The sequence below is a fragment of the Sarcophilus harrisii genome, chromosome 1 (assembly GCF_902635505.1).
Source record: "Sarcophilus harrisii chromosome 1, mSarHar1.11, whole genome shotgun sequence".
NCBI lineage: Eukaryota > Metazoa > Chordata > Mammalia > Dasyuromorphia > Dasyuridae > Sarcophilus > Sarcophilus harrisii.
Window position 1 is genome coordinate 424,745,195 of NC_045426.1, and position 288,358 is coordinate 425,033,552.

General features: G+C 33.1%; 2 protein-coding genes across 14 annotated transcripts; one reads left to right on the forward strand and one right to left on the reverse strand.

The window, feature by feature from the left end:
* Positions 1-480: 480 nt before the first annotated feature.
* On the reverse strand, positions 481-110,276 carry DROSHA (drosha ribonuclease III). 12 transcript variants are annotated; one of them, XM_031946154.1, is made up of 39 exons: positions 110,004-110,082; positions 109,608-109,658; positions 103,982-104,078; positions 103,231-103,341; positions 101,092-101,153; positions 96,387-97,232; positions 95,657-95,707; positions 92,326-92,430; positions 91,598-91,829; positions 87,700-87,841; positions 84,401-84,555; positions 80,639-80,719; positions 78,312-78,398; positions 70,553-70,639; positions 67,718-67,789; positions 66,587-66,668; positions 65,551-65,625; positions 60,239-60,408; positions 59,351-59,475; positions 56,441-56,540; positions 52,724-52,831; positions 47,114-47,221; positions 45,857-45,995; positions 45,309-45,369; positions 44,727-44,795; positions 38,565-38,624; positions 36,186-36,285; positions 30,239-30,341; positions 28,161-28,231; positions 23,957-24,001; positions 22,619-22,776; positions 21,547-21,652; positions 12,820-12,961; positions 11,355-11,437; positions 11,143-11,246; positions 6,539-6,631; positions 5,831-5,877; positions 3,325-3,443; positions 481-3,023 (listed from the first exon to the last, which is right to left on the reverse strand). In XM_031946154.1, exons 6-39 carry the CDS (start codon positions 97,223-97,225, stop codon positions 2,976-2,978), a joined length of 4,167 nt encoding a protein of 1,388 aa, XP_031802014.1. In that variant the 5' UTR covers positions 97,226-97,232; positions 101,092-101,153; positions 103,231-103,341; positions 103,982-104,078; positions 109,608-109,658; positions 110,004-110,082; the 3' UTR covers positions 481-2,975. The 12 variants fall into 12 exon arrangements, 11 of the variants coding, with proteins under 11 accessions (XP_031802014.1, XP_031802012.1, XP_031802013.1 ...); XM_031946152.1 differs by lacking the exon at positions 103,231-103,341; XM_031946153.1 differs by lacking the exons at positions 103,231-103,341; positions 103,982-104,078.
* Positions 110,268-128,879, forward strand: C1H5orf22 (chromosome 1 C5orf22 homolog). 2 transcript variants are annotated; one of them, XM_003759647.4, is made up of 9 exons: positions 110,268-110,604; positions 114,337-114,482; positions 117,158-117,307; positions 120,719-121,166; positions 122,655-122,717; positions 122,968-123,089; positions 126,416-126,482; positions 127,648-127,787; positions 128,658-128,879. In XM_003759647.4, the coding sequence occupies exons 1-9, from the start codon at positions 110,524-110,526 to the stop codon at positions 128,788-128,790; spliced, it is 1,350 nt and encodes a 449-aa protein (XP_003759695.1). In that variant the 5' UTR covers positions 110,268-110,523; the 3' UTR covers positions 128,791-128,879. The 2 variants fall into 2 exon arrangements, with proteins under 2 accessions (XP_003759695.1, XP_031802017.1); XM_031946157.1 differs by lacking the exon at positions 110,268-110,604 and adding an exon at positions 114,914-115,029 and having other exon boundaries at positions 114,401-114,482.
* Positions 128,880-288,358: the final 159,479 nt, after the last annotated feature.

Below are 288,358 nucleotides of genomic sequence, written 5' to 3' on the forward strand. Positions count from 1 at the left end.
TGAGATTCTATATTAAAGCATTTTATAGATGTCAGTTATTATTATTAGGTTTTATCTAGAGCATAACTACAATCAATCAAAAGAAGTTTTTATTTTTTTTTTTGGCTGAGGTAATTGGGGTTAAATGACTTGCCCAGGTTCACACAGCTAGGAAGTATTAAGTGTCTGAGTTCAAATTTGAACTCGGGTCTCCTGATTTCAAGGCTGGTACTCTATCCACTGCACCAGCTAGCTGCTCCTAAAAGAAGTTATTGAGAGCCAAATTTAGGCTTGATGTAAGGGATGACTTCCTAACAATTAATGCTATTGAAAAGGACTACGTTGAGAGGGAGTAAGACTTGATTTAATAGGTCTCTCAAGTGTAGGCTGAATAACCACTTGTCAAAGATGTAGAGAGATTTTTTTATAGGGTGAGGTACAGTCTCTGAGGTCATTTCCAATTTCAACTGGCTATATAACATAAGAATCCTATTGGCATGGTTGTTTTTAAATATATGCTTTATTGATAGTTTTTACATTGCTGTCACTTCTCAATAATCCCTCCCCTGCCCCAAATTACCACTCCCATTGTAACAAATAAGCATAGTTAAACAAAACAAAATGACACATCAGCCATATCTGACAATACAGGTCTTACTTTGTACATAGGGTTTATAACATCCTTGGAGGAGGTATGTTTCACAGGCAGTATTCTGCATTGCACTGATCAGACTTCCAGTGTCTGCTGAAGTTGTTTTCCTTTATATTACTATAGTCATTAATCAAAGTTTTCTTTTCCTTCTGCTAACTTCATTCTGTATCAGTTCAAGAAAGTCATTCCAAGTTGGTTGTGCAATTTCTTATGACGACATAATATTTCATTACATTTATATAAGAAAATTTGTCAGCCATTCCCCAATTTGTGGGTACCCAGATTGATTTGATTATTTTTGCTCCCACAAAAACTATAGCTATACCATTATTTATGCATCTGGGATCTTTTCTTTTTGCTTTTTACTTCCTTGGACTGTATCAAAATAATGATTACTGGGTCAAAAATTATGCAGAGTATAGTGAGATTTTTTCTATCCCAGTTCCAAATTGTTTTCCAGAATGACTTGTTGGACCGATTCACAACTACAGTACCATTACTTTAGGGTGCTTTTCCCCACATAATCTTTTTAGCATTACTATTGTTATCTTTGTTAAATGGCAAGATAAGAAGTTTCAGAAAAGTTTTAATCAATGTTCTCATTATTAGTAATCTGAAGCATTCTTTCAAATGGCTGCTGATGTTTATATTTATTTTTTTTGGAAACTGCTTGTTCATAACTCTTGAGCACACAGCTATTGGGTTATAGCTTTCAAACTTTACATATTTGCACCAATTCCTTTCATTTCTTGTGCATCCGACATTTATCAAGAACATCTCATGCTAAATTTTTTCACATTAAGATTCTGATATGTAACTTTTATACTTCTCCAGATTTCAGGAGCATATAATATAGAGACAAAAGCTGAAAAAGGTCACAAATAGTACAAGGAAGAAAAATGACAAGGACTAGAGAAAACATGGTTCTACATGAAACTAGGAATTATTCCTTGACACATAACAGGATGGTTTTATTTTCAAGAAACAATGATACAGAGGGAATTAGTGGAGGCCTCTCCAGCCCCACATATGCTCTATTCCCTAGGTATCTGGCAATATATTCCTGACATTCATTTCAGCCCTTACTAGTATAATACAGAATGAGTGATTTTGTCAGTGTGAATGCACCTTCCACTGACAAATTTCAAAACTCATCCATAACTTAATGGGTGGTCCCATAAGTTGCTACAAGGCAAAAAGAAAAAAAAAGAAAAAAAAAAAAGAAATATGCATTACCTGATGGTCAGTCTACTGGCAACGAGCTTTTTAGAACTCGACTAGGCTGATGCTCAGGCAACAGATCAAGAGTATGCTATCTAGCTCATACTTGAAGACTTCAAAACTTGGTAGAACCTGCCAGAGGCTGTGTTCTGAACAGTATAACCATATTAAAAACTCAGGACCACCTCTAATTAATGAGGAGGCATTACATTAGAACTTAAGTAGAAGATAACCTAGACAATACACACAATTTGTTAAGGTGAAAACAAATATAACTTAAGAATCTGGTAGTATTAGATAAACTTATGCTTCAACATCATAAATGTTAGGGATAGGATAATTCCAATTTCTATAATTTTATTCAATTCAATTCAATTTAATTCAATTTAGATACAAAGAATTGAATAGAGATCAGGTGTCTTTTCCTGTCCTTGGAGAGTGATCACATGCCACTCATTCATCATCTGTATAATAAAGTGACTGGACTATATGATCTTTAAGGCCCTTCCAGTTCAAACAACCTATGATGAATTCAATTCAATACTGTTATAAAAAAATAACCCACTTCCACCCCCTCCCACAATATAGAAGGCACTTTGCTATATATTTTCTTCAAAGATTTTTGTAATATGAAAAGTATAAAGACAAATATGCAGAATTAAGGGCCAAATTTTAAAAAGTTTGTTGCATTTTCTACTGGGTTATAACTTTGCACTTTTGAAAGTGCAAATCAAGAAAAATGGGATCTTTATTTTGTAAATAGGGACTTGGAATAATCCTTTTTAGGGGAGTCTATAAATAAATTCCCCTTTATTAGATAGTAATAAAGTTAACTTAAAAAACATTATTTTCACTTTATCATTTTCATCAATTAAACTATTAACTTAGTTTTTACTACCTCTTTTTTCCTACCAAACTTTCAAAGAATGTATGGACTATGACTCAAATGTCTATTCCAATGACAATGGAACATACAAGATATCTTTTCCCCCTTTCTTTTTAAGTCTATTATTAGAGTCTTCTTTTTACAGAAGACAAAGTGCTTAGAGAAAAATGGTTTCTGTGTCCAGCAGATGTTTTCAAAAGTAAAGTTGACTGGCATACTGAAGATCAAATATCTGGTTCAGGGACTTAATTCTTCACGTTTCACTTGTATGTATGGTGTCACTACCTGAGACAGAGAGACACAAGTTATATTTACTTACTGGATTCTCTACAAGCATGTGAGAATATTATATATGCAATTTCAAAATATTCTTCAAAATGGAGAGAAATAAAATATTTTCTAATTAAAAGACAATTAAAACAGATAAAAAGGCCTTTAGGACAATAGTTTGACTTTGTATTTTGTCCTGATAGGCATACTTCATTCACTATCTGAATAACACAAGGTTTTATCTCCATTGGCCATAGTCTTAGTTATTAAGCAACTAAATATGCCACTTCCTCCATGCCCTCCTTTATTTCCTTACTTCATCAGTCTCATCTGGTTCTTTCTCTTGATGTTCTCTTTCCCATCTCATTTCTTTTAACTCTTGTCTGTATTTCCGTTCAATGAACCGCTTCTGATGAGCCATCTGAGGAAAATTATCTGATACAAGGAGAAATATTTCACATTTAACAAAAGACAGCCACTAGTGCAAAGAATACCTCAACTTACTTTCTCCCCCCACTTATTGTAAGCAAAGAAGAAAAAAAGTTACTTTGTTATTTTCTCTCATTCATTCAGCACTCAAAAAAATTGGAAGTTTTGGATTTTCCAACCACAATTTCAAGATAATTTACATTTGCCATGAACTTGTGAGTATGAAAATCATCAAAGCAAATAGATATGAATAGACACAATTTGGGAATTTTCCCTCTCACAAACTTTAAAATCACTTTTCTAAGTAACAAGTGCTTCACAAGGAAAATCAAAGGCCACACTGAAGTGGGACTACACACAGGATATTGTGAAAGACAGTTTACACTAAAATCCCTGAAAAAATAAATGGCTTACATCATTTGTGTTATTTGTGGGGAGTTTTTGAAAAGAAAACAGCAGAAAAACTATTAGGCTAGTTAAGCCTGAGAACAAAAGTTCATATTAACTAGTCACATAACAAAAAAGTGACAATGGTAGTCAAGAAAATTTCATCTTTAATTTTAGGAAAAAAAGATATAGGAATGGAGTCCATTTCCCTGAATACTACAGTATAGAGCTCTACTTTGGTAACTGTCCAGTCTGCCTGAATACCTCTCCAAGAAGGGGGAACCAACCACACTTCAAATCACTTTGGCACAACTCTGATTTTTTAGAAAGTTTTACTGGACATTAAGGCTAAATGGGTCTTTTTTGCAACTTCCACCCCTTGTTTCTGATTATGCTTTGGGGTCAAACACAATAAATATAATCCTTACTCTAAATGATAACCTTTTAAATACTTGAAGACAGTTAACTCCCTGAGGGAGAGTTGTCATCTAGAGTTTTCTCTTTTCCAAGCTAAACTTTTCTAGTTCTTCAATTGACTTTCATATGATACTGACTCAAGGTCATTCATTATCTGAGTACCCTCCTCCAGATACTTTCCAGCTTATTTAGCTTTTTAAACTCTGGTGCCAAGAATTGAACACAATATTCCAGATGAAATTTGACGAAAAATACAATACAGTGGAACTTTCACTAACCTATTCCTGAAAGCTATATTCTCTTCACATATACCAAGCATTTATTACCTTTTTGATTGTTCTGTCATATTGCTAAAACATGTCTTTATTAAAGTCACTGATTAAAAATATTAAACAGTAAAGGGCCAAGAATACATCCCCATGGACCCTCCTGGAATAAGGACATTGAACCATTATCAACTCCTTTGTGGATCTAGTTCTTTAAGCTATTTTGAATTCCAGTATCCGGAGAAATATCTTTCCATTTTCTTCCCATGTACTGTAAGAGGTGTTCTGTTAAAAGGATCCAATTATCTATAAGTCATGTGTGTCTCTTTTAGATCACAGGAAATATTTCCATGCTTGAGGACCTGTGATTGGGTACTTAGAGTTTCTAACTCTACTTCCTGCTTCATTTAGTCTCAGTATCTACAACTAATGAATTTGGGTTGCAATTTTATATTCTGAAAACAGAACTAGTACAAGAAATACTTTTAATACTTTATTTAGGCTAAGCAAATAGCTTCAAATAGAAGCTTAAATGAACTGGGGCTATAATTTATCAATTCAATTTCAAAATAGGAAATTACAATATTTAATTAGAGGGAAGTAGGTGGCTCAAGGGATAGAGAATTAGTTCTGGAGTCAGGAAGACCTCAGATCAAATCTGATCTTGGACACTTATTGGTTGTGTGACCCTGGGGAAGTCATTTAACCTCTTTGCCTTTATTCACTGGAGAAAAAAAATGGAGAACCACTACAATAACTTTGCCAAGAAAATCCTATGAATTGCACTGTGGTGTTATGCTCCACAAAGTCATGAAGAGTCAGATATAACTGGACAATAACAAATATTTAGAGGAAGAGATCGTTACATATCAAAGGATCAACTCCTATTTTTATTGTGATACAAGGAAAACATACCATTCTGTAGTCTCACAAATGCTTTTTGGAAGAGTAATTAAATCAAATTTTATCTTCCTCTTATCCCATCTCAGGACAAACTGATTCAGCTAATAGTTCTACAATATTAGGATTCTTAAGGCATATATAAGTAAGAATCAGAGAATATACACCAGTTGATAACTATGGTATACAGAACAAAACAAAATTTTACAAAATAATATTGAGAGAAATTCAGAATATGCTTTTAAAAAGCATGCTAGTAATTACTTTAAGCCCATATGTGTACTATATATTTCAATACAAACAGTTATGAAGAAAAAAGACTATACAATATTACTATCTGTTGTTTTGATCTCTGCTTTCCCCTTTATAAAACATTAAGCACATTATGAATTTATAACACAATAGATATGGGGATCACCTTACATTTTTCAAGTGCATCCATTGCAGCTCCCATTTCTGCTTGTTGAATACTATTGAAAAAGAAAGAAAAAACTGAAGTAACTATCTAAAAATTAAACAATATTTTCCAGATCTGTATACCTATAAAAGAACAACAATGGCTTTTATAGGTAGCTTTTGGAATTAGTTATATATAGAAGATATGAATTTATAATAATATAGGATCAAGTTGCTGGAGCTGGAAGGGACCCGAAACCCTAATCCAAGGTTACAATATTTACTAAAATATCTGTCATTAATTTGCATATTACCATTGTGATTTAAAACTCTCTTCTGATTTAATGAACTACTGTAGGAAAGTGAGAATAAGTCCAGTTTCACTCTCACCCTTACCTCCCCTCCCCCCCATTTTCATTCTCAAGATTTTCTTTTCTACTTCCCAGCTGTTACCCACGGCCAATTTATTTACTAATTAAAATATCAAAATTGGGCTTCTTGGAGATGGAAAGGAGATTGGAGTTCATCTCATTTATCTAATTACATTTTATAACTGACACACAGAAACGTAAAGTATTATCTGACTGGGATCAAAAACCAGATAGTGGAAAACTGAAGCTAGAATTTAGGTTATCTAAATCCAAGTTAGTGCTCCTGGCCTATACCACACAACCTCTAAAATTGTTAACTTGGGGCTTCTCAAATAAACAGAAAAAAGTTTTTTATTATCCCTACCTTGGGCCTTTACCACAGCCTATTCTTTCCCCTTTGAAATAAACAGCCACAGTGTAAGTTCTTGCATGAGATGGTCCCACGGTCTGAAGAGTCCTGAGAAAGAGAGATATGACGTTTTTAGTAGTCTCCTCCCAACTTGAAATTTCATAGTACTCCAAGAGTAAACAACTACCTAGCACCTGGGTGGAGTAGGCAGCAATAAGAGTGCTGGTGGAGGAGTAAGGGTTAAAAGTATTTGTGGGGCAATAAATGAACAAACATTCAAAGTTTTTAATATTAAATAGAAAAATTGTTTCAATTTTTTTCTGAAATTAGATTTTAGAAAATATCTCTCTTAACCATCTGAAATACAAGATATATAGGAAATAAATATATAAAATCAAAAGCCTACCTCTAGGTTTTAAATGGTCAAAGAGTATGAACAAATAGTACTCAAAGGAAGAGTTACAAACTATTAAGAAACATAAAAAAGATCATTACAAATCATTAATATAAAAGAAATAGAAATCAAGACAACTATTAGGTTTTACCTAAAACCCAGAATTCTGGCAATGATGATAAAGAATGATCGATGTTGGAAGGACTAGGGAGGAAAAAAGACCTCTGTTGATGGAATTATATGGTTCCAATGTTCCTGAAAAGCAATCTGGAATTATACTAAGAAAATACTGAAAAAAGAAAAAATTATACTAAGAAAATTATGAAATGGCCATATCTTTTGCCCACAGATCCCAAAGACAGGCATATACTATAAGAAGGTCAAAGACAGAAAGAAAATTCATATGTATCTACATACACACACACAAATATATATCACAAACATAATCATTCATAGCCAACACTTTTTGTGGTATCAAAAAACTGGAAACAAAATAAATAGCTATTCACTGGGGAATGGATGGTTAAACTGTAGTACATGAAGATAATGGAATATTATCACAGAATGAATGACAATATATATGAAATAATCCTAGATGAAGTAGTCATAACCAAGAAAAGAATACATATAATGCATTCTTTTACAAAATGTACAAAAATGGAAATGGAAATTACAAAATGAAACTGAATGCAGTGTAATTATAATAGGCAAGGTTAGCCATAAAAAAGACAGGAGAAAATCTGCTTTCTCCTGCTTTACAGAGGTGGAAGGACTAATGCTGAGGAAGATGACAGATTGTCAGACTGGTTGTTTTTTTACTGGTTAGTTTTATTGAATTTCTTTTTTGCTCAACTCTGGTTTTGCTGTTGTTTTTTAAAAGTTTTTTTTTTTTTTTTTGGGGGGGGAGGGTTGTTTGTTTTTTGTTTTTTTGGTTTAAGAGAGATGGCTCAAAGAAACTGGAAATTGAATGCCCATCAGTTGGGGAATGACTGAATAAGTTATAGCATTTGAATGTTATTTTTCTATAAAGAAACAATGAGTAGACTGACTTCAGAAAAGTCTAGAAAGAACTGATGCTGAGCGAAGTGAGAATCAAGAGAACGTTGTACATGGTAACAATAAGATTATGTGGTGATCAACTGTGACAGACTTGCCTCTTTTCAACAATGAGATGATTCGCGGCAATTCCAATAAACTTGAGATCTAAAGAACCATCTGCATTTAGAGAGGGAAGTATGGGGACTGAATGTGGAGCAAAGCATAGTATTTTCACCTTTTTGTTTTTGTTATTCGTTTGCTTGTTTTTTTTTCCCTTTCTCATCTTTTCAGCCTTTTGATATGATTTTCTTTACACAGCACAATGAATACGTAAGAACTGCACATGTTTAACTTATACTGAATTGCTTGCTGTCTTGAGGAGGGAGGAAGAGAGAAAAGAGGGAGAAAAATTTGGAACAGAAGGTTTTGCAAAATGAATATTGAAAACTATCTTTGCATGTATTAGAGAAAATAAAATACTATTTAAAAAAAAAGATGGCTCACTAGGTACAAGAAGTAAGAGAGAGATATTCAGAAATGAAGTTGATAGAAAAATAAAATATCAATAAAAATTAGCAAAACCAAGATATTTTTAAAAAGTAAAGTTAAAGAAAATAAGTAGGCACCTAAAGAAATAAAATGAGGATTAAAGCAAAATAGAAAAAAAGAAATTGTAGATCAGAGGATGACAGATTTAGTTAGAGCCAGAAGAGTGGCCATTATAGATCAACAGGGTCATTATACATGAGGAAAATGAAGCTCAGAAAAATTAGATGATTTAACAAGCTTGCATAAACAATTAAATGACATAAGCAGGATCTAGTTTCTATTTTTGAGCTTTGTCTGTTAGCATTACATTTTCAACAAAAAATTAATTTTTCAGTCCATTTATTTGCAAAATGTTAAATATAGGCCATCATTTTAGCAAAAGAGAATTCATTAGGATTACACTTTTAAGCATCTCCTATATGATTTTATTTCCTTCTGAGGAAGAAGACTTTCAACTACCTGCACACAGTATCAGAAAGATCAAGAAAATCTGGCATAAAACCTACTATATGTTTCAAGGATAAACTGCAGATACCAAATGCAATGGAAAAGATAAATTCAAGGGGGAAATTAAAAGTAGTCAAAGCAAATAAAAAATAAAAAATCATCCTGAAACTCTACACATCAATTCATCATTTTGATAAAACCCAATCAGCTTTTATATTCAACATGGGGGGCAAGGAGAGTTGTGAGAAGGGATAATAATTTTCCTTGTGTTTATTCATGCTGGAGAATGAAAATGGCAAGCTTTCCTTGGACAAAGGAACAATGGATAAAGTCTTTAAGGTGCATATTATCACAAGAAGTTTCCATTGAGTAGAATCATTGATTCAGGCCTAGCAGGGACTTCAGACACATTCCAGTCCAACTCTCTAAAGAAGAGGAAATTGAGATCCAACGTTATGCAGGCTATAGTTGCAGCACAGGGATATGAATCCAGATCCCCACACTCCAAATATAGCTTTCTTTACCAGCTTGCTTTTATAGAATCATAATTACTTAAATGGGAAAACATTCTAAACTTTCCATGATTTACTTTGTATAATCATTCCTTTTATTAAACACAGCTGAGTTTCTTCACTTTATTCTCAGAATAAATTAGACACTCTTTCATAGGGACAACTTTTTGATATTGTCACAGTTTCCATTTATAGTATGTATGGCATATAACTTTGTGGTTTTATCTTTGAACTCAGTTTTTTCTTTATGGAGGAAAGGTCAATTAGCCAGTTACTATAGCCTTTTATGGTACCCAAATGAAAGAATACCCTCTAAGTATCTTGTAGAACAATTTTAAACGCACAGATGAAGTTCTATTTCTTTAAGCCACTTAGAGGTCTTGTATAAAAATTGATGTGGATTATTCTCTATAATCATACATTCTATTTAAGTATATAAGTTAGTATAATAATAAAAATGCTTTTAAAAAGTGAAGAAAATTTAAAGTCTTTGTTCAAAAATTTTCTTAGTGTTCTCTGGATTTTCTTTTAGGACCTATATATATGACCCACAAAAACAAAGTAATCATTACTTTATAATTGCCTCTTGTTTTTGACCAAAAGAGTGCAACTTGAATAATGACTTATTTAAAAGCCCTCTTTGATTTCATTTCAAAAGCTTTTCTTTCAGAAAGAAAATTCACCCCAAAGGAACAAAGATTTGTCATCATTGAGGATGTCAATACTTGAAGAAAAAGAAAGAAGTGATATTTAACATACTGTGGGTCTCAACAGCAACTGAAGAGTTACTTTAGAGTAGAAGAGGAATGCTGTTTGGGGAGAAGAGTAAGATTAAGTAACAGACTCACAAATCTATAAATATCTTAACAGTCAAAAGAATCTGTCTGAAGATAATTCCAAAAGAAGAGTTCTAAAGATGCTCTATAAGCAACTGCAGCATCATTGAATCAGTATGTGGCTTTCAAATGCGCGCTGAAGAGAACAATTATTATCTGGATAGAAAAATTCAGCTCTGTGTATTAGGCCTGTTCAATCATTTTATAGTTGTATTTACAATACATAGAGAAAGCAAGTGCTTTCTAATAAGTATGCATGTTGGAAATATGATTGTACCTGTATAACCCATATCAGATTGACTGCAATCTTGAAGAGGGAAAAGAGGGAGAAAGGGAGAAAAAAAAAATGGAAATCAAAATATTATAAAAATAAATGTTGAAAATGAAAAAAATTTTAAATTAAAAAAGTACATGTAATGCATATATGCAAAAACAGAAATTATATGATAGTTTATAGCCCAGGAATAAGTAAAGAGTACAATGAAAACAATAATTTGAAAATTAGCTGTAAAAACTACATATGAATTTTCTTATCTCTGAGAAAATTAGTGTTACTAAGAATAACAGAACTTTAGAACATGAAGAGAGCTTCAAAATTATCTAGTCACATCCTCATTTAACCCATAAGACAGCTGTGGGTCAGAAGGGTTAAGTGAGTTGAGAACCATGGCAGGCTGGGCTAGAACTAGAAGTTTCCGGACTGACTCACATCTACTGCCTTTTCCACTGAAAACTAATGTATAATTTTTTTTTTGGTCACATGAAATATTTTCTAAATCAGGATAATCAAATCTGAGTATACCATGTACAAAGACCATGGTCTATAGGTGATAGCTTACTTACTTATAGAGAGGAATGTCGGGCTCTTTTCCCTCTGTTCTAAGGGTCAGGCAGCACTGCTGAAGTTGGGATTTAGGATCATTCCAATCCTGATTCAAAATGAACTCCTGCAGCAAGTCCCCAAAAGACTATTCAATAATGGTTTTGGCATCACTGACTATTAAAATAATAAACTAAAAGAATATCAATAGTTAAAAAGTTTTTTAAGAACTAACCTTTAACCTTGGAAAGAAGCACACATTCATGAAAGTGTGAACGTATTCCAGATCCTTATCAATGTACAGTGCAGCAATAAATGCTGAAAAAGAGAATATTTAAAAGAGTCTTTTAAATAAAACTATGTTACCATCATTTCTCAGTGAGTTTAGGTCATTAAAAGAAAATTTAATAACATTCAAAAATTCTCAGCTTGTTTCCCACTAAATGCCACTTCCTTTTTCTTAAAATAGTAAGCAAGTCTGGCTTTTTAAATTCTAACTACAATAAAGTAGCACCATTGGAGAGTGTGTCAAAAAGTTAAACCTATTCTTGTAAATATCACCCTAGTGTTAACTAGTGAAGGAAAAGGAACAAGTTATATTTAGCAGACTGTGGGTCTCAACAGTAAATACGGCACTGCAATACAGAAAAAGATGGATGCTATTTGGGCATAAGAAATATATAAATGATCTGCAGATCTACAGATAATCTTAACAAAAACCTTAAAATTGTCCCTCAAATTCTCATACCCCTTTAAATAGTAAGGGGGATTTATCATACCAAATAAACATTTTTTGAATCTAAACAATGATATTAGTCACTTGCTTGCTCCAAGTTCTAAGTTTTTTAGCTCGATGCTTAAAGACCATATGCAGATATGGGTGAACACTAAACTAAATGCAAACAAAAGCTTGACATTCTAATTAAAGATTAAAATAAAACTAATTTTAAAGGTCAGTAATTTCACTAGTTGAATAAATAATTTTTAAAATGTTAACCTAATTTTACAGAATGAGTATTTCTTTCGTTTTTCACTGAACTAAGAAAAATGAGATGGTCAATAAAAATTTAATTTTAAAATTTCTTATTTGGCTTTTTCCTTGGTTTGTTTTTACTTTAAAAAATAGCCCATTTCTTTTTATGGTTAATAACGTATTGTTAGTTTCACTTGTTACTAAATCAGATACCACAAAAATATAGACATGCTACACCTGATGATCTCCTTAGTTCAAGCAATACTTCCAAAAAACATGGAAATTCAGCATAAAGAACTGTCACTTCTTTTTTTGCCCATTGTGTGAGCATTTCTACCAAATACTAACTTAGTGATCACAATATACCAAGAGACTTTAAAACTCAGTAAATAAATGAATGCTCTTTGGTATCCTATAATGAGAAGACAAGTCCTGACTCTTCAGTGCAAAGGAATTGCTTTAGAATTTTAAATCTCTATTTTCTCACCCAACTTTATATAAAAGTGAATAAATCTAAAAAGAAAACAAAATTGAAATTATAACATGAATAAATAACAATCTTATAATTCAAAATTATTCTCTTTTTAACAAACTCTAGGGGAAAAACACAATAAAGATTATTTTTAGCCATATCATCCTAAAAATGGATTATAGCTTTCATCACATTTAACCTTTTCAATCTAAAAAATGAAGATTAGGTGAAAGGTTTCATTCTGAGGGGACTTACATTCCAAAAGATCAGCCAAGGTCTTAGTACGTAGTGCCACAGGTCTCTTGGTCTTGTCATTGGTGATGGCATATTCCTGCATGCCCAACTCTTCTGCTACTTTTGCTTGTGTTCTGTTGTTCACCAAAGAGCTGCGTAACAGCTGGTTCCAAAAGATAAAAACAATTTTAATGGACACAATTATTTCTTCTTTTCCCTTTAAGTCTGTTCTCTTATTGTCATACTGACCACACTCAGCGCAGAGGCATCAAGAGGCTTTTATGGTTGTTTTATAATATAATACTGCCTTCAGACGTATCCTTAACACCCCCAACTTCCTTCTAATTATTAACTCAGCATCCCTAAATCTATCTTAACATGTTTAAAACTTCAAGTTTATTCTACTGTACATTAATAAAAAAATAATTCTTTTTATCATCACTGTGTAAAATGGAATCATTTATCAAGTTTTAATAACAATAGTTACAACATGTTTTATTTTTAAGATTTAGTTACAACAGTTAGTAACTTTTATTTTTTAAGATTTATGGCACTGAAAAACTTGAATTTGACTGTCTTTCATTCTTAAGATGATGCAAACTCAGTTAAAACATTCTGCCAAGACTTCAGTGGAGAAGACCTTCTTAGGAGAATTCCTAAAGGGAGCTACTTGAGGTAGGAAGAACAATTAACAACATTACCTAAGAAGTAATGAATGAGGATGTGGTCTTCTAAGGTGGTTTGCTGGGCAAATAGTGAGAAGCAATAGGATGTGAGAGCTCTTGTGGAGATAGAAAGATTTGGAAACTGAATATTAAAGTAGGGAAGACTAAGTTGTAGTATTGCAGAACTTGGAGAACTAAAAGATTGTCAATACCTTTAACAGAAAAGGGGAACTGAAATAGGGTGTCAAGGAAAAAGTAATAAATTGTTTGCTGAGTTTGAGAAGTAAGGCAGGACATCTAGTTTGAAATGTCTAATAGGTAGACACTGATTCAGGGCTAGAGCTCAAGATACTCAGAATGGATATGAAAGTCAACTAGATGAAATAATAATGAAACCTATGGGAGTTGCTACGATCATGAAAAGAGTTGAGAGGGAACATGGCCCTAGATAATGTTTTGGGTATTTATATAGGAATTGAGAAGGATATGAATTTTTTCCAGCAAAGAGGTCTGAAGGCTGTTCTGATAGGTAGGAGAACCAGAAACAGAGATGTTATGACAATTCAGAAAGAATGGTCAATAGGATTAAAAGAAGAAGTCAGGAAGTAGGATTGAAAATCATCAAATTTGGAAGGAAGGGGAAGGGGGAGAAAGGCAGAGACTCACATAGTGTGTGTTAGTGTGTGTGTGTGTGTGTGTGTATGTGTATATACATGCATATATATATATACACACACACACACACACACATATATATATATATATATATACACATATATATATAGTACGATTAGTTGTTGAAGCAACAACTATAAATAGATTTTTTTAGAAGACTGGCTGAGAAAGTAGGGGAGATGCTGGTTGATAATTAGAAAGGATGGTAAAGTTTATTAAAGGACAACAGTGACTTGGATATTTTGCGAGTAGTAGGGAAGGAACCAGTTATAAAGGAAGACATTGAGTGACTCTTAGAAGGCTAATCTGCTAAAAAAAAAAAAAAAAAAAAAAGGGAAGGGATAGAATCAGCCACATGCAAAAGGCGTGCCCTTAGTAAAGAGAAGGGCCACCTCATTTTTAGAGACAGATAAGACAGACAGCAAAAAAATGTGAAAAGCTTTTGAGAAGTGAAAGGGAGGAGTAAATAGATTATTTACTATTTAATAAATAGTAATAAAATTAATAATACTTAATAAAATACTAGGCAATGTGCTAAGCACGTCATAAATATTATCTCATTATTTCTTGCAACAATCTGGGGAGGTTAAATACTAGTATTATCCCCCTCTGACAGATGAAAAAATTGAAAGAAACAGTGGACCATGTGTCTACTAGATATCATGTATCTGAGGCAATATTTATACTCAGAGTTTTCTGATTCCAGGCCTATGCACTTCGCCTATCCATTTGCATGTGGCTTTGCTTCTATCCTTTTCCATTTTTTCTAGCAGATTAGCCTTCTAAGAATCCCTTAATGTCTTCCTTTATACTGGTTCCTTCCCTACTACTTACAAACATAACTAAGACAGTGTTGTCCTTTAATAAACCTTACCATCTCTTCTAATCATCACCCAACATCTCCCCTACTTTCTCAGCCAGCCTTCTAGAAAAATCTATTTACAGTTGTTGCTTCAACAATTAAATGCTCCATATACATATACTATGTGAATCTCTACCTCCCCCCACCCCCCCTTCCTCTCCTTCCTCCAAATTTGATGATCTTCAGTCCTTACATTTCCTGACTTCTCTTCATTTTGATACTATGGACCATCTTTTCTGAACTGTCATAACACCACTGTTTCTGGTCCTCCTATCTATCAGAATAACTTTTAAACTCTTTTGCTGGAAAGTAATTCATCCCCTAGCTACTCTAGAATTTGGAACAGCTTTTGTGGCAAGTGGGGAAGGTAATGGACTGTCTTGATGCAGTGAGAGCCAGGTTAGGATTAAATAACTTCTTCCAGTTCCATTTACCATCATGTACTATTAAACTTAGAGTTTCTTTCTGCTGGCATCCTAAGGCATATATTTCAAATAGACTTGCTTTTTGTTTCATATATTTGTGGGAGTTTTTCTTGTATTATTTCCAGAAATTAAGCCATTTCAGACTTTATATTTTATGATGGCTTAAAGAACCATGATCCTCAGATTATACCTGTGAAATTTATCTCCAAAGTCAGTCATCCTAATTGCACAGAACTCATCCTTTAAATCTTGCATTTTGATTTTGCCCCATCTTTTTATTTTTAAGTTCCAAGTCTTCCACTGATTTTTGGAGTAGCTATTGTTCAAGTAAGCTATTAGCTGATATGTGTTCTAAGTTGTCTATGCTCATTTTAAAAATTTTCTGAACTTTAATTTCACTAACTTATTCTTTGCTTCTTTTAATTCTCCTATGAACCTTTTGAGTTTCTTGTTCCAATATTATTTTGGCATTTGTTTTTTCTTTACTCTGTATAGTCACTACAATATATTCTTTCTAAAACGCCCATTTTTCCTTATCAGTTTTATGGTTAGTTTGTCAGTGATGTCTTCTCCTTTTACCCACCCCCATTTTACTTTATTTGATACACTTTCAGTAGTATGAATATAAGCCAAATCTCCCTTTTAGCCTCCTTGTTCAAAGTCCCTTTCCATTCTATTGTAGACACCAGAGCTACAATAAATATTCTGCTGGATCTCTTCCTATCTACATCTAATTGACAATTTTCTTCTATACAGACTATAAAATTGATTGTTCACAAAAAAAGTAAGTCATGAGAAGCTTAAAGATTAAAAAAAAATAGAATTACAAAATAAATGTTTTAAGTTTCAAAAAACATAAGGTATTTGAATAAAAATTTTACATGGCTAACTAGTAAAATAAAATAGACCATCACGGAAGGGAAAGAAAACTGTAAATATTTAGTCATCTAACTGACTAAATGGATAGAAATCAAGACCTAAGGTCAGGAAGACCTGAGCTTATATCTGGCTCCAGATGAATTTTGTAACCCTGGGTATGCCACTTAACCTCTGATAATGGTACCCAAATCAAATAGTATACAACTCACCTAGCAAAATGAAAGACTAGTTATCAACTATTTTGCAAACATGAAAATGCTACATAAAGTCTAGGTTTTATTATTCTTGAGAAAAAAGTAGAAAAGTCTATAAAGTTTAACATCTGATCAGAAATTAGATCATGGCTAAAAAAATCATAAGAAATCTTTTTTGTATCATGCATCTATTTTGACAATCTGGTAAATCTTATGAACTACTGAGAATGCATTCAACTAACTAAAGGAGATGCTAAATTTCAATTAGTAGTGAAAATAAAAATATAAGCCATTCCCACCTCTACCCACACCCCCTCAACATAGAAAACATTCATAGACTCTCTAAAATTTATTCATAGGGATCCATGGACTCTACATTAAAAACCTCTGAATTAGATGAACCAAAGAATAACTTGATAGATACCACTTTACAAAGCTAGCCAGAAGTTAAAAGTCAGGAAACCAGCTAAAAAAAATGATGGAACCACTTATTAAAAACTATATTTTTCACAGACATCTATACTATATTTTTTATAGATGTAGTTTTAAAAGTATGGGAAAAAACACTTGATTTTTAGTTACCAGTTGAACCTCACCATCTGCATAAACCTAAGTAGAATAATTTTATCTCTTAGGGCCTCTTCTTCTTCACCTGTAAAATGAAATTGGCTAGATGGCCTCTCTAGTCCCTGTAATATTCTTCTCTATAATACAGTATTCTCTGGGTGTAGATTTCTTGGGGGGCTTCAAGGAACAGCCTTAATTTCAATTCAGAGTAATAATCACCTCAAATGTAGCCAGGAATTAAAGTCCAAATCCTTTATTGTTTCCTTTTAAATCTTGTCTCCTTCCTTGGGCCCGTTAGCTTTCTTAGAGGCCTATCTCTCTCCTTGGTCCCTGCCGCTAGTCCTTTGCCTCTGCCAGCTTCAGCCTCTAGCTCCCTCTGAATCTCCAGCCAGTACAAAGGTGGAATATGGAATGAATCTGACTCCGAGAGTGGGTTTGTATCTTAGTGGGCTTCCTCTTTTGTGGGCTTGAGAGCTCCTCCTTATATATGCTCTCTTAAAGGTGTGAATCTTGTAGAACTCTAATGAGTACTAAGTACATCTAGAGAACTGTTAAGCACCCTGCTAAACAACTATTGTCTATCAATTCCACTGACTTAGCACCTTGTAAGAATTCTAACAGGTCCCTTTCTAGGTCTTAGGTCATGTGATCCTTTGTCTATGCATAACTTTACATTGATAAGAAATACATTTATTTTAACATTCCAACTACCTTTCAACTTCAATTCAGTGGGTTCTTGAGCAATCAAGTAGTAATGTAGACAAAGGAGAGAGAGGGAGGGCTTCAATAAGAGTTTGTTTAAAACAAAACTAAGAATATATCAAAGATCAGAATCCCTGGAGGTAGTCTTACATAATCATTTCTCTTAAAACTCAATGATTGGTCCCAAAAATCAAGTGAGAAGGAGATAGGAACATCCAGAAATATTTCACTTCAAAATAAATCTTTTTACTTAGCAAAGAGAGAGCAGAACCAGCAAAATAGCATGATAGGAGAGTAGTACATTTCATCTCTAGAAACTGATATTAAGATCCCAATTTAATCAAAAGGAACAGAACACTGAAGTTACTGAAAAGTTGGAAAATATGTTAGACAGTAGTTAAGATTCTTAATTGAGGGTAGATATTTCATATGCAAATACTGTTCTAATTATACCAAACACATTCTTTCTGGGGAATAAGAATGATAAGTTATACTAATAAAAATTGAAATTTATGCAAGATTTTTAAGTTTTACAAAGCATTTCATCTCTATGAGGAGGTTACACCAAATGACCTTTGAGATTCCTTCCAGCTCTAGATACACAATGCTCTATCTTCTGATGCTTATTAATACCTTCCTGGACAGACTTTGAAAACTGAGGTAAGTCAAGTACCCCTTCCATGGCCCAGACCAAATTGTGTGATTATAAATTGTAGAACAGGTATTGAGCTATACTGGTAGAAGCCTCACCAATCATTTTCTGTTCTGCAGATGAAGAAACAGACTCAGAAAAAAAATTCTGATTTGCCTCACAGCTACTGAGTATCTGAGGAAATATAAAAATTATGTCTCCCCAACTTTAAATAAAGCCCCTATTTTATCCCTTCCACCATGATCTTCTCCAGATTACATATTAGAGCTATCTTTGAATAAAACTAACCAAAGTATTTATGCCAAACATGTTAACACTGTAAAAAACAGCTTACTATTTCCAAACCTTTCATTTTTTCATAGTTTCTTCAATTCTTATGATTAAATCAGGAAGATTCAACTGTGTGCCTGCCTATTCTTTATCACCTGTGATATCTTGCCCCACCTTTTCTCTCTCTAAAGGGCTGTTTTTTGTTTTTTTTTTTTTTAAACCATGTTCAGTCTGGGAAGTATAGGGGCTACTCACAGGCCCCATCCCATTATCAGCATAAAAGCTTTGGCTTCTCTCTGCTTTGGTATAATGTGCTCCCCTCATTCAGTAACCAAATGGTCTCTCACTTCCCAGGGGCTCGTTATATTAACTATATTAAGTTTAGTGTGGACATCTGAATAGCTTAGTCAACTGAAATTCAGAATTCCCGAGTTCAAAAGAACCATCAGCTTAATTAAGCCTCCTCACTAGCTGGGATTATGGGTATGTGTCACAAAACTAGCTTTATTTTTTAATGAAGAACTATCAATCTCCCTTTTGAAAAAGAAAGGGAAACTGAAAAGAGTGGAGACTAGAACTATATAGGACTAGTGTAGGGAAAGAAACAGGAAGCAATTATGATAGACTTAAGAGAGCACCTCAAATATTTCAAATTATAATTTTTAAATATAAGAATACAGAAACATTTTTCTCCTACACTGTCATCTCTCCTACTGTCTTCTCTTTCTCTCTAATTTGTTAAGAAAATAGTGGTATTCTTCTCTGAATTTCTTTGTAAATTCTGCTGCCAAAGAGAAACGAAAATTGAATCTACCAAAGATAAACATAGTATAAAAAGAGAAATTGCAGTTGTAATTTTTAAGTTTGGAACTAGGAAGGAATTAATTTATCATTTAACTTAATTAACCCCTGATTTTATAGTTTGGGAAACTGAAGCAATGCTGGGGGGCATTTGAACCAAAACAATATCCACCTATCACGACCTGAAAGAGATCTCAGGAGGAAAACTTAAAGGAATATCACAGACAAGTTTAAAGTTTCCAGGTTAAGAAGAAAATATTGGAAGAAAAATGGAAAAAAAAATTAAAAATCATGGAGCGCTAATAGGGATTACACAAGACTTAGCAGCTACTTACACTGAAGGACCATATGTCTTAGAACACATATTTCACAGAGCAAAAAAGCTAAGGTTATAACAAAAAATAATTTACCCAGCAAAGACCACTTATAAGGGACTCAATAAGATCAAATTGTTTATTTCATATATGTGAAAATATTAGCAGTATTCTTATGACTGTCATCACGGTAGTTTGAAAGAAAGGCATGGACTAAGCTGAATATTATGGGGTGATTCTAAAAACATAAAAAAAAAAATTGTGTAGGAAGATAATTATCTCATATAAATGAGGTCTAAAAAGACCATATGTGCATAAACTTTTTTTATACAAATAAATCAGATATAAATAATTGAAGTAATATTTATTGTTCACAGGTAGGTAAAGTTAATAAAAACTTTAAAATGACAATTTTACCTTAACTAATCTACTCAATGTCATCACAATTAAATTACTTAAAAAATTTTTTTACTTAGAAAAAAATTAAAAAGTTCATTTGAAACAGCAAAAAGTCAGGAACTTCATGATTAATAATCACTTAATTAAAAGTACCTTGTTCCCTAAATCAATTTCTCTCTCAAATCAATCACATACCATCAAATTCTGTCTGATGGGACTATAATCTAAAATTGATTTTTTTACTTACTGGAAACATTATGAAAACTTTGATAGGAGATATCATCTAACTTGTAAAAGAAACCTGATGTTTACAAGTATTGAAAATTAGTTTAGAAAGAAGACAGTTTCTTATCCAACTAAACCCAATTCATTTAAAACTTTAATGACAATTCCCAATATTAATTTTTCCAGAAACCAAGGAAGAAAAATAACTTGAAGTGCTCCATCATGTTTTCTTCTTGCTGCTTTGTCAGATGTGCTATCATTTCAGTAAGGACTTTAAAAGAATACTAAATTAAAAATGAAAACCCAAATTATATTGCACACATGTTTTGATAAGGTATAACTGACTATATCTTGGTTCATCAGTCCTCTCTAGGTTTAACTCCATTTCTTAGTAGGTTTACTGAGGCAGCTGAGATTAAGTTGAAGAACTGTTAATTAAATATCTGGGGTCATATCTGAAATCAGGTCCTCCTGACTTGAGAGCCAGTGCTCTATCCATTGCATTATCTAACTACCCCTGCTCATTTCTCTACAATGCCAGAAAAGCCACCTCAACCTTACTTGACTTCTACTGCTAAAATAACATTCTACTCTTGAAGTCTCTTCCTTTCATTGGGTGATTCCTCCCGAACCTGCATTTTAAGAAAGCCCCCATGGAGAATAAAGCAAATCATCTCTCTTATTCTTCAGTCTCTCTGTCAAACTGACTTGTTTTCCTAATCCAACCTCCCTTCTTTCTGTTTGGCTTTCCCCATTAGAATATAAACTCCGTGGGAGGAGGAACTATCAATCTTTCTTCCTGTACTTGTATTCCTAGCACTTAGTACCCTCCTTGGCACACCAAGGTATTTAATAAATGCTTACTGACTTGATTTGACATTACTAAAATGTCTCACGATTCCTAAAAACAAAAATATCAGAGAAACATTCTATTGCATTAAAAATAAGTTTTAATTCTCAAGTGAACAATTTACATATTAAAATGATTAGAACCTTATTAGAAGTTACTGTAGCTAATAGTGAAATTATTAATCATATGTAGAATATGTCATTATTTTCTTAAATCTTATTTTCTGTTCCATAGTTGCCTGTTAGGAGTGATTTATCAACAAACTCACCGTTAAATGACCTTCATGATGATCAGGAAAATGAATGAATAAATATTCTGTAGCTACCAACTGCATTATGGAGTCACCCAGAAATTCCATTCTCTGATTATGGCCTCTGAAAAATGAAATATCATACCAAAAGATCAATAAGATCTTGGGGAAAATAAAGCAAGAAAAAAGATCATTAAAGAGAATAAATGTACCAGATTTATTCTGAAGCATAAATCAATAATTATTAATTAAAAAAATAATGTTCTAGAATCTCCTAATTGAAAAGAGAATGAACTCTGTGTTTGCTGAATAACAGTTGACACTTGGAAAGAAATTTAGATTAAAAAAATTATTTTAAAATTTAAGTAAATTCTAAAATATAGATCTAAAAAAAAATTGCTAGAATAAAGGTTCTTAACATTTTTTGTGTAACTGACCCCTTGCTGCCATCTGGAGATTGTGGACCCTTGTTGAGAATAATTTTTTTAAGGAATTAAAAACAAAGATTCATGAGACTGTAAAAGAAGTCAGTTATAATGAAATGCAGTAATTAAAAACAATCCACATAACAGATACCAAGTTAAAATCCCTCAATTAGAGACGGTGATATCTGATATATGAGAAATACGCAAGAATCAAATGAAAATTTGGTGTCAAAGACAAGACTAAGAATAATTAAGATTTATTTAATTCTTAGTCAATTCATGAGGAAAGTGTTTAAAAATCCATACTCTACTTCAAAGTTAATAGAAAAATCCATTAAAACAAACAAATTAAATTTCATACTTTGAAGGGAGAAATATACATATGATTTTAAAAAGCATTCCAAAAATTGATTATTAACTTAATATTTGCAATTCTGATGACTCTACAGTAATTAATTTGTTATGAGGTTTCAGAGAAGTCCTACCCTTTTACTCTAAATAAATAGATCAGAAAACAAAGTGACCATCAGATAGGACATTTAGATAGTAAAAGTCTGAGACTGTTCACTAATCCTATGGTATAGCTTCCAATCTATTCAAAGAAAATATGGTGAAGATTGAAATGTGTATTACCTAAATAGGCCTGCTAATGCTACTCAACTCACAAAGTCAGATGATTAAATCCCACTGTTCTCAATGTGAATGCTCGTGCCAAAAGTCGAACGTGTGTAAAAATGACTCCAATAGCTTCTTCAAACTCTGTAAGCTTCTGTAATACTGGAGAGGTTTCAATAAGTTGTCGATCAGTATTTGGCTCTTGTAGCTTCAGGGAAAAAAAAAAAAAAAAAACAAGATGTATTAGATACATTTCAGAATATTAAAGTGTTTTATTTGCAACTTAATCGTCCTTACTGGTTCCAAAACAAACAAACAAACAAAATCTTCTTTTAGAATAATTTGCATGTGTAAATCAAGCAGAAATATTTGAAATCTACATTTCTAAAAAATTCTTCCTCACTATTCCTCAAAACCCGATTTAATAAGAATAAACAGATTTAGTATTTACAAAAGGTTCTATAACAGTATTTTCTAATCCCTTATCACATTATGAAATCAAATATTATACAATTATTATACAACAACTATGTGTTGTTGTAGTGACCCTTCAGAGTAGGTAGGATGGATAACTGCATCAATACACTGATCAAAGAACAGCAGGAAGAGATCAAATAAATTGCCTTTAGTAACTGCTCTAAGTCACTTAACTACTCTGGGCGGGCCTCAGTGTTTTGATCTAAAAAATGAAGTATGACCAAAGGATCTCTAATAGACCCAGATCACTCCAAAGAGTATTAACATCTTCTATTCAAACAGAAATCAATTCTAACAGTGAATCTTTATCCTTTGATGAAGAAGAAATATAAAAATTAAAATCAAGATTCAATTTTTTGCCATGGTAGTTATAAAGTCATTCTTTATTAATGAAATGTTTTTCAAATTTTTCAAGACAGTTATTACAAATCCTATGTGTGCCTGTATGTGCCATATGAACAGGAGCTCCAGTTCTGTGAGAAGCTATACAATAATAACTAGTATTAATCCAAAGTGCTGGAAAGAAAAAAAAAATCAAAACAACCAAGAATCTTAAAATTAATTTAGCTTAAAAATCTCAAATTTCATTACTTACTTTTCTATAAAACATTTTTCGTTATTTTTTATTCTATAGATATAGCAGGCAAATTGTCATCAAAATAGTGTTTTAATATCACCTCACTGCCTAACTCTTCCACACAAAAACACACACACAACAAAAATTGCCTTATGAAGCGTAGAAAAAGACAGAGTAGGTGATATTTAGCATCATTTTATTTATTACTCAATTTCCAATACTCTCATGACAGGTGAATTTCATAAAATCTTCAGCTTCAGAATTTAAAGACAAAAAAGTGTCAAAAACTATAAAACAAAGCAAAACCACTAAGTGAAGCTAAATAATTACTTACTTGGAGTGGGTGTAGTGGATAATTAAGCCATACTTCTCGGAGGTCCTAAAAATTAAGATATTTTTAATGTTCAAAGGATTCATTTAATATATTTCAGAATAATAAATAAAATGTCACACTGAATTATTTTAGATGCTGACTGTGATTACTGCAAATTCAAAATAGTGCTGGCAAACTAATTATGTTAAAAGTATATTTACTAACTTAAAACTGTCTTTAGTGTGTCCAATTATCTTGTCAAAAAAAAAAAAAAAAAAAGCAAAAAAGCCCTCTATAATATAAAAAGTTAATATCATTGCTTAAGCTCCTAAAAAAGAAAATCTTTTTCTAACTTATACTATGCAAAAAACTTAAAAGTTACAGACAATTGTAATAAAGTACTTCAAACCTTTTTTTATTTGCAGAACTCATTCACAATTTTAGAAACCATTTAAATGGTATTGTTAAGTTGGAGGAATCAAACAGAATGGAAAAAGGCTTTGCAATTAAGCACTGTATAGACTCATCTCTTGTACAGAAAGGAAGATTTTGGATAAGATGTGATGTCCAAAAAATGTTGAAGGGGGGATCAACTAGTTCTCCCTGATCCCACAGAGCTGAATCAGGAGTAATGGGTGGAAATCAGAGGAAGGTAGATTTAGGCTTGAGGTAAAGAATATCTTCCTAACAAGTGGTTAGCCCTAAAAAAGCAAAATGATCCAACTTGGGAGGTAGCGATTCCCCTTTCAAAAGTTCTTTAAGCAAAGGTTAGAATGACTTGTTGGGGAATCTTATTCAGAGATGTGTTGGTTTAAATGGCTTCTAAGGTCCCTTTCAATTCTGCCATTTTTATGAGTTTGAGGATTCTCAAAATTGAGTATATAAGTCTCATACTTAAGTAATCAGAATCTATAGATACTCTATATGAATACTTTTTCAAGAGAAATTATTTCTTCTCACTCAATCTATAGTCTTTTGACTGATTTCCTTATCTTGTCCAATACTTCAAGTCAACTTTCTTATAGTTGTCAAAAATACTAATATAGAGAAAATATTTTCAACGCTTTGCCTCTATCTTGAGGTTATATAAAAGACAAACTAAGTTATCATTTCAGAGTATAATCCTAATCTACTTTCCAACCTTATTTGATATTATTCGTTATATTGATAAAACACACCACTAAACTAGACCCCTGGCTATTCCAAGAGCACATTTTGTTCTCTTCCTTTTCTGTGTTTTTTAATAGGCCATCTTCCATTTCTGGAATGTACTCCGCAATTTATTTAAAGTCAAAGTCCAGATCAAAAACCACTTTTTCCAAGAAGTCTGACTTGATTTCACCCTTGGATCCCACTCCTAATATTTCTATTAGTACTTTGTTTAGAATTACTTTTTATGAACACATTTTATCTTGTATCATACATATCTGTGAAGATCTTATTCCACCATTATAAGCAAGGGATTGTGCCCTATTTTCTTTGAATCTCCCGCTTCAAGGAAATGTTCCTCATAAAAGAATCACTTAATGATATTTTACTGAACCTGCTCTTTCATTCTAATTCTACTGTCAACACCATAAATAATCTAAGCCTTTACTATTTCATAGCTGGATGACTTCAACAGCCATCTAACTGGCTTCTGTGTTTCTATTCGCTTCATTCTAATCTGTATACTTTCAGCTGATTAAAACTTTCTTAAAAATGATACTTGTCAGATTCCTCCTTTGCTCAAAAACTTTATTTGGTTCCAGATAGGTCCTATTATCTAGATGAACATTACACAATTTATTTCCAATTTCCCCCCAATATGAATTGTCCACTGTCCAATCAGTCATATCGTTGCTTCCCAAAACATTTTTGTCTGTTTCTTGTATTTTTTTACTCATGCTGTTGTTCTGACCTAGAAAGTCTTCTTTCCATCTTCCTTTAAGGCTCATGGTATCAATATTATTACTATTTTTAGTTATTTAGACCATTACTTTGGTCTACATTTATTTTCTTCTTTGAAATATTGTAACGCTTTATCTAAATTAATAATCAAAGAATACATACATGCACGACATTGGAATAGGCATTGTCTAAGACAAAGACAAGAACAAGAAATAATCCTGGCTTCCATGGAAATCATGAAAAATAAGTAATAGGAAATAAAATGTATGTACACACATAACTATAATATGAAAGTGAAACAGGAGAGGCTCTAAAAGTATAAGATTAGAGTTCATAGTAAAGACTACTTTTGACAGACAAGAGGAGTAAAAAGAAGAGAGTGAAAGACAAAAAACATTTTATTGAAGAAATGGAATCTGAATAAAACTAGAGAAAATGGAATTAAGAAGCCACAGGAGAATAGCTTTTCTGGTGTATAGGGTATTTAAAGAATATTTCTTTCTAAGTTTTAGGGAGGAGGATAATTATGGAAGATGCCTAATTCCAAGCAAAGGAATTAGGTAATAGGAGTCACTGAACAATTCTGAGCAAGGGAATCAAAAGACCAATGCTAGACTCTTACTTTAGCAGTATGAAAGATCAATATAGAAGAAATAAAGGTTATTGAAATAAGTCTAGGTTAAGAAAGTAATTACATTGAATATAGACCAAAGAGGATGAATGTAAGATACTGTGGAGGTAAGAATAACAAAAAGATTTGAGAACTGGTTAGATATAGGAAGAAAGGAAAATAGATGGAGTTACCAAAAATGGCTAACGTTTCAGTGACTATGAGGATGGTTGTACCACTGACAGAAATGAAAAATTACAAGGGAGTGAACTATTTTTTTTCTGTAGAGAAAAGTTAATTAAAAGTGTAGGTGTTAAGTATGAAATGTTGGCAAGACAGAAAGACAGAAGCATAAATTTGAAGCATGGGAGAAAGACTAGGCTGGAGACAGAGATCATGTAGCAGTAATAGCCAACAGGAGAAATGACCTATAAATAAACATTAAAAAAAAAAAAAGGGAAATCATAAAGATCACCAGAGATGAAACAGTAGATAACAGTCACAGAGGAAGATGTTAAGGGTGACAGTGAAGTGTCACGGATACCAAAAGAAGAATGATCAAATGAGCCTGAATGTCACAAAAAGCAAGCATGCAATATACCTCTAAACACCTGGGCTCTGTTCAGTGTCACAAAAGACCTGTGCTTGGAAAAACAACAACAACAACAACAACAAAAACACCTGGTCTTCAGTAACCACATGTATAAAGCTGCAAGTAAGACCTTTGGAAACTGAAGTCAATATGAAAGTATAGTATAGTAAATAATATTAATAAAAAAAAGTTTCAAGATTGAAGAAAGTCATAAAACAGTTGCTTTTTACAAAATATAGACATAAATAAAAATGTCTGTTTATATATGTAAGAAGATGTGTATTTCCTTCAGAATGTTTCCTAAAGGATAAAATGTATGAACTACTATACAGATCTTGGGAGGAGCAGAAAGAAAAATATATATGTTTAAAAGCCCAAGATACTTTTTAATACTACTCTTATTTTTTTGTAAGTAACACCAATAAACATAAAGGGCCCTTTAAGGTTGAGAACACAGGCCTACTACATATTTTCTTATTGATCTATAAAGACTGTTACAATAAATTATGTTAACTTATTTCAATCTGAAGTATATCTTAACTCTTTAAATGTCACATTAATTATTCTCTCTGATTATAGAAGAAATACACTTCTAATGTCAATGATTAAAGATATCTAGCAATATAAAACTTCCAAATATAATACTTTACTAACAAGAACTACTTTAGAATCTAGTAAATGTTTCAAAATTACAATTTTTTAAGGAAAAAAAATTCTTAGTCTTGTCATGCAAAGCAATGAAATGACATTACAAAATGACTACCTTTAATACAAGGTCTCTCAAAAGACTTAGTGCTTAAAACTTAAAGATTTATAGAAAATCAGAATGATTTGATTTTTTAATTTTATATGAAATGGGGCAGCTAGGTGATACAGTGTGTAGAGCACCAGCCCTGAAGTCAGGAAGACCTGAGTTCAAATCTGGTCTCAAATACTTAACAGTTCCTAGCTGTGCAAACCTGGACAAGTCACTTAACCCTAATTGCCTCAAAAAAACCAAATTTTTATTAAATACGTATTAAGAAATTTATCCCATTTCTCATTAAAATATATCAAATTTTACTGAAATTAAAAACTTATAAAAAGAAATAATTAGGAAGAAAGAAGAAAGCCATATTATTTAAGTTTAATACCTTGTCATTAAAAAGTAAACGCCCAAACAACTGCTTAGCTTCTTCAAGGCTTCCTTCTAAGTAAACAGCTCCTACATGTCAGGAACAATATGTAAAAAGAGTTGTATTAATTCAGTAAAAATTACAAATCTCTTTAAGTTTTTTTCTAGTTTAGTAATATTTTATATTATAAAACTGAGTTAAACACAAAATTAAATTTTCTATTAAGATGGAAGCACAAAATTTCATGAAGTGATGATATATTTGAATCATATAAAAGGAATTAAAAGAGCATGAGCTTTAATAACATGACCTTTTGCTTTTCGTTTTAGTGTCAACTTCAGAAAAAAATGTACGCATCTAAGATAAATCAAACAAAAGACTGAATTAAAAAAAAACAAACCCAAAAGCTATAGCAAATACATTGAAATACATTACAGCTAATGTCATAATAATGACAAATTGTATGCAACGCTAATATCTGCAATGCACTTTATATCCATTATTTGATTTCAATCTTCACAACAACACTATGAGGTAGATGCTATCATTATTCCCATTTTGTAGAGGAGGAAAATTGAAGTTGACTGAGGATAAAATGACTTTCATAGTAGGTGTCTGAGGCAAAGTTTTTGTTATTATTTTTTTAAGTTTTTGGCTTTAAAGCTATTCAGATGAAAGATTAGAAGCTGATGAATATGAACCTGGGATCAGAGGCACGATTCTACTGTTCAATGTAAATTGGATGATAATAGTCTCAAATAAATGTAGGAGCTCATATCAATATAGTTAACTTAATATTAAGCAAAGAATGTACAATAAATATTAAACAAAACTGAAGTAATTACTACTACTACTTCTAGAAAACTTACCTCTTACTTCAAAGATTTGTGATTTAATTGGTATGGGCACTTTCTCTACTGACCAATGATCAAAAACTCTTTTGTTGTTTAAAATACTTTAAAAGAATATTCTTTATGAATTATTATAATTGAAAAAAAAATTCATATCTAGTGGTTACCCTTCTGGTGATGTTTTTTCTAATTTAGCTAAACTAGACCTCAGACAGAGTTTATCAGGTTTATAAACCTGAAGCTTTTCTAGCTTTCTCACTAAAAGCTCAAAATGGCAGTTCTGTTCAAGCTGGCAATGTCCTTCAGAAGACACAGTCCTTGTCATGCTACAATCAGGCATCTGAGAAGTATTGTAACAGAAAATATATTGTCAAACATCTATTGATTTTTCCAAGGAAACAAGTGAAAATGAGGGAGGATATAACTACCAAAACCTTTGTAATATGGTCATATACACTTAATATTTACTTGATAATTGCCTAATTTTTCATTTAATGCATTCTACAAAAGATAAATTTATTTTTAAATATTTCATAAGTTTTCCTATCCATTTTAGCATTAATAATTTGAAAGCATTAAAACACTATTTAGTATTCATGTTCTCTCTCCTGTAACTAAGCTAATTTTATTGTTTGTGAACAATAGCGTATATATATATATAAAATAAATATAAATAAATAAATATATATATTATATATGTTATAATATAATATATATATATACACACACATATATATAAAAAGACTGAGAGCTTTGAAGGCCCTCCACAACTTTTCCAGTCTTATCATATTGTTTCCTTCAACACTTTCTGTTCAGGTCGAACTGGTTTGCTAGCCATTTCCCACAAATCACTTCCAACATCTACCATCTGTCCCTTTGCACAGATTGTCCTCCATGATTAAATGCACTACTCCTCCACCTCCAATCTCTTACCTAAGAATTTTAATTTAACCTAAGAATTTCCCAAATTCCTGTTGTTGAAATCCTTTTTTAAAAAAATCATTTAGGCTATGCTTTGTATTCACATATCTGTTGTATCTTTCTTCTCCTCACCACACTCCCAGAAAATGAAAACTCCTTGAAAAAAATATTAATTCATTTTTATGTTTGCATCACTAGAGACATTTTAATAAATATCTGAATGGAATTGGATTTGATTCAGTGAGTATTTTATATCTGAAAATGTGTTCATTCATGAGCTAAAACTTTACAAGAAAGAACCTGACTTGTAATAAGAGATATTACCTATTAAGGCCTCAAAACAATTTGCCATAGCATGGCGAAGGTCTGATTCCCGACAGAGATCAGGTCCATGAGCATAAAGCATGAATCGATCCAGTTCAAGTTTCTACAAATAACAAAATGATGTAAAATAAGAACAAATACAAAAATCAAATTGAACAAAATCCATCATAACAATCTGACACAAATATGTCACAATGATTTCAGTCAGGTGAGTGCTACTAATGTATAAGGTCCTTTTTGAATATCCTAAACCTTTTCCCATGTAGGCTTATCAAGTCTAAGAAGAAGTATGGGAACCCCATCTAACCAGGAATCTCAGAAAATAGATCAGAATTACTGGGAGTTAGAAGAGATCTGAGAAGCCTCTGGAAATGTTAAGTGTTTAAATCAAGGTCACAAAGGTAATACATATGAGAGATGATATTTGAAACCACGTCCTCTGACTCCTTAACTAGTTTCTTCCCCTGTGTCATGGCGGGCTAAGAACTGATCGAGTTATTTTCACAATAATATGCTGAACCACAAATAACAGTTTTACATAGAATCCATGAAAGTCCTAGCCAATTCTTGCCCTAAAGTATTCCTGAAGCTATAAAATCAATCTAAGATTCAAAAGATCTATTCCCTTTGTTCCCCTCAAGCATGTGCTGCTGATGGCCTCTATGTTGAAATAAAAGAGACTGATGTTTTCAATGTTAGGTTGTACCTATTGGAATATTTCAAGATATTCTTTCCCGTAATGGTATCAGCTATATAGTTAGGACTTTATTATGCAAGTGGAAATAAAACTGTGGCCCAATAAGTAAGATTACCTGTCCAAGATCACTAGGAAGACCTTGGTAGAAAATAAAACCCAGATCCTATCTTGCTGGTTTTCCTAGGAATCAAAGTAGCATTTAAAAAAAAAAAAAAAAAATTAGGCCCAAACCCACAAACCTTTCCATGAAAAGTGAAAGGAATAAATATTAGAATTCTACACTTAGCTAATTTATAAACTATTTCAAATACTGTTACATAATAATTCTGTTTAATAACTTCTAGTTTTTAAATGTAAAAATAGAAATGCAACAATTATTAAGTGCTTATTTAATACAGAAAGATATGTGCAGGTACTTGGTGTTCTTTGTAGTAAATATTAAACAGGGAAAGGGAGGAGAAGAAGGAAAGAAAGAAGGGAAAGAAAGGGAGAAAGGAGCAGTGGTGTTGTCCAAATGTCCAGTTCCAGTTGGGTCTGTTTGGGCTGCTCCTTTTCCTACTAACATAGGTGATGGTTTGTGTTATGGGTCAGAACTCTGAACTTGAAACAAAGGATTCTTACAAGATGCTAAGCCAGTGGAATTAAATAAAGACAATGATAGTTCAGTATATATACTTAGTACTTAATATAATTCTACAAGATTCACACCTATGATAAGAGAGCATATAAGCTTGGACAAACTCAGCCAGAGAGAGAACTAAGGAAGGCAGAGATAATAGTGGTGGTCCTCCTGCCTCCCCCACAGAAACCAAGACACATTCAGGAAAACCTCAAGAAGCTGGCCTGGGCCCCAGGCAAGGAGACAATAAAGGATTTGGACTTTAACTCCTGGCTACTCTTGTAGTAATTACTGAACTGAAATGAAAGCTGCTCCCAGATACCCCAAGAAAACAAATCGAGCCAAGAAGAACATTACAGGTTTGTTGTTTGTTTTCCAAAATCACTAAAACAAGAGTGAGGTGATGCACTGACAAACAAGTGAATTGGATTTAAATGTGGGAGGGCTATGCAAAGTCTCTGACCTTACTTACTCCATCAGTCATCTGGGTCTAGTGGCAAGATATAGACCAGGATGACTAGAGATGATCCTGAATGCATTTGGAGACCATGGCCTTCTTAATCTAAGGCCTTACACCACAAGATGTCTTGGAGTTTACACATTCAAGTCCTTTCTTGAGGATCATGCCTTATCCCAACCTTAGCCCAAATCACCTTAGCTCTCATTGACTGGCTATCAGTAAACAGGTCTCAGGCCAAGCCCCGCTTGGTCATCTGTTGAGCTCAAGCAAGCTCACAGTGAATATAAATAGCACATATTTCTATTCTGCCGCCCCCCCCCCCCCCCAAAAAAAAAAAAAGAGATTCTTTCCCTTCCATATTGGGTTGTTTTGGTTTTTTTTTTTAGACTAGTTAAAGGAGGCCATTCTCTGCCTTTCTTACCTATTCTTAATCACTAAATGCATATTGAGACCAGTTAAAAACTTTATTTATTTATTTTTCTGGTGAGGCAAATGGGATTAAGTCATTTGCCCAGGGTCACACAGCCAGAAAATGTTTAAGTGTCTGAGTATAGATTTGAACACAAGTCCTCCTGACTTGAAGTTTGGTGCTCTTATTAACTGAATCATCCAGCTGCCCCCAGTTAAAGACTTTAAAAAGGTCAAAGTCTCCTACTGCAACCAGTGCCATTCTCTAGTCATCCTGATTTATATCTTGGCACTGGACCCAAAGGGCTCCAGAGGAGAAAGTAAGGCAGGTGACTTTGCACAGCCTTTCCTCACTTCAATTCAATTTCCCTGCAAGTCATGGTATCACCTCCCCTACGTCATGGTCCTCTTTGAGAAAAAAGAACAAACTAAACTAAGTATTTGCTAAAAAGAAATAAAGAAGTATTATGGATATAGCTGGCCTTTGAAATCAGGCAGACTTGGGCTCCAGACCTGCCTTCACTAACTTAACTGTTTGACTCCAGGTAAGACATTTAGCCTTTTGCTGCTCCCCAGAAACTAAAACTAAATTTCAAAACAGATGTGATTTGTAGCTTCTTATACCAATAAAACCACAGGATTCATCCAAAAGAATAAAAAAATAAAAATAAAGTGTTTATTGAAAATGAAAAATCACTAGACTTTGAATCATCTGCATATATATTATATGAACTACCTTAGTAATTCCCAGTACACAATACTACATTCTTGGAAATTCTCACAGGTATGGTGAGAGAAATTAAAAAGTACTAGGAATAGTGGCAATAGGAAGGCCACATTGTGGTTCTGTTTTAACTCTAGTGATTTCCTCTGATGCATTGTTGGTGGAATTGTGAACACATTCAGCCATTCTGGAGAGCAATTTGGAACTATGCTCAAAAAGTTATTAAACTGTGCATACCCTTTGATCCAGCAGTGTTTCTACTGGGCTTATACCCCAAAGAGATACTAAAGAAGGGAAAGGGACCTATATGTGCCAAAATGTTTGTGGCAGCCCTGTTTGTAGTGGGTAGAAGCTGGAAAATGAATGAATGTCCATCAATTTGAGAATGGTTGAGTAAATTGTGGTATATGAATGTTATGGAATATTATTGTTCAGTAAGAAATGACCAGCAGGATGAATACAGAGAGGATTGGTGAGACTTACATGAACTGATGCTAAGTGAAATGAGCAGAACCAGGAGATCATTATATACCTCAACAACGATACTGTATGAGGATGTATTCTGATGGAAGTGGATTTCTTCAACAAAGAGAAGATCTAACTTAGTTTCAATTAATCAAGGATGGACAGAAGCAGCTACACCCAAAGAAAGAATACTAGGAAATGAATGTAAACTGCTTGCATTTTTATTCTTCTTCCTGGGTTATTTACACCTTCTAAATCCAATTCTCCCTGAGCAACAAGAGAACTGTTCAGTTCTGCACACATATATTGTATCCAAGATTTACTGTAACCTATTTAACATGTATAGGACTGCTTGCCATCTGGGGAAGGGGGAGGAAGGAGGGAGGAAAAAAATCGGAACAGAAGTGAATGCAAGGGATAATATTGTAAAAAAATTACCCTGGCATGGGTTCTGTCAATAAAAAGTTATTTGAAAAAAAACAAAAAACAAAAAAAAACTCTAGTGATTTCTTGAATATCCTAGTTTACTTTCTCATACGGATATTACCATCTAGAAATGAAGCCACATGAAATAAACTCACTTTTACCACTTCCAGAAAAGAAAATCTAATCCTAACATGTCATGAGCTGCACTACATAATTTATCTCCACTTCACAGTTTAATAGGGAAATCAGTTTGCCAGCTCCTCCTGAGTAATATTTGGGTAAAGTGGACTTTCTGTCATGTGAATTCCCTCACTTATGAATAGATCCTTCCCTCCAATTTGTTTTGTCCTTTCTTTTTTTTTTTTAAACCCTAAAAGAAAATTTATGTTTTATAAAATTACGTCTAACTTGATAATGGTTTGTCCCTACTGTGTATCTAGGTTTATACTGGACTTCACCACCTAATAATTTTCACCTTTATTTCCTTTTATTTAATTTATTTAAAAGGCAGGTCCATAGACAGAAACACTAATATAGAGATATAGGTTTTGATATCAGTTTCAGTATTTTTGGAAAGCACTTTTTTTTTTACAATGCACAATTGTGTATAAACATTCTTTATGAAGAGATCATCACTTGCTCAGTTAAATTCTGGCAAACAAAGAGCAGGTGAATTTCAGGGAAAATGGCAGAATACAAAATTTTCAATGACAGGACTATTTGGTACTTGAAAACATGAGGTCTACAACTGAAAATAAATACAACTGAGCCAATAATGAAGATTAAGGGGATTAATTGCTGTGAGAGGCTTGTTTTTAATAGTCATAGTAGACACAGACCTACAAAAGACATAACTCAAATAAAACCATTCAAGACCAGGGTCTCAATGCTTTAATGAATCAGGTAATATATGAAATGACAGGTAATATATGAAATGAGATATTTGAAATATCTGAAAAATGCATGCTATCGTAGCCAACATATTCATTTACTCCAAACAACAATGCCCCATTTTCAAAATATTAAACGATCACCATCTATATCTAAAACAATATACCATATTCTTCATATAATAAAAAAAAAAAACCCAAAGATTTAAGTTCTAAGTCTAGTCTACTCTAATCTAGAAAGAACAAGGTTGCCTACTTTTAGTTTAAGCTTCTATCTCTTAGTCTGTAGCATCATCAGCAACATAACAGAATGGAAACTTCATGCTTTTATTTGTTTTGGACAATATTCATTGAACTACAGAACAGTTTCAATTTTTATGTTAAACTAGTTTCCAATACTCTGCCAATATTTCCTCGACAAATAGCTCAAGAATAGTTTTAATACAAACAATGAGGAAAATATCTGTATATTAACAATGACAAGTATCAGAAATACATGTAAGTATCAGAAAGTATTTTGACAAATTTTTCTTTTAAGTGTTAAAGCTTAATAGAGATCATTAAGAAAAAGCAGGATCATTTGTTGTATTATCTCTTCTTTTTGGGGGGGAAGAAAGCTTATAGAAAGAAGTAGCCCTAACTGTAAGTAAGGAACTCTGGAGCACTGGATTCAAGAGTTTTTTGGAAGGTCAAATGAGAAAATGAACATTAAGAAGTAAGTGAATCTGCAAGCAGTGGTTAGTCTTATTGTTATATCCCTAGTAAAAATAATTTAAAAACAAGTAAATAAAGTACTGAACTACTATCCTATAATATTATGGTTAAGAATTGAGAAAACTAAAACTCCAGCTAGGTCAAAATGAAAAACAAAACAAAACAAAACAAAACAAAAACAAACCAATAGTAGCCTATTCTTAAGAATTAGATATTTGTATGCTTAACTCTCTACCTTTGTACATCTGTTCAACTATTTCCTCATCTTTTATTAAGTCAACTCACTGTGGAATTCATTATTTGGCAGCTGAACTCACAAAAGTGAAAAAGAGAAGAAAAGAAGCCCTACAGCCCAAAGAGCTAAAATTCCACTCTGGACTATAAATTGTTACTTCCCCCAAAGAACTTGAAAAATATCAAAAGAACTGCTTTAGGAACTAATGACTGAGCTTCTGTTAGCCAAGTGTAAAATCAGGAACAATCTGGGGGGGAAAAAAAGTATGATAGACACCAAGAAGCTTAATGCTTTGAACACCTTACATACCTTTGCTAGCATAGCAAGATGTTGATTCTGAACAATAGCAGTACGATAAGTTGCTAGTCCTCCTTCTTCTAGGCTAGGAAATAGGTAGTACAGATGGACACTGGGGAGAAAAAATGTATATATACATACATACATATATACACACACACACACATATCATATAAAAGAAATATATTTTACATATTTCATACATTTCTAGTAGTTGCTTTCACTAGCAAGGACATACATATTTGGATAAAACTTTTTGGAGAAAAATGTTTTAGGAATGTATCTCATAATGGTTATTAAGCCAAAAACAACAGACTCACTGATAAGCACACATAAAAAAGGATCATTTGCATTAAAAGGTTCTCTGGAGTCACAAATGTTAAAGAAAATCATAGGCCTAAAAAATCCCAAGCACCCTATTTAGAGTGACAACTCTATTTGTGATAGCCCCACTGTTAGAAAAGCAAGACCTCAGACATACCTCCACTGTAATGTACCTATAGAACTATTCCAAAGTCCAACATGAAAACAGAAGCAGGACTAGGCTTTGAGATTGGCTGGAATAGAAAATGGAATGATGGAGGTGGGGAGACCCAAACTTTGTATTATATAAATGTTTGTGTTCTCTAAATTTCTAAATCTTTTTTTAAGTCCTTATCTTCAACTCTTGCCTACTAGGATTTGGTAGAACAGATGAAACTTCTGCATATCTTGGAGAGGCAGAGGCATATGAGAAGAGAGCTAAGGATGAGCCAAAGAGCAATAGGGGGTAATTCTTTAAAGGCCACGATATTCAATTTTTTTTTGAGGGGTTCAATGACTTTAATAGTGTTGTAAGTCCCAGGGAAGAAACTCCTCTATCACTGTAGTAAGATCTGTACTGCAACTTGTTTTAGAATAGTGGTTCTTAAAATATAATTTCTAAACAACTGGGAATCCCTAAAACCTTTTCAAAGGTTTCCATGAGGTCAAAACTATTTCCATAATAATAACTGATTTTTTTGTACTGGTTTCTAATTTAGTAAATATCAATAGATATAAACATCATGAACAAAATGTTCTTGGGGAGGAGAGGGAAAAGAGATAGAAAAAGGTTGTTAATAAAATCAAGAGTATAAAGGGGTCCTGAAACCAAAAAGTGTCTTAAAAGAACTGTCTGGGGCAGTGAAAAGGATAAATAACTTCTCCAGGATCATACAAACATTATATGTCAGAAGAAAAACTTAAACCCAGGTCTTTGACTCTAAAAGTTATCTCTTTCTCATGAAGTACTTAATATTTATGAATTTCAGAAAATGAAAAGGGCCCTTTCTCCCCATAAAAATTTATAAAATATCTTGCAGAAATAAAGTTGTGTTTCTATATTTAAATATAAAGACTTTTTAAAGTAAAATAATCTTAAAAAGCTCCATTTAGAACTATTACTCAAAATTCTCAAATAGGAGTAAACTTTGAAATATCCCCACCATATATGGTACAAATGCTATATTATGTATATTGAAATGCAATTCTTTTTAAACTTAAACTAATTGATAAGCATCAATGATAAATGCAAAGGACAGCCACCAAGGGGTGGCACCATAGACTGAGTACCAGGCCTGGATTCAAGAATACTTCTCTTCCTAAATTCAAATCTGGCTTCAGACCCTTCCTGGCTCTGTGACCCTGAGCAAGTCACTCACTTAACCCTGTTTACTTCAGTTTCCTCGTCTATAAAATGAAATGGAGGAAGAAATGGCAAAGAACTCCAGTATCTTTGCTAAAAAAAACAAAATCCAGAAAAAAAAAAATTCCAAAATGGAATTACAAAGGATCGGACACAGCTGAAATAAGTGAACAACAATTTATCATCAATAGTATTTGTATATATGATATGCTACTACACTGTTAATCAATTAAAATAGCTCTTCAGTTGTAGCTAATTTTTTGTGTTTTTTTTTCCCCCAAACTAAGCATTTTTATATTTTCAAGTCATCAGAATAAGGCTTAAAAAAAAAAAAAAAGGCAGGTAACACTTTGCCATTCATAATTGCTTATCCATATTTCCCTAACAACCGGGAGGATGGAAGTTGATGATAACTGAAAAGAAAAAAAAAATCATTTAAAGATATCTCACCTGCTATAAATTAAATCTAAGTTTGAAGATACTTGATTCAAGACAAACTAGATAATAGACACAGACTTTTTCTTGTAATTTTGATGTGTGATAGTAGGAACTAAGGCAATCAGCAGGAGAGATGCTTTTTTAGCTTCACTAAGGATAGAAAAGACTGAACTGTCAAAACTTGCTTATTTTACTTCATTAAATTAATTACAAAGAAGACAATTTATGAGACAAAGTACCTGGAAACAGAACTAATGGAGAAAAAATAGAAAAGGACAATCACTCACCTAGTTAGAAATTCAACAACTGCATCACCCAGGAATTCCAAACGTTCATTGTGGTTAATCCTGTACAGAGAGGATCATTTAAAGTAGCATGTATGTGCACATCTATGTAAAAGTGTATATGTATAAGATGAACATTTAAAGAAAAGAAACATCGGGTTTAGTTCTTAAATTAAAAAATACTCTTACTTGACTATTTCTCAAAGACGCAATACCATTCATTAATCCATTATTCTCAGCACTGAGGCCTAAAACACACTTCTTTTTGAAGATGGCATTAGGAATATAGTAACAGTATTTTGGTGTAGTGATGGTTTAATTTCATCTTCTGAATACCTGAAACTTAAACTGTTTTCCTTACTTTTAAGCATCCTTAGGAAATAGGACTTAAAGACTTTATCAACTTAAAACAGATGATATGGCACAATGGAAAGAAGATTTTTCTTGTATAGTCTAAGGCTATGAATTCATACCTTTACAACCTGTGCAACAGTAAACAAGTCATTTTATCTCCCTAGGTCTTTATAAAATGAGAAGTTGGCTTAGATGATCTGTAAGGTACCTTTCAACTCTAAATTTAAGATTCTGTGATTCAACTGAAAGTAAATCTAAGTGACTATAAAGATATACTTTGATCCATTAGATGTGCTAAGAATGACTATGACCATGTCTTCAGAATGTTTGTGGCAGTCATTTTCCACTTAAATACATTCCTGGAAACATAAAGTAGACCATTTTTCCATGCATGAAAATAATGCTAGCCATAGAATGGCTCCTTGATAAGGAGCTGATCGCAAATGAAACATAGAAATGACCAACAATGTGATATTAGAAAATACTTGTTATACTATAAAACATTGTAATAATTTAATAATAAAATTTATTTTAAAGTTCTATTAAATGGGTACAAATATATTATCTATGTTAAACAAGAAACTTGATCACTATTTAGTATGTGTACAAAGTATATTAAAGATCCTAATTCTACCACATCATATATTTGACTAAAAAAAAAAAAGCAATAGTAGCTAGACTTAGGATTTTTGAGGGCAGGAACAATTTCATTTTTCCTTTATAATACCAGCATTTAGCACAGTCCCTGACACAAAACAGACTCTTATGTGCTTATTAACTGCTTATATTTCAGAAATACTTTATAGGCTACAAAGTAAAAGGAATAGGGAAGCTATTATTCTTATTTTATAGGTGAGAAAACTAAAATCCAAAGAGATCAAAAGGATGATTCCAAGATCAGAAAGTTAGGAAATGGAAGCACTAGGAGGTAACATAGGACTTACCTAGTGCTCTTTTTACTTCAACAGGACAACTTTATAAATAATATGCCATGAAATTAATTTCACTGTCAATAATTCTGCTTTTCTACTTAGAATTTGGATGTGTTTGAGGAATAATTTAGAATACTCTGCTCTTCAAAGGCAGTGTGGAATCTGGCCTCGGAATCATCTGTGTGACCTTCAGCAAGTTACTAAACAGCTCAGAGATTCAATTTCTTTATTTCTATAAGGAGGAAGTGAAATTATAAAAGGCTATTAAAGTCCCTTCCAGTCCACATCTAGGATCCCATAGAATCTAAACTTACTTTCCTGTGCATAAATTTCCTTATATTAAGAAATATCTAGAAATTACCACTGATTTTGATTGTTCCACTTAGAATTAGGAAATGCCTTCCCCCTTTAAATTAGTTGATGACACTAATAAATGTGCCTACGTTCTGAAACAGTGAAAGATAAAAGATGGGATATAGAAAATTGTTTATTAAAGTAGTTTCTTAGTTATAATTCTAATTTTTCGGGCTCTCTAGTCTTTGCGGATGAATTAGACAGATAGTGAAAAAATCTTAAGATTGACTGCAGCCCCTTGCTGTGTGCCCTCATCTAACTTACTAGGCTCCTGAAAAGCCTAGATTGCTAACAGTGGAAGTAGGCTAAGGCTTCAGAAGCTGCCTATTTAAAAGGTGGCAGTTCATAGGAAATCTACAAGGAAGTCTGCTCATTTAAAGTTCAGCTCCTGTTACCATAAACTTGGCTGGCCCCTGCCTTAACATCCCTCTTCAATCTCCCTGCCTTGACCCATCTTTTTTGAGTATGTATGACTGCCTGCTCTTTCTGCTGCCTGTTTGACTACACTTCAAAGAAGAGTTAAGTCTGACATCTTTCCCAGATCCAAATCTATCTTCACTCTGACTTAATTATAAACTCCTATAGGTCAGAAATTATGTTTTATATCTCTTTTGTACTCTCCACACTAGCTAAGACTACAAATACTTATAAGCCTTCAATCACTATTTGTTGAATGAATGGAAACTCAAGGTGACTAGTAAATATAGGGATAATAGTTCTTTTTCTCTCTTACTCCACATTTTTTATATGTAGTAAAACTCATCACTCCCAATTTTTTAATTTAAGGAAAAATTATTTTAACAGGAAAAATTAGTTAAACCTTATTCTGATGGTTTTAAGTAAGGCCTTGTTTTAGAACATTTTAAGTTAGTCTAAGAAGATACCTAAAAATGTCTTGGGGGGAGTCTCAAAATTTATAAAAATGCCTTAGAAACATCTTATCAGAAATTCTTCAGTTGCTTACAATCTGTTTTTATTCTATTAGATAAAACAGAACCGACATGTTCGAAGGTAGAATGGAAAGACTACTGGTTGAAATCATATATCTGATACTGTGACTTTGAGCAAGTCACAATCTCCTTAGAACTCAGTTTTTCACCTATAAATTGAGGAACTGGACTAAATGGTTTTTGAGGTTCTATTTAATTTTAGATCTTATAGACCTATGATTAAATACTGTGTTACCATGAAAAATAAACCAAAAAAGAGTAATGCAAACATTTAAAAAGGCAATAAAGAAAAATGGCAGCCCATAAAACTATCTAAATGATTACACTAAAATCTAAAAAGACTGACTTATTATAAAACGAAAGGAATGGTACTTTTTTTTTTTTTTTTTAAAGAAAGGAAAATGCTGTTTTATAAAAAACTAACAAAATGTTAATACTCCAAATTATAGGGAGAAAGGGTTTAGAAATCAAGAAAAAGAGTAGTACTTTAATCACTTTTTGATTATCATGTAATTTTATTCAACAAGTCACAAAATCCCCTAGAGAATAAAAGTAACTTGGAACTACACAATACTTTGAATAAAACTGTAGTGAATGAGACTTATTGTGATCTGTTTTTGTAAAATTCGGGAGTGAGATTTTATACAGGATTTTAACTATAAATATAGATTAATAAAGTCAGTGCTACTGAAATACAATCAGTATTCTCAGTTGTATTATATTTTAGTAAATGTGAAAACTGCCAGGGATCAAGAATTTTTCCCTTTATTAGAATTCGTTTTACTGTATCATTGTTACAGCTAAACTTACAAATACATAACAGTAGTGAATAAGTTATCTCAAACTTTATAATTCTGTTCAACAAGTTTTAAACTTAGATTTGTTTTTTAAATTAACTTTTGGAATTCTTAATCTTTGTTTGAAAATGTGCTGATATTTCCTCTGCTCTCCCATCTCACATCCACAGCTAATAATTTTTAAAATCACTTCCTTGCAATGTTCTAATAAGTTTCTGTTGACAAGTTCACATATTTCTCATAGTAAACAAACTATTATGTTTTGAAAAATCGGGTTAACATAGAAGATATTAAGACAGGTAATGTTAACAGTAACATTTACAGGGTCACTGTGCTATTTGCCAAAGAATGGAATTTAGTATTAAGGTCAATCTACTTTAGAACTTATTCGTGGATATTTAAAATACTGAAACACAGAAACCAAATAAGAGATTCAGAGTTGTAAGGGACTTTAGAGATCATCTACTTCAACTTTCTATGCAATGCAACAATTCTTTCATTGTTCTTAACAAATAAGTACACAGAAATCATCTCTATAAAGTGATACACCCTCTCCCCTATAATAATTCTGAGCAATGAGTTAATTACTTATTAGCTCAGTCACTGTCTGTCTTATGAACATATATTTTAATCTGCCTAAATTTTATAAATTGTTTCCTTAATGTGTTTAAAAAAAAAAAGCACACATTCAATGGGCATCGACATCATCATCCTTTTTGGAAAAAAAATATATAGCTAAATTATATTAATGAATAGCTAATTTCTTCATATCACTCCCATTAGATACTCTCAACATTATCATTGACTGAGTCAGTCAATACAAAATAGAACAAATATATGCACTGTTGCTTTTGTACATCATCTTTCCAAAGGTCTTACTGGTATGTAGATTACTTTTATGATTAAATTTTTTAAAGCCCCAAGAGACTTTTTTTAGAATGAATTTTCATCTTAATTTACAAGTTAAAAATAAAAATTCAACTGAGGAAGATGTGGTTAGCTTCCCTCAATAGGCTTTAAAATTGGTGGGTAGGATCATTATTTGGTAGATGAAATTCTAGATTATACATTGGAGAATTGATTTATGCTATCCCAACAGCTAATCAGACCGACCACTGTAAATCTTTAAAGTCCTCAACATTTTTTTAAAAATTCTTTGGGATCTCAAATGAGATTCAAAAACTAGAGTTGATATAGTCAAAACATTTAGATTATTATCATTCCCCTCACTCACCTGGTTTTTCCTATTCTTAATCAATAATGTTATTTTGGAGTGTTACCATGAAATTAAATACCAACTAAAACTTTTCTTGCTTTACCAGTATAAAGGAAAAAACTCTCATAGCAAGGGCCTTCCCTTTTTTTCATAAGTGTCAGTACATAGTAGTACTCTATTTATAATTTTACAACATTTACTTTAAGACCTCTGAATACCTTCTATGCTATTTAATCCAATTTTATAATAGGATATTCAGTAATAAAAAGGAGAAAGAGTAAATTATTTAAAGAGAATTCATCATTACTGAAAATAATACAGTAGGTAACCAACCGCCTCAAGACTCTTAACACCCATCAGACTTCCTCTGAATGAAGAATACACTGTGGAGTGTACTTCCAATGTGGCTTTGCTGTGGACTGCTGAGGAACAGCAGAAGACAGACCAGCCGGGTACTTAGCCATTGAACTGAAGGTCTTTCTGAGGAAAGGCTTTGAGCTAAATCCTGCAAATAATAGCAATGGCCACAAACCAAAGAATAGTTAGAAAAGACTACTTGTTGTCTTGGATGTATCACCTTTAAATGAAAAGAAATGATAAAGTAATAATCTTTGGATTACAGAACTTATACTGCATGCAGCTGTAACTGTTTGCTTTGAAGATATGAGAAACACGAAGAACCTGACATTTGTGCAATGCTAGAAAAGGTATAGCTGAAAAAGCAAGTTAGATTTGGGAAACATAAAAAAGCATTAAATGAGCACCAATTGCATGCATGTCACTGTGGTAATTGCTTAGCAAATTTTTAATATTATTAAATTATCAGTAACTAAAACATAAACTGGTCACATAGAGGTTTTTGATCATAACGAGTTTGAAAGAATCATGGCTCACAATGTCCCAGCGAGTAGGAATAAGGACTCTGTAATTGGATAATAATTTTCTTATCTCAAATATTCTGTTACATACAGTAGGAAGTTGTTTGAAAACTGTTAATTTCAAGCTTCGAAGGGAGGTTTTAGTTTATTGTATACCTCTGGAAAATGGGAGACCAGGACAAGCCAAGTACAGAACAATGCAACACATGAGGAAAAAAGGGACAGAGGGTGGGAGGAAGAAATCACATTACCTAGTAACTAGATTGTTACTGCACTTTGCCAGCTGAAGCACTTATCATCCTAGCTGTGTAAATGTCCCTTTGTCTCACCCCAACTTTCTTTTTGTCCATGCAATCATTCTTAGATTTCTATAAGCACTTCTCTTAAATTAACCATTCTCTATAGCATTTGCTGAATACTTTTGGAAAACACATAAACACACACACACATACACATACACACGCACACACGCACACACATGAAAGAAAGAAGAGAGTTGTCTAAGTCAATTTTCCTCTCCTTTCCCTCAAAAAAACAAACAAACAAAAAAACAAAAAAAACAAAACAAAAAACACATTGTCCTTCATTTACAAATATGATACACTGTACTACTGAGCTCCTCACGGGATATCATTTTCCAGTGGTGGTGACAGATTTGCGCTGATCCATCCATACTCTCCTCACCTGATCTTCCTTGCACTCAAGGGCACACATTTGTGAGACGGCTTGCTGGAGTTCGGGTTCAGTCTGTGGCTGTGGAACAGAATGATTCTAACTGGCCCCCATAGGTATTGAATGAATGACCTTAGTTGGCCTCATTAGTATGTGTTCTAACCAACTGAGCTAATCAGCCACATACCACATAACCTGAATCCATATAGTATTCCACAACATTAGAGAAGGGAGACAGATGCTTACAAAGATAGCTATTACATATGTGACTGGAGCTGAAGATCCAAAGTGAAAGAAAACAACTGGGGGAAGGGAGTGTGGAAGAGGGGAATCAAATTTTACAAGGAAAAAAAGTTATACTAAGCTAAAATGTTATTTGTTTTCTTATATTCCAAGAAAGAAAAACAATAAAGAAAATATTTATATTGATAAAATAGTGCTTTTTGTAGGTGTTTTAAGAGTACTCTGTAAAAAAAGCTAGACTAACTCTTCAGAGTACTCTTCTAGAAAGTACATATAGAAAAGCATCTTTTAAAATAATACAAGCAGGAAACCAAAAAAACAAGGTTTTTGTTTTGTTTAGTTTTGTTTTACCTGGAAGGAGTAGGGTCATCTTGACCAAGGCGTGACATGATATTTATTAAGGTGTTAATTCCTATTTTCAAAATAAAGAACAGAGAAAATACAAACACACATGCAAACACTGTTTGAGAAACAAACAAAAAAATTTCCACCATCTATTTTGTGCCAACTTAATTTTATGATGCTTCATAGTTCTAAAACTTGATAAGTTTATGAATAAATGAATACAGTGGTTTACACTTAATTCTTTGTAAAATAGAAATAAAGATCTCTCCAAAAGAAAGAACAATTCAATGAAATTCATTTGTGAGAGGAATCATAAAAAAAAAAAAAAAAAGCCCTTATTACAATACTTGTTCCAAAAGAATGTTATTATTTTATGAGGAACCAAAGACACTAAAAATGATTTAAAAAAAAATTACAAAGTAGAACACTGCAGCCCGAGTTATAATAATCCAAGGCCTCTACCCTTTCCAAGATCTTTGAAATAACAATAGAGAGTAAAGATTGAAATAATAAACAGTAGAAGAATGAACAACTTGAAAATAATCCAAGCAAACCTTTTTTCCTCATGTGCATGTGATGGACTTTTCTGTCTCCATATTTAGGTTGACGTATCCCACAATTGGATAAAGAGTTACGAGCATGATCAGGATTCATTCCAAAGTTTAGGTGATGACTGGGATGAGTCATTGCTAGCTAAAATTTAGATTAAACAAATTTAATTTTATAGTCTCAGAACCACTTGTCTATCCTTCCAATTCTTCCCCCCTGAAGAGTAAAAGGATTCTTGGCATAGTTATAACTGCTTTTTCACACTACAAACCCTGACATTTCTATTTCTTTTACCCAATCCAAATTTGCACATATTTATCAGAGTACACAGAGGGAAATTTTACAGTAAGACACAGCAGTTCATCTATTTGGCATGATTTCAGGGATAATATGAAGAACTTTCCTTTTTGAAAAACACCTCTATCCAACTTACCTGAAATTCTAAAATTATAAATTAATTCTTTAATGAGTCATATATATTCATATGGTACTTTATAGGTTTATAAAATACCTTCTGCAAAAAACCTTGGCGAGTTAGCAGTATGTTATTTCCATTTTACAGATAAGGACACCAAACGTAAATTTACTTGCCCATATTCACAGTTAGAAAATGTCAGGGCCAGCATTGAAACCCAGACATTGGCTTGAAGTCCAGGAATCTTTTAATTACAGAGAGCTTTCTTTTAAATGCCAAATGCCTCTAAGTGATAACATTAAGATTTTCCAGTCAGTCTTTATACCTTAGGAAGAATGACTTTCAGATCTTTTCAAGACAGCGGGAACAACAACACTAAGTAAAAGGGATAATAAATGACAAAAAGAATGATTGGGATCAAACACGGATGAACATCAATTATTTAACACTACTGCCTTCAATGGATTCTAGCTAGGAGAGAAAGTGTTGTACAGTATCAAAAAGTATAAGACATAAAGACAGAAAAAGAGTCAAGACTCGAAAGCAACGGTTATAAGCCATTTTTTTTCTTTCATGGACTACTTTACTAACCTGGCAAAGACTATACACTTCAGAGAATAATATTTTTCAATAACTGAAATAATGCTAAATTTCAATTAAGAGGAGATAAAAAAAATTACAGTACAAATGTATTCCCACTAAAGTTTATAAAGTACCTGAAATCTTAACCTTAGGCTAAGAAACTCTGTTCTAAAGAGATATTCTACCACATGAGAATATATATTATATTCATGAAATGAGAAATACCTTATCTTCTAGATAAGGATCAAAAGAAATGGTTTTTTACCTGTAGCAGACAACGATCTTGGAAAGTATATCCTATCAACTTGTCAAGATGCATCAAGCATTGGTGATAACGAATGTGATGAGTCAAAACTGGAAGCATCATTGCATGCTAGGAAAAACACATAAGATTTTAAAAATGCAATTAGTATAATTTGGTAAAAGGAAAAATTTTCTTACCAAGAACTTTGAATAGAGGGGAGAAAAGAATCAATTAAAGAGAACTTATAGGTGATCACCACCAGAGAAAACACCTATGTTTCAAACTCTAACACACAGTAATTACACTTAACAATTTCAATGATAATTTTTTTTTCAAGTATTCAAAAGAAAAATAATTCTATAGGGTAGGAAGAGACATAAAAGATGGAATGAACAATAGAAGAGAAGGATTGGAACAAGGGGAATAAAAGGTTTAGGGAAAGTAGGGTTGCAATTTACCCTACAAAGTAGATGCTGTTACAAAACACTTCCATAGGGAAAAAAGCCTTTTTCTGAAGATGAGAACAGGTATCCTAGGGTAAATTTAGTTTAGGGAACAAGGGTGGAGTTTTACATTGAGAAGTCACTATCTTTGCGAATGGTATGACTCCAGGGACATCATGGAGTAAGTGTGAATGAGTCCCTAGGGGCTGCTGCATCCAGCTATTGGGAAGAAGGGAATGCAGAACGAGAAATGGAATAACATGGCCATTGGGAAGGAGGTCATAATAAGGTAAGGGAAAGGAGGTGAAAGGAGGACATCTTGGCAATAGGATTTGGGACACAAGGTAACTCCTACCACATAGCACTATCTCCACTCAACTTTGATTCTCTCATAAAAACTCATTTCTCTCATTAATTTTCAATCTTTTCCAACCTATCAGTTCCTTCCTTACTGTTTTCAAGCACAGCTTCATATATTAAAACAAAATAAAACCACAAAAAAATCTTCACTAGATCCTACTCTCCCTTTAAGCTACTGTCCTATATATCTCTTCACTTTCTCAGCCAGATCCCTAGAGAAAGCTGTTTATATTTCCTCTCCTCCTGCATGTATATATATCTATATCTATATCTATCTATATATAGATATATATATTTTGGTGCAGCAATTGGAATTAAATGACTTGTCCAGGGGAACACATTTTGTAAGTGTTAAGGCAGGATTTGAATTCAGGTCCTTTTGATTTCAGGGCCAGTGTTCTATCCACTGTTCCATCTAGCTGTCCCTACAATATTAAATATTAATAAATTACTATAAGTATAGAAAGGTGAGCTAGGTGGTGTAATGGATAAGAATACAGAGCCTGGAGTCTAGAAAATTCATCTTTCTGAGATATTTACTATCTATGTGACTCTGGGCAAGTCACTTAATCCTGTTTGCCTCAATTTCCTTATTTATAAAATGAGAAGATAATAGCAAGCTAGTAACTTTGCAAAGAAAATCCCAAAGTCATAAAGAGTTAGACATGATTGAAAACAACTGAACAACCAAGTACAGAGACAGAGCATCTATTGACATAATAGTAACTATGATTCTCTCCTATGTGTCCTAAGCCTCTAGAATTATCTCACTTCTGTGAATAAGAAAACCATTAATAAGGCTCTATACCTGAATGACAACCAAGTAGTTCTTTCTAGAATGTATCATCTTTATGCAAATTTCATGTGGTTGGATAGCTGAGTATTTTTGAGGATTTGCAGGCTATTTTTTGTGGTAGCTATTTTTAAACCACAGAACAGTACTTCTTTTTTGGGGGGAAGGGGAGAGGGAGGGAAGGAAGAAAGGAATTTACACATGATAAATCTATGTATTTCCTGACTTTCATTTGTACACAAGAATTATTTCCCAACAGTACTAAATGGCATACTTACTCTATTCCTTATATGTATCACAAGAATGAAGAACAAGACAGTTCTTAAGAGTTGTCTCTTAGGAACTGTTCTGAGAGTTCTGAACCGAGTTTTGCAGTTGGAAAAACTATCATAAAATGTTTACTGGATTTGGCCATCAATAATAAATATCTTTTTAGGATTTAAAATGAGGTTAGTGGTATCCTAGTCATTCAATCAATATTTAATGAATTCTTTCTTTGTGTCAACAATGAATCAGAGGATTTAAAAAGACAGGCATAATCCAAGCAAAGCTTTATAGAAGCCAATAATAATCTGCTGATTCAAGAAACTACATTATTTGAAAATAAACCAGAACATTTAAAGGAAATGCCTGAGCTTATCTATTGAAAGATATTTCTCTCTAAGCAGAATTACTTCTATAATTATGAAATGTTATATTATCAAAACCAAAATTATTAGAATGTAGGCTTTTCTTTATAAAAACATAGAATTTTTAATAACAATGGGAAATGTAAAAAGAAAGGTTCTTTTAAAAGGTTAACAAAAATGATAAGCCTTTAACTTAACAAGAAAAAAAGATGAATCTATAACCAACCGAGGAAAGTAAAAGGAAAACAAAATATACAAATAGTAATAAATGCCTATATTTCATAAAACATAATAAAAATTTAACTAAGTACTCTTAATTTCTTTCTTTTATTAGGGGGAAGAGGAAGGTAATAGTCCTAAAATCCAAACCAAGAAAAAAGATAAAATATTTTATCAATAGTGAATGTTGATGCTAAAATTTTAAATCAGATTTTAGCACAAAAACAACAGAAATTGAGCAATGCATCAAAAAAAAAAAATATGATCATCAAATTAGATTAATAGCAAGGATGTAAGGATAGTTACAATTTATTGATATTAGATGTTAAAACTACATAATTATATAAATGGACTCAAGAAAGTATTAAATATACACACAGAACAGACACAATACAATCTCAAAGAAAATGACATTAGGAACTGGATGAATGAGAAGGCCTCCTGAAAAAAGTGGCCTTTGAGCATAGCTTTGAAAGAAGATAGGACAATTAAAAAGCAATGGGGAAGGGAAAAATTGCTAACAAGAAGGCCCAGAGACAGGGACAGTGTGTTGTGCTGGAGGAAGTACAAGTAAGTTGGTAGAGAGTTTGTGGAGGAAAATAAGGTTTAAAGCTGAAATGATAGATGGGGGATAAAAAGATGACTTTATATACTTTCATATACTTATTCCTAGAGGTAATGAAGAGGATTAGACTCACTAAGAAAAGATGGGGTGACAAAACATCTTACTTTTAGAAAAATCCTCTTTGCAGGTGGGAGAAGGATGAACTAGAATGAGGAGAGACTTGAGGGTAAGCCTGAGGTTGAGGAGAACACTGAGAAAACAAGTATAGTAGTGTTCTGATCCAGGGTGATGGGTATAAGTAAAGAGAAAGGAAATGTCTAGGAGCAGCTAGGTGGCACAGTGAGTAAAGCACCAGCCTTGAAGTCAGGAGGACCTGAGTTCAAATCTGGCCTCAGACACTTAACCCTAGCTGTGTGACCCTGGGCAAGGTAGTAGGCCTTCTCATTCATCCCAAAAAAAAAAAAAAGAATGTCTAATAGAGACCTGGGGAAGGTGGAAATGAAAAGATTTGGCAGTTGACTTAGATATATGTGTGAAAGTGAAGAATTAAGAATGATACCAAGTATGAAGTTAAGAGTTTGGGAGAATAGTGATGTGTCCTCTACAGTTTGAAGTAAAATATAAGGTTTAGGAGAAGAGATAATTAATTTGGATATGGACATGCTAAATCTGAGATGACTACAAGGACATCTAGTTTTGAGATGCTCAGCAAAAAGACTAGGGCTAGATATACAGACTGGAACACATCTTCATATAGACAACTGAACACAGGAAAGCTAATGAAATCAACAAATGAGACAATACACAGTGAAAAGAGAAGGAGTAAAAGAACAGAGGTTTGGGGAACACCGACGATTAGTCAAAGACATCAAAGTACTAACAAAGAAACAAAGAAAGTTAAGTAGAAGCAGAGAAATATAACCAGTCAAAAGAACCTGGAAAGGCAAAAATCATGAAAATCCAGAGAAGAGAATATGCAGAAGAATGAGGTGAATGACTTAGTCAACTGCTAAAGAGAGGTGAAAAAAGGATTATAAAATTTTGGCAATTTAAGTTATGAATAATAACTCTGGAGATGATAGCTTTAGTTTAATAATTGGATGGGAAATTTAAGTTATGAATGATAACTCTAGAGATAGCTTTAGTTTAATAATTGGATGGAAAATATCAACTATCTCTGATATTGGACATACAGGAAATTAACATACATATAAAATCAAAGAGATGCCACAAAAAATAAGTGATAAAATCTGAAGTTCTCAAAATAATTGCAGATATTAAGTACTGCAGGAAGACTGCTATAATTCCTAAGAAAAGTAAAAATTAAAACAATGCTGTACTTTCATCTGACATCAAAGAACTTTGTAAAGACAAAAAAGCTAGAAATAATCAATGTTGTGGAAGAGTAACACATAAATATGTTAGTGGAATTATGACCTGGTCAAACTATTCTGAAAAACAATTTGGAACTGTGGTAAAAATCTGAGTTAAATGTTCACAAATTCCACTAAAGGAGCCTAAAAAAGTCAAAAATAGAAAGGTTTAATGTATAGACACATATATTCATGAAAAAAGATTTTTGAGCTAATAATATACCATACTAGAAACAATGTAGGTATCCACTGGGGAATGACTAAACAAACTTTAATATAAGAACGTAATGGGATATTATTGTGCTAATAATAACAAATATGAGAAAATAAGACATACTGGAAGACAAATTATCCATGGAAAAGGTCCATTGTTAAAAGGTTAGCAATAATGGAACATAGTTAGTGTCTCTAAAAAAAAATCAAAGAAGTCCTCAACAAAGAAGGTAATTCCAAGATAGAACATACAACACTAAAGACTAAAGTATACTAACTTGAAAGCTGATAAAAGAGTTTTGTGGTTTCTAATCCACAACAAAACAAACCAAAATGCTAGTTAAATGAAATTTTTTTCAACACAAGCTACTGGGGGTTTTAAAAAAATAAAATTTGGCTCAGATATCAAAATGGTTCATTAAGACTTTGTGTTTTGTGATCAAAAACTTTCTCTATAAATCAGTCTTTCACACTCTGAAATAAAGAATTATGCTATTTTTTTTCATTTTTCATTTAATGTCATTCTGCATTGCTGTCATCTTGTATTTTTTCAAAAGCTTTCATATGTATTCCCAAATGCAGCAACAATGAAAAGATTTAAGTGCCATGAAAAGTATTTTTCTTACCACTCCCAAGAAACTTTCCTGATTTTCCTCATCTACAAGTAATTATTCCTTTTCTCTTATTCTTGCATGTCTCTCTGGAATGGACTGTTCATTTTAATCTTTAATTTATTTGTTCTTGTTATCACCCTATATACTATTTGAGAGCAGGGATTATGACATTTTACATTTTTCAATTCCCAATGCTGAGCAAAAAAATCTTGCAAGTATGGATTTAACAGATTTTTTTTTTAACTGAACTGAAATAAAGCTTATCAAAAAATGGGAAACCATGTGTGTAGCACAGATTTCCATCAATCCGAAATCAACAAATCCAAAAAAACACCAGCTCTCAGCATGAAGACATTTTTAAAACTCAGGACCAGGTAAGAGAAGAGATGTGAACCTAATTTCAATTTCAAAAGCATAATTACCTGGCAAACATCAGAGCGGATACCAGTTTTCCAGAATCCTTGGCTACTCAGTTCCACAGTCACCTCTCTTCTCATTGTATTCTTCTGTCGAATTTTCTGCAGAGCTTCCTAGAAAAGAAGAACTAATTATAGCAGCAATTCAATCAGACATTTAAAAAAAAAAATGGATTCATTTAAAACTACATTTAATCCAAATACAGAACACTAAAGACTAAGTCACTCTTGTCTAGTTAAAAACTTAAGACAAACATAAGCCAAAATTTTGTTCAATCAAAACTTTTCTTTTGAAGAATGAAAAATAAGTGTAGGGTTATCATATTAGACTAATAAAATACTTTGTTAACACCTTTTTTTAAATATCATCTTGAAACAATTCAAGATTCTTTTCTGGAACTAAATGCCTAAATGAAGTGATAAGCATCCTTCTTGGATTCACGAAGCAGACGACAAAACCAGTAATTTTTGTAAAAAGTAGTTAGCCATTGAATAGAGCTACAATTTCAAAAACAATTGGCTCAGACTATATTCTTCTAATAGTACAAGATTCCTTCTGTAAACAACCTGAAAACTAAAGGCTTACTCCATAACTCCCAATAAAGTGATGAAATCTAAAGGATTTCTTCTTGTCATAACATGAAATGAACCTGAACAATTTCACAAGGAAAAAACCTTTCTATTTTAATACATTCAGGGACTTATTTTTTTTAGTTGTAAAAAACTGTACCAAAGATGAAATCTACTTCTTTGCATAATGTATTTGTTCTTAAAACTGAAACAAAACTGAGACAATAAATCAGTACTATCTATTTAGAAGTTTAAAAAAAAAAGTTTCACCTATTGGGGCAAGGGGAAGACAATAAAAAAATCTATTCTGATGGACTCTCAGGTACTGGAGACTGCCTCCTGCAATTTAAGATAAGAAGCAAATTGGATAAGTCAAGCGCTATTACAGGAAATCGCTTTCATGTAGAAAACTTGTCTGGGTACTTAAAATATCAAATAGGCAAATTTTTTTCTTAGAAAAAAAATACCCTATACACCAAGATAAAATCAAAATGGGTTCATGATTCATAAAAGGTAATATTATAAGCAAATTAGGAGAGCAAAGGATAGTTTACCTGTAAAATTTCTGGAGAAGGGAAGAATTTAAGAGAGAGAGAACATTATGAAATGTAAAATGGATGATTTTGGTTATATTAAATTAGAAAGTTTTTGCACAAAAAACTCAATGTAGCCAAAATTAGAAGGGAAGCAAAAAGATGAGAAACAATTTTTTTACAGCCACGGTTTCTGATAAAGGCTTTATTTCTAAAACATTTAGACAACTGAACTAAATTTATAAAAATAAAAGTCATATAGTTAACATGTGTAGGATTGCTTGCCATCTGGGGGAAAGGGTGGAGGGAGGGAGGGGAAAAGTCGGAACAGAAGTGAGTGCAAGAGATAATGTTGTAAAAAAATTACCCAGTAAATTGTAGTATATGAATGTTATGGAATATTATTGTTCTGTAAGAAATGACCAGCAGGATGAATAGAGAGGCTTGGAGAGACCTACATAAACTGATGTAAATGAAATGAACAGAACCAGGAGATCATTATATACTTCAACAACAATACTGTATGAGGATGTATTCTGATCGAAGTGGATTTCTTTGACAAAGAGAAGATCTAACTCAGTTTTAATTGATCAATGATGAACAGAAGCAGCTACACCCAAAGAAAGAACACTGGGAAATGAATGTAAACTGTTTGCATTTTTGTTTTTTTCCCGGGTTATTTCTACCTTCTGAATCCAATTTTCCCTGTGCAACAAGAGAACTGTTCAGTTCTGCACACATATATTGTATCTAGGATATACCGTGACCTATTTAACATGTATAGGACTGCTTGCCATCTTGGGCAGGGGGTGGAAGGAGGGAGGGGAAAAATCAGAACAGAAGTGAGTGTAAGGGATAATGTTGTAAAAAATTACCCTGGCATGGGTTCTGTCAATAAAAAGTTATTAAAAAAAAATAATAAAATAAAAACCCAAATACTAATTTAAAAAAAAAAAAGTGCTTTTATTTTTTTCTACCTCATCAAAATACAAAATGCAGTTTGAAAAATTAAAAAAAAAAAATTACCCAGGCATGGGTTCTGTCAATAAAAAGTTATAATTAAAAAAAAAATACAAGTCATTCGTCAATTGATAAATGGTCAAAGGATATGAACAGGCAATTCTGAGATGAAAAAATTCGAGCCATAAAATTGAGTAAATGCATATTGATTGGGCATCTGAATAAGTTGGGATATTTGAATGTAATGGAATACTATTGTGCTATAAGAAATCATGAATAGCTGACTTCAGCAAAGCCTAGAAAAGTTTACATGAATTGAGCTGAGTGAAGTATGTAGAACCAGAAGAACATGGCACACAGTAACAACAAAATTGTGTGATGATAAATTATAACAAACTTGGCTCTTTTCTACCATACCATGATCCAAGACAATTCCAACAGATTTGAGATGGAAAATGTCATCCACATCCAGATAAAGAACTATGAAGAGTGAATGTGGATGGAAGCACATTATTTTCACATTTTTTCCCTCTCTTGTGGTACACTCCTTTTATTTTGATTTTTCTTCCACGTTACTAATATGAAAATATACTTAAATTACTGTACATATATAACCTATATCAGATTGTTTGCTGTCTTGGAGGGGGAGAAGAGAAGGTGAAAAAAAAAAGTGGAACTCAAATTCTTACAAAAGTGAATGTTGAAAACTCTTTACATGTAATTGGAAAAAAAAAAAAAAAAAAAAAAAACAAGAACTATAACCAAAAGACTATAAAACTGTGCATATCTTTTCATCCAGTAGTGTCACTTTAGGTTCTGTTTTCCAAAGAGGTCAGAAAAAAGAAGGGAAAAGAACTCACATGTACAAAACTGTAGCAGATTTTTTTTTGTGGTAATAAGGAAATTGAAATTGAAAAGATGCCCATCAATTGGGAAATGGCTGATTGAGTCAGGATATATGAATGCAATAAACTACTATTGTGCTATAAGAAATAATGAACAGGCAGATTTCAGAAAAACCTGAAAAACAAATACGAACTGATGCTGAGTGAAGTGAGCAGACCCAGGAGAATATTGTACAAAAACAAGATTCAAGACTATTCCAATAAACTTGTGACAGAAAATGACATTCCTATTCAGAGAAAGAACTATAGAGACTAAATGCAGACTGAAGCATACTATTATCACTTGTTTTGTTTTTTCTTTCTAATGATTTTCCCCTTTTGCTTTGATTTTTCTTCCATAACATGATTAATAAAGAAATGTTTAAAATAATTGTACATGTATAACCTATATCAAGTTGCTTGCTCTCTTGGGGAGGGTAGGAAGAGAAAAAACTTTGACCTCAAAAATTTTACAAATACGAATGTTGACAACTATTTTTACATGTTATTGGAAAAAATAAAATACTATTAAGTGAAAAAATTTTTCCTTAAATTAAAAAAGAAAATATATCTCTCAATAATAGTAACCACATCAATGTCTTAGTAGTAATTATGGGGAATAACATTCACTCCAGGAAGCAAAGTAAACTGAATAAAACCTAATAGAGGACAAAAATGGATGGCATTAATCAGGGATGCTAATTTTTTCCCCTTAAAAATGTTATACTGCAACAATTGACTAGTTCATCATTATTAATTTTACAGCCTTAACTTACCTCTCTCTGTGCCAACTTTTGCTTGTCAGCTTGTTTGACTTTGGGGCTATTTGCCAACAGGTGGCGGAGCTTAACGTAGCTTTTCCACAGCTTCTGATACCTAAAGAAAAGGAGATAGAAAGATCACTTGGTCAGTATGTCAGAACTTATGCTGTCAAATTAAGGTGTTAAGAGCTGGAGGGGATAAAATCTAGCTCAAGAATATGAAGTAACCTCTACAAGGTCAATGACAGTTACTAATAGTTTTTTTTTTTTTTTGGGTTCACTCTGGCAAGGCTTTACATTTATTCTGAAAAGGTAACACTGCTCAAAACATATTCTGGAGTTTGCCTTTTGAAGTCTCACTCAGAACTTGAAGCACATTCTTCTGAATATTTTAAATGACAGCAAATATTTGTCCTTTGTTCTGTTTTTCAAAATCACAGTGATCCATAAAATTGCTTAGCCTAATCTGATTTTTAAAAAGTGATAATGATTTTGAAACTGAAAGAAAATTTATTTAAAGGATTGAGATTTTATTGTGTGATGCTTAAACTGGCACTATAGATAATTTCAAAGGAAATTTTAAAATATTTTGGGCTATGGAAATATTAATAGAATAACAAAATTACTAACAAAATTACTGCTTTAAAGAGGAAAGCACTCGTATATGAACGGATCAATTATTTTATGTTCATTATAAAATCAATATGATTAGTTTTAAATAAATAATACTAATTACTCTAAAATACTTAACTATAGTATAACTAAAAGTCTCAAAGGTAGTGTGCACTCCAATTATACTTATGGCACAGTAATCTGGCTAGGTCATTTTTTACCTGAAAATAATGCACAAAAATCTTTTTCATGACAATAACAGATTCATGAACAGGTCATTATGGAGTAGTCAAATATTTATTAAAACTGATCCTCACTGAAACTACCAAAACATACTGGGAGTCAAAAGAATACATGGTTTTTATAATTTATATCAATTGTCACCTATTTAGGTGTCCATGAAAATTAAATTCCGTTTCACTATGGTTTTTCTGACAAAAGAATATTGTTCTTGAAAATATTTTCAAAAGAATATTTTTCTGCTTTTATTTCTCTTAACTAAAGATGTTCCTCTTGACAAAAAGCCTCTATTATCAACAATTTCTCATGGTTGTAGAGAGGACTGATGCCAAGAGAAGACTGGGCACTCCAGACTAATATTCCGTTTAAAATTTTTACTCTCCAAAACCTTATTCCTTTTCTAATTAAGACCACCATGCTCTTGCTGCAACAATTTTCATAACTAATGACACACGTGCCACAAATGCTAAGACCGGAATCTTCTACTCCCTCAGAGGTAAAATATCTACTTTAGTCCATGCTATTTCAAAGTACAAAGCAGCAGCAAGATCAGTGAAGATTAACCTTACCCAGGATATCAACAGAAGTAGCAGATTCTCTAATTCCCAATTACATATTCTGATTTAAATACTTTATACCTCAAGGACTAAATTTTAATTACAAGTTTGAGATTTCTCTATGATATAAGTGCCACATCTCATTATTTATACCCATCCTTCTCTTCCCACTGTCTGGTAGGGGAAAGAGCCAACCATACCAAGTATACCATAACAGGTTCATTTCATATTCTCTTCAATAAGTTTGAAATAAAAAAAAGTGTGGACATTTTATTCTTCTGTAAAGTTTACAAAGAATTTTGTATCAGTTCTTTCATTTGAGTCTCACAAGAACCCTGTAAGGACACAGGTCTTATCCTCATTTTGCAGATGATGAAAATGAATCTCAGAAATTAAGTGACTTGTCCAAAGACAAAAACAAAGAATGCATCAGAGGTTTTTTCTTACTCCAAATCTATTTTATATATATCTTGCTGCTTCTCCAATGTAAATTGAAAGACATGCAGGAAATGAGAAAGGGTACATTCTTCTCCCTTCCCCCAAATAAGTTAAACAAATTTTAATGGTCCTTAAGGTCACCCTGCCCAAAAATTGATTCTCAAGTTATTTTGGTACAATTAGTAAAGATTTCACTTTAAGAATCTTACTAATTTTAGTTATAGTGATAGGTTCTACAATTTCAAAAATTTTGAGTTCTAAATTAAAAAAATTAAAATGCTATACAAACCTTAACTTCAAAGAAAAAGTTTTCTAATCCTATATAAACTATGAAATTAGAATAATGTTGACAGAATTCTATTAAAAAAAAACATAACTAAGCCAGAAATTCCAAAGATGTTAGAATAAAATTTAAAACAGCTGAACATATAGAAAACAAACTTATTCTGATGATATAACAACACATCAATCAACAAGCACATATTAGGAGCTTACTATGTGGAAAGCACAAGGGATACTAACAAGACAAAAAAAAACAGTCCCTGCCCTCAGAGAGCTTACACTCTAACTGAAGAGACAACATGTAAATACAGAGGTACATACAAGATACATACAGAGTAGATGGAAGGTAACCTTAGAGTGGTAGGCTCTAGCAGCTGTGATGACCGGGAACAGTCTCCTGCAGAAGGTGGCATTTGAGCTGAGTCTTGAAAGAAGCTAGGGATTCTAAGAGGTAGAGGTGAGGATGGATAGCATTCCAGGCATGGGGGACAGACAGTGCAAAGGCACAAAGTGGGAAATGGAGTGTCATGTGTGAAGAACAGCAAGTAGGCCAGTGTAGCTGGGACTGTGGATTGCGTGGAGGGGAGTAAAGTGTAACAAGGCTGGAAATGTTGGAAGGGGCCAGATTGTAAAGAGTTTTGACTGATAAATAAAAAATGAAACTGTAAATGTAGAATAAAGTCTATTTTAGACAGCTTTTAAAAAGGGAGAGGGAAAGGGGCAAAGCATAGATACAAAAGTCTCTCTTTGGTGGAAAATGAAAAGACTAAGACAAACATTGAGAAGGATATCTTACTGAGGGTCTCCTGCATAACTCAACTGGGCAGGGCGTATCCCAAAGTGGACAATAATTGGAAAAGTAATCACGTCAGGGTTGAATTGTTCCCGATCCAGTTGATCAATGCGTACTGAGCTAGGTTTCTAGAGAGAAAAATCAAAGCTTTTTACTTAGGTAAGAAGTCTCATTTATCAATCATGTTATAAGGATAAGAATTGAAAATGAATTAATCTTTTCCCTAAAAATTCTTAACTTATTAAAATAATGTTATTCAAAATGTAATTCACATAGATTGAACTTTATCTCTATAAGTAGTAGGTCAGTACTATTTGATATAATGAATGAATCCTTCTAAATGTGAAGGTTTCAAAAGGGCAGCAGTCAGACATAATTTTTCTTAACTTCTTCAGGAACTAATAAAAAGTAAGTACATTTCAGAAAACAAGAAATGCTGACTCATCTGCTTTAATTTTACTTTAGTTATTGGGGATATATTTCCAGATTACATAGAAGCGGAAGCATCCACAAAAAAATAAGTTCTCAGACTCTTTATTCTATTTCCCACTTATAAATTAGGTATTATAGGTAAAAAGTAGCAAGTTCAATTTTTTAAACTGTACTGATTTCAAAAGGTTAAAAAAAAAAAAAAAACAACATCCTCCAGTGTCAAATAATCAATAGAAAGTATGAAACATGATGATTTTTTTTTAGCACAGCTCTAATTCCCTATAACTTTAAAACCTGTTATGTTACTAATTCATATAATAATTGATGGAAAATGTTAGGAAAAAACAGAAAAGCATTTAAAGTTTCTAAAAGTTCCATTACTTTGTTTTACACTAAAAATTGGGGAATACGGTGGCAAAACATTTTAAGTTGTGAATGTATTTAGATAACCAAACATACCATGCCAGGATTGTTAACAATCATCCCTTTGCATTCCTCTGCATATTTCTGCCATTCAAGTTCTTCCCACTGAAGCATATTTGCAATCTCCTCTTCAGGCACTAAAGCTTTGTTACATCTCAACAAATAGAGTAGAATCTGGTGCATTGATAGCACTTCCTTTCCTCCATCTTGTGAGAGAGAAGGAAAGAAAGAAGATAAGGGCAAGAAGAATTTTTATAACACTACAGCCTTAAGTGGAATTTTTTTAAAGCATGCCAAAATGTTTTTTATAGGCAATATACATTTTAAATTGCTTATCTAGGAAGGAACACATTAATTTTCATTGATGAATACTGCTCATAAACAATTTGTTTTACTAAAATGGCAATAAGATTATTAACAGTTAGAAACTTTTATTTGTTAGGCTTTGAATAATAAAAACAAATTTTCTTCACAAAACTAATTTTGAAGGAACAGCTTAGAAAGCCACATGTCTCACTTCTAATTATAGGCTATAATATACAAACTTGTTCTTTTTATTACAATAGTTACAAACTCTGAAATTTATAGTACTTTCCTAAAAAAAAATACAAGGATTTTATGAGACATTTATGGATGTAGCCAATTAGTTATTGTTATGTTATGGACTAATTCTTGGTGCTAATTTGCTGCACCTGTCACAATGAACCAAATGGATTTATACTAATATAACTGTGTAATCATTCTATGAACTAAACACAAGGGAAAATCAAATATTTACTTGTATAGAAATATAAATCACCAAGATCAGCTACTGGAATTTCATAAGAAGTGAGAGTGGTGATGATGACATGGTTACACCAGCAATTTCAAAAAAACATTTTAATGGCTGAATGGAAGATAGACAGGAATGGAATGGATAGTGATGCCAGCTTATTGGCAGACTATTTCAGTAATCCAGGCATGTGGAATGAAGGTCTATGACAAGAGTGGCAATGTGAAAAAAGAGAAGGGGACATTGGTGAGCATGATGAAAAGGATATTTAGAGACTAGTATACTGAATAGTGTAGTCAAATAAGGCACAGTTCTGCCCTCACCCCGCCGAAAACGAATTATGGATATAAAGAAATTACTAGTTAACTAGTATGTATCATTTTGAACAATGGCAATATTGTCGAAAAAACAATACTTAGTCCCCCAAAGGTTACTGTTTTCAAAGAAAACATCTAAATATAAAAAGTCTAAGATATTTGTAATTCAAAATTCTTTATTCCAGGGATTTATTTTATTAAAGCTTTTTATTTTCAAAACATACATGAATAATTTTTCAACACTGACCCTTGCAAAACCTTGTGTTTCAATTTCCCCACACTTTCCTCCATCCCCCTCCCCTAGATGATATACAATCCAATATACATTAAACATGGCAAAAAATGTTAAATCCAATATATACATACATATTTGTATATTATCTTGCTCCATGAGAAAAATCAAATAAAAAAGGAAAAAAATGAGAAAGAAAATAAAATGCAAACAAACAGTAACAAAAAGAGTGAAAATGTTTTGTTGTGATTCACACTGTTCCCATGGTTCTCTCTCTGGGGTTAGATGGCTTTCTTCATCACTACAAAAGTGGAACTAGTATGAATCATCTCAATGTTGAAAAGAGCCATGTCTATCAGAATTGATCATCTTATAGTCTTGATGTGTATAATGATCTCCTGGTTCTGCTCATTTCACTTAGCATCAGTTCCTATAGGTCTCTCCAGGCCTCTCTGAAATCATCCCGCTCATCGTTTCTTATAGAACAGTAATATTCCATAACATCTATATACCTTAACTTATTCAGATATTCTCCAACTGATGGGCAATCACTCAGTTTCCAGTTTCTTGGCACTACAAAAAGAGCTGCTACAAACATTTTTGACATGTAGATCCAGGTTCTTTCTTAACAATATTCTTTTTATATACTCTATTTACTAGACTAACTTTTAAATAAGTAAAAGGTTAAATCCAAAAGTTGGAGAACTAAAACACACTACCTCCATCTTCCCTAAAAACAGTTAATAATGCTTTTAAGGCCCTGCTTTTTAAGTCAGTGTCAAAGGCAGCAACTATTGTAGAGATGAAATCAAGCAACTGTCACTCAAGAAGCTGTGTAATCCAGAACCATAGAGACAGAAGACCAAGAAAATAAAATTCTCTTCAAAATCCCTGGCAAAATCAATTGGCTTAACATATTTTCCTTAACAGAAATGATACTAAAGAAAATGGATCACCATTTACTTTACTGTTGTCTCCTGAGAATCATAATGTCATCTGAATTACAAATGATATTTCCCTATGTATTGTCTTTCCTTCCCTATTAGAAAGTGAGCTCCCTGAAAGCAAGGCCCATCTTGTTTTTTCTATTTTTATGCCCAGTACTTGGCATATAGTTTTTCATTCATGAAATATATGTCTTTCGTTCATGCATTCATCCAGTAAAGAATTTGTAAAAGAAAAATTAAACTAGAGCAAGATTAAGTGAAAAAAGGTTTTTGATATTTCTAACAGGATGACAGCAAGTAATCTAGAAACACTGTATTTAGCCATAGCTAAATATGTATAAAACAGAGTCCAGAGTCATCCCCAGTAAATAACTGTTCTCAGAAAATAGCACCAACTTCTTTCTGTCTCTCTTAATCTCAGCCAAGTACAAATAATTTTCTAATGCATTGTTTGTGGATTGTGAACTGACCCAGCCATTCTGAAGAACAATTTGGCTATACAATTGTACACACCCTTTGATCCAGCAGTGCCACTAATGAGACTGCATCCCAATGGGATTATAAAAGAGGAAAAGGATCCACATGTGCAAAGATGTTTCTAGTGACACTTTTTATAATGACAAGAAATTGTAAAATGAGAGCATTTCCATCAATTGGGGAATGGTTGAAAAAGTTGTGGTGTTTGAATGTAATGGAATACTATTCTTCTATAAGAAATGATGAAGAAATGACTGGTTTCAAAATAGTTTGGAAAGACTTACATAAATGGATGTTAAGTGAAGTGAGCAGAACCAGGACATTGTACACAGTTATAGCAAAATTGTGTGGTGATTAGCCCTTCTCATCAACATAGTGATCCAAGACAATTCTAATAGACTTTGGATGGAAACTGCCATTCACAAATTAAAATCATTTGCATCCAGAGAAAGAAACTATGGAGCCTGAATGTGGATCGAAGAAAACTATTTTCACCTTTTTTTTGGTTGTTATTTTTTTGTTCTGATTTTTCTTTCCCAACATAACTCATTATGTTAAACACTGATTTTACATGTATAACCTCTATTAGTTTGCATGCTGTCTTGGGAGGTAAAGGAAGAGGGAGGGGGAAAAATAACTCAAAATCTTACACAAATGAAAGTTGAAAACTATCTTTACTTATAATTGGAAAAGTAAAAAATCATTAAAACAATAATAATAAAAATAAAAGAATAACTGAAGACTTAGGAAGAACAGTGAATTCTGTTTCTTTAAAAGTTCATTGTCCCAGATGAAAACCAAAAGGACAAACCTCTTTCTTAATTCAAAAACTTACATATTTGATAGACTATGAGAAATGTAATTAGAAGTAGTTTTAAATAATATTTCTTGAGGCTGATAATGTTGTTGAATATCAGACAATTTTTGCTAGTTTAGATGTAATATATATATCAAGAGGAATTGACCCTCTAGCTTATCAAATAATCAAAATATCTCATGTATATATATACATAATATCATAAAAATTGTTGGTACCAATATATAGTCTTGGTTTCACAGAAACAACACACAACTAAATAGTAGTTAGGGAATCTAACTCATAATCTTAGCTCCTTCATTAAGATGCTACTCAAGACATCCACTTTATGAGCCTGTTTTCTCACTTATTAGGGTACTTGTTTAGATAGAGAGCATAAACTGGCCTATATATTTTTTATTTTAGCTGCCAATTAGAGAAAAAAAGCTTAAATGCTCAATATAACGTAGGACAAAATCCCAGAATTTCAGAGTTGGAAGGAATCTCAGAAGTCATTTAATAACACAACACACATCTCCTCTACAACATCCCCAGGAGTGGTCATCCAGTCCTTCAAGTACGAATACTTCCAGTGTACTAGCTCCACATGAAAACTCATTCTAATTTTCTTTTTTTTATGTAAGGAAAAGTCCTGAGGAAAACTGATCACATTTTTTTCAGTCAGAAACATTTTCCTTACTTATTAAATCTACCTCTTTAGAACTTCTACTTATGGCTATTAGTTTTTTTCCCTTTGGAGCTAGTAAAAAATAAGTCACTTCTATGCAACAGCCCTTCAAAAATTAAAAACTGCTATCTTATTCCACCTTCTTTTAAGTCAAGGGTTCTTAACTCAGGAGTATGTGAATGCTTCTTCAAATATATATATTTTGATTACTGTATTTCAATATGTCTGGTTTCTTGTGTAATTCTATGTAATGTATTTTATGCATTTAAAAAATTTTTTTTCTAGAAGAGAGTCGAAGGGTTTCATCAGATTAAAAGCTTATCGAATCATGTTCATATGACAATTTCCAATTTTTCTCATTATTCATTCTTATCTGGATCTTATCATGAGCTCTTATGAGCCTCTGGATGGGCTCATATTTTTCAGTGTATTTCTTAAATGCAATATCCTCTAAAATTCATAGAAACAAAAATTAAAACCACCCTGATGTATCACAACCATTTCAAGTAAGTGGGGAGGGGGGTAGATGGAAAATTCCATAGCTGAAAAATGATCCAATCATTCCAGAAAACAATTTGGAATTCTTGGAATTGGGGAAGAGAGGGTGGCTGAACAAATCATGATATATGAATGTAATGAAATATTATTCCACAAGAATTGGCCAATATGAAAAATTCAAAGAAGATTTGCAAAAGGTGATGCAAAGCGGGGAAAAAAGTACAAACTTTTACACAATGACTAATAATGCAAAAAAAGTCAACAATGAGAAATTACAAAATCCTGTTCAAATGCAGTAATGTTAGTATCTTATTTTCATAGTTAAAAGAACATGGCCATCCTAGTAGTTAACAGACTTAAACTGAGAGAAATGTACATAGTAAGAGATATAAGTATTTCTTGCAAAATATATGTCACAACACACGCAGAAATTTTAAAAATTTAAACACAAAATGTGAGGACAGACTCCAAGATGACAGGTATGGTCACAGATCAAAGCAAAGAACACAGTGGCTATCATCTTCTAAAGACTGTTCAAGCTCAATTATTATTACATTGTTGTATAACATCACAAATACTACATAGAATGATTAATTTTAATTAATTTGGCAACATATTTACCTGGTAGAAATCTTACAAAACGTGGCATGAAATGAAATCTTGGACAGCATGAACTATTATTTTCAAATGAAGGGCCTAAAACAATTAGAAGAGGAAAAAAAGTCTTAAAAAATACTCTAAAGTTACTCAATTCCTATGTTTTATAATACCAAAGAGCAACACTAGAAAATATGTGTGTATATGTATGTACACCCTCCCCTCCATGCTCCCCACCTCCCACTAATCCCAGAGAAAAAGGATGGCAGTGGTCAACAGAAGCATATCCTGGCAATCATTTTTGGTTTTCTACCCTTGATTAAGGCATTTTGTTTTTAAATTGAAGAATTAAAAGTTTTTTTTTTTTTTTTGGGGGGGGGGCGCTAGTATAAAATTTTACCAATTTAAAATATTAACTCATAGGACTATCATTAGTGAAAGTGAAGCAATCAATCTTAAAAATCACCTTGAGGCATACATAGGTACTGACATACAGTATTATGTAAAACAAACTTAAGAACCTTCTGGTGTTTAACATATAGTCTGATCATAGAGATGAAATCAATTCCTACTGGGTATTTTAAGCAACAAAAGCATTTTTATTCAACTTTTTTCTTTAATTTTTTATAACAAAACTTGGCTTTAAAATCTTCTATAGACTGTTGGCTTTTAAATACAAGCATTATCCTTTTCATTGTATCTATATTTTGATTTCCTTAGCAGGGAGTTACATGGCTCAGTAAATAGAACACTTGACTTAGGAATCAAGAACTACTTCCAAATCTGGCTTTCATGTACTAAATAGCTCTGTGACCCTTATCATGACAATGAATTTTTCTCTACCAGAGTTTCATCAACTGCAAAATGAAGTAATAGTAATCTCTACTTCACAGAATTGTGAGAATGGAATGATTTAATATGTGTAAAGCACTTGGCAAACCTTAAAACTGGTAGATAAATGCTCACTATTATTATGATCTTTCATAAATTTTATATTTCCCCCAGAATTGTGATCTGCACAAGAGGTACATCCTAAGTGTCTTCTGCTTAAGTACTATACCTGTAAGATTCCAATCATAGAGCTCCAAAATGTCTCTGAACAGGTACAAGGAAAAGAGCTCAAGGCCCTTCACACAAAAATTCTGAAAAACAATAATTATTTTAGTGTTGTGTTCTACAGACCACAAAGACTTATCCTAATGCTTCATGGTAGGGTGGCAATGACTATTGGTTCTCAGAAGCTTGACAAGCAGCTTTGACTCTAGCAGTGTACAGCAAATTGAAAAGGGTTGAAATTTGGGTCTGGTAACAAATTGTATGTTCAGAGGTTCATAAAAATGTGATCAAATTTTGGCAAGAACAATAATGTAAAACTATCAACTAAGCCCTAAAAGGGTGGCAACCAGCATTATTACAAATATCTTTTAAGTATTAAAGTAATGTTTGTTATTTCAAAATAATTTTAAACCATTATTTCCATAGTAGCTCAATATGAGTAGATCAACATTATTAATATTAATAATGACATTATAGGATAGGATTTAATCATAAATAGAGCATTGAACTTCAATGTGAGAAGGTCTGGGTTCAAGTCCTAACTATGAAATGCATCACTTGTGTGATATTGTATAAGTCTTTCAACCCTCCCAGTGATTCAAGGAAACTCTCAAGGATTCACATAAATTTTTTAAAAATTGCAAGTCTCTTGCTGATACAAGTCTTAGCACAATTTCAAGCTTTAATACTTTAAATGTTGGTAAGCAGTGATGACGACAGACAGGAAAAAAGTACAATACAACAAGAAAAGAAAAATGAAACACTGAGCTTGTTTAACAAGAATGTTCTTCCTAGAGCCATGTGATGAAGTTTCTCTTTTCTAATTTTCTAATCCATTCAGAAGACCAGTAACAGAATCTATTATTTCTTATATGAACTGAATTAGAAATAGATTTAAAGTTACTATTAGCTTATAAAACATGAAAAACAATGTATTCAAAAAGAGATGAAGGGGTTTAACAATGGTCCACATTTTAAACTTTTAACTTCTACCTGCTTCAACTGTCTTTGTCAAAACATAATTCTAGAAGACTATGTAAACGTTCCAATATAGAACATTTCAATACTTTGCAAAAAGGAAATTCTGAATGAAAAACTGCCCCATAGTTATCTGTTAAATAATTGTCTTCCTTACCTCAGGCATCATCTCTTCAATGAAATGAATTGTGTAGTCTATGTTAAATCTAATTACTTTACACAGGGGAATCTGTAATACAATAAAAGAAGTTTAGTTCTTATTTTTCTCTATGTTTTTCTATCTGATTTAAAAGGTAATAGGCACATATGAAGTATATGTGTTTATAATTCTATCAATTAATATTTGAAGGTATATACTGTAAAGTCCTATACTAGACAGGTTTTAAAGCTAATGAACAGGAACTAGATTAGTTCTCCACACAAATAAGTATGCTGATGATTTATTAACAAAATTAAGGGGAAAAAAGTGCTAAAAATAAATCATTAAAAACAAAATCTATCACCTCAAAGTTACTACCCCCAGAAATACTGCATAACAAATTTCCTTAATCTCTCCAAGTCTCCGACCATTACCCATTGCTCCCAATATTTTTCTTTTTTACTTCAGAAAACTGGCAAAATAAAGGTGGTACTTTTTATAAACTTTGGTATTCTTAAGTAGATAAATGGAATAAAATTCAATTAAACAGCCTATAAAGATGAAAAAGTGGAATTAATTTCAACAGGCTACTCCAGGTTAACTCTAAGCTGAAAGACTATAGGATGAATTTTGATCTGTTCTAATAAAAAATTGTTACCTAATCAACATTTGGGAGGAAATTTGAAGAAAGTGGTCATATCAAGAACTTGTATCATTATTATATTACTGTACTATTTAAATAAACACCAAATGACCTCTTGGACAAAAATAAAAATAGTGGAAAAGCAATTCTATACCTGCAGACTTCCTAAAATTATAGTTGTTAGGGAAATCATGATAATTTATGTCTCATGCTTTTCATAACTATGAAGCTGATAAAATGGCAAAATAGTTTGCCAGTGCCATCTACTGGAGAAAGAATCTTATTTAAGGAGAATAACCTATCATTAATAAATTAATTTTATAGTAACTTCTATATTAACAAAGAAGGATTTTCATCTTTTTTTCCAAAAACTGTATGAAAACAAATCACAATTAAAGGTCACTGCCATTTTCGAGTCCTGACTCCTCATCCTTCACATTTCACTTACATAATCATCTGCAGACAACTATACAAATTTTCTATTATTAAATTAAATAATTATTTTCAATTCACTTTTTGTTTTTATCTTGATATTTTCTTTTTTATCCAAAAATAGACCACTGTACTATAAATTATACTTTAACAAAGGGTACATGTACTTGTCTTTTACACATACCACATTTTTTATTATTCCAAATCTGAATTTCTCTTGGAATCTTAAAAGTAGAGATTAGAATAACTATTTTAGGTTATTTCATCCTGGCCTATTAAGTAAATTTTATATCAGGTTCAAAAAGTGGCTACCAGCAAACATTAGTTCAAGAAATAGAGATCCATAACAATTTCTTGAATAAAGATTGCTGTTATGGAAAGCAAAACCTGAGAAATTAAAAATTCTGAAATCTATTCACTATTCATTTTACTCACTTTCAAAAATATAAAATTAAAAAAAAAAAAAAAGCTACCGACACTCAAACCTGTAGAATAAGGGCATATATCCTTTCAAAACGTAACTTATCGAGACAGTTTTAGATTAAAATTATAATAAAGCCAAAAGTACTCGGGTTTAAACAATGGATCTAGTCTAATCAAAACCTAGTTCCAGACAACACTGAAACTGATTCTGAATTCACCATAACTATCTTATCTTCTATTAAATTCACATTCCTCCATCAAAGGTTTTCAAAAGGATAACTGGACTAAAGATTAACCTTGATGAACTCCTTTTCAACTCAGATCTATAATGCTATTATCAAAGAGGGCTTATATACTAAATAAAACCTCTAAAAAAAAATCGTGTTTTTTGATAATTTTTTTTTTTAGCAGATAATGGTGCAAGATTTCCTTTCATTGTTTAGAAAGTTCAATAATTTTTTTTTTCAGCACATGGTAACTCTTAAGTATATTTACAAAGTTAATACTAGAATATTAATTTTTACATTTATAATACACATAACTTCTCGAAATGGATACGTTGGACCAAAAATATGACTGTAAAATAAAATAATCATCTATGTCAAGTGAAATATTCATAATTACCTTAAGAATTGAAGAAAGCAGAAAGACAATTAAATTAGCTGCCAATTTTTTTTTATAACAAAGATTTACACTGTATTGGGACACTACATTTTGTTTCTTTGTCTACCCAATAAGACAATAGTTTCAAATACACAAATCAGGAGAGAATGCCACTTGAAAGTGATTTTGAGCCAAAACATGTATAAAAGTAGAATTGGTATATTCCATTTTCTTTTCTAAAATACATGAGCAGTCACATAAAAAAGGTCAACTGAAAGTGTAAAATAAATTATTCAATTGTATAGGTTGTCATGTTTCCATAACACAGTGTTCTTTCAATTGACATTCAGAAATTCATTTTAAATAGTATCAAATGTGATCTAAGAAGTAATGAAAAGAGTGACCAATTCTGTACCTCAGAGAAAACTTCTAAAAGAAGGTCAGATCTGAGGACATAGGAAAAATCTAGTTTTGCTAAAATTAAATCAGATTTGAGGAATTCTAAAGCATTTCATTTTCTTTTGCTCTGTTCAAAGATAAATTCTCACACTTTATTAAAAACTTTCAAATCTTCTTAAAAAAAATTCAGAATAGCTTTAAAATGTTGATCAATGTAGCTTTTCCTTTTCAATCTTTCATTTTGAAAAACCTGGCACTCCTCAAATATCTGTACAAGTACGCAATATTTTGAGTCTCATTTAACAATATTATATGATAACTGGGAATTTTAAGAAAAAAGAATATGTACTCACATTGGTCAGAGGAGCATGTGCAAACATAGAAAATCCTTCAAAAATATATTCATGATCATCATATTCTATAACAGTTGGTCTATCAGTCTAAGAAGCAAAAATATTAAAATATCACACATTGGCTATGCAAAATTTGCTAGCATATACTGTTCCAGAATTCTTTCTCAATGAAAGCTCAAGCCCACTGAATTCCACAAATATTTACTAGTCAATCAACCAGAATTTATTAAACAATTACTATAAAGTGGGAAAGATGCTAAGGACTAGGAATACCAAAAAAAAAAGCAAAAACAGGTCTTCCCTAAAATACTTCACTTATATTGGAAGAGACTATATGCAAATATATATATAGTGTATATTTACAATCCAGCAAATGAGACATGTAGTCAGGTAGTAAGAGAAAGAAGAGGGAGAAGCATCAAGAAAAGCCAGAGAGAAAGAGTATCAAGAAAACAAGTATGATTAACAGTTTCTAGGCTAAAAATAAGTCAATAAGGATGATTATTATTGAGAAAAAGGCTTTAGATTTGACAATTAAGAGATCACTGGCAATTTTGGAGAGAGCACTTTCAGCTGAATGAGGTCAGAAGATAGACTGCACAGAGGTAAAAGAAGAGCTAATAAGAATGGAAGTGGAAATATCAATTACACAAAGCTTTGTTCACAGCCACAAAAGGAAGACTGAAAGAAACTGTAGCTAGTCTCTAAAGATGAATACTTTACAAGTTTTTTTGTTTGTTTGTTTTTTTGGCAGATGAGTGAGATATGGGCAGGTTTGTATAAAACAGGGACACAGCCAGAAGATAAAGAGAAAACAAAGATTAGAGAGTGTGCAAAATGTGTCCTAGAATCCTGCATACATGGTCCCCCCTTCCTAATCCCTTCTCTATGTTTATGAGCAAATTATATAAAAATCACATTACATAGAGCTCTGCAGAATGACTTACTTAAAGTGAAAACTGCCTGTATATAATTATCTGGTTAGAAATCTAAGGAAGAACTTTAAGAGCTCGTAAACAAGGAAGTGGAACACTTGTGGGTGACTGAAAAATCAAAGACATGGAAATTTTTAGATGTAGCTGAGGAGGTATGAAGAAGTAGGTCATGGGAAATAAGTAAATTCAGGAATTGGGAAGTAAGAGTATTTGAAGGAATAGCAACATGTATGTTTCAGTTCCTAAGTATGAGAACTACTGTCGGGGAGAAAAACGTGATCCAGGAAATGAACTCAGCGAGGAAGGAAGTGTTCAGAAGTCAGTGGATAACAGTTATCAAAGCCCTGACTGGATGATAAATATTGACTGAAAGAACTTCAAAGAAGAAAACGTTACTTAGTGATGATGGCAGAAAAATGCAGGCAGGTCAAAAGAGAAAGGAGGATTCCAACGTTCCTGTTTAGACCAGTATTCTAATGTCTGGTCAATGAAAGAAAGTAGAACCAGTGCTAAAAAAAAAAAAGGATGACCAGGGTGGCTGTGTCATCAGGAAGAAGAACCAGAGTGCAAGATAGGAGGAATAATAAAGGAAAAGGTTTAAGATAATAGAAAATTTCTTAACTATGGAGCAATTATTTTAGAGAGTCTAATGAAAAAGGGTATGTAAATTTAGAGTTAAGACAGTAGGGGAGATTAAGGATAAATGGTCAGATTGCAGATAAAAGGAATAAGGGAATTAACGTGGGGGATAGGAAATGGAATTTGTACAATATAGTTGGAAATTAAGAATCACTGGAATGAAGAAAATTAGATTATGCTAAACATCCATGGTCTGCAAGACATTTTGTCATACACTAAAAGTAGTGAGGGAAAAGGGATATAAAAAACATATGGGACTATGATAAGATATAAAGTATGACAACACAAAGTATTATTTTTAAAAAAAAAGTATCAAGTAGGATGTTATGGTAACTATGAATCAAGACTAGAGAATAAAGGGACCCGAGTTCAAATCCCACATTTATTACTAGCTGTATGACTAGTTTTCACTTAACTTTTGAGTCTCCCTTGAGTCAAGAAAACTTGAATTCAATTCTGGCTTCATACACCTGGCACTTACTAGCTGTGTGACCCTGGGCATGTCATTTAATCCCAAAAGCCTCACCCCCACCCCCCCAAAAAAAATACTAACAAAGACACCTAGCCAAGTTATCTGAATGGAATTAAAACAGATCAGCTACCCTATACCCACTTTAGCAAAAACCAAAACAAACTAAAAATCACCAGATGAATAATGATCCAAGAAATAGAATTGTTGTTAATTATTTTTTAATCATATCTAATGCTGTGTGACCCATTTGGGGTTTTCTTGGCAAAGACACTGGAGTAGTTTGTGATTTATTCTCCTGCTCATTTTAGAGATAAGGAAACCCAGACAAACAGGGTTAAATGACTCGCCTAGGATCATACAGATAGAAAGTGTCAGAGGCCAGATTTTAACCCAGAAAGATAAATTTTCCTGATTCCAAGTCCAGAACTCTACCCACTGAGACATTTAGCTGCCAAGAAATTTAATAACAAATTATAATATAGTTTAGTACAATACTAGAAGCCAACTTGGAGTCTGTGGGCAACAGGAAAGGGGATCACCAGTTAAATGTGTCAATGCAAACAAAGAAATTGGCAACCCCAGTCCTGACAAAGGTGTGTGCAACCTACAGAGTCATATCTGATACAGAGATGTGTAGCAGTCAATTGAAAATGTGAAAATAAAACTCAAGGAAGACTGCTGCCAAATGTATAGATCTCAAAGTCAGAGACAAAGAGCAAGTAAATGAAACATTCATCAAAAGACAATGTAGATAGAGAAGATCAAGAGCAAATCTTTGAGAGATACCCAAAGTACAGGGTAGAAGAAAAAGATAAACAAGTAAAGGAGACTGAAAAAGTGAATCTACACAGACAGAACTCAGAGAAGTATCTCAGAAATCAAAGGCAAAGAAAGGATCAACTACAACTTTTTAAAAAATGCCTACTTTGCAAAGTAAAATAACTGGTTAAGCCCTGGAAACACAGTTAAAAAGGAAATATACTCTGCCCTAATTTTCACATTTATACAAAATAATTTGTGGAGGGAGAATAACTGGCATTGGCAGTGGGTGAGGAGGAAGGGATACATCAAGGAAGACTTCATGGAGAAAATGGTATATGAGCTGAACCTAGAAAAGGTAGTACATTCTGATATTAAGAGAAAGCTTTTGTGAAATGTACGGAGGTCAAAAAAATGGAAATTTAATTAACTGAAAACAACTATAGTCACTAGTCCTGAAACAAAAGATGGCAATTACCTACCTAGCCTTGATTTGAAAATGAAGTCTTAAAATATAATATTATTCTGGGGCAAATCACTTAATCCATAATTGCCTGAGTGGGGGAAAAAATAGAGAGACAGACAGACAGAGAGAATGAGAATTGTTTATCTAAAAAATGTGTGGGCAGAGCCAAGATGACAGAGTAAAAGCAGGAACTTGCCCTACCTCTCCAACAAACTTCTCCCAATTCCTTAAAATAATTACTCTAAAAAATTTTTAGAGTCTCAAAACATCCAAAAAGATGGGGTGGAACATTTTCCAGCTGAAGACAATTTAGAAAAGACAATAGCAGAAAAGGTCTATGGAACCAGGGTGGGAGACCAGGGCACAGCTCCAATGCGAGAAGTGCAATTGCAGTCCCAGCCTGGCCTTTGGCCCAAGCCCATACCAATAAAGAAGGAATGGGAGCAGTGCCCTCTGAATCAATGTTGGCACTAGTGATCTCTAGCCCAGAGATACTAAAGATAACTTGGAAGGGTCAGCAGAAAACACCTATGGAATTAGGGTGGAAGCCAAATGCACAATCTGAGTGCCACTCAACAGAGCCTGACCCCAAACCCAACAAAGTCTGTATCCTAGCTCCAGCCCCAGGGCCAGTTAAGCAGGACTCTGGTGCTTTAGCATACATGATTTTACAGTGGGGTGTGGGAACAACCCAATAGTTCCAAGGCAAAAAAAGAGTACTTGTTATCAGGTTCCTAAAAGGATTTCTGAAAACAGCTGCACAAACCTTCCATCATGGAAACAGAGCCCTACTTTAACAGAGTTAAAAGATAAGTAATAAGCTAGGAAAATGAACAGACAACAAAAAGTTTCTGATCATAAAAAATTACTATGAAAAAAGTCAAAACTCCTACATAACAAAGCCGCCAAGAAAAATAAGAATTGATCTCAAGCTATGGAAGAGTTCAAAAGGGATTGTGAAAATATGTAAGAGAGATAAAGAAAAAATAGGACAAGAACTGAGTGTGCTGCAAAATAAAATTTTAAAAAGCTAATGAGAATGCCTTAAAAACAAAAGTGGTCAACTGGGAAAGTAGGTACAAAAGCTCACTGAGGAAAATAATTCCTTAAAAATTAGAATTAAGCATATGGAAACTAATGACTATGACAAATTAAGATACAATAAAGCAAAACTAAAAAAATGAAAATAAATAGAAAAAAATGTGAAATATCTGAATGGAAAAACAACTGACCTGGAAAATAAATCCAGAAGAAATAATTTTAAAATTATTGATCTAACTGAAAGTCAGGATCAAAAAAAGGGCCTGGACATCATCTTTCAAGAAATTATCAAAGAAAACTGTCCTGATATTCTAGAAGACAAAATAGAAATTGAAAGAATTCACCAATCACTTCCTGAAAGAGATTACAGAATGAAAATTTCCAGGAATATTATTCCAAATTCCAGAACTCCAAAGTCAAGGAGAAAATATTGCAAGCATCCAGAAAGAAGAAATTTAAGTATACTGGAGCCACAGACAGGATAGATAACACAAGATTTACCAACTTTTACCTAAAAGGCCTGGAGGGCTTGGAATATGATATTCTAGAGCAATGGAGTTAAGATTATAACCAAGAATCACCTACCCACCAGAACTCAGTATAATCCTTCAGAGGAAAAGATGGTCATTCAATGAAATAGATTTTCAAACATTTGTGATTAAAAGACCAGAGCTGAATAGAAAATTTGATTTTCAAATACAGGACTCCAGAGAAGCATAAGAAGGTAATCAGCAAAGTGATATCATAAGCTATGTAATAAGCTTTATCTGCTTACACTCCTACATAAGAGTATGATACTTATGACTCAATAGAATATTCTCATTATTCTGGCAGTTATAAGGGTATATATATAGATAGTATATAGATACATATAGGTGTGAGTTGAATATGAAGGAATAATCTTTTTTTAAAATGATGAAATTCAGACAAACTGACCTAGAAAATAAATCCAAGAGAGACAATCTAAAAATTATTGGGCTACCTATCTACTACAACAGAAAAAAGAGCTTAAACAAAATCTTTCAACAAATCATCAAGAAAACTGTCGTGATGTCCTAAAACTAGAGGTTTTTTCACCTCCTGAAAGAGACCCCAAAATGAAAACTCCAAAGTATATGGTAGGCTAATTTTTAGAATTATCAAATCAAGGAGAAAATACTGCAAGCAGCCACAAAAATACAATTCAAATATTGAGGAGCCACAATCATGATTGTCCAGGAAGTAGGAGCTTCCACTTTAAAGAACTGAAAGGCCTGAAATAGGATATTCCAAAAGGTAACAGAGTTTGGTTTGCAGGCAAGAATCAACTATCCAGCAAAATTAAGCAATTTTTCAGGGAAAAAAATGAAAATTCAATGAAGTAGGTGAATTTCATTTATTTCTGATGACTACACCAGAGCTGAACAGAAAATCTGATCATCAAATAGAAAAATCAAGAGAAGCATAAAAAGGTAAAAAAGAAAAAAAGCTGTTTTTCTAAAAAGTTAAAAAATTTATCTCCTTATGTGACAAATAATATGTTTAAACTTTTGAATAAAGTTAAATGATAGGGGTATACTTAGAGGGTACAGGTATAATTTGATATTAGCATAATGATATAAAAATGAAACAAGGGATAGAAAAGGAAAACTGAAAGAGTACTGAAAGAGGAGGTAAAATGGGGTAAATTACAACACAGGAAGAGGGGAAAAAAGACCTATTACAATTGAAGGAAAGAAGAGAAGGGATAAGCACTGTGTGAATCTTAAACTCATCAGATTTGGCTCAAAGAGAAAATATCAGACATATCTCACCCTTTTGGGAAGTAGGAGAAGAAAGGGGGAAAGAAATGGGGAGGCTAATAGAAAGGAAAACAGAAGTAGAAGGGGAAAGGCTTAAGAAAGGAGAAAGGGGCTATAAAGGGGAGGGTAGTTTGAGGGGAGGTCGTGTTCAGAAGCAAAACACTTATTTTTCTTGAGGGTTTTTAATTAAGAAAATTAGGGTGGGAGATCTATGTTTTCTTTCACAACATGACTTGTATGGAAATGTTTTGCATAACTTCATAAGTGGTTTCTTAATTGTGGGTGGGGATAAGAGAGAGAACCTGGAACTCAAAATTTTAAAAACAAATGTAAAAGAGAAAATTTTGTTTTGAATGTAACTGGGGGGGGGGACAGTAAATAAATAAATGAATGAGTGAATAAAATAGAGCATAAATTTATGCATATCCTTTGATCTAACAGTATCACTAGTAGGCATGAATACCAAAACAGATTACTTTTGAAAGGAAAATGAACCATTATGTCCAAAAAAATATTTATAGCAGCTCTCTTTTCAGGGCAAAAAGTTGAAAATTCAGAGGAGGCCCATCAATTAGGGAATGGCTCAATAAAGTGTGGTATGAGTGTATGGAATATTGTTCCATGGGAAATGATGAGTAAAATGCTCTCAGAAAAAAAGAAGGATAAAAACCTGTAAAATCCTCCATGGACTCGAGCAAAGTGAAATGTATTATGTACAAAGTAATGACAATGTTCTGGGATGACCAGCTGTAAATGCCATTCTCAGCATTACAATGATCCATGACTACACTGAAAGATTTATGATAAAAAATCCCATCCATATCCAGAGAAGGAACTGAATATAAATTGAACCTCTCTCTTTCTCTCTCTACTTTTTTTTTCTTTGAGGGTTTTTTTTTTTTTTAATTAGGATGAAAGATCTATATTTTCTTTCACAACATGCCTTTTTATGGAAATGATTTGCATAACTTCACATATGATTTCTTAATTGGGGGTAGGAATAAGGAAAAAACCCAAGAATTTGTTTTAAAAAACATGTAGAAAACTTTGTTTTAAATGTAACTGGGGAAAAAATACTAAATACATCAAAAAAAAAAAAAAAATGTGAAAAATAAGCTGTTTCTATACCCCTTTACATTTTCACTTATTGAAGACAACTAATTTATCCAGAGTAATAATAACCAATTGGTGGCTAGGTGGTACAATGGTTAGGTACATGCCTAAAGTCAGGAAGACCCTGAGTGCAAACTCCACCTACAGACACTTACTAGCTGTGTGACCCTGGGCAAATCATATAATCCCAATGTTTCCAAAAAAACAAAACCAAAGAAATAAGTATCAACTTCTGTATTATGGCCAAAATGCAATAAATCTTTTCTCAATGTGGAGAAAGTATATGCAGCTCATTGATGTCCAAAACAGGCCTATCATATGTATTAAATGCTTATGTACATTAACAGTTTGTCAAGCTCCATTTTGAAGTCACAAAAAAAAAAAATAGCTTAATTGAGGAGATTACAGGGATCAAATAAATCATAAAGTGGATTTTTTTTAAAGACAAACTCCTTTCGTTGTAAAATCACATAAAGTACAAAAGAAAGCAAAGTGTGAGAATTCCAGAAATGGATTCTGTTATTAAATGGCTAGAACTTGTTTAAATACTTACTAAAAAGTTTGTAGGAGGCGAAACTGTAATTCGATAATGATATAGTCTGCCAGCATTGTTGGTCATAGGACGACAGGGTTTGATGGGCTTGAAAGGAAGAAAAGAAAAGTGTTTTTATATAAGTATTAAGAGTTAACTTCTAAGAAAGGGGGAGGATAGTTTATTTTCCTTTAGAGAAAAGTAAGGAAAGTTTTGACATGTCTAAGTGACTGGTAATCTTAGACAAATTGAACTCTCTGGAACTCATTTTCTTCCATTCTCTGATACTGTTATCCTTGATACAAGTTCACATCACTGCACACCTGGGTTATTTGCTGACTGATCTCTATGTCTCAAGTTTTTTTTGTTTCCATTTTTCCTCCATTCACCTGCCAAAATAATCTTCATAAAGGACAGCTCTGTGTCGCCCACTCAACAAATTCCAGTGGCTGCCTATTAACAACATTTTCTTTGCCTTTTAATACCCTTTATAACTTGGTCTCTTCCTACATTCCAATATTCCAAAACCTTACTTTCTGATTGAGTGAAACTGGCTGTTCCTGCCTCATAGTATTCCCTTTCTTGATTCCAAATATTTACACCAGCTAAACACAGTTCTCTTCTCATTTTCATTTCCAGGCCTCCCTGACTTCCTTCAAATCTTTGCTAAAGTACTTGCTGGCAAGAAATATTTCTTCTAGTCCTCTTTATCTCAAAGCCTTCTATGTCAGGTACCCAATTTATCTTGTACGTTTTTGATTACACAAATATTTTCTTGCTTACTCTCCAGGCCGAATGTAAGCTCCTCAAAAACAGGAACATTCTTTGCTTTTCTTTGAGTTCATAGCTAGCATTTTATACAGTGCCTGGCACAAAGAAAATGCTTAATAGATGCTAGCTGACTAATTATTTCTTCTGTAAAATGAAATGGCTGGCCTACATAAATTCTAAGGTTTTTGTGACCTTTTAAAAATTACGATATGATTCAATTAATAATACAAAAAGCCAAAATTTAATCTCTGGTTCAAGTTTCACTGTAATAAAGAAAATGGAAAAACAAAGTGTGCTAACAGAAAAAAAGCAAATGAAGATGTTGGCCTTGATGACCCTATGGTTTCTGTGAGTTCTAATTCCAGAACTTTATAATTCTAAGAATCCTAAGAATCATCATAAATTTTACTAAGAGCACACAGGCAGAAAAAGAGACTAGAATCAAAGGTCTAATTTGACACTGGAAGTAGAAAACGATAACTGGTGGAAGTATGTGTGTGTGCATATATTATATGTAAACAACCCTTACCTCCAATACATACACATAGTGCAAAAATCAGAAGAAAAATAAGGCAAAAGAGAAGAAATATAAACCAAAATTATGGAGAAAAAAAAAATCCAATAACCATCATGGCTATAAGCACCATGAATGAAATCATTAACTTTTTAGAAATTCTTCATGAATTATACTTAATTCTACTTGTTCTAAGAAATCAACAGCTGATTAGTGTAAGCTGACTTTTTAGTGGCAAAGAGACAGAAACTAAAGGAGTAGCCACCAATTTGGGAAATGGCTGAATAAACCATAGTTTATGAATTATTATGAATATAAAGGAATTATTAGTGCATCATAAAAAAATCATCAAAAGAATGATTTGCCCCATAAAGTGAACAGAACCAGGATAACAATATGTTCAATAACAGCATTATAAAAACTCAAAGACTTAAGAACTCTGATCAATGCAGTCATATGGTCCAAGTGCACCAATGATGAAACATGCACCCTACCTCTTGACTGAGAGACAATGGACTCGGGGAACAGAATGATATGGGGCTATTTTTTGTACAAGGTCAATGTGGAAATTTGCTTTTACTCTATACATTTATTATAAGGTTTTGGTCTGTCTTTTAAGTATTTTTTCCAAAAAGGAGAGAAGAAATAGTCAGGAGCTTTTTTTGGTTTGTTAATTGGAAAACAAATTAAAAAGGAAAAGAAATTAATACCTCAAGGCCATAGCTAAGGTTTTTTTTTTCCCTATAAACATTAACTATAAAGGAAATTTGTTTGATTAAAACAATTCTGACACTTGCAGTTATGAGAACTAAATAATAAAATATTAAATATAATGTTTCAAATTTTCCAAAGTACTCATCTTCAAAGTGAAAAACTCGGTTATCTTGAGGAATATTCTACCTCAAGTTTTCTTTGAATCTGTCAGTAGCTAAAAAAAATTTCTTTATAGATGATGGTTATTTTAAAAATATGTATATGACTTTGATGGAGAGGAAAAATATTGGTTTCTGCCTGACCACCCATTGGCCCAGTACTTTAAAGTCTAATGTTCCAAACCAGTCACCTCTTCACCCGGGTAGATGCTGTGTCGGATTCCTGTGCGCCTTGCTTTAGCACTGCATTTACAAAGAGGGCCATCATTCATCTGTCAGAGAAAGAAGGTAATTGCATTTTTATTGAAAAAGAAAAAAAAAACTATACAAGATGATGTCTCAGAAACAATTTCAGCTTTCATGTCATCAGTACTTTAAGCCCCTTAAGAGCCTGTCAGGGACAGAAGATAAAGTGGATGCTCTAAAACCCATAAAACTGCAATGTATCCATATGTAGTCAGATAAAAGAAACCAAATAGCAACATTAGCTCTCAGTATTATTTGGGCAACCAAGAAGAAAATACCAATGTCAGTATACTTATTTGTCCCCATTTTACTCTAAATCTGTCTATATATTTCCACAACTAATTTTTAGGAAAAATGTACTTTTCCACAAAGAATATAATTTCAACTTAATGAAACAACTAGTGATCTGAATATTTTTAAATCTGAATCACTCTCAACCAATATTAGGAATATGCCTTTCAGAATCAGAAAACTTTGAACGTATGACAAGTTTTAAACTTGTGTTTTACCCTGCAATTTTATTTGGCACTTAGTTTAACACTGAACCAGGTCACTTGTATACTAGATTTTTTAAGAGTCTACTACTTGAAAACTACATCTACACTATATAATCTCTGTCCCCTGGAGATGTTTATAATTTGTCTAAACAAACAAAACAAAACCATGCGGAAAAGTAATCAATTATTATCTAAAAATTATTTTCCAAAGGACAGTCATGGACATGTAGGTATCATTTCTTCTATCTCTAAATATATAAATCTACAAACCAGAGTTCTTCAAGAATTCTTTCTTTAAAAGTGGCTATCTAACTTCTGCTTTTGGGCATGTCACTAATAAAATGTTAAATAACAACTGGCAACGAAGGAAACTTGCCAACTTCCAAGGTAATCTGTTTCATTTTTAGATAGATTTAAATGTTAGGAATTTCTCCTTATACCAGAAACTAAATTTAAATCAATCTCTTTCGCTCATATATCCACTCACTGTTTCTGATTTGCTCTTTTCTTTCCATCTCAAAAATCTATAATGATCCTAAATCTAGTCCTTCTTCAAAAATAGTCTTTTAAATATGTGAAGTCAGTTATAAAGCACTTTCCTAGCCATACAAATAACACAAGTAAGTGTTCTCTTCTAAAGGCTAAACATCCCTTGCTCCTTTCAAACTATTCTCCTATTCAGTTCAATTGTTTTTCAGTCCTATCCAATCCCACGTGACCCCATTTAGGATTTTCTTTACAAAGATACTGTAGTGGTTCTCATTTTCTTCTCCAGGTCATTTTGCAGATAAACTGAGGCAGACATGATTAAGTGATTTGTCCAGGGACACAAAGCTAGGAAGTATCCAAAACCAAATTTCAACTCGGAAAGATGAATTTTTCAGGACCACACTACATTTAATCCACCACTTAGCTGTCCTTTCCTTCTAAAGCCTTTCTACTTTATCCTCCTCACATTCTTTTGGATATACCTATGTGTTTCCTAAACTGTGGGACACAGAACTGAACACAGTACCAAAATAAGTGTGATGAAGGTAAAGTAAAATGGTATGACATCTGCACTATTTCTGGATAACATTTCTCTTAATATTTAACTAGTAGTTCATCACATCATGACAGAGTGATGATTTATACTTAAATTTACAATCCATTAATAATTCAAAATATTACTTTTAATATCTCTTGATCTCATATTTATAAAAATGACATATAAACCTTTATACTTGTCCCTTTTTAACATTTTCTTTTATATGCCCTCCCTCTGTAGCCTGCCAAGAAATCTTTTTACATTCAGCCTCTGTAGTCCAAAGCATTTGCCACTCCTCCATGGCTCACGGCATTTGCTATTTTGGCAAAAATGCCTTCTCTGTTTTCAGGCATGTCACTGATAAAAACATTAAATAGGGACAAGTCAAGCACAGATTCCTAGAATTCTCTACAATGAATTTCCAACAAGCTAATTATAAATTCAATTGTTTGTTTTAATAACCGAACTAGTTCCAAACCTGCCTAATCATACCATCACTTAGCACACACTTCTACTTCTTGTCCCCAAAGAAAGCATGACTTAGTCAAATAACGGTAAAATTTAAATATACTATATCTCCTTATAAATGGATTTCTTTTGAGTGCTTTATTGTAAAGGAATTTATGCATTTTACTAAAAATATAAATTAGGTTAGCATGGCATGATGTTTTCCTGCTGAAGCCAGAGTATCTTTTAGTTATTACTTCCTTCCTAAATCTTCAGAAACTATCCTGTCAATAATAATTCTAGAATTTTAACAAGTATAGAAGTCAAATTTCACTAGCCTACAACTTGCAAAAGACTAGTCTTCTGTTCCTGAAATGAACCATTTATTTATCTCTAGTCCTTTAGACATTTTCTCAATTTCCAAGTTCTTCAAAGCTCTCTAATCACACTTTAGTAATAAATTGCCAGGTGTTTCCAAACAATAAGATGCAATTTTTCTTTGCTTACTGACTTTAATACAGATGGTAGCTATTTGCACAATTCTTCACCTAATCTGACTTCTACAATCTGATGTACAAGTTTCTACTATGTTTCCAGTCCATAAATTATCCTCTATAGAAGAGAAAGCAAGCAAATGTGACTGTCACCTAGTCATCTCATCATTGTACATTACCTTCATTCCATCCACCTCAAGTAGTGGTCCTCTCCCTTCTTGAATTATCCTTTTGCTCCCAACCTAACTAACAATGTTCTTGTCTTTGGTTTTCACCAGGCTCAGCTCCTTCTGGACTTCAATGTTCCTAATAGAATCCTTACAATACCTTTATATTTATCCTGAGTTACTTGACCTCGTTTTTATCTTCTATGTCTTTTACAAAATTCTCAGTTGGGGAGAATCTTCTGGCAAGATGAATGAGTAAGAAATTGGCTCTTTGCTCAGCTTGCTTCCCTTTATCACTTCAAAATAATAAATGTCAAATAAAATAACAAAATGTAGTGAAAAAGAAAAAAATATTAGAAGGAAATGCCCAAAGGAGGGGGAAGGGGGAGAAACATCAAAGATAAAAGAAAAATAAATGAAGATAACATAAGGTAATGCTTCCTCTTCTATGAGCAGAAATCTTCAGAAGAAAACTCAATAATTATTATAACCCAAATACTAGACCCGTTGGTTGAAAAATTCAAAGAATTAAAGGAAGAAATAAAAGTACCTAAGAAGCACAATCCTCCTCCCAAAACAAAATAAAACAAAAAAATTGGATACCATATTTTGGGAAATCACAAGCAAGTTAAACTGAACAACTTGGAATAGAGAACAAAGTGTAGAGTCACAGAATCAAAGCAACAGAAAAGATTTTGAAGGTAGGTTGGATAGGTAGGTATCAAGCTCAAGACAAAGTATTATAAGCAAAAGAAAATTTATCTAATGAAATACTCTTGTCCAAAGTGTCTTTAGGGACAATTTAATGGATTACAACGAACCACAGCTCAGAACTTACATACCCAGTCTCAGAAAATCATAACTCTGCAATGTTTAGTTTTGAGTCAAACTTGGAAGGCAAAATGACACACAAACTTTAAATAACAACATATGGCATACTGAAAGTACAATTCTGTCCCACTGCTGAGCGTATTTACCTTCTTCCAAGGATGTTCATCCAAAATGTGCAAAAGAGAACAGTCACCAATCACACCAAAGCCCTTTAGAACAATAGTTTAAAAATAATCATACAAACCTGTCCCGGGTCATTATACCAGAGTTCTTCATGAAGTCGATCAGGGTGGGCTTTTTTGCGTTTGATTTCAGCAATTACATCAAAAACATCAGAGTCTGAACTGCTGGAGCAGCTGCTGTCGTCATCAGAATCACAGTCAGATTCACTGGAGCTGTCTAATTTAATGGAAGGTGGGCCAGAAAGGAGAAAAGAAGAATTTTTTTTTAAAATATTAGAGATTTCCAAGTGACCCAAACATCCAAACTTTAGGTGTTTAAACAAAACTTTAGATTTTAAGGTAAACTCCAATAAATATTACTAAATCCTCACCATATAAATAACATACACAGCACTATTAGGTATTGCAATAGGTAATACTTGATCTTATTTCTCTCTAGTTCATAGTCTTGTGGAGCCTGAAATCTAATTGTGGAAACAATATTCATATGTACAAAGGCTAAACATGATAAAAGAATTAATGATTAAGTGTCACAGTTTACTCATTTAGTATGAAAATATGGTATACAATTTTTTTTTAAAAAGAATATCTGATCTGGGCTCAAAAATCCTAGATTCCAGTCTTAGAAGTATACTGAGAGTACAGAATACAAGCCTTAAAGGGAACATGACAGCTGCCTTCGAGTATCTGAAAAGTTACAGTGTAATCTTGATTAGTGTGAATAATGATTCTACTGAATAGTTTAATATTCTAATAATCTACATATTTCTACTGGAATAGAATTGATCATAATTTTCAATAGTGTGGATCTGAATACATAAAACCATTTCACAAAATTCCTTATTCACACTATTATAATTATAATTATTACTTTATAATAGGATCGGATTCTATTTTATGAAAGAAATATGAGACATGCTTGTTGCTATATAATAAGCACAATTTTGTGCAGGCTGATCTTGTTTCAACACAATAGAATATTTTAACAATTTAAGCTGTCTATCAAAATACTATACATATTCAATCAAATGCCAGGTGACCGTCTTAACACTGATATTATACAAAAGCTTACTATTTTTATTATTATTATTATAAATATAGTAATAGTCAATCAGTAAGTGTTTATTAAGTACCTATTCTATGAATGGTACTGTACAAAGTAGAGAAGGATATAAATAAAAATAATGAAATACTTAGAATAAGTTTTTATTTTAATGGAGGAGAGAAGAATAACATATAAAAATATACCCCACATAAATATCAAGTAAACGACTACAAATATATTCAAAAGAATTATATACAAGATAAACTGGGAAGGAAGGCACTAGCTATAATAAGAACAGACATTAAAAACTTACAAAGCAATTAATATCTCAACTATAAGTCAGACTTTATTAGAATTACAGATATTAATCTATAATAATCTACCATAATCTTATGCAGCACACAGTACCGGTATTACACCCATTTTACATTTGAAGAAATTGAGAATCAGAGAGGTTAAAGTTGCACATGGGCACACAGCCAATATATTACGGGCAATATTTATACCCAATTCTACCTTGACTCCAAAAATAATCTCTAAAGGCAACATTCTTAATCCTGTTTACAAATGCTAATATCATCATAGGATGCCTGATATTCCCCTTACTGTCATTTTTTTAAAAAGGGGAAAAAGCAGGTATGTATATTATATGGTATACTAAGTAACTGCTCTTAAAACCAAACCTGAATCTCTAGCAAAGGAAGTCATACATTTAGAAAAAACTTCAAGCTTTAAATTTAAAGTACATCAAAAATTACTTAAAATATTTCCTCTGTAATCATTTTCAAGTCCTTTGAAATCGTGTTTCTGACCCAATTAATGTAAAGAAACTGTCCTTTGAAAGGTTAATAATTTTAATCAATGAAATACTTAAATTGAACAGATTTTTCTGAATCCTTACCCCTTTCATGTCGTCTGACAATACTGACACTCCCTTCCTCCTGAACATCCTTTCATTCTTTGGCTTCAGGGACACTACTCTTTCCTAATTCTCTGGCTTCTCTGACCATTGCTTTTCAGTGTTCTTTGCTAGATCACTCAGTTTTTTTTTTGCCCATGAAGAGGGGAAGGTATTCTTTAGGACTCAGTCCTGGACCTCATTCTCTTCCTCTACATTCTTATTCTCATTCTCTCTCTCTTTCTGTATTTCTCTTCCTCCCTCCCTCCCTCCTTCTCTCTCTCTCTCTCTTTTGCTTGGTGATTTTTTTATTAGCTCCCATGAATTGAACCTTTCCCAAGCAAATGACTTGCAAATCTATAAATCTAGCCCGTATCTTTTACTTAAACATTAATCCTACACTACTAATTGCCCGCTGAACATCACTACCTACACATATCTTAAGCATCTCAAAGTCAACATATCTAAAACAGAATTTATTAACTTTTCTTCTAAACCTGTCCCACCTCTAAACTTCTCTATTTCTGATGAGGAAACCATTATGTTACCAGGCACAAGATTCACGACCTCAAAGGCATCCTCCATTCTTTCTTTCTCTTCACTCTTCCTAGTCAATGCCCAATTTTAACCATTCTAGCTCCACAATATCTCATATATTCTCTTTCTCTATACTTACATGGCAATCATCCTTCTTAAGGCCCTCATCACCATTCATTTGGATTACTTCAATAAGCTCCAAACTGCTCTTCCTGCTTCCCATCTCATTTTTGTCCAATCCTTAAGGCATACAAGGACCAGGTCCATAAACACAAGACAGATACAATATTACTCCCCTGTTAAAAAACTTCAATGGCTTCCTAATACCTCTAAGACAGAATACAAACTCTTAACTTTGATATTTAAGGTCCTTTACAATTTGATTCCAAATCACATATCTTAGCAACTTCCCTTTTTATACTTGAAATTTCAGAAAATGTGACTAATAAACTTCATATTCCATCATTCCCTGGCTCTATTTCTGAGAACCTTCCTTCTGTACTGAACAACAGTTCATCTCTTCTATGAAGCCATCCCTCACTACAGCAGTTGTTAGTGTTCTTTTTATCCTCTCAGTGTTTTCTGTGCTAGTTTCTTTCTCCCAATAAACTGTGAAAAAGAAAAAGGTTATTTTATTCTGGACTTAGTATTCTGTTGTTGTGACAGAACCTTCCATAAGAGGTACCTAAAGTTTGTTAAATTTGGATTTGGATTAAATTTTGTACCATCTCTAATAGTGTTGTTGTGAAGAAAAGTACACACTATGGCATATGATTTATAATTTCTTTTTAAAAAATGTTTTTTAAGAAATGAAATAGTCTGTTTTAGAGTTAAATAGATACTTTTGAAAATTCAGATACTAATCCTTCCCAAAGACTTACCTAAATCCTCATCGAGTTTGGTCTTGGGTGGCTCCCATGGGGGCCTCACAGCTTTTGCTTTTGCTTGCCTCTTCCCCAATTCTTCTTCAAACTTTTCATATAAATCTCGAAGTCTACTAGTCCCAACAACGGTAGAATCTCCCTTAAAGGAAAGTATACACCAAAAATAAATAATAGTATTAACAAACTAATGTATATATAACATAGCAAGTCTATTGCTTAACAACAAAATATCTGTTTCTACTTTGTAAATTTAAAAACAAAATCTTCTTTCCGACGATCTACTGCTAATATTCCTAGGGTGAGAGAAATAGGCAAAATAACAATTCTGTTAAGTTATCTACCAGTGATGATGAAGAAAAAATCAGATTAAGAGGGATAAAGCTCAAAGTATAAACTTTAATCTTGCCATTCTCCCATTTCCCCTTAGGATTTTAAAAGTTGACATACACCTAAAAACATTATAGAAAAATTCATGGAATTATCAAGAAACCAAAAAGGAAAGAAAAAAAGTACCTCTTATTAAGCTATTTCCCTAGATTTTGAATTTGGGCTTTCACAAGAAAGGTTTAAAAAGAAGAGAAGGACTTGCACTGAATTGGGGAGGGGTTTGGGTAAGGCTGGGGGTGGGAGAAGTTGAGAAGGGAGCACTTTGGATTTAAAACTAGGGATTTAATTTAGGACAAAGAAATGTAGAAGCATTTGGGGGAACTTGAGAAGAAGCTGAAAGAAAACAATTTGCCTGGAAGAAAAAGACCTGTAATACAGGAAATAATGAAGGAAAAAAAAAAGGAGGGGTTGAAGGCAAAATAACACTTCTAGACTTCAAATTATACTTTAAAGCAGAAGGCATAAAACCCCATTATATTAATTAAAAAAAAAAACAAAAAAAACAAAACAGAAAGACCAAATGGAAAAAAAACAACCAAAAAAGGAGAATCAGAAAAATACAACTCATTATAAAAAGCAAAAAATACTCCATGTCTCTAAGGAGTTTATAATCTAATCTAATCTAATTTAATGAGGAAGACAACATGCAAACATATACAAATCAAGGTTTCATAACAGGACAAACAAGAAATAATTAATAGAAAGAAAGCACTGAGATTATGAGGGGTTAAGGTAGGCTTCCTATAGAAGGTGAGATTTTATCTGGGATTTAGGTGAGATTTTATCTGGGATTTAAAGAAAATTAGAGGGGTCAGTAGTAGGAGGAAAGGCATGCAAAAGTTTAGGGATAGGAGTGTTAACCAAAAACAATATCAATAAGACAGTGTAGCAATTAGATTTATTACAAGAGAAACAAACACGCATATGGAACATTTTGCCAGGGCAAAGAGTTTACAAGTCATTCAGAAGTTAACAAATTTTGACAGTACAACAAAGGAAGGAGGAGAAAACAGAAATCTCCTCTTAAAAGAAAAGTGGCAAAGACAGAGTAAAGGAACAGTAAATGGGAGAAGAGAAATAAGGAGATGGCAAAAGTGGCATGGTAGACCATGAAGATATGATAGTCTACTTATCTAGAAGGGTATAAGTTGCGCAAGTTGTTTCTCAACCTAGTACTGACTGACTGGCACCTGTCTTGACTTCCAAGGACACAACAGGGAATCCAGCTTAGTGTATAAACAACAAATTATATCAGCTGGGGGAGAGGGGGTGTCCTTGACACATTCAAGACTTCCAGAATACTCTGGGTCCAGTGTTCCTGGAAAATATGACAATTCAAAAAGAGAAGTTCAGGGGATCCCTTACTATTACTTAAATGTGAAGAGAGAATACTTGGAGCAGAAAAATACAATGTTTTATTCATGCAACAACCAGGACACCATTGTCATTAGTCTGAAGAGGATAGTAAAAAGTCTAAGTTATGAAGGGATTTGAATGCTGGATACAATTTAGTTACTCCAGGAGGTAACAGGAAGCTACAGGAGTTAGTTTGTTTATTTGTTTTGGGGGAGAAAGATAACATGAATGGAGCTGTGCTTTAGGAAAAACACTTGAAAATATAGATTGGAATAGGGAGAGACCAGAGGCAGGCAGACCCACCAGCAAACTACTTTGGTAATCTAGGTATGAGGTGATAACGGATTAATTGAGAGATATTGCAAAGGTGAAATTTGCAAGTCTTCCCAACAGCTTAGATATAGGGGGGGGGGGGGGGGGGGGTGATAAGAGATAACTGAAAATTACCTTGAAAAAAAATTTTATTTAATAAAATTTAATAAATTTATTTAATAAATTATTATTTAATAAAACTTCTGGGAAAACTGGAAAGCAATCTGGCACTTAATACCAACAATTTATAACCTATTCCATAATAAATTCTAAATAGATGTAACTATAATTAAACATATTACGAAAAAATTAAAAGAGCAGATGTTACACCTAAAATTAGAATAGTCTTAACCAAAGAAGAAATAGAGAAAATTATAAAATATAAAAAAAGGTTAGATTATATTAACTAAATAGCATATGCAAAAATATATCAACATACCTAATATAAGGGAAATTACTGACTGGGGGAAAAATTTTGTAGCAAATTTCTTCCCATAAAATTTTGGTATTCAAAATATATATATATGCCAAAATATTTATAGAATCACTTTTTTTTGTGACAGATAATTAGAAATCAAGTGGATGTCAATCAGTTGTGAAATGGTTAAACAAAATGTGATACATAAATAAATATACTGGAATACTACTGTTAAAAAAATGGTGTTTGTGATGAATAAAGAAAAGCGTGGAAAGATTTACATGAAAATAAGCAGAGCCAAGAAAACAAGAAATGATAAAAAGAAAAAAAAATCCCAATAAATTCAACAATATAAATGCAAAGAACTATACATCAAAAAAATCAAGTGAATTATAAAGTGAATTGTCTAACTATATAAAATTTAAAAAATCAAACTAATCAAAATGAAGAGAAATGGGAGAACATCCCCAACCCATTCCTTTGTGGAAGTGAAAGACCCAAAGTGCTACAATTCTTCTTTAAGAAATATCTAAGAAAGGGAAAGGAACCTAAGAATACTTAAAAGAAACAAAAAGCATTAAAAAAATTTTTTTTAAAATATATACCAATATGAAGAAATTCGGGAACCAGTCACATTATGGTAGGTAAAGAACAATAAAGATGGAAAAAACAGCAATGGCGATTGCTTTAAAAAAAAAAATTGCATGGTAAGGACAAAAAATTGTAAAGGATTGAGAGGAGAATTATAAATTCTAAAAATTGTAAAGTGAGAGGAGAAATGAAGGCAGCAAGTATAAATAGTTTTTTTCCCCCCCTTCTAAAAGTCTGATTTTAAGAGAGGGAGAGATAGATTCCTTGATATGGCAAAGCCTAATAAAGAAATTTTAAGAATGGGAGACAAGTAAAATTGAAGTAAGAAATTAGTAAGTAAGAAAAGATTAAAGACAGAAGAGAGATATTGCAAATTCCCGGAAAAAACAGAATTAGAATAGAATCAAATGTAGATGTAGAGGAGTTGACTAAGAGAGGAAAAAGTCACTTTTTGGGGGTGGAGGGGTGTCCTAAGACTGAGGAATAGGAGAGGAAGGCAGATGATGATACCTGGGATTTTGAGATGTAGAAAAAAGGAAAACAGCTAGAGGAATCCATTCGTTCTTATTTTCTTGTCCATGATCTAGTTTCAAGAGACAATTTTTTCTTTCTCAAATTCCCACTTGGGAAACTGCTTTATACTTATTCTTATGTAGGAAGTTATTTAGAAAAGATAGTGAGTTAATACATGTACAAAACCTAATTCTAAATTCTAAAGTTTGTCTCTGAGAAAATGGCTTTTTATAGTCATCATAAATTCAAATCTAAACAAATCTAACACAGTAAATGTTTATGATGTGTAAAAAAGTTCTCACTCCACTTCAGACATACCACTTGATCCATGGGATCATTAGAATAGTAGCTTTCTGAATGAGTACAACGAATCCAGACTGGTTTAAGCAGATCCTCTTCTTCTTCTTCATTTTTGTCAGGCATGATATCCTCTGGCTCTTTGTCCTTGATTGAGGTATAGCTCTTTTCTTTGCCAGAATTCTGGTTGTCAAGCCATCGATCTCTGTCATCTTCCCATCGAGTTCTCTTCTTCTCTCTACTTGGTGATCGGCTTCATTAAGAAAGAAAAGGAAAAATAAAGTTTTGCAGTCAAAATTAACAGCATTCTGTACATTTTAAAAAGAATTATATTCTTAATCTCAGTCTTATAAACAAATGTTCATGATTATTCAACAATGAAAATTTTGCCCTATAACTGCTATCACTCCTTACAAACTAAGCTACAAATCCTTACTAGACAGACATTTTGAGTTATTACCACTGAAAAATACCATTTCAGTAAAGGATAAGGGACTTTCAATGAGGGAATAAATGCCTTTCTTTATAGAATTTTCATACCAAATATACATATGAAAAGTTTTAAGACCAATATATTCTGACAGTTAAAGATCTTCAAAGTTAATAGTCAGTTTTTCTAGTCTTCAAAAATAACTCTGTATAGAGTTTACATTTGGATCTAACATTGGATTATATTATTTTATAATATCTCAAATCCATAATGAATACAATTAATTTTCCTAGCAAAGCCAACCCCTTTTAAGTCTTACCTGCTAGTTCGTTTGTACTCTTTTTTGTAGGATCTGTCTGGAGACGGGGATCTTCGGCTTTCCCGGTGCCTGTGCCTGTCCCTGTCCCTGTCCCGTTCTCGCTCTCTTAAAGGGTTTAATACACAATGCTGTTTTTGATAGAAAAACTCAAAACCCCCATCCCATTTGTAGTTATCAATGTGTTTTTAAATAAAAAGATCTCACTACAGCAATTTTTCTAATTTTGCTCACCAGAGAAATTTGCTATTTTTCCTGTTAATGCCTCAAAAAGATAAAGCAATTTTTCACTCAACAAAAAAGTAAATCTCTTTTACAATGTTTACTGGAGATGAAAACTAATTACTAACCCTCACAAATAAGCCACAAAAAAAAAAAAAAAATCTAATAATAAATAAAATTTGATCACAGTCAATTTTTCTCAAGATCTTCTATTCACTTCCTTACTAAACTCTAATTTATCAGGTAAAATTAACATACTTCCCATTGCTGCATGGAAACACACCATTCTATCAAATTATAAGTAACCTGAAATGTAAGATTAAGAAATATACAAGTTGAAGGTCTATTAAAATTTATCCACAATAAAAAATATGGAATTAAATTAGCATTAAATCAATTGATAACTGAAATCCTATGAGGTTAAAGTGAAAACATATATTTCAACTATTCACTAAATGAATATCCAGAAGCAAATTTTCAAAATGAAATTTATTATCATCAGAGGCTATCAAACCAAAGAAAATAACCAAATGATTCTGGAAAGTAAAATTAGGGCTGCGAAGTCATGATACCATTAATATAGACAGTAAAGACCTTAAAAAACAAATAAGATTTTATCAAAAAATACTGTCAGTTTTTGGTTTCTAATTAAGAATTCTGTGACTATGTAATATGTTTCATCTTACAAAATTTAGAACTCACAAAACAGAAGAATAAATGTTCAATGTTTTGATATTAAAAGGATTGTTTTATAAAAGTTTGTTACTGAGGAAATCTTTTCAATATTATGTACCTCTAATGAATTTAATTTATGGAAAACTGTTTTACACATAACTTTTCAATAATGCCCATTGACCAAGCGTACATTGATATATATGTGTTGATATATATGTATTGATATATATGTGTATATCTATACACACACATATATATATATATATTTTTTTTTTTGGCTGGGGCAATTGGGGTTATGTGATTCGCTCAGCCAGGGTCACACAGCTAGGAATGAACTCAAGTTCTCCTATCTTTAGGACTGGTGCCCCCACTGATATATTTAAAAAAGATTTTTCTAGTTAAAAGTAATGTCCACCAAAAGAAGAGCACAAGTTAGAGACCCTTGAATTTGATATGACCCCAAAATTATTCAATTAAATTCTTCTGTTGGATTAATTTTATATTAAATATAATAAAATATTACTGCTGAAAAGAAAATTTCATTAATTTCTCCATAAGACATTCCAAAATTTCCATATTGAAATCATTAAAAAAAGATCTAATAAAATTTTAACTTAAAATATGTATTGAGAACACTCAAAGAACATCCTTAACTAGGATGATAAAGGGCCCTGAAAATATGAGACTATGTTATACATGGATTAATTAAAGGAACTGAGCATATCTGGCTTAAAGAATAAAGACTAGGAAGGATATAATTACTATCTTCATATATTTAAAGGGCAAACCTTTGAAAAGTTATGAGTATGTGAAGTGTCTGAGACGAAAGGGCTCAACTTAAAAGGACAGAAGGTACAAAGGGATAAATTTAGATTTGGAGTAGTTAAAACTTTTCCTAATTTAATTAAGCTATCCAAAAGTAGAATGAATCATTTTGGTAGGGTGGATATATCCATTTTGGGGAGATGTTAACAGATTGGAATTCTTGTTTGGTGCAGCTTACACTGATTTGTTTTTAGGTCCTTTTCAAAGATTCTGCAACACTATTCATACTGATAAACCAGAAAGTAGTCTGGTATGTTTAGGTAAACGGCATAAGCAATGTTTTAGATACTTCTTCAAAATCTGTCATTAGTGGGGTATAATGAATTTATAGACACAGCATACATTTCTACACTAATCTTTTAAAAATGAAGTTCACTTTAAAAATTGTTCAGGCCTTAAGGGAAGGGGGCGAAATATTATCTGTAAATGAAGGTGATATTAAAAAAAAAAGATTAATAATTTTTTGATTAGTTAAGCCTACTTTGACCTTACTACTATTGAACAAAATGGGCATAGTTTGAGAATGGTTTATTTTGTACTATACTTTCAAATTCTATTAAATTAAAGGCAGAGAAAGAGGTCATATGAAATCTGAGTTTAATTCATTAAAATACAATCATTTCTATAGCTGCAAAGTTTTATTCTAGTCTAAACTGATTTTTAGAGGTTACACACTAGAGTTTTATATTAAAGAGAAGTATAAGGTAACAGATTTTCATTTAGATTATAATATCCTTCCTATCCAGATATTCCAAAGTTATAGCATAACTTAGTTGTCCAAGACAAAGTACAAAACAAAAATATTCCAAGGGCTGAAAGCTTGATAAAATGGCTTTTTAAAGTTCATCTAACAGCTTTATAAAGTAATAGGAAAAAGTTACCCAAAGAATTGAAAGTCTCATGTAAATGTTTTCCCTTTACAACACAAAGTCACTTAAAAATCTGGAAAACATAATTCATGGTCTCTCTAAAACAAAGTAGAGGAAAAAAAGGTGGAAATGAACAGACATGACTGTTTTCATTGGTTCTTGCTGAATAAAAAAAATTTAAAAGATGCTTACTCATTTTCACTCTTCTCTAAACACCTTTCAAAATACTAAACAAAATGAAATCCTCTATCTCCTTACAAAAGTTTTAAGAGCCAGTGTCTAATTAGGTGATGCCTGTGGCATTTTTAGGTGCTCCTTTACTATTGATAGGGCCCCACAGACTACATGAAGCCAACATACACTGTGACCCTTACATATACATGCATTTTCTTTCACTGGTGGTATTCATTCTCTTAGAGGCAGAGAATGGTTGTTATCCTTTAATATGCTCAACCTCAAATTGAGAGAGTAGTGAAATGCTTATATAGAAACAAATTTTAAAAGGTGAATTTTTTTAGTGGAGAAACAATGGAGAGACCCACAAAAGAATGTACCTCTGTGAAATACTGAGGATATAAAGTATATTTTTCAGTGTGATAAATGCTATAGGAAAATGAATTTAAATTACAAAAGAGAGGAGAAAGAGAATAAAGAATGAAAGCATTAGCATGACAATGAGAGTAAGCATTGACCCATACCAACATATTGATAAAGCACAGATAATGGAATCATTTTCTACTTACTGTTTTCTCCCTCTAAAACTTTTGTTTTTCTCGTGTTTATAGATATTTGATCTTATGAAAAAGAAAAACAGTAAGTCTGGAACATAGTAGCTCGAAGAACAAGTATTTCTCCATTTTAAGCAAGAAAAATCCATTAACATCACAAAATTTTTTTAACATATTCAACATAGGCAACTTGCTTTTCAATTTGGATCACTTATCACATTTACTCTAAAACAAATAAAAATACTCTGCCAAGGAACATGCAAAAAACTCCCATTTATCCAGAATGGTTTGCAATGAAAGGAAGTATGCTAGTTTTAATTAAATAATTTGGTTCACTGAAAACTGTATCAGCCATCATACTACCAATTTCCAAAGAATGAACCAATATAAATTTAATCCTAATTATACTAATACAAATGAATATTTCTTTGGTAAGTCAAAGTACTTAAAAATCTTCCATTATCTCGGGGTTATTATCAGGCATATCAATAATCACTTTACAGTATTATAAGAGCAAAAGGTTACTGTTGGAATGAGAACTGAATGAACTATGACTATCTCAGGTCCTGTATATCATGTTATTTGCTTAAATAAATCAATCCCTGCAATCAGTTGACTTATCTATTATTTGAAAAAAAAAAAATTCCATGTTTTAATTTTATGGTTTACGTTACGGATAAAAGGGAACTTGATGTCTGTAAGTCTTTGCCAAATATATTTTAAAAATCTCAGACACACTGCTTACCTGCTATGCTCATAACTCCGGTGACGAGGTGGAGTCCTTCCTCTATCATAATCTGATCTATGGCGGCTACTTTCTTGTCTCCTCCTGTCTGGACTTCGGGTTCTATCTCGCCGATCTCCATGACTATCTGACCGATGTCGGTCGCCATGTCCATGACTATGTTCTCGATGCCGATGGTCATCATAATGCTTACTCCTTTCTGGGGACCTTCTTTCACTCGAAGGCTTTTCTACCTGATACTGAGTTGGGTGCCTAAAATGGCTACTGTTGTTATTGTTACTGCTGGTCTGAAAAGAACTAGAGTTATTCTGGTAACTACTAAAATTAGGAGGTGGGAAAGACTGCTGTGAATAGGTTGTGGGATAAACTGATGGGTAATTAACTTGTGGTGGTATGACTGGGGGTGGTGGCGGCAGGGAAGGAGGTGGCATCATATAGGGAAAAGTAGTTTGTGTAGCAGGTGTTCCAGGTACTGAAGTGTTAGTAGGAGTAGGCACAGGAGGAGGAACGGGAGGAAAACAAGGTGGTACTGGAAAAGTTGGCCTCACTTGATGGTTGGGGAGAGGGGGCCTGAGGGGACACTGGGTAACAGGAGTCTGTGCTGTTGGAGGCACAGGTGGGGGGTAGGGCACAAAATCAGGCCTGGGTGGCAAGTAGCTTGCAGTTGGAGGACTCGTGAAAGTGGTTGGGGGAACAACTGGTTGTTCATACTGGTACTGCCCAGTAGGCTGCTGAGGATGAAGCTGTCTCAAATTCTGAGGCCGGAAAGTTTGAGTTGAAGCTCTTCCACCAGATCCTCCTCGTCCACGGGAATTGCCTCGTCCAGAGTGGAATGACATTCTTTGACTAGAATTTTAAAATGAGGAGTAAGAATAAAATAAATCTCATGATATAAAAACTTGTTTCACAATAATGTAGTCATGCAAAAATTAGATGATAAATAGGACTAGTAAAACTACTGAAATGTTCACTACTGCCTTCCTTTTTACTCATTCCCCAAAATCCAGTCTTGAGTGCCTCTCACTAACAAAGCCAGACTACAGCACTGAGCTTTCCTAGTCCAATCACAATTTTGGACTCCTCAATCTTAACTGCTAGAATGTGTTTTCTTCTTCTAGCCCTCCTGAAAATTCAATAACTCTAATAAAAGACATTTTCCTCCCAGTATAAATACAGACACACAGGGTTACCGAGGCTTTGAGGAATTCAAATTCAAATTCCTTGGTGCTCCCAAAAAGCAGTTGAGGCTGCAGCTTATTTTTAGACACTAAGAATATGTTATTCAAGTTTCACCTCAAACAACTGATTGTCTCCCTAATGCCTTTGATGTGTAAATCTAAGAAGTAAAGGTGAAAAAAAGAGTCAACTCCAGACTCTGAAGACAGTTTTGTGCATAGAGGCAGAGATGGGGGAGGGAACTGCTAGGTCAAACAACAGAAAAAGTTGATTTATCTAAAACCTGGACTAAAATAAAATAAAAAGAAAGCATGCCATAGCCAATTGGAAAGGATTTAAATCCTAAGTTTAAACATTTATCTATTATGCTAGACAACACAGAAATTACTTTAGATTTTATTATAGGGAGGTTATATTGTTTCATAGAGAAGAAAAAGGCAGTGGAGGACAAAGCCGTTCTAAGGAGAGCTTGGCAAAATATGCAATTAAATAGTCATCTCAGAGACTGGTGAGACAGGTCTGTTTTAGTAGTTATTTAAGAAATGGAATTGGATCCCTCTCATATTATTACACGATATAGTTTCAGAAATGGTAGTCATACAAGCAGTTAAAATTAAGGGTATTAGTATCAGAAGACACAAAATATCCATATCTGCAGTTAATATGAGAGTATACTTGGAAAAACTTAAGACAATTAGTGAAGAATCTGAGATAATTAACTGCTACTCTAAGGTAGCAAATACAAAATATATAGGGTTCATCAAAATTCCTAGGACATACTAATAAAAGTCAGAAGATAGGAGAAATTCTTGTCAAAATAACTAAAAAGTGCATAAAATAGCTGTGAATTAACTTACTAAGACAAAACCAAGTTTTAAATTAATACAATTATAAAACATTTAACAGAAAAAGTAATGATAAATAAATGGAGAACTAGCCACTAGCAGTTCATGAATGGACTACACCGATATAATAAAAGATAATAGTACAATCTAAAGATTGACGCATTTTAATACTATACTAATCAAATTATCTAGGTGATAAGTCTTAGCACTAGACAAAAATAACAAAAATTCACTTGAAAGACTAAAAAATCTAGAATCTCAGGGAAATAAAGAGAAAAAGATATGCAAGAAAAAGGCCTATAGCATTACCAGACTCAAATTATGTTATTAAGAAGTAATCAAAACTATTTGGTATAAATCAGTGAACATACAAGACAGGCAAGAAAAATAGTAAATATACGACCTAATTTTTTATAAACCTGAAGAACATAATTATACTGAGGAAAAGAAGTCTTTTTGAGAAACACAGAAAAACTCCAATATTATATGGTAGAAATTGTGTGTGTGTGTGTGTGTGTGTGTGTGTGTGTAGAGAGAGAGAGACAGAGAGAAAGAGAGAAGAGATGTGGTATGACAATAGAGAGATATTATTTATACTACTTTACTTGATAATCTCATTAGTTCCCATGGAATTAATTATCTTGATGCTGACAATTCTAATATCTACCTGCTGACCTTTCTCTGCTGACCTACAATCGCAATCTCTATGTGCCTTTCAAACATTTAACTCAACATGTGCAAAAGTGAATTCATAATCTTTCTCCCAAACACTTCAGCTTTGTAAATTCTCCTATTGTTGTCAAAGATACTACTATCCTCTCAGTCCCTCAGACTCAAATACTAAATGTCATCCTGGACTCATCACTATCTCTTACCATGCCCATAGCCTTGGAAACATTTCTCAAATATACCCTCTTCTCTCTTCTGACACTGTCGTCACCACAGTATAAGCCCTCATCACCTTATTCCTGGACTGAGAGAAATGAGAAGTAATGATTCAGGAAGATTTATTTTCCCAAAATCTTAGTCCCTGAAGGTCAAATTAAACTTCTGACCTAATCGAAGCCAACAAGGAATCTCAAATCTCAAATTTCACTCCATCAGGCTTGACCATTTAGTCTAAAGAATCCAAGATGGGGGTGGCCTGAATATAGGGATAGTTTCTTGGTCCAAATGTGCCAAGTCATTCTCAGCATTATGGTGTTAAATAGTTGATTGACATTTCTCTTCGTGTGTGTGTGTGTGTGTGTGTGTGTGTGTGTAAAAAGCTGTGCCTGTTGTCCTAAGTCTTTGGGTAAGAGATGGTGAAATGGCCTTCCCAAACTTTATTAATAACTCCCAAGCCTTATTAATGAAATGATTAAATTACCCAGAAACTGTCTCTCAAACCTTTTTATTACAGGACCATTGCAATAGATGATGGTTGGTATGTCTGCCTAATCAATTAAATGTGACAAAGATGAATATTTACCAACAGGACCAGAGTTCAAAGTCTTTTGTAACCTAATCACCTCACCCCTTCAATTTTTCAATCTTCTTACACCTAAGAAATTTTCACATACTACTGGACTCTGGAATTCGGTAACAGAGTTCCTTAACTGTTTTCACATATTAGACAATCCATCTCTTGGCCTCAAGCATTTCATCTAGTCTGCTATGCTAGAACCTCTTCAACTCTGCCTCCTGGGTACCCAAGTTTCTTTTAAGAATGAACTAAAATTCTATCTTCTATAGGAATCTTTTCACAATCCTCTTAATTCTAGTACCTTTCTTCTGTTAATTTATCCTATATATTGCTTATTTGTACATAACTGTTTGCTTGTTTTCTCTCCTCACTAGACCAGACCACTATTTTATCTTTCAGGAAAATCAACTCCAACTTTTTTTTTTTTAATTTAAGTTTTAATTTAATTTAATATTTTTTTTTTTTAATTTAAGTTTTATGCCACTTTTAGTGAATTATATTTTGTTTATTTATTCAGGGCAAGGGTAGAAATGGTTAGTATTCTGGCTTTTCCATAATGAAAAGAACCCAGAATTTAAAATTAAAAGACTCCAGTTAAGAATTTTGACTAGGCCAGTTACTTTCTCCACGATTTTTTTGGTTGATCCTCATATTCTCCATGGTCCAAGTTAGTTCTAAATCCTGTACTACTATTGTGATTTTCCATCTTTAACATTTACCAAGTCTGCCTCATCCTGTTATTTAATCACTTCATATGGATATATCTTCCCCCCCACAGAGATGGAGTTCTTAAGGACATAAATTTTTTGTGCTGCTCTGACATCCTCCAAAACCATGTAGCAAATACTGAGCAATCAAGTAAAGTATTTGCTAAACTGAAATGAATCAAGACTCAAGACCCAAACTAATGGCTACTCATTAAATAGAGAGCCTCAAAAATATCAAATGCTTAAATACATGCTTCTGTGACCAATAGGCTCAATAGGTGAAAACAGCCTCCTTCAATAGAGAAATAAGGACCCCTATATTTCTTCTTTTTTTTTTTTGGCTTTTTGCTGAGGCATTTGGAGTTAAGTGACTTGCCCAGGGTTACACAGCTAGGAAGTGTTAAGTGTCTGAGGCCAGATTTGAACTCGGGTCCTCCTGACTTCAGGGCTGGTGCTCTATCCACTGTGCCACCTAGCTGCCCCGACCCCTATATCTTTTATGCTCTTTTTACCTCTAACTTGCTTCAAGGCTCTGAGAAAAATGACTTCACCTTCCTGTGCTCTAGTCTTCCTCCTGTGTAAAATAAGGACATAAATCAAACAGCGAAGTTATATATACTCAACTTAAAAATAAAATGCCATATTTTTTAAAAATTGGAGGAAAATGGATGCAAGTATCTTTCATAATTGTGACTAGGGGGAAAATTCTTAACCAAACAAAAGCATAAAAGCTAAAATACATAAATTACATAAGACACATAATATTAAAAAGCTTTTGCACAAGAAAAATTAGTGAAGCTAGAATAAGAAAATAGTTGGCAAGGGTTATATATCAATGATATATTTAGTATATTAACTCAGGTCCCAAAGATCCAAGTGCCATCAGTATACAAATGAATTCCATTTGTGTAGATATCCTTATTCTCTCTCTTGGGCTCTCCTCCTGCATCAGTAACTTCCCTTTAGATATTTCAAACAAGATGTACACTCCATAAGTAAATCAAACTTATTATGCCCAAAATAACTACTCTTCTTTCTACAATCTCAATTTCTGTTAAGAGTAAAATCATATTTCTAAGCATTCACTACATACTCACATTCTCACTTCATATATCTGAATCATTTGCTAAGTCCTTTCTCTGCTCTATAACATTTCTCATAGTCATCCCCTTCCCTCTGGACTCATATTGCTAGCACCCATCAAACTATCAACACCTCTCACCTGAACTATTCCAATTAACTTCCTATTCATTAGTCTCTTGCTGTCCCAGTTTCTGAATTTTACCCTATGGATACCAATGCAATATTTCTTAAGCGTTAGTCTAACCAAGTCATCCTCTTGTTCAATAAAATCCTGAACTTCATGATGTCACTAGGAACAAATATAAAATCCTCAGTTTGTGTTTTAAACTTCAAAATTATAGTCAATCTTTACAGATTTGTAAAACATGAATTTACATAAAATACAAGATATAAACAAATGGTCTCCTTGCTGTCCTTTATAACATGCCACCTTTCACTCTATACCTTGATCCAGGCTGTCCCCATCATGTCTACAAAGTACTCCTTTCTATGCTTTTCTTATCAGAATTCCAAGCTTCCTTCAAAAGCCAGTTCAAAGCCTCCTATGCTCAAGATCCCTCTGATTTGTTAATGCCTTACCCCACCCTATATTTTTGCACTTATATATGACTGTAGTTTTCTTATAACAGAACATAAACTCTTTGGAGAAAGGACTTCCATTTTTCTATTTGTATTCTCAGTGCTTAATATCCTGCAGGGAATAATAGAATGATACAATGAATAAATGTTTATGGTTTATTTGGAAAAAAGCAAATTTGACACTGGACCTCGATGGGATTAAATGCATGACAGATTATGGCTTTGGATAAGTATATACACCTTTCAGTTAAAAACAGTCCATAAACACTTATTAAGCTCCTGTATGCCAGGAATTGTGCTAAGGGTTAAAGATATAAAGAAAAATAAAAGACAATCCCTACTTACTGAGTTCACAATCTAATGAGAGACACATAAAAATCATTAAGTACAGACAGGGATTTTTATATAATAAATTAGATAATCAACATGGGGAAGATACTAAAATTGAGGAGGATCTGAAAAGGCTTCATGTAGGTGATGATGAGGTTGTGAAAAAGGATATCATGGTTCAGAAAGAAAGAATAACAGAGGCCAAAGATTGGTGAATTACATAGAAACATCTTGACACTATGAATTTTTTAGTTTCTTTGAAGAAAGTCTATATACAAACAAGATAAATACCAAATAACATTATTTGAGGATGGGGTATTACAAATAGTATGTTATTACTGAAATAGAATTTTACTCAAAAATCAATTTTCAGGGAATAGTTAAGAGCATCAATTCATCATAGTTAAGATCAAAATTAGCAAAACATAAGAATAAAAAGAAAATATGTGGTATACTTCGGGGGAAAAAAAATAAACACCTTATTAAAAAAAAAAATACAAAGCTCCTTCCTAATAGTCTCTGGAAACACACACACACATACACACACACACACACACACACACACACACACACACACCCCTATACCTCTAAAAACTGTACCAGACTAAACAATAATCAAGAAATCCAATGTCACAATTACATTGTGACATCTTTCATACCCTAACTATAGAAAGTCAGTTCTGAGACGCCATATAGGGTTTTCCCAATGTTCTGACCCTCAAAAATTCAAGGTGGAAATTGGCACAGGAACCCAGGTGATCAAACTGAAACTAAGGAAGAAAGATCATCTTACCATAAAGAACCATTAACAGAAAGAAGCTGTCATTAGCACACAGTCCAATTCAGAAACTACAGTTGAACATGCACAAAAATTTTGTAGCAGCTCTTTTTGTGGTGGCAAAGAAGTGGAAATTGAGGGGATGTCCATCAATTGGGGAATGGCTGAATAAGTTATGTTACATGAATGATATGAAAATACTATTGACGAGTATAATGATGAGAGGCAGATTTCAGAAAAATCTGGAAAGACTGTCATGAACAGATGGTGTTTTAAGTAGAACCAGGTGAACACTGTACATGAATGCAGACTGAAACATACTATTTTCACTTTTTAAAAATGTTTTTTGTTTCTCCCTTTAGTTTTTCCCTTTTGTTCTGATTTTTCTTTTAAATTGGAGAAAAAATTAAAAATACATCAAAAAAAAGTTAGCAAAATCATTGATAGCTCTCAGAATAGAAGTTTTAGGCAAAGTCAAGACTTTCCTCTACCTTCAACCAATGGTTTCTAAATTTCTTTTGATTACATATTCCTATAAGTAAAACATTTTTGAGGACACACTCCTTTTTCCACCTCAAAAAAATTAAGATTGAAGAGATAAGTTAGGAATTATAATAAAATCTAGTACGTACCCAAAAATCCAACCTAGATGAGATAAAAGTCCACACCAACAGTAAGCAGAGATTCGAAGGGGGGGAAAAGGGCTTTACATAGAAACTATATGAATACCTAGAAGAAATGAAGCAAGAAATTAAACAATAAAAGCTCAAGAAAAAAGAATTAGAAAAAAAAGCTTAGAAAAGAGTCATATATCTTACCCAAATAATATGTGCATTGAAAATTAAAATAGATCAAACAGATATCAAAGACTCCATGAAACAAGAAATACTATATCAAAATCAAGAACATTAGAAAATGTAAGGCATCATATGTAAAAAATAACTGAAAAACTTATCAAGGAGGAATAATTTAAGAATCACTATTATATTTGAAAATCAGGATAAAATATAAGAAAAGCTTGAATATTTTAAGATAGAATGAATTAAAACTGTCCAGATTTATGAGGACCAGGGGGCAAAACAAAGACATATAAAATCTAATAATCACCTCCTGAAAGAAAATCCAAAAGAAAAAAAAAGAAAAGAAAAGAAAAAATCTCAGGAATGTCAGTCAAAATCTAGTTCTTCCAGGATACATAAAAAAATCCTGCAAGCAACTAGGAAAAAGAATTCAAACAAGAAATCACAAGCAGGATCACATAAGACATGAAAGCTTCTAGCATAAAACAGATTTTGGGAAAAAATGTTCCCAAATGCAAAAGTTTGCAATAATAGCTAACATTTATATAGCATCTATTATGTGACAAGCAGCACCATGTTAAGTGCTTTGTAATTACCACCTCATTTGATCTTCACAACAACCATGGGTTTTAGTTGCTATTATATTCTTATTTTACAGATGAGGAAAGCAAGGCAAATAAGATGTTAAGTAACTTGTTCTGGGTCACAGAACTAAAAAGTACCTGAAGCCATATTTGAAACCAAGTATTTCTAACTTCAAATCCAGTACTCTACTCACTAAAACTATGAAATATAAACATGAGACTAAAGGCAAATAAAGATAAATGTATTTAAGCAATTTAAAGCTGTATAATGACTTAGTGCTAACAGTGTAATAAACAAAGAAAAAGCAAGTGTCCCTTCAGAATTTTAGTATTTACCAAAGCTATTGAGAGAATTAATGAAGAAAAATTGAAGACTTGGTTCTGTCTGAGGACAGAAGAAATGGAGAAGGTGAGGACTGATTATATGAGAAACCATAATCTTATCTGAACTAAAGACAGAACACAAACAATCCTTTCAGTGACCTATAATTAAACAACAACAAAATATGAGGCAAAGCATAGAATATGGAAATACACATCACTTTGATAGAAGAGCAGAGTTCATGTTGAAGATAATGAATAGTAAGTCCTCCATATGCTGTCACTAAAAGACAATGTGATAATCCTAAAATATTACAAAACTTCCTGGAAGAGATTTCCAATTGGATGAAAAATGTCTATTATTCAGATTTCAACATGCTTTTAGATGAACATATCATAATGCTTGAACTGACAGTATTGTTTACAGACAATGAATTATGTAGAGTTGAATATGAGCTGGCCAATGGATTGGATTGCTTTGGGGGAAAATGCAAAGCTCCTTTACTTACCCCAAGCTTCCCAGGGAAGTGAAAGTGTTATCTCTTTAATACCAACAATTTAAAGCTCTGCTATATGGTAATAAAAAAAAATCTTTTATCTATACCTTTAAGATATCTTCATCTATAAAAACTAAAAATGACTATCACATAGAGGACTATAGAAAAAAATATGGAGAATAAGTTGGTTACAACATATAACCAGTAAGAACTCTGAAGAACAGGAGTAAAAGACACCATCAAGATGCTGTACAATAGGAAGAGAATATGGGTTATTCATCAGGCAAGGGATGATAGGTTGCCAGTGTTCCACTGATAGCCTTGTGATGTCAAGTGAAATGAAGACCTCCAACATTTTAAATAGATACCTTCTGAAAAACTGTTTTTAATGGACATATATAAAAGTCATGTAAGACAAGCAAGGATAGAGGGATTGTGGGTACTATTGAATGAATAAGTTATGAATCCAGTGGAATTCCTCATCCAAAATTGATTTTTACATCGAATGTTCTCTCATTCCGAACTGTGTGACCCTGGGCAAATCATTTAACCCCAATTGCCTCTCAAATCCCTCCCCCCCAAAAAAAAAAAATGAAAGAAAGAAAAAAGAAATTAAGAAGAATACTCTCTCATTTCAGTATTATATTTTCAGCATCTTTTCCTTATCACCTCTCATTGGTTTCTACCACTTGCCCCAAAGCCTAAGATTTTACTATCACTATTCCCAAAAGGTCAAAATATGAGAAACAAAATTTTTAAAGCTAAGAAATTTTAAGCTTGCAAAAAGAGGATCATAATTAATCCTCATGTTTCCACACAAGGGACACTAAATAAAATCTTTTTTTTCCCTCTTCTTTTCTTTTTGATATGCCCTAATCTAGCATCCTAATTTTACAGATGAGGAAACTGAATTCAAGAGGTCTCAATAGTAAACATTTTTTTTAATGAATATACAGAGCATATCCTTGTACATATTTATTATATGTTTATCTATGAGCACAGTGTTACATAGTACATGCTTCTTTATAAACATAATATTATAAACTACAGACACATGATTATCTCTAAGCATAGTGGTATAGTAGAAAGAACACTGGACTGAGAATCAGAAGACCTGGGTTTGAGTACTATTTCAGCCAATGACACAAGCAAAAAAAAAAAAAAAAAAAAAAAAAAATCTGCTAGAGCTTCAGTTTCCTCATTTGTAAAATGAAATAATATTTATACTACTGACCTTACAAAGTTGTCACAAGGCAAGTATTTTTATGCCAATACTGTATAAACAAAACAAATCAACAAACATTAATACCTACTATGTACCAGTTAAGTTGCTAGACTGAGTATTAAAAGACAAAAGTATAAGTCTTTGACCTTAAGGAGAAAGCATACATTCTAACCAGGGGATATATAGAGTTAGATAAAAAGATAAAAAAAATATATATATAAAATATATACAAGATAAATCTGGCAGGAAGGCATTAGCAGCTGAGATCAGTACGTTAATGATGTACCACTGAGATAGATGAACCTTGAGGAAGCTGGCGATTCTTATTTTAAGAACTGGAGAGGAGAGAGTCTATTCTAGATACTGGGGCCCAGAAAGGGTTTCAAGCACTGTGTATGATAAATAGTTGGAAAGAATGTTTGGCTAAACGATAGTGAATGTGAAAAGAAATAATTTATAATAATAAGGCAGAAAGGTAAGTTGGGGCAAAGTTGTCAAAGACTTAATAATCCAAACAGTTTTTGATTTTATGGAGTCACTGGAATTTTATTCAGTAGAAGTAACATAGCCCTGTACTTTAGGAAAAACAACTTGAGCAGCTGTGTAGAGGATGAATGGAAGAGTGGAAGAGACTTGAGACAAATCTAGTTGAGACCTCATAAGGCCTTGTGAGACAACAGGGGCAAGATAATTGGAGAAGTGTTTTGGAGTTCATAGTAGCATATGAGCTGCAACTGATGAGATTTATAGAATAAAGGAGAATGAGGAGTCAGTTAAGAATGAAATCATGGTTGCAATTCTGAGTGAGTAGAAGGATAATAGCACCAACAGAAAAAAGAGAAGTCCAAAAGAGGCATTAATTTTGGAGGAAGGTTAAGTTAGTCAACAAGCATTTCAGTGTCTATTATATGAAGGCTCTGTGGTAGGTAATGGGGATCCAAATACAAAGAAAGAATCACTCTCTACTCTCAAGAGTAACAGGATGAATTCACTTTTCATCATGTTGATTTTGAGGACACACTGAAATGTCAACTAGGCAATTTGATAATGCAGGCATGCAGTTCAGGAGAAAAAATAAGACTGGCTATATAGATAACAGAAATGACAACTATCTAAATGTGAGAAAATGTTACTACATGGAAAATCCTTTCATAGTAATTTTCTATGATGAAAGCTTAATAGATTTAACAAGAAGTTCAAAAAGTTGGAATATTATTGTTCTGTAAGAAATGACCAGCAGAACAAATACAGAGAGGATTGGCGAGACTTACATGAACTGATGCTGAGTGAAATGAGCAGAACCAGGAGATCATTATATACCTCAACAACGATACTGTAGGAGGATGTATTCTGATGGAAGTGGATTTCTTCAACAAAGAGAAGATCTAACTTTGTTTCAATTGATCAAGGATGGACAGAAGCAGCTACACCCAAAGAAAGAACACTAGGAAATGAATGTAAACTGCTTGTATTTTTGTTCCTCTTCCCGGGTTATTTATATATTCTAAATCTTATTATCCCTGAGCAACAAGAGCAACAAGCAACAATATTCCCTGTATAAACAAAACAAATCAACAAACATTAATGCCTACTATGTACCAGTTAAGTTGCTAGACTGAGTATTAAAAGACAAAAGTATAAGTCTTTGACCTTAAGGAGAAAGCATACATTCTAACCAGGGGATATATAGAGTTAGATAAAAAGATAAAAAATATATATATATAAAATATATACAAGATAAATCTGGCAGGAAGGCATTAGCAGCTGAGATCAGTACATTAATGATGTACCACTGAGATGAACCTTGAGGAAGCTGGCGATTCTTATTTTAAGAACTGGAGATGAGAGAGTCTATTCTAGATACTGGGGCCCAGAGAGGGTTTCAAGCACTGTGTATGATAAATAGTTGGAAAGAATGTTTGGCTAAACGATAGTGAATGTGAAAAGAAATAATTTATAATAATTATTATTATTCTGCACAAATATATTGTATCCAAGATGTACTGTAACCTATTTAACATGTATAGGACTGTTTGCCATCTGGGGGAGAGGGTGGAGGGAGGGAGGGGAAAAATCGGAACAGAAGTGCGTGTAAGGGATAATGCTGTAAAAACTTACCCTGGCATAGGTTCTGTCAATAAAAAGTTATTTTTAAAAAAATAAAAAATAAAAAAAAAAGTTCAAAAAGTGCTGTCTATGGCACTAAAGCATTTTACATATAATTACTTCATTTGATCCTTACCACAACCTAGAAAAGTAAAATACTATTTCATCCCCACTTTATAGATAAGGAAGCTTGTTGCTGTTTGTCCTTCCTTCTCCAAAAAGACCATGACATCAGTGAGGTGATGCCATGACACGAAAGTGAATTGGATTTAAGTGAGGGAGAGTTGTGCAAGGTCACCTGCCTTACTTTTCCCTCCAGAGCCATCTGGGTCCAGTGTCAAGAAAAGGAAACTAAAAATGAGTGGTATCATGTAATTTGCACATCCTTTACTTTTTCAAGGATCCGAATTCAATCTTCCCGACTGCAATTATTTCCATGCATTACATGACTACACTTCTTGGATGTTTTTAAGCTTAAAAATAAACCGATCACGAAATTAAACTTTCAAAGATAGAATTAACTAATGCATGACCTGGAAAGCATCAAATAGGAAAATTACGCACTCTGTCTCATCTCTGCTCCTAGCCATCCCCATAATAATCTATCTGAAAACCAGACCCCTTAAAGAATGGTAAGACTAGCAGAGGGATTATTTAAGTAAAATGCATGCAGCAACAACAAAAAGCTGACTGACTGCTTTTCGAAGAACAACCAAGCTACGTACAGATCACCAGCAGGCTTTCCATTGGGTGAGGAATTCTTTGCCCATGGCAACCTAAGAATCAAAGAAGAGAAATCTGAAGTCCGCCCAGCTCCCCTTCCCCACCCCCATGGCGCTGCCAGTGCAGAAAGGCAGCAAGGCAGAAAGGCACTTTCCCTTTCGGGTCCCCACGTCCGAGCGAGCCGGTCTGGGAATCGGGCGGGAGGTGGTTAAGGACCACTTAGGCCGAGAGAGGAGTGGGAGATGGCTCAAGGCCTCACCGTCGCAATAAGCGAGCCCGGACCCCAGCATCCCCCCGCCCTGCCTCCACGAGACGGCGGCTTTCCTAGGGACAGGGGGCAGCGCGTCCCAGAACAGACACCCGCCAACCGGATTCCAACCACGGACTTCGCTTCTTACCTGCAAGAAGCGCCCAGGGAAGCTGAGCGGCGGAACACGAAGCTGGGGGCCCCGCAAAGGCTAGTCGCCGCCACTGCAGCCGCCGCCAGGAGGTAAAACAGGGAGGAGCCCCGAGGGCCGAAGCTGCGGCAGAGCAGTCCGCACCTCCGGAACAGGAAGCCAGGGTGTAAAGGGCAGGATTGCGGCGCGCGAGGCAGCTCTGCGGTACGCGCATGCGCCCCAGATTCCCTCTGAAACTGGGAAAGGAGCATGTGCGTACGGAAGAGCTAAATCTAGAAAATCCAATCAGCGCCCCGCGTCTCTCAAAAGCTGGAGCCATCCACGCTAGAGCGGCCCTAGCTTCCTCCTTCCATATCCGGGTCAAAGCTAACATTTCCGCTGGCTTTTTCTCGGCTCTCTGGAGTGCTTTCATCTTGTATTTCTCCGTGTAGTACTCCTTTCACGTCCTTCCATGGAATATTAGCAAGCCTGAGGTTCCATCTGGGAACTGGAGATATTGAAGCTCTGAGCGCTAGTAAAAATGGCTTACTCCCCAGGCGAGCGGCCTCCGCTCCGGCTCTATCCGAAGCTACCCGTGTGGGTGGTGGAGGATCACCAGGAGGTAAGACCGCGGTTCCCAGGGGGCAAGGTTGGGAATGGGAAAGCCAAAAGAGTTTACCAAAGTGCATGCCGTGACCCGGACACAATAAAGTCCGGTGACTCCCTATTACCCCCTGGGATCGAATGCAAACTACTGTATTTGGCGTTCCAAGCAGGCCTCCTCCTGTCTCTCCAGGTTTCTCCCACCTCACTCTCGCTATGTACTCTTCCCCACGGTAACCCTCCCCTGCCCCGGGCTAGTCTATGAAGGGGACCCTCCCTCTCTCGGCTCCGGGTATGTTACACCTCCGGACGTCTCCCGGTGCTAGCCATGCGCCCCTTTCCGTGGCTTCCTTCAAGTCCCAACGAAAATCCTGCTTTGTACTGTAGGAAGCCTATCTCTCAAATGTTTATATATATATATATATATACACACATATATATGGTAAATAATACATATATTTTATTATTATATATTAAATAAATATATTGTATATTATAAATGAAATGAATTATGATTATTAAATTATTGCATTTTATATATCATATATTAACAATAATTAATAATTATTTTATTATATCATATAATTGTTATTATATTATATTAATAATAATATATCATTACATAATAAATAATATGTAGTATCATGATAATTATAATTAATAACGATAAGTATATATAATATATTGATAATATATTAATCATAATATATTATTATTAAATTATATATATGAGAGATATATACACACATATATATGGTAAATAATGAATATATTTTATTATTATATATTAAATAAATATATTAATATATATTATGAATGAAATAAATTATAATTATTAAATTATTTTATTTTATATATCATATAATATATTAACAATAATCAATAATTATTATTTTATTATATCATATAATTGTTATATAATATTAATAATAATATATCATTATATAATAAATTAATAATAATATAATGTTATATCATAATAATTATATAATTAATAATGATAAGTATATATAATATATTGATAATATATTAATCAAAATAATATATTATTATTAAATTATATATATGAGAGATATATACACACACATATATATGGTAAATAATGAATATATTTTATTATTATATATTAAATAAATATATATCATAAATGAAATAAATTATAATTATTAAATTACTATATTTTATATATCATATAATATATTAATAATTGATAATTATTATTTTATTATATCATATAATTTATATAATATTAATAATAATATATCATTATATAATAAATAAATAATAATATAATGTTATATCATAATAATTATATAATTAATAATGATAAGTATATATAATATATTGATAATATATTAATCATAATATATTATTATTAAATTATATATATGAGAGATATATACACACACATATATATGGTAAATAATGAATATATTTTATTATTATATATTAAATAAATATATTAATATATTATACATCATAAATGAAATAAATTACAATTATTAAATTATTATATTTTATATACCATAATATATTAACAATAGTTAGTAATTATTATTTTATTATATCATATAATTGTTATATAATATTAATAATAATATATCATTATATAATAAATAAATAATAATATAATGTTATGTCATAATAATTATATAATTAATAATGATAAGTACATATAATATATTGATAATATATTAATCAAAATATATATTATTATTAAATTATATATATGAGAGATATACACACACACATATATGGTAAATAATAAATATATTTTATTATTATATATTAAATAAATATATTTATATATTATATATTATAAATGAAATAAATTATAATTATTAAATTATTGTATTTTATATATCATATAATATATTAGCAATAATTAATAATTATTGTTTTTATCATATCATATAATTGTTATTATATAATATTAATGTAATATATCATTATATAATAATAATATAATGTTATATCATAATAATTATATAATTAATAATGATAAGTATATATAATATATTGATAATATATTAATCATAATAATTTATTATTATTAAATTATATATATGAGAGATATATACACACATATATGGTAAATAATAAATATATTTTATTATTATATATTAAATAAATATATAAATATATCATATATTATAAATGAAATAAATTATAATTATTAAATTATTATATTTATATTTTATGAATAATTTTATATGAACTTTATATATTATATTTAAATTTATATGTTATATTTATATTTTATAAATAATTTATAAAATATAATTGTATAATAAGTGTATATATTAATATTACGTATAAGTACATATTTAAACATAATATATATATTAAATAAATATTATATATGTACATATATATATACATATATATATGTACATATATATATACATATATGTGTGTGTATATATATATAGCTTGTATTTGTTCTGCATGTTCTCTTCCATTAGATTGTAAGCTATTTGTAGAGGGTCTTTTTGTTTTACTCTCAGCGCTTTGCACAGTGCCTGGCACCTACTGGCCATTTAAGAAATGTTCATTGATCTGTGGTATTTTCGTTTTTAAGGACTATTCACATTATTTTTATTTGAGATTTGTAGGAATTCCTTGTTAGAGTCTTCATGGGGTAACAAGTAAAGAACCTATATCAGAGATAATAATGAATCAAACATTTGTTAATATCTAATTGTGTGCCAGGTACTGTGATAAGAGCTTCAGGGTCAAAGAAAGGCAAAACTCAGTCTAGGTGCTTCCAGTCCAATGGGGGAGAAATACCATGCAAACCACTTAAGTACAAGCAAAAAACAGACGCAATTATCTTGAATAATTGACTAGGTAATGCCAGTAGTTAGGCAAATAACAGAAAGATAGAGGTCAAAAATTTGTTTATTCCCTCAGAGTGAAACACACCTTCAAAATACATGTCAAAAGGAGACCTTGTTCCCTCCTGGTACAGAAGGAAGGGATCTGTCCTTGTTAGCAGTCATTCCAATCAATCATTAAATATTTATTGTCATGAAGAGCAAAATGTTTCACTATGTCAGAGACCAAAGTGAGGTCTAGAGAATGAGGGCTGAAAAGATCCTTCAATTGAGAGATCGTTAGTAATTGTGGAGAGAGCTGCTTGGGTAAAATGCTAGTCAGAAGCCAGCCTGTAGGGGATTAAGATTAAGAAGAGAATGAGTAAAGAGGAGGCACCTATTGTAGATGGTCTTTTCATTCCAGTAGATAAAAGAAAAAGGACAAATTCCCTGCTCTGTGTTTGGACTTGGTCACAAGTTGAATGTGGACTGTGATTCATTCATTCTTTTAAAAATCAAATTCACATATGAAGCCTTGGTCTTAAGTTGTCAGGGTTTATATGTCCTGGAAAGATATTTAATCCTAGGAGAAGTGACTTAATGGGGGTGGGGGATAGAGGGAGGTCCATCCTAAGTGCAGAATCATAGAATTTTAGAGCTAAAAAAAAAAAAGATCAATCATTTCAACATCTTTATTTTGTAAATGAGGAGGCTTTAGTCCCAAAGAAGTTAAGCAGGACTTGGTGGACTACATAGTGGTTGTTGCTAAAGGAAGGACTGGAATGCAGTATACTGACTGGAAATCGAAATTTGGACATTGTCATTGATCAATAATATTACATCCTCCTATTTAAAATTTAGCTCTTTATACTATTAAGCTTTTTTCCCCCTCAAAAATAATTTCATTTATTTATCCTTCCATTTATCTCTTACAGGTTTTGCCTTTTATATACCGAGCTATTGGCTCAAAACATCTTCCTGCCAGAAACATAACCTTTGTTCATTTTGATTCACATCCTGACCTCCTTATTCCTGTGAATATGCCAGCAGATACTGTATTTGACAAGGAAGCTCTCTTCGGGTAATGCATATTCCACATGTCAATTCTCATGTGTTTGAAACTTATGTCTATAGATATTCTGTAGAATTGTTTTAAAGTTCGACTTGTCTTGAATCAAATCAAATAACAACATATGTTTTAGGGTTTTTTTGTTTTGAGTTAAACTCATAAGAATGAAGTAAAAAGTTGAGTAGATAACTTTCTGTGCTATTTGTAATGTTCCTATTTTGCTGAGAAATGGTCAGGGTCTTTTTTATTTGAGATATATTGTATCTTTTGTTTTTATACCTCTGCATTTTCTGCCTATCCTCTATAAACCCTCCCTTGTTAAAAAATAAATACATGCCAGCAAAACCAATAGATGTAAGACTGTATCTGATATTATATGCCATATTTTACTTCAGCTTACCCCACTGCTCTACTAAGAAAATGAAGAGGTGTTTTGTTATCAGTTCTCTAGGGCTGAGATTGATCATTACAATTAATCAGAGTTCCTGATTGATTCAGTGACCAACCAGGATTCTGGAGAACCAGGGTTGAAGAATGCTACCCACTTCCTGACAGAAAGGTGATGGACTTAAAATGCAGAATAAGATAGTACATTTTGGATATGGCCATTGGGGATACTGATTTTGCTTGACTATACAGATTTGTTAAAAAGACTTTATTTTTCTCGTTTTACTTTCTTAATGGGGTAGAGAAAATAAGTGCTTGTTTAATTTTTTTTTTAACAGTGCAATCTTTCCAACTTTTTTTTTTTTTAGTGTTTTCATAATGTATTTAAAATACTTTGTGATTCTTAAAGCACAGATAAATATGAGCTGTTATAATTTTATTTATTTTTTATTTTTATTATAATTCTGTTTCTTTTACTCTACCTTAGTCTCTACATGTCTTCCTGTGTTTTTCTAATTTCCTCCTGTTTGTCATTTTCCATCATCAGATTATATTGTTGTAATAATAAAACACAATTTGTTTGGCCTAAGAGATGGGCATCCACTTTGTTTTGAGCTTTGGGGATAAGAAGACGTGACTTTTCCTCTATCTTTGCCCTCTTTGGGGTATATACCTGTTTGAATTCTAGGTCTTAGGTATGGACAGTTTGACAAGTTTTACATAAATTCAATTATTATTCTTGTTTTCTAAATTAAAGAATCTCAGATGGAAGAAACCTCAAAGGCTGTGACTCCTAACCTGAAACCTAAATCTCCTTTATAATAGCTCCGAAATATGACAGAATATGTTACAACAGGCTTCCATAGAGATGAAAAAAACTCATCACAGATAATGTACATTAATATTCATTGGATATATAAGCTTAAATGTAATGATATCCCCCTCTTGTTGCAAATTGAAATCAATCTGTTCCATCTTATGTCAGTTGTCATCAAAGATCCCCCACAGAAAATTCATCCAGTGTGCTTTGGGCCTTTTAAGTTTTTTGTTCATACCAGTAGAAGAACACTGAATAACCATCTTGTTATCTTTCCCTCTTTCAATAGGTCCACTCATTTCCTTTTCTGATTGTGTGTTTCCTAACTACCTCTTATATCACTAGGGTCAAACTCAAGATGCCTGTAGCTACATATTCATTTAGAAAACTACAAATTAACATTTTTTTTCTTTTATATTTGGTGTTTATATAAAACTATTGTTTATTTTCATGTATTTATTTTGCATTCTGCTACTTTATCCAAGCTATTACTTGTCTCCATTTCTTTTATCTATGAGATTGTCCAAGGAAACTATTGTTATCTGCAAATAGGGATTATATTTGTCTTTTCTTTATGCTTAAGATTCTTATTTCTTTCTCTTGTCTTACTGCTAGAGCTGGCATTGTAGGGACTGTCACATAACAGTGAGGAAAGGGGCAGTCTTCTTTTATTGGGAAAGCTTCTAGAATTTCCCCTTTGCAAATAATGCTAACTTTTGGTCAGATATACACATACACACATGGTCATTTAAATGTAGGTCTTTTCCTCTATGTTTTCTGTTTATCTATTGATAAAATCAAATAATTTGAGATATTTTTGTTTTTATCTAGACCTGTGATTTCATTGGTATTTTGAATTTCCTTTGAGAAAACTCTGCCCTCACACTTCCCTTCCCCTCTCCATATGTATAGAGTTCTACTTTTGTGTTTATTGTGTTAGAGAGTTTCCTCAGTGACTGAGAGAGAAGTGACTTTCCTAAGGTCATTAAACCTATGTTATATGGTTCTTGACATAGATCTTCACAACTCTGGTGCTCACCTTCTATCCCCTGAGCCACATTACTCTGTTTTAAAAATAATTATTGTTTTCCTAATGTTGAATTGTCTTTGCATCTTTGATAGAAATCCAGCTTCGTTTGCTGAGATTTTATTCAAAATTTTTCTGTGACTATATTTATTTTTCTTTTTATTTCTACAAAAGACCACTCATGGTTTCCCACCACCAAGCTCTTTTTTTTTTGAAGGGATATTCATCCTTAGGGTTAATACTGTAATTCTTTCATTTTCATTCCTTTTAGTAGCAATTTTCTATAATTTGGAATTTTAAAGTAAACCAAGCAAATGTTGATAAATGTATGTGTTTCTATAATTAGTTCAAGCATATCAGCTGTATAAAGAATACTTCTTAGATTAAAATAACAATTTTTTTATATTTATATACTTTAGAACTTTAGAACTCAAATGTTTCTTATTTCCTTTCTAGGGAGTTGAGTATTGAGAACTGGATTATGCCTGTAGTTTATGCAGGTCATTTTTCTCATGTAATATGGCTCCATCCGTCATGGGCTCAGCAAATCAAGGAGGGCAAACATTGTTTTTTAGTGGGCAAAGACACCTCCACTACAACTATCAGGTAACTCACTTATCATTTTTGTAGGTATGAAAAGATTTGAATGTCTTTTGTGTCTTTTAGTTGTACCTAATTAGGATAATGATAATGACTCACAACTTTGTAAGCCAAGAATCCTGTGATATATGAACTGATATTTCCTTTCACAGATGGGAAAACTAGGCTTAGATAGGTATAGTATCTTCCCCTGTGCCAAAAGAGCTAATAATTGTCAGGCCTGGTACTTGGAATCTAGGTTTCCTCTTATGATCACACACAAATGTAATTCACACATGGATGAATGTACATGTATGTACATTGATATTTTGCCCTTAAATTTAAGTGGACATTACAATCTTTTAAATTTCAACTTAGCTTTAAAAAAGAATTCTGAATTCTAATCTTGGTTCATCTGATGAATAGCTTCATTAATTTACTTTAGTTTTTTGGCAAGCAGTGTCCCTATGCTGTTTTGCTTAAAGTATAAAACCTATCATAGTATATATAACATACATTATTAGATTCTTTTTTTTTTTTTATTTCATTTTACTTTCTAAATGTTTCATCATTTCATCCCACTGGTAACTCATATCTAGGGCTTTTCAATTAAAAATTCATTTCTCTCACACTGTGAAAATAGTACAAATAATTCCCCATTTTTTAATGAAGAAATTTAGGCTGAAAGGAGTTAAATGTTAGAAGCCAGGTCTTCTGACTCCCATTCCATCATTCTTTTCCCAATTCACTGCCATTATTAAATGTTTCTTGTTTGCTGATTTTTATTTTAATGTTTAAATTTTGGTAAATTTTTATTTTCAGGATAACAAAAACCACAAAAAAGAATCTGTTGCTACTTTTTCCTTTCTATGACTGCATACTGTTTTGTCATCAACAATTGAATGGCCATATATGCTGTTTTAGGTAAAATTAGGTCCTTATCTCACAGATCAGCTTACTAAATAAAGGTATTTCTTTTTTTTTTTTTTTTCATTTGTATTTAACTTTTTCAGTGATTTTCATCCAGTTACTAACATTGGCTGTAGTATTAAATTTCCTATCTTAGGATCACATATTTAGAGTTGGAGGGGTCCCTTCAAAAAATCATTAATTATAAACAGTTTAAGGGTCTAAAGTGCACAAATCACATCTATTAAAAGATATGTTATATAAAATTAGTATACACTAACATATACAGTACAATAAACTTTATTATATATCTTATATTACTATATCATACTTTTGAAATAGCAAAACATAACTGCATTATTACTATGCAAAGCACATTAAACCATTAATATACTATTAATAATACAAAATATAAGTTGTACTGTTAGTATTTTAATTCCATAATAAAATTATTTTCAAGTTGTATATAGGACACCTTATAGAATTTTGTAAAATGTGAATCTGACCTTTAGTAAATGGTAAAAGTAAATATGATTTTATGACTAGAGTCCTAGATTTGAAGTGAGGGAGACTGACACTAACTTGAGTGTAATGGACAAATAACTTGACCTTTCTGAGCCACGGAAGTTAGGATCACTTGTGCTTTGCTTCCTCAGATTGAATTGTCACACTAATAAAATCATAGGCCCTTGAACTATCAACATGATTTTCCATTCCTTTAAGCAGTGTTCAGTAAAAGTGGGAGTGGGGAAAGTAGTAATATTAGCTGTTTTTTGAAAAATTGCTAAATCCCTTAGCTAAAAGCATCTCAGTTCTTTGTCTTGAAGGTTCTGTTCCTTGTTGATCCTGAAGGCAAAATATATATATGAAGTATGCTTAATGAAATGTGGCTAAATTATCTAAAAGAACATGAATTTCACTCCCATACAGAATGTTAAAGATAGAAGAGAACTTGAGATCTTATCTAATCCAAAGGTCACATAGATAGCAAATATCTAAGCTGGGGTTTCAATTCTGATCTTCTCACTCTTAACTCCTGTCTTCTTTCTTTTTTAATTTTCACTTTTTTCTAGTAAATTTGTTTATTTTTAATATATGTTACTTTATGAATCATGTTGGGAGAGAAAAATCAGAGCAAAAGGAAAAAGCCATGGGAGAGAAAACACACACACACACACACACACACACACACACAGAGTGAACATAGCATGTGTTGATTTGCATTCAGTCTCCTTAGTGTTTTTTTTTTTTTTTTTTTTTTTTTTTTGTGGAGGCTGATGGCATTTTCTGTTCAAAGTCTATTAGGATTGCTTTGAATCACTGAAGCCTTTGCTTCATTGCTCATTCTTGCTGTTATTGTGTACAATGTATTTCTGGTTCTGCTTGTTTCACTCAGCATCAGTTCATGTAAATCTTTCCAGGCCTTTCTAAAATCAGCTTGTTCATCACTTTTTATAAAACAACAACATTCCATTCTCTTCACATATCACAGCTTATTCAGCCATTCCCCAATTGGATGAGCATCTATTCTTTTCCAATTCTTTCCTATCACAAAAGAGCTGCTGCAAATGTTTTTGCCCATGAGGGTCCTTTTCCTCCTTTAAGATTTCCTTGGGATATAGACCCAGTAACAGTACTGTTGGATCAAAGGGTATGCACTGTTTTATAGCCTTTTGGGCATCGTTCTAAATTGTTTTCCAGAATAGTAGAATTATTTCACAACTCCACCAACAATGCATTGGTGTCCCAACTTTCCCACATCCCCCCAACATTTATTATCTTTTCCTGTCATCTTAACCAATCTTGAGAGGTATTAAGTGCTACCTCAAGAGTTGTTTTAATGTGCATTTCTCTAATCAATAGTGATAGAGCATTTTTTCATATAACTATATGTGGCTTTAGTTTCCTGTCTTTCTTCAACTGTACAGTTATATTTTAAAATATTCTCCTTTAGAACACTTAAGAATATGCTAGTATAGTTTTCATTAGTGTAGAAATTTTATTTCCTATTTAGACTTTAAAGATGTTTTTGCATATAATTTATCAATTAACTCAAAGATTTATATCCATTTTTTGTTCTTTTTTAATTTCATTTTTCAATCTTTAAAACTATGCTATAAAAAAAAAGGAGACTGGTCATTAAAAGGCCTAATTTAAAATCCCCTCAAAGAAGAAAAAAGAATTAAATGTAATGTTTTACTTGAATGAGGGTTGGTCTAGGGAAGCATCTGGTTATGCTGATTAGTTGGTGCTTGTCTTGTTTTTTAAAAACTTAAGAATGTGCTGATAGTTCAGAGGTAAGACATTTAACACTCATATATATGTGATTTAGTAAGGTAGTTTTCCATGTTAAGTATTATGAAAGTAAATATTTTTAAAGGTCCATTTTTGGGTTTTAAAAGCTTGAATATTCTAAATTTTGCTTTTATGTTATGTTTTTAGATGCCTCCTGATCTTATCATGTACACTGAAATTTTTTATCACATTTTCCCATTTTTCACTTTTGGAAATTGTTTCCCTATGATTCAGGCTTACAAGTACAGATCATTACTTCTTAAGTGATGGTCTTTATGTCTCTGAAGACCAACTGGAGAACCCAAAACCTTTAGAGTTGGATGTAATTCTGGTAAATCCTTCCCAACTGGATATCAATCAAGAAGAAACTGGAGCAGTGCCTTCTGCCAAGAGACTGAAGCTAGTTGCAGAAGAGTCACAAAGCACTTCATTGATGAACTGTTCCACCTCAGAAGCACTGTGTCCAAAAGCAGAAGGGATGGAAAAGGATACAGGATCACAATTGGCTCCTCAAACTTGCACAGCATCAGCAATTTCAAATTATTCTGAAATTCAGGACTGCCAAACTAGAGCCAGTGTTAGGGAGATTCTCCAGATTCTGAAAAAAGGAGATGCCTTTGTTTTAGATATTGATTTGGATTTTTTTTCAGTCAAGAATCCCTTCAAAGAAATGTTCTCTCAGGTAAATATATTAATGTGGATTACTAAAGACATGCAGGATATAAGGTGAGAAACAGGTTTGCATTTTTCAGTGTCTTTCTAATCAGCTAAAGATATCTTAAAGTTCACATGTCATTGTCCATCATTAAACCAACCTAAGGAGAAACTAACAACTTAGAAGCAAGTGATTGTTAGGCTGTTTTTTCAAATCACAGAAGCAGTAATGAGTTCTAGTTAAGATTAGAGTGCAAGAATTTGAGACAACTGCATTACATTATCATGACAACAATAACATTGTTCAGTTAAATGGACTAATGTTCCATGCCTCTAATTTGCTATTTGAGACCTATATTTGTAGGCACCCACATCGAAAAAGTATTAAACTTAAAATGTGTGTAGCCATTAAATTTTAATAAGTTTTTTAAGGATCACATATTTGTATCTCATTTAGAATTTAAATTTAATGGAATTTTTTTTTTTAATCAGCTTGGATTTTCAGAAACTAAAAATATTGATAAATATCAGTGCTCCATTTTATTGCCTTTACAACATGGATAAAAGTAGGAAGCAATTATGAGTCACTTAAAGGACAGCACTCTCATGTAACATTAAAAGTTATTAAGATTTTATAATGTAAGCTATATTTAATGTTTGTCTGATGTTCATCATCCTATTTTTCCTCCTTCTTGCTATAGAATACAGTGCACCATGCCCTCTGGAACTACAAAAAAGAGACAGTTTTCTATCTACAGTTCCCCATTTCTCTGCTAGAATGAGACGAATGTTGTGTTCAAGTGGAGAATCATTCACTTGGAGACAATAGCCTCTGTTATCAGCAGCTATCAGATATTACTAAATAGCAATTAGAGCTCCTTAGAAAGCTGTCACAGTAAAGAATGCCTACACATGTATTCTAAGGCCCTTTCTGTTGCCCATATTCCCAGGTGGTGTTGGCTAGCAGCATTGCACATGAGAACATAGTGGGAGGACTTTTTTTCTCTCAGTCTTACATAAAATTGCAGTAGACTTCAAATTTGTCTGCAGGAGTTCACTGACTAAAATACATTTTATATTCTGGTCCTTTTTTTGCCAAGACTCCTTATGTGTTTCCAGAATTTTGGCCTGGTATCTGGAAAGTCTCTTTATGATGAATAAGTATCTTGTTTATGATATGTTGCAAAATTTATGAACAGTTAAAAATTTCAAAGAATTTTTATTATGTGTTTCATAGTAATAGTGACTTTAATTACTCTAGACTTTAGGAAATATTTGTATATAACTAATTTATATTCATTGTTAAAATAGTAATCATTTGTGAAAAATCCTTGATAAGGATTGGATCATTTAGAGTAAAAATCTGAAAATCTCTTTTCATCTGATTTTTCCAGAATAACCTTTAAAGAATCATCAAAGGAGTTTTTCTTAGAGACAGCAACTATTAAACTGTTTTGCACTTCAATCTTTGAAACAATTAAGCAATTTTTTCATGGGGGCTTATTTTGTCTTCCAGGAAGAATACAAGCTCTTACAAGAACTATACAGTTTTAAAAAGCCAGATGCAGACTTGACAGAGGTATGCTAATATTATTGTTGGGAAGGGGTTAAAAAAGCCTGTAACATGCTATGAAATGAATAACTGGTGGCTTGTTAAGGTGACAATTTCCTAGGAACTATCCACATTCTTTTGCTATTCATTTAAACACTTCATTCTTTTGTTGGAATTTAGGAATCCTTTTCCTCTTTGTGGAACTGAAATTTTCATTGTAATGGGATTTTCTTTGAATTCTGAAATCATTTACAGTGTTTACATTCCATTATTAAAGGAGGGCTTGGTAGACTGTGTGGAAGGTCGAATTCATCAATTAGAAGATTTAGAAGCTGCATTTGCAGACTTGTGTGATGGTGACGAAGAAGAAACGGTACAAAGATGGGCTTCAAATCCTGGGTGAGAATCAAGGGATGGGAGCATGATTTTTTGCTTCTGACATCTTTTGGAGAATTATTTTTTCTGTTGCTTATATTTGTAGATCATTAGCCTAGTTTAAAAAAAAAGTTATTATGATTCTATAAAAGGTAGCTGGGAAAAAAATGTTTCTTGCTGAGGGAACTGCATCTTGAAGGGTAGGAATGAGCCTATGAGTGGCTTTCACACTACTTTTTCTATAGGTTCTTCTCCCTTATATAATAGAATAGGGTTTCCTCAGGGGTCTTCTACTGCCAGAGTCCTCATTACTAAGGCATTTTATTAAGGCCGCACACTCTAAGGTATATCATCAGTGTAAGGGGAAAAGATTTTACCCCTTAATAGCACTGTTTCAAACTAGCATCACAAAAATATGGATTATTTTTATTTAAGCAACTTAGAAGAAAACTCAAAAATATAAAAATTATTACTGCTTTTTAAATGTTGATGATATTTGTAGCTCTGTCACTGGCATCGTTAGCATCTTTAGTATGTATTTTGTATTCTCAGTGAACTGAGAAATATATTCTTTCATGTTTTATGGGACTCCCAAAATATTGAATACTGTTGGCTTGTTTGAGATTGAGATTCTTAACTTCTTTGATGTAGTTATTATGTAATGTTTTATAATAGTTATCTCAGCATGTTTCCTCTACACACACACACACACACACACACACACCCCTAAAACTAGGAAGAGGGAATGCCATATTTTACTCAGCCCCCAGGGTATTGCCAGTTTAGGCAAGGGGAAGACCTAGTTGATTCAAAGTTCCAAGGCTCTAGTGAGTCAGGAAGACAAAGAAAATGGGTAGATGGGATAGCTGCCATAAAAAGCTTCTGTGTTGGAAATTTGGAGAAATTGGTTCAGAAAGGCTGGCAGTATAGATTTCACAATTACCTGCATAAGTTGGTTCAGTGGACCCCATGGGACCCACTGGTTCACCAAGAAACTAAGAGTGAGAAGGCTTTAAAGGGGAGTACCTATACTTAGTGGGGCTGAAGGAAGAGGATGGTCAAAGGCTCAGAGTTCAGTTCATCAGAAGCTGAGAAAGGGTTAGGAAAGTTGAGAAAAGAAAAGCTATCATTTGTAACAACGAAATAGATGGTCAATAATTTTGTAAAGAATAGTATCAATCTAGTGATGGATTTGGAGCCCTATTATAAGAGATTGTGAGATAATTAGGAGGTGAGAAAAAGGATGGATGTCTAACTGTAAGAGTTTCATTTAGAAGTTTGTATAAGACCAGTATCTTTAAGAAGAAGCAGGGACAGGTGTGGCCTTTTGTAGATAGCAGGGAAGAAACCTGTAGATGAGAAAGACGGAATAAAAGAGGAGAGGAAATGAGATCCAGGACATAAGGGTGTTGCTTTGGCATCAGACTAAAGGAAAAAAGAAACAAGCAGGTGCTTAACCTTGAACTCAGGGTTCCTTTTTGAACCCTTGAGTTTGCAAGAAGCAAATATTCCTTGTCATTTTCTTGGACAGATAGAGAAAGTTCCAGTGCTTGGTTCTATAATGAGCTAGAAGAAATATATCTTTTGCATCTTGAATTTTAAAACATACTTTCTTTTAGTTTGTATTTTAATTCAATACTTTTTAATTTTTCCAATTACATGTAAAGATAATTTTCAGTATTCTTTTTTGTAAGATTTTGAGTTCCAGATTTTTCTTCTCCCTCCCTGACCTTCCCCAAGACAACAAGCAATCTGATATAGGTTATACACAAAACATAATTTCTATTATATATTAAAAGTCTGAGACCTGATGACCTCATGTTTATATTTACCAGGTCTTTAGTTGCTATTTTACTTGGAGAATGGGGGAGTAGTCTTGATAGTTTTTTCAGCATACCCTAGAGAAAACCTGGTTAGACTGAGTGGTACTAATTATTATCCAGACCAAGTACCAAGTACTATTTGACTGAGCCAGTTACCATCTCTGGACTTCATTTTCTGGTATAAAATTAGGAGGATGAACTAAATGACATTTAAGAGACTTTCCAATTCTAAATTCTATGATCCTGTGAAATCTAAATCAATTTCTATTAACTTGGTCTAAATGAAGCAGCCACGTGAATGGTATTTTTAAAAAAAGTGATAGTTTTTCCAAAAGAGCATATGCTATAGTGAGGCTCTTTGCACTCTGTCATGGACACATCATATACATCATACATTTGAATGTATATATGTATTTGAATATATTTTTATATCTTGGATGCTACTTTGTAGACAATCAAAACATTGATGAACTGGAAAAATTTCAGTAGAGCATACCAGGATTGTGAAGGGCCTTGAGTTCACATCTTTTGAGGATCCAGTTGAAGAGATCAAGGATGTTTAGCCTGCAGTATAGGTGATAATAATGTCTTCAGACATTTGAGAGACTATCCCATTGAAAAAGAGTTAACTTATTTGACTTGAGCAGAAGTAGGAGCAAAGTGTAGAAATTGCAAAGAAGCAAACTTAGATTTGATAAAAGAATACTTTATTTCTTAGAACCATCTAGGAGTGGAATGAGCTGCTTTTAGAAGAGCAAAGATTACTTCTCTCATGAGTACTGTCTTTTGCAGATATAAATTGGACAGTGATGGTGTCTCAGGGCTTTTTTAATTACAAAGATCTTCTGATTTTTGATAGTGTTAATTGAATGCAGAAATTGGAAGTCTTAAAGAAGAGGAAAAAAAAAACAAGATGCAAATTTGAAATAATTGTGATTGAAACTCCAAATGTCATAATTGTTTCTAGGTAAAGTTAAGATGGGTGAGATATTTACCACTATTGTCATTCTGCATTTTGCTTTTAGAGACTAGCAGGGATATTAAATAGACAGCTAGATTAAACTAAATGATTAAGATTTTCATTATGGTTTTTTACCTTTTGAGAATTTTTCTTAAGGAAAAAATAAAGCTGTCCCTGTTGAGAAAATTTTTTAGCATTTTACTTAAATTGTCATTTAAAAATATATTTTAGGAAACGTGTTTCTTTTTCCTTTTATCACATTTGTTGTGGATAAAAATTGTTTTTAAAGGTACAATTGAATATTAGCTGAAAGGGATGAAAAGAATTAACTTCATTTTTCTACACATTCTATATAGTCAAGGTATTAAATAAAAAACACTTAAATTTAAACAATGAAAAGGTATTAACAGCTGTTTTTATTCATATTACAAGATATTATAAGATGGTCTTAATTTAAAACTATATGTAGAATTTATCTTTTTCTTTTGTGATTTATTAAGCTGCCTGTAGTATTTGTTTATTCATGTTTTGTTTTGTTTTTTTGTGGGGGTTGCGCTTTTTTACAGAATGAGGTCCTTAATTCCACTTGTTCAGAGTTTGAAAAACCGGACAGAAACTCCAGACTATGAGATGGTAAATATTATCAATTGGGAAATATAAATTAGTCTTTTATAAAACATTTGGGGGTAGAAGGAAAGGATCTAGAAAGGGGAGATTGCCTCATTATCAAATGATTCACAGACTTCTTTGCCTTGGAAGTCTAGATGAATTACTGAGAAATAAAAATGAATTAAAAAGAAATAAAAAAATTTGTTGAGAAAAAAAAATCTCTAATTCTGCTCTATTAATCAGAAAAAAATTTCCAATTAACGCTTGGATCTGTAATTTTTATATGATATACAAGTATAATATATTTGGCTTTTTGTGCCCTCTCAATATGTATGGGATGCCTATATCATGTTTTTATTTCCTTATAGAAAGTTTTTTATGTAATACAAAAAAAAAGGTGACTACTAGTAGGTATCCTTTTTCATAAGCCAGTATTCTAAGCTGTGACATAAGAAAAAGAGAAAACCTTATTGGTAAATAGTTATCTTCCTCTTAAAACTGCCTCCTTACTTTGAAATCCAGCTATACTTGGGCTAATGAAAGCCCCTACTTCTTAAAGTAGAAGTTATTGCACACATAATCATAGAGCTGTATTGAACTTTTAATAAAAGTTTTTTGTTGTTGTTGTTGTTGTTGTTTTTTTAAGGATTTAGAAATTTGTTCTTTGTCTTCATATTCACATATTTTGGTAAAACTGAAGAAATTTGAAATCTTTTGGTATAGTGTGTAGAGCACTGTACCTAGAGTCAGGTAGTCCTGGGTTCAAGTTCTGTTTCAGACTTTTTATTAACTATGGGAACCTAGGTTTATCACTTAATCTCTGCTTCAGTTTTCTCATCTGTAAAATGAAAGTTGAGCTTTAAATCTATTATCCTAAAAAATGAAAATGAACTGCTGTTGTCAAAATTCTTGTCACCTCTATGCAAGGACTTGAATAAATATAAATTTTGAAAGTAGGCACCTCTACCTTTCTCCTTTGCTTATTTGGGAAGTTCAGAGTCTAGAACATTGTATATGCTCTAAAACTCAGTGTGTTAGTTTTGCTGAATTGCTTTTTTTCCCCCCTTAGGTAGGAAAGAAGAAAGACTTTTTTAGAAATGTATAAAAAGTTTTAATGTAACAATGCTTAAAAAAAAAAGAGAGAGAGCAATTAAGGCTCTTTTATTTATTTATTTATTTTAAACATTAGGTCCATCAAGCTGGTCTGACCTGTGATTATTCTGAGCTTCCTCACCATATCAGCACAGAACAAGAAATTGAATGTCTTATACAGTCTCTAAAGTATTTACTTAAAAACTTACCGAAACCTACTCTTGTGACCATTGCCCGGTAAGACTTATTAAATTACTTTTTTCTTTTCCTAAAGTGCAAATTCATAGGATTGTTAACTGCTATTTTCTGTGTACGTGTTCCCTTTATTGAATTTTTTTTCTTTATTGAATTTTACTGTCTATATATTCTGGTTTCATTACCTAACAAATTTTGTTTAATGGTGGAGGGTGAGCAAAGCTAAGGCATAGCAACATATTAGATGCCTTGATCCCTTTTTTAGTCAGAAGATTTTTTTCAGCGTTTTGCAAACTATCTGCCCAAGTAAGAAAAGCAAAATAAAAACCTTTGCCTCATACTAGAGCTCAACCCTCTGTTGTGCTCCACAGCTAGAGGAAGGCATGGGTTCATTCTCAAGTCAAGGTCAATCAGTACTGAGACAGGTGTAAGAAGATCATTGTCAGAGAGATAACTACTTTGATCTTTCCACTTAATCCTTTACTCTAGAGCTAAGCACTGGACTTTTTTTTTTTTTAAGTTATGAAATTAGTCATTAAGTAGCAACTTTTGCTTTCCTTTGCCTATTTTTTTTCTCTTAATGTTCTCTGGAACCTTCATAGTCTTCACCAGCTTTTCATCTTCAACTCAATACATAGACCACACTTTTAAAATCACTATTTTAAATATCATTTTTTTTTGCTTTCTGCAGCATATATATTAGAACTAACAAGAACACACATCTCAAAATAAAATACACATACCTTTCTCTGTAATGAATTTCAGAAAGGACTAATTTATTTTAAAAATTCTTACAGTGTCACAATACAGGCAGACTTTCATCACTGCAAAGTTCATTGGGTTTAAATAGTAAAGCTTAGTATTCTAATTTCTCTTCAGCTATATGTAATTTTATTCAAATTTTGATTACAGGTCAAGTTTGGATGACTACTGTCCTTCTGAGCAAGTTGATACTATTCAAGAAAAGGTCCTTAATGTACTTCATACTTTGTATGGGAATCTAGACATTCATTTGGAGTATTCAGCCAATTCACCACCAGCTTAAAAGGAAAAACAAATTCCTGTTACATTTTAAAAATGTGTTAGCAATTTTTCCTTAATTCTCCCATGCAGCTTCTTAAAATGAATATTTTGGTTTCTTAGAAACTTAAATTTTAAATTTTTTCCAGTAATTTTTTTTTTTTTTTGCTGAGGCAGTTGGGGTTAAGTGACTTGCCCAGGGTCACACAGCTAGGAAGTGGTAAGTGTCTGAGATCAGATTTGAACTTGCGTCCTCCTGACTTCAGGGTTGGTAATCTATCTACTGTGCCACCTAGCTGCCTCTCTCTGAAGTATTTAAATGCTGTGTATTGATAATTACATCAGAGGATTCTAATATCTAATCTTCAGTCTCCATCCATCAAGCTATTAGTATGTCAGTGTAGAGTAACTCTTTTTACCATATCTTTTTGTCTCCTTTCTCTGTCTCCTATGGTTCTTCCCAATCCAATCCCATTTTTTTCAGATCTGCAATGTAAAGTAAAAAGGACCTTACTTACAAGACTAAGAGCTAGATGGGGCCTTAAATCATAGTTATCATGAGTTCAAAGAGGCCACAAGAAAATTAAGATTGTGGTTGATGGGAAGAACAAATACTTAAGTACAGTTGCATTTCTGTATGATTTATAAAGAAGATTCATATATATATATATAGAGAGAGAGAGAGAGAGCGAGCGAGCGCGCATATGAACCAAGCTCATTTGGAGAAAGCAGTTCTTGAAATAGTAAGCATTTTACTGAAGGTTTAAGTTCCTTAGAATTATATGATTCTTAATGGCATAAACCCAATTGATATTTGTAATGTTTAATATTATGCACACAGTGGGCAAATTTATGAAGAATAATGCAAAAAATTAAATTGAACATGGTATCATAAGTGAAAGTAGAAAAACTCAACAATTTTTGCCCTTCTATTGATTTTCTGAATGCCATAGTGTTTGGTTTTTCATTTATTTTATTTTATTTTTTTTTTTTTACTATAAATACATATTTTGTCCTTTATAGATATTTTGGAGATCTTAGTACATCAAGAATAGAGGGAGTTGAATGAATATCACATACTAATAGGTTAACACTTAGAAAATAAATTCAAGAATTATTGGAAAATACAAGTTGGCAAGTACAAATGCAAAAAGTAAAAATTCTAATAAACTTTCCACCCTTGATGTATGTTGACAATTGACCAGAAACACACAAATATAAACGCTTTTTTTCCTCCATAAAAACAAGAGAATACTTGGCACTGACACATCTTAAGAAGTTAAGTCTTCCATCTGTGATTTAATAATTAGCATTTCTTCATTCATTGGAAAAGATAAGTGTCTTTTTTGGACTTGTCTACAATTTTAAAAATATTTTACAAGAAATCCTCAGCAATGAATCCTTTATATTCTTTGTCTATCCTAATAATCTGTTCCTCAAATTGCTTTTCAACAGACCTGACATGGGGAGCAACTCTACCATTTCTAGGAAAAACTAAGTTGTAACTCACTTGTCTTCAGTTGTCATTTGAAACACCACCTGGTGTGGCTATTGAATTTTATCCAATTCATTCATAGCTTCCCTGAGGTCCTCATTAACTCTACTTTCAATACTTATCTAAATTAAGATCCTTCAGTTTTTGGATATCATCACTTAACATTTTTTTTTCACTATTCTTCTTTTCCCATTGTGTTCATCTGTTCTAGGATCTCTTCTGAATTTATATTTTTATGTGGAACTTTGCATTCTTCATTTTGGTTCAGTAACTCCTTAAGTGGCATACACACTGAATCTCATATTGACAAGAGAATTTGCACCAGCCTCCAGATTAAACTTAATTTCAAAGTCATAACCTTTGGAATTTTCCATACACATTGGAATAAGTTTTAATTTTTAATCATTTGTGATATTCTGCCAGTTATCCTTCAGTTGCATCTTTGCTTCTAGCACATTTTTGTCCTTCATCTCATAACTGCTTTTGTTTTGTTTCTAGTTTTGTGGCTAAATTTTTTTATGTTTTGCTGGAATTGATTTTTTCATGATGTATTTTCTCTGTGTTGTCAGTTGATTGAATATCATTATTTTGTAGCTGTACTTCTCTTGGTTTATTATTTCTAATTCTAGTTCTGCCGTAGGAGCTTATTTATTGAGAATAATTAATTTCTGGTCAAGATTCCAAATTGTTTGTATTTTCCTTATACTTCTGAACATCTGCTTCTAAAGATGCTTTCAGTTTTTTTAATAATAGTGAACTCATTAGACTTGTTTTTCCTTTTTCTTGTTCTAGTATTGCAAATTCTTCAGTTAGCTTTTTTTTTTTCCTGAATGTAAGAATTCTGTGACTTTTCCAATATTCTTGTATCATAAGGTTAAGCTAGATAAAGGAGGCTGGCGTCAAAGAGGGATCCTGGAGTCCCCAACAGTCAACACCCCAGGAAAATGCTAGCCTTGCCACCTAAGACTTATCTTCATATGAATTCAAATTTAGTTTCTGATACTAGCTGTGTGACTGGATAAGTCACATAACTGCCTCCGGTTCCTCATTTATTAAATGAGCTAGAAAAGGAAATGGCAAACCACTTTAGTATCTTTGCCAAGAAAACCCCACAGAGTTGTGAAGAGTTGGATATAACTGAACAACAACTAATGTTCAGAAAAATTAAGTCATTTTATGCAAGGGCACCTACCAACACCAGAAATTGAGCCCATTTCAACTGACCCCCAAAGGACTGGAGTAACTTTCCATTGTTCTGTACTGCTACTTTTAGCTTTATCATTACTACTAAAAAATATTTCTAAACTCTTATTTTTGAACGTTGTTTAGTGGTGTATCATTTTCAAAAAAAGAAGCCTGACCAGCCCATGACACCTTAATTTACCCTTTCATAATGGTATTGGTTACATGGCTCAAATTACAAGTCAGTCTATCTGTTATGGTGGGAAAGAGTTGTTAATTTAAATTTTTGTTATTGAGTTTTTCATTGTGTCTGATTCTTCATGACTCCTTTTGAGGTTCTTGACAAGTTATTAGTGCAATTTGACATTTCCTTCTCCAGGTCATTTTACAGATGAGGAAACTCAGGCAGATAGTGTGAAGTGACTTACCCAGGATTGCATAGCTAATAAGTGGCTAAAACTGGATTTAAACTCAGAAAGATGTCTGATGATGAAGAATAATTCCATGCCCAGTGCTCTATCCATAGATTGAATGAAATTTTATCTGCCTTTGAGAAAGCATTTAAGGTACCACAGGACCATTAGATTTTCATTTTGAATATGTTATTATTGCAAATTAATAGAGCTCTTGCAAATAATATGGTGCCTTTAAGTATAAAGATTAGGGATTAATCAAGTAATATCAGTGAACACCCAAACATACCATGGTTAAGTAATCATCAGATAATTTACAAGTCAATGTCCTGTCATGAAATGTACCTAGTGTTAACATAAAGATCACATTTTATTCCTTCTATTTTTCTGCCTTTTTAGCAATCAAATCTTTTCATTTCCACATCTTATTCTGGGAATGCCAACTAAGTTAAAACTGTTCTATCATTACTCAATAAGATGTCATTCAATTACTCATCTGTCTGACTTCCTAAACCACAGTACCTTTTTTTGGCTAACACTGCCCTTTATATGTTACCTTCTGTTACAGTATAAACTTATAATAAAAATCTTATTTTTTTTCCACGTATCCACTGTGCATGGCACCTTGTATGAGCTTAATAAATGTTACTTGTTTTTCGTTTTGTTTTTTCCCTATTCAAAGTGAATTGAACTTGAAATTTGGAAGATTTGGGTTCTACTTCTACCTCTGACACTTATTACCTAGTAGTGCATGAGCAAATCATTTACTCTTTTTAAGCCTTAATTTCTTCATCTATAAAATGAGGGTCTGAGTATCTAGCTTCTTTTTCACTTGGCTTACTTACCTTGGTTACTTCTCTGACTTCTCCATTATGCTCCAGAAAACTCATTATCAGTTTTCCTCCCATTATTGCCTTCTCATTGAGGGGGTGAAGCCACGAACTCCAAAACTTCCATTTAAGGAAAAAGTTTAATCGAAAAATTCTCATTTCTCACATGGCTGAACTATTTTAGGGTATCTCTGACTTTTCACCATGCTCCAGATTATTGAATACTTTAAACACAACCCTGTTTCAGTTTCCTTTTGTCTATTGTCTTCATTAGATTGTAACGTTCTTTAGGGTTCCTTGTTTTGTATTTGTATCTCTAGCACTTAGCATAGTGCCTGGCACATAGAAGGCATTTGATGAATGTTTATAAACTATTAACTCAACTTACAGGTATTTTGAAGATCAAATTGTATGGCACTTTTCAAGCACTGCATAAATTTCAAGTAATACTCAATAGTATTGGTGCTTTTCACACTTTTCCATTTATCACAATCCTTAGACTGCTATATTTCCTATGTTGTAGAAGATCTTGTGCAGCAGGAGCCTTTCTTGAAAGCAAATGATGACTGAGGGTAAATTACAGTACTATTCCAATTCAGTAGATGGTGCCATCATCAAACTACAGATGATCTTGTTCTCCAGTTACTCTCTTGTTTGATTTCAGAAAGCAGCAACTTTGTCAGTCAAAACTGACTTTTTTTCTATTTTGATAAATCATGTGTTAAGAAATTTGGGGTGTTTTTACTTTGTGTCGTTTAAAGCCAGGGCTGTGGAAGAAATCTTATTTATTTCTGTTTGGATACTATTTTTTTTTTAAGTTCTTAAGAGTATCATATATAGGAAGTCTAGAAAAGAGTTTAATTGAGTAAATTATTTTTATGTATCAAAGGAGGCATACTTACAGAGTTTTTTTTTTTTTAACTTTTAAATTTAAACTATAGGACTAATAAATTATCTTGGAACTTCACTGTTTTGAACTGATTAAATGAGTGTTTTATTCTTTAATCTTTCTCCTTTAATATTATTATTAAATAATCTTTAATTGTTCTCCAAATAACACTAGTATCAAAGTTAGGACTATCTTGGGTGATACTGAGTCTGAGAATTACAAGTACTTGAGATCCTGAATGGTAGGCCATTTGAGTCAGCCACACTTAGTTAGTTTCTCTGTTTTTCACATACCCTTTCCAATTCTAGAACTATAAATCAGAACGTACAGGAAAGACTATGTCAATCTTCTCTCTTTTGGGTCCACTTTAAAACTTCTTTTTAAACAAATAAAGTCACTCTTCCTCTCTTGTAAGTTTCTTAATGGTAGAGACTGTCTTCACTTTTTGAGGGGAAGGAAGGATATCTCCAACACTCAGCACACAAGTGCTTATTAAAATGAGAAAGCAATTGACATATCAGTTTACTCTGAGCAGTCCCTTGAAAGAGAAGATGTCGCATTTACTACTTGAACCAGGCCAATTTAACACCCTTTTCAAATAATCATTTTGGCATGTTGGAGAAGAAACTGAATCTCCCCATGTTTTTACATACAGATTAGGTAGCACTTCATTATGTTTTGAGATGTGTAAGAAGAATTAGTAATCTCAGAGACATGCTTTAAAGATTTAACTAAAATTCTCAGATGTATAACATTTCTTCTAAAGAAGGCATATTTCATGTATCTTTTATTAAGTGCTCCCAATCTTTGCTACTTAACATTTTCTGCTGCATGTACAAACTACCCTGGCTTTCACCAGCTAGAAAAACAGGTAGTTTAGATTTCACTTCTTCCAGGATTTTGTAGTTATCGTTAGGAGGGTTTGGGATATCTAGACTCACTGAAAGTCATAAAAGCTTTTATACAAATATTCCAAAAAGTTATAATCACAAATACACAAACTTAATCCCCCAAGTCTGGGAACACTCTGCTTCTCCCCACAATCTTCCCATATACCACCTCCGGCTCTGGTTAAAAGAAGAGGTTTAGGTTTACACTTTGAATAAAGCACAGTTCCAAGTTTAAACCATACCTCAAACTGAAATGCCAAATACCTTAGTTTCTCAAGGTTTTCATGCTGGGCTCCTGAAAATGAATAACAAGAGGGCAGAAACAAACCCAGATCCCAACCTTTCTTGGATGTATTGCTTCTAGAGAGCAAAAGAAGAAAAGCCCTTCTCCCTAGGACAATTCATAGCACACCTGCTATTAATGATTTGGGATCCTTACCTTCTGGACACTCCCAATAACCACAGCAGAAAACAAACAGCTGTTTTAAAAGTTTTAAAGATGTAGACACTTTCACCTGCATGGTAGGAATTCAGAGGCTTCTGTGTTTGGTAATCTAGAAATGCTTCAAAAAGGCCTCTTAGGGTGACTACATTAGAACTGCCCAGTCATGTCCAAGTATACATACATTACATACAAAATGTCAGTCATAACCAGAAATCCATCAACAATGTGCAAAGACTTAATGACATATGATGAGGCATTCCAATGAATATTTTTAAATTTTCAAAATATATCATAAAACGCTTTTGGAAAGAATTTTTTAAATTTTCACTGACATCAGTGGAAAATAATGTTTGATAATAAATTTCATGATATTCACTGTTATTACACATCAGGAGGCATTGTTCTAAAAAAATAATGAAAATAGACATGCAAAATTTTATTCGTGAATCATGTTGGGAGAGAAAAATTATTCAGTATTTTTTTTTAATTACCAAGCTATTCACTCAATTTTTCTTATTTTCTTGCATCACATTTCTCTTTCCAATTTTTCTTTTACTGTTTTACTTGATTTTCAGAATTCTTTTTGAGCTCTTCCATGGCCTGAGACCAATTTGTATTTTTCTTGGAAGCTTTGGATATAGAAGCTTTGACTTTATTATCTTCAATTATGTATGGTTTTATCTTCCTTGTTACCATAATAAACTTCCTGTGGTCAGAAAATTTATTTTCCCAACCCATTTCTTGACGAGCTCTGCTTCCAAGTGGAGGATGCTTCAGGGTTTTTGTGCCGCTGTTTTCAGATATAATTCAAGAAAACCTATTAAGTTTTCAGTTCTACCTGATCTGTGCTCTTATCTTTGAATGACAGGGCACTCTTTTCTGCCCTCAAATTGTGAAAAGAGTCCCTGCTCCACTATGGCTACAAGTTCTCCTGTGCTAATGTTCCTCCTCACCTTGTGACTGTCACCCAGGACTGCAACTAGGATCCGAGCATGGGCAAAGCAAGAGTCCTGTCTTGGTACTAGCAAAGAGACCCAGTGTAATCTCATTCTGATTAGTTGTTCTACCCCTTTACCATCTATGGGCTGAGAGCTTTTGCCATTGCTAATTCAATGGCTCTTGGTTTGTTGGGTCTTAGTCTGTGTTGATGGGCCTGTACTAGAATATGCTCCACTCTCACCCTAGTGTGACAGATTTTTCCCACTGACCTTGTCAGTTGTCTTTGGCTTCAGTGGGATGAGAGGTCTGGAAACTGCCACTGGTGCCACTGAATTAGTCACTCAGAGACCTTCTCTTGGTTTGATAGGGACTGCTCTGAACTAAACTGTATTTCGCTATCACCCCGGTGCAACAGACCTTTCTTTATTGCTGATGCAAGTTGTATTAGATTGGAAATTTGTTTCACTCCATTTTTTGTGGGTTCTGCCACTCTAGAATTTCTTTAGAGTAATTTATTTTATTATTATTATTAAAGCTTTTTATTTTCAAAACATATGCATAGATAAATTTAAACTTTCACCCTTGAAAAACCTTGTGTTCCAAATTTTTTTGCTTCCCCCACTCCCCTAGAGGGCAAGTAATCCAATAGATGTTAAACATGAAGTTCTCCTATACATATTTCCACAATTATTATGCTGCACAAGAAAAAGTAGATAAAAAAACTGTGCATACCCTTTGATCCAGCAGTGTTACTACTGGGATTATATCCCAAAGAGATTATAAAGAAAGGAAAGGGACCTGTATGTGCACGAATGTTTGTGGCAGCCCTTTTTGTAGTGGCTAAAAACTGGAAACTGAATGGATGTCCATCAGTTGGAGAATAGCTGAATAAATTGTGGTATATGAATATTATGGAATATTACTGTTCTGTAAGAAATGACCAACAGGATGATTTCAGAAAGACCTAGAGAGACTTACACGAACTGATGCTGAGTGAAATGAGCAGGACCAGGAGATCATTATATACTTCAACAACAATACTATATGATGACCAGTTCTGATGGACCAGGCCATCCTCAGCAACGAGATCAACCAAATCATTTCCAATGGAGCAGTAATGAACTGAACCAGCTATGCCCAGAAAAAGAACTCTGGGAGATGACTAAAAACCATTACATTGAACTCCCAATCCCTATATTTATGCACACCTGCATTTTTTATTTCCTTCACAAGCTAATTGTACAATATTTCAGAGTCTGATTCTTTTTGTACAGCAAAATAACGGTTTGGTCATGTATACTTATTGTGTATCTAATTTATATTTTAATATATTTAACATCTACTGGTCATCCTGCCATCTAGGGGAGGGGGTGGGGGGGGTAAGAGGTGAAAAATTGGAACAAGAGGTTTGGCAATTGTTAATGCTGTAAAGTTACCCATGCATATATCCTGTAAATAAAAGGCTATTAAATTTAAAAAAAAAAATTAAAAAAAAAAAAAGAAAAAGTAGATAAAAAAAATTAGGGAAAACAAAATGCAAGTAAACAACAACAAAAAGTGAATGCATTTCCCACAGTCCTCTCTGAGTGTAGATGACTCTCTTCATCACAAGACTATTGGAACTGGCTTGAATCATCTCATTGTTGAAAAGAACCACGGCCATCAGAATTGATCGTATAATCTTGCTGTTGCTGTGTATAATGATCTGATTTTGCTCACTTCACTTAGCATCCATTCATATAAGTCTCTCCAGGTCTCTCTGAAATCATCCTGCTAATTGTTTCTTATAGAACAATAATATTCCATAACATTCATATACCATAACTTATTCAGCCATTTTCCAACTGATGGGCATCCACTTAGTTTCCAATTTCTTGCTATTGCAAAAAGGGCTGTCACAAACATTTTTGCACATGTGTGTCCCCTTCCCTCCTTTAAGGCTATGCACAGTATGTTAGCTCTTTGGGAATAGTTTCATATTGCTCTCTAGAATAGTTGAATTAGTTCACAACTCCACCAACAATGTAATTGTGTCCCAATTTTACCACATGCCCTCCAACATTTGTCATTGTCTTTTCCTGTAATCTTAGCCAATCTGAGAGGTACACAGTGGTACCTGAGTTGTCTTAATTTCCATTTCTCTGATCAATAGTGATTTAAAGCACCTTTTCAAATGATTAGAAATGATTTCAATTTTTTCATCTGAAAACTGTCTTTTCATATCCTTTGACCATGTAGTAAGCTTTCCTGAGCCCCCATGTTGGAGTGCCAAAATGTACTGTCTGGACTAGGTCTATGGAGGATCTCTGGACCATCCCAAGTCCTTGGTCTTAGTGGAGGAGTGATCAAGCAGGAGACCCACAAGGATGGTCAAAGATGGAATCTCTTTATTTCATGTTCTCTCAGCCCTTAAATACCTTAGTACAATTACATCACTCCAGCGCACTGAACATGTGTTAACTATAAGCACCCTGCTATAGATATGTAAATACATCTTACTATAAGTATGGGGTGGGGGTGAAGGGGGGGTCCTTGACTTCTCAGGAAGGCCAAGAGCCCTTAGAGGAGATAGGGAGCCAAACTAGATATTATCAGCAGGTTCCCTCTAGGCTGAAAGGTCTTATACCTTACCCAGAGTTCCCCCACTATCTGCAGCCCTCTACATCTCCCACTTTCTTTTGTTTTAGTTGAAACAGGTATACATAAATCCATCAACATGGGAAGAATTACACAAGCAAGTAGTAATATAACCGGCTAGTAGTGATGTAACAACATGAATCAGCACGAGGAATCACACATGCAATTAGTGACATAATAAACAATATGAATCATCATGAGAGGAATGCCCAAGGCATTCAGTGATGTAACACTGGCAAATAGTGATGTAACAAACAATATGAATCAGCATGATATTAGATTTCCATGAGTCCTAGAAGGAGGGTATAACCCAGGAAAAGAATTCTGGGAGATGACTATGAACCACTACATAAAATTCCCAATCCCTCTATTTTTGTCTGCCTGCATTTTTGATTTCCTTCAAAAGTTAATGGTACACCATTTCAAAGTCAAATTCTTCTTGTACAGCAAAATAACTGTATGGACATGTATACATATATTGTATTTAACATATTTAACATGTATTGGTCAACCTGCCATCTGGGGGAGGGGATGGGGGAAGAAGGGGAAAAATTGGAACAAAAGGGAAAAAGCAATTTTCAATGCTGAAAAATTATTCATGCATATATCTTGTAAATAAAAAACTATAATAAAAAAAAGGAGGGTATATAAATAACAATCACACATACACCTTCAGCAGCCTAGAGGTAGACCAAAACCAATTTGTTGTCCATCATTTAAGGGAATCCAATGATTCCTACAGGTTTTGAAGTCCTGCATCAGTCTTATGTCTTATTAACAATTTTTGATGTTCATGAGTCAATTGCCATACATATAAGGTTAACTGTCAGGCTCTTTCAGTGGTGGGCATAGTCAGCGATGGAACCATCTGATGTTTCTTGGGTCTTCTCATTTGTTTTGAGTGTCTTCTCTTTTTCCATCTCCAATGGACAAGGCAAATACGACTTGTTGGCACCCATCGGGTTCCTTCTCCATCTGTAGAGATACAAGCAAACCCTTTCCCCCAAGCAGTAAACCTATCTGATCCCTTCCATTCACCACTTTCTGGATCTGTCCACATCATTTGGCAATTATGTAAAGACTGGCACTTGCCACGTTAACATTTTTTCTTTTCGTTACAGTACTTTTTAGTGCGAGGGCCAATTCAACTCTCTCTCCTTGATTATCTTCCCTTTCTGTTTGCACTTTGGTGTGTACTTTGAGGGGATTTAACTTAGTGCCCTCTATAGTACTTTGTATCATTTGATATATTAAGTGATGTTTGGGAATTTCCCCGGGGTTGTTCTTTTCATAAGAAGCCATCTGATACCCTACTGTGCCCCATCGTTTTAAATCAAGGCCATTATATTGTACCCACGGGAAACATAATTGTATGGTGTCTACAAACTTCAGTGAAGTTTTTGATCTATCTCTATACCTGCTTTCTTAACAATCTTGTACACCTCTTTTCCCAAAACCTCCTGGTCTGAGACTTTCACTATTAATTGTCCCATACCGAATGTTCCACTCACTAACACAGAGTTCTGTCTCCCTTCTCACCCTGTAGACCTGATACATGGTGAGTTCCTAGTCATGTGGTCCCTTTTTGGGCCCACAGCCTAATTTATATGCTCATCCATATCACCATTAGCATGGGAGGTATTATACAAGCAAGTAGTAATATAATACAGGCTAGTGGTCAGTGGTCCTGACTAGGCCAGCTTATCTGGCTTCAGGCTGGAACCCGGATTCTATAGAGACAGACTGACCAGGAGGTAGAGATGAGGACAGAGAGAGTTTATTTTTAGCACAATCTTGTTTATATCCCCTGTTAGTTTTGGATAGGGAGGTCCTCTAGGAACCAGAGAGGTCAGGTCACCTAAGGATTGGTTCATGGAGAAGAAGGAGGCATGCAAGGCTTTCTGAGCATTAAGGAGGGAGGAGTGGCACTTGCAGTGGTGAGTGCTGCCTCTTAGGGCTATGTTCCACCTCCACATAGCACTGGTCTGTGCCTCTACCTCTCAGCTACCAAGTCCCACCCTTGTGCTCTATTCCACATTTAGCTCCTCAGGACTTACCCCAAGATATCATCCATGTAATGTAATAACATGGATTTTGGAAATGCTTTTCTTGCAGGAGTAAACAGCAGTCACATACATTTGACACATAGAAGAGCTATTTTTCATTCCCTGTGGCAAGACTGTCCATTCAAATCTTTTATAAGGCTCAGCTAAATTAATGTTGGGCACTGAAAAGGCAAATCTTTTTATATTCTCCTTATCCAGAGGGATAGAATAGAAACAGTCTTTACTATCTATAACCCAAAGAGGCCATTCTCTAGGCAATTGAGTAGGAGATGAAAGCCCAAGCTGAAGAGTACCCATAGTTTTCATCTGTCCATTTACTTTTCTCAAATCAGTCAACATCATCCATTTTCCAGATTTCTTTTTTTATAGCAAATACAGGGGAATTCCAAGGACTTAGAGAAGATTGTAAGTGTCCTTGGTCAAGTTACTCCTGTACTATATAGGCTGAACAGGGACAGGTTTCAATTCTTCAGGGGATATCTCAGTAGTCCCAGTGGCATACAGCTCTGTTTTCCTTAATCGCAGTCCCCTTCCCCCACCAGCTTGCTTAAAGACTCTCTGGGTATAATAGCAGTTGCCATTATACCCCAAGTGTTTTTTGCCTGGGACCCTGGAGCTGAGCCCCACCTCCTATAATGTGCACATAGGAGGTGGGCAAAACTGCTGTGTGGGCAGTGCTGATGGTGTCATTGCCCTTCCCACTCCTCCTCCACCCAAGAAGGTAGAGTTGAGGGAAGAGGGTCAGAAGATAGGGAATACCCTAAGGGCACCTGCTCTGGTGCAGGCAGAATTGAAAAGGAGCTTTGAAAGTGAAAGGCACCATAACCCTTCTCATCAACAAGGTACTTAATATGCCTAATTCTTTTTCTGGCCAACTCTCCATGGCACTTAAGAAACTTAACTCCCCCCCTCCCCCACCCCACCCCCAATTGGTTAAGCCCTGTAAATCTCCTAGGACAATAACAAGCTATATAAATCAGTAAAATACTAAAAAAGACTTCCTTAACTATGTTCCACATGCTATACCCTCTGAGGTCACAACCATCAACCCTTTGCTTGTTTCTCTCCTGATACTTCTTGTTTGGTAGCCCAAGTTAAAGTCTTTCCTAGTTTTAAAACTTGTAGAATTCTTTGAAACCAATTTTAACCCATTATATTCAATTTGTTGCTCTCCCACTATCTTATACATCTCTGGCTTTAATCTCTCTTCCTTAGAGAGCCGAGGAAATATGCTCTACTGACCATTTGATAATTCATTCATCTGCTTCTGGGATACTAACAAACCTTGCTTCTCTGCTAACTAAACATGCTTTATACTTCCCTCGGGAGGGAGGCTCATTTCTTACTACCTGCTCCATTTCAGCTGAAAAAAACAAAAGTGACTAATTTAGCCCTTACTGAATCTTCCTGCTTGCCTATTTTTTGTAATGTTCTGGCTAGCTCTCTGGAGGTCCTCCGAATGGGCCTTGGTTTCAGCAGAATAATCACCACAAGAATAGTCAGGAATAAAGTTCAAAGTCTTTATTATCTCCTTCACAGTCTTTCTCCTTCATCTGGGACTGGGCTAGCTTTCTGAGGGACCTTCAGATGGGCCTTAGTCTTCTTAGTGGAGGAATGCAAGAGGCAGGAGAGCCACAGGAAGGTGGGAGATGGAATGTCCTTGTTGGCTCTTATATACCTTATAAGTACATCATCATAAGTGTCAATCTTGTAGAACAGGTGTCAACTTGTAGAACATACTAAGTACATGTAAATTAGAGAATCATTATCTCAATTCCACTGAGCTAATATCTTGTTAGATTAAATCAATCATAATGAGCCTTATGTATACCTTTTCAGAATTTCTGCTCTCTACAATTTTTATACTCACCCTATTTCCGGTCATGGGGACTTCTCCACTGAACTCGCCTATCATGTCAGTCAAGCTGCTGTGTGTAGGGCCTCACATCTAAAGCCTCACATTTAGGTGCCAAAAGGAGATGGAGAGCCAAACCAGACATTGTCAGCAGATTCCCTCTGGGCTAACAGGTCTTATATTTTTCCCAGAGTTCCCCCACTATCTGTGGCCATTTATCAATTGGATAATGTCTTGAATTCTTATAAATTTGAGTCAATTCTTTTTATATTTTAGAAATGAGACCTTTATCAGAACCCTTGAATGTAAAATTTTCCCCTAGTTAATTGCTTCCTTTCTAATTTTGTCTGCATTGGTTTTGTTTGTACAAAAACTTTTTAACTTAATGTAATCAAAATTATCCATTTTGTATTCACAGAGTCATTATTTAAAGGTATTTAGAGGATTTGGGAGGAGATCTCAGTTGAGTTCCTGCCTTTATTCTGCCATATTGGCTCTGCCTTCAGAAGGATACTATTAAAGTCTAAGCCAAAGGTTTACATCATCCCTGTAAACTCTTCAGTTGCTCAGGGGATCCCCATATTCCAATTATTCTCTACTTTGCACTGGAATTATAAAAAGATAGGGTAGCTAGGTTAGGCCTCACCATAGATTATAATGCCATTTTTATGGTTTATTTTGATTGTACAAGAGTGAAGTTATTTTTTAAAATGTCTTTGTCAAAATCCAGTGATAGTAACTAAACTTGGAGAATAGCTAAACAAATATAAAAACGAGAGAATTATAGAATTTTACAAGTAGAAGGCATCTCAGAAGTCATTTAACTCAACCTTTTGCCAAAACTGAATCTATTATATAATACATCTAATAAATCTTTACTTGGAGAATTCTTGTGAGGGAAGTGCACTAATTCTCAAAGCAGACCATTCTACTTTTGAATTGTTCTTTTCATTAGGGAGATTTTTTTTTCTCTTACATCATGCCTAAATCAATTTCTTTTGTAATCTACCACAGATTGCTCCCAGTTTTGCCTTCAAGGACACAGAAGAACAAATTCCTTTACATGACAATTCTTCAGATATTTGAAGTTAGCTATCATTTCTCCCTGAGCCTTCTCTTCTGTGCTAAACGGTTCTTTCAGAAACATTAGACTTAATGAAACCAAAATTAAAAGTAAAGCAGAAAACTGGGGGAAACTTTTTTAACAGGTATCTTTGATAAAGGCCTCATTTCTCAATTATATAGAACCCTATGTTAAATTTATACAAATACAAGGCAATCCCCAATTGATAAATGATAACAACAGGCAGTTTTTAAACAAAGAAATCAATGATATCTATAGTCATATGAAAAAAATAACCTAAATTACTATTGATTAGAGAAATGCAAATTAAAACAATTCTGTGGTGTCATCTCATACCTATCATGTTGATTAACATGACAAAAAAGAAAATTATAAATGCTGAAGGAAATATAAGAAAACTGGGACAGATCTAATTGCTCTGGGAAACAGTTTAGGATTATAAATGCTCAAATGGCTATACAAATGTGTATACTCTTTGATTCAGCAATACTACTGTTAAGTCTCCCAAAAAATATCAAAACAAACAAACAAACAAAAAAAAAAAGGTGGGGAGGGATAAGGACCTATTGTAGCAGCTTTTTTTGTGATAGTTAAGAATTGGAATTTGAAGGGATGCCCATTAACTGGGGAAAGGTTAAAAAATCTGTGGTATATGATTGTGATGGAATACTATCATGCTATAAGAAATGACAAGCAGAATGATTCAGAAAAACCTGAGAGAACTTATATGAGCTAATGCCAAGGGAAATGAGCAGCTCAAGAAGCATATTGTACTCAATAACAGTAACATTATACAATGAACTATGAATGACTTAACTATTCTTAGTAATATAATAATTCAAGGTAATCCTAAAGGACTAATGATGAAACATACTATCTGCCTCCAGAGAAAGAACTGGTATTGTCTTAATGCAGAACAAAGCATGCCATTTTAGATCAAAATGACAAAGTGTTGAGTAGTAGAAACTGAAATTACTCCAAGTATTTTTCCTTTTTTTTCTGTTGTTTTTTGGTAGGGGCATAAGACAGAGAAGAAAGGGAATTCACTGGACAAATGGTTTACTCCAAGTATTTAAGAACCAAAGTTTCTAAAATGACCATTTGTCTCTATTATCCTACATGAACTAGGTGGCCTCTAAGATTTTATCCATCTTTAAATCTATGATCTCAAGATTCATACCCTGGTTCATCTCTGTAATGATTCTTAGGAAACATAATAGCAGATTGCTGGCCACTAGATGGAATACTGAACACATTGTACACATATCTTTCCACATCTGTGAATGTCTATATGTCTATTAAAAGAAGTAAGGAATAAGACTTGGCAATTACTAAAGTTAGATATAAAATCCAGCCATGCCCAGGAAAGTACACAGCTGTTTCTTTGAGGAATGTTCAGCAGGTGATAAGATTGCTTCTTCTCCTCTTGTGAACAGAAGGGAGTTGGGAATTAATTCATGGACCAAATACTTAAAAGAATGGTAAGCAATGTGGGCCTTTTGACAAAGAAACTTCATAGCCTTGGGAGGGCCTAAAAAGGATTTTTATGGCTGCAGCCAAAGAAGCCTCTAAGGAGGGGCTACAGATCACGGCATCATTTATATACTGGATAGCCAGGGCCTTTCCAAATATATGGGGGGTTATCATAGAAGCCTTGAAAGCTACCTACCTCCATGTTTTGGACATGACTACCTATGTTAATAGGAGAGGGTTATGTTCCCCTGGATTTGCCCCTTCAAGGGCAAAAAAAACAATTGTGAATCTTTATGCAATTGTGTGCAAAAGAAAGCATCTTTAATATCTAAGGTAGAAAACCATTGTGTCCCCTGGATACTTATATTAGGCTCATGGGTTCTACTGACCATTTGCTCTGATTATAGAAATTTGCTATAAAAGGAAAAAGCAGAAACATGATTATAATAGCATCAAAACATATCCTTAATGCTTCAGCCTGAGAGCACATACATGTCAGGATAAAGCATCCTTAGCCCTGTTTGACAATTGATCATGCAGTAACATAGCCAGACTCAGGAATAATCAGGTGGAAAAACAAAAAAGAACTGGGAAATCAAGTCAGAAGGATCCCATCTTAAGCAGAGGCTAAGGTTGTTTTCCCAGCTCTTGCTCAGATAGACATCCACCTAGACATTTCAGGAAGGCATTCCTCTGAGTAATTTATGGCATTTCTCTTGAATGGTGGGTTACTGACTTAATGATCAGTCTATTAAATTCAAAACTCAAAAGAATATCAGTTACAGTCCCAAGAAATTTTATCTGTAATACCAAATTTTACTAATTGCAGCTTAGGGCTGGATATCTTATTTTGAAAAGTTTGCCAGAATTTTTACACATAGGAGATTTTGTTTAACATGTTTTATACGTTTAAACTTATCCTGATGCAAAGGCTCAATCGTTAAATTTATAGATTCTTAATAAACACATTTCTTGTTTAGAAAGTACACATTCTAAACAGGCTCATTTTGTAGGACTGATGACCTTGCTTACCCTGTTTCAAGAAAACTGGCAAGCTTACAAATTAAGAAGAGTTGACAGATCCTAGAAAAGGGGCTGAGCTTGCTATTGCCCATCCCAACTATTCTTAGTGTTTTTATGGGTTGTGTTGTTTGAAACCTCCCTTCCACTCTGTGAAAGGGGAAAAGGTGTTGCACACCTCATACTTGGAGGTGAACTGATAAGGCTTTTCACCTCATTCCTCTTGTTTCACACACAGTAATTACCAATTGTAGGTTTAACATGATGGCAACTCCAAATAACATAATTAACAATTTTAGAATCTTCTTAAATAATAGCCAGATAGTCTTATTTTTATTCCCTTAAATAAGTTTCCCTTTGTTTTAGGGAAAAAACAAAATTTTTAAAATTGAGATAAAACAGATTTTTAAATTGATTAACTTTAACTTTAGCTAATGAGATTCCCTAAATTCTGATTAAATGTTCTAGACAAACTGAATTCCCATTTGATTATTTTCCAGTTATACAAATCATTTCTCTTTTGTGAACCAGGAAAAGGGTTAAGGTGCCAGTTTTATTGATAGGGCCCTCAGAAATCTGACTCTAAATAACTCAAAAGCAGGCTGTTGCTAGTGTTTAAAGTAGTAGAAACTGCTTTTCTGTTTTTCTAAAGTCCCCAAATTCTTAAATTTTCTGTTAACCATCAGTACAGATATATTACAATTTACATATCCCTTTGGCTATTTTAAAACTACTCTTACTATCATATCTCAAATAACAAATTAGAAATCACTTATCTCAACATTGTCATTGTATATATTGTTCACATCTAAAAACCCATGTAAAGTTATCAAACATGAAGCAATTATAGCCAACAAAGCTGCTAACATTCATATAGCATGTTTTATGCTAAGGACTTTTAGAATTCTGATTTTCACAATAACAATCATTTATCTTTATAAATCAGAAAATTGGGCAGAGATAAAATAATTTACCATAAATTACATAGCTAATAAATTTCTGTGACTGAAACAGAATCGTGGGCTTACCAAATGCAGAAGCTGACTGGCTTTCTCACTTCACACTGCCATGCCAGTTGGTGCCAGAGATACCCAGATCATTCTCATGCAGTTGCTGGACAGAACCTGCTGAAGGCTGGAGTAATTGGTACTAGTATCTCCCTTTGATGGTAGTTTCAAGGTGCCAGAATCAGGAAATGCTGACCACAGAGCCTGACCCCACTCTATCCCCATTCCCCCAAGCTGAGTGGGGAGGTGTGTGTGGGGTCTTCACAGTTTTGCTGCTTCCCCTATTTCTCCAGGTGGGGTAGAATTTGAGTTTCCCTACAGTTTCTTTAGCATTCTCTTTTCTTAATCTGATCTGAGATGAGAGCAGAGGGACTTAGGCTATACTGATGTTGTTAGCAATCCCCAAAACTGAGATACACTCAGGACTGTTTTGAAGAGTGGAGTGACGAAGGTCCCTTTCTCAAAGGAGCAGAAGGACACTCTGGACAAGATAGGAGTCAAGGAAGGGTTAGCAAAAACTTGCTATTTACCTAGTTTGTTTTTTCTTTTTCTTTTCTCTCAGATTGGGGTAAATTTCTGGAATTATCCCCAATGTTCCAGGAATTTTTATTACAATTTTAAAATGACTAATTGCCAAACTTCCTAATCATTGCTTTCAAAACTTTGAGAATCTGCTAAGATATTATTTTAATTTTAATTAGCCAACTTTATTTCTGTAGCCCCCAGCTTGGCCAGAGCTGAAGTCCACAGGAAAAAGTTAGGCTTTTTCCCTTTTTTTAAGGTGGCAGTTATAATCTTCCCAGCATTCTAGCTACAGCATAAAAGTTTTTTCCTTGCTGGCTGTGATGAGGTGTGGGAAGAGGAGGACTGGTTCCCCTCTGCTCGGAGATGCAGGTCCAATTCGAAAGAATTCAAAAGAATTGGCAAACCCCAAGATCTGAGAGGCAGAAAAGGGAAGTTTATTGTTCACTAAGAAGAAGTTCTCTTAGTGGGCAAACTCCTCATTAGGAATTTGGCAAGAGATGGATTGATACATCATGATTATATGAGATACATCTTGTCCTGGGAGCTGGCAAAAATTAATAGAAGACCATCAGGTAGAGATCTCCACTTGAATAAAATCGCTTAACTGGGAGTTTGAAGGCTTTTCCCCAGAGTCTGGGAACTTCCTGCAGGGGATCTTGGCCACCCCCAAAAGATCTCAGTTTCAATGGAGAGTGATTTGACCAAGCTCTCCAATTGAATGAAGTCATTTAACTTGGGAAGAGCTTGTCTGAGAAAGGTATGCTTTTCCCAGGGTTTGGGCGTATCCATGTCCCCCCCAAAGGTTACATCATTTTCCCCAAAAAGATCTCATTTTACATCAGCTGCATTTTAAATCTTTCCAGGTAACAGAATCCAGCTCACAGAACAAACATGACACATATTCTGCACAGAGACACAGACAAAAATGTCATGAAAGAGGACTGTCCCATCTTTGCCAAAAGCCAACCTAAAACACTTTATCTACTTTGGGGTCCCAAAGAAGGTGAAAAGGTGGCAAAGATGTTTCAAATCATTATTAATCAGAGAAATGAAAATTAAGACAACTCTGAGATACCACTACACACCTGTCAGATTGGCTAGAATGACAGGGAAAGATAATGCAGAATGTTGGAGGGAATGTGGGAAAACTGGGACACTGATACCATTGTTGATGGAATTGTGAATACATCCAGCCATTCTGGAGAGTGATTTGGAACTACGCTCAAAAAGTTATCAAACAGTGCTTACCCTTTGATCCAGCAGTGTTTCTACTGGGCCTATCTCCCAAAGAGATCTTAGAGAAGGGAAAGGGACCTGTATGTGCAAAAATCTTCATGGCAACCCTTTTTGTACTGGCTAGAAACTGGAAATTGAATGGATGTCCATCAATTGGAGAATGGCTGAATAAATTGTGGTATATGAATGTTATGGAATATTATTGTTCTGTAAGAAATGACCAGCGGGATGATTTTAGAAAGTCCTGGAGAGACTTACATGAACTGATGCTAAGTGAAATGAGCAGGACCAGGAGATTATTATATACTTCAACAACAGTACTATATGATAATCAATTCTGATGGATGTGGCTCTCTTCAACAAGGAGATGAACCAAATCAATTCCAATAGAGCGGTAATGAAGAGAACCAGCTACAGTCAGCGAAAGAACTATGGGAAATGAGTGTAAACCACAACATAGCATTTCCACTCCTTCTGTTTTTGTCTGCTTGCATTTTTTGATTTCCTTCTCAGGTTATTTTTACCTTATTTCTAAGTCCGATTCTTCTTGTGCAACAAAATAACTATGGATATGTACACATATATTGTATTTAACATATACTTTAACATATTTAACATGTATTGGTCTATCTGCCATCCAAGAGAGGGGGTAGGGGGAGACAAGGAGAAAAAAGTTGGAATAGAAGGATATGTAAGGGTCAATGCTGAAATATTACCCATACATATATCTTGTAAATAAAAAGCTATAATAAAAAATTATATTTTGCTAGAGGTTATCACACACAATGAAGTAATAAAAATTTTCGCAGCAAAAAAAAAAAAAAAAAAAAAGAAATTTGGTTATCACTGACCTTAGCAGATCTAAGACTACCTAAGACCAGAAGACTTTAGAATCATTGACAGATAAGATTGTCAGAATAATAGCAATTTAAGGTTAGAGGGTCTCAGTATCATATATCTTCCCTAAAGTCTAAGGGAAGAATTATTGTATTCCTAGGCCAGAAGACTTTTATAATTATTGACAGATTGTTAGAACAATAGCACTATAAGGTTGGGGGAACTCTAAAGCCAGAAGACTTTAGAATCATTGACATTGTTAAAACAGAAGCACTCTAAGGTGGGTGTGTGGGAGAACTTTCTTACTGAGTAAACTATACATTGACCATGAGTTATGCAAACTTAACATTATTTGAACAACTTTCTAATATGAAACATGCAAAAATTTCATTCTATAGACATGCAGATTTTATATTTATAAAATACTAATTTCTAATTTTGTAGTTAATTTGAAATATGTATTTATAGTTTCATACAATCATTTCCTCAATATACAAAGTATATAGATAACTTTGAATATAGAACATCTAACTTTTTTGATAATATAAAATTAAAAACTAGGGAAGTCAATGAGGAAGAAAAAAGTATTAATTTTTAAGGAAGAACAAAAAATATAGCAAAATCCACACGCAGGTAGAAAGTGGTCAGGTTGACATTTTTAAAGGACAATGCAATCCTCTTGAAGAGATGATACTGAATTTATGGTATTCTGTGGCGTTTTCCCCAAGATAAATGAAATCACTACTAAGGTAGAACTTTTAGAATTCAGACTCTGAACCTTCCTAAGTTTCCTCTTCCTTTCCCCTAGCCCCCTCTCTCACACATACACATATTTCTTTCCCTCCCTCCTTTCCCCCTTTCTTCTTTTCCTCTTTTTCTCTCCTTGTTTTGGATGAACAAATTTGAATGTTGGATTGGCAAAACAAAACAAAAAAAAATCGAATTTAGACATTTCTATTGGGATACTTTTCTCAGTCTTTACTAACTGGTTTCACAGGTGTATATACTACTAACAGATTTCTCTTTTTCCTTCAGCCCAGTTCCTTTTTTTCTTTTTCTTTTTTTTAGTAGAGCCACCTGTAGAGATCCCATTTCTAATTCCCTTTCCTGCAATCACAGGTACAACTGAGAGTAACAATATTCTTGTTACGGCTGACTGTTTAGCCTATTCTCTTTATTTAAAATATAAAAACAAAAACAAAAGCCTGCTCAAGTAGCTACCTTTTCCCCAGTGCCAAAAGGTTTTCCTGAAGATAAATAGATCTGCTAAACATATTTACTCCCCAAAACTACTCTGGCCCAAAAGGGTAGGGGAAGTGGAGTTGAGTCCAGCACTAGAATTTCCAAGAAAGGAGTTAATGAATTATTGAAGCAGCAAAGTTAGAGGTTTATCTAAACAATGTAGAGAGTCACAGGATAAATTGAACCCAAAGTCCCTTTTTTCTTAACTGGTATTGGTATCTTTAGGGAGCATTGTGTTTTATTTAGGGGCAGAGGAAGAGGTTTTAGTTAACTCAAATAATTTGCATTGCTTCTGCAATACATTTTGCATATGTACATACAACTTAAGCCACAAAACACATGGCTAGAAATTAGGTAGTAGAGAAAATTAATTCTTCCTACTTTTTTGCCTTGATGATGAGAGGAAGATGTGAACATTTGTCAATTCATTTTTGATGGTCTTACTTTCTATTAGAGTCCAAATCTATGAATAAGTAGATTAAGATATGATTTGGCTGAGTTTATTACCTTATGCAGAGATAACTAAAGTTTATGATATGTAGATTGAGGGCATGAATATGAAATATTTTTTAATCACCCTTCCTCTTATTCTCCAGATCCTTCTGTCAGATCCTTCCTCTTATTCTCCACTAGCTACCTCTATTATTAATTGCTGTCTATCTATCTGACAAGATTGTCAAAGAACAAGGAAGGAATAAGGAAAAGTACTGAGCTGGAGTAAAACATTCAATTCTCAGTACCCTAAAAAGAATTCTGATGTAACTTCTCTTAACATGAAATTAAAAACCTCACTGGGCTTATTGTTTGTTGACTATTAAAAAAAAATAAAAAGATTCAATTTGAGTAAAGCAAAACATAGTTAAAAGGCTTTTCTCCAAGTGTTTCTGATGTATACACTAAAACCATATAAGATTTCTCTAAAATGTAAAATACAAATAGATTTAACTTTTTGGAGAAGAGGGACAACCTTCTGATATTAATGTAAAAACTGAGAGCACTCCTGTTCCCTCCCCCTCAACACACATACTCACAAGCTTTCCTTACAAAATTATTCCAGGTTCAAGATAGTTGATGGGGCTGTATCCACTTAAAACAGTAGTTTATAAACTTTTATCAATTTGTTTAACTTTACCAGTAAGCTAGAAGAAAACAATTAGTTGAAAGTAAAGGTCTTTAATTTTATTTATATATACATATATAAAGTGTTGTGCCACAATTTCCTTTTATTGTTCTGTCTCAATTCCCTTGATTGTTCTGCCTCAATTCCCCTGGTTGCAATCCCCCTTTCCTGTTCTTTAGGACTGAGATAATTAGGGCTGTGGAGATCTGGCCACTCTGGCATTCCAAAAGATAAAACTCCAGATGTCCTATCTCAGATACCTAATTGGCATCCTCTATCTCTAAGTTCCAGACTTTCTGTCTCAAGCTGACTACTCCCTTAGCTCCCAGTTTATCAGAATTTATGTTCCTCATCCCCCACCCTGTCAGAACCGATTGATAGTCTGTCCCTGAAAATTCCTGCTCTCAGTGTTCTGACTCCACTCCTTTGTTTACCTTTGTCTACCCTGATCGCTTAGAGCCACATATATAATTCATTGGAATCTCACATTTGATGCTGATGTTAATGCTGAGTGCTTTAAGACATCATTCCTGGGACCAAAATGGATCCTTTGGTCCCAGAAAATCTCTCCCTCTCAGAAATTCAAATAAAATATTACAAACTCTCTAATCTCTATCTTGCTTTAGTTTCTCCAGTATTACATTAGAAAAGCAGCAATAAAACACCTTACTCATAAAAAAGGGACAGTTTCAGTGAGAAGAGTGGACAGAGAGAAATATAACAAAAATTGGAAGATGAAAGTGAATTAAAATAGCTTGAAGTATTGTGAAGCAATACAATATGTATGAATTACATATTATATATAACTACATAATATAATGCATAAAGATTGTCAAGATATTTGGAGACATCCTGTTTCCTAGAGCTTTCTTATTTTTTTCTTTGCTATACATAACATGTGTATGGTTTCCAACATGAGAGTGAAAATGATGTTACTAACAAAATCATGTGAGTGTCAACATTCAGTAATTATAAAATTACTGCATTGTTCACTCATTGGCATTGTTAACATGAGAGCTGACTTCTTTTTGTGTGTGTTTGAGAAACAAAATCTAAGAACAACTGGGACTAAAGACACTTGACTTAAGAAATTTATCTTTTTAACTGTATAAATATGTATACATATATTTAACATATACTTTAATATATTTAACATATATTGAACTAACTGCTATCTAGGGGAGGGGATGAGGGGAAGGAGGGAAGAAGTTGGAACAGAAAGTTTCACAAGGGTCAAAGTTGAAAAACTACCCATGTATATGTTTTGTAAATAAAAAGCTATAATAAAAAAATACAGATAAAAATAAAACAAAAAGAAAACACTATACACACTATATAAAGAAATGTTGTTCCTACATTAGTAACAAACTTAAATAAAAGTGAAGTTCTCATTAATGTAATAAAAAAAAGAAATTTATCTTTTTGTGAACTTTATATTACTTCTAGCACATTAAGTCACTGACAATTTTGTTGTTCAGTTTCAATCATGTCTAACTCTTTGGGAACCCATTTGTGGTTTTCATGGCAAAAATATGAGAGTGGTTTGCCATTTTATACATGAAGCAAAGAGTTAAGTAACTTGCCCAGGGTCACACAGCTAATAAGCATCAGATTTAAACTGGGGGAGAAGGAGTCTTCCTCACTCTAGCCCTAGTATTCTAACCACTGTACCACCAACCTGCCTGTTATCTCTGTTCATTGTCTGAATTAACTAAAATTGTGATTCTTCTAAGATCATAGTGTCCTTTGATTCATAATTAATATCACCAGAAAAATTCTGGTGTAGAAAAAGAAGATGAATTCTTATAACAATGAGCATATTTGAATAATTTAAAGCAATTTTTAATTCACTAAATAAAATTCAGCCTAATAATTCTTCATATTAAAATTTTGGTCCATTTTCTATATGCAGTCCCTATCCAAAGGGATATTTAGATTGTACTGATGGTCATGTATACAACAATATTTATAGCAGATCTTTTTATAATAGTAAAGAATAAGAAACTTAAGGGAATGCTCAATTGGGAAAATTGTTATGGGCCTGAACTCTTGTGCTTAAAACAAGGATTCTTACAAAGTGCTAAGTGGAATTAATAAGACAATGGTTATCTAGTTTAGCATAGTGATTAATAGCTCTCTAGTTCAGTACATGTACTTAGTACTTAATATAGTTCTACAAGATTCACACCTATGATGATGTAATTATAATAGAGTATATAACAGCCATCAGGGACTGAGGGACAGATTTATTCCATCTTCCACCTTTGTGGTGGCTGGAGGCTGAAGCACAAGCCCTTGGACTCAGAGAGATTCATTTCCATCTTCATCAACCTCATGGTGGCTGGCCTGTCCTCTTGCTCCCTGCACTGAGACCAAGGCTGGTCTGAAGGGCCTACAGAAAGCTGCCTAGCAGGCAAGGAGACAATAAAGAATTTGCACTTTAACACCTGGCTATTCTCCTGATGATTACTTTACTGAAACGAAAGCTTCTTCAAAGACCTCCAGAAAACCAACCAAGAATACTACAGTAAATAGCTGAACAAGTTATGGTATGTAAATAAAATGGACTGAAAGAGCTGTATCTTGAGGTATTTTACTTTGGACTCCCCCTGGTACCACATCAATGTAAATTAAATTGAAGCCTTAACCTTGCAAATTGTAAGGAATCCTAATGAGTAAGAGATCTTTTTTTTTTTTTTTTTTTTTTTTTAATTTAATAGCCTTTTATTTACAGGATATATACATGGGTAACTTTACAGCATTAACAATTGCCAAACCTCTTGTTCCAATTTTTCACCTCTTACCCCCCCCTCCCCTAAATGGCAGGATGACCAGTAGATGTTAAATATATTAAAATATAACTTAGATACACAATAAGTATACATGACCAAAACATTATTTTGCTGTACAAAAAGAATCAGTGAGTAAGAGATCTTAAGTGAGTCTTGGAGACATGTCTTTTGTGTAACTTTTGGCTGAAAACATAAGAATGTGCTTGCTGTTATCTAATGGAATACCAGGAAAACATAAAGAAGGGAGACCACTTAATTCTGGTGCATTAATTAATGAGTATCCTTTATAGCAGGCTATGTTTACCTTGGAAACCTTGCCAGTTCCTTGAGTAAATACAGTCCCCCTAAAGGAATGAACAAATGTTCTCCTTGATGGGTCTCTTATGATAGAGCATCCTGTACCTAGGAGGCTGCTCTGTCTCAAGAGTCACATATCAAATGAGAATTCTTAGCATTGTGCCTTCTTTGTTCTAAGTCTATAAAAACCCCATTTGTGGAAAGGAACTTTGAGGATTCAGCTAGTAAGTATGTACAGCTTTCCTAGCAATGGCTCCCACTTGAGACTGAATAGCTGTGACCATGGATTTTCCCAGCCAAGGAATTCAGATGGTGGTGGTTCCTTGGAGTGGTGATGATGTATATTGTATGTTGTTTGTTTGCTGTGTTATTTGTTGTTGTTGTTGTTGTTGTTATTTTTGTTATTTATTAGTGTTTATTATAATTATAATAAAGTTATTTATTGTTATGTTAACGCTGTTTGTTAATTGTATATTACTTTTCTGCTATGAGTTTCCTCTTCCCTTATGTCTTATATAAATCAAAGTTCTGAACAATAAACTTGTATCCACCCCCTTTAAGACTATGCCTATTGAATGCAGCTTCCAAACCTAGATTAATCTTACGTAAGTAGACAGACATGTTCTCACTGCAAGAATGGGATATGGGTTTTGTTTGAGTTGCAATGCACAGAATCCAGCTCCCAGAATCCAAATCATTCAGAGAAAGATCTAGGAGGATTAGATTCTCTATAATTAGATTCTCTGTAATATAATCTTAGAAACATCTCAAGGATATTCTGCTTAATGGCATCATTACAGAACTCAACAATCCTTATTCATCACTTATAGTAGTGGTGCCTAAGAAAAAAAGAAAAATAAGGATATATATAATTGAATTTTGAACAAAAGGATTAAGGTGAACCATTATACTTTGCTGTGGGTTCAAGATGCCTTATATTGTCTATTAGGTAGCCAGTGATTTTTAGTGTTAGGCTTTCATGGTGGATATTACCAGATTTCTATGTCTGAGGAAGAAAAGAAAAAAAAAAACAGCTTTCATCTGTCATCTGGATTTTTAGTTTTGAAAGAATTTCCCAAATCATCCTGGGGCACCGTCCATTTCCAAAGGCTGATGGAAAAAGTGGTTGAAGACAGGAACTGCCTAGGAGTGCTAATGTATCATTACCTTTGGTAAGACACTGGAGGCCTATGAGGAGAGATAGCTTGTCTGGAACTGACAATTGACAAATGCCAATTTCTCTTAAGTATGTGGATCACATTCTTTCTTGTTTTAAAATTTCTTTCTTTCTTTCTTTCTTTTTTCTTTTTGATATTCTTTCCCAACAAGGTGTGAGCACTGACTCACATATTTACAAAAGAGATTTAGTTGTTACTCTCACAAATTTGTTAAGAACTATACTGCTATTGCTAAATTATTAAATGACCATACTCATACACATGTGATTATAGAGACTTAGAACCAAAATTGCAAGAAAGGCATGTTCTGTATTTACAAGCAGAGATTTGACTGACAATGAATCTTACTACACTGTCTTTAAGCTTGGATTGTTTGGTTTAAAAGTGGGTCAATATAAAGTTCAAAGACTATGTATATGGAGTAAAACTCCATGGACAACTATTAGCTTACATCTTGATCAGAACCAAGTTTCATGTTGTTTGACAGAGATGATTAACAGCATTGGACAAGTATGATTTCAGCATTATAGACCTCATTAAGATCAATGAGGTCTTTGTCTTCCCCACATAGACACTCAGAAAAATGTGTGAAAGCAATCTATAACATAAAACACTTGGCTACAATTTGGGTAGAAATATTGCCGAGATCTTCCAACTTCCACCAGATAGCATGCCAAATACATATATAAATCTTGTGACAGTTAATCTTTCTGGTTATAGTGGCTTGCAGATGAATGGAGATGAAAGAAAATGCCTAAAGAAGAAGTAAGATTATTTTAAGGCAAAAAGTATGATACTGAACTTATTCATCTGCAGTTTCTTTCTAGGATCTACTCTGGCCAAGGTAGAATAAGTTTCTCAAAGATGTTGACCTTGGTAGAGATTAAAAAGCCTAGGATTACTTCTTACCATCTTCAAGCAGATTCACAGACTGAACATACACTGTTAAATATTTTAGAAACTTTAAGAACAAAAAGTTACATGACTAAACATGTTTCATATCTAACACATGCATATGACTTCAGATAGAAAGGTGTTTTAGACTGCCATAATTGCTCATATTTCAGTGAGAACGCTAACTCTTTATTGACTTGCATTTTGGTACATCATATGAGGGAAATGATGTAAATATTCATAATCATTACATCAATCAATTGAAGGAGCAACTTAGTGATACCTAACAAGTAGCCACAACTTCAGCTCAGATCTGTGCCAAAAAAATTAAAGATGCCGTGATGCTAGAGTATATGTCAAGACCTTCAACAAAGAGATGTCAAATTTAAGAAATCTTTGTATATAAAAAAATTCACAAATTAGTTGAGAAAACTGACCCATACAATGTTATTAAGAGACTATGAATCATGCAGGTTTGTGAGTAGTCTCAGAGATTAGAGGAAGTCCTGTTAGGACTATTCACTATTACGATTTATTGCCTATTGGAGAGTTGGTTGGATTTTCTAATAAGGAAGTTAAAAAAAAAAACTGATGGACACTCAATTAGCCAAAGACTGAGAAGAAGACTGAATACCATATGTCCACCAACATTTTTGACTAAAATATAGGTACTGAAAACTGATGCATTCAGTGAAGGAGATTGTATGTCTTAGCACAGAGCAAGAGAACTACACCCAGAAGCAAATCCTTTCCTAACCAAAAGTGCTTCTGAGACTCCTAGGATATATATTCAACCCACATAGCAGGAATATACTGATAGTCAATCTGACATAGCCAAGGTGTAGACCTACAACTCTATAAAGACTCTGATAGTCAGTCAGCAGTAACTACTCTGGCATAAGAACAGAAAGATCAATCAGTAAAAGAACTAGGCCTAAAGATAAACCCATATTTGATGGGAAGGGAGTCAATCCTTGGAGTCTCCCTTTCCCCATTAATGAGTTTAGCTTAAAACTAGAGATTACTTCCACTAGACTAATAACATTTAAGGGAGAATATAGATATTATTCTCTGAGCAAAGCAGGGTGGTAAGACTCTGGCTCCAAAGTTCTGCTGTCTAGCAGATATCAAAGAATCCCTTAAAGATTTCTTATTCTTATCTCCCTTACAACCACACATGAGTCAGCCATCCTTTAAAAAATATTTCTAAGTATAATTCAACTTCACTGTGTTAATGACACTATTCTGTTCTATTTTTGAAAACCAAAACAGAATTTGTTCTTCTCTATCTCTGTGATATGTTGCCTGTTCTCAATTTTTAAAATATCAAACAGTGGGGTAAGGGACATACATATTTTCCTCTCAGGACTAGATAAATCTAACAAAAAAAAAAATAGAAAAAGAAAAAAGTCGAGAAAATGAATAAAATGTTAGATAAGCTGGATATGATAGATACCTGGAGAGAGTTGAGTGGGAAGGAAAAAGAATGTCTTCTCAGCAGTTCATGGTACCTTTACAAAGATTGACTAAATATTAGGACATAAAAACTTTATAGTGAAAAACAGAAATATTAGAAGTATCCTTTTTCAGCTCACAATGCAAGAAAAAAATATATTTAATAAGGGGTCATGGAAACAGATTAAAAATTAATTGGAGATTTAAAAACCTAATCTTAAAGAAAGTGTGGGTTAGTTACATAATACATTATAGAAACAACAATTTTGTTAAGGAGAATAACAATAATGAGACAACATATCAAAACTTATGGGATATATTAAAAGCAATAATCAGAGGAAAATTTCTCTCTCTAAATACTTACATCAATAAAAAGAGAAAGAGCAGACCAATTAATTGTCTTTTTATAGATGACATACTTTGGAAATCCTAAACATTTAGCTAAAAAGTTAATTGAAACAATTATTTTATCAAAGTAGCAAGCTGTAATGTAAATCCACATAAATCATAAGCATTCTTATATATTTGCTATAAACACAACCCTACCAGAAGAGATAAGAGATACTACGTAACTCTAAACAGTTTATACAAATAAAATCATTAAAAAAAAACTTTATACAGATAAAATCAGATTTAAATAATTGGGCATATATAAATTGTTCATGGTTAGGGAGGATCAATATAATTAAAATGACAATTTTACCTAAACCAATTTATATGTTCAATTTCATCCCAATTAAATGATCAAAAGTTCATTTTTTAGAATTAGAAAAAATAACAACAAAATTCATTTGGAAGAATAAAAAAATTCAAGAATATCAAAGGAACTAGTACAAAAAAAATGTAAAGGAAGAAATATCAGATCTTAAAATTATATGGCATTAATGATCAAAATCATCTAGTACTGGCTAAGAAATAGAAAGGTAGATGAGTGAAACAGAATAAACATACAATTTACAGAAGCAAATGAATATAGTGACCTTGTATTTGACAAATGTAAAGACAAAGTTTTGTGATAATAATTCATTATTTGGCAAAAACTGGTGGAAAAATTACAAAGCAGTCTGGTAGAAATTGGGCATAGACCAATATCTTAAACCATTTATCATGCTAATGTCAAAATGGATACATGACCTAAATATATAGAGAGATATTACAAGAAAATTTGAAGAACATGGAATATATTACTCATTAGAATCATGGTTAGGTGAACATTTTACAAATGAACAAGAGATAGAGAGCAGTTTTGACCACATTAAATTTAAAAGGTTTTGTACAAATAAAGCATATTTCCAAGAAGAGCAGGAAAGGAGAAAGTTGGGGGGAGGAATTTTATACAGTTTCTCAGATAAAGATATATCTCAAATATAATAAAAAAACAAAACAAAACAAAACAAAACAAAAAAACCTTTGTAAAACCTCTAAGAATATGAACCACTCTCTAATTGATGAATAGACAATTTTCCAATGAAAAAATCAAAACAATTTATATGCATATGACAAAAATGCTCTGAATCATTATTCATTAGGAAAATGCAAATTAAACCAAGCTTAGCATATCATTTTATACTTATCAGGTTGGCTAAAATGATTGAAGGGGAAAGTGATAAAGGTTGGAGGGGATGTAGAAAAATTGGGACACTAATACATTCTTGGTGGAACTGATGAAGTTCTGAGTCACTATGTAGGGGTTGGCTAAGAAAGCCTAAAATATTGATAAGATTACTCCCTGAGTCAAGCAGGAAAGGGCACTGATGGGTATTAGCTCAACCTTATAGGTCCACCGCCTGTGGAAGTCTTTGGTAAGCCTACTTTACTATATCCAATTAGTTGTTAAACCCCTGAGGTTAAATTTCCCCTAATAAATCTTCCCATGGCCCATACCATCTTTAACTGAATTCCTCTTGGGTTAACCTGCTATGGAGTTCTGCCTTGTGGTATCTTTCTCCTTATTCCTCCTTCATGCCTTATGGTGTCCTTCCTTTCATCCCTTCTCCCCCTCCTCCACTATGCCTCCTGATGGTGTTTTTCTCCTTGTTATAGCTAATTATTTTAGGGTGCTAAATATCATTTAGGAGTCAAAGGAATATTTCCACCTCATGAAGTATTCTTTTTCTCCTAGTTAATTATGAGTTCCGCTAGGGAACTTGTGTTTTCCATTGTTAATTGTTAAAACCCCTTTCCTTGCTAACTATATGCTCTTCCCAATCTATTTCATATTTACTAGTCCTGGGGTCTATTGTATCTCTTAATTTTGTCAATTCTCTTCTCATAAATAAACCTACCTTTTGTCAAAGAGAAAGGCTATTGTGAATTCAACACATGACCAAACCCCAACATTTGGTGCTAAACTCCAAACCCAGCTTTTGGTGTGCCTACATCAATCTCTTCATTTGGAGCTGAACTTCATACTCATCAGAACAGTGAACTGATCCAACCATTTTGGCGAACAGTCTGGAATTCTGACCAAAGAATTATTAAACTATATATATACCCTTTGATCCAAATAGCATTACTTGGTCTATTTCCAAAGATGATTAGAAAAGAACCTATATGTTCTAAAATGTTTATAGTAGCTCTCATTATGGCGGCAAAGAAATGGCAGTTGCAGGGATACCCATCAATTGGGGAATGACAATTGTAGTGTATGATTGTGAAGAAATACTACTGTCATGATATTTAACGACTGATGAGTTTAATGATTTTAGAAAATTTTGGAAAAACTAGCATGAAATAATGAAGAGGGAAATAAGCAGAACCAAAAAAACATTGTATATAGTAACAGTACTATTTTTTTTTAAGAATGACTTTGCATGATTAAATGCCAATTTCCTCCCTTACCTCCATCCCCCATTCCCAAGCTTTTTAAAATTACTTTTGGTTGTTATGCAAAACAACTTATCTTGTGAAATGTCTCAACAACTTCTCACCTGTAGCTAAACTTTTCTGAAAATTGTATACCTCTTACTGTGCCCTTATAATCTCCATCCATCCTCTCCTTGGGATCCCAACATTTGCTGCTGTGTGGTACCGAGAGCTGCAAATCCCTAGCCTCAGCTAAAGATTCTAATTTTTGCTTGCTATATTGTCTGTCTTCTCTTAAATTCGACACTTTTATTCCTAATTTTTTATCTTTCTCTTTTCCCCTATTCTTATACTCCCCTAACACTGTAACCCCAGTCCCAAGCCCCATTAATAGGGAACTCCCTCTTAGTAGGTAGCATTTGTGCTGCATTTGCATGATGATGGGTATTAAGTACATCCAAAATAAGCTTATTATACCTCCAAAAAACCTAATAAAACAAAATAAAAATTGCATCAAAAAATTCTACAATACAACCAGTAAGAAACAATTGTCTATAGTTATTTTAAAAAATCTACTTCCTATGAAGAAAAATTCAAGCAAAAAGTGTTTTCCAGAATGGTAAGACTAAATACTGCTTTCAAAAAAAAAAAGTAAATAAACTTGGTACTTCCTAAAAACCTTCTCAAGACTTAGAGTGTTTGTCAGAGGTTATATACATTCAATCTTTAAGGATCAAGTAAGAATTAAGACAAAAAGAGATCGCTTTAACATTCATCATCAGAGAAAATTATTCTGAGGAAAAAAAAATTCTCCAACTTTCTCACACTCCCCTAAAAAATGTTAGCTTACAAACATAAAATGTAAACCAGATTGTAGTGTGGTAGAAAACAATTCCTTACTCATTCTAGGTCAGCAGAAGTATAAATGAACTAAAAACAATGGGCTTTATAGAATAGAGAAATCTGGAGCTTTTATTGGCTATTCAATAAAAGTCTGAGGCAATTTGGGTTTAAGTAGCCCCATTCAGAACACAACGGGGTGCCTGATCAAGAGACAATTTACTGAAGAACCACAAAAAGAAAGAGAAAAAATTGAGTTCTCCAAGATTTTTGGAAAACCTTAACAAAAACCACATTTCTTTTTTTGATAATAGCTTTTTATTTTCAAAATACATGCAAAGATAATTTTCAACATTCATCCTTGCAAAACCTTGTGTTCCCAATTTTTTCCCCTCTCTTCTTTCCACCCCCTTCTCTACACAGCAAGTAATTCAATATAGGAAAAACCGTATTTCTTGCAAAAATAAATGGCCAGAAATTATATTCCTATGGACATATATAGCAAAAACCTATTATATTTTGAGGGCCATTCCCCACACCACACATGCAACTATGAATCTCACTCATTTTATATTGCCCCATAGTGAAGGAGTATAGTTTCTAGAGGAGACATCACTAGGGAGGTTCCCCTCTCTCCCAACCTTGGAATGATATTGTTCTGGTCTAGAAATATAATATTTTCTTCCCTTAGAGTTTAGGGAAGACATATTAGTGATCCTGAGAACCTCTGATCTAAGAATGTTATTGTTCTAATAATTCGTCAATGATTTAAAAAGTCTTCTGGCCTTAGAATAGTCCTATGAACATTACTGAATATTGATCCATGATAACCAAATTTCTGAGACCACTCCTCAGTTCTACCTCTAGGCCATAAATAATCATATCAATTACATGAAGAATTGGATAAAGGTGTCTCCTTTCTCCAAGTTCTTTGCTAAATTCTTTTTAAATTTAATCCTCTTTAATTTGTGTTACAATCACAATATACTTTGTCCCTTCACTTGGATATGGGTTCAAGCCAAGAGTCAAATTCTTTTGAGATACCTTGAGACACTAGTTTGTAACCCCCAACCTTTTGGAGTCCCTTCCCAAACTCAACACATCATTTACACACACACACACACACACACACACACACACACCCTTCCATTGAATCACTATTTCTTTACATTCCCTGTGCTTTTTGCACAATAGTAGAGAAACCAAGTGCTGCTGGAGAGCATTTGATTTAGAGTTGGAGTAAGAACACTTGCACAGGATTCTTTTTAAGTCAGAGTTTTATTTCACCAAAGGGAAGGGGCCAAATAGTATGGGCAATTAATTGTAATTAGGGTGAAAGGAAAGAAATCTTTTATATCAAAAATTTGGCTCCAATCCATGTTAAGAATATTAAGGTTGCTAAAAACAGAATCTTTTTTAGACAGTAGCTTAAGCACAGGATTTCTTAAAAGCAGAGTTAGTCAAAACAACAACTTGCTTTCACTCTGATTAAAGAGGCAAAATAAGTCAAGGTAACAACATAATGAGGGCTGATCACTGAAGAGCAACAATGACTTCAAGTTTGGGATAACTTTTGTAGGTAACTTTAAGATTATCTGTATAGATCTACCTCAGCAAAAACAGGTGAGTTCTTGAATCTCAGTCTCCCCCAGGTTATCAAAAATGTAACAATGTCCAGGTAGGGATAGAGTGATAAAGAACAGGTAATAAATACAAACAGTGGACACTTGGTATCACCTTTCTTACCAGATCCTTCCTAACACTGTTTGATAAACAGAGGTGGGAATAAATAAGTCAACATAACTTTCAATAGCTTTATCCCCTGTAACAGAATCTTTTGAATCCAAAGCTTGAATCTGTGATACTGAGCTATTCCCACTCCCACCTTGAAGTACTATTGTTCTGGCAATCTGTCAATGATTGTAAAAGTTCTCTGGCTTAGAAATATAATAATATTACACACATACACACACACACACACACACACACACACTATTATATAATTTAGGCCAATTTTCTGAACAGTATATTTCCCCAGCCCCTAAGAATAACAAGAATATGGTAGACCATACCCAAAGAAGATCCTAGCATTTTGTAATAACCTCAGGAGGTATCTTATAGCAGAAGCTTGATACATCCTATTTCATAATACTTACTATGTTGTAAAGCTTACTTCTATGGGGAAATGTTGTATGGAGATACAAGATTATTGGAGTTAGAATAACCTTTGAGGAAAATGACTCTAAGATCTTGGTGTGTTGTGTCACAGTTTTCTTTTATTGTCCTGCCTCAGTTTCCCTAAATTGTTCTGCCTCAGTTCCTTGAATTGTTCTGCCTCAATCTCCCTGGTTGAAACCCCCTTTCCTGTTCATTAGGACTGAGATAATTAGGGCTGTGGAGATCTGGCCACTCTGGCATTCCAAAAGAGTCATAAAACTCCAGATGTCTTATCTTAGATACCTAATTGGCATCCTCTACCTCTATCTCTCCAGACATACTGTTTTTAGCTGAATACCTCCTTCATTCCCGGTTTATCAGAATTTATGACCCCCAACCGTCAGAACTGAATTGATGGTCCCTTCCTGGAAACTCCCCCCCTCTCCAGTGTTTGGACTCTACCCCTTGTCTTTGTCTTCCCTGATCATTAGAGCCATATAAAAATCACTGGAATCTCACATGGAATTCTTTGAGATGAAAGTCCAATTCAGTCCTGGGGGAAGAAATAGATTCTGATCTGACCCCCAGACAATCTCTCCCTCTTAGAAACTCAAATGAAATATTAAAAACTCTCTATTCTCTATCTTGCTTCAGTTTCTCCAGCATTACAGGTGATGGGGTGAATAAGACTCCCAGTGAAAGACCAGATAATTAGTGAACAAGTAGGCCATAGAGATTTTGTTGAATTTAAGTGTACTTAAGTGACCTTTATTGCAGTAGGCTCTAGTAGAATTCCCAGTTACTCTCTAAATTGCAAAAGTTATTATACTCTGAGGCAAGGGGCATAGAGAGGATTAGCTTGTCCTTAAGTGGAAGTAGGCCTTTGTTGAATTCCTTGCATTGAAAGGATTATCTTGACCCCATAGTTACTGTATCCAATCAGAAGGCCAAACTATAGATGTTAACCTTCTTCTCCAAATTATTTCTCTACTATATAAAGCCCTACCCTCTCTCTTGCTAATTGCTAGTTCTATAGGAACTTTGTCTACCTTATCTTTCCCCTTATTAAGACATCTTCTCTCTTGTTAATTTTGAGCTCCCCTTCTTAATGGCAAGGCTAACTTGTTAGAACTCAACCCATTATTCAGTGGCTTAATCTCCCATTTCTTCTCTAAATTCCCTTTTGGAACTTTGCCTGCTATCAGCAACATAATAAAATCTTTGCTTCTTGATCTGGACATAGTCTAAGTCTACAAATTCTTTTAAGACATCCTGTGACACCAACCCAGAACTCAATATATTTTGGGGGTTCAACCCCTGCTCCTCACCATTGGAATTTGGAAGGAAGGCAGAAAGCCCAGCTGAGGGAATTGACAATGAAAACAAGTATAACTTAAATGAAATTAAAACGAAATTGAACAGTCTTTAACCCTGGTGAGCAAGTAGTGAAAATTAAAAACAGGGAGAATGACTGAAACCCTATGGAGTTAGGAAGAGTGTAACAATAGGTGTTCTGTTGATGGGATATAGCTACTAGGGAAGACAACAATACATTTTTTAAAATTTTTAATAGTTTTTTATTTACAAGTTATATGCATGGGTAATTTTACAGCATTGACAATTGTCAAAACTTTTGTTCCAATTTTTCCCCTCCTTCCCCCTACTCCCTCCCCTAGATGACAGGATGACCAATACATGTTAAATATATTAAAGTATAAATTAAATACAAAATAAGTATACATGTCCAAACCGTTATTTTGCTGTACAAAAACAATCGGACTCTGAAACATTGTACAATTAGCCTGTGAAGGAAATCAAAAATGCAGGAGAGAAAAAATATAGGGATTGGGAATTCAATGTAATGGTTCTTAGTCATCTCCCAGAGTTCTTTCGCTGGGTGTAGCTAGTTCAGTTCATTACTGCTCCATTGGAACTGATTTGGTTCATCTTGATGTGGATATTGATCACTCCCTCAGTATGCTTTCTGTTTTATCATTCTCCCCTCCTTACTCCCCTCTCCCCTGCCCCTTCCCATATCCCATTCCCTTCCTACTTTCCTATGGAGTAAGATAATGAACCAATTTTGAAGAGAGTAAGGTTCACTCACTTCTTCTCCCCTTCTTTCTCTCTACTATATAAGCTTTTTCTTGCTTCTTTTTATTGCAGATAATTTACACCATTCACTTCTTCCTTTCCCTTTCTCCCAATACATTTTTCTCTCATCCCTTAATTTTATTTTTTTAAAGCTATTATCCCTTCATATTCAATTCACAGCCATGCCCTTTATCTATATATGCTCCTTCTAAATGCCATAATGATGATAATGTTCTGAGTTACAAGGATCATCCTTGGCTGTGAATATCAGTATGATTTTCCTTAATAATTTCTTGAAAGATGTTGTCCAAACTCTTTATCTTTCCTAGATCTATTTTTCAGGTCAGTTCTTTTTCCAATAAGATATTCACATTTTTAATTTAAAAAAAATTTTTTTTGTTTTGCTTAGTTGTACATTGATTTTTCATAAGCCATTAGCTTTCCTTTGTTCAATTCTAATTTTTAAGGAATTAATTTACTCAATGAGTGTATGCATCTCCTTTCCCATTTGGCCAATTTTGCTTTTTAAGGCATTCTTCTTCTCATTAGTTTATTTTTTATTTTTATTTTTTGTATTTCCTTTTACAGTGCTCTCAATTCTCTTCATAATTTTCCCTCTATCTCTCTTATTTGATTTTCAAAATCCCTTTTGAGCTCTTTCACAATCTGAGCCCAATTCTTTTTTTTTTTTTTGGAGGTTTTGGATGTAGGAACTTTGCTTTTATCTTTATCTGAATATTCATTTTGATCTTCCTTGTCACCAAAGTCACTTTCAATGGTCAGAACCTTTTTCTGTTGTCTGCTCACTTTCCCAGCTTATTATTTGGCTTTTAACTCTTTGTTAAAATAGGGCTCTGCCAGAGTAGAGTGGAATTGTCCCAAGCTTTAGGGGTTTTGTGCAGCTGTTTTCAAAGATCCTTCTAGGAACCAACCACAAACACTCTTTTCTACCCTGGAACTGTGCATAGGGTTCTTGTCCCACTGTAGCTATAAGAACCAGTGTGCTAAAGCAATAAAATTCTTTCTCATTGCTAATAAAGAAACCCCTTTTGAACTGAGGCTTCTGGAAGCTGTCATTGCTCATGCCCACTCTTTGGTTTGCTAGTTTTCCAAGGCCCTCTCTCCCTACTGACAAATCTTTGCTACTGACTTTGTAAGTCATATTTGGTATCTCTGTGCTGAGAGGTTCTGAAACCATCAGTGCTGCTGAATCAGTGCTGATTCAGAGGTCCTGCTTTGGTGGTGCTGGGGCTAGGTCTGGGACCAGGACTGTGCTGATATGGTCTGTGCTGGGATTGCATGTTAGACTCCCACCTTGTTATCACAGACCTTTTGTGCTGGCCTTCTAAGTCCTCTGGGCTTAGAGTCTGGTAGTCAGCAGTCCTGGTGCTGATTCAGAGGTCCCCTGGACAGTTCTTGATTTGTTGGTGCTGGAGACTGAATCTGGGTCTAAGTCTGGATCTGGGGTTGGGTCTGGGGATGGGGCTAAGGTTGTAGTGTGACCTGCACCGGGACTGCATGCTGGACTTCTACCCTGGTTCCATAGACCTTTCCTGCTGTCCTACTAAGTTGTCTTTGGATGGAAAATGTTTGACTTTGTCTTTTTTTGGGTATTCTGATGCTCTAAAATTTGTTTAGAGTCATTACTGAAAGGAATTTGGATCAGTCTGAGGGAGAGATTGGTAAGTTCCAGCATTTACTACATCATTTTGGTTCTACCTAGAACGGAGTTATTTAATAGAGCAAATCTTCCAAAGCATGGCAGAGATGGAGGCATGTCATGCTCTTCTACCAAATGACTTAATAAATTTCTTTCTAAAACTATTTCAGATTTTGGGATTTGTTCTCCTAAACAATGAGGCAAATTTCGTCTTGATCCAAGGAAACACTTCCTTAAATTAGAATTGTCCATAAGTCTGAGTACTGCACACTGATCTTCAAGGAAAAGTTGAGTGACTTCTTGTCAGGAGTGTTGTTGAAGGGCTTTTTATTGGAGAAGTTGATCCCTGATAAGGATGTGTCTTCCAACCCTGAGATTCTATGATTTTGTGACAGTTGTGTTTTGTGTTGTCTGCTTGATCCTTTTGAGTTTAGTAATGCTTTTTGATGTGCATGTATGTATATTCTTTTGCATGAAGTGTAAAGTCTAATGATTAGATTACAATTTGTTTGGGAAGAGAAAAACTCAGGATAATTGGGGACTCCTGAGTATGAATTGGAGATAGACTGAACTCAAAACTAGAATAATTCTCTGGGTAGTAATTGAGGCTTGTAAGAAAAATTTGTATAAAATATATTTCTAATCCTCAATGTATTAAATGAGTATTAGCCTTAATATATGAAACGAATTCTTCTATGGAGACCTAAAAATAAGCAAAACACAATTCCTGCTTTCAATGGACTTTAAAAAATCTAATAGTTTATATTCTAATTAGAAAAATAAAGCATGTATAGTAATTAGAAGAAACTAGAATCAGGGAAGCTAGGTAGAAAGCTATTGCAATAATCTAGGCATGAGAAGTTGGGGGTTGGTATTGTGATGGTGATGGTGATGGTTGTAAGTTGGAATTAGATAATAAGAAAGAAAACAATTGGAAAGAAATTTCTGAGAACAGTCTGGTAAAGGGGTTTGGACTAAATTACTTTTAAGGTCTCCATCCAGCTTTAATTGTCAAATCTGATGACTTTTCTAAGTCCTCATCCTTCTTTGAATCTGACATTACTGATCACTTTTCTCCCAAGTCTTTTTTGGGGGGGCCCACTTCTCTTTCTACATTTTCTCTGAGCACTCTTATCAGCTTCTATGGGTTCAATTATCACTTCTATGTAAAGAACACACCCATATGTATAGACATACACACCTATGGGGTTATGGATGCCCCTTTACATATCATATCTTACATGTATAATACACATAATATCTCTCTCTCTGTGTATGTATGTGAAACACAGAGAGGGAGGGAGAGAGAGATAGAGATGAACACAGAGAAAGAGGAACAGACAGAGGGAAAGGTTTCCTATCAAAGATATTGCTTTAATTGAGAGGATAAACACATATATAAACATTACATATATAAACATGTACATATATAATGTTCAGTTCTAGTCTCTCTCCTCACTTAAAGTACCACTATTTACCTGGTATTTATTTTAGGTATCCTTGTATGTGATCAGGTTGTTGACATGATAAAAAGTAATCTCTTGATGAAAAGGAATGTTTCATTCCTATCTCTAGCACCTAACTTATTGCCTGTGTTATAGATTGATTATTTGATATTATTAACACTTTGGAATTTCTTTTCATAGCAATTAAAGAATTAGAATCTTTTTAAGGTTAAGGATGAGAATGGAGGTTCTCCATGTAAGACAAGAACTTTCAGTTGTTTATTTATAAATTCTGATAACTTTCTAATTCCAAAATGTTTTTAATAAAATTATTTAACAAGATGGTGGAGAAGGCACATGCTACTTTCTAAGCCTCTTTCATATCCTCACTACTAATTACTAAATTCAGTCTCAAGAATAGCACTTGACTAGTAAAATTCATGAAGATTAGAAGTACAACAACTTACCAGCCAAAGTTAATCTGGAAGATTGCCAGAAAAGGCAATTTGTTCTGAGGAGTGGGAGCAAGCCAGCGCTAGCAGGGATAGAACCAGAAGCTAGTGTACAGAGTGGGGCTGGAAAATTTACAGGAAGGACGCTACCACAGGTTGCCTGCTCTGCTGTGATTGCAAAGCAGTAGAGCAGTAAAGAAATTAAAGCCAAAGATAGAGGGTACTCTAAAAAATGCCAGAACTTAACAGGATCTGGCCATATTCACCCAAAACCGGAAGTGTGTAACTCAGCACAGACTATAGCACAACTGTGCAAATTAATTCTGCAGCATGGGCTTTTGCTGGGGCAGTCACAAATCTGCATGGCAGGGAGGCACAGCCCAAGGCAGCCTCTAATTTGTACATTGGGGGGCTTGACCTGGAGCAATACAAGTTCTGCAGGGGGACTGTACTCCCCAAGGCAGAGACACTTCTTTGCCTGAGGGGCTATTTGTAGGGCAACTGCCAATACCCACAGCAGGCTTTTGCATGGGGCAGTGACACTTTTGCTGCTCAATCTCTAGCCCCAGGGCAGTCACTACTCCCCACAACAGGGCTCTTCACATTCTACAGCTCAGCCCTAGATACCCAGGGCTGAGTCACTTCCAGTGCAGAGCTTTTCCCAGAGCACCTCCACAGCTTGCCCGCTCTTTGCAGGCCGTTGGCAGGGTAGCTACTGTCCATATACCTATCCCTCCTCTTCAGAGGAAGCTGATAACCTCCTTGCTGTGAAGGCAGACCCTAAGGGCTTTTAAAAAATGAGTAAAAAAGCCAAACAGACCATCAATAGCTTCTATACAGAAAGAGAGCAGGTTTTCAACCCCAAGGAGACTAATAGCAGACAGTCTCCAGACAAAACCCCAAAGGGGGATGTAATCTGGTCCCCATCACATAAGGCTCTTCTAGAATAAATTATAAAAAAAAAATCTTAAAAGAGAGCTAGAAGAAAAATGGGGAAAGGAAAGAGAAGCTATGCAAGAGAGTAACAACTTCCTGAAATGTGAATTGAAAAGGTAAAGAACTCCCAGAAAGTGAAGGGAAACATAATTTGTGAATTGGAAAAGATAAAAAACTCCCAAGAAAGTAGGATTTATGAATTAGAAAAAAGAAAATAACTGAGTAAAAAAAATTAGTGAAATGGAAAAATATTCCATAGAGCAAAACAACTCATTTAAAAACTCAATTGGACATATACAAAAAGAAGTAAATAGAAGAAAATAACTCATTAAAAACATCAAGAATCACTCAAGCAAAACCAAAAAAAAAAAAAAAAAATGAAAAATTAGGGAAAAAACTGTTAAATATCTACTTGGAAAAACAGCACTCCTGGAAAATAGATCTAGGAGAGATAATCTAAGGATTATTGGACTTCCTGAAAATTATGATGAAAAAAAGAGCCTAGATATTATTTTACAGGAAATCATCAAAGAGAACTACCCAGATGTAATAGAATCAGAACATGAAATAGGCATTGAAAGAATTCATCAAACACCTTCTGAAAAAGAACCTAAAATAAAAACTCCAAGGAATATTGTGGCTAAATTTCAGAACTATCAGACTAAGGGAAAAAATATTACAGAGCCAGGAAAAAAAAAAAAAAACACTTCAAATACTGAGGAGCCACAATAAGGATCACTCAAGATTTAGTTGCTTCCACATTAAAAGATCGAAGGGCCTGGAATCTGATATTCTGAAAGGCAAAAGAACTTGGAATGCAACCAGGAATAAACTACCCAGCTAAGCTGAGCATTTTTTTTCCAGGGAAGAAGATGGACATTTAAAGAAACAGATGAATTCCATTTGTTTCTAAGGAAAAAACCAGAACTAAACAAAAGATTTGATCTCCATCCCTAGGACTCGAGAAGCAGAAAAAGGTAAAAAGAACTCTTGAGAACTGTATTTACATAAAGAGTATATGTATAATTTGATTTCACTGATATAACATAAGAAAGGGAAGTAGAAATGGAAAGGGGATAGTATCAGAAAAAGGAAAAAGGGGAGATAAAAAGAGGGAAACTACATCCCACAAAAAGGCAAAGGAAATGTATCACATCTGAGGGAATTTAGGGAGAGGGAGGAACATTGTGTGAATCTTACTCTCATCAGAGTTGACTCAAAGAGAAAATAATTGACATATTTGTTTTACACAGAGAAACTTCTCTCACCTTATTAAAAAGTGGGAGAGGAAAAGAGAAAAGGAAAAGAGTAATAAGGAAAGGGTACAAGAAAAGGGAAGGGATTCAAAGAGGGGAGAGAAGGATCCTCAAGAGGGAGAGCTGTGTGACTCAAGTAGTGCCCATAAGTTTAATACTGGGAAAAGGGGGCAAAGGGGGAAAGAAAAAGAAAAGCATAATCTGGAGATAACAAGATGGCAGGAAATACAGAATTAGTAATTTTAACCATAAATGTGAATGGGATGAACTCTCCCATAAAGCAGAGGCAGATAGCAGACTGGATAAAAAGTCAGAAGCCTACAATATGTTGTTTACAGGAAATACATTTAAAGGAAGGAGATACATACAGAATAAAGGTAAAATGCTGGAGCAGAATCTATTATGCTTTCAGTGAAGTCAAAAAAGCAGGGGTAGCCATCCTTATCTCAGATCAATCAAAAGCAAAAATTGATCCAATTCAAAGAGATAAGAAAGGAAACTATATTTTGCTAAAGGGTAGCATAGACAATGAAGCAATAGCAGTAGTAAACATGTAACAAGTGGTAGCATTTAACTTCCTAAAGGAGAAGTTAAAAGTTTTGCAAGAAGAAACAGATAGCAAAACTATAACAGTGGGAGATTGCAACCTTGAACTCTCAGAATTAGATAAATCAAACCACAAGACAAATAAAAAAGAAATTAAAGTGGTAAATAGAATATTAGAAAAATTAGGTATGATAGATCTTTGGAGAAAACTGAATGGTGACAGAAAGTAGTATAATTTCTTCTCAGCAGTTCATGGAACTTATACAAAAATTGACCATATATTAGGGCATAAAGATCTAAAAATTAAATGCAGGAAGGCAAAAATAGTAAATGCTTTCTTTTTAGATCACGATGCAATAAAAACTGCATTCAACAAAAAGTTAGGGGTAAATAGACCAAAAGGTAATTGGAAACTGAATAATCTCATCTTAAAGAATGATTGGGTGAAACAGCAAATTGTAGACACAATTAATAATTTCACTCAAGATAATGACAACAATGAGACATCATACCAAAATTTGTGGGATGCAGCCAAAGCGGTAATAAGGGGAAATTTTATATCTTTAGAGGCTTACTTGAATAAAATAGAGAAAGAGAAGATCAATGAATTGGGCTTGCAACTTAAAAAGCTAGAAAAAGACCAAATTAAAACCCCCCAATTAAATACTAAACCTGAAATTGTAAAATTAAAAGTAAAAATTAATAATATTAAAAGTAAAAAAAACCCTATTGAATTAATATATAAAACAAAGAGTTGGTTTTATGAAAAAACCAATAAAATAAATAAACCTTTGGTAAATCTGATTAGAAAAAAGAAAGAAGAAAATCAAACTATTAGTCTTAAAAATGAAAAGGGAGAACTTTCCACCAATGAAAACAAAATTAGAGTAATAAGGGTTACTTTGCCCAACTTTATGCCAATAAATTTGATAACTTAAGTGAAATGGATGACTATTTCCAAAAATACAGGCTTCCCAGATTAACAGAGGAGGAAGTAAATTGTTTAAATAGTCTCATTTCAAAAAAAAAAGAAATGGAACAAGCTATTAATTAACTCCCTAAGAAAAAATCCCCAGGACCAGATGGATTTTCATGTGAATTCTACCAAACATTTAAAGAACAGTTAACCCCAATGCTGTATAAACTATTTGAAAAAATAGGGAATGAAAGAGTCCTACCAAATTCCTTTTATGACACAGACATTGTACTGATACCTAAACCATGGTAGGTTGAAAACAGAGAAGGAAAATTACAGACCAATCTCCCTAATGAATATTGATGCTAAAATCCTAAATAAAACATTAGCAAAAAGATTATAGAAAATCATTCTGAGGATAATACAACCATGACCAAGTAGGATTTATACCAAGAATGCAGGGCTGGTTCAATATTAGGAAAACTATTAGTATAATTGACATATCAATAACCAAATTAACAAAAACCATGTGATTATCTCAATAGATGCAGAAAAAGCATTTGATAAAAATCCAACATCCATTCCTTTTAAAAACACTTGAATGTATAGGAATAAATGGACTTTTCCTTGAAATAATGAGTAACATCTATTTAAAACCATCAGTAAGCATCATTATGTAAGCATATAAACTGGAACCATTCCCAATAAGAGCAGAAGTGAAACAAAGTTTCCCACTATCACCATTATTATTCAATACTGTATTAGAAATGGTAGCTTCGGCAAGAGTTGAGAAAGAGATTAAAGGAATTAGAGTAGGTAATGAAGAAACCAAATTATCACTCTTTGCTGATGATATTATGGTATACTTAGAGAACCCCAGAGATTCTACGAAAAAGCCATTAGAAATAATCCACACCTTTAGCAAAGTTCCAGGATACAAAATAAACCCACATAAGTCATCAGCATTCTTATATATCACTAATAAAATCCAACAGTTAGAGTTACAAAGAGAAATTCCATTTAAAGTAACTACCAATAGTATAAAATATTTAGGAATCTATCTGCCAAGGGAAAATCAGGAACTATATGAGAAAAACTACGAAACACTTTCCACACAAATAACGTCAGAACTAACCAATTGGAAAAATATTAAATGCTCTTGGATAGGGCGAGCAAATATAATAAAGATGACAATACTACCTAAACTAATCTATTTATTTAGCACTATACCAATCAGACTCCCAAAAAACTACTTTGATGACCTAGAAAAAAATAGCAACCAAGTTCATATGGAAAAACAAAAGGTCAAGAATTTCCAGGGAACTAATGAAAAAAAAATCAAATGAAGGTGGCCTAGCTGTACCAGATCTAAAATCATATTATAAAGCAGCGGTTACCAAAACCATTTGGTATTGGCTAAGAACTAGACTAGTCAATCAATGGAATAGATTAGGTTCAAAGGACAAAATAGTCAATAACTTTAATAATCTAGTGTTTGACAAACCTAAAGATCCCAGCTTTTGGCATAAGAACTCACTGTTTGACAAAAACTGCTGGGAAAATTGGAAATTAGTATGGCAGAAACTAGGCATTGACCCACACTTAACACTGTACACCATGATAAGGTCAAAATAGGTTCATGACCTAGGCATAAAGAATGAGATTACAAATAAATTAGAAGAACATAGGATAGCTTACCTCTCAGATCTGTGGAAGATGAAGGAATTTATGACCAAAAAAGAACTAGAGATTATTATTGATCACAAAATAGAAAATTTTGATTATTTCAAATTGAAAAGTTTTTGTACAAACAAAACTAATGCAGACAAGATTAGAAGGGAAGCAATAAACTGGGAAAACATTTTTTACTGTCAAAGGTTCTGATAAAGGCCTCATTTCCAAAATATATAGAGAATTGATTCTAATTTATAAGAAATCAAACCATTCTCCAACTGATAAATGGTCAAAGAATATGAACAGACAATTCTCAGACAAAGAAATTGAAACTATTTCTAGACATATAAAAAGATGCTCTAAGTCATTATTAATCAGAGAAATCCAAATTAAGATAACTCTGAGATACAACTACACACCTGTCAGATTGGCTAGAATGACAGGGAAAGATAATGCAGAATGTTGGAGGGGATATGGGAAAAATGGAACACTGATACATTGTTGGTGGAATTGTGAATACATCCAGCCATGCTGGAGAACAATTTGGAACTATGGCCAAAAAGTTATCAAACTGTGCATACCCTTTGATCCAGCAGTGTTACTAGTGGGCCTATATCCCAAAGTGATCTTAAAGAAGGGAAAGGGACTTGTATGTGCATGAATGTTTGTGGCAGCCCTCTTTGTAGTGGCAAGAAACTGGAAACTTAGTGGATGCCCATCAATTGGATAATGGCTGAATAAATTGTGTTATATGAATATTATGGAATATTATTGTTCAGTAAGAAATGACCAACAGAATGATTTCAGAAAGGCTTGGAGATACTTACATGAAGTGATTATGAGTGAAATGAGCAGGACATCATTATATATTTCAACAATACTATATGATGCTCAATTCTGGTGGATGTGGCTATCTTCAAGAATGAGATGAACCAAATCAGTTCCAATAGAGCGGTAATGAATTGAACCAGCTACACCCAGCTAAAGAACTCTGGGAAATGAGTATGAACCACTACATAGAATTCTCATTCCCTCTATTTTTGTCCACCAGCATTTTTGATTTCCTTCATAGGTTAATTGTCCACTATTTCAAAGTTCGATTCTTTTTGTACAGCAAAATAACTGTATGGATATATATATATATATATATATATATATATTGTATTTAACATATACTTTAACATATATAAATGTATTGGTCAACTTGCCATCTGGGGGAGGGGGTGGGGGGAAGGAGGAGAAAAATTGAAACAAAAGGTTTTGCAGTTGTCAATGCTGAAAAATTACCCATGCATTTATCTTGTAAATAAAAAGCTATAATAAAAAAAGAAAAAAAGAAAATTATTTAAAATCCATGTATTTGAAAACTTTTATCAGATTTCTTTTATTGTGTTGGGCTGATCCAAGAATTAGATTTAAGGTATGTCTTGAGAGTTGCCAATTTTACAAAATCCAGTGGAATCCTGTGAAAGTTATTATGGCCCCAAGTATTTATTATGGATCAGTCTGGTTGAAACAAAATAATTTTTTTTGGTTAGTTAGATGTCTGTATATTTCTTCTTCTAACTGGATAGGAAATTGTACAGATGTGCTATTTTACTTTGAGGAAAATTATATTGAACTTTTGTGTATAGAAATCATTATAGTAGATATCGTATTTATATTGTAGTTTACAAAATCAAATCTCAAATAAATCCTTATTCTCCTCTTCCTATTTCCTTGGCTTTTTAAGACAAATAAAAATGCCTCGATTATTCTGGTTTCAAAGTAACATTTTATAGGAGAAAATTAAAGGTATGCAATGACTGTGAATAAGGACTGTATTTTGTTACTAAAGGTGGGGCAAAGAAGTACTTTTTGTGAAATCTGGAATTATGACTAAAGGATTTCAAGTTCTCTCTGAAAAGACATTTTCCCTTAAAATTAGAGTTCTTTAATTCATTCAGATGGATTTAGTACTTTATTCTATATATCAATATACATTTAGTTTTTTTTATTTGTTTGTTTGTTTGTTTGTTTGTTTTGTTTTTTGTTGGGATAATCAGGGTTAATCAGAGAAATCCAAACTTTCCCAGGGTCATACAGCCAGGAATTATTAAGTGTCTGAGACCAGATTTGAAGTCAGGTCCTCCTGATTTCAGGGCTGATGCTCTATTCATTGCACTAACTAGCTGCCCCTATATTTAGTTTTAAGTTTATATTCTTAACAAAATATTCTAATTGGTCAAAAAGCATCTGTTCAGTGGCTTAGAGTCTACTAAGGGAAAATCACATGTAAACAACTGTGTATAAACAAGATATATACAGGATAATTTGGAGATAATAGAAGCAACGCATTAGCATTAAGGAGAATCAGGGAATGCTTTTTTTTTTGGGGGGGGGGGGGAGGTTGGATTTTAGCTGGAATTTGAAGGAAACCAGGAGGCAAAGATAAGGAAAGAATTCAAATTTCCTTTCCATTCAAAAATATTCTTCTCATGACAAGATATATTAGATTAATGAGAAAAAATATGCAGGATTTAGAAAATAAATTCTGCAACCCTCTACTCAGGACTCCAATTTATTGCCACTTTTTTGGAAAAACATATGCTGGAAAAATCTAAAATGAATAAAATTCCTCCTCCCCTTACAACTTTTGACTAAATCTTTGACTAATCTCTAACCTCTGATGAGTCATAATGAGTATATTTTAGGAGAAAAGACTATACTCATCTGATTTGATTTAACTGTTCCAGGAGGACCATTGTACTGTCCTAATAAAAAAGAAGAATATTTAAATAGAAAAGTCTACTTATCTTGGCACATTATAAAATAAGTCCATCTGTTACACTTAGTCTAAACTAATTTTTTCTCCTACATTTAATACAAATTGAGTTTCAACATGGGTCTGAGTGTAACAAAATGAAGCTTCATGCCTGAGATTTTAATTCTATATTCCTTTGTAAAAAGTCCCAAGTAGGGACATTACCTATACTATTAATTTCTCTTGAAAGCCAAGCAAACAAACAAACAAAAAAACAAAAACAAAAACAAAACAAAACAAAACAAAAAACCTCAACAAAAACAAAAAGCGGTCTCATTCATTGTGGTAGGAAAACTTAGGAAAAATATGGGACTGATGGCCAGATCAATTTTTTATCTTGGAATTTTTTAGCTTAATAAAATTGGACAATAGCAGAGGAAATGGTAGTAGAAAACAGACTTGTTCTGAAAATTAAATGTGCTCCAAAGTCAGAGGAATAATCAAAAAGTAATGGAAGCTCTTTATTTACTATGTTCTCTCCTAATCTCACTCTATACTCACATATTATATATAGGAAAGAAGTTACTGTAACATCAAGGAATATGCCTATTTATGTTGCTTTACTGCATGTGTTTCTAATATATGTGAGCATGTATTTCTTTTTAATTAAAGCTTTTTATTTTCAAATTATATGCATGGATAATTTTTAACATTCACCCTTGAAAAACCTTGTGTTCCAATTTTTTCCCCTCTTTTCATTTATCCCCTCCCCTAGAGAGCAAGTAATCCAATATATGTTAAAAATGTGCAATTCTTCTATACATATTTCCACAAATATGTTGCACAAGAAAAATGAGATCAAACAGGAAAAAAATGAGAAAGAAAACAAAATGCAAGCAAACAATAAAAAAGAATAAAAATACTATGTTGTGATCCACACTCATTTTCCATAGTTCTCTCTTTGGGTCAGATGGCTCTCTTTATCGCAAGACCATTGGAACTGGCCTGAATCATCTCATTGTTGAAAAGAGCCATGTCCATCAGAATTGATCATTGTATAATTTTGCTGTTGTCAAATATAATGGGATCTCTTGGTTCTGCTCATTTCACTGAGCATCAGTTCATGTTAGTCTCTCCAGGCCTCTCTGAAATCATTCTGATGGTTGTTTCTTACAGAACAATTCCATATTCCATATTATATATTCCATATATCGTATATGGAATATACACTCAGTATATTCCATAACATTCATATACCATAATTTATTCAGCCATACTCCAACTGTTGGACATCCATTCAGTTTCCAGTTTCTTGCCACTACAAAATGGGCTGCCACAAACATTTTTGCACATGTGGATCCCCTTCCTTCCTTTATGATCTCTGGGATACAAGCCCAATAGAAACCTGCTGGATCAAAAGATCTGTCCTTTGGGCATAGTTCCAAATTGCACTCCAAAGTGGCTGAATCAGTTCACAACTCTATCAAAAATGAATTAGTGTCCCAGTTTTCCCACATCCCTTCCAACATTCATCATTATCTTTTCCTGTCATCTTAGCCAATCTGAGAGGTATGTAGTGGTATCTCAGAGTTGTCTTAACTTTCATTTTTCTGATCAATGGCGATTTAGAGCATTTTTTCATATGACTAGAAATTGTTTTAATTTCTTCATCTGAAAATTGCCTGTTCATATTCTTTGACCATTTATCAATTGGAGAATGACTTAAATTCTTTTTTTTTTTAATTTAATTTTTTTATTTAATAGCCTTTTATTTACAGGTTATATGCATGGGTAACTTTACAGCATTAACAATCGCCAAACCTCTTGCTCCAATTTTTCACCTCTTACCCCCCCACCCCCTCTCCCAGATGGCAGGATGTTAAATACATTAGTAGATGTTAAACAAGTAGATGTTAAATACATTAAAATATAAATTAGATACACAATAAGTATATATGACCAAAACGTTATTTTGCTGTACAAAAAGAATCAGACTCTGAAATATTGTACAATTAGCTTGTGAAGGAAATAAAAAATGCAGGTGGGCATAAATATAGGGATTGGGAATTCAATGTAATGGTTTTTATGACTTGAATTCTTATAATATTGAGTCAATTCTCTATATATTTTAGAAACAAGAGCTTTAGCAGAACCCTTGAATATGATACTTTTTTTCTCAGCTTATTGTTTCCCTTCTAATCTTGTCTGCATTGGTTTGTTTGTACAAAAAGTTTTTAATTTAATATAATCAAATTTCAATAATTCAAGAATATACTCCAGTTCTTTGGCCACAAATTCCTTCCTTCTCTGATCTGAGAGGTTTAGAGTATCATCCCTGATGTCAGGAGGACTTGAATTCAAATCGGACTTCAGACATTTAACACTTCCTAGCTGTGTGACCCTAGTCACTTAACCCCAATTGTCTCAGCAAAAAAACCCAACCAAACAAAAATTTCCTTCTTTCCTTATTTTTCCAAATAGTTTGCATAGTAATGGAATTAATTGTTCTTTAAATGTTTGGTAGAATTCACATGTAGATCCATCTAGCCCTAGAGCTTTTTTCTTAGGGAGTTGATTAATAGCTTGTTCAATTTCTTTTCCTAAAATGGGACTATTTAAGTAATTTATTTCCTTCCCTGTTAATCTGGGCAATCTATATTTTTGTAAGTATTCTCCATTTCACTTAGATTATCAGATAATTGGGCAAAATAACTCCTAAATTTTTGCTCTAATTTCCTTCATTGGAGGTTCTTCCTTTCATTTTTGATACTCACAATTTGATTTTCTTCTTTCCTTTTTCTAATCAAATTAATTAAAGGTTTATCTATTTTGTTGGTTTTTTTTCATAAAACCAGCTTTTAGTTTTGTTTCTTAATTCAATAGTTTTTATGTTTAATTTTATTAATCTCCCTTTTTATTTTCAGAATTGCAAATTTGGTATTTACTTGGGTTTTTTAATTTGTTCTTTTTCTAGCTTTTTTAGCTGCATGCCCAATTCATTGATCTTCTCTTTCTTTATTTTATGCAAATAAGTATCTAGAGATATAAAATATCTCCTAAGAATTGCTTTGGTTGCATCCCATAAATTTTGATATATTGTCTCATTATTGTCATATTTTGGGATGAAATTTTCAGTTGTGTCTATGATTTGTTGTTTTACACACTCATTCTTTAGGATTAGATTATTTAGTTTCTAATTAATTCTTGGTCTATTTTCCCCTAACCTTTTATTATTTGTAATTTTTATTGCATCATGAGCTGGAAAAAAATACTTTACTATTTCTACCTTTCTGCATTTTATTTTGAGGCTTTTATACCCTAATAACTGGTCAGGTTTTGTGTAGATTTCATGTGCTGCCAAGAAAAAAGTATATTCCTTTTTGTCTCCATTCAATTTTCTGCAAAAGTCTATCATACCTAACTTTTCTAGAATTCTATTTTTCTCAACTTCTTTCTTGCTTATTTTGTGATTTGATTTATTTAGTTCTGAGAGAGCAATGTTGAGATCCCCCACTAGTATAGTTTTGCTGTCTAATTCTTCTTGCAACTCTCTTACCTTCTCTAGAAATTTGGATGCTATATCACTTGTTTCATATATGTTTGGTATTGATATTACTTCATTATCTATGGTACATTTTAATAGAATATAGTTTCCTTCCTTATCTCTTTTAATTAGATCTATTTTTGCTTTCGTTTGATCTGAGATCAGGATAGCTACCCTTGTTTTTTTGTTTTTGTTCTTTAACTTCAGCTGAAGCATAATAGATTCTGTTCCAGCCTTTTATTTTACTCTGAATGTATCATTCTGCTAAATGTGTTTCTTATAAACAAATTATTGTAAGATTCTAGCTTTTAATACAGTCTGTTATCTGCTTCCATTTTATGGAAGTGTTCATGCCATTCACATTCATAGCTAAAATTACTAACTTTGTTTTTACTGACATTTTGTTTTCTCCAGGTTATACTTTTCTTTTTCTTTTCCCCCTTTTCTCCTTCAAACAGCCCTCCCCTTTTGCAGCCCTTCCCTATTTCTTATATTTTTCCCCTCCTACTTCTATTCTCCCTCCTATTAGAAGGATATATTTTTATGTAGCTGTTTTTGTTTGGTCCATGTAGATTATCTAGTTCTATAGTGATCCAATTTGATAGCAAACAGAAACCAGACCAAGTATAGTGAAAATACCTTCCAATGGAAGTGAACTAATTTAGTTCAACCAAGAGAGAGGGGATTCTTCTCTTTCTTCTCTTAGTCCTCTTCATTCTCATCCACATCTTCCTCCTCCTTCTCTTTTTTCTTCTTTTCACCTTCTTTTTCTTCTTTATTTTTCTCCTCCTTCTCTTCTTTCTTCTCATTTTCCTCCCTACTTCTTATTCTCATTTTTGTTCTTGTCCTTGTTTTTCTTGTTGTTTTCATCCTCCTCTTTGTCTTCCTCCTTTTCCTCCCTCTCCTACTCTTGTTTCTCCTCTTCTTCCTCTTTCACTTTTTCCTACTATTTCTTCTTCTTTTTCCATTTTTAGTTGTGTCTGGTATTTTGTGATTCTATTTAGAGTTTTCTTATAAAAGATACCAAAGAGGTTTGCCATTTCTTTCTTCAGCTCATTTTTGCAAATGAGAAAACTGAGACAAACAGGATTAAGATATTTGCCCAAAGTCATAAACTAGTAAAAGTGTCTGAGGTTAGATTTAAACTAAAGAAGATGAATTTTCCTTCCTCCAGGCTCTACATTCTATCCATGGGTCATTTGACTGAGCCATCCCAGATCTTATGCTAAAACAACTTCCCCCCAAATTTTTATATAATAAGTTTGGTATTAGAGAGATTGCTTGTTGGTTTTTCCCCAGTCTTTCTCTCTCTTTAGTGATCTAAAGAGATTTCTTTATTTCTTTAGACTGAAAGTTAGAAAAATTACAATCTTCTTTCTTGCTCTCACCAATTCTGTCTGTCCTTCTGGAAGGTAAAGAAATATAAATCTAATTGTAATGTATCTATATTTATCTAATCTATATTATAAATAAATAGAAAATACCATGCAATTGGTTTTTTGAGCCAAAGGCTACATATTTACTTCTCCATCTTAACAAGAAATCACTCTTATGAACAGGTGGAGTGATTATAAATAGTATATATTATACCAAGAAGATTCTTTTCCCCCACATTTATTTCCATTGCCACCTTTTCAAATTCCTGAAATAAAAACACTTTTTGAAAGAACATCTTAAATCAATATTAATTTCTAACCTACAGGGAATTATTAGACAATCTTGGAGTGAGATCCTTCCAAAAAGAAAAGAAAGGTCTTAAAGGAAGTTAGGATAAGAGAAAAGATTCATATAAATTTTTTTGAACTTTACAATTTTGTTATGGGATAGTTCTGTAATATAAAAATTAAGCACCAAAATATTATTTAATTAGAAAATAAAAAAAAAAACTTTCCTTGGAATCACACCAATACTCATGTGTCTACATTATATTGTTAAGATCATGCTTCCCCCATCAAGGAAAGGAGAGGGGAATTGTAATATTCTTCTCTAAAATGTAACTGTCTCTGGGAGCAGGTAATTCTTGGGGGGCTTCTGGAGACAGTCTTCCTTTCAGTTCAGTATAATCACCCCAAATGCAGCCAGGAGTTTCAGTCCAAATCCTTTATTGTCTCCTTCAAAGTCTTGATTATTTTCCTGGGGCCTGGTCAACTTTAATCGAGGCCTATCTCTCTCCTTGGTTCCGAGAGCTCCTGCTGCTAGTCCTTTGCCTCTGCCAGCATCTGCTTCTAACTCCCTCTGAATGTCTCCAGCCAGCACAAAGGTGGAAGATGGAATGAATCTATCTCCTCCTCCGAGACCTTCTAGTGGGGGCTTCCCTTCTTTGGCCCTGAGAGTTCCTCCTTATATATGCTCTCTTAAAAGTATGAATGTTGTGGAATTATAGTAAGTACTAAGTACATGTAAATTAGAGAATGATTATCTCATCAATTCCACTGACTTGGCACCTTGTAAGAATCCTAACAGGAACAAATATATATTATGTACTTACTATGTTCTAAACACTTTACAAATATCTCATTTCATCTTAACAACTCCATGAGTGGGTGTTATTATGATTCTCATTTCACAGTTGAGCAAACTGAGGCAGATAAAGTGTCTTGCTCAGGGTCACACAGCTAGGAAATGTCTGAAGCTGGATTTGAACTCAAGTCTTCCTGACTAAGCTTAAGTAATCATCTTAAATGTAAGTCACTTAGCTGTGGAAAATATTTTCATAGTAGTCAATGATCCACTTTTAAAAATAATAGTTGTAGGTTATTTAAGATTTTAGGAGCTAATAGTCAACAACAAACTGTTATAAGAGTACAGAAAACAATGTTCAAATACAGCTTTAAGCTGTTCTGCTTCAATACTGACTTCTGACTTTAAGATCTGATCACCATTTGGAGTTTTTTTATTTTTTTAATTAATTGCTTTTACAATTTAAGTGTTAAATTTTTTGTTCTCTTTTGCCAAGGGTATTTTGCAAGTTCATTTACATTTTTATTGGATCATTGAAAAACATGGAAAGTAATTAAAAATTTCCTAATAGTCATTTAAGGTAATAGAAAAAAAAAGTTTTTTATCAAAAGAAACACAGAGTTAAAATAAGTGGCTGAAACAGATTTTTTTTCTGCTTCACCTGAAGTAAAAATGGTAGGAGCAGTAATGACTTCAGACAAAGAAAAAGCATAAATAAATCTAATTAAAAGAAATAGTCAAGAAAGATAAGGTAGGTGGTACAGTGGACTGGGCCTGGCATCAAGAAAACTTCTCTCCATGTGTCACACATTCCCTAGAGTTGTTGTAAGGATAAAATGAGATCATATTTGTAAGCATTTTGCAAACTTTAAAGTGCTATTTAAATGTTAGCTGCTGCTGCTGCAACTGTTGTTGTTGCAACAACAATTACTATTACTACTGCTACTGCTTTTGCTTCTGCTGCTATTATTACTATTTTAGACAGGTCTCTAATCCAGGATATCCAGCACTATGACAACATGAATTCTAGCCTTGCTGTGTCTTAAGCTGATTGATCTTATTGGCAGAGATTAAAATTATCATCTTTTCAAATGGTATTTTCCTGGTCAATTCAGTTGAAAATCATGATTCAGGAGATTCTGTATTAGTTTTGTCACGAAGTATCAGGTGTAGTCATAGCTCTTAAGATGATAAGTAGCTCCTTTAAGGCAGCTGTCTTCCTGTAGGCATTTTGGCATTGTGGAGTTAAATAGAGCAGTTATAGCAAAATTCTGCTACTTCCATGGGTGAATTTTTTATCTTCCTGAATTTTTGAACCCCTTTAAATGTCTCCATTCTCCCAACCCCAAAATTTACCTCTGAGGCAGGAAAGGCTATCAAGATTATGGCTGAAGTAGTAAGTGAAAAGATGTGGTCTGATTATGCTAATACATAGTGGGTATTTAATAAATGCTTATTGATTGACTGACCAATTATCCAACTTTGAATGACCCAGTCCATGAACAACTGTGATAGAATTCATTCTGAAATAGTTTAACTCTTCCATATTAACTCTGCCTAAAAATTTGGTAATCTTGTGATCAACCTGGTACTGAACCTTTCAGAACTAAGCTATACTTGTCTTTGGATGAGAGATAACTTATCATTGGATTCTTACTCAAAAAACTTTCTAACTTTGTGGATCTTTCACACTTTGAATTCTGGAAACATAGCTTTTGAGAACTCAAAACTGTATTCATTCCACATACATTCCACATTGGCATAAAAATAACAGTACTTTAGTAAAGAATTTCTTGGACAAAAACTGTCAAAATTATTGGCTTAACTTCCTTTTGAATAAGAAATTTGCAAATAAAACTTATTTCATTCAATGTGAATCCCTCAAAAATTAGGCTATCATTTGCTTTAACCAATTCTACCAATTTTTCTGAGACTATCAAATGAACTCCTTATGGCCAAAGTGCTTATTTAAATTTTTTGTCAACATCTTAAAATGTAAATATCATTCTGTAAATTCTACATGGGAAGAATGTGAACAAATTGTTCAGTATTTTTTTACATAGTAGAGAAAATCACTTTTGTGACAAAACAACAGATACTCAAATTAAATCTAAATCAATCCCACACATAATGGGAATCTGAAAGCTCTAACTGCAGAGACAATGGATGCTAAGTACTCGGTAGAATTTAGAACTTATCCAATGTCACAATGAAACTTAGTTGCATATTACATCATTTCATAACTCTCCCTAACAAACTATAAAAGTCTTTGGAAAAAGGAAATTTTCAAGCATCTTCACTGACCATTTTGTGTTAATTTTTTTTCTGATTTTCATTTGACTGGCCCTGTTTCACTATAATTTCTAGACATAATTTCCTTGAAGTTGTCTCCATGAAAAACTTTCCTGAGTAATGTAGAGAGGTTAAAACTAACTTTTAAAAGTTGAGAGCGAATGTGAGGGAAAACTGATTTCCCCCCTTAAGTTTTGAAGGGAAACATTTCCTTTCTGAATGAAATATAATTGCAATTAAACCAGGAAATTCTGATTTAATGATCCAGAAATGAAAGGAAACCTTTGATTCTCATAAACACCAGCTTTTTGTTATCACTCTTATAATTACTGTTCAAAAAAAGTGATTTTGTTCTTTGAAATGATTGAAAGGCAGAGAGTATGATGATGGTTGTGAATTAGTTTAGGCTGGCAAACTAGAAGAGACAAAGCCTGCTTTGGAGATTTTGAATCTCAAACTATTTATCCAGAAGAGAAGTTTCTTTTCAATATAGCTAGAGCTATGGAATTCAATAGAGCTCAATAGAGCTAATATACTCTAAATTTGCATCAGCAGTGCAGAGGGGGATTTTCCCAAGTATCTGGTTTAGCTCAAAATCACAACATGCATTTGTACCAGCGAACATTTCCTAGAACCACTCCCTAAATTATCTGAATCCATCTCTTACACTCAGTCCTGCCAATAGATAATTGAAATTCTCTTTCTAAAACATAAGTGCAGGGATAAAGCTGGGAAATGTAGAGTACTCTGGTGCTGTTCAACTGGACTAGATATTACTAGAAAAAAGGGAGTCCACAGTAATGACCTGCCCATTTGAAATTCTAGACTATCATCTATGTTTCTTATGCTGAAGATTTGCTAGAAGCATCTTTTCTAAGAGCTTAATGGTATTCATTGAGCACTTATCTGATCCTTAGCAGTATTTAAGGTGCTAAGAAGAATTTGAGGGAAGAAGAGTCCTCCTTCTCACAAGTCTGTCCTGGGGGATCTTATAATTTAATTAGAAAGATAAAACATTAAGACAAGAAAAACTGGAGAGCATAGAAAGCAGGATGAACTAGAGCACTTCCTTCTTGAAGAGGATCATGACATCAGAAAAGTGATGCCATGACATACAAGTAAGTTGACTTTAAGTGAGGATGTGTGTAAAGTCTCCAGACTCATTTTCTCCTTTAGAGACATCTGGGTCCAATGGCAAGATATAGATCATATGAATCAGGACTCCTGGATATGGCCCTGGTTGCAGTGGGAGATTTTAGCCTTTTAAAATTAAGATCTTTAATAGGTCTCAGTTCGACTGAGGCAACACTCATTCAGTGATTTAGGCTAGTTAAGAATTGAGGCAAAGAATGGCCTCTTTTACTTAATCAGACACCTCTCTCTCCTCCCCCTCCCCCCCCATCTAATCTGAGAGAGGAAAACCCTCAGGCCAGATCTTCAGACCAAAACAATTGGTATTTACATTCACTTTTAGTCCATCAGGGACCAAATACAGACCAACTGGGGATTGGTCTGGGACCTATTGGCAAATTAATCAGAGTCAAAAGTGATTTGAGCTAAGGCATGGCCTTTAAGGAAAAAAATCTAGCTGGTAAACCCCAAGATATCTTGGGAGGTCTCAATGATCAAAAAAAATTATTTTCCTTTGGGCACAGTCCCCAAAGATAAGAATATCCAATGAGGAAGGGAAGGAGGACAAAAGGAAGGAAAGCAAGGAGGGAAGTCAAGAGGAAGGAAAGGAGGAAGGAGAACTGACTAGTTCCAGCTAAGACACCACACCCTTAAAGGAGCCAACCCAGTAAACTTGGTGAGGGACTAAATAAAAGAAAATATTTCTAGGACTAATATTCTCAAGATACTTCTCAGCCTCAACTATTTCCTACTTGTGCATCACTAGTTTTAGCACTTAATTTTGAACTCATCCTCTCGTGGGATCTTGTGTGTATTTAAGGGGAGAGTGCCATGCCCTTCAACTTTGCTTTTGTGATTGTCATTCTTGGCATACATTTTCTGTAAATTATCTTTGATAAAAGTTAATTGATATCAACTTGTTGGAAAAGAGAAAGAGAGAGAGAGAGAGAGAGAGAGAGAGAGAGAGAGAGAAAGAGAGAGAGACAGAGAGACACAGAGAGAGAAATAGGGAAAGGAAGAAAGAAGAGAAGTGTTATGCCACAGTTCTCTTTAACTGTTCTGACTTGGTTTCCCTGCACTAGTTTCCTTTGTCTCAGTTTCCTTAACTGTTCTGTCTCAATCCCCTAAACTGTAAAATTCCCCCTCTGACCCATTAAGACTGAGGACTATTTGCTCTAGGGATGTAAATTGTCAATGCAAGCAAGATAAACAAAAGAGTAGACCTCCTGACTCTTTTCTGTCCTCAAGAATTTACACTATCTCTCTAAAATATTCCAAGATACCTCACTGATATCTTTATCTCTGTGTATTCAGACATCCTGTCTCTGGGTTTTTAGGATTTATGGCCTCCCCCATCCTGACAGAAGTTTTCCTGTGCTTCTTACCCCTTCTTTGTTTCTAAAAGGTATTTAAGAAGTTGGGTTTCTCCTATTCATTGATGGAGGCTGGCTGCTGGGGGCCGGATGCTGGCTACTGGACGTTGGATTCTTTGAGATGACAGTCTCCTCCAGCCCTGGGACCAACATGGATTCCTTGGTTCCGGTATATCTTTATCACTGTCTGACTGGATAATTTGAGACGAGAGTCCTGTCCAGTCAATTATTCTCTCGAATTAATAAAACAATAAAAAGCTCTCTAATTTCTTTCTTGCCTCAGTTTCTCTGGCATTACAGAAGAAAGTTTAAAAACAACATGTTTCAGTGTATATTTAGGCAATATCAATTTCTTCTCTGGAAGTGTATAGTATGCTTCATCATGAATCCTTTGGCAATGTTTTAAACCACTATTTACACTTATACTTTCAGGTGAAGTTTTAGGTGTAAGAAGAACTGAAGAAAGAATTGGAAACAAAATGAGTATCCATTAATTGGGGAATGAATGAACAAACTATGACAAGTGAATGCAATAGAATATTATTTTGCCATAAGAAATAACTATGGGATTGGATTCTGAAAAACCTAGAAGGACTTGTGATATAGAATGAACAGAATTAGAGAAATAATTTATACAGGATATTTCTGTTTTTTAAAAGAAAAGAACTCTGAAATATCTAATCTTTCTGATCAGTTCAATGAATTCTTATGATTTCAAAAACACCAATGATGATTTATTTTTCCATTCTAGTTCTTGGCAGCAAGTTGACAGCCCTTTATGTAAGAAGACATCTTTTCATACATAGCTTATGGATTTGTTTTTCTTGAGTCTATATATTTGTGGTAAGGGAGGACTTTTATTTTTTGGAGGTGGAGAATTTTAGAGTGAAGTGCAGGAAATGATCCTAATATCAGAAACAGAAACAATAGTAGAAGCAGCAGCATAAATGGATGAAAAAAAATTATAGTAAAGAAGAAGAAAAGGAATATTATGATGATGAAGAAAAAGAAAATACTGAAGAAAAGAAAACAAGTTGATGAAAAAATACATGAAGAAAAAGATGATGATAAAGGAAAAAATATTGGATTAAGAAAAGATGATTATGATGAAGATAGTGAAAAAGAAAAAAAAAGGTTGAAGAAGAAGATGAAAATGACTAAGTAGCACATGATGAAGAGGAAAATGATGATAAAAAGATGGACAAAAAGAATTATATAATTTAAAATGATAATTAAAAAATAAAAAAGTTGATGAATATTAAGAAGCATCAGAAGACAAAAGAAAATAATGATGAAGAAAATGCCAATGAAGAATTTGAAGAAGAAAACTAAGGAGCAAAAAGAAGAGCATGATTCAGAAGGCAAAATAATGAATAAAATACTGAAAAAGGATATTGAAAATGGAGATGGAGAAAAGGCAGATAATGTATAAGATGGAGATGAAGAAGCAGCAGATGAATATGAGATGAAAAAGAAGAAAAAGAATAAGATGCACAAAGAAGAGGTGCAGCATCAGAAGAAGAAGAAGAAGAAAGGAGAGAAAAAGGAGAGAGGAGGAGGAGGAGTGAGAGAAGAAGAAGAAGAAGAAGAAGAAGAAGAAGAAGAAGAAGAAGAAGAAGAAGAAAGAAAGAAAGAAAGAAAGAAAAAAAGAAAGAAAAGAATATGAATGTAAAAATACATGGAAGAAAACAGAAAAGTTCAGAAGATACAGTCAAACAAAAAAAATACTGGAAGTATCATGTTAACCTTATTGTACACATTTAAAATTCTATCATCTTTGTTTTGGTTTTTTTGAGTCCATGATATTGATGAAAATATAAAAAGAAAGAAAACATGAAAAAATGAATGCAGTAAGGGATGACAAGCTAGCTAAAGTAATAACTTAAAGAGACTAAAAAGATAATATATTTTAATGACAGATCATGCTGCAGATTGGAATTGATGAGTGCGTCACAAGTGAGCTTGGGTATCTTTTATTTTCCCCCTCACAACTATTCCTTTTTCTTCAATCTCAGTATTTTTTTAACTTTTTAACCCATCCTTTAAATTAGTATTTTCATCTTTTATGTGTTTCTTCTCTGTGGTTTCAGAAAATGTTAACCTTATATTTCCCAAAACGTATCCACTTGTATCCTCCATCATATCCTTTTTTAATTTTCTTCAAAAGATTATGAAAATCTGATCATGCCTTCTGTTGAGGAGAAGGAGCCAGTAGAAAAAGGAAAACTAAAGATAACTTGAGAGATGAATGATTAAAGTGAATAAACTAGTATTTATTTTAAGGTATTCTTTTCTTCCTTGGCTTTTTGTACTCCCTTTTGTATCACTCTCATTTATCTTCCCAATTTTTCCTCTGTTTCTCTTACTTGATTTTTAAAATCCTTTTTCAACTCTTCCATGGCCATGGTCTGAGATCTCCAAAAGCAGCAGCTGCTAATTCATAATAATTCTCAAGGTTTGCTCCTAGTTTGCTGGGATTGGGGCTATGTACTGATATAGCTTGCACTGGACTATAATCTGCTTTCACCCTAGTGCCACAGATCTTTTCTGCTGATCTTCTAAGTTATCCTTGACAATTGTGGGCTGACAGGTGTGGAAACCACCACTGCTGCCACTGATTCAGAAGTCCCAAGGTGCTGTTCTTGGTTTGCTGGGGTCAAGGCTATGCTATAACAGCCTGTGCTGGACTGTATTGCACTCTTACCCTGGTGCAACAGACCTTTCCTGCTTACCTTCTAAGCTTTCTTTGGCTGGAAGATTGCTTTCAAAATTTGTTTAGAGTCATTGTTTAAGGGTTTTTGGAGGGGCTTTGTTGGAGAACTCAGGTCAGTCCCGGCCTTTTCTCTGCTTTGCCTTCTCAACTATCATTTAGTAAATATCTACTATTTATCACACTGTAAAGTGCTGATTATATAAAGAGAAATAAAATCATGATCCTATTTTTCTTAATGGGGTATCATCTTGACCTATTATATGCCTTTATTGCAATTAGGGAGACATCTTCATTTTATTAGCCACAAGTTTAAATGGATCTTTCATTAAGTATTATTTCCTTTAAAGATTTCTCCAGAAGAGGAGGAAGGAATTTGTGACCAAAGAAGAACTAGAGATCATTATTGATCACAAAATAGAAAATTTTGATTATATCAAATTAAAAAGCCTTTGTACAAACAAAAGTAATGCAAACAAGATTAGAAGGGAAGTAACAAACTGGGAAAACATTTTTACAGTTAAAGATTCTGATAAAGGCCTCATTTCCAAAATATATAGAGAATTGATTCTAATTTATAAGAAAATCAAGCCATTGTCCAATTGATAAATGGTCAAAGGATATGAACAGACAATTTTCAGATGGTGAAATTGAAACTATTTCCACTCATATGAAAGAATGTTCCAAATTACTATTGATCAGAGAAATGCAAATTAAGACAACTCTGAGATACCACTACACACTTTTCAGATTGTCTAAGATGACAGGAAAAAATAATGATTAATGTTGGAGGGGATGTGGAAAAATTAGAACACTGATGCATGGTTGGTGAACGAATCCAACCATTCTGGAGAGCAATTTGGAATTATGCCCCAAAAGTTATCAAACTTTTCATAGCCTTTGATCCAGCAGTGTTACTACTGGGTTTATATCCCAAAGAGATACTAACGAAGGGAAAGGGACCTGCATGTGCCAAAATGTTTGTGGCAGTCCTTTTTGTAGTGGCTAGAAACTGGAAAATGAATGGATGCCCATCAATTGGAGAATGGTTAGGTAAATATTGGTATATGAATGTTATGGAATATTATTGTTCTGTAAGAAATGACCAGCAGGATGAATACAGAGAACTGATGTTGAATGAAATGAACAGAACCAGGAGATCATTATATACTTCAACAACAATACTGTATGAGGATGTTTTCCGATGGAAGTGGATATCTTCGGCAAAGAGAAGATCTAATTCAGTTCCAATTGATCAATGATGGACAAAATCAGCTACATGCACAGAAGGAACACTAGGAAATGAGTGTAAACTATTTGCATTTTTGTTTTTCTTCCCAGGTTATTTTTACCTTCTGAATCTAATTCTTCCTGTACAACAAGAGAACTGTTCGGTTCTGCACACATATATTTTATTTAGGATATACTATAATATATTTAACATGTATAAGACTGCCTGTCATCTAAGGAAGGGGGTGGAGGGAGGGAAGGGAAAAATTGGAACAGAAGCTAGTGCAAGGGATAATGTAAAAAAATTACCCATGCATATGTACTGTCAATAAAAAATTATAATTAAAAAAAAAAGATTTCTCCAGATGGTGTAACTTCAACACTTAAGTAGATATACTAATGATGAAGATAACATCTATGACTTCTCATACTCTGCAATCTTTGTCCATGTCTTGCCACAAATTCTCCACAGGGGTCCACTCAACATAGTAAGGTTCTTTCTCTAGCTTGCTAGACACTGTATTGATTATAAAAGGAGTTTTCAAGCTGTCTTTTATTATTTCTTGCTCTTACCATGTAAGTGAAACTCTTTTTTTCCTCCACTCTGATCATATCTTTCTCTGAGGTCAGTCTTTTAAAAAGTGCAAAAGAAACAATTTATTTTACACATTTTATTTTATTACTTTATTTTATTATTTACTTATTACATATTTATTTTACATATTTACAACTGTAAAGAGCATTTGACAGAATTGTTAAAATAATTATCCCAAAATAGCCATTTTATAATAAACTTTGATAATTATAAAATGAATTTTCATGACTTATAAAAACTCTTTCAGTAAAATTTTGACCTTGAATTAGACAATATAATAGCCCTATCATCTGATACCTTACAGATAGTAATCTAGATATTATGCCCTTTTAACTGGCCTTCATTTGGCAGAACTAATATGCAAAATCAGTCAATAATGCAAATAATTCAAAGCTCTGCCAAACAGATACAAAGTCATAGTGTAAAATAATTTAAGGTTCCTAAAATACCATCTAGTTCTAAATTCTATGATACTGAGCACATTTTTTTTCAATTGTTTTTGTTTGCCTGTATAATAGAAATCTAAATAAGATGAATACATTATTTGACTTTATGTTACTTCTCTATCTCATGGACTTAGTGTGGAGAATGAAAGATCAAATGACCAAGGAAACAAAAATTCATTTTTTCAATCATATTTATTTATTAAGCAATATATGGCAAATATTTAACAAATCAGGACCAAATCCCTTTCTCACCTTAGGAATGGACTCTAATATAGGGTGAGACAGATTTTTAAGCAAAAATAAAACCCAAGTAATCAATAAGGCCAACTACTTAAATGGAAACAATCCATTCGTTAGATAATCTGATTTCTAATTTGAGGAAAGATTAAGGATTTTCCAAATTGGGAGAGAATAAATTGGCATAACTCCTTGAAATCAGAAAAGGAGGTGTCCTACTTCCCGTAAAGTGTCTGTAAATAATCAAGGAAACATGGAAACTATCACTAATTGATAAGTATGGGTTAATATGTATGGATTACTTGAGATTAAAATTGTGAAAAAACTCTTTGCATCAGTCTTTGGATCTGACTAAATTTCTGGTCAGCATAACCTGTGTCCTTAGTTAAAGGTCTCCAAAAACAGGTGGGAGTGGTCTAGCCACCCAGCCACATAGAGCTAGGTTCAAACAATACAAGATTTTCTCCCAGTTCCCACAACTGAATAGCATTTTCTTACCCATAATTCAATAGAAAGTAAAGTGAGCTAGTTGCAGAATGTAGTCAGTGTGGTTCACTCAATGTGACAATCAATCACTTGCTATTCTAATCTCCTCAATTCCCTCATTGTAATGTTATATAAGAATTTGTCATATCCATTTAAATTATCTAAGAAACATCACTGGATATTTCTCTAGTCTAGAGGGATAATAAATGTATCTCCAGCTCACAGGCATTTTAAAATAGTATTGATGTATTTTCCAAGTGTTTGGCAAGAGGACCTGTTATTCTGCCTTTCTTTATGTCATATTCTTTCTTTTGGACTAATTTCAGGAGCACATTTTAAATTCCTCTTTACCACACTCCCATGTTTTTCTATATTTTTGTTTTGTTCTGGATTTAGAGGAGTTCAGGGTGTTTATTCTTTTCTACTTTGTGGTGGAAATTTAACTTCTGTAGAAATGTAACTTTTAGAAATCTTTGATATAATTTTGTGCTATTTACAGCAGTCCTAAATAGCCAAAAGATTTCCATTCTAGTAATGTGATCTAGCAGAAAGACTTAAATTTAGAATGAGAGGGGATTAATTAGCTTTTTTGCTATTCCTCAGTTTTCTTATTTGTAAAATTAGGTGGCTAATTAATTCAATAGTTTTTTTAAAAATTAAGTACTACTATTAAAAAGATATTGTGCTGGACACAAAAATGAAATCGTCATTGTCATTAAACAGTTTATATTATACTGGAGAGAAAGAAAATATATAAATATAAGCAAATAACAAATGTATATAGAATAAATTGTTAACAGTACAGACAGCACTGGATCTAAAGTAATGACTTAGGTTCACATTTTATTTCTAATTGACCTTGCTTAGATCATTTTATCCTTCACTGCTCAAAAACAAACAAATAAACCATTATAGCCTTTAAGCTTTTAAACAACTCTTTAAGATTCAGTTTTAGAAAAGGTTCTGACTTGTTATTGGTAGAAGGAATTTCCTCATTTGGGAATACCAATGAAATTACAGATCTAGTCCCTAATTCTATTAACAAATCCAATTGTTGATGGACAGTGTTATGTCTTTTAGTATATTATTTGTCCAAACAAAGTGTTTTTCTTCATATTGCATTTTTTTCATTGCTTCATTATCCACTACATATTTTCTCCCCTCATCATCAAGGAATTTCATCATTTTATACTTGTTACAACTTTTAGTATTAAAAAAACTATCATGAATTTTTTTAGCACACCTTTCACTCTGCTCTTCTAGCTTGAAATCAGGCACATCTGTGGAGAATGTGATTGTCTCTCAGTGTTCATTATTTCTCTTAGTTTTTAAATCAAATTTCTTTGCAAAGTCATTTGGAAGTTATAAGGGGCAATGCTTGGTATCAGTAATCTGCAAATGCAGTAAGAATTTTTCTGAATATTTATGCAGATTATAAACTGAAGCATGACATACTTTGCTTGTGAATTAATTCCTTTATTATTTTCTTTATAAGCAAAATCTTTTCTTTTAAATGATACTTTTTGAGTTATAGGAACAGTTTTTGTTACCATTTAAATGTTTTCTGTCACATTCTACAGTTGTGGTTAGAACTATCTTTTAATATCTAATCGGTTTTAGAAATTGTTCACCTTACTTGAAATGGCTTCACTGTCTGTCCTGTAATTATTAACTTCCTATTGTTTTAATAAAAGGTTATTTTTTAAGTTTTTTGTTTGCTCTTCTTTGTGATTAGTTCTCAGTTTCAAGAAATACAAATATTTATAGCTCTCCCCTGTATCTGCAATAAATTTTTTTTTAAATTGACAATAAACTCCATCTGTCTTTTGTAATGTTTGGCCTCTTTATATGCCAGATTTTCTTTGTATGTCACAATGGAAGTTTTTTTTTTTTTTTTTTTTTTTAATGTACTAGTATTTTACATTTATTACTAGGCTTCCATTTGTCCATTCAGAGAAAATGACAAATGTTTTAATATCCTAAATTCCCAATTTCATATCCTAAATCCAGGAAGGGTGCTATTTTGTTTTTGGCTAAGGAGATTCAGTTCCAAGCAGTACAATAATGGAATAAATGAGCCTCTTTACACTATATTCCCTGCTTTGTAAGTCTGGCTATTTATTTGATTGTCCATTATTCAGTAAAACAATATAAAGTGAATCACATTTGTTCAGTGAATATTTCTTATGCCTTGGATCTTTATATTTCTGTCCTCTCTTCCCCTCAACACATAATAAATATAAAAACTATTGGCCATCACAGGGAATAGCAATTAACATTTAAATGAAAACAGGATTATACTAATATTTCTATTGTGAAAGAAAACAATTTATTGGTTTAAGAAAAAAACAGTCACCCTATACCTATCTTAAATATCTTAACCCCAAAATTATTGACTTGATTTGTCTTTTTTTTTTTTTTTTGAAATGCAAAATGTGAAAGGTGAAGTTCAAGGACTTCTGTGGATCTATGATTGTGTGAATATAAATAAGCCTTTCAACAATGAAGATCATATTCATCCTTGCTTATCATAGAATATATCTTTTGTTCATACCTTTTGTAAATGTGTGAGATGGTGATGAAGTCCTCTCAGAATTATAGAGATGTTTATACTGCATGAGTATCTCTCATTCCAAAGGGCCCAGAGTATCCTGTGTCCTGCCTTATAAATCAAATTGTTTTTGATAACTATGAGAACATCCTGACTGATCATGAGAACATCCTGTCCAGAGCATCCTGACTGCCCATGAGAGCATTCTGACCATGAAATCTTATTTCCTCTAGTCAAAATTAAAAAGTTATGCGACCTCCAAATCAAAAGGGAAGGGTTGTCACCTCACCATATGGGGGATACAACATATTATGAGAAACATATTTTTCCTTGCCACCTAGTAGTTTATGACATATTATAGAAAGCATACATTATTCTCTTTGCTTTTATGCTGAAGTAAATTTCCGCAAATAGATTGTATCTCCTGAAATCAAAGTCGAGAGGGGGAATTTGTGGGTTAGAGTCTATATAATCTGCTTTGCTGAACACTCAGATGCACTTCTTTGTTGACATTACCTTTGGTGTTCAGAGAATATCCTTTCTTGAGAACTTCCTTCTTACTACACTTATCCTGAGACTCTGGAATTATTGGTAAGAGTTTTTGAGTCCCACACATAAATCAGTCACATAGGGCCTACATGGTGCAATGGAGGAATTTTCTTTAATATTCATGGAGACTAGTAGATGATCATTTGCTTTTACTACATAACATGCTTTCTTTTTTTAGTCATTCATTTCTGTGAAAATATCATTCCAAAGGGTTGAAGGAGAAGGGAGGGATCCATGGGGTGGGACATGCCAGGGAAGTTAAGTAATAGCAAAGCAAGTTAATAGAAGTAAAGTAGAAGAGCTAGCAGGGATAAGAAATAAGATATATACACAAACATAATAAAAAAGATCAGGAGTAGAATTTATTTTAAAAAACAGGAATAATAATCATTCTTATTAGACAAAGTCAAACTTAAAAATAATTCAATCAGGAAAGAAATCTACATTTTATGTCAGTCATATTAATATTGTTTTAGATATATGTGTATATGTGTTTATATACATATATATGTAATTGTATGTAAGCATATATATGTATGTGTTTGATGTCTGTGTGTTTGGGGATATGTGTATATGTGTGTTTGTGTGTATAGACAAAAATATATTTGTGCTTAACTGAAGCCTACTTGGAAGAAGTTGGAGGGAGAGAATTCTTTTCAGAAAAAGAATAAAGTAAAGGCTGCACAGCAGAGAACAAAAGAAAATCTACAAGGAAGCAAAGAAAAGATGGATAGTTATGAATGCAATGCCTTCTATTAATATATGTTTCTCGAAATGGAAATTTATTGTTACATAATTTGAATCCTCCTCAATATTCTGATGGGCTCATGAGAATTATTTTTTCTTTTTTAAAATATCTTGTTTTTTTATCTTGTATTTGTTTTAAATAAATATGTTAAAAGACAGAAAATGTCAATTCAGTCTTTTATAATTCCTTTTCTGTAATATGATATACACTGCTAAAACCATCATGTATCCTTTCATTTATTATCAATCTCAGTTTTTCAGAGACTGTGCCATTCTATTATTTTCAAGCACACATCACTAGATGATTTAACATTAGGTTAAAAAGATGGGTCTTTGTTTCATGGAGAAAGGGAATAATTAAAAATAAACACAAATGTAATTGACTTTCCTACTCTTTTTCAATATCATTTTAAATGTCAGTTCAAGATGTGTGTATATGTATACGATGAACACACATATATGTATACATACATATATTTTTGTGTCTATGTATGTATGTGTTTGCATGTGTATAAATACACATAGATGTTCTCCTATTCTCAAAAATTAAATATTCTTCCATAAAGGCTATTCTCAAAGCATGTATAGAATTTTCTCATAAAATTGTATAGATATAGGAAAGTAAGCATATAAGTCAGTAGTAAATGCTATTTCTGAGGTAATTTTTTTATAGGAGAGGAATAATTTTAAATATATATATTTTCTAAACCTTTGGTAAATTCTCTTTCAAATATTTGGAAAAAAAATAAATTTCTTAATTCCCTTCAAATTGTATCACTACATTCTTTATCGTTAGTTCATTTCAGATAGTTTTGCTATCATTATTTCTTTCATCTCCATTTCTCATATTGCACATCTAGGACTATGATGGAATCAGTCCAAAAGTTCTCATTCCATCTCATTGAGAGTAAAAACAGTTTATTATAATTTATTTTTTACATTTTTTCATTTTCAATTTATAGTTCTCCTTCCAATTTTATCCTTAAACACCCTAGGGTTGATTTTATGTTGTTAAGTCTCTTGACAAGCTTTCTAAAGTTTTGTTTTTCTCTGTGGTTCCTTTTTTCAGTTTTATGAGTTGGATGTTGCTCATAATCTTCTATCATATTTCAAATGAGGTTAAATTATAAAGTAATCTTGTTTCTGGCTGCCATATCTCCATAACTGGGAAGAAGGTCAAGTATTCACTGGCTAAAGTAGTTTCTAGGCTCTTGGTCTTAGGGTGAATAATTTACATTGATTAAATTTCTTTAGAAACTAATTATTATTTGTGAAACATCTGTTTTCCCATCCATTTCCATTTTCCATTAATAGCTTTTTGAAATAGGTCAGGCTGAACATGAATTAAATTTCATATCTTATTCTCATGTTTTTAGTCTTCTTGTTTTGGATTAATTTTGATCTTTGCTTTAATAAATTGATGACCTTACTGAATAAGGATACATGATTTGGGAAAAACTTTCATGGCAGTAATGACTACCTTAATTTCTATTAAAATAGTAATGAAGAAACTTTTTTTCTTAAAATGACAAATGGTTTATATCTAAACCCCAAAGCTACTATTATTTGTAGTAGAAATAAATTAGAATCCTTTCCAATAAATTCAGAGGTGAAACAAACATTGTTGCTTTTTCCATTTAACAGAGTATTAGAAATGATCAAGGAAAAAACTGATGAAATAACCATAGGTAAAGAAGAAACAAAATTATCACTTTTTTTGGGTGGATGATGATATACTTGAATCCTAAAAAGAAAAATTAGTTGAAATAATTAATAATTTCATCAAACCTATAGTATATAAAATAAGTCCATAGCACTTCTATATACTTCCAGTAAAATCTAGCTAGAAGATACAGCAAAGTTCCACTTAAAATGACTATAAATTGTTCTTTCCTTTTGAGTATGTAATAGATTGAGCACACAGTTTTCAGAATTTTTCTGTTTTTTTAAAAAATTTCTTCTGGCTTTCTGTTGCTTTCTGTGCCCTCTTTAAAATTTTATTATTATGATCCAGTAAAGGAAACAGAGAAGGAAATGTCATGTAAGAAGAGAATCTCAAGGGAATAATATTACAAAAACCTAGAATGTTTCAGAAAAAAGGATGAATGATGATACCAAAGAAGGTAAAAAAAAAAAAAAAAAAAGAATAAGTATTGGAAAAGGTCAATAAATTGACAATTAAGAAATCATAAATAATTTTGGAGAGAACAATTTGGATTGAATGATGAGATTCAAGTCAGAACATTCAAGTTAAGAACAAAGTGAGTGGAAAGGATATGGAGAATATTATAGAAAATGGATTTTTTAAAGCAGTTTCTCACCCCAAAGAGGAAATATATAGGATGCTAGTTAGTAGGGATGGACAAATCAAGTGGGAGTTTTTTGATAGTGAAGAAGATATTATAGGTGGTAGTGAAACAGTAAATAGACATGGAGAGATTCTAGATAAGTGTGAGACTAAGATTGATAAAGGGGATAATTTATTGAAAAGGATGAGATGAAATCAAATTACTTGGACATATGAACAAGTTTATCTTGACAAGGAGAAGTGTCACTTTATTATGTGAGACAAGGTTGAAGGAGGTCATGGCAGAAGGCTTCTGGGTGATGTGAGAAGAGGACAGAGGAGGGAGCTCTCTGTGAATCGCATATTTTCAGTGACATGTGTAGCACAGTTTTCAGCTGAAAGATTTTGAAAAGTGAGAAATCAGGGGACATTTAAGGAGGGATAAAAGCCACTGTAGTGACTGAGAATGAATTAAATAGGGGCAAAACAAAGGGATTGCCTTGCAATAGTAAGAGTCCCGATGAGGTTATATAACACAAGTTTCTAGTGAACTCGGTCAGCTAGTTTTGTGATTTTTCTCCAATTTTGTTCAGTAACATGTGTTGTAGTGTAGATGGTAGGTGTGATACAAGGCTGAGGATTAGAGGACAAGATTGGTAACATGCTAAGGAAGGAATGGATTCAGAAAGAAGGCAGTATACAATTGAACTGGTTCATCAAGAGGTCAAAGATGGGGAAAGGAGAAGAGTATTTATACAGGGTTAATGACCTAGGAAAAAACCTGAAGGTATACAACATCTAAAAGTATATAAGTCAGTATACAGAATAGGAATTTTTAAAAGAATAGCCTAATCTGGAGTGAAAATCAAACTGAAAGGAAAGTTGAGATGAGAAGAAAAATGCGTAAGATAAAATGCTTGCTTCACAGTTTTTCCTGGGCTCATTTAATGAATTTTGAAATTGGTCTTCTAATTTTAAGAAACTGATGGGGGTGAACCCTGAAACTGTCCAAACTCTCCTCTGAAAGAGGCCCAAGAGGAGAATAACATAAACTGAGATCTTTTGGTGGGATTGGATATATATCCCCTTCTAGGGAGTTCCAAGACCCTGGGAAAAGCCTGCAAACTCCCAATTAAGTGTTGCATTCAATTGGAGATCTTGATCAATCACCCTCCATTGAATTGCCACAAACAACTCTCAGTGGCTGGAAACTCCCAGTTAAGTGATCTTATTCAATTTTAAATTGAGTTGATAATTAGTCTGTCAGGAGTTGGCTGCCATCTCTGGGTCAAAGATCAAAGCAAATTCTAATTTATCTAAAGCTCCATGCCCAGATATCTTTGCAAAAATCCTAAAACAGGACCTTACCTACTGTTAGGATCTCTTCTTCTCAATGTTAACCATTGCTATCTTTTTACAGGACCTTGCCGCTAAGAAGTCTGTCTTCCTAGCAAAGCTGGCTTCTTAGTGCCAATAAATCTCTTTGGCCATACAGATTTTGAGTTTGCCAATTCTCTCCAATTGGATCTATGCCTCCCATCACAGGGGATTTCCCACCCCAATTCTCACACCTCTTCACTACCACTAACCTCATCATTTGACCTCATCAAAACTATTTTCTCTTTATTTTGGAGATTGAATTTTTATTTTAAATACATTTTTACTTATTAATATGACAGAGCTTTAACATAAGTCTAATTTTTTAACTTCTAAAACCTATCAATTTAAAATTGAGTATATTACTATGACTAGTTTAGAAAACAAGTCTTTTTTATGAGGTGATATTTTGGGAATATAACCAGTGATTATTGAATAGGTTGGAGAAATTAACACTCTGTTGATACTGATTTGCTGCATTCATTTATTCTAAGAGAACTATACCTAAGAAGGAATGAAAGATTTGATTACATTTTCACTCTAATTAGATGAATTCCTTATATATCAACATGATATAAAGTAGATTAAAGTAGGTGATGTCCAAGGGTGCTTTGATGTAAATGATGGAAATGAATCTGAAATCTGAAAGACCCAAGTTCAAATCCAGCTTTAGATTTCTGTTAGTTCTGTGACCCTGGGTAAATTTATTAATCTGTCTGCCTTGATTTCCTCATCTGTAAAATGAGGATAATAATAGCACCAACTTTTAGGATAATTATGAAAATAAAATGAGATATTAGTAAAACACTTTGTAAACCTTTGCAAGTACAATATAAATGCTAAAATTTTACATATGAGGTAAATACAATGAACAATGTTAGTAGTATATTATTTAAAACACATATTCTTCCTTTTTGTTAATAAATGATAAGTTACAAACTTAGGAAGTGATGTGTTATAAATCATCAGCACTTTGTTAGATGGTTTTGCTTGTTTTGAAGGAACATATTTTAGGGTAGAGAGATTGTTGAATTTTTAATAGAATATGTCTATAGTCATGGTAAAATGTATCAAAACTTAAAAAATAAAGGTAGACTATATTAAAATAAATAACATTTTATATAACAAATAGATAATATGGTATCAGAAATTCACCACTATCCTAAAAAAGAAGTGCGTATATGTATGTGTGTATATGTACACATACACACATATATGTATATATGCATACAATATATAAATCACAAACAAAATTAATTATAATAAATGTTTAAAAGGACATATGGTTATATTAGCAATTATGAAATAATATACAATTTAGGATTCATCTCCAGCCTTGAGGGCCTAATACTTAAAACACTTACAGGAAAAAAAATATCTGCTTATGTTCTCAAGAAGGTTATAACTTATGACTAAACTAGGTTATAAGTTCTATAGTAGTATAAACAAATATATAAGAAGAATAATACAAAAAGGTCAAGCTCACAATGGAGATTTCTAAAAAATCATGTTGCAATGCAATTCCCTTTAAGTATAAAGGTCAGTTTGTTTACTTCTTTCTCCCTGGAAAAGTATCAAAATGGGAAAAAGGAAAGTAGAATTGATGATTTAATAATTTTAATTTTCAAAATATCAGGTGTATAAAGATTTTTAAAAGAGTACAAAAAAGCACTATTTAATAAAATTTTAAATTATGCATATGGAAGTCAGTTTTTAAAACTTTGAAACTAAGATTGAAATAAAGTATTCCTAACTTCTGGAAAACACTGCTGCTTAGTTTAAGAGAGGTTCAGGAATTGTGCAATTCTTCTTCTTCTTCTTCTTCTTCTTCTTCTTCTTCTTCTTCTTCTTCTTCTTCTTCTTCTTCTTCTTCTTCTTCTTCTTCTTCCCAGGCATTTGGTCTGTGACCAGATTCATTTTTGGTGGAGTTTACCTCTAATTAGAATTAGCCTCTTCATTCTTCTACTCATTGACTCATTAAAATTTTACTCCTGCTTCCTGGGAACAATGTTACCTTGGGACTGAAGTCAGGGGCTTCCCCAAAAAAGGGAAGTGAGAAAGAGATATGCAATGTAGAAATGTAAATTAGTTATGGGAGAAGTAATTTATTTATATGTAGAAAATAAAGATGACTATAAAAAATCACATTAACACACATCAACAGAAAGATTTATAGAGGATTCAGTAACATTTTATAACTATTGTTCTAACCAGATGGTAGGATAATATTCTAGCCTCTTTGGGAAATATATTTTGCAGGATTACAATTAGCCATTTTTATGTTGCCCTCTCTTATACTATCTGAAGACTCCTTTGGTGAAAGTGTCATAGTGGCTAAAATGTAATAGTCCTTTCTTTTCCATGGCAATTCTCTCCCATATACATACTTCTCCTACTGTCAGCCACTGTCACTTTGCCAATGAACACTGTTGCTACTTTCATGACAAGAAAATGATGCTCCCATTTCAATGGAAAACTTCCAGACCTTTTGACATTCATAAGGTTACCTATATGGGGAAAAGAAACCCAAAGACAGGTGGTATTAGGCCAGATGCTGGTCTGTTTATGCAGCACATGTGAGTATCATCCATGGGACTAAGGGAGGGATAGAACAGCAACCTTTCCCCTACCTTAACTTTTAGTCACTGCTCTGAATAGTCTTCATGTATAAAATTATAAGGTGAGAGAAATAGATTGCCTATTTTAAATATTCACTTTTCAGATGATAAGGCAGAGAAGAAACACTTCATTGCTTCACATTGTAGGTCTTGGAGTCATTAGCTCTTCTTTTTTATGTTATTAAGCTTAAGTTTACTTCTTGTAACTCATTGCTACTAGTTTTGCTGTATGGGGCTAGACAGAACAAATTTAAATATTCCTTTTCAAATACTTGAAAAGAGCCATTATATCTCTTTTCAGCCTTTTCTTTCCCAGCTAACTTTAGCTTTTTTCAACCAGTTCTCATGTAGCACATTCTTGAGAAAAGAACCTATGGCATTTTAGCTGAATTTCTCTGACCATTTTCTCAATGTATCAATGTCCTTACTGTATCTAATACTCAAGATGAAACATAGTATTATAGATATGGCAAGATCTTTTGGCTTTGTTATCCACCATCTTAGCTCTGTTATTAGCAAATTTGCCACCTATGCCCTCTATTCAGTCAATGTGAAAAATCGTGAATGCAGACATATATAAGGAGTCACCAGTAAACTTAATAACCAAGAAATCATTTATTAAGCAACTATTTTTTGCCAAGCATGGAAAGATACTAGGGATACAAAAACAAAGAATGAAATATCCCTACTTTAGGATTACATAGTCTAATGGTGGTGAAAACGATGTATATACAAATATTTTCTGACTAAGTATAAAGATAACAAACAGGATAGTTAGTGAGGGAGGGTGATAGTAGTTGTGATAGGTGAAGCTTAAGCTATAATAAGTATCACTGACAGAATTAAAGAAGTAATTGTGAGATGTTAATAAAGGTCTCAGTTCCTTATTGCCCCCAATAGATTTCAATAAGTTCATGCTTAAAAAAAATCTATGAAAAGTAGAAGCACTTTTCTCCAAGAATTTAAGTAATAAGATAGGATGGAAAGAGGGTTTTGAAAAATTTATTGCTTTATATCAATGCCTATACTTTAACTAAAATTGACATGGTAGTTTTATGACACAAAATTTATTGTCCCTACCATAGGAGTTACATGAAAAAACATTTAAAAAATATCAAAGAAATTATAGGTATATATTAGCATAATTTTTAATGCTTTCTTTAAAATTCTTTCTCTCTTACCTAATACTGATATATTTTAATGATCTGGATTCAAAATGTAATTTTGTATTTATTACCTTGAGAAAGGTAGATTTTTTTGTGGTGTTCTCATTCACTAATTTTAGAAAAATACTTGTTTTTCTCATATGAAATATCATTATTTCTCCTCAGTCTCCTTTATTTCTTCCTTTATCACTTTGTTCCCAAGATTGGTTGTTAAAAATGTTAGGGCAGCATGCAATCCTTGAACATTTCAGACTATATGCTCACTAAAGCTATTCTAAGTGGCTTGGTAACCCTCAAAGGAGAGAAACAATGTAATGTTTAATTTATTTTTATTTAAAAAATTTTTTTTCAGAAAATACAAGAGAAGGTGAAGTTGGAAGAAACATTATTATTACAACAGAAATAGAAACTCATTTTCCCAGTGTTGAGTGAGTTATTTTCAACCAATAAATGTTGATCAAATGCAAATAATGTGCCAGGCATTGTGTTCGATTCTGGGGAATAAGATAAAAATGAGACTCTCAAGTAACACATTCTCCTGGGTGAGATACAATACACTTACAAAAAAGTAAATGAAGGAGATGCATAAAATAAAAGTAATTACAGAAGGGGGAATACTACCAACTGGGGGAATCAAATATGACTTTTTATAGGAGGGAACACTTTAGGTGAAACTTAGAGCTTGGGGTTCTATGAACAAAAGTGAAGACTAATAACATTCTGAACACTCAGGATATCAGATATAATAGTAAAGGGGAGGGAATAATAATAATAGCCACATGAGCTTCACAAGAGAGAGAACTTCAAGATTTGCAAAATGCTCTACATAATATCTTACTTTATCCTCACATTGACTACAAGAGACAGGTACTATTATCATATCCATTTTTCAGATGAAGAATATGATACAGCAGGTAAGTGATATCTCTAAGATCACTCAGCGAATCATTTTCTTTGGCTAGATTTGAACTCATCTTCTTGATTCCAGGTCTAGAACTCTATTTACTATGCCACCTAATTACCTGAAATGATATAGTGGCAATAATAAGTAGAGTAATTTGGTTGCAACTTAGACATCCTAAAGAGAAATGCTAAGCCTATAAAATTAGATTGTAGTGGGCATCTAGTAGGTGCAGTGGATAGAGCACCAGCCCTGATGTCAGGAGGACCTGAATTCAAATGTGGTCTCAGACACTTAACACTTCCTAGCTGTGTGACCCTGGGCAAGTCACTTAACCCCAATTGTCTCAGCAAAAAAAACAAAGACAAAAAAAAAATAGATTGGAGCCATTTTATGTTAGAATTTAGATGTTGAAAAGAGGAATTTATATTTTATCCTATAGACAAGGGAGAGCAGGAGCTTCTTGAGCAAGAGATGAATCTTGTCAGAATAATGCTGCAAGTATATCAACTTGATAGCTATGTGGAAGACTTGAGAAGAAAGAGACTGGATGAAGGAAAAGTATTTGGAAGGTTATTGGAGAAGTCCAGGCAGGATTTGATGGGCCCTGAATCTGAGGCATATCCATATCATATATGTCATATGGATGACATATCCAAAAGCTATTGAGGAGGTAAAACTGAAAAGATTAGATATGAGAGGGGAGAGGAATGAAGGAGAATGAAGCTTAAAGGAAACTCCTAGATTGTTAATTTAGGTAAGTAAATAAATGGAGGTTCCCCTTTTCATAAACTGGGAAATTAATAGGTCAGTTTTGAATTGAATAGAAGAAACCCATATCTGGATAGAGATATAGATTAAATAGAGATGTGGGGATGAGTTCAGGAGAGGGAGGGCTGAATCACAGATTCAGAATTCTGTGAATAGAGATGACAATTGAATTAGTTGAAACTGATGAGAGAGAGAGAGAGAGAGAGAGAGAGAGAGAGAGAGAGAACAGAAATAGACACCAAGACAAATAGAGAGACCAAGAGGAGAGGACTCAGATAAGTTTTGGAAAGTACTCATGCATTGGTAGTGGGCAATGGATGTTGAATCTATTAAGGAGAGCAAGAATATTCATGAAGAAAAAATAGGAGGAAAACCATGACAGAGCAGTGTAATGAAAACACAGAAAGGAAAAATGGAACAAGAGAACAGAAGTGGTAAACAGTATCAAATTTTACAGATAGTCAAGATAGTCAATAACTGAACAATGATGAGATTATTTGTGTCCTTGAGAATTGAAGGGTATGCCAGTGGTGTGTGAAATCGAATACTGTGCAAAATGTTTAGAAAGATATGCAAGTCCATTATCTGTTTTTATTGGTTGTGACATGCCCATAATTTGGAGCTGTGGTCAATAAAATTTGCCACTCTAGGATGTTTTCATAGCATATATTAATTTGTACATTGGTATAGAAGGTGTATATCTTGTTAGGTCTTACCCAGATAATTATGTTACCTGTTTAATGGCCTTTAATAAGATTCTAGCCACAAATACTGGGTAAGGAATAAGACTTTAGTCTGATTGTGCTCGGAAGGTCACCCACTTGATCACACTGTTTCCATGATGAAGGACTGATGCAGGTGCCTCTTTTGTAGCAACAATTGATATTTCCAAGGATTTTTGAGTGACTCTTTCAACCACATTAAATAAAGCCAGTTCAACCTCTCTCAGAACCTTTTGGGCTTTTTTTGTAAGCTGGCTGGGTGAGTGAAAAGCAGTATTTCCCCTTAAAATGTCATGCAATGGTTGTAATTGATAAGTAGTTAAGCCTAACACTTAGTCTTTTTGACACATCCATTGGATATTTCCTGTCAATTTCTGAAAGTCATTTAAGGTGTTCAGCTTCTCTGTTCTTAAGTTTTTGTATTGTAAGTACTTCATATCCTAAATATTGAAGAGGAACATGCCTTTGAATTTTTACTGGGGCTATATATCAATTGATAGTTCCTTAGTGTTTCTTTGGTTTTTTGTAGGCATGCTTCTAACATTTGCTCCTCAGGTACACACCCCAAAATACCATCCATGTAATGTAATAACATAACTTTTCTTACTGGAGTAAGAGCAGTAGTCACATACATTTGACACATGGTAGGGCTATTTTTCATTCTCTGTGGCAAAAATGTCCATTCAAATATTTTATAAGGCTCAACTAAATTAATGTTGGGCACTGAAAAGGCAAATTTTTTCATATCCTCCTTTTCCAGAGAAATAGAATGGAAACAATTCTTAATGTCTATAATCCAAAGAGGCCATTTCCTAGGCAATTGAATAGAAAATGGAAGCTATGCTCAAGAGTTCACATAGTTTCCACCTTTTCATTTACTTTTCTCAAATCAGTCAACATCCTCCATTTTCCAGATTTCTTTTTTTACAGCAAGTATAAGGGAATTCCAAGTATTTAGAGAAGGTTGTAAGTTCCCTTGGCCAATTTGCTCCTATACTATATCTAATAAGGTCTAGATTTTTTCACTGGTTAAAGGCCACTTTTCTACGCATACTGTTGACTCAATTTTCCACTGAATGGGGATAGGTGTAAGGTCTGGCAGTCCTTCAACTGTGACCTTGCCGAAAAAGCCAAAGTGCTCAATAGTAATCCTAACTTCAGTAAAATATCTCTTCTCCTTTGCCTTGCCTCGGACACAGGAAGCCAAAAGTGAGGCACTGGCAGTGCAGATAGTATCACAGCCCCTCGCACTCCTTCTTCTGCCCAGAAAAGCAGAGGTGAAGGAAGTGGAGTAGTAAGCAGAGGATACCCCAAGGGCATATGTTGGGCTTAGGTAGACGTGAACGTGGGCTAAGAAACAGATAAACACTATACCCTTCAAACTTCTCAGTGCAATAACAAATAATATAAATAAACAAAATATTACAGAAGACTTCCTTAGCTTTGTCCCACATGCTGTACCCTCCACGACTATGGCCACCAACCCTCTGCTTGTTTTTCTCCTCATACTTCCTTGTTTGACACCCCATGCTAAAAGTTTTCTTATATGTGGGATTTCTTAAGCCAATTTTATCACATTGTATTCAATTAGTTGTTCTCCCACTACCTTCCACATCTCTGCCTCCAACCTCTCCTCCCCAGATATGCATTCCATAACATCTGAGAACTCAGTGATCTGCTTTTGAGTTACCAACAAAACTTGCTTCTCTATTAACCTAACTAAGCATACTTCATATTTCTCTCAGGAAGAAGGCTCTTTTGTTAGTACTGTTATGCCATAGTTCTCTTTAACTGTCCTGACTCGGTTTCCCTGCATGAGTTTTCCTTATCTCAGTCTCCCTAACTATTCCCTTAGTTGTAAAAACCCACTCTGGTCCATTAAGATTGGGAACCATTTACTCTAAGGTTATAAACTGCTAGCAAGATAAACAAGAAGAGCAGACTGCCTGACCCTTCCCTGTTCTCAAAAATTTACAATATCCCTCTAAAATATTCCAAGATACCTCACTGACATCTTTATCTCTGGATATTCAGACATCCTGTCTCTGGGCTTTTAGGATTTATGGTCTCCTCCCCATCCTGACAGAAGTCTTCCCGCACTTCTTGGGTCTTTGTTTTGAGGGAGTATTTAAGAAGCTGGGTGTCTCCTATTACTTGCTGGATTCCAGCCCTGGGACCAACATGGTTTCCTTGGTCCCAGTACATTTTTATCTCTATCTGACTGGATAATTTGAGATGAGAGTCCTGTCCAGTCAATTATACTCTCCAATTAATAAAATATTAAAAAGCTCTCTAATCTCTCTCCTGCCTCAGTTTCTCTGGCATTACAGTACTTGCCCCATTTTGTCTGAAAAATGAATGTGATTATATTAGGCCTTACCGAATATTCCTGCTTGCCTGTCTTTATACTGACCCAGTGTGGGTCATGGGGATTCCTTAACCTGAATCCGACCATGTCAGTAGAGCTGTCAGTAGAGATGCTGTGTGCCCTGCTTTCCAGAGCCCCATGTTGAATGTCAAATGTAATTTCTGGACTAGCTTTTTGGAGGAACTCGGTACCAGCTCCAGACCTTAATCTTAGGAGAAAAGTGAAAAGACAGGACTCACATGGATGGCCAAACATGGAGTCTGTTTATTCCAAATTCTCTCAGTCTTATATGCCTGTGCATGCAGAACCACATAAATAACTTGCTATTATATGTAGATGTCTCTTTGCCACTTGGTATAACTCTGCTTTAATTACAACACAGGTTGTCACCACCCCCTGACTTCTCAGGAAGGGTTAGTCCTTAGGGGTAGAGGGGGAATCAAACCAGACACTGTCAGCAGAGTTCCTTTTACTGAATTAAAGGGTTTAAACCTCACCTAGGGTTCCCCATTATCTGTGGCCTTCTACAGGAGGGATCACAAGAAGTAAGAGCAGTTGATAATGATAGCAGTACTGAGGACCATAGTCATGGCTGGGGGTAAGGTAAGGGTGGGGATGGTGAGGAAGAGTACTTAAGGTCAGGCTCCTAGATAGAGTTCAGAAAACAGAAAACTTGAAGTCAGAGACATTATCAGCATACCTCAGGACTAGATCTGACTCTCAAAGTTCACAACCAAGAAACAAGCTGCTTACATATATACATATACATATGTGTGTGTGTGTGTGTGTGTGTGTGTATTTGATGTGTGTATACACATATATATGTAAACAAAAGAGAAAGGACTCTACCATAGATAGCCTATGGTTACTGCTACTTCTGATGTAATAGGACTCTTTGGTCCCCTGATCTTTATGGGGCACCTGGGTCAGAAAATCCCGAATCTTCTGTTTCTAGCTCACAATTCCCTCCCCTTCCTTAATTCACCTAGCCTCAGGAACTCCTAAAATAATCACCACCCTTAACCATTACACCTTCAATTCATTTGAAAATTCCTCCCTAGACCAGCATGCTTGGTTCATCTGGAGATTGCTCCCTGGCCCCAGGCTACAGGAGACCAAATAAAATTAAGCTCTGTCTCTCAATTTCCTGCTATTTTCCTAATCAGGATCTTAGCCCACTGAGGACCCCTCAGTGTCAATAAACTCTCTTTTGCCAAACCTTAACTTGGAGACTGGAATGTGAATTCTTTTGCAAAACCTGTGTTACTGACCTAGACATGCCCAAATGCTAGTAGGGTGTCTCATCATCCCTCAACATTCTTCTAGGAAGGCTTGGGTCTGTTGGGATCTTCACTGACTGGGAATGACTAGACTTTGATGTTTCTGTACTTCTCAGTAGAAATACCTTTAACAAGGGGACTTCTGCCACCTATCACTCTCTTTGGGACTCCTGAAGAGACTGGGCACTATAGAATTTGGAAAGTCTAAGGCTTGTGGCAAAAATGGGACAATCCACATTTTTGTCTCCTTCCCTAAGGATTCTCCTTAGGCTGTTTTACGAACCAGAAACAAATTTGGCCTGAAAGATCTCAAAACTAAGAAACTTATTTTCTTTTGCAATACTGCCTGGCCTCAGTATATCTTGGGAAACAGGGAAAATGACCCATTAATGATTCAATTAACTATACACTATCCAGCAGCTTGATATGTTTTGCTGAAGACAAGGCAAATGGACTGAAGTTTTCTATGTCCAAGCCTTTATGCCTTATCTCAAGATCCTAAATTAAGACAGCACTGCAGGATGCTGCTAAAATTTACTGGAGGGGAATATCCAGCAAATTAGATATTAACCTTCTAGATGACCCCTTCTTTTCTAGTCCTCTAAGAACATGGGATTCCTCCTCTGCACCCCCATGCAATCTTTATCAGGAAGTTCATGAATCCTTTCCAGAACTACCACCTTATCAAAGTCAGGACTTTATGTGCAACAATATTTCTTCAATTCATTTAACTTATTCACCAAGTCAATTATTTCTCTAAAGAATTATTTCATATTCTCTTCTATTTTTTCATTCTTTTGATTTTGTTTTATTATTTCTTGATGCTTATGAAGTCATTGGTTTCCTCTTTCTCAAGTTTAATTTTTAAATTTCATTTATTTATTTATTTCATTAAAGCTTTTTATTTTTCAAAACATATGCATGGACATTGGCCCTTGCAAAATCCTGTGTTCCAATTTCTCCCCTTTCCCTATGCCCTCCCCTAGGAGGCAAGTAATCCAATATATGCTAAATATAGTGGAAATATATGTGAAATCCAATATATGTATACATATTTATACAATTGTTGTGCCACACAAGAAAAAAAGAGACGCTAAATAAAATGCAAGCAAACAACAAGAAGAGTGAAAATTCTATGTTGTGAACCATACTCAGTTCCCACAGTCCTCTCTCTGGGTGTAGATGGCTCTCTTCATCACTGAACAATTGGAAATGGTTTGAATCATCTTCATTGTTGAAAAGAGTTATGTCCATCAGAATTGATCATCGTACAGTCTTCTTGTTGCCATGTATAATGATCTTCTGGCTTTGCTCATTTCACTTAGCATCAGTTATGTAAGTCTCCCCAGGTTTCTCTGAAATCATCCTGTTGGTTGTTTCTTACAGAACAATGGTATTCCACAACATTCATGTTCCACAATTTATTCAATCATTCTTCAACTGAGGGGCATCCATTCAGTTTCCAGTTTCTTGCTGCTACAAAAAGGGCTGCCACAAACATTTCTGCATATGTGGATGCCTTTCCCTTCTTTAAGATTTCTTTGGGATATAAGCCCAGTAGAAACATTACTGGATCACAGTTTGGTAACTTTCTGGGCATAGTTCCAAATTGCTCTCCAGAATGGTTGGATCCTTTCCCAGTTCCACAAACAATGTATTGGTGTCCCAGTTTTCCCACATCCCCTCCAACATTGTCTTTTCCTATCATCTTAGCCAATCTGAGAGATGTGTAGTGGTATCTCAGAGTTGACTTAATTGCATTTCTTTCATCAATAGTGATTTAAAACACCTTTTCAAATGACTAGAAATAGTTTCAAGTTCTTCATTTGAAAATTCTGTTCATATCCTTTGACCATTTATCAGTTGGAGAATGGCTTGAATTCTTATAAATTTGAGTCAGTTTTCTATATATTTTGGAAATGAGGCCTTTATAAGAACCTTTGAATGTAAAAATGTTTCCCCAATTTATTGCTTCCTTTGTAATCTTGTCTGCATTAGTTTTGTTTATACAAAACCTTTTTAACTTAATATAATCAAAGTCATCTATTTTGTGATGAATAATGATCTTCTGTAATGTCCTTCACAGTCTAGGGGCCCAGTTAGCTTTCTTGAGAGCCTGTCACACCTGCCTTGGTCTCAGTGAGGGAAGTGCAGGAGCCCAGCCATCAAGGTGGTGTGAGATGAAATGAGTGAATCTGGCTCTCCTTGGCTCTGAGAGGTTGAATTGCTGCTTGTCTTCTCTGGCTCTGACTCTCATCTGGCTTATATGCTCTATTCTAAGTATAAACCAATCATTATATTATTAGGAAACCATTATTTGTTGTAAGATTAAATCAATCATATTGAATTTAGAGAACTATTAATTACCATGCTAAACTAGATAACCACTGTATTTATTAATTCCACTGAGTTAACACCTTGTAAGAATCCTTGTTTCAGAATTCAGAGTTCTGGCCCATAACAATCTCCAGTTCTTCTTTGGTCACAAATACCTTTCTCTTCCACAGATCTGAGAGATTATTATATTTGTTTGCCTTATCCAAGAGCACTTTATATTTTTACAGTTGTTTAGATCTGACTTTATTTGTGTGGAAAGTATTTTGTAGTTTTGCTCATATAATTCCCGACTTTTCCTTGGTGTATAGATTCCCAAATATTTTATCCTATCCACAGTTATTTTAAATGGAATTTCTCTTTGTATCTCTTGCTGTTGGATTTTGTTAGTGATGTATAAAAAGTGCTGATGGTTTATGTGGATTTAAGAATAATTGAATTAAGAATAATTACCAAACAAAACTGAGAAGGAAGAGGAATGGAAATGAAGTTCTTCAAGGATAGAGCTCTGATGTTGAATATATTCTTTCTGGTTCACCACCCACTTTTTTTTTTTTTTTTTTTTTTTTTGAGTTGGGAAGCAAAGGGGAAAAAATAAGAGAATCAGATGGAAGGAGATACACAATGTAATAACTATAAATATGGATTGGATGAATTAAAGCAGTGATAAAATGGAAGAAGGTTGCAGACTGCATTAGAAAGCAAAACTCGGCAATGTTTTCAAGAAACATGCTTGAAGCATAATGATTCACAGAGCAAAAATAAAAGGCTATAGCAAAATCTTACACTTTTGCTGAAACTAAAAAAGCAACAAATAAGCAATCATGACTTCTAACAAGGCAATAGCAAAATGTTCTTCATTAAAAGAGAAAAAGAAATTAGGTTATAGTGGAAGATACCACAGAAAATGAATTAATAACAATACTTAGCATATATACACTGAATGGCATAGAATCCAGATACTTAAACAAACAAAAAATATACGAGTTGTAGGGAAAAATAAACAGTAAAACTTTAAAGAGAAGAACCTCAATGAACATCTTTCAGAAGTAGATAAATCTAACCAAAAATTGCTGTTGTTGGTAATGGTCTTATATGCTCAAAGAGGACTGAAATGATATAAGGTAATGCTTTTTGATTCATATGTAAATTGGATTTAAATGAGGCAGAGTTGTGCACTTGTCTTCTGTTATGAGCCAGAACTTGAAACAAGGTGATAACTCAATGGAACTGATAGAAACAATGCTTAAGTTAACACCTGTGAGAGTTCACACATTAGCTCACACATTAGTTCACATGTTTGGGAGATTCCAGGATTCAGTATGAGATATCCAAATTCACACCTCCCATAATCCCACTTTCAGAGAAGGAGTCAACTTCTGAGTTTACACCTCTAAAAGAGCATAAAAACAGCTGAGCTCAGTCAGGAGAGTTTAGTTGAAAAGATTGAGGGGAGCGTCAGTTGGAGATTGAGGAGAACCAAGATTCAGAGAGAGCTGGAGGTAACAAAAGACAAGTTACAAGAGCTCTTGGAACCAAGGAGGGAGATAGGCCTCTAAGAAAGTTAATCGGGCCCAAGGAAAGAGACAAGACTTGGAAGGAGAAAATAAACCTTTGGATTTTATCAGCTGGCTGCATTTGAAGTAATTATTACTTTGAACTGAAACTAAGGCTGCCTCCAGAGAACCTCCCCAAGAAACTTGCTCCCAGAGAGAATCATCATATATTATAAAAAAGAAGAACACCACAGTCTTCTTCATTCTCTCTTCCAGAGTCACTGAAGCCCAGTGACAAGACAAAAGTCAAGAGGACTGCTAATGGCTCTGGATAAAGTGAATGATCCTGGTGTCTTTAGTGTCTTACTAAGCTCTAAGCCTCCACAAACATATGCTTCTGCTCCTTTCATTACTCATTGAAACAAAATACTCTCTCTAAAAAAAGACACCCTCTTGCCTCATCGATAGGTTAGACCAGGGTTAATTTGATTTAACTCCTCTGCCCAGATATAGTTTACTGGAATGTGGCTGCTGCACATGTATAGCTTTTTGGAGTCACAAGGAGATAAAGATTTCAATAGAATTTCATGTAAATTCAATGTGATGGAACTTCAGTTATTATTAAAGGATAATAGAAAATATACTTATTTTTAACTCTATCCAAAGTGTATATCCTTTGATACATCAATGTCTTTTTTGAGTTTGTATCCCAAAGAGATCATAAAAAAGGGGAAAAAAAGACATACATGTACAAAAGCATTTGTAACAGCCTTTTTTGTAGTGTCAGGAAACTGGAAATTGAGTAGATGCCCATCAGTTGAGGAAAGGTTGAATAAGTTATGGTGTATGGATGTTCTGGAATATTTTTGTTCTATAAGAAATGATGAGTGGGCTGATTTCAGAAAAGTCCTGAAAAATATACATGAACTGAAATGAATAAAACCAAGAGAACATTGTACACAATAACAACAACATGATTATATGATGATCAACTGTGATAGACTTTGCTCTTTTTAATAATGAACTGATTCAAGGTAACTTCAATAAATTTGTAATGGAAAGAGCCAATACCATACTACAGAAACTGAATGTAGATTAAAGCTTAGTATTTCACCTTTTGTTCTTGTTTTCTTGATTATTTTTCTTCCTCCTTTTGATCTGATTTTTCTTTTTTTTTAATTTCTTTTTTTCTTTTTTCTTTTTTTAATTTAATAGCCTTTTATTTACAGGTTATATGCATGGGTAACTTTACAGCATTAACAATTGCCAAACCTCTTGTTCCAATTTTTCACCTCTTACCCCCTCTTCCCCCCCATATGGCAGGATGACCAGTAGATGTTAAATATATTAAAATATAAATTAGATACACAATAAGTATACATGACCAAACCGTTATTTTGTTGTACAAAAAGAATCAGACTCTGAAATATTGTACAATTAGCTTGTGAAGGAAATCAAAGATGCAGATAGGCATAAATATAGGGATTGGGAATTCAATGTAATAATGGTTTTTAGTCATCACCCAGAGTTCTTTCTCTGGGCGTAGCTGGTTCAGTTCATTACTGCTCCATTGAAAATGATTTAGTTGACCTCTTTGCTGAGGATGGCCAGGTCCATCAGAACTGGTCATCATATAGTATTGTTGTTGAAGTATATAATGATCTCCTGGTCCTGCTCATTTCACTCAGTATCAATTCGTGTAAGTCTCTCCAGGCCTTTCTGAAATCATCCTGTTGGTCATTTTTTTTTTCTGTTGGTCATTTCTTACAGAACAATAATATTCCATAACATTCATATACCACAATTTATTCAGCCATTCTCCAACTGATGGACATCCATTCAGTTTCCAGTTTCTAGCCACTACAAAAAGGGCTGCCACAAACATTCGTGCACATACAGGTCCCTTTCCCTTCTTTATAATCTCTTTGGGATATAAGCCCAGTAGTAACACTGCTGGATCAAAGGGTATGCACAGTTTGATAACTTTTTGAGCATAGTTCCAAACTACTCTCTAGAATGGTTGGATTCGTTCACAACTCCACCAACAATGCATCAATGTCCCAGTTTTCCCTCATCTCCTCCAACAATCATCATTATTTTTTCCTGTCATCTTAGCCAATCTGACAGGTGTGTAGTGGTATCTCAGAGTTGTCTTCATTTGCATTTCTCTGATTAATAATGACTTGGAGCATCTTTTCATATGACTAGAAATAGTTTCAATTTCTTCATCTGAGAATTGTCTATTCATATCCTTTGACCATTTTTCAATTGGAGAATGGCTTAATTTTTTCTAAATTAGAGTTAGTTCTCTATATATTTTGGAAATGAGGCCTTTATCAGCCTTTGACTGTAAAAATATTTTCCCAGTTTATTGCTTCCCTTCTAATCTTGTCTGCATTAGTTTTGTTTGTACAAAAACTTTTCAGTTTGGTATAATCAAAATTTTCTATTTTGTGATCAGTAATGATCTCTAGTTCTTCTTTGGTCATAAAGTCCTTCCCCTTCCACAGGTCTGAGAGGTAAACTATCCTGTGTTCCTCTAATTTATTAATAATTTCATTCTTTATGCCTAGGTCATGAACCCATTTTGACCTTATCTTGGTGTATGGTGTTAAGTGTGGATCAATGCCTAGTTTCTGCCATATTAGTTTCCAATTTTCCCAGCAATTTTTATCAAACAGTAAGTTCTTATCCCAAAAGCTGGGGTCTTTGGGTTTGTCAAAGACTAGGTTGCTATATTTGTTGACTGTTTTATCCCTTGAACCTAATCTATTCCACTGATCAACTAATCTATTCCTTAGCCAATACCAAATGGTTTTGGTAACTGCTGCTCTATAATATAATTTTATGATCTGATTTTTCTTACACAGCATGACAAATATGAAAATATGTTTAGAAGAATTGTACATGTATAACATGTATTGGATTGCTTTGCTGTCCAGGGGAAAGGGAATGGCGAAGGAGGGAAAAAATTTTCAAACACAAGGTTTTGCAAAGGTGAATATTAAAAACTATCTTTGCATGTATTTTGAACAATAAAAAGCTATTAAAATAAATTTATTTTCATTTATGTAATGCACCTTTACAAAAACTGACCACATATTATATAGCATACAACCTAATAAAAGGTAGGGAAATAGACATTTTTAGAAATATTTATATCTAAACACAATGCAAAAATATTATATTCAATAAAAGTCCACTGATTAAAATATCAAAAGTCAATTGGAAACTAAATAACTTAGCCATAAAAAATTTCTGAGCCAAAGAACAAATCATAGGAATTAAATATAATTTCATTTAAGATAATTATTACAATTAAACAAGGGACCAATAATTTTAAGAAGCAATCCTCAAGAGAATACTACTTTCATTAAGAAAAAAGAGAAAGAACAGATTAACAATTTTGGTATACAATTTTAAAACAAAGTTCTAGAAAACCAAGAAATTTTTTTTTAAAAATCCAATTATACATCAAAATACAAATCCTGGTAATCAAAGGAGGGAATAACAAAATTAAAATAAAAAATAAAATTAGAAGATGCTTTTAAAAATAGTTGTGCCATTAACAAATTTAATTTTTTAAAAAGAAAATCAAACTATTAAAAAAAAAACTAAAAAGGAGAATTCACAACAAATGGAGAAATAAAATAAATAATTATAGACAATTTTACCTAATTATAAGCCATATAAACCTACTAATCTAAATGAACTGGATGCACTACTAAACTCTTCTCTAAGCTTTCCTTTAGAGAGGATAGAAGTTGAGCTTCCAGCTTTCTTTATTTTATATTTACAACTCTGTCTGGTTTCAACTCCATGTAACAAAGATACCCACTATTGTCTTTCTGCCCCCACTTTCCAATTTCTTTTTGTGTATTATTTTCCCCCACTAAGTTGTAAGCTCCTTGAGGGAAGGGACTATCTTTGTTGTCTCTGGTAGTCATCTAAAATGCAAGGGTATGGGGAAGGGAAGTAAAAAAAGAAATTTACATGGCAATTTTGTTGTATATTTGAAAGGAAAGGTGAATTGTGCATAGTAAATTTGCAGTTCTGTGTATGATGATAATCTTTTTTTTTATTGTACTATGTTATGGAAATGCTTGTTTTAGTCCATAAATTAAAAAAAAAAAAATCCTATTTAATATAGTCTTAAAAATGGTAGCTACTGCAATAATAAGGCAAGAAATAAATTAAAAAATCAGGCAGAGCGGAAGCAAAATGTTCACTTTTAGTAGAAAATGTGATTGTTTATTTAGTGACTCATAAAGAGACCACTAAAATTACATGAAACAATTTTAGCAAAGTAGCAGAATATTAAATAAATTCACATAAATTTTCAGCATTTTATATGTTATCAAGAAAATCTAGTAGCAAGAGATAGAGAAATTTCATTTAAAACTATATTATAAAATATTTGGGCATGTGTTAATAAAGACAAGCATAAGTGCTACATTAATATACTACAAAACACTCTTTACACAAATACAGACCTAAACAATTGACGAAATATTAAACCCTCATGAGTAGACAATGCCATTATACTAAAATGGCAATATTCCAAAAATTAATTTACTTAAGTGCTATACCAAACTATCAAAGAAATACACAATAAAGCCAGAAAAACAATAAAATAAATCTACCAAAACAAAAATTAAAGACTCTTAAGGGAAATAATGAAAAAAGTAGGAAAAAAAAGGTGCTATCCATACCAGATCTCAAACTATATTACAAAGCAGTAATTAAAATGATTTCATATTTGGAAAAAATAGAGATCCACAGTTTATAGAAGCAAACAACAACCACAATAGTCTTTGTACATAAAACCAAAGATCTCAGGTATTAAAGTAAGAATTCAAATTGTTGGAAAATCTAGAAAGCAATATGGTAAATACTAAAAAAAAGGTAAGAACTTTAAATGTATACATTGCTTAGACATAGTAGTTATACAGGAAGCCAATTAAAGGAGCAAGAATGAATTATCTTTCAGATATAAAGATAGGAGAAGAGTTCATGATTAAAGAAAGAATAGAGAGGATCACAGAAGATAAATATGAAAATTTTGATTATATAAAATTAAAATGCTTTTGTATAAAAATCAATTTAATTTGATTTGAATTTGAAAATTTGAAAAAAAGCAGTAATTGAAAGAAAATTCTATGATCAGGGTCTAATTTCAAGTTTATAAGGAATTGAATCAAATTTGTAAGAATATGATACAATTTTTCAGTTGATAAATGGCCAAAAGATATCAACAGACAATTGTCAGAAGTAATTCTTTAAGCTATTATGAGGCATATAAAAATGCTCACAATCACCCAGTAATTAGAAAAATTAAATATAAAATCTCTGAGGTTTTATTTTTAGTCCAGCATATTGTCAAAGTTGTGAAAAAGGGAAAGTGACAAATGTTGGAGGGAGTTCTGGGAAAATGGTCATTAAGCTATTAATTGCCCCAACCATTCTGGAAAGCAATTTGGAGTTATGCCACTAAACCTAGCCTTTGATCCAGAAATTCCATTACTATACCCTATACCCTGAAGACCTATACCCTAAAGAAGTCAAAAGAGGAAAAGGACCAAATGTACAATAATATTTATAGTAGTACTTTTTGTAGTAGCAAAGAATTGGAAACCATAGGATGGCTTCTGTCAAATGGGGAATGGCTGAACAAATTATGTTAAATAAATATAATGGCACACCATTGTAATTTAAGAAATTATGAAAGGGATAATTTCAGAGATATTCTGAAAGACTTATATGAACTGATGCAAATTGGAGAGAGCAGAACCATGAGAAAATATTTTACAATAGCTATATCATAAAGAACTTTCAAAGACTCAAGAATGCTGATCAATATAATTATAAACTATGATTCCAGATATCTAATGATAAAATATTCTACCCACCTTCTGACAAAAAAATGAGGGTGTTGATGGATATTGAGATATATATTTTTGGAAATTTGATTTGTTTCAAAATCTCTATAGAAAGCTTTTCTTTTACTTTGAGGGGGAGCTAGCAGGAAGAGAAAATTGCTTTCTGGTTAATTGAAAAAGATAATATTAATTAAAAAGGATACAGCAACATCCTACTTTGCTGTTGTCTTTTTGAATCTTGACTTTATCCTTACTTTAAAAAATTTTTCTTCTCTTTTTTGTAATTTTCATAAGTTGAAATTTATGTATTCTTACATAGACAGGAATAAAATATGTCAAATTGGTTTTGATACTATTTGAAGTCAATACTAAATTTTCTTTTTAAAGGCCTTAACTTTGCAGATGCCAAAGCTAAGGTACTCTTCCCAGCTACTCCATCAGCATTCATAGACTTCCCTCTCTTGATACACTCTGCCTACCACTACCTTCGACTACATCTTATCAAGTAAATTACCAACTCTCCCTATTCCCTGGCTCTCTGAAAACTCATGTTAGGAGTATCAGGGCAATATCCCATTTCCTATAGGAAGATGCCACCAATTGTACACTGTGCCTCCCATAAAAAAGTTTACAGAAGAAAGTTTACTTAGACATAGAAAGGAAGATTATTCAGAGGAATGAAGGGGTATTCCTCCAGGAGATATCCCTGATTCAGTAAAGAAGAGTTCTCATCCCTATTGACTCTTTTGCTAGTTTAGTGTGAGACTTGGGAGAGGAATTTCCAATCTATTTATGCTGGCTGTTTCATTGCAAATTCTGAAAGCTGTGTAAATAGTCTGAGCCTTAGTTCCCTGAGCCAATTAAATCTCAAATACAGTTTCTGGCTCTCTACTACTTATGCTTAGGATTCATTCAAGGGAAACACTGGTAGCCAAGGGGAAGGAGCCAGGCCCTGTTAGTGAAAGGAGAAAACAGAAGCAATAGGTTAAATATGGGGAAGCATAGCTTCTAGTAAATCCCCAGGTTTAAATTGACCCCAACTTGAGAATAATGCTTTCAAATTTAAAAGGTTTGTTTGAATATTATGCTTCAAATTAAACATATTTACTAAATATTGTATGGTCATCTTTCTCCAGCTTTGATCTTATATCTCATTCATTAAAGGGTAGGACTTTGACTCTTAAACTCTGGTTCCTAGGATAGCCAAACCCCCAAACCAAGACATTTTCACAGGTTACAAAGTATGTGCATGTAGGAAATAGAATGCTATTTTCAAGCAGACCAAATTAGATCAATTTAATCAAGCTCATGCTTGATTCTGTTGAAACTTCCATTCTCCCTCTCTCCTCCCAGCATCAACATCTTATTTTTGCTGTTATTGCTTTGCTTTCCCAGGGAACTTTCTCTAGGATTTAAATCCTAAAAGAGCCATGTCACTGGTTAATTATTTGAACATTCTATTTCCTATAGACTTGACAAATGATCAGCTTGGATTGCATGATAAACCACTGTCACTGAAAGTGTTATTTAATTTCTTATGTAGACAAATGCAATCAGTATCTCGAAGTCATAATGAAAACAGAGGACAATGAAGTCCCCAAATGTAAGAAATTTCAGTAAGCCAAAGCACTCCTATATGATGCTTTCTTATGAAGAAATATTCTTTGAACATGATTTGTGAGGAATCAGGTAGGTAGAACTAGATAGAGCTTTAGTTATAAATGATCTAGCTGAACAATTCTTCATTTTACACATAAAGAAACTGAAATCCAGAGAAGCAAATCATAAAATTAGTGATAGTGAAATTTGAGTTAGGTCTCTCCCAATATAGCACTTTTACTTAATTTCTTTTTTTCTTTTTTCTTTTCTTTCTTTCTTTCTTTCTTTTTTTTTTTTTTTTTTAACCATTCCTTTGTTTTAAATGTATTGAACCAAATACAAAGTAAGAAAAAAAACAATAGAAGGAAGAAAGACTGAAAAGGAAAATAAAATACAAAACAAAGCATTGTTAGATTGCCCAAGAGAACATCAGCAAGAACTCACAATATATAACAATAAATTTTCATTTCAAGAAAGCATATATAATAATAAAAGAAATTATATTTATGTGTCCATCCTTTCTTTGCTTTTCTTGTAGGTTATTCTTTTGTTCTCTGATGCATACTTTTTATTTTATTTTACTTTTCCCCTTTCATCCTCAACCACCTACCCTAAGCAGGCTATAGTTGAGCATAGATAAATTTTTATATAAACATATATATGTAGACACATACATACATATATATGTATATATACAATACTTTTATACACAGAGGTATTACATATATGTGTGTATATATACATTCATACCCACCTACAGACCACACACATATACATATATTTATATAAACCTATACATAGATCTACATGCACATGTAACCTCCAAATACTCAGACACATATTTATACATATATATTTACCCGTATGTAAACATGCATCTAAAACAATCTTAATATGACTGACATATAATATAAATTTCTCTCTTGATTGAATTTATAAGTTTGACTGCCTAAGATCAATGATTACTAGCCCTACTTTTTTTTTCTAATAAATCCTACTGCTGATCCTTGTTATAGTATTTCTGTATATCTCTTATTTCCTATCCTTGCTAACTCTTCCATTTTAATTCTGTTCCTTAACTTGCCTTGCTATTATTTAACCATCCCTCCACATGGATCCTTCTTTAATCTTCTCTCCCCCCAACTTTCCTTCCCTCTTTATCCTATTTCCATTAATTTACACACTTCATCTCACTCTGATTAATCTAATCAATGTACTCCACTTTATCTTATGCTACTCTTCCCACCCCCCCCTTATCCCTTTCCCATTAATATACACACCTTGTACCACTATCTTTACTCTTAATATCCTTCTGAACTCCACCTTATCTTTTATCCCTTGCCCATTAAACTACATATTTTGTAACACTGCCATAAATCTACATATCTTTCTATATCCCACATTATCTATTCCCTCCCTTCTTTCCTCCCGCCTTATTTCTTTATAGATTTTATATGGTGCTATATACTCTTGATGGTATATACTTAGTGTGACTTATTTAACCCATTCCTGATGTGAATAGGTTTTCAGAAATATGAGCTCTCCTTCCTCTTCTAATGACTCTGTGTCTATTCTTCCTTGGTACTTCATTTGTATAACGTTAATTCCTACCTTTTTCTAGACAGTTTTGCTTTATAGAGTCAGATCATATTCAGCTCTGCTTCAATCTTTCTTTTGAGTTACCTAATTAGTGATGTTAATCTTAAACATATGGTACGATTTTTATGTATAAAAAAACCATAAACAATTTGTCCATGTTAAGTTCCATGAAATTAATCTTTGATATTGGATCTTAAATGTTAAATTTTCTATTAAGTTCAGATTTGGTTGAGACAAACTCCTGAAAAGCTTCAAGTTCCTTGAATGGACATTTTTTTCATTCAATATTATGGATAATTTTGCTGGATATGATATTTTTGGCCACAGGTCTAGTTCTTTTGATTGCTGGTATATATGATTCCAGGATATGCAATCTTTTATTGTGATTGCTGATAAATCCTGAACAATTCTAATTGTAACTCCAAAATATTTGAATTGTTTTTTTTTTCTTGTTTCTTTCCAAATTTTCTCTTTTAACTTGGGGTTTTCAGAATTTGGCAATAATATTCCTATGTGTTTTCCACAAAAGATATCCTTGAGGTAGTGATCAGCGAGTTTTTTCTATCTACTTTCCTCTCATGTTCTATCTTTCCCGAACATTTTTCTTTGATTACTTCTTACATTATTTGTCAAGATTTTTTTTTTTAGCCACAGCTTTCCAATTACTTTAAATTATTTTTTCCATTTTTCCAATTTTTTCCCATAATTTTTCAATTATTGTTACATTTTCTCTTCATCTTTCTCTAGATCTGTTATTTTTCATATAAGATATTTCACATTCTCTTCTATTTTTTTCATTCTTTATATTGTCTTATTATTTTTTGGTTTCTTATAGTTTTACTGACTTCTCCTTGACTACTTCTAATTTTCAAAGAGTTTTTTTTTTTTTAACTTTAATTCTCTGTATCTCCTTTACTAGTTGGTTAACTTTTCCCCAATAATCATCTTGTTTTTCTTGGATGGTTTTTATTTTTATTTTTTCTTTTCTCATTTGATTTTTAAAGTATTTTTTGAGTTCTTCTACAAATTCTCTCTGGGCAGAGAGCTATTTAATGTTACTATTTGTATTAAAAGAGGCTTTTTAAAAATTTCATTTTTCTCTTTGTAGATGAACCTGGTTTTCCTTATTCCCATTTTAAGTTTGTATGATTGGGTTTTTCTTTGCTGGTTCATTATTATTATTTTTTTAAAAGGAGAAGTATTAGTTTAAGTGCCCCTAATCCAGGGGTTGCTGTCTCTGGCTTCACTTTAGTTATCCTCTCTGATCTGGAATATTGGAATTAATTGTTTTTTAAACGTTTGGTAGAACTTGGTGAATTCATCTGACCCTGGAGATTTTTTCTTAGGGAGTACATTAATGACTTGTGCAATTTCTTTTTGTAAAATGGGACTATTCAAGTATTGTATTTCCTTTTTTGCTAACCTGGGCCATTTATATTTTTGGAAATATTCATCCATTTTGGTTACATTGTCAGATTTGCTGCCATAGAGTTGGCAAAATAACTCCTAATTACAGCTTTAATTACTTTTTCATTGGTGGTAAGGTCATTCCTTTTATTTTTGATGATTTTTTTTTCCTTTCCTTTTTCTATTCAAATCAACTAAAAGTTTATCTGTTTTGTTAATTTTTTCATAAAACTAGTTTTGATTATTAGTTTAATAGTTTCCTATGCTTAAAGATTAAATTTTCTGTTAAGTCCTTTTTAGTCCTAATTTAGTCCCAAGTCCTTTGCCTTCCAGAATAAAGGCCCTCTGATCGTTTCTTGTAGAAGCTGCCAGATTCTGGTTAATCCTGACTGTTGCTCCTTGATATTTGAATTGTTTTTGTCTGGCAGTTTACAATATTTTTTCCTTGAGATTATAGTTTGGGAGTTTCACAACAATGTTCCTTGGGGTTTTCCTTGTGGGATTTCTTTCTAGGGCATTTCTCTCTCTGTTTATAGAATATTGGAGTAGTTTTCCTTAATAACTTCTTGTAGAATGCTATGTAGGCTCTTTTTTTTTGGTCATGGTCTCCAGGTAAGCCAATAATTTTTAAATTGTCTTTTCTGGATCTATTTTCCAGGTTGACTATTTTTCCAATGAGGAAAAATCACATTTTCTTCTATTTTTTTTCATTCTTTTTAGTTTATTTGACTGATTCTTGCTGTCTCACAAAATCATTAGCTTCCATTTGCCCTGTTCTAGTTTTTAATGTGTGATTTTCTTTAGTTATCTTTTTATCTCTTTGTCCATTTGGTTTGTTCTACTGTTTAAGGAGTTGTTTTCTCCTTTTCCAAACTGTTGACTCTCTCATGCATACCTATTTTCTCATTTTTTCTTCTACCTCTTTTATTTGTCTTTTGAAGTTTTTTATGAGAATTTCCAAGAAGCCTCTTTGGGCTTGAGACTAATTTATGGCACTCTGAGATGTCTATGGACATTCTGTCCTCATCTGAGTTTGTGTTTTGATCTGCTTTGTCACCATAGTAGTATTCTATGGTCAAAGTTCCTTTCTGTTTCTTTCTCATTGTCTTTCATTTTTCTTTTGATATTTCCTTTTCTTTTTACTATTAAGGTGGAGCTCCACTCCTGGGGTAAAGGGAACATTATCCCAAGCTTCCTATGTAGCTCTGAGCCTTGGCTTTGAGGATAGGGACCTTTTGTGTTTGCAGGAGGTAACTTTGCTTACTTGTTCAGGAAAAAGTCTGGTTTCCCAGAGTTTGCCTACTGAGCTGGTACTGGGGGCTGCTCCACTGATTTGCTCCTCTACTGAACCAGGACTGAGGGTTTTAGTTGCTGATTTGCTGTAATTAAGACCCTCTCACCAGCTTTTCCAGAGCCTATTTGACCTGACTTGAATACCCTTTTCACTCCAGTGAGACTGACCTTTCTTGAAGTTTTTTCAGTCTATCTTGAGCTGGAGAGTGGTTTCTTTCTATCAGACTCTGTATAGAAGCTTGGTTTCATGTGGTTTTCAAGGGAAAGTAGGCGAGCTCAAGTAGCTTCCTGACTTTACTCCACCATTTTGGCTCCACCCTGGAACTCTGTCCTAGTGTTCCTAAGTAGCCAAAGTTCTTTCAATCTTCCAGGACTCACTAACTGCCCACACTGTCCAAGGGTGAAAGTTTCTGTGATTTAGGCTAACTAGCCCCAGGGCTTCTGATGCCTGTTTCTGTGGAACTAAGAGATGTTTGCATTTTATACTGGTTAATCCTCAGCATGGGATTCTTCTTTGGGTCTTCTGGGGTTGTCCCAGAAGGACCGCTTTTCTGCCCCAAGTCTTTGTATTTCACTAGTCAATGTTTGCTTTAAGGGGAAAATTTGTTCTGTTTCTGGGAGAAATCTGGAGAGCATGAAATTTACTCACCTACTCCACCATCTTCCCATAATCCTCCCTAAATTATTACATTATACATTATATCTCCGAGGGGTATTGTATGATATATCATAGCATTGATATAACTCTTTTAAGTTTTGCAGATCACTTTATATATATATTTTCTCATTCTATCCTTACCCCTCTGAGGTAGATGCTATTACTATATTATTTTTAAAGATGAAGAAATTGAGGTTGAGAGAATTGAAATGATTTCTCCAGGATTACAAAGCTAGGAAGTATCTGAAGCAGGATTCAATTTTTCTAAGTTCAGCTCTTCATGCATTATGTAACACATACATATATGTATTTATATAAACACATAATATATACACATATCACATATATGTTATGCACGCACATACTACATATATTTATATAGATAAACATAATTATATATGTACTTATATATTTGCTAAACATAATTGTATTTGTTTAAATCACATAAAAGTGTAGTTATTGATAATTTCTTATAGTATTTTCTTGTATTACATCTCTTTTTACTGTTCAACCAACATACTTGGACTCTGCTTCCTTTGATATCATCTTTTCATTGTGTCATTCATTGATAATATCTGAGTTATTTTCTGCTTCATAGTTTCTAAAAACACTTTTGGTCATTTTAAAGGAGAGTTTTCATGCAGATCCTGGTTTTCAAAATGCTTATCTTTTATTATTTCCCTTATTTGAGGAACCACAAATATCTTTTTCTTTAAAATTTCATTCTTATATTTTTAGGTCTTATATTTTGAAAAACGTAATTTTCAGATAAAATGTGTATGTACCATTTTGGCCCATTACATTGGCAATTTTAAAAATTAATTTAAGCTTTATTGTTCAATGATAGAAAATTGTTTCAGTACTGTGATTGATTTTATTATATTTTTATTTCTTGAATTTGTCCTTTCCTTTGAAAGCAGGAAAAAATTAATTAATTAATTTTTCACTTTTTCACTCATTCACTCCTCCCTCCTTCCTTCCTTCCTTCCATCCTTCCTTCCTTCATTTCACAAGCCATGTTGGTGTTAAATGACTTTCCCAGGGTTACACAGCTAGGAAGTGTTTGAGGTCAAATTTGAACTCAGGTCCTACTGGCCCCAAGGCTGGTGCTCTATCCACTGCATTATCTAGCTGTCTCAGGTGTTTCATTAAAACATTAAAAAATTTTTTTTTTCTCTACTGTGCCATTTAAAAAGAAACAACAGTATTTAGCATATTTAGCAAAACAAAACAAAACAAAACAAAACACTTCTATCTCACCTGTAGATATGCCAAGACGACTTTTTATACTTAATGCTTCCCAAGAGAAATTTCATATTTTGAAAATATTTTGGTGCCTGATTGCCAAAGAATTTGCCCTTCTAGTCCAGAACCTAAACTCTTTCATATAGTCTACAAATTATGATAATCTAATGTGGCAATTATTGCCTCTAAGAATTGAGCCAATTTTTAGTGTGACATAAGTAATATAACCCATATAAGGGAACTAGACATAGCTTGATTATCTATTTCACAATTCAACTAGAATAGACTTTATTAAATGGTAAAATAAAGATTCATCTCTGTGATGTGAAAGTTAGCTTTTATGCAGAAAACAAAATTATTGAGGTGATTTATTTATGAAGAGACATAGAGAGAATTTAAGTAATGGGCAATAACATCTGCAAAATATAAAATAGTTGAGAAAACTGGATTAGAAACAACTAAGAAAGAATATATTTAATTGTTTAATTATAGTGCTATTGAAGCATTTTGATTCTTTGTGGATCTTGGTGAAGGTAAGGGCTGTGTGTGTGTGTGTGTGTATGTGTGTGTGTGTGTAGGAAGAGGCAGAGAGTGACTAGTTTTGCAGGCAATAAGGACATCAAATCAAATCAGATGATGAGGAGAAACTTTCTCCTTACCTTTTCTTTTTCTCCTTCATTTTCTTTTTGTGTAGTGATACAGTATAAGAAAAAAGTCACAGGCTACAGGCTTTGAAATCGGGAGAAACCTAGCTTCACATTCTGCCTCTAATGCTGTGTGATTATTTCTGAGTCACAACCACTATGAACTTCAGTTTCCTCCATTGTAAAGTGGGAATAAAAAATACTCTGAGTACTTATCTCACATAGTTGTGAGTATCAAATATATTATACATATACAGCATTTTGTAAATATTAAAATAATTAATGGATATTTTTTACTTTTCTTTCCCTTTCACAATTTGATTTCTACATACATTTACTTTGAGAATAATTCCAATAGCAAACTGAAGAAGAAGAGAGGTAGAAGGATATCACTTCCTTAGTTTCACACAATATATTTACATAGAGCTATTGGAAAGATTTTCTATCTTTGCGTGTTTTAAGGTACACATTTAATTACATGTCCAAAATATTTTTGCAGCCCAAAATATTTTACTCAGTGATTATAATTTGTTACATCGAGGAAAGGAAGTTTTGAATAAGTGACCCAAGTAACTCTAATCAATTAATATCATCCAATTCCCTAGAATTATTATTTTTCCTTTTTTTTGGATCAAATATAATTTATTCTTCCAGATTCATCAATAATTTGGCTTCCTTGAACAAATTATGACTTTCTTCCAGACTAATAAAATTTTATTACCTACAAAAATATATAGCAATATACTTTATAAAGATAAAAAAGACTTATACTCATCTTAAAATTTTGAATTTTTTTTATAATTTTGATAAGTTAACTTATTAAGAAGTTAATGAACATTCTATTACTACTAGATCTTTTGGGATGCACAGGATAAAATAGAGGTTATAGACAATTTCTAAACTAGTGGAATTTACAATTTTGTTGGAAAAGCCACGCAAGCCATGATCCATAGTCATAGATTTTTTTTTATCGAAATATAAAAATGACTCATACCAAATTTATGATCAGTTGAATACACTAAATCATTAACCCCAAACTGCTTTTAAATTAGTACTCATACATCTTGTAGTTTACCTGTCAATTTTTTTAAGTCGTAATTTTGATATAATTTTTAAAGTAAGTAAAGGATGTGGATTCAGAAAGTCTTAAAATATATCAACATCCTTCATATATAGAGACACACATACATAGTAAATTTTTTTTAGTAGAACACTATGATGTCTTTTGTCAGTTAACTTATCCTCTTTATCCAATTCTCCTTAATATATTCATTCATCTTTCTTTGTTGCTATTTTTAAAGTGAGTCATTTCTTTATATTGTGACAGGGAAACAATGTAGATTTTGAATTAAAATGTTAAAAATGACTATCCATAGCTGATTGAAATGACTTCAAGAAAAATTAGCAACAAAGAAAATAAATAATTTTTCCCTAGTCATTATTCATAATTTCGTGAAATACAATTTTGTATTTTAGTTTAGTTTAGTTTAGCATTACATTTAGCATCAGCTAAAAGCTTTCATTAAGCTTGAATTATTTTTGAATCCCTTAATAGAATCATATTTATTGGAATTATATTTATAATGGAACTTACATTTTGAATTGTATTTTACAGGGAAGAGTAATTATATGTTATGTGTTTCAAAATGGGAGGATCATGAAGAGGACTTAAATCCTTCTGACCATAGGCATTTCCCCCCTCCCCCCTCCCCCAGTTTTATAGTGTTGACTGAAAACAACTTTTCCAAGCAAACCACAAGCCTGTTGAGAATCCATATGTGATCCAGAGTCAGACAATTTTAGCAGCCAAAGACCTGAAATAAGAAGAAATTATTATTACCTTCACCTAAATAGCAAAATGGAAGGGAATGGAGAGAATGATAAATGTGTGTTCTAGAGGCTGATAAATAAGAATTAGGAATAGGAAGTTCATGTGCTGTTCTCCTAAATATGATTTGTTTTTAGTTTTAAAAAATCTTATTATACCCACAAGGGGCAAAAAGCTTAAATGGTAGCCAAGAATATTGTGATAAAAACATTGTTTGGAGAATGATGAGTTAAATGTGAAGAAATTTTCATTTGGCACTATTTTTATAATTTATGCATTTAAATAACTGGGAATCATAAATTTTAAAAATTCTGAATTTAATTTTATTATTATTTGAATTTATGTCCATTCAGTGTTACTTTTCTTTTCAACTCTAATAGTACATATTCAAAATTCACATTTAACAGCCTCAAGTCTTTAAATTTCTTTTCTCTCCAGAAAAAGCAACTGCTCCCTCCCCACTATAACCTTCAAACACTGAGAATGTTAAAGGCAAAATGAAGTCCCAAAGAATGATATGAGTTAGTCTCCATCTCATAAGGTTCTCTTGGAAGAATTAGAAAAGGATCTTAAAAGAGACTTAGAAGACAAATGGGGAAAGGAAATGAACTTTACAGGAGAGTTTGGGAAAAAAAAAAAACTCAGAAATTATCTGAAGAAAACTGCTTGAAAATAGATTTAGTGAAATGGACGAAGCATATAACTCCTTACAAAATGGATTTGAAGAAATGGAAAAGGCACATAACTCCTTAAAAAATAGATGTGACAAAATGGAAAAAGAAACCAACTCATTGAAAAACAGAATTTGTGAAATGGGAAAAAAAACCCCAATGAACAAAACAACTCATTTAAAAGTTCAATTGGCCAAATGCAAAAAAAGATAAAAAATTTAACTGAAGAAAATAATTTGCTAAAAATGAGAATTGAACAAATGGAAGTGAATGATTCAATTAAACATCAAGAATCAAACAAAACCAAAAAAACAAAAAAAGAAGAAAGTGTAAAGTATCTCATTGGAAACACAACTGATCTGGAAAATAGATCCATGACAGACAATGTAAGAATTATTGGGTTACCTGAAAAATCATGATGGAAAAAAAAAAGCCTAGAATATATCTTTCAGGAAATCATTAAGAAAAACTTCCCTGATGTCCCAGAATCAGAGGGTAAAATACCATTGAAAGAATTCACTATTCACCTCCTAAAAGAAACCCCAAAATGAAATCTCCAAGGAATATTGTAGCTAAATTTCAGAATTATCACATCAAGGAGAAAATATTGCAAGCAGGCAAAAAGAAACAATGCAAATATTGAGGAGCCACAATCAGGATTACCTAGGACCTAGCTGAAAGGGTCGGGTCTCATTCAGTACACCAGGCAGTAAACAATCTGTAATTCTTGAGATGCCTGGAAGTGATTTGTTATGAGCAAAACAGGGACCTCCTTGTGGGTGGGGACTCTGGCCATGTTGAGATTGTTTCATAACGGGAGGAGTCTCCTTCTCTGATTGTCTGTGCATGTGACTTCATAGACCCTATTTAAGCTCTAAGGAGGAGGAAGTCACTCTCTTTGACCTGGGGTTCACCTGGGAATCAACAGGATGTCAGCTAGGCAGGATGTGAACACATGAATAAAAGACTTTGAGCTTGCACATGGCTGTTCTTGAGTGTGCTACAGGTATTTAAACTACTGTTTCTATGAAACAATAGCCAAAGATCTCTGAAGACTTCAGAAAGAAATAAGCTTGGTAAAATTGGTTTATACACTGCAAAAGACAGTGACAAGAGATTTCTCTGAGGGCCTGGGAATTAGGACAGACTGGCAATAGTAAATGCAGAGTAATACTAGGGTGTTCACAAATGAAGTGAATGCCTGGAGTTAAGCATTTACACCTAGCAGCTTTCACTTTAAAGAATTGAAGGGCCTAAAATATTATATTTTGGAGGCAAAGTAACTTGGATTGCAGCCAAGAATTAAATATCTGCCGCCATTTATTTCATTAATTAAGCATTATCTTTCAGTGAAAAAATTCAATGAAACAGGTTAATTTATTTATTTCTCATGAAAAGATCAGAACTCAACAGAAATATTAATCTTCCAATACAGAACTCAAGAGAAGCATAAAAAGGTAAAAAAGGCAAAAAAAGAAAGAAAAAATAGCTTTCTTTTAAAGGTTAAAAGTTTACATCTCTATATAGAAAGAGGATATGTTTAACTCTTGAGAACTGTACTTCTGTTATGGATACACTTAGAGGATATAGGCATAATTTGATTGAATTGTGATGATATAAAAAAGAAACTAGACATGGAAAGGGGATTATACTAGAAGAAGAGGAAAATGGAGGTAAAATGTGGTAAACATGAAGAGACAAAAAAAGACCTATTACAATTGAGAGAAAGGAGGGGGATTAGCAATGTGTGAACCTTACTCTTCTCAGATTTATCTCAAAAAGAGAATATCAGGCATATTTAGTTTCACAGAGAAACTTGTCTCACTCTATAGGGAAGTAGAAAGGAAAAAGGGAAAGAAAGTGGGAAGCTAATAGAAGGGAAAACAGAAGTAGTAGGATCAAGGAATAAGAAAGAGGGGAGGTACTATAAAAGGGGAGGGCTGTTTGAGGGAATGATGGTCAAAAGCAAAATACTGGGGAGGAGGGAAAAGGGGAAAGATAAGAAAAAAAATCTAACTTAGGAAAAATAAAATGGTAGGAAATAAGGAGTTAGTAATTTTAACAATGAACATGAATGGTGTTGGAATCTTTACAAATTGTTAAGTCATTAGAGTTGATAGAGACAATAATTATTTAATTTAGCATGATTCAGTATGATTGATCTGATCCTAAGAGGAGATGTTATGGGCCAAAACTTGAAACAAGGTACTAAGTACAACTGATAGAAACAATGCTTGTGTTCACACCTTTAGAGAGCTCATATAAGCAAGAAGTATTTAAGTACTCATTGGAGTTCACACGTTTGGGAGATTTCAAGGTTTAGTATGAGATATCCGAATTCACACCTCCCTTGAAGCTCTCAGGGCCAGAGAGCACTCTGGGAGAAACCCATAATCCCACTCTCTCAGAAGAGATCATATATAAGAAACAGACAGAGGCTCTCTAGGGGAGTTGAGCTGAAAACATTGAGAGGGGAGCATCAAGTCAGTTCAGGAGAAGCCCTCTCTCGGAGGTGCAACTAGATTCACTTCATCTCACACAGTTGTGGTGACTGGACTTCTGCACTTCCCCCACTGAGACCAACGCTGGTCTGAAAGGCTCTCCAGAAAGCTGCCCAGCCCCAGGCAAGGAGGTGCTGGCTGGAGGCTGAAGAAAGCAGAGGCAGAAACAAGGGACAAAGCTGCAAGAGCTCTTAGAACCAAGAAGAGAGAGAGGCCTCTAAGAAAACTAACCGGGCTATATTGGAGACAATAAAAGATCTGAACTTTTATTACCTGGCTGCATTTGGAGTAATTATTACTTTTAACTGAAATGAAGGCTGTCTCCAGAAAACTTGCCCAAGAAACCTGCTCCCAGAGAGAACCATTATATTATATTTTAAAGAAGAAAAACACCACACAATGGGATGAATTCTCCCATAAAACAGAACCAGATGGCAGACTACATTAAAAGCCCAAATCCTACAATATGTTGTTTACAAGAAATACATTTAAAGCAAAGTGATACATTCAGAATAAAGGTAAAAGGCTGGATCAGAATCTATTATGCTTCACCTGAAATGAAAAAAAGCAGGGATAGTGATCATGATCTCAGATCAAGCAAAAGCAAAATAAATTTAATTAAAAGAAATAAAGAAGGAAAATATATTTTGCTAAAGTGTACCATAGATAATGAGGTAATATCAATACCAAATATACGTGCACCAAATTGTATAGCATCCAAATTCCTAGTGGAGAAGTTGAGAGCTGCAAGAAGAAATGGCAAAACTATACACGTGGAGGATCTCAACCTTGTTTTTTTAGAACTAGATAAATCAGACCACAAAATAAATAAGAAAGAAATTAAGGAGGTAAATAGAGTTTTAGAAAAGTTAGGTATGATAGACCTTTGGAGAAAATTGAATGGGGACAACAAGGAATATATTTCTTTATTGGCAGTACATGGAACATACACAAAAACAACCATAGGTGTAAAAACCTCCAAAATCAAATGCAGAAAGGCAGAAATAGTAAATGCATCTTTTTCAGATCATGATGTAATAAAAATTACATGTAATAAAGGACTAGGGAAAAACAGATCAAAAATTAATTGGAAACTAAATAATCTAATTCTAAAGAATGAGTGGTTGAAACAACAAATCATAGACACAATATATAAATTTATCCAAGAGAATGACAATAATGAGACAACATATGAAAATTTATGGGATGCAGTCAAAAGCAATATATTAAAATTCCTGTATTAATAACAAAACTAATAGAATTCATATGATTATCTCAATAGATGTAGAAAAATCATTTGACAAAATCCAACACCCATTCCTATTAAAAACACTAGAGAATATAGGAATGAATGGAGTTTTCCCCAAAATGATCAGTAGCATTTATTTAAAACCACGAGTAAGCAACATATGTAATGGGGATAAACTAGAACCATTTCCAATAAGATCAAGAATGAAACAAGGTTACCCACTATCACCATTAGTACTCAATATTGTATTAAAAATGTTAGCTTAAGCAATAAGAAAAGAAAAAGAAATTAAAGGAATTAGAGTAGATAATGAGGAAACCAAATTATACCTCTTTGCAGATGATATGATGGTATACTTAGAGACTCTTAAGGAATCAATTAAAAAACTACTAGAAACAATTCATAACTTTAGCAAAATTGCAGGATATAAAAAAAATCCACATAAATCATCAGCATTTCTATATGTTACCAACAAAGTTCAGTGTAAGAGATACAAAGAGAAATTACATTTAAAATTACTGTAAATAATATAAATATTTGGGAGTTTACTTGCCAAAAGAAAGTCATGAACTATATGAACACAATTACAAAACACTTTCCACACAAATAAAGTCAGATCTAATCAATTTGAAGAATATCAAGTGCTCATGGGTAGGCTGAACTAATATGATAAAAATCACAATTCTACTCAAATTAATCTACTTATTCAGTGCCATAAAATCTGCAAGATATTCTTTTACAGAGACAGAAAAATATAAACAAAGTTCATCTTGAAGAACAAAAAGTCAAGAATTTCAAGGCAATTAATGAAAAAATGCAAATGAAACTAGTGGCCTAGTTGTACCAGACTAAAACTATATTATAAAGTAGCAGTCATCAAAAGCATTTGATACTGGCTAAGAAATAGAATAGCCAATCAGTGGAATAGGTTAAGTTCACAAGACACAATAGTCAATAAGTATAGTAATTTAGTTTTTGATAAACCCAAAGATCCCAGCTTCTTTGACAAGAACTCACTATTTGACACAAATTATTGAGGAAATTGGAAAACAGTATGGTAGAAACTAGGCATTGACCAACATCTAACATCCTATACCAAGATAAGGTTGAAATGGGTTCCTGATTTAGATATAAAGAGTGATACTATAAGCAGATTAGAAGAACAAAGGATAGTCTACCTCTTAGATCTGTGGAGAAGGAAGGAATTTGTGATCAAAGAAAAACTAGAGTATATTATAGAATTGCAAAATGGATAATTTTGATTATATTAAGTTAATCATTTTTGTATAAACAAATCCAATGCAGATAAGATTAGAAGGGAAAATTTTATATCCAAGGATTCTGATAAAAGCCTCATTTTTATAATCTATAGAGAATTGACTCAAGTTTATAAGAATTCAAGCCATTCTCCAATTAATAAACGGTAAAAAAAAAAAAAAATTCCTTAAGAAATTGTAACCATTTCTAATCATATGAAAAAATGCTCTAAATCATTATTGATCAGAGAAATGCAAATTAAGACAACTTTGAAGTACTACTATTTACCTCTCTGATTGGCTATGATAACAAGAAAAGATAATGATGAATACTGGAGGGGATATGGGAAAACTGGGAAACTAAATTGGTGGAGTTGTGAATTTATCCAACCATTCTGGAGTGCAATTTGGAACTATTCCCAAGGGCTGTCTAACTATGCAGTATTGATCAAGCAGTATCTTTATTGGGCCTATATTCTAAAGAGATCATAAAAAAATGAAAAGGTCCCCCGTATGCAAAAATGTTTGTGACAGTCCTTTGTGTAGTGGCAAGAAACTGGAAACTGAATGGATGTCCATCAGTTGGTGAATTACTGAATGTTTTGGTATATGAATGTTTTGGAATACTATTGTTCTATAAGAAATGATTAGCAGGATGATTTCAGAGAGGCCTGGAGAGACGTAATGAACTGATACTAAGTGAAGTAAGTGGAACCAGGAAAACATTGTACACAGCAAATACAAGATTGTATGATGACCATTTCTGATGGATGTGATTCCACAGTGAGTTGATTTAGGCCATTTCTAATGGTCTTGTGATGAAGAGATCCAACTGCACTCAGATAGGGGACTGTGGGGACTGAGTGTGGATCACACCATAGTATTTTAACTTTTTTATTGTTGTTTACTTGCATTTTTTTCTTTTTTTCCTTGTTAATCTGATTTTTCAATGTGCAGCATGATGATTGTGGACACGTATAGAAGAACTGCACATTTAACATATATTGGATTACTTGCTGTCTAAGAGAGAGTGTCTGGGAAAGAGAGGGGAAAAATTTGAAAAATAAGGTTTTACAAGGGTCAATGTTGAAAATTATATATGTCTTTAGAAGAAAAATCTCTAATAAAATAAAAAAAAATTTAAATGAGTTACATGATCCTTTCATTAATAAAAGGTATTTTAATTTTAATTTTTTTAAAAGAAAACATGGATTTTAATGCTGATTATGATCAATCTCATTTATCTAAATTAATCAAGTTTGTCGTTTTATGTTAGCTAATTTTAAAAAGTGTCATCTACTGGTGACTTCTTCAAATCATGGCCAGATTACCCAAAAGAGTGTTCCAGATGGTAGGAGATATAATTTTTCATGTCACTAATGATTATAAAACATCCTATAACATTAGGAGATTTTTTTTTAGAGACAGTAGACTATTTCTTCCTTCTCTTTAGAAATCAAAACAAACAAAACAAAATAAGACATGGGGGTTATATTGTTGTCTTTGAAAAGAACTTATGTAGTAATAAATTTCTGCTTTGATTATATGAAAAGAAAAGATGAATGAACTGTGAATATGGGTGACAACTTTCTAATTCATGAGGTGACTCAGTGGAGAAAATATTGTTCATGTAATTGACTATAATAGTTAAGTAGGATAATGCTCAAATGTCACTGAGGCAAGAGAAAAACTATGAGTACTAAAAAAGTGGAGGAAAAATAGTTTTGTTTTTGATGTTTGTGTGGCCTGAAGGTCTAGAATCCAAATTGAGAGAGGGGAATCTCTTTCCAAGATAAAAGATCAGGACAAGTTAGAAAGAAATATGATTCCTATGGATGTTTTATGCTTGGTTTATAATACAGGTATGATACTGGTTTCATTGTCTTAAGACCGACTATGAATCATTTTACTTTCACTGTCTTTCCTCATGTTTCCCCAAAAAGAAAAAAAAAATGTTTTTCAGTACCTTGAAGGATTTCAGGTCTCAGCCCCCATGGATTGTATACTCTATTACTTTTAGGGACCCAGTCACTAGTATTCCATTTAACCTTGTAACATTTCATTAACTTTTATGAAAGTATATTTATTTCGAGAACAAATCTATTAATACTTTCTCCAACATCTTGGAGGGCATAATTTTCCCCTGTACTATCTCAGTCACTGAAAGGTAAGGGATGGATTGAGGTTTATAGTCAAACTCAGTTCCTATTCAGCATTAGTTTCACCAAGTTCAAGTGCAGAGTCCTATGTGATAGTGTTCTTAGACCTTTGATTCTCAGAACTTCCCTGCTGGTCTAATTTCAAAATTAGTTCTAGATTCTTCAATTCCTAGAAGCCTATGACTTGAACTCCTTAGTTGGAGACTTGATTTCCTACACTAGTATTCCTATGTATAACATTTTCTAATGCATCTCACTTTATGTATAACCTCTATATTGATCACTGCAAAATCATTCATTCCTTCTTTCTTTCCTCCTTTCCTCTTTTCCTTCCTCCTTCTCACCTTTTTTCTCTCCTTTCTGAGAGAAATTAATTAATATTATGCTATAATATTAACAATTGATTATTAAATTGTGATTCATTCTTTTCTTTCCATTTTCTGTAAAGACCCAACTCCTGAAAGTTACAACCTCTGAAGAGAATGGCTGATGACATTGCCTGTCAATTTTGGCCAAATGGATCCCCACCCAACTAGCAGACCTACTTTCTGTTTAAATTATAAGTAGAATCCAGTCTATGAAAGCCCTTACCCTGAGAGAAAGAACCCCTGTTCTTGATCTCCTCTATTAAAGTTTATGTTGACCCAATTTGTTAAGGAGAAAACTGCCCAGAGAAGGCCAGATGAAGATGGGTTAGGGTTAGGATAACATTCTCAACCTGAAAATTTTTCGTCCAAGTGTTTAGTACAAGACTTTACCTTGCATCACTCGAATGCAAATCGAGCACTATAATTAAGCTAAGCTCTTTCACAAGCTCTGGCAACACTTAAGCTACTTTTTCGAATTTGCAATTCAACATAATATATACATACTTCAGAGCCCATTTAAAGGCTTAGGTTCACATTAGACCAACGGCCTTCAAAGCCTTAAGCAAGTGTTCAATCACCTAGACTTTTAATACATCCAGAGACTCCCCGCCTTATACATCATCATTAAATATCCACCAAACATTGTTATTTTTCATTTGTCAGGAGAGTTCTCTTCTCTTTTATTCTCTTAGGGCATTTTTGGTTACTGCAAAAAACCATCAATTATCTGTTTATTGATTGCTGGACAGTCTAATTAATAAGTTGCTTATTAATTACCCAGGAACTCTATATTCAGGAGTTTTCATTCATCTCTTTTCCTTCTTTTTAATTTAAAAAAAATTTTTGCTACCCTGACTCTATTTCCCCTTGCTATGCCTTCCCCCTTCTATATATTTAGAAAAAAATATTTTTCTGTTCAATTGGATTTGGACTATTGTCCAGTTATATAAAATAACTTTTTTATAACTGAATTAAAATATTAACATGTAATCACATCTCTTCTAGGTTTATTGGAAACATCCTCAATACAACTTTATTAACTTGTCAGGAAAAGAAGGATAATAGGAACCTGGACCAATTCCCCTATACAATATTTTGAAAACCTTTTGTTTCATTTTTCTTATATTTGGGGAAAGAAAGTATCTTTAAAAATGTTGTTCTTACAGTAATATGCCCTTAATTAAGCTTTTATGAATGCTATTGTTATGTCCTGCTTTCTAAAGCCCCCAAGTTGGAGTGACAAAATGTATCCCACTTTCTAGAGCCCCTATGCTGGGGTGATTAAAACATACTGTCTTAGTAGAGGAGTGATGAGACAAGACTCCTGAGGATAGTGGAAATGTGGAATGCATTTATTCCCAGTTCTTTCCCTTTTTTATACCCTAATACCTTTATGTTTAACACTGGGTATGTGCTAAATATATATTGTGTACGTGGGACCACATGAACAACTTTCTTCTTTTTTTTTTAATGAATATTCTTTTTTTTAATAGCTTTTTATTTACAAATTATATGTATGGGTAATTTTACAGCATTGACAATTGCCAAGCCTTTTGTTCCAATTTTTCCCCTCCTTCCCCCCACTCCCTCCCCTAGATGGCAGGATGACCAGTAGATGTTAAATATATTGAAGTATAAATTAAATACACACTAAGTATGCATGACCAAACCGTTATTTTGCTGTACAAAAAGAATTGGACTCTGAAATATTGTACAATTAGCCTGTGAAGGAAATCCAAAATGCAGGCAGGCAAAAAAATAGGGATTGGGAATTCAATGTAATGTTTCTTAGTCATCTCCCAGAATTCTTTCGCTGGGCATAGCTGAATGAATAACTTTTTTAATACTCTAATACTCTAATAAGTCTTAACAACTAGTTGCCATCAAGCCCTAAGTGTTTTTTGCGTGGAGCCCTGAGATCAGCTTCTTGTTATGAGGACATAGGGGGTGGGCAAAACTGCTTCATGGGCAGTGCTATTGCCCAACAGGCAATGGTACTTAAGATACTTAAATATTTTCCTAGAACAGTAACAAGCTATATAAATCAGTAAAATACTAAACAACTTCCTTGGTTCTGTCCCACATACTGTACCCTCCATGGCTACAGGCACCAATCCACTTCTTGTTTTTCTCCTCATACTTCCTGGTCTGATCACTCAAGTTAAAATCTTTCCTTGTTTTAAAACTTGTGGGATTCCTTTGTTCTCCCACCAATTTCCACATCTCTGCCTCCAAACTCTCTTTCTTACAAAGCCAAGGAGACATGCACTCCAGAGCATCTGAGAACTCAGTGATCTGCTTCTGAGTTACCAACAAATGAAATTGAATAAATTTTAAGCCTGGTGAGCAAGTAGTGAAAATTAAAAACAGGAAGAATGAAGTTAGGAAGAATATAGCAATAGGTGTTCTATTGGTGGGATATAGCTACTAGGGGATACAGCAATAATTTTAAGGTCCCCTGACCTTAGAGTGCTTCTGTTCTAACCATGTCAGTGATTCTAAATTTTTTGGCTTTAGAATCTATGATCCTGAGGTTTCCCCCCTTCAATCTTGGAGTACTATTGTTCTGACAATCTGTCTGTCAATGATTGTAAAAGTCCTCTGGTCAAGGAATACGATAATATTTCTTCCCTTAGATTTTTAGAGAATATATGTTAATGATCTTGAGGCCTTCTGATCTAAGAATGCTATTGTTCTGACAATGATTCTAAAATCTTTTGGCTTTAGGATAGTTCTAAGTCTATATTGTGTACTGCTTTCTAGAGGCCCCAAGTTGAGGTGATTCTAAGTCTGTGTTGTGTACTTTGCTTTAGAGAGCCCCCACACTGAGGGGATTAAAAGAAACTTTCTTAGTGGAGGAGTGATGAGGTGAGACTCCAGAGGGTGGTGGAAATGTGGAGTCCATTTATTCCTAGTTCTTTCCCCTTTTTATTCCCTAGTACCCTTTTGTAAGCAAAACAACACTGGGTGTGCGCTAAGTATATACAGTGCACATGAGACCACATGAACAACTTGCTATTATTGTATGTAGATTGCCACCTGGTATCAATCTTTTCCACCTGATATCATTCTGCTTCAATCACAACATAGGTTGTCACCACCCCCTGACTTCTCAGGAAGGCTGAGAGCCCTTAGGGGAGATGGAGAGCTGAACCAGGCATTGTTAGCAGGTTCACTCTGGGGTAAAGGTCTTATACCTCATCCAGAGTTCCCTTACTGTATGTGACCCTCTACATGCTATGTCCAGGACAATGTAGATTCTGTTTTTAATAATGTGGACCTAGCAATTTATTGGTTGAGTTCTTTAGGATATTTTTAGATCTGCTTGGATTTGAAGGATAGCCACTGCTTGTGAATTCATAAAGACAGTAAGTTTTTGATGAATATTTAAAGTTAAGTTATATCTTGGTAGGTATTTGGCAGGTGATAAGTTTTAACCCTCTTAATATAAAGATATATTGAACATTTTCTCCCTTTCTTTTTATAATGCTCAGTAAGCCCAAAGTTCTGAAGGATAATCCTGTATTCTGAAGGCAATGACCTAGTACTGCATTGTCATCATAAACCCTCTGTTTCCATCAGCAAATCTGCATGCAACAATCATTCATTTGAAGCTAAATCCGTGTGGATATCTTTGAGGATGGGCCTTGTAAAGGCCACATCAAGAACTTAGGAAAGCGATGTCTGCTTATTACAAAGTAATCTTTTTTTTTTTTTTTTATTTCTTTTTTCTGGTTTTTGATCTGTCATGTGCTCTGGGAACACATATCAATTTTCTTCCCCCTTTTTGTCATGGAAGTGTTCATTTTTTTCATAGTACATGTTTTTGATAGAATACTTTTTAAATCCTTTGTGAACCATTTTACAATTCCAATTTTTGAACAGTAAAATTGGTATTGAATAATGCTAATTACTTTAAGCATGTTCTTTCCAATCAGCTTTGATTTTGTTATGCCAGTAGGTTTCAATATATTCAGTCTCATGCTTCTTCAATTCAATAATTCAGTTCATTAAAAACAAATGTTTAATATGTTCCTGGCACTGTGCTACATTTTTATGTCCTTTTTCTTTCTTTTGAATATGTCTAATATGTCTTGGAAGAAATGAAGACATCTAACTTTACATGGAGTAGCTATTCGGATGTTTTGGTTTAAGTCCCTTAATTTGGAGATTATATTGAGCTCCATTTAGGAAAAATACAAAAAGATTTAAGGCTAAGCAGAATGATAATAGGCTTAAAATCTTTCTGAAAAATTTTACTTTTTATATGAATTGTAAAGGGCATTATTGTATTTGTGTGGCATGTTTTACATGCAGAAGATTTTCCCATTTGGACATTAAGTATACTGGTATCTCCACTATACCTAGGTCTATTTTATATATGAGTGTAAAGTCATGAGTATAGAACTGAGCCAAAGACTTTGGGATAATGTTTTATATGCTTTTTTTTTTTTTTTTTGGTGCTTTAGAGAAGTTTGTTCAAAAATTACTGAATCACTAAATTTTCTTATTATATTCTTGCTACCTTTTGACATAGTGATCTGATCTAGTTCTTTTCTAATGTACAAAATATTCCAAAAGTTTTAATTCAGTTTGATTATTAATAGCTTAAAACTTCACTAGGAATTTGGGAATATACACTAAGACTTGTATATGTTTATATATTTATTTCATCATTGAAGTTATCAAAACTTTAAGTAAATTTAGTTCATAAACCTGTAAGTTATTTTTTTATGTAAACATACACATATATACACATTAGATGTATGGATACATCTAAATACATACACATACATATAATCTTACTTTTAATAAAGGTGCAATCGGGTTCATGCCTGATGGAAAGAGATAAAAATGTCTTGCTGGAAATTCAGGTAAGATTTGAACTTTTCAATTTTGTAGAAGGTTTAGAGTTTCAGTCACTTCTCAATGTCTGCAGGATATATTACTGTGTGCAGGCCTTGAAATATTTCTGTTGTTTTTGTCAAATACCATGAAGAATGTATGCAGCACAAGTATCAAAGACACCAGTGTTTCATAATTTGTTGGTTTAATTAGTCTACCAGTTAGATCCATGCTGTCAAACTCAAAAAGTTCTTTTCATAATTTATTTAACTTTGCCTTAATTAATTCAAAATTATTTGAAACTAATGCTGTTTTTCTTGTTTTATTATTAGGTGTAATTTCAGTGGTTAGTGTTAAGTAGATATTTTCAATGATCTCAGAATTTCCAGGTATATCCTTTTAAAATTTCTACAGCTCCTCAATTTTACTTCTTGTTTTGTTTAATATAAACTTAAACATGATGTGTGTGTGTGTTTATGTATGTGTGTATGATTGCTCTATAAAGTTCAGAATGTTATGATGTGATTTATTCCTGAGGAGATTATTGACCAAAAAAATGACATGAAACTCTTTCATATAATTGGTGATATCTATTTTCAATTACATTATGATGTAGAACTGGTATATCAAAACAGTAATGTCTTTGGTTATTCATTCACATTCATGGTTTATCCATGTTAATGGACAGTGCCATTTTTATTAAAGAAGTTCAATGTGCTACATTTGTATTTTAATTTGTTTTGATATGTTTTATCTATAAATATTTTTATAATAAAAATTTAATAAATAACAGCAAACATACTTTATATAAGAATAAACCAAAAGACAATAGTATATAACACTGGAACTGTTTGTTTTATATATATATATACTTAAATTAAATATAATAGTTCTAATATTGCCTTTTTATCTTTGTCACTTTTAGACTTCTATATATTTATACATATTTCATTAACACTTTCAGTGTTAGTATTCAGTATTTATTAACTTTCATTGCTTTTTCTAACTTTCTGTTCCTTTCTCTTTTCATTCCATCAGTATAATAGAACTCTTCAATCCCTCTTACAAATTTCTTCCTTCCTCTAATAGAAAATTAAAAAATAATATCTCTTTTATAACAAGTAAATGGAGTAAAGCAAAACAAATCTACATTTTGGTTGAGATTTCATCTGTGCCAAGAGGTAAACAACACGCTCTATTCTCAAGTTTTTTGAGCTATTTTTCATTGAGTTATCATTGCATTTGTCATAGTTCTTAGATCTTTAATTTACCTTTATGATGTTATAGTTAATATAAATTATTTGTCTAATTCTGATAATTTCATCTTGTATCAGCTCATACAATATTTCAGCTTTTGCTAAATGTATTCCTTTTAAAATTTCTTATAGCAAAATTGTAAAAACTTGATTTGACCAGTTTTTCAGAGTTCCTGCCAAGCTCTTTCAGTTACTTTGATAATTTCAGAATTCATAAACTCTCTGCTGTACACCATGTTAATTGTCATTCAATGTATAAAATCAGGACATTACATTTAGTTTATTTATTTATTTTTACCAGTGCTCATTTTGAAAAAGCTCTTTCATCTGAACAGGCTATTAATAGATAATTCTGCAGAACATTGAACAGATTTGTAGATGGCCCATATCCTTTAGCAAGCAAAGTCACTTTCTTGGGATGTTTTCAGAGCTATCTTTAGAAACAGATCTTTCAAAAACAGTGAGCAGTTCAATTTCAGCTTTTAATTCATCCAAGAGCACTTTAAATTTGTTGGCAATGATTTTTATATTTTCCCTGTCAACATCTAATTTCAGCAGTTTTTTAAATATAGTAACTATTTTTCAAATCTTTATTTTAAATTGCAGGTCACAACACTCATCCAGTCCAGAAGTAAGTAAAAGGAAGGTACTTTCTCCTGTTCCTCTTTTGATAGTCAAGCACATCGTAATATTTTTCTTAACCAGACTCATGTTTTCATCAGTATAAGGAATTGCTGAAGAGGAACTCCTGCTACCCATGTGAATCAGAATTGCTTGGAGAAAATGAGAAGTTAAAAATAGGATCATATAATCAACATGTTACAGAAACAGAATTTGAACTGAGGTCTTCTTAACTTTCAAACCTCAATGCCTCTTTTATAAACAGAAAACAGAGATGCTTGTAAATTGATTAAATTGATATAATTTTCATTATACTGTATTCAAAAATTCAGTTCAGTCATTTTTCAGTCCTGCCTGACTCTGTGACTCTATTTGGGATTTTTTTGGAAAGATATTGGAGTGGCTTGTCATTTTCTTCTTCAGATATTTTCCTGATGAGAAAAGTGAAGCAAAGTTAAATGACTTGCCTAGAGTCATATAGCTGATAAGTGTCTGAGACCAGATTTGAACTCACAAAGATGTCTTTTTTCAAGTCTTGCACTCTATCTACTGTACCAATTAGCTACTCAGTGATTTTAGTAACTTTCTAATTATGTGCATTCCTTTATTTCTGTAAAATATAGAGTATATCTTGATAGTTTGAGTTCCACATATTTTATTCTTTTTGTGTTTACTTTGAGTAGAATTTTTTTGTGATAATGATGTAAAGCTATTTTCCTAATTAACAAGTTACTTTCTTGTCCTATCTGTATTTAATTTGTTCACATAAAAGCAATTGATTTTCCTGTAATCAAAATTATTCATTATGATTAAGTTGAAAATAATTGCTGATTGATTGGTTAGTTGGTATTAGGGATACAAGGATGATTCATCATTAGGGGAAAAAAGTTCTATTTGTCTTTTAAAACATCCTGGAATTTCTTGCTCATGTTCCCTAAATTACAGCATTTACCATCCTCTTTTTTGACTAGGAGTCTTTTAATTATATTTCCTTTAAAATACACTACTTAGTCATTGTGTTGTAGCTTTTTCAAACATCTTATTTTTCTTATGCCTTTATGAATATCATTCTTGGTTTATTTATTTGAGACCTAGTCTTTTACCCAGCCTTTACATGCCCTCCTACACACACACATACACACACACACATACACATATGTAATACACTGTAACCCTGGAGGGAGTGCCCACACCAATTAAAAACACACTTTAAAAAAAATAATTATTATTTGTGATCAGCAAAAATCTATCCTATTTTCTCCTATTTTTCCCTCAACTAAGAATGAAAGAAAAACAAAACTTCTATAACAATTATATAAAATAAAGCAAAAGAAATTTCCTTACTCATTTCAAATTTAAAAGAAATAATGATAATCCCTTTGACATTTTGGTTGGTCATTATACTGATAAGGGATCCTAAGTCTTTATATTATTTTTGTCATTGTACAAATTGTTCTAGATCTGTTCACTTCACTCTGTGTCATTTCATGCAAATCTCCCTTGGTTTCTCTAAAAAAAAATTTTCCTTTATAATTTCATGTACCATAATAGTATTCCATCACATTTCTAAACTGTAAGTTTTTTTCTGAGAAATCTCTCAATTTGTGAGCATCTCCATTTCCAGATTTTCATTCTTTGCCACATCAGAAAGAGCTACAAATATATTTTTTTTCACTCTGAATTTGCTTCACTTCCTTTAATCAATCTTCTCTGTAATTCCCCCTTCTCCCTTAATTCTCCTTCCCACCTATTGCCCTACTGAATGAAACACATTTCTGTTCTCAACTTTTTGTATTCTTCTCTTCTTTGAGTAGTTTTGATGAGAGTTAAGTTCAAGTGTCCATCAGCATTTAAATAATGATTAGGTTTACTTTCTAGATGTTTGGAGGAGGTTTTTTTTTTTTTTTTTTGAGGGGCAAAACTCTCTGTACTGATTCTTGCTACTCAGAAACTAGGCTCTACCTCTCAAAATGTACTTTAACATAAGTTTTTCTGCCTTTTCATGATGTATAAGGAATTCTCTCTCTCTCTCTCTCTTTTTTTAACAGTTCAAACAGTGAAAAAGAACCTCAGTGAAATGTTACGTGGAGTCTGTAACCTAGACAGTTTATATATTACAAAGCATTTTTTAGAAGTTAATTTTCAATCTATAAGAATATCCTGTTCTGTGGATTCCATCTTCCAATGGAGGATAATTTCTTGCTACCTAGTTCTAGGATCTGATTAGTATCACTTCAATTCACTACCTAAACTTTAATATCACAATAAGTAGATTAATCCAAGGAAAAATAAAAGTGGCGGATTACTACATATTTTTTGTTTGTTTTTTGAGATATGTTTTTGCATTTGTACTGTTGGATTATAACAAAAATCTGCCTATAGACTGAGAACAAGCTTTATACTTGAGCATGGTCTCCTATGTGAATAGATGTGCTTTGAAAAGTTCTCAATAGGCACTGTTTGTCAAATGTCACTAGTTTTGATAATCATTGGTAGTTTTGCTTAATGTTAAGATTAAAAAAAATCTTTTGAAACAAAGACTTCACAGAATTTAATTTTCTTTTCTTTTTTCCACATGAGGCAATTGGAGTTAAGTGACTTGCCCAGGATCACACAGCTAGGAAGTGATGTATCTGAGACGATATTTGAACTCGGGTCCTCCTGACTTCAGGGCTGGTGCTCAACCCACTGCGCCACCTACCTGCCCCACAATTTCATTAATTAATCCTCAAAACCCTTTTAATTTTTTTAAGAATATAGTTGGAAAAACAATTACTTTGGCTGTTTTATTTTGGAAGAAGTTTGAGAGATGAAAATAAAAATAAAGAAATAGGGATGAAGAAATGACATATCTTGATTTCATATGTTGCACTATACTTTTAATTCTACCTACCTTAATTTAATTTAATTCCATTTAATGTGACTTACATTAAAATCTTTTTCTTACACTTTGACATTTCATATTGGGGTAGAAATCTTGAAGGCTATACTAATGGCTTACCAGTTTTAAATATGTTCTACCAATTAGAAGCTAGGAGGTGCAGTGGATAAAATGCCAGGCCTAGTCAGGAAGATTTATATTTTTTGGCCATGGAAATTCATGAAAACTTTTGATTAAGTATGGATGGCTTTTAACCTACATTTATGAAGGGGCATACTTACATTGATGAAATCATGGATACTGTGGTAAATGATCAGTTATGTTTAATTCTCTTCAGAAAATTTTTAACCATAATAAAATTAATGTGTAGTTTGGCATAATAATAGTTTAATTTTTGGAGAAAAAAAACAAAGATCTCTGTTCAAATGTTACCTCATGTTCTTACTAGTGTGATTCTGTCATATCATATATTATCTCAGCTCAGTTTCCTTATCCACAAAGTAGTAGTATCTGTCTGGCACATATGTCTGGGTAAGGATCAAATGAGTTATTGTAACATATTTAAAGTACTTTGCAAATCTTTGAACACTATACATGTTAGTTCTTATTATCTTTATATGTAACTGAGACATATCTATAAACTGATAGATAATTCTTTTTTTTTTTTTTTTTTTTTTTTTGCTGAGGCATTTGGGATTTTGTGACTTGCCCAGAGTCACACAGCTAGGAAGTGTTAAGTGTCTGAGGCCACATTTAAACTCAGGTCCTCCTGACTTCAGGACTGGTGCTCTATCCACTATACCAACTAGCTGCCCCCATGATAGCTGATTCTTAAAGTACATTTGAACTTATTTGGCTTCAATTTAATTCAAAAACATATTCTGGGCATTTTTAGATTCTAACACTTTAAAATAGTGATCCAAAATCACCTTTTCATCTATATTGTGTATATATGTATATAAATATGTGTGTGTGTTTATGATCTCTTTTCCTGAGTAGAGTGTAATCTCCTTGAGAACAGGGACTGTTTTCAATTTTGTATTTGTATTCCCAGAAACCAGCATATTTCTTGCTATATAGTATGAACTTACTAATTGATTCAATTGTAATTGAATGATGATTGATTCAAAGTATATTCCTAAAGAAGCCATCATTCCCATGAAATAACCACTGTGTAAAATATTATTGAAATTCCAGTTTTAGAGTCACCTTTAGAGTCATCATTTTCATTACTTTATGTTGTATATAGTGCTTTTCCCCTTCTTTTCAATAATAAGATGAACATCTTGCTTTATTACTCATTTCACTTGGTTTGGCTTTGAATAAATTTTGGTTATTTCAAAAACTCAAATCTGCTCCTAAAAGGTGAGCATATATCACTGAGCATATACAATACAATGTGATACAGTTTCTAAAGGCAATTCTTACAACAGAGTTCTTCAATCTGTTGAAATCATTTTGAAAGAGATTATGTTTACTTAGATTCAAAAATTTGCATACATTTGTTAAAAATTGTCACATAAATAAATGTTGCATATAGAATATTATAGCATTAATACAGTACTCCTGACAATAAGGTAGGGAGGAGAGCAAGATAGAGATATGCTGAGCCACCATTTATATTCTATCTAAAGGAATGATGGAGAAGAAGAGATACAGAGGCAATCTGTCTGCTGTCTGGGATGAGAGACAGCAAAATATAAAGGGAATTACCTGAGCGTTAGGCAAATCATCAAAGAAAGCAAGAGATAAATTAAAGGTGTGTCCAGAAGCCATGAGTATATCTTTTCTGTGCTCTACTTATGGCTTCCAGTATAGTCAGAGCACATGTAAAAATTTAACAAAAATTACTTTTTACCCAGCTTACCCTAAGGTATGAAGGTAAAATCACAATCTTATTATGAAGAGCAAATATAATGATACATGTAAATTATTTGTGATATATCACAATAGTTACCCATTTGGCTATGTTTCTTTAATGACAGTCATTAACATTACCTTGCATTATCTACATACAGCACTGTTTTTGTTATTTAGTCATTTTTTAATGTCTGACTTTTCTTGGGAAAGATATTGGAGTGGTTTTCTTCACTTTCTCCAGCTCTTTGGAAATGGAGGCAAACAGGGTTAAGCTACTTGCCCAGGGTCACAAAGTAAATGTATGAGGCCAGATTTTAACTCAAGAAAAGGAGCTTTTCTGATTCTAAGTCTTATGCTTTATCCATTGTGCCACCTAATTGCCTTACATGTCACTGGGGCTATAACCTAAGGGGATATATAGGGTCTATAGTTTATTTAGAGAGGACTATTTTCTCTGGTGTGAGGACTTGCTGACCTCATTTCAGGGCTGGTCATCTATCTTTGGTGTTTACCTGGTACTCAGCTCTCACTTGTGGCACAAAGAAGCATGTGCAATGGCCATATCCTGAAAACATTAAGATGCTAAGGTCTTGCCAATGGAATTTAATGACTCTAGAAGAGAGTGAGACTAATGTCTTTGTGCAACTCTGCCTCACTTAAATCTAATTCTCATGGTGGTCAAGACATCAACCATGATCATAGAGGAATAGAAATTTGTGTAATAGAAGAATTATGAGATTGAATTGTACAATGTATGGGGGATGAGCTCTTGACTTTGGAATATGAAGTGGATCAAAAGGCCTTTTAAGATAGATATTGTCTTCTTGTCTGTATTGTTAGCACCTAATACAATGCCTGGCACATAATAGTTGAATATTTTTAATTTGATTATGTTATTATTTGATCAACTGACAAGCATCTCAGAAGTGCCTACTATGTGCCAGGCATTGTACCAGATGCTGAAGATACAAAGAAAAAGAATAAATCAATCCCTGCCTTTACAATGCTTACATTCTAAAGATGAAGACAAAATATATAAATGAGCATGAACAGAATAAATGGGAATAAATTAAAAGTAGCTAAATATAACATTTTTTAAAATATAAGGTATTAGTACCAATGGTGAATGGGGGAAATCAAGAAAAATTTCGTGTAGAAGGTGGTACTTGAGCTATTCCTTCAAGGAAGAGAGAGATTTTTAGGAAATGGACATGGGTAATGCGTTTCAGGATAAAGGATCATGAATATAAAGGTGTAGAGGGCTGAAACTCTTAAGTTGTTGCACTGAGGTCAGGTCTAGCACTTAGGGCTAATTACTGATTGAACAATACTCTATGGGCATATGCTTGGAAAATGGCCCTTTCCACTATCTGTGCTGGCTCAATGATTAGTGTATACAGAGGATTGTAGGAGGGACTAGGGGGTGGAGTAAGACTAGCAGAGTCACTTTGGCTGTAGAGGAGGGAGAAGGCGGTTGTGGAGATTCTGCTTCCATCCTGTTCAATCCTGCGTCTAAAGACCTAATAAAGACTAAGGACTTTTGCTTATCCTGAGTCCAGCTGAATCTGGGGTGTTTTGGGTGCTAGCCCGGTCATCACATAAAGTAAGAAGGTGGAGGATAAAGGGTCTCATGTTAATTCAATAAACATTTATTAATTACCTTCTATATTCCAAGTATTGTGCTAAATACTGGGGATACAAAAAGAGACAAAAAAATACAATTATCAGCCTAAAGGAGCTTATTATCTATTGGAAGAGCTAACAATCTAATAGAGGAAGTTACAATCTTTTATCTCTTGATATACAAGACACTCTAAGAGAAAACTAGTTTGTCTGGAGAAGAGACACTATAGATATTTGATTAATCTAGGCAAAAGTAAGACTATTGTCCTAAACAGAACTCCATTTCACTTATACGCAATTAGTATAATAGCAATGATACTTTGTTATTATTGATAACTTATTCAACTTACATATATTGAAAATAATCTTTTAAAATATTTTATTTATTCTTTTTCATTTAACTTTTTCTTTTCATTAGCTTCTTCCTTGCACGGAAGCCTCCCTTTTATCAAAGAAAAAAAATTAAGCAAATTCCACTTATATAGACTGCATCTAATATTGAACATACCATTTCTTCCCAGTAGTCAAGCATTATTATTCCTCTACTGAACATTACATTTAAGCTGAATCAGTTGTATTTTAAGATAGTTTTATTTCCATTATTGTTGTCCTTTACAACATTATATTCTCTGTGTTTTGTTTGTTACTTTATATATTTTATTTTATTACATTGGTTCATAATATTAGATCTTAAAGATAATACAAAATGATTGTTTTAATCTCTGTTTATGTAGGCTCAGCCATCCTAGTCTTTTACTATTGTAGTGTGATCTTTTACAACTTCTAAAAATTAAAGAAAATATTGCTCCTCTTATTTTTGGCACTTGTACACCAGGAAAGGCTTTTTAGCGATCTTGGTTGGGACCAGCAGTATATTAAAATTTAGAAACCATTCATTTATATGCTTTTCTAGTAATATCTGTGTATAGAACTTGTGAAATTGTACTAGCCAATTGAGAATGGAGAATTTTTTTTTTAAGTTTAGTAACAATTTGATGGAGAAATTAATTAGAAGGGAAATGGAGAGACAATTCACTAACATTTCCATTTCTTAGTTAAATAGTCTTTAACCAGAAAATGTTATAGGTGCTTATTCAAAAATATCATTAATATGAAATTCAAAATCTTGTTGTAGCTTTAAAGAATAAACACAAATTGACCAACATTACTGTCAGTATTAGAGATTGGCTAACTAACTAACTAACAATTTACTTACATAACACATTTCCAGACTTTTCTATTTATTCTTTAAACAATTTAATATCAGTCCTTTTTAGAATAATAAAAATTAGCTAAAAAGATTTTTATATTTAAAATGTAGGTAATATTAACTACATTGATAGCTACAGAATTTATAATAAAAGTTATAAGAATTTATATTTTCCTCCAATTTCTCATTCCCAGCAGGGAAATCCTCTTTAAGATACATGGGTATCTTAATTTCTTTTCTTTTCTTTCTTTCTTTTTTTTTTTGAGATTGAGATATTTAAAATGTTCTATGTTTTAGTCTGTTAACTTTGGCATTTTATATTTTTGTAATGATTCATCCAATTTACAAGCAAAATCTAACAATACTCAAAGAATATCTAAGTCAAATATTACAAATAAGTATCCTACCAGTTTCTTCCTATGATACATATAGTGTTGATACATAAACCTAGGAGAGTCAAAACAGAGAAAGATGTAATGGTATGTGTGGCTAGCTTGTCCCAATACTATATCACAAATAAACTACAAGAATGTACTTCTAGCCACGTGAAAATTTATCTTTATGTTAAATGGTCATACTGTATTTACTTTTGACTGTTTTATATTTCCTGACTTCTGGCTTCCCATGATAATTGCTTTGTCACTTTCAACAAATATTGCTTGGCTGCCCCTCTTTCTTCAGCTTCAATCTGGTTTACTTTTTCATTATTGCTCCTAATTACTTTCTTTGCTCTCTCTGACAGAATTTAGGTTAGCTTCAGGCTACTATGCCTCATCCATTCTGACCATTTTAACAAGTAGCACTTAAATCAATTTTAATTTGTGTATCAGCAAAGAACTTTCATGTTCTGGAAATATATTTTTTCATGATATTGTCTTAACTTTTTATTTGTAGCCAACAATAATAGAATTTGTATTAATTTTATGTACTCTAGAAACTACTATCATTTTCAGTTTCATTCTCTTATGTGCTAAATTGATTTTTTTTCTTTCTTTATATTAATTCTCATTTAAATTAGCAATCAAGGTCTAATATTCAAGTCACTTTTTACCATTAACAATGAAAAAAAATGGAGAAAATGGAGAAACATAGCCAAGACATGGTGTAATTGTATTTTACCATCATTCATATGTGGACAAGTAATTCTGAATTAAAAGCAATTTTGCTTTCTGCTAAGCTTATATATAGTATCCCAAGATCAAAAAAAGCATCCTTATTAAATCAATGGTGTTCAAACTTGATAAATATACATTGTTCAAAAGATGCTTTGAACATGACTCGTCATCAATCCATCTTATTCACCAGGGTATATCTGCATCAGTGGACACTCTAACTTCAAAAACAAGAGAGAACAGTGAAAATTACCTTTGAGTTCCAAACCAGTCATTGGGAATTAGATGACCCTTTGGTCTTTGCTAGCAAATTGCATTTCTGAAGCTGGGAGCAGTCTTCTTTGCCAAGACATGAGTTGAATTAATTCTTTTTCTTCTCACTTTGTTATCTACCTAAATCCTGCTGAATTCTAATCCACAGAATCTTGTTCTTAATACTATCATACCATTGGAACAATGTAGGAGAATTGTGTTCTCTAATTTAATACATGTAGTAGAATACAGATTTATTAAGTGGCAGTGGAGTTCATTGAGCATAGTGTTAAGTCACTACTAGACTTTACACTAGATGTGGAATCCTGAGAAGTGACATAAAACCATGTTTCTGATGTTTCCTGGCTGAACAGTCAATTCATAAATCTCTTTAAGGCTTAGTTTCTTTATTTATAAAATGGGAATAATTTTATAACCAGACTCACAGAGTTGTGATGAAATCCCTTTCCAAGCCTTGTAGAATTCTACTAATTATAGGTATAACAAATTGTTAAACGTGAAATAAACCAAAGATATAATACCCCATTTTATAGATAGGAAAATTTAGTGATGGGTGAAATGGCATGTTGAATAACTCTACTATAGTTCTAGAGCATGGACTCAGACCCAGATTTCCTGATTTTCAGGTCAGTACTCTTTCCACAATGACACACTACCTTCTCTTTGTTGATTTGGTTTTCAGTTCTGATTCCCCTATTTATTAGCAATGTGATTTTTAGAAAAGCATAGGTACTAATTTCACCATCTGCAAAATGATGGCATTAGATTAAATGATGACTAAAATCTCTAAAAACAAATCTAGCTTTAATGGCTTATACTTTCATGTTCTAGCACCAGGACTGGTTTGTCCTATTCTAACCATTACCCCTTTGATGTGAATAGCTGCCAGAAGTAACTTGAATACTTGTTTCTACTCTTATGATTCATATTTCTTACCTTTTGAATCTCACTGTCCAGTGCACTGGGCAAAAGGGGATAATAATATTTTGTAAAATTAAGAGAAATACTTGCATTACTTACTGAGCTACTAGTCTTTTAAGTGTCATTAAAGTATAATCAAGTATAATCAAGTACTATAAGAATTGGAGGAGGAAGAGATCACATACATTCCATTCACATCTACATTAAAGGATGACAGTCCTGGATATATGTGCTTTTAACAGTCTATGAAATCCTAGAGAGAGGAGAAATTTAGAGATCAACTAGTTTATTTCCCTCTTTTTATTTTATTTAACTTTTACAAAAGGAATACTTAGTGATATTCATTTACTTTTTTTAAAAGCAAGAACAGAAATACAAATATCTTTCTTTTTTTGTAATCATATCATTGGACGTATTAAAAATACATTGTATGTATTTGACAAGACAAAATACTCATTACAATAAAAACCCTAAAAAGTCCATATAGAAATATGTATTTCCTTTTTAAATTAAAGTTTATTTTCAAAACATATGCATGTTTAATTTTCCAAAATTAACCCTTGCAAAACCTTGTGTTCCAATTTTCTTCTCCCTTCCCCCACCCTCTTCCCTAGATGGCAAGTAATCCAATATATTTAAACATGGTAGAAATATATGTTAAATCCAGTATATGCACACATATTTATATGATTATCTTGCTGCACAAGAAAAATCAAATCAAACAGGAAAAAAATGAGAAAGAAAACATGCAAGTGTAAACCACCAAAGAACCACCAAAAGAGTGAAAATGCTATGTTGTGAACCATACTCAGTTTCCACAGTTCTCTTTCTGGATGTAGGTAGCTCTCTTCATCAGAAGATCATTAGAACTGGTCTGAATCATCTCATTGTTGAAGAGAGCCAAGTATCAGAATTGATCATTGCTATTGAATATTGAATATTGCTATTGCTGTGTACAATAATCTTCTGATTCTGCTCATTTCACTTAGCATCACTTCATGTAAATCTCTCTAGTCCTCTCTAAAATCATCCTGCTGATCATTTCTTACAGAACAATTCCATATTCCATATTATATATTCCATATATTGTATATGGAATATACACTTAGTATATTCCATAACATTTATATACCATAATTTATTCAGCCATTCTCCAACTGATGGCAATCCATTCAGTTTCCAGTTTCTTGCCACTATAAAAAGGGCTGCCACAAACATTTTTGCACATGTGAGTCCCTTTCCCTCCTTTATATATAAGCCCAGTAGAAACCCTGCTTGATTGAATGGCATAGTTTGATAACTCTTTGGGTGTAGTTCCAAATTGTTCTCCAAAATGGTTGGATCCATTCACAATTCCACCAACAGTGTATTAGTGTCCCAATTTTTCCACATCCCCTCCAACATTCATCATTATATTATATTTACCTGTTATCTTAGCCAATCTAAGTGTATGTAGTGATATCTTAGAGCTGTCTTAATTTGCATTTCTCTGATAAATAATGATTTAGAGCACCTTTTCATATGAATAGAAATGTTTTTAATTTCTTCATCTGAAAATTATCTGTTTATATCCTTTGATCATTTATCAATTGGAGAATGGCTTGAATTGTTATAAATTTGAGTCACTTCTCTATATATTTTAGAAATGAGGCTTTTATGTTTTCCCAGTTTATTGCTTCTCTTCTATTCTTGTCTGAATTAGTTTCATTTGTACAAAAACTTTTTAACTTAATATAATCAAAATTGTCTATTTTGTGTTCAATAATGTTATCCAGTTCATCTATAGTCACAAATTCCTTCCTCCTCTACAGATATAAGAGGTAAATTATACTAGGATCTTCTAATTTGCTTATAATATCACTCTTTATGTGTAGATCATGAACCCATTTCAACCTTATCTTGGTATATGGTGTTAGGTGTGGGTAATGCCTAGTTTCTGTCATACTGGTTTCCAATTTTCCTAGCAGTTTTTGTCAAATAGTGAGTTTTTACTGTCTCTTCAACTCCTGGGGAGAATGGACTCAAACTTAAGGGAGTGAAGGTTTCTACAAAATATTCATCCTACAAAGCTCTTTCAAATTGTGGCTGTTGCATTCAATTCACTGCTGGGCTAGATCCCAAAGATTTCTCCTATGGCCTGGGTTAGTAACAAATGTGTATATACAAATTCCTGGACTTTTTGAGGTCTCACAAGATTGTAGCCAAGTTTATTCTTTGGTCAATAGCCATTTACCTTAAAAAAAGAAAGAACCAATCCATATAGTCAAAGAAATCAAAGGTTGCATTTTCATAGTGATCTCAGCTGGGGAAATAGACAGTTGGCAGTAAGAGCTTGCTACCACCAGTACCTCTACTCTCTCTACTCAAAAGTTTAAACAGTTTTTTAACTGCTTCTTTATCAGGAAAGAGATTGTCTCCTATTTCACAAAGAAGAAATGGAAAACCAGATAGTATCTAAGGTCACATGATGACTTGATAGCAGACTTGGGACTAGAATTTTTCTTTCACATTCACAAAGAATTAACCTTAGTCCTTCTACTTCTCTTGCAGAAGACCAGGTTGGTACTTTATCCTGTTTTGGGTGTAGCTGAGTATAAAGGTGCAAGTTTAAAAGGCTGAGCTACCAAGGTGTTGATTTGACATAGCTGAGAATCCCCAATGGTTTTATCTATAGCTTGTGCTATTTCTGGGTTCAGGAGAGTGACAAAAGAAGGAAGAATATATATATTTCCCCTCCTTGTTTTACCTTACCTTCCTTTGTCTTCCCTGTCTCATTGAGGCAATCAGAGTTAAATGATTTGTCCATGGTCATACAACTAGTATACCATTTGGTACATATATTTTTAGTATTGATGTTACTGTCTATGGTACCTTTCAGTAAAGTGGATATCTCTTCTTATCTCTTAATTTATTTTTGCTTTATTTTCCTTTTTTTTAATTTAATTTTATTTTTTTTTGAGATCATGATTTCCACTCTTACTTTTAATTATACAGGATTTTGAAAAATTATTCCTCACATGAGTTATACTTGAATCATCTGACAAAAGTATCTCATAGTAGTAACAGAAAAATTACATGAAAGGAATGCAAAACATGAGTGTGGGTAGATCTAAATCAAGACCAGCTCCCTGAAACCTGGGTATGGGTACCCAAAACAAGAATGGTTTTGATTGGATGTAGGACATGATGGAACACCATATTGCTTGTAGTCAACTCCAACATTTCTGGAGAGTTACTGGATCAGGGAGAAATTCTCAGTTCAAGCAATCGCTAATCACATAAATGCTAGATAAATTGAATTGAATCCTTTACTTATTTTGCATTTATCAATTTTTTTCTCATTTCCATTTTTAGTAACTTGATTTTACTTCCTTTAGAAATTATATTTTCTAATGGCTTATCACTGTTATTAGTTTTTTTTTTAAATAACTATTTGGGCACTTACTTTTTATTTTATTAGTCATTTGATTATAATATTTTGTTTTGCACTGGTTAGTGTTGTTTTAATGTGTTCATTTTCTAGTTGCTTCCTGCTTAGCGATATAATTTTTTAGCCATATAATATCACTTCTTAGCATGTTTTAATTTCTCATTTATCTATTTTACTTATAATCATTTCTTATTTTCTGTCTTCTTCCTTTTGTTTCTCTACTTCTTTCATTTGGTAGTTAACTAAAAACAATATTGATCTTGTTTTTTAATTTCTTTATAAGGATTATGCTGAACAGTGAGTAGTTAGTTTCTCATGGTTGCAAATTATCTGTTGATTAAAGTGCTTTACTTGATGACCCAATTGTGTCTTGCAGTCTCTTGTTCTTTTTGATTTTACAAATAAAAATGTTTTAAGATTTATCTGTCACTCTATAACTTGCTAAAATGTATGTAGATTTTTAATCAGAATCTCAACTATAATTGGGAGATGATTTTTGGGATGGCATTCTAATTCCTTTACTCCTTTAATATGCTATATCTCAGATTCCTTTGTTATTTCTCCAATACATAGAAAAATCTTGTGATAAATAAATTCTTTTAATATATGCTGCTTATTGACTTCACTTAAAATCATCTTTTTTTTTGGATAGTGTGTTGACTATATTGTATTAGTTTTTTTTGGATTTGGAGTTCATTGCTTTTCATGTCCCACAAATTTTCATTTTCACTTGAATCCTTATTTTCAATGTTCATGAGAATTTTTTAAAATATAAATTTCTAAAATGTTGTGGTAAGGTTATTTTTGTTCCCACTTTTGAAAGAGTCTGTTAATTCTTAAATTATTTCTTCTTCTGTCTTCAAGAGCCATAACTTTTGTACTTTTGTCTAAATTTTCTATAAATCTTTCCCTAAGTGAGTAATTTTCTTGCTTTATTTTTGTTTTTTCTTTTCTTCTGGACATTCTGTTCCCCAATAATAATTTTATTTTTCAAGACATATTTGTCTACTACAGCAATTCCTATTTAGTGGTTTAATGGTTAGTCATGAGATAAAATATTTACTTTTCTATTGTCTAATGAGAAGCACTTTAGAAAATGATAAATTTTAAAATTCAGTTGCATATATTATATTGTTTTAGATGATGTTCACACATAATCTAACCTTTGTAAAAATCAAAACAAAACAGGACTTGAATTTCTCCTTTTCCATCACAAGTGTCCTGACTATTTTTTTTTACAGAAACTCTAGTGAATACCTGACTAGTTTTGTATACTAATTCAGTTAATAATCCTCCAGAAAGAATAATGATGTAAGTAGAACATAAATTTAAATTGGAAAAAATAGTTTTAATTTTTCAGTAAGAGGCAATATTAGATTGGTGTCTGAAAAATGTAATGATCTGTAATGGTTTTAAGATGGATTGAAATATACAGGCTTAGAGGTCATAGTTTTCAAATAGTTTGACTTTTTTTTTGATTACTTAGGTGGTTATAAATATTGAAAATGAATATCATTTTAATGAAATAAGTTAAAACTTGGAAGATGCAATAATCACTTGTAAGCTCGTTTTTAATATTGAACTTTTTTTTGTTGAACATTCATATTTGTCTTAATAGCAGACATAGCATTGAATATGGTTCTACATTATTTATGTATTTTGATTTAAAACAAGGAAAAAGTATAAATGTTCAATCACATAAACATGTTGTAGAAAACAGTAGGAAAATCTTATAAGTTCTTTTGCTGAAAGATGAAAGCTCTTTATTTTCTAATCATCTAAGTACTCAAAAAAATGTCAGTCTATTTGAAAACTATAGTATCTAGGCATGTGTATTTATATATAATCTAATCTTTGTAAGTAAAGACCCTCTTCAGACTTGAATTTCTTCTTTTCTACCACAAACACTCTGGCTATTCTTCCACAGAAACTTTAGTTAATGATTGACTAGTTTTGTCTATCAATTCAGTTGATAATCCTCTAGAAAGAAGAATGATGACATAAATAGAGAGTGAGTTTAAAGAAAAAAATAGCTTTCATATTGCAGTCAGAGGCAATACACATGTGCATGTGCTCACATGTATACAGTTTCTCCACCAGAATACTATGGAATGCTTTGTCAAAGATTTTGCTGAAATCTAGGTAATCTATATCCACAACATGTGGTCATCTACTAGTAATTTTTCATTCCTGTCTGATCTTTGTTATCTGCTTTGGAATTTTCTTAGCAAAGGATCAAGTTACTTGCCCATGTCCACATGGCTAGTAATTGTCTGATATCAGGTTTGAACTTAGGAAGATGAGTCTTCCTAACTCTAGTACTGGCCTATCCAATGGTCTACCCACTAATGTGTGTGTGTGTGTATGTGTGTGTGTGAATATGTGTCTAGATTAGCACACATAATGAGGATTAAGAGAGATTTTATATAAATCTCCAAAATAACAAATAAATGAGGAATGTAAGAAGAGTTCTAATTTTACAAAAAAGATATTATAGATTACAGGAAACAAATAGAAAAAGTAGAAGAAGAAAAATATAATGAAATAACACCAATAGTATCATGAGAAACAGAGTTAGAATTTTCTCAGGTACAACAAATAGACATTGATAATAAGCACAAAGGAAGGATTCCAAGAACCATGGAGAACATTTGAGTGAAAGTAAGAGTAAAAAGTAACAAAAAATACTTTTTATTATATTGAGATATATACTATTACTATCCTTCATTCTTCTAGAGGAAATATGACATCAGGAGGGTGATGTCTTAATTTGCAAGTGGATTGGATCTAAGTGAGGCAGAATTGAACAAAGTCATCACCCTCACTCCTGCAGAGTCATCAAAGTCCAGTGACAAGACATAAGTCAGGATGATTAGAGATGCCCTTGGATGTTGACAAACCAATTGAACAGAAAGAAGAAATAGGGAATTTGGGAAAGAGATCACCAGCTGGATGTGTATCTCTTTCTCTGTCCATTCGTTTGTCTCTCCCACCCTCAAAACAAAAACAACACCCCCCCAGCATAAAAACAGTTAATAATTTTCTAATTTACTTTCTGATAATTGAATTATTCAAAAAATGAAAGAACTAAAAAGGAGAGATTCTATTCCAATTTTGATTCTCTTTAAGAGAGAGGAACTATTTGCTGAGAAAAAAATAATAAGAATTCTGGGGAGAAGTGACTACTCTACCTCAGAATTTGAAATATTAGAGAAAAACTCCGGAGAAATATAGAGGAAAATCATCATTAAGAGAGGTAGAGCTTCTAGAAAAGGAAAGTGATAGCCTTGCTGTATTTTATCCTCATCAGATCTCATTTTACATGATTGTGTTTAGTTTCAGACCATTAATTAGCTAATAATCTGTTAGTCTTGTATTTGACAAGCATTTTGGGGGGTAAGAATTCATTATTTGGTAAAAAAAGATGTTGCAAAAACTTGAAAACTCTTATGACAGAAATTGTGAATAGACCGATGTCTTAAAACATTTCTAAGATAATGTCAAACTGGATCTGTAACCTAAACATAGAGAAATATTGCAAGAAAAGCTAAAGAAAACAGAACATATTACTTATCTGACTTTTAGATAGGTAAATAATTTATGAATAAGAGATAGCTGAATAAGATATAAAATGGATAATTTTGATTACATTAAATTAAAAAAAATTGTACAAATAAAATAAATATAGCCAAGATCAAAAAGCTGTCATACATGTAAATGTATATATGTTTATATATACATATGTGAGTGTGTGGATACATAGCTTTCTTAAATCTGCAAAAATATGATTCATTCTCCAATTGATAAATGGTCAGATTATATGAAGAGGAAGTTTTAAGATAAAGAAATCAAAAGAAATTTTCATCATATGAAAAAATGCTTAAAATTATTATTGATTAGAGAAATGTAAATTAAAACAACCATGAGGTATCATTTTATACCAATCAGATTGGCAAAAATGATTGGAGGGAAAAGTGACAAATGCTGGAAGAGATATAGAAAAATTGTGACATTAATTCATTGTTGGGGATTTATGAACTGATCCAACCAATTTGGAGAACAATCTGGAATTATTCCCAAAGAATTTTTAAACTTATTATATCCTTTGACCCAGCAATATTATTATGTGATCTATTTCCCAAGATGATTGGGGAAAAAGGAAAAGAGCCCACATATTCTAAAATATTTATAGCATCCTTCATGATGACAAAGAACTAAAAATTGAGGGAATGCTCATCAATTCAGAAATGGCTAAACAAACTGTGGTATATGTTCAAGATAAAATAAGCCATAAGATAATGAATCTGAGGATTTTTCAAATCTTGCCAAAGTATTCATCTCATTTTTATCCTAATGTTAAAGCTAAAATTTTGTGAAGTAGTTGATGCAATTGCCTAATGTTAAAATGCTGTGGGAATATTTATTTCAATATCCAATAGGATATATCTGTTCATTTAAAAAGTAAGTGAATGAGATTACTTTAATAAAAGCTTAGAAATTTGGACATGTTTCTTACAAACTTACTTAGTATGCAGATCTTGGCTGTCACTTATATAACTGTGTAGAAAGGCATAAGCTAACTACCTTGATTTTTTTGAGCCTCTTCCCCCTCTCCCCCCAATTATCTAGTTAACTGAGAAGAGCTGTATGAAAACTGAATGCATTAGCTAAAATACAGAGTGTCTTGAGATGCCAAAATCAGTAACTCTGAAGCCAATTAAGCTCTTGTTAGTCTTGAAGACCATAAAACATTTTACAGTTTATGGACATTCAAGAGACATCTTTATCTTTAGAGACTCCCTTAACTTGTTTATGGGACACTCAGACACATATTGGTTTATTGTTTTTGGAAGCAATCTCTCATCATAGTGTTGATGCTCAAAACTTGAATTATCAGAATTATTTATCACCAAGAATGTCTTTCACAGCTTCCATTGCTTGGGAATTTCTCATTCCCTCCATTGTATATCTGCCTCATTCCTTTCTAGAACCTAACCCAATTTTGGTCTTTCTCCCCAGTGACCTATCTTTCTTTGTTTGAAAAGTATTTGCATAGGTCAGCTAGATGGTGCAGTAGATAGAGTACCAGTCCTGAAGTCAGGAGGACCCGAGTTCAAATCTGGCTTTAGACATTTAACACTTCATACTTCCTAGCTGTGTGACCCTGGGCAAGTCACTTAACTCCAATTGCCTCAGCAGGAAAAAAAAAAAAAAGCATTTGTGTGTGATTCCCACATTGATTACTGAGCTGAGCTGCCCAGTGTTAGGCTAGCTGCTCCTATATGCATGTTTTACTTTCCTGCTCAATAAAAGTCTTTAATTTCACAGGTATCATGTTCCTCTGGTTTTCTTCCTGTTAGGAAAAGGGGGATTTAGATCTTGAGAAATGGGCTTTTTGTTCTCCATGGTTCCCTCCCCCTGCCTTTTTTTTTTTTTTTTTTTTTTTTTGGAAAAGGAAGAACCAGATTCCCTAGAGAGAGCATGTGCCTTGATTTACAACTGTCTCCTGAAAAAAATTATGAGATGGTCCACACTTAAGGATAAGAAACATAAGTTGAAAACAGATATCATGGGCTGGTATTAGTAAAAAATACAAGGGCTGGGATGGAAGAATTTGGAAGAACACCATTCTGGAATGAAGGAGAAAGAGATTATAAAAAATCTTGGCAGAATTTTATTTAGGGAGATTGACTGCAGTGCTGTGAAATCCGTTTCTCTCAGTTCTCTTTACCAGAATAATGCACGCATTATTAATATAAATATTAAAGACGCAGTTTCTTTGTTACTTTGTAACCCTATTTAATTATAAGAAGTGATCAAAGGAGGGAATGCCTGAAAATGGAATAGAAGACTAATGAAATTAGCCTAAAATATATATTTTTTGTGTCTCCTCTCAAGATCCTATTCTCAGAAAGATAATGATATGAGTTAATCGATTCTTGATGCACATTTAGGGGTTGCTGGTAGATTAGTATGTTAACTCTCTGAGGTAATATTTGAATTTTAACAGTAGTCCTTCTGTAAGCAATATTTTAATTCAAAGGAACTGATCTAATGAAAAGAAATTTAATTATTATAACAAAGTAATGTAGAGAAATATATTATGGCAAAGAAATTATGCCATGAAGACTACCTTCTACACTGTACAAAGACAATGTATTAATTTGGGATCAGTAAGTATACGTAATGAAATATCTTTGTTTACCTACTGGATGAGAGTATAGAAGTAAGAACATATTGACTAGTCATTATGCTCATGAATTATTCTGTAATTATTTGTAATGAATATAGGTTCAAATTCTATCTCCTATCCTGGGGACAATATAAATAGGGCCAGTGTTTTATGAGCATGAGATAAACAAGCAATTGAACTCAACCTGAGATATAGAAAAAGATGCCTATGAATTACCTAAGAAAGTAAGTTTAAATTAAGAGAACAATATGGTCCAGGATGAAGAGATATAGAATTAGGGATACAGAATGATAGGACCTGTAAATCCATTTGGTATGAGTTTTGAGGCCTTAGACTTTACTAATGTATATGAAAAAGCTTTTATTATTATAATTCAACCAAAAGATCCAACTTATAGAATCTATTTGAGATGCTAATCAGCGTAAGAGGTAAGGTAAGAAGGTAAAATACTTCCAAGAGGGTCTGTACTTTAGAGAAATACATGACTGATCAGTCATGACATCAGATTGAAACCCAAGGAAAGGTAGCATTAGGTTCCAGATAGAGAAAAGTTGTTCTTGTTAATGGAAATGATAATAATAGTAACAATAGCGACAACAATAACAACAATAATAAATTGCAGTTATATAGTGTCAAGTTGTGCCAAGTGCTTTACAAATATTACTTAATTTTTTTAAACAATAACTTTGGATGGTAAGTGCTTTTATTATCCCCATAATAGAGAAACTAAGACAGGTAAGTGACTTGACAGGGATGTTTAGATCTGGACTTTCGGACTCAGGCTAGCTTTGGCTAGTGCACTGAACAATTATACTAGTAATGTGACTCTTGTCAAGTCATTTAATTTCATTAATTTAAGTTTAATCATCTTTAAATGAGAGGGTTGAACTTTATGCTTTCTAAGGGCCAGCTCTAAATCTATGATCTTAATGAGAGTATAATATGAAATAGGTCCTGATTAAGGAAAGATTCTGAAAGGCTGCAAAAGAAGTCTTAGCCCCCTAATTCTATGGTTGTATGGCTAAAAGTGAGTTCATATCAAGATCCAGCCAGAGAAGAATTTTAGTAGGAAGGAGCTAGGATATGTAGAAAGAAAGGTAAGCAAACTGTAGGTAAGTAAAAGGTAAGTAAACTGTAGCTTCTAGAAGACTAAAACTAAACTATATATAAACTATATGTATATACGTATATATACATCTCTCTCTACATATATATGTACACACACTCACACAAACATACACACACAATGAATTGTTCCTTAATGATTACCTAATTAGCAAATGTTATTTAATTTTCTACCCCTCATTGAAGATTCTTCTTTTGTAGTAGTGGTAGCAGTTTTGTTCAGTTTTTCAGTTGTGTCTGACTCTTTGTGATCCTGTGGATTGTACCATTCATGGAGTGATTTGCCACTTCTTTGTCTGTTGGATTAAGGCAAGCAGGGTTAATTGACTTTCCTAGGCTTACACATTTTATAAGTGTTCAAGATCAGATTTAAACTCAAGTCTTCCTGACTTTGACTTAACCCTCTATCTATTGAGCCACTTAGCTGCCTTTCTTCTATAAACTATTGTGTAATCATTTATAATAATAGTAATTATTATATAATAGTAATGGTAATTATAATAGTAATAGTAAACTATCAACAAATCTCAAAGGAAACTCATATATTTTCAGGAAACTCAAATATATTTTTCCTTAAATTTCTTTTTTCTTCTGATCTCTAGTTATATACCATATATAGGGTTGAACTTAATGTTTTCTAAGATCCAGCTCTAAATCTTACTGATAGTATAATATGAAATAGGGCCTGACTAAGGAAAGATTCTGAAAGGCTGCAAAAGAAGTCTTCGGACTTCTTCAATTCCACCTTTAAAAATATTGATCTTGTTTTGAATTCTTCTTTTCCTCATATCTCATATCTAGGTGATTGTAAAATCTTATCAAATGAAAATTTATGAAATTTGCATTATATCTATTCCTATTCAGGAGTACTTGAATTCCTTCTCAGACCCCTACAAGTTATGTGACCTGAGCTAATCTTTTAATTTTTCTCAGCTCAGTTTCTTCATCTACAAAATAGAGATAATAATAGTGCTTGTATTATAAGAAAAATATATAAAACATAATTTCAAAGATTAAAGTAGTAAATAAATGTTATTGCTATTAATATTATTTTTATTTCCATCTCTACTTTTCCTTTGCAATCATCCTCTCTCCTAATCAATTTAATAATTCCTTATTGTCTGCTAAGTAAAGTTTGGATTTTTATTCTTTTCTTTAAAGATCCTTCACAATCTAATATCATTGTATTCTACAATCTTACTTTATGTTACTCCTCCCCCACCCACATACACACACTAAAACTTCCAAGCTGGACAGCTTTCTACCCCTTTCCATTTGTCTGCTTTTGTTCAAGCTATTTCCTCTTTCTTCTCTATCTTTATTTATTGCATTTATGCCAATCAGTTAAAGTCCAAATCAATTGCCACCACTTCCAATGAAGCCTTCCCTGATTCTCCTAATGATCTTCATCCTTAGCAAAGAATTTGCTAAGCAAAGTTAGAAATTGCCCAAGACTTTTACTTTGGCCTTTAGATCCCTGTGATTTAGAGCCTCAAAAAATCATCAAAAACAGAGGTACTTCGATCTGAATCTTAAATCTTAAACTTTGGTTAAATCTGAAAGTCATTAAAGTTTTAATTAGTGAGTAGGCCTCAGGAAATGTGGAGGCTCTAAGAAACTAAGGATGCTTTTTTATTCTTCTTAGCTATTGACTTATTGGGAAAAAAGATGTTAGTCAAAGTTTTATGAATACAATCCTACCTCTACTAATTGACTGTGCTATTTTGGTGCACCTTGAGGAAGACCAAAGGGATATCAAAAACTAGTATAAAGAAATTTCAGCAAAAAATAAGATAGTTTAGCCAGTCACTTTACTGAGGAGACATACTTATATGACCAACAGTCAAGGAAAATGGTTATAATAAGTCAGGTTTACAGGAGAGCTAGGTAGAAATGGTTTTACCCTGCTGGAACCCTAGGGAGAAAGGTAACCCAAACTAGGACAGTATGGGTTTTTATAGGGTTTTTTTCTGCGTCTAAAAGGGAAAGCAGTTAGGAGAAGGGAGGCGAAATCACATACATAAGGAATGGTGCTGAGTCATAATTGATGGGGCAGAGGGCAGTGAGATAGAATGAAGACTTCTGGGTAGTTGCTGCCTAGCTCATATTCAATGTCTTCATGACATGAAAGGGGGATTGGGTCATTATTGTTGGACTCATTCTGGCATGACTTGGAGATTTTGAGCTTTCCTTGGGCTTCTTCATTTAGTAGGAGGGGAGGCTACTGAAGATCACCACATATACCTAAGGCTCATCTGAATAAGTTAAGCAGATGTAATTAAATTGGATAACTGCTGTCCTTTAATGAACTTACAAATATACTATTGCTTAATATCTCCAATCACAAATATACTTTTGATTTTATAATTGCATTGGTTTGAGACAGTAGTATAACATTATAATTCTGGCTTCCCAAATATTTCAGAGTCTTTTAAATGACCATCCTCACAAACATTTTATACCTTGGGGACTCCCCTCCTTGTAAACATTCAGATTACACTGAATGGCTACTTATGTAGTGACTAGGCCTATAGTACCAATCAAACTAAATATTTTTCTCCTAAGCCAAACCATTACTGAGAAAAACAAACAAACATATAAACACTACAGATAAAAATACCATGATACTTTTCACTGACAAATCTCAATTTATTCATCTATAAATTGCAAATCAGATACTACCTGTAAATTTAATTCAGAAGGTTATTGTAAGGGTTACATAAGCTCCTGTATGTAAAGTACTTTACAAACCTTAAATGATAAATAAATTTTTATTAGTACTTATTAGTACTTTTCATAAACACTTTTTTTCTTCCTTTAATGTTTTTTTCCTGAGAATACAGACAGTTAAGAATTTTGTAGGTACATTATAATCTTTTACTCACTGCAATAGTTTACTCAGAATAATGATAGGAATTTGTTTGCATGGTAGGAATATAGGAACCAAATATGAGATAGAAAGAAATTAAATTAAAAAATTATTAGGACATGGGGATATTCTCAGAGATTCAGGAATTATCTTAATTATTTGATGTTCCAATCATTGGGCAAGAATTTGGCAGGAAACATTTGCCTCTGTACTCCAGAAGATGGTGGTAATGAGAAAACCCCCAATGATCATTACAGAACCCTTATATGACCTCTCATTGTCTGGAGTACATTGTTAAGATTCTAAATTGCATAGAGATAGGAACTGCATCATTTTCCAGCTCTGGGGGCCTATGACATGATGCATAATACAGTGCACATCATAAAATATATGTTGAATTATAATAATGATTTTGCTATTGTTGTGTCAGGGATCTAGCATTACAGAAATACTTTCAGACTGTGTTTCTTTCTAGATACTAAAGTTAGCCATGTATATTTGTGTGTGTATGTGTGTGTGTATGCAAATATACAATAATCACCAAAAGAGTCTCTCTCTCTCTATTATATAAAATAGTTTCATTATGGTATATCCAAAATATCATATATTTATATGTGTCTGTAAGCACACACACACACACACACACACACACACACATATATACAAATATATACAAAACATATGCATATATGCATATCTATATATATTTATACACACAGACATACACATACACACATATTGGTGAAACTTTCCTTGGATCCTGTTTCTGAGGTTATGGGTAACATAACTTGTCATCCTGGTCAATATCTATATCATTATTAGTTACCTTTTCTACAAATATTATTCCTTCAGCTCCCATTATTACTAATGGTTATCTTGATCTTCATTCTTTTGCAATAAATTCCAAATTCTTCTGGCCTCAGCTAATGACTTGTGGAAAAGGGTGAATACAACAAACATCTGGTATAGACAAAAAAGCCAAGTATCACTATGTTAGTCCAGCATCTTTCTGTCTTTGTTTGGGATACCCTTCTTTTGCCTAGTCTCCTACATATGTTTAATTTATTCCTCCCCAGATTCCCCTCCTTTTAGCCAGTTGATCTTCATAGGAGGTAGAATAGGAGATAGAGCAAGGAAGGTACTCAAATAGTATTCTAAGCAAAATGACTATATTCTCATTAAGCAAGTTTGTAAGTTTTGATTTCATTAAATCAAGGCCACATGACTAGAACTTAGGAAATATAGAAAATTCAGATAAAATGGGTGTATGGTCATCCAATAGTAGAAACTTGAATGTTGATTTCTTATTGAGTAAATCTACAATAATTCATACTTCCCAAGATAATGAGTTGATATTACTATGAAGAAAAACATGTTTTTTGCTTTGAGAATCATAGAGAACTCCACACTTAGTAATTTTATTCTTCAATGTGAATACATATAAGCATAAGGTTGGGCATGTATCTATGAGTCTAGTTCTGGATTCTTCCCATTGAAGGGAAGAACCATCTAGTGGTCAAAAATTTTAAATGATTTTATTTTTACTCTCTCATATATAGTAAAACAATATTAATCGCTATTTTGAAAGAGATTCTTCCACTTGTGTGTAGTTAATGCTAATTATCCTTGTGTATATTAGATTATAAGACAGAATATTCTCTAGCATCCTCTCTATTACATACATAATATTTCCTTCATACTCTGATATTTCTTCCTAGAGTAAGATATATGATATAAATTTGTTCTCATCTGCATGCTGATTAAATGGGAATTAATCATCAACTAGAAAGTCAAAACATAAGACTGGGAATGCATATTTTTGGATTTTAATGCTTCTTACAATGATTAGAGGCTGGTTAGTGATACTTGAGGGATCTGGAAATGGAAATGCAAGTGACTTTGTCTAATATTAAAAAAAGCTTTACAGGTCATATATAATTAGCCAAATTCTTGCACTATCTCCACTTCTCTCAAGTCAGTGAATGGTACTTTTTTTTTCCCTTTCCCACAACGTGGAAGCTCTGTGTGGTACCAGGGAGGCTATGCTATAACTCAATCCTTAAAAGTACTAACTGGCCATGTTGGCAGTTAGGAGTTAGTTTGAATTCTTGTTCTTAGTAGTCCAGGTGACAACTCAAATACTAAATTGTGAGTGTATCACTGAATTAAAGTTTGAGTGTTTGCCTTCTTTCAGGCTAATATGTCATTTTGCTTTTCTCAATATCTTGTTTCAAAATATTCACATTTTATTTCATGTTTTATGATGTTCTGTAATGGTTTATTTTTCATTTCAAGGTTGTCCTTGATGTTCAACTTATTTCACATGCATACAAATATCAAAGATGGGATGTTGAGTATCTGGAAAGTATACAGTTCTGTCTGCCCCACAATACTTTTTGGAAAGCTCTGACTGCCACGTCAATGATATCAGTGGTTTTGTCACTAAGTGAAAAACAAATATGCTCCTAACAGTATCCCATAAGCATGGAGAAACTATTTGGTCCAATAAATACTGAACTTTTCTCTTTTAAATGACCTATTTTCAGCTTGAAATTGATAATAAGGAAATATTTCTGAGAGGAAAAAAGCCTATTGTTGCCATTTAAAATGGATTGTCTTTTAGGTGATTACATATTCAGTCAGAATCCTCAATTTAAAGAATTTTCATGACTATGTCTATATTAACATGTCAATGATGCCAATTTTCCTCTTATCATTAAAAGCTCTTTGATCTGCCTTGTTTCAAAGGAAGTGTCAGCTGATCTCTGAAAGGATGCAAATCCCACTTGAGAGCTTTACAAATTTATTCTAGATTCTTCACTATTTATTGATGTAAACTTCTGTGTTCTGAAGAGGATCACAAGATAGTTCTTATTCTAGGCAGGGGCTTTTAACCTTTTTTGTGTCGTGGACCTTGTTAACACAGTCTAGTGGAGCTTTTGAATCCCTAATTGTTTTAAATAAATGAAATATCAAAGATTAAAAAGGAAACCAAGTATATTTAAATACTCTCCAAAGTTGAAAAGGCTTTAAACATGGGACTAAAAATGAGTATCCACAAGCCAGTCAATCAAAAATCAGTTAGTGAATGATTATCATTTGCCAAACAGTGGAGGTACAAAGATTGGAAAAAACAAAAAACAAAAATAACAGTTCATACTTTGAAAGAACTTACATTCTATCAGTGAATAAAACATGCTTATGTAAATATAAATATATGTATGATAATGGATAGGTATGGTTTCATTGATATAGGCAATTACCTGTAGAGAAAATTTTCCTTTTTCACTTCAGTTTAGTACTTCTCTACAATTTACAGCCTTAGAGAGTGGCTAGAATTCTGATGGCTTAAGTAACTTACCAAATGTCACAGAGACAATGTGTCAGAAGCAAGATTTGTATCTCAGATATTCTGGCTCTGTCTGTCTATATGCAATGAATATATATATCAATAAAAGATAGTCAAGTTAGACCACTCAGGCTACTTTCAGAATGATGCATAACTAGAATCTTTTCTTGGAAGAAAAAATATCCTTTTTCTTTGTTCAGACTAATCCTTTCAATTTATGCCTAAAATCACAGCCTTTCACATATCTTTTTGGGTTATGCTAAATAATTTATCTTCTCTTTTTCACTTACATTTTAATCTCTTTCTTTGCATTGGCTTTTCTCTTTCTACTTCTAAATGTGTTCAATTCTCTTCTATGCTAATTAGCTTTAGAGCTTCAACCCACTCTTCTCTCCAATCCCACCTCTCCATTCCCCTTTGCTGACAAATTTACTAAAAGAAATAGCTCATATTTAATGTTTCCATTTCATCACTATCACTATTACTGCTACTATTACCACCATTATCTTCACCACTCAATCATAATTATCACTACAACTACAACTACAATAGGAAATACTATTGCTACTACTATTATTACTGCTGTTGCTGTTGCTGCTGCTCCTGTCACTCCTGCCACTACTATTATTACTTCTACTATAAACAAGGAGTTAAGTCTAATCATTATCTCTATTGTACAGGTGAAGAAACAGAGGAAAAGATTAAGTGATTTGCCTAAGGACACATAACTAATAAACTTATTGTTTTTAAATTTTTAAAGCTTTTTATTTTCAAAACATATGCATGGGATAATTTTTCAACAATGACCCTTGCATAACCTTGTCTTTTAGATTTTTCCCTCCTTTCTCCTACCCCGTTCCCTAGATGGCAAGCAATCCAATATATGTTATATATGTTAAAATATATTAAATCCAACATGTGTAAACATATCTATACAATTCTCTTGCTGCACAAGAAAAATCAAATCAAAAAGGAAAGAAAATGAGTAAGAAAACAAAATACAGCTGAACAACAACAAAAAAGAGTGAGAATGTTATGTTGTGATCACACTCAATTCCCACAGTCCTCTCTCTGGGTTTAGATGGTTCTCTTCCTCATAAGGTCATTGGAACTAACATTAATCATCTCATTGTTGGAAAGAGTCATTTCATCAGAATTGATCATCCTATAATATTGATGCTGTCATATATAATGATGTCCTGGTTCTGCTCATTTCAAATTAGCATCAGTTCATGTAAGCCCGGCCCAGGTGTCTCTAAAATTATTTTCCTGATCATTTCTTATAGAACCATAATATTCTATAACATTCATATAGCATAATTTATTCAGCCATTCTCCAATTGATGGGCATCCATTCACTTTTCAGTTTCTTGCCACTACAAAAAGGGCTGCCACAAACATTTTTGCTCATATGGGGCCCTTTCCCTCCTTTAAGATTTCTTTGGGAGATAAACCCAATAAAAATACTATAATGAAGAATTTCTTAAAGGTCAACCTAACATGATATTTATCAGAGAAGTGCAAATTAAGACATGTCTGAGATACCACTACACACCTCTCAGATTGGCTAAGATGACAGGAAAAGATAATGATGAATGTTGGAGGGGATGTGGGAAAACTGGGACACTGATACATTGTTGGTGGAACTGTGAATGGATCCAACTATTCTGGAGAGCAATTTGGTGTGATGACCATGCTAGCAACCCAGACACCCCAGAATCAGCCGGAGTCAGGATAACCAAAAGTCCTTAGTCTTTTATCTTGGTCTTTAGACTCAGAATTGAATAGGATGGAAGCAGAATCTCTCCATCTGCCTTTTCCCTTGTCTCTGGCCAACATGACTCTAGCTCATCTTACTCCACCCCCTAGTCCCTCCTACAATCCTCTGTATACACCAATCATTGAGCCAGCACAGAATAGTGGGAAGGATCATTTTCCAAGCATATGCCCATAGAGTATTGTCCAATCAGTAATTAGCCCTAAGTGCTTGAACCGACCTCAGTGCAATGACTCAAAGAGTTTCAGCCCTCTACAATTTGGAACTATGCCCAAAGATTTATCAAACTGTGCATACCCTTTGATCCAGCAGTGTTTCTATTATGAGACAGAGTCAAAATTGTGTAGTAAAGGTGGGGATCCACCCTTCTCTCCCCCAAATTCCTTTAAATAATGACTCAAAACAAATTTTAGAGTGTCAGAAAGAAAGTAGAACAATTTTCCAGTTGATGACAACTTAGAAGTTCAACAGAGAAGGTCTGTGGCAATAGGGTGGGACTCCAGTTTGCAGTCTTAGTGTACAGAATGCTAGCACAGGCCAGGGCCCAGCCCTAATCCTGGTCCCAGTGCCAGTAAAATAGGGATTGGGACTAAGGACCTTTGAATCAGCAGCAGCATTGGCAGTTTCCAGATCTCTCAGCCCAGAGACACCAAAGATGGCTTGGAAGGTTAGTTGCAATGGGTAAGAGGGCTTTGGGGAAACAGTATAGCAGGAATGGGCCTGGTTGTTGCTGTTGACAGCTTCTTAAGGCCTCAGTTCACAAGAGGTCTCTTTACTAGCACCACGTAAGGTCTTTGTTGGTTTAGCACACTGGATCTTACAGCTAAAGAGGGGAAAGGACAATCCTCCCAGTTACAGGGCAGAAAATGTCCCTCAAAGGATCACTATAAACAGCTGCACAAACCCCTGAAGCTTAGGACAGTGCACTCTCCATCCTGGAAACAGAGCCTCACTTTAACAAAAAAATAAAAGCAGAGTAATAAATTATAAAATATGAGGAGACAACAGAAAAAGATTCTGACCATAAAAAGGTACTATGGTGACAAGGAAGATGAAAACACACACTCAGAAGAAAATAGCAAAGTCAAAAATCCTACATCAAAGCTTCCAAGAAAAATAAGAATTCATCCCAGGCCATGAAAGAACTCAAAAGAGATTTTGAAAATCAAGTAAGAGAGATAAAGGAAAAATAGGAAGAGTGATGCAAAAAAGAAATACAAAAAGCTAATGAGGAAAAGAATGCCTTAAGAAGCAAAATTGGCCAAATGGGAAAGAAGGCACAAAAGCTCACCAAAGAAAATAATTCCTTCAGAATTAGAATTGAGCAAATGGAAGCTAATAAAATTATAAGAAATCAAGTTATAATAAATCAAAACCAAAAGAATTAAAAATAGAAAAAATTTAAATATTTCTTTAGAAAAACAATTGACCTAGAAAAGATATCCAGAAGGGAAAATACTTGTAACTCATTAGAGTTTTCTCATTATTATGGCAGTTTGAAGGAGTATATATAGACAGAAGGCAAAGTGTGAGTTGAATATGAAGGGATGATATCAAAAAAATGATGAAATTAAGGAATAAAAGAGAATATACTGGCAGAAAAGAAAAGGGAGAAGTTTAATGGTGCAAATTATATGCCATTTAAAAGAGGCAAGAAAAAGTTTTTACAGTGGAGGGGAAGAGGAGGGAGGAGAGGGTGTGTGAGTGAACTCACTTTCTTGAGATTTGGCTCAAAGAGGAAATTATATATCCACTCAATGTGGGTACAGAAATCTTTCTTGTCCTGCAAGAAACCAGTAGGAGAAGGAAGGAGATAAGGGAAGAGGGAAGGGTAACAGAGGAGAGGGTATATTGGAGAAAAGAGTGGTTGGTAGCAAAACACTTTTGAGGAGGGACAGGGTAAAAAAAGAGAGAGAATAGAATGAATGGGGGAAATACAATTAGCAAAAGTAATTACAAAAATAATTTTTAATTTTTTTTGATAAAGCCTCATTTCTCAAGCATATAGGGAACTGATTCAAATTTATAAAAAATGTGTCCCTACTTGGTAAATGATCAAATATATGAGCTATGCCCCAAGGCTAGAAAATCATTCATATTCTTTGACCTAACAATACCACTACTAGGCATGACCCCAAAACAGATTTAAAAAAGGAAAAGCACCTATACATATATGAATACTTATGACAATTTTCTCAAGGCAAAAAACTGAGGGGATATTCTAGGATTGGAGAATGATTGAATAAATTGTGATATGTGATTATGATGTATATTATTGTTCTATGGGAAATGATGAGCAGGATATTCTCAGGAAAACCTGGAATTTCCTCCATGAACTCAAGCAAGATGAAATGTACTGTATACAAAGCGATCATCTTTTAATGATTGTGCTATCTTCAGTAATATGATGATCCTTGACTACTCTGAAAGAATTATATTGAAAAAATACTCAGAGAAAGAATTTTTTTTTTTGTCTGAATACAGATTGAAGTTTTGTCTCTCTTTCTCTGTGTATGTCTGTTTCTATCTCCCTCTTTTACTTTATTTTTTTTTTTTGAGGATTTTTTTAAGGGAGGAAGTTTTATGTTTTCTTTCACAACATGACTTTTATGGAAATGTTTTGCATAACTTTACATGTGCTTTCTTAATAGTAGTTGGAGATGGGAATAAAGGAGAGAATTTGAAACTCAAAGTTTTAAAAATAAATATAAAAATTCTTTTAAATGTAGCTGGGGAAAAATAAAATATTAAAAAAAAATCTTCCCCAAAGGCTTTCATCACATTCTAGTCACAGAATCTCAGAATTTGTACTGTTCTTAAAGGTGAGGTGGAAATCTAACATAGGGGGAAAGAAAGTTGGATTTAGAGCCAGAGGACCTGAGTTCAAATCTTTCTTTGCCATTTATTACCAGTGTGGCACTGAGGAAAGTCACATAATTTCTTTGCACCTCTTTCCCTTTTGCTCCAAAAGAAAGGGCAAATTGGACTAGAAAACTAATTATGTGCCTTACAATTCTAAATTAGGGATCCTATTATCTACTCCAATCCATTATGAACAAGAATTCCCGCTGCAATTGTTTACTATTATTTCATTACTATTCATCCAGCTTCTCATTAAAGAAACTGCTTCTTTTTATAATGGTTCATTCAAGTTTTGGACAGTTCTAGCTATTAGAAAAAGTTTTTTTTTTTTGTTTGTTTGTTTGTTTTGGTTCCAGCTGAAATTTTCCTGCTAGTAATTTCAATCTCTTGTTTCTCATTATGGCTTCCAGATGAAAGAGAATTCATCAAATGGTTTTCAAAAATAATAATACTATAAATACTTGAAGACATCTATCAGGTCACTGACAAGCTTTCTAATCTTTGTAATAATTCTCTAATCCTTTAAATGATCCTCATATGTCATGGTTTCCTTAACTTTTAACATCCTGATTGTCTTCTGGATGCTTTCTTGTTTTTCAGTATCTTCCCTAAAATATAAAAGGCACTACTGAGATGTGATATGATTAGAGCAAAGTAAAATGGGGTTATCAAATAATTTTTTTCTAAACACTATATTTCTCAATATAATAACAATGAGCTAACCTTAATTCTTTTGGTTGCCATATCACTGTTAATATAACAAAAATACCTCCATTTCCCCCAACAAAACTGTTATCCACCTATAATGCTCCTATAATTATGTAGTTGGTTTTAGAGAATTCACACATAAAACTTTACATAGACACTAAGCTTAGAATAATTGGAGCAATATGTGACTTCTTACTTTTATTTGTATCCCACATCCCACATCATTTGTCAAGAAGTCACCTTAATATCTCTTAGATTATTGCAGTCTGCTAAATGTTAACACATTGTTTAATTTTTCTTTCCCAGTAATATATCATATTGTACTGTTGCTAAATTGATCTTTCTAAAGTATAATTTTGATTATGCCACTTTCAATGCAACATGTTCAGTGATTCACACTAGGTAATAGATTAAAAAAAAAAACAAACCTTTTGGCTTGTTATTCACAGGGCCCTCTAAAATTTGGTGTTAGATAATTTTTCTAGTTTTACTTTATGATATGTGCTTGGTTCTCCAGCCAAACTTGAGATAAATTAGCTGTAAAAAAAAACAAACAAAAACATGTTTACCTTTTTTTTTTCATTCTTTAGCATTTTGTTTTTCTTCACTTACATATAAAAACAAACTTTAACATTTGTTTTTAAAACTTTTAGTTCCAGATTCTTCCCCTTCTTTTAACCCCAGCCCCCATGGAGAAGGCAAGCAGTTCAATACATGTTGAGCCTTGCAAAACATTTCCAAAATAGTCATGTTGTGAAAGAAAACAGACCAAAAAAACTCACCAAACATTAAAGAAAAAGACAGAAAGTTTGAAGCATATTTATTTTTAGTATATTTAGTGTAGATATTTATTAATAATATTTAAGATATTTAGTATAGAAAGAACTGATGGTGTCTGAATACACTGAAGCATATTTATTTTTGGTGTATTCTCACACCACCAATTCTTTCTCTGCAAATGGATAGTATTTTTCATTATAAATTCTTCAGAGTTATCTTGTATCATTATTTTAGAGAATAGCTAAGCCATTCATAGCTGATCATCTTACCTATATTGCTATTATTTTGTACACAGTACATTTAACTGTGTATAAGCTTATGGAAGTTTTTCCATGTTTTTCTAAGAGCATTCTGCTCCTCATTTCTTATAGCACAATAGTATTCCATCAAAGTCATATAAACATAATTATTTCTGCCATTCCTCAATTAATGGACATCTCTCAATTTCCAATTCTTTGTGCTTCCTGAAAGGAGCTATTATAAATATTTATGTACATATAAGGACTTCTCCTTTTTTTAAAAAAAAAAATTGCTTTTGAGATGTAGACTACTAGTAATAATGCTAGGTCAAAATATGCGCTTGGTTTCATAGGCTTTTGGGCATAGGTCCAAATTGTACTACAGAATCATTGGATCATTTTTACAAATCCACAAACAAGGGGCATCAGTGTCTTATTTTTTCCACATCCCTTCTAATATTTGTCATTTTTTTTCTATTCTAATAGCCAATCTAATAATAGCTCAGAATTGTTTTAATTTGTATTTCTCAAATGAATAGGGATTTAGAACTGTTTTTTTTTTAAATTTGGTTATAGCTAGCTTTAACTATTCCATCTGAAAACTATTCATATATTTTGATCATTTATCAATTGGGGAATGGCTCTTAGTTTTTATAAATTTGATTCAGTTCTCTATATGTTTGAGAAATGAGGCCTTTATCTGAGAATTTTGCTTCAAAATTTTTTTCTCAATTACTATGGCTAGTTTAATCTATTCTCTTGGTGCTTTCACCCTGCCCTTCTCAAAAATGCTTTTTTTTCTTCTCTCAATATGCTTCTCTTTCTATTACTATCCTTGTCTTATTTTTTTCCTCTCTCATTTTCTTACAGGATAAGATAGATTTCTACACTCAACTGAATGTGTATGTTCTCTCTTTGGGCCGATTCTGATGAGAATAAGATTCACTTACCCCTTCCTCCCCCCCTTACCTCCTTCCTTTCCCTCCATTGGGTAAAAATTCTTTTTCTTGTCTCTTTTATATGACATAGTTTACAGATTCTACCTCTCCCTTTTCCTTTCTCCTAATATATTTCTCTTACATCCCTTAATTTTATTTTTTAGATATCATTCCTTCATATTCAGCTCTTACCTGTGCCCTCCCTATATATTCCTTCTAACTGCACTAATAATGAGCTACAACTATCTTCTTCACATGAAGGAATATAAACAGTTTAACCTTATTAAGTTCCTTGTGATTTTCTTTTTCTGCTTACTTTTTTATACTTTTCTTGAGTTTAGTATTTAAAAGTCAAAATTTCTGTTCAACACTGATCTTTTTATCTAGGATGCTTGAAAATCCTCTATTTCATGTTTACAATTTATTAAATATAAATTTCTTAATTTTATTTTTAATCACTGATCTTCTATTCATGCATGTACTCTATTCTTAGAAAGCTCTTATTTTCATCTAAATCCATTAAAATCTCACTTATCCTTGAATGTTTAGCTTAACTGGTATTTTCTTCATGATGCTTCCTTAATTCCCATTTAGATTGGTCTATAAAGAGTGAAGTTGGGCAGTATAACTTGGAAGACTATGGTGTCATTGATGGGAGATTTATTATGATCTCAGAATGTGTATGTGGTGCTTTTTATAAGATGGCTAACTTTTTGATAATATACTTATCAAAATATAGAACTTTCATTACTGATCCAAAAGAGGCATTATTTGTGTAGTGGAAAGAACAATGAAACATTATTCCAGGGGGAAGACCCTCTCCATAAGTAACTATGTATATTTGTAACAAGTAGTTACAAATGATTTAACTTTTGTGTGTTTCAGTAGTTCCCTCTATAAAACGGATCTGTAAAATGAATAAAGGAATTACTTGAAAATAGGAAGTTGGATCATGACATCTCTTCAGGTCATTTCTGTTTATAAGAGTTCTAGAAAATTGTCTAAGAAAATTTCTTACCACAAAGATGAAATCATAAGTCAATTCCACAATTGTATTCCCATGATCCTTTCACACTATTATGTTATCTGGAAAATAATGAAATGGAATAGTCTACTTGAATATTTTTGTCTATTACTGTATCTAGTCAACAAAGTATCAATAGGAGAGAAACAAATAAAGCACAAAAGGGATACAGATGTGTTAGTAAGAAAATTTCTAAGCAAATATAATGCAAGTTTTGAATTTTATCCTATTTTTGGAAAAACCCCTTACACAGCAGGAAACGAATCATTATGACTTTGTCCACATTTTTGTATTTTTTTAGGCAAATCGATTCTCCAATAAGAAACATACAAGTTTTCAGGAAGTAACATGTTATGAGACCATTATATTTTTTTCAAGAACATATTTTTCAATACGTGTAAAGGAAGGAATTTTCCTTCTTTTATATCTACTTATAATTCTTTTTTATAATACTTGGAAAATAAAATTTATGTATGAGTACTTACATAAGACAATATAAGATTAGTGTCATTTCTTTCACAAATTGTTGTTATTTATTAATAGACATTATGTCTCAAATATTATATCATGATTCCCCCAAAATAAAAGAAAAATGAAAAGATCCCATATATACCAAAAATTATAATAAATCTTTTTGAGGTGCCAAAATAGAAATTGAAGGATGTCCATCAATTGGGAATGGTTGAATAAGTTGTGGCATATGATTTTTATGAAATACTATTGCAGTATAAAAGAAGGATGAAGAAGATTGCTTTAGAAAAGCCTGAGAAGACTTGTGTGAACTAATGCAATGAAATGAGTGAACTAAGAGGACATTTTACACAGCAAAAACAGTATTATAAAGATGATCAATATGTGTGATGTAGTTGCTCTTATCAATATAATGATCCACATTGAAGCAGATTTCTTTAAGTTCCTTTGTTTTTCTTGTCTTTTTAATTTTTTTGCAATATGGCTAATATAATGTTTTGCATAACTTCATGAGTGTAATATGTATTATTGCTTGCCTTCTCAGTGAGTAGGAGAAAGGACAAAGGCGGGAGGGAGAATTTGGAACTAAAATACAAGTATTTGGAACTAAAAATAAAAAAAAATAACATGAATTTTAAAAAGAAGATATTATGCTGTCACAGAGTAGTTTTTACCCACATACTTATAGTTTCTTGAAACTTAGGTCTTTGATTTGATTGACAAAACAATAAATATCTATCTGTACTGTGCAGTGAATTTTATTAGTTTCTGGGACGCTGAGAAGTTAATTAACTTGCCTAATTTCACAGAAGCAGTACATGTCAGTAATAGGTCTTGCATCTAGGTACTGAGGCTGTCTCTTCACTCTCTCAAAATAGTATATCACCAAAAAATTTTGGTTAAAATGAATTTAGGTAATGAGTTTTTAGAGTCAGAAGGAACTTTTATGAGCATTTAATCAAATCTCTTATTTTACAGATGAAGATACTCTAACTTGTCCAGATCATACATATAAGTGGCTGAATCAAGATTCAAACCCAAATTTTCTGAGTTCATTGTAGTTTTCTTCCTTCTATAACAATGCTTAATTACATAACACTGAAAAATAACCCTAAAAAGAAATACATTTGTACAAGAGTAGGTGTTACTGTATTAGTAAAAAGATAATTATTTCTTGTTTTGTCTCCCCTCCTCATTTTTGGGTACAATCACTCTTTTCAGGCTCCTTCCTCTATCCTCTAGGTCTAATCTTTTTCTCAAGTTACTCCCTTGCCTTCAACCCTCGAGGGAATATTCTTTCCTTTCAAATCCTTTTCAAAAAGATAATGGCAAGGAAAAATACCTGAAGTCATCTTAAATCAAGTCCATTTTATCATACTCCTAAATTAATAAATTCTTTTGTCTAATCTAGATCCACATTTTTTTAATGATACTAGAATATAATAAAACTATTGCATTTTATTTGGGTCTAATCTCTCATTTCTAGCAATCCTAGAAATTACAAAATCTACTCTTCCTCTCTATCTTTCCCCTCACCTCTTACCTTTCTCTTAGCTGCATTTGAGTAATGAACCATGTAGATTGGTGATGAAATGCTTAATCACTTTATTTTAGAGGAACCAATTTTTTTTAAGACAGTGAACAAAAAGCAAACTGAATTATTAAGAAACAAAGACAGGGAAGATAGTTTCATCTTTCTCTAGAGATCAAAAGCATTAGAGTGAGGCAAAGGATGGGCAAATAAGTCAATACCAATTCTGTTTGAAGCCATATACATTTTTTTCTATCCAACCGGGAGTCTTTTCCATGTACTTCCTGCATAGCTGGTTTATTGTCTTTTGTTTTAGTGTTACAACTTCAGTGTCCTTCGAGTTTGCTTGATAGTAATTTTAGAGAAGGCAGCAACTTCCCTTCTCTCCTCCATTGTGCTCTGATATATTTTTCACTTGCTCAGTATTCTGCTTTTTGAACACCTTCATTTCTTCTTTCTCTACTCTTAGGAATAAAAACATCTAGGTAATCAGTCATAAGATATGAAGGAATGGAGTAGAAAAATATTGAGAAATCCCCCTCCCAAATCCTGTTACATAAATACATTCTGAAATATCAGTTGGAGTTTTAAAATTTGTGCTATTATTTTTATGTTGAATTAGCATTCATAATTTTTTTTCAATGAAAAGTCAGCCTTCCTTCAAGCTTTCTGATTAATCTGAACTATATGCATGTTGAAGAGTACTGAATCACTTTACACAAGGAACTGTGTTGTATATAAAATGTGGAAGAAGGAATCTGTGTACATTTGGGACAAAGTTGGTATAGATACAACTACATATATTTTTATCAACATTTTATAAAGATTAAAATACTGAAAAAATGAAAAAAATTATTCTCCTTTAAATACTCTTTTCTGAGAAATGAACGATTTTAAGAAACTAGGTTTTCATAAACTTTTTGTGCTAAAGTAGGAAAATTCTAATATTCTCAACTTTTCATGAATCTATAATCTTATGCTTTTGTATAGAAGATTTTGCCATACTGACTTCAGCTTTGTAGTTGAAAGAACTGGGTTGAGTATCTAGAGAGCCACATTAGTCACTGCTTCTGTAGGTTTCCAGTGCTCATGGCTTCTCTGAATTTTTCTTAAAGCTCTGTTCATAATTTAACTTTTAGGCACTGAATTGCCAAGGACTTAACTAATTCTGACACATTTATTAAGTTGTCTGAATTCTCAGATACTTTTATGTTTTTAGTTCATATGTTTGTTGTTTATATGTTTCAGTCATGTCCAACTCTTTGTGATCCCATTTGGGAGTTTTCTTGGCAAGGGTGCTGGAGTGGCTAGCTATTTCCTTCTCCAGCTTAAATTCTAGTTCTTAAATTAGACAACTGAATTTTTAATAACTTAGTATTCAATGATGACAGTTATAGCTTCCAAATAATGCCTGAATATAGTGTGTTTGACAATGATATATTCTAAACAGGGTATTAAATTGTACCTGACTACAGTAAACCAAAACAAACATTTGAAAAGTGGAAAAAATTAGGTTGATCAGCTTGGTTTCTTGTTCATAAATTGCTAAATCATTAATTCAGGCTTTTTCTTTAGGTTGATTGAGTGGTTTTTAGGTAGCAAGTACAAATTTTAATCAAAAAAAGAAAGTAAAACAAAACAGCAATAAAGCAAGGTGAGTTATAATCACAAACCTGGAGTGGATTTTCTAGTCCTGTGGTCAGCCTAAAAATAATACCTAGAAAATTTCAATCTGTTGGTCTTTCTCTTTGTCTCTCTCTATGCTATTGTCTCCAAGGAATTAAAATGAACATCACAGAGGGCAACTAAATGTTGCAGCAAATATCTAAATTCAAGGCCTTAGTTCAAATCTAATCTCAGACACTTAAACTGTGTGGCCTTGGGCTAATGAAACCCTGTTTGTCTCAGTTTCCTCATTTGTAAAATGAGTTGGAGAAGGAAATGGATAACCAGTATCTTTGAAAAAATCCTAAATGAGGTCACAGTGAGTCTCAAAAAAAGAAACTGAACAATAAAATCAGAGTGCAGTAGAGAGGCGCAAAGTTATATCAGCAGACAGCAACTTAATAATATTTCTCCCTTCACACAAGCAGACTATTCCACTGACCTCTGTATAAAACAACTTTTACATAATATGAATTGGCCTCTACTCACCCACTTTACTTACCTATATAATAAGGGCATGTCTAGATAATACATTTACATGCCATAAAATGTACTAAAATATAGACATATTAAATATTCCTATCATAATAATAGAATTATGAAATGAAAAATAAATTTAATAATAAAGTATGCATAGAACTCTATAGTAAAATTTACTTATATGAGCAGTAAATATTGCTCCTTCCCCACATACTGTACCTAAATTAAATAACTAGTGGTTGACTATGCAATTGTTTTTAAAAAGACGCTATCAAGAGATGTTTGAACAATAGCTATCTTTGCACTATCATATTTCTGATAATATAAGCAATATTATCCTCAACTAATCTTTGAATTTGAAATATTGGATTTATCTTTTCAATAAAAGAAAAAATCACTCAAATGATGAAATGTTTCTATCTTATGTTTTGCTGTTAAACTTTTAAATTTTACCTCAGGTTCTAGAATTTCCCTTTCTTCTTTTGCAATCTTTTCAGCTAGCAGCTCAATTAGATTTTCATTCTACAGTTATACTTTATAAGCCTCCAATAATGCTCAACCTAATTTTCATCCATTTTTAGTTCCATTTTTTTTGTGCTAATTTTCAATCTTGTCACTCATTTCTTTAAATCCATGGAAATCAGGAATGAACTGGAAATACTTCTCTTCCCCCTCCCCCCAAATTCTTTTCATGCATGTTTCTCTTATATCTTCCCATCCCTTAGCAATATTCCAATTTGCATGGGAAATATTAAAGGACTTTGAGAAATTATTTAGTGTCAAGCCTTTTTATGCACTCCAAGCTGCAATTGCTCTAGCAGATGTAGTGCATAAAATATAGAAATACTTATTCATTTCCTGAACCTTAGGTTGGAATAATGAAGTAGTATTTAGGGCAGGTAGTCCACTTATACATTTTAATTAAAATCATCTAGATGAATAGGGTGACTTCAGGCATCATCCAAAATAAGCACTATCTTGAAAGGAATACCATTATTGTTATAAAAAACTATATATAATTAAAAACTTTCTTTTGGTAAAGAAGAAATGAATGGGGGGAAGACAGAGCCAAGATGGCAGAGAGTAGACACAGCTCTTTCTAATTTCCTCTGAGCTTTCCCTCAGATCAATAGCAGGTTAAGTCTCTGAATCAGTTTTGGAGTGACAGAACCGACAAATATATGGAGTACAACAAATTTCCAAAAGAAAATACTTTGGAAGAACTTCAGAACAGGTCTGTTTCAATTGGGCAGGGAGAGAGTCTGCTGAGGCCAGACAACAGTGCAGGGAGCCTGGGGCAAGGAGTTGGGGTGGGGAAACAGAGTTGTACCATTACACACACCATTTTGCCTTAACTGCAGACCTGAAGCCTTAAAAAAAAAAAAAAAAAAAAAAAAAGCAAAAAGGCAAAAAGAACTCTGAATATAGACACCTTTTGTGTAGAGAAAGAATATCAGATCTCAAACCCTGAGGTTCCTATAAGCAAATCAGCTACAGAAGAAGCCCCAAAGGGTGATATAAGCTGGTCTCAATTTCACAGGACTCTCTTGGAAGAATTAAAAAAGGATCTTAAAAGAGAGTTAGAAGAAAAATGGGAAGAGGAAATGAGATCTTTGCAAGAGGGTATGGAAAAGGAAAAACAGAAGAAAACTCCTTACAAAATAGATTTAGTGAAATGGGAAAAAAAAACCATATAACTCCCTACAAAATAGATATGAAAAAGAAACCAATTTGTTGAAAAACAGAATTTGTGAAATGGAAAAAAATGCAATGAATAAAATTTCAATTGGCCAAATACAAAAGAATCTGAAAAAGTTAACTGAAGAAAATAATATATTAAATATTAGAATTGAGCAAATGGAAGTGAATGACTCAATGAGATTCCAGAATCAGTCCAACAAAACAACAACAAAAAAAAGAAAAAATAGAAGAAAATGTGAAATACCTCATTGGAAAAACAAGTGACCTGGAAAATAGATGAAGGAGAGACAATCTAAGAATTATTGGACTTCCTGAAAAACCATGATGAACAAAAGAGCCTAGATATCATCTTGAAGGAAATCATTAAGGAAAACTGTCCTATTGTCCTAGAACCAGAAGATAAAGTAGCCATTGACAGAATTCACTGATCACTTCTTGAAAGAGACCTCAAAATGAAAACTCCAAGCAATATCAAAGCTAAATTTCAGAATTATCAG

Excerpts from the sequence above, each read along its gene's own strand:
- DROSHA (XM_031946147.1), bottom strand. The coding sequence starts at position 110,254 with ATGCTCCTTTCCCAGTTTCAGAGGGAATCTGGGGCGCATGCGCGTACC. Across the intron at positions 60,409-65,550 it reads TTTTGTAAGATTTCTACCAG|ATGGAGGAAAGGAAGTGCTA; the intron begins GTAAATATGTTG and ends CTCTCTCACAAG. Across the intron at positions 59,476-60,238 it reads TTGTTAACAATCCTGGCATG|AAACCTAGCTCAGTACGCAT; the intron begins GTATGTTTGGTT and ends TTTTCTCTCTAG.
- C1H5orf22 (XM_003759647.4), top strand. The coding sequence starts at position 110,524 with ATGGCTTACTCCCCAGGCGAGCGGCCTCCGCTCCGGCTCTATCCGAAG. Across the intron at positions 110,605-114,336 it reads TGGTGGAGGATCACCAGGAG|GTTTTGCCTTTTATATACCG; the intron begins GTAAGACCGCGG and ends TATCTCTTACAG. Across the intron at positions 127,788-128,657 it reads ACTCTTGTGACCATTGCCCG|GTCAAGTTTGGATGACTACT; the intron begins GTAAGACTTATT and ends TTTTGATTACAG.